Raw genomic sequence first — 239,626 nt, 5'->3', positions numbered from 1 at the left:
TCTCCCATACGTAGTGTTTGGCAGAGCATATAATTGCTTAATCTTACCCTACCTCCATTACCTGTAAAATTGGACGTAGAGCATCATCCTACAGATGTTTTGGCATATTCTTCAAGAAGAACAGCGTCTTCTTGCTTGCTCTTTTTTCTTCCCCCCCCCTTTTTTTTTTTTTTTTTTTTAAGCATCCCTTATTGTCAAATAGTCAAAAATACTTTTCAGTGCTGTTGATCTTTCAGTCAAAGGATTTCCAGGGCAGGGGTTCAGTTTGGCTCTGTTAATGATGGTGGGAAATAAGACGTCGTATTAAAAAGCTGGTTGAGATGCAGGACACTCAGAGATCCTCTCAACAATTTTGTGTCATTTGTACAAGACCCAGAGACTCAGTAATGCAATAAGATAAACGTGGTGCTTGATTACAATGGATGTATTGCACTTAAAAAGGCATTTTATTGTTAGGCTCTGCATATCTAAAGTAATAACCACTGTATGTCAGGCAAGACAATGGTAAAGTAAGCCAGATAATTTTCCCATTGTTAAAACTTTCAAAATCCAAAAAGCTATAAGTGTCTTAATTACATTCAATTTAGCTAGATCTAGTGCTGGTGGCTGGAGGGAACATCTTTCTGAGGTTCAGTCTGTCCTCTGGTCTAACTGATAACAGTGTAAGTGACAGGGTTTTAAATGTTACAGCTATTTAAAGAAGAATTATATGTAGTCATTACCCATCTAGAGTTTCCACGCAGCAGGGTTACTATATAAAACTGCAATTTAGTTGTTTTCATTTGTCCCAGAAAGCTTGAACAAAGATACACAGTCTGCCCTGAGCTCAACTAGCATCCTTCAGTGCTGAAGCTCCATGAGGCACAAGGGCTGTCTTCTGCACTGTTGTATAGTTACCTAACAAAATGCTTATTCCCTGTGGATTTGGTAGAAACTTTGAATTATGCCCCCCTTGACTCCAGCCCCATGTGCCTGTCTGCTTCAGATTAAGTTCTACCTATGATCACAAGAACATCCTAAATCAGTCTCAGTAGTTTGTATTTCCTTGCCAAAGATCATATCTGCTGTGGGTGCAAGTTGCACCATAAAGAGTGCTGCTGTTGAAAATTCTTCACCCTTCTGTTTCACAACTCTACCTTTTCAGGCTAGGTTAATTTATCTAGAAGAATTGAGACAAAGCTGTCAAGTGAGAAAGGCCACGCAGCAAGACAGCACTGTTCTGAGCATCTGCACAATTTGTATATTTGATTAGGTTCCTCAGCACTTGCAGATTATTGCTGGTAGAAGCAAATCCTACTTTTGCCATTTTTTTATAAGGCTCTGTGCTGCATCTCTGTGAATGTTCATTCTCTTATGTTCTTTACAAAAATGACAAATGCTGATAGTAAAAATTACATTTGCTCATTAAAACGTATCACTATTTATATATCACAGATATACATGTATATACGTGTGTGTGTGTGTATATATATGCATGCAGTGGTCCAATGACCTAATAAGAGATGTGGCATGGATTTCAGTGAGACATGAGCTCTGCCTTGAAATCTGCTTCTCACATGAGTAGTGAGAATATATATATGATATATATCATGAAAACCTTCTCTTGTTTATAATGACAGATGCCACAGGGAGTTGTATATTTGGAAATATGTATTTTTTTCTTAGTGTTTATTATTAAATGCTTGCAAGTTCTATGGTGTGGTAAAAACTCTCTCTCTGGATAAACAGGAAGCACTCAGAGGTATTGCATTAACCACGTAACGCAACACAGATTCCAACAGCCTGGCTCTTTTTTTCAACATGCTGTGACACCACTTCCTTCAGGAAATCTCGTCTGCAGAGCTCATTTCTGCTATAGATATGCAAAACTGCAAAAGAATTGGTTGTTTTAAAACTGCATGTTGATTTGCCAGTTTCAGACTGTGGAAACTGATGTCTAATTGATGTAACGTCTTTAAAAATATGCAATACAAACTCATTGGGCTCTTCGGTCAGTGGGTTGAACAAAGTGCAAGAAGTGACTGAACAAAGTGCAAGAAGTGACTGACACCATCCCTCCCACAGCACAGGTACAGCTTAGAGAGCAACGATGCAGATTTTCCCTGAAGGAACCCAAAATGTGTCTCAGCTGTAAATCTGGAGGTGCCTCTTCTGCAGTCCTGCCATGCAGTATCAGCAGGGCCTGGGTCTGCCCCGTACAGGAGGACCGGCAGTCCTGGTTCCAGTCAGGTCTTGTTATCTGCCAAGACTAGTAGCAGGAAAGCTAAGTATGTCTGTTTGTATGTGGAAACCTGTACTCAGAATAGCTGTGCCAAGGCAGTGTGATGTATCAGTTCAGGCTGAATTTTGAACCCCAGTGGCTTTTATGTGAAAATCTTAGAATGCCATAAGTGTACTGTTTCCTGCACCTTGTTTCTGTTCAGACAGTGCCCATCACTTAGACGAAGCGTAACAACAGCAGACAGTTGGAACTATACTTGTGCCACCACAAAATCATTAGATATGTGTTTGTGACAACAGCATCACTTTAAAGGAAGGCCTAGTAAGGTCTTGTTTGAGGGTTTAATATCATTTCCCAAACTGCTTCTCAGTGAAGGGACTTTTGTGTCTCCAAGTACTTCATTTGCACAAAGCCAGATGCAGTTGGGTGTAGATATCAGGACTGATGCTTTCTCCTCTGCCCTCAGCTATAAGCAAGAAATATTGAAAACAGAGTTGCTGCAACATCTAGACAACATAAAACCTCAGTGATCCTGTTTCTGCATTCTTTGACTTCTGCCTTTGTTGGAGGCATTGCTTGTCCTGCCAACAGCTGAACTGAGAACAAGTGGGGGAAACAGACTGCATATTTTAGTGTTTGTAAATCATGAGACTTCTGAGGTTTTCTAGTAATCTTGTCTCTTTTCTGTATTTTATTGTATTTGCCTAACAATCAATGATTTCAGAAATAGGTCAAGAGACTGATATTACACACTAGCTAAATCAAATTTGTAAAAACTTAAAAGCCTTTCAGTGCATAAAGCTTTGGCGCAAGAAAAACGTTAATGTAGCAGGATTTCAGCGACATCCTCACAAGTCACTCCAATATTCTATCTAAATATTGGCTGCCCATGTGTTTTGTTTTGCCAGTCCTGTAGAATAACTTTATCTTGTTCAGTTATTTTTTCATCTGTAGCTTGTTTACTGAATTTTAAGTCTTGGGCGAGATGAAGCAAGCTCATGAGGAGAAGTCGGTTTTCAAAAGATACAAGCTCCAGATAACTGAGGACAAGTAAAGCACACAGCAATATTGAAATCACTCAGTTTTATTGCAGCTGACTGAGACAGAGCGTGCTTTGAAGCTGGGAAATTTCCATTACTGAAGTGCAGGACAGTGCCTGGATACTGCTGCTACTGCAGTTGAGAAATAAAAGCAACTTAATTTTACTTAGCCGTAAAATGTCGGTATATTAGTTTAAATTGTTATAATTATATAATAAGCTTTTAAAGTTGCTGTAAAATGGATTCCTTCTAAAATATTTATAATATAGTTGTAAACTACTTGTACAAAACTAAAGAACACAAAAATGAGTTGAAATTGTACCTGAGCTTTCAAGCTATATCGTATTTGTGAACAGCAAATCTAACAAGAACATGATAGATAATACATCCCCTACAGTGCTGACAGCGTGACAGTGACAGAATGATATCCAGTGCAAAATCAAGGCTGTTTCTGACAGAACAGTTCTGTGATTAATAATCCTTTGTGCTCCCCTTGTCACGTACAAAACAAACATAGCAATCTGTTTATTAATTTTAAGCCCATAAGGTATAAGCCACCATAAGTTTCCTGCAAATTCAGTCAGAATGCTAAATGGGTGAAAAAAGAAAATACCAGGGCAAAAAGAATTAAATTTGTTTTGTCATCAAGTTATCCAGCACTTTGGGCATGAAACTTTTAACTTCCCAACAGCATAAGATTACAGAGAGATTCTCATTTATGCTAAGGTCACTTCACACAGCCAAAGCAATGGCCAATATTTAAATGGAAATTAATCTGAAGGGATTTTGGCTGTATGTCACCAGTTAAATCAAGCCCAGGTAGATACTGCCTAGAAGTTATTAGCATCTGATGCTCTTTATGAATCTTAGGGTAGTTCCCAGTGGATCAGAGCTCATATCTAAGCAATTTAAGTTTGTGTCTCATACATCACCATGGTTCCTGAGTGCCTGAGAAGTTAAAATATATCTTTATGAAACATCTTACATGTCTTATTTCTCTTTTTTTTTTTTTTCTCCCCCACACAGAGGCTTGAGGTCTCTTTAACTAGTGCTGGGAAAAATTGTTTTATATATGTAACACCTGTAATTTGTTTCAATGATGAGGGTGGCAGGTCAGGGTCATACTGAGGTACTCTGAAAGCAAATGCCATACTCCTGCAGCAAATGCTATAAAAGCTGCATCTTCAGTATCTCCACACAAATAATACAACTGTCACAGTGGTGATGCTTTTAGGAGATGCAGCTTTAATTAAAAAATAAAAAAATAAAAAATGAACCCCCTTCCACCCCCAATAAAATATGACACTGTAGGGCAGTTGTGTGTTGTTTGTTCTTTGCCTAAACCTGATCATGCTGTTTCCAGGACTCATAGGGCCTTTCCTAGTATGACATTTGCTTTTCAAGAGACCTATTTACGGAACGCGAAGTTAACAGTTAAAGTAGATGTGTATAACTGTACAGAGAATTTGCGGACCCTGATTGTAGAATGAACTCATCCATGTGACTCCTGAACTTGATACGAAGATGGAGATGGTCCAAACCATGGCATATTTAAACTGACCTATTGTATGGCTTAGCTGTTTCCTAATATAGCTTTCAAACAGAAGGGACTGCATTTCTCTTTGGAGAAGCTCTTCTTAGCAGTGTTTTTGTTTCTGTTTGAGGCATGGAGACACTTTTACCCCCTGCTTTTCATTATCTGCTGTAATTTTGTAGTATCACCTATCCCCACCAACATAACCCATTATTTTGATTGTCAAACTAATAATTTTCATAAAACACATTTACATTCTTTTCAGAATTGAGGCTCTAATGTCACCTTGCTAAAGTGAAAGACCCAGACCCAACGTTGAAGTGCAGGTAATGGCAGTATATTTAAATAGGCTGAAAAGCAATTGATAACATTTCTATCCAGCCTGCCTGACTCGCTAACTGAAATATGTACGCTAAGTTCTGTCACAAGAGAAATTGTTGGCAAAGTACACCATAGCCTTTTGGTTGCCTATTTGGGTTTAGTTGGCTTGAACATATTTGAACACAGCATTCAAAGGTGCTGATGGTCTTTCCACAATTTCCTGGCCTGCCTGGCTGGTTTTCTTTTTGTTCTGATGCATCTTTGTGAAGGTAGAAAATAATGTAGATACACACCAGTTTTTAATTAAATTTTGCTATGACAGGTTGTGTTTAAACTAGATTCACTATAATCATTTGTTTTGCATTTGCTGATGACAGATTTATTTATGTAAGAAATCAGAACTGTAACCATAATTTCATTTTTGGAGTTGAGAACCTTTTAAATCTTACTTTACTTGTTTTCAGAAAATTTAAACATTTATTCACATTTACTGCTGTCTAAAATTTCTGAGAAAAATAATGCTGGGTTTCTAAAGTGCAGAACGCATCATGAAAAGGATGCAAGGAAAAATAAATGGAAAGCACTCTCCCCCTCAAATACACAACAAAAAAGCTGTGTAGCTCAATGTCTGTTAAATACATGGAGGAGTTTATTAGATTTTGTTGGCCATCCCTGACAGCTTTCACTCCATCAAACTGAAGCCCTGACCTGCGGGGCAGGGCTGCTTTAAGGGGAGACCTTGGGCTGCAGATGGCCAACCAGCTGCGCAATGAAACTGGTGAATTCCCTCGGCTTCTGGTCAAACAGAGCCTGATGCTTTGGAGGATGCTAATAAGTTGTAATTTGGAGAATGTACAGTATCTAGAACCAGCTACAGCAAATTGCAAGTGTTTGGTCAGGAGGTGATGCCTCAGGTGCCCTCTGGTAGCTGGGAGGAGGAGGGCGATGGCTGCACCCACAGGGGTGCCAGAAGGCAGAGAGGTGGGAGATGGCAATGGGAGGAATGTCAGCAGAAAGGGACTGCGGTGTCAGAGCTGAGAGAAACGTTGAAAAAGAGGGCAAAGTACAAGCGGTGAGAACCTCGGAGGAGCTGGACCGTCAGCTAACAGCTGCTGGGCGAGCACTGTCAGTGGGGAATGCAGAGCTGGTGCCTGGTTATGGGGCAAGGCACCAGGGGGTGGGCGGGTGGGTCCGTGCTGGGCTCCTCAGGCAGGGTTTGGCCCTGGGGATGGTGTGTGTAGGTACAGGCACACCAAGAGGTGTCAAAGTATGTATTTGGGTGAATTTTGGAAGGAGTGGGAGAGAGCACAGCTCGAGCAGCACTGGTTAAATGAAGGAGCTGGGGGATTTCACATCGGGGCTGCTTTTTGGCTTAAAAATCACTGTAAGACGAGCTGGTTACGGAACTGCAGCGTGAAATCAGAGGAGTGAGCACCTCTGCGCGCAACTCTTGTCAACTCCCGGCCCAGGGGAAGGCTGCTGGGGGCGAGGCGAGCCGTGAGGGAGCAGACAGGCGGAGGTCGCGGCGCCTTCCCCGCCCTGCACGGGCAGCCGGCAACAGCGAGCGCAGCTCGGTGTGAGCACGGCGCTAAGCAGCGCCTGCACAGCCGCGAACCCAGGACAGGAGGCGCCGCACCGAGCTCAGCCCCGCTGCCCCCGGGCCGGGCCGTGCCGGGCTCCATTTCCTGCCCCGCCGCCCCCTCACGCCTCTAATGGCGGCGGGCGGCCCGCAGCGCCGCCGCGCCCACCACGTGACCCGCCCGCCGCGCCCCCTCCCCAGCGGCTGCGGTTACCGCAGTCCTCGGCCCCGCCCCTCCGCCCCGCCCCGTCCCCACCCGACCCCGCCCCCATCGCCTTGAGTCCCCGCCCCCTCAGCGCGAGGCCCCGCCTCCCCTCCCCCCCCACCCCCCCGCCCCGCTCGATGCGCGCGCGCGCGGCCGGCGGCGTCTCCTCAGAGCGGCCGCGGCGGGCACGGCGCTGACGGGGCCCGGGGCCCGGCGGGCGCTGCTGCGGAGCGGGCGACGCCTCTCGTCCTCCCGGCCGCCCTCCGCCTCCTCCCGCGCCTCCTCCCCCGCCGCCTCGCCGCCTCCCGTCCCCCCTCCCGCCTCTCTTCCTCCTCCTCCTCCTCCCGTCCCCCCCCCGCGCCCGGTGCCCGCGGTTCCCGGCGCGGACACAACATGGCGGCGGTGTCGGGGGCCGCGGCCGCGGGCGGCTCCGCCAACGCCGGGGGCCCGGAGATGGTGCGGGGCCAGGTGTTCGACGTGGGGCCGCGCTACACCAACCTCTCCTACATCGGCGAGGGGGCCTACGGCATGGTGTGGTGAGTGCCGGCGGCGCGGCCCGGCCCGGCGGGGCAGCGCCCGAGCCCTCCCCTCCCCTCCCTTCCCTTCGCCTCCTTCCCTTCCCTTCCCTTCCTTTCCGTTCCCTTCCCGTCCCTCGCGGCCCGCCCTGGCTGCGGGGAGCGGCCCCGGGGCAGCCCCGCGGCCCTGCCCGGCCCCCCCCCGCCATCGCCCCGCCGCCTCCCCCCGCTCCCCGCCCGCCTCAGCGCGGCCGGGCCCGGCCCCAGCCCCGCGCTCCGGGGCCCGGCTCCGTGAGGAGGCCGTGGGGGTCCTGCACCTCGCCGTGTGCCCGCCCCAAAAAAAAGCCTGAGCCTCCCCCCCAAAAAAAAAATGGGGTCTGGGCGTGCTGCCCCTGTCGGGGCGCGGTGCGTGCTCCGCCCGGGCATTGTGTGCGGGCAGGTGGCACCGCGCCTCGGCCCCGCTGGGTGCCGGCAGGGCTGGTGCCGAGTCCCGCTAACGAGCAGCCGGGCGGTTGCTCCGGCTCACGGCAGCCTTAGGGAGCTAAAGGGATGAGCTGCCAAATTCCGAAGGACGGCGGTGAGATGGTGGCGGTGGTTTTTCCTTTTTTTTTTTTTTTTTTTATTTTTTTAGTAGCCTAGATGTGCAGGGGTGAGCTGAGATGCTGCTGCAAGATAGCGTATCTACTGACTGGGTGATGCCTGGCGTGCGCGGTGATCTCGCCTCGGGTTCCTCGTTCCGTCCTCCTCAGTAGTTAAAGAAACTTAATTCTGCAATAACTGGAGGGATTCAGATGGAAAACTTTTTCTGAGGTTGCTCTACCAACTTTGTTCCGACACTGCTGCTGTTCTTTCGGCACATTTTTTGAGGTGCTAAATGAGGTTTATGGGCCATGACTTCATGAAAGCTGTATCAGCATTAATTTCTCTCTCTGATGTTTAATCTTTTGTACACCAGTACACTTCTCAACAAAGGCTCTTCACAGCCTTCAGCTATATGTTGCGGATTTTTATAGCTATAGGTTTTTGTGTATAGTCGCCGAATTGTGCTGGCCTGTTGAGATGAAGTCATCCTGCCTTTCAGAATGGAAGCTTTCATCTAGGCCCGAGCTTAGCTGAGAGATAAGCCTCTGTTAGAAAGTTCTGAGTCGTGGCCTTCACTTTTCTGCTGTGGGAACAACCTCCAAGGTATTAATCAAAAATGCTGTTAACTGGGTAAAAATAACTTTATTTTTGGTTTAGTGTTAGAAGTCACAACACCACATCCAGTCCAAAACTTGCGCTGATGAAGCTTGTGGTGCAAATGTTGTTATTGTGTGCTTTATCACCCGAGCTAGCACAACTAAGCCAGCGCAGATAACCTCGGCGCTAACTGCGCTGGTTTACACTTGCAGCCTGATTTAGGAAAGTACACGGGAGCTTTCAATATGTGTGCTGTGCACCGTCCCGTTCGTATCAACGGGGTGTTAGAAAGCGGTAACACACAGGCATCATGTGAAAGCTGAAGTATTTCACCACTGATCACAGATTGCAAGAAGCAGCACCACGGCAGTGGATGCCCTTTTTTGGCATCACTACGCTGGTGAGCAGATAGAGGGAAAACAGGGTCACTTTCTTCCCCTCCAAATCATATGTTGCTCTGGTACTGAAACCGTTTTTTCTCCCAAACTGCAGAAGGTTATCTGCTATTTAAAAACTTACTCCCATAAATCATGTCTGCTTTGGATGCTGCATGTAGTTGCTTAAAAAAATACAAATCTCCAGTGTAATTGAAATACGCATTTGGCTCCTGCATTTTCTCCTCTTAAGATACTAATTGGAAATACGAAGCTTGTTATGCTGTGCTCTTGATTATTGATCTCTGCCTTGGGTGTGAAATGACAGGGAACAAAGTCTCAGTTTACGCTGTGTACTCGATAAGGAAAGTGTTGGATGCACATGTTCTAGCTAAATGCCATAGCAACTGTAACGTGCTGTAGTGCATAGCACACAAGCAACTATGATTAAGTAGCTTTACTTACAGATCAGCGGGGTATAGCTTGTGCGGATTAATGCTGCCTGTTTCTTACCTTGCTTTGATTGCTAATGCAGTGAGCATCTGCAGAAGCATCTCCCTTTGGGGTGGGGGGTGGTAGAGGGCAAGCTGTCAGGGTGCAGGTGGAGACATTTCCCGCTAGTGTAAAATCCATTTAAATCTGTACACTTAAGTGAAGGACAGCAAAGCAGGCCTTAATGGCTTTCTTTTAGACCTTCAGCTAATGCGTGTGACTGGGGAGATGCTCGATACTTACAAGTGCATTGTGCTGTAAGGCACAGGGTGGAAAACAAGTGACTTAACTCTTCAAATCCTTCACTCTCTTTCTTGTTTTTCCTAATGTGCATATTTCTGGATTATTGAATTAGGGAGTTTATAACAAAAATATTTTAATTGTATTACTGCGAAAAGGGCAAATGAAGTATTCTTAGGATGCTGCTGTTACAGTCAGCCTTCCATTTTGATTTTGCAGTTCTGAATAATGTTTGACAAATACTGATCAAAACCTAAAATAACAGCACAGGAAACAGGGAAATGTTGACTGAATACACCGCACACGAGCGTTCTCTTATCTTATTTGAAAACCCGTAAAGGCGTTCAAGGATTTCTCTCCATTTTCTCTATTGCATCGTCATTTTTAACCTAATTGGGTTTTCAGTTAGAGAATAAATACATTGCTCTGTTGAGGCTTTTTATTTACTGCTGTGCTGTGGTTGCACTGTGTCAGCAGAACAGCATATTACCAGGCAACCCCCCACCTTAGTGTCCTCCAGTGAAACTCTGCCAAAAATGTTCATCCTTTGGTGGAGGCTTGCATCTTACTCAGCACTTTTGCTGCTGGGCGTGAAGTGGTTAATTAGTGCACATCCATGCAAGCATCCCCTTCTGAACTGTTTTTTTCGCTTTTGGTGTTTTTGCATGTGGAACTAGGGAATGAGCACAGTGCAAACCAAGCCTCAGCTGAAATCCTCAGCACTTTGTAGGACTGCAGGACATTCTTTGAGCAATTCTTTAGTCATACTGTCATGTTTGTTGCTCTAAATTAATTTATCCACATACATGCAAATGTGTTTGTTTTTTTTTTTCTTCTTTTCTTTTGCTTAAAAGTTACTTTCAGGGGTTTTGGTGTGAAGTTCTTGTGACGTTCCCTTTCTTCCAGTGGTAGGGGATTATCGACCTGAGAGTCAGCTAGAAATGACTTTCAGACTGAAAGTTTCAGAACGCGAACACAAACTGAAAGGTTTCTAAAGCTGCCATCTTCCTCCCCATTTTTTTCAAGGAGGCCTGTTAGCAGGCTATATTTTAAACACATTGAAACAGTGATAAAAATGGGATTGGATTGAGCCTTGTACTTCCAGCGTATATTGTTCTTTGTCTGTTCGGTTGGTGCTATCTTGGCAAGATGACCACTTGATGGTTTAAAACAAGTCCTTTCTGGAAATAAATGATTAATGGGAATGCAATAAGGATGTTCTGGTTTATGTTCTGGTTTTTGGAAGCCCTTTTTGTTATCAGGCTTATGTGAGCACAAAGTGTTATCGCTGCTGCAAATCCTGTACATAAATAATAAAAGTGAATGCAGACAGAAGAAAATGATCTTGAAGCTCAAATCTTGCCTTTTTCAACCTGAGTTTTACTGTGTTGTGAGATGTGTTTAATATTTTCTTTCAAGACTCCAAATTAGACGACAAGGTAGCATTTGCCATCCCTGACAAGGTAGCATTTGCCATCCCTCTGTGAGGGTCAGATTGGTGATTTGGGGGCGACTGCTTAGTGGCAAGGGGCAGCCTATAAATTCTTTTTCTGTTTATTAGTCCTTTGATCTGGAGAGGGTACACTGTAATGATGGAGCAAGGATGGCTTTGTGTCCTGTTTATAAGCACTTTCAGGGAGTGCAGGTTGCACATAGGTGTCGATACCTGTTAATTAGCGTGTTCTGGTCTGCTTGATAAGGCAGACAGAGCTGATACAAGTCCGCCAACCCTAATTCATCCTCGTTAGTGCAAGGATCAGAGTAGAGAATTAGGGAATGTAATTAGTGGCTGGTTATCAGGTTGTTCCCTCTGGGGAGAAGGCAGGTAAGCATTTCCCTTCAGTCACCCCAGCCTCCAGCGCTGGCTTAACCCAGAGACAAGGACAAGAAGGAGCACTGGAGCTGCTCTCCTTGCCCGCCCTGGTGGCACCACGGGCAGGCAGCGGGGCCAGGGCAGCAGCTGCTTGTTCTCTGCTCCTATCAGGGCTGTCGGGAAGGTTTATGGGGAGAGGCTGCAACTTCTCCTCTCTGCCCAAAGTAACGGGATACTGGCCTGAGTTGGGGAGTGCAGCTCAGGGACGCTTGCATTTCATAAATGAATTCACGTTTTCTTAACGTGGCGTGGTTCAGCCTGCAGAAGCAGATAACTTGTGGGTTTTTTAGCGTGATGTATTAAGGAAATAAGCCTTATGTGTTCGCAGTAGCTGCGTGTGGTTGCGTCAGTCTGTCTCCTGCACCCCTACATGTGGCTCTTAAACCTGCTGCCTGCCATCGAGTCTGACAGATGGTAGAGGTCTTCATCTTTGCAAGATGGAAAGGTTCTTCGTGCTTCTTAAACACTGGTATTTTGCTAGTGCTAAGAAATGCTACACGCTGCTCTGCTGGGGAAGAGATGAGGTCAGGAGGTCACACGTGAGAAGAGCCGTGCCAGATGCCCTGGTTTCAGAGATGGGTCTGTTGGTAGCTCTCATGGACAGAAACACGGCCCTGCAGGACAGCGGGGTGGCGGCCTGGTGGAAGGGCTGGTGCTGCCGGCCGAGGTGTGCGGCTCAGCCCAGCTGGAAACCAGTACTTGGCCAACACAGTGCTTTTTTTTAAAATAATGCTTTGTCATAGCTTTCAGCTGTGATCTAGAAAGGAAATTAACTGATCAATTTGATGTTTAATAACATTTGGACATCTTGCTGAGGAATAGTTCACAGACTAGTGCAGGTTGGAGGGGACTTACTGATGTCGTTCAGTTCAACCTCCTGCTTAGAGTGGGGCCGACTTCAGAATCAGCTCAAGCAGCTCAAGCTGCCCGCTCAGTATTTCCAAAATCTCCAGGGATGGGAATTCTGCAAGTTCTCTGGGCAACTCCCTGTGTTTAACCAACTGCCTGGTGAAACTTTTGCCCTTACAAACCTGAGAATTTCCCTTGCTGCACCTTGTGACTGTTCCTGCTTGTCCTCCTTGTCCTTTTTTTACTTTCTAACCTCTGAGAAGACTCTGGATCAGTTTTTCTCTGCAATTTCCCTTTGTGTAGCTTAAGACAGCCCGCCAGCCCGCCACCTTCCCCCCCCCTTTTTTTTTTTTTTTTTTTTTGGTCTTAAACCCAGTTTCCTCATTTTTCTCTTGTATGTCATGTCCTTCAGCCCCTTTGCATCCTAATGGTTTTCTGCTGGACTTGCTCCAGTACTGGGGGAGAGCGAAACGCAGTATTACAGTTGTGGCCTCAGCAGCGACCGTGTTCCTTGACCCGACGGCTGCCCGCCCCGCAGCAGCCCCGAACATAGTTAGCCTTGTGCTGAGCTGGAAGCTCATGCTGCTAACAGATGAAGCTGGATGTTGTCTTGCAAGAAAACACTGTTACTTGCACTTAAAGTGAAGTATTTCAGAAATTCTTCAAATAATATCTGAAAAAAAATTACTGGTTTTAATGATACTGCAGTTTAAATTTACCATGTTGCTCAAATGCAGCACATGGTGGCACGTGTGTATTTTAGAATTGTTTTCTTAGCGTGTTGCAAAATGAAATTAACAGTGCTGGTGAAATGGAGCAACACGTAGTTTGTTTTGGGTGATTTGTCTGTGTAAAAGCTACATTCCCTTCATTGTTAGGTCAGTTATTAGAGTTTTCTGCTTCCGAACAAATCTCCTTTTCAGAGGGAGCTAATTTTGGAATCACCGCATGGTTTGGGTGGGAAGGGACCTTACCGCCCACCTTCCCCAGCCCCCTGCCATGGGCACGCCGCCTCCCACCACACCGGGTGTCCCAAAGGCCCGTCCAGCCTGGCCTTGGGCTCTTCAGGGATGGGGCAGCCACAGCTTCTCTGGGCAGCCTGGTGCAGAGCCTCACCGCCACTGAGTGAACAATTCCTTCCTGGTATCTAACCTAAACCCACCGTCTGCGTCTTCGTGGGGCTGGCAGGACGGCTGCAGCAGGAACGCGCCGCTGGGTTTGTGCAGAACCTCCCCGACAGTCCAGCTCTTGGCATGGCTGTACGCGTGTCTCGCCCAGCAATGCCTGAACTGGGAACAACCCAACTCCGGTTACGGGAAAAGTGGCTTCTCTTGGAAGCTATTCTTTTGTATTTTAACCGAATTTTCATAAGGGTGAAGTACTCGGAGGTGATTAGAATGCAAATGAGAGTTTTTGTTACACGGCAGAAAGTGTTCGTCTCTGTTGTGGGTATGTTTTAACTACCAACAACTTGCAATTAGGCTCACAGTTTATAATATGTAATTACTTCATTTTGCAGTTTTCCTTAAAATTAGCAGCTGTCACTGCAGTACCTTCTTGTTTGTTTGGAGGGCGGGTGGTTCCCCTGCCGAGTATCGCCAGTGTGGGCTGAGCAAAATGGGAAGCCGTCCGAGCACCACGGATCGATACTGCCCAAACTGCCTCCGTCCCGAATTGGCCCAGTGGTGTTGGTATTTGGGTGGTGCAAAGTACCCCAAGCGACATTCAGGCTGACCTTTATATTGGATTTTTTCTGAGTGTTTCATGATTGTGAAATACCTTGGTTTTACTTACAGTATCCAAGACATCTTCCTGCAGATACACTCAACAAAACACAAAGCAATATGTTTGAGGGGTAAGGGTTTACAGCCTGAATGCTTTTTGAAAAAGATGGGGGGAAAAAAAAAACATGCAAAAAATGCACAGTAAGGTGTGAAGGGAAGTAATTTCTGGTAGTAGTGACATGCACGCTCAGTGCTGGTGGTTTGGTTTTGTTTTGCAAATGGAGACTGAACTAACCATAGCAGGACAGCAAACATGAGCTTGCTTTATTTAGTGCTTTGTGATTCTTTCATTTCTACAGGTTTAGGAAAACCTGTGCTTCTAGGTATGCATGGATGATTTTGAGTGATTTAAAAACAAATAAAAAACCCAACATTTTTCTTGTTGCTTCTTTCTGAAATGAAGTATTGTGAATTCCTTTCTGAAATCCTATAACATGTGGAATCAAATAAGGTGACTTCTGAAAAATAATTGTGTGAATCTTGCATCGTTTTCCTTCTCCTCAAGCTGATTTTAGGGAGAGTGTTTGAGATCTAAGTCAAATTAGAACCTGGTTAGGCAAAAGAGTAAACCCCGTTGGGGAGTTTGTTGCTACTATCACCACTCCCAGCTGCTTGGTAGTGCCCTCCTTCTCCCTAGGAAGGAGGGGAAATATTTTCTGCAAATATTTATAGTGCCTGCTCTGCGCTGCCTTTGTTGTTGTTGTTCTGGAGGCTCTGGCCCTGTTATGTAACTGACCTGTCTTCTCTCCGTGGCTGCTTTTTGCTGCATCTCCCTGAAGCTGTAAGCACGGATGAGGAAGTCGGCGCCTCACTGGCTGGCGTGTGGAGGCTGGGTTTTTATGACAGCCCTGGCTAGAAGCTGAAGCTGTGGTTTCCATGATTGACTTACGCCGATCTACGGCTGTGCTGCTTCTGAAGGGGCAGCCTTTCCTGCCCTGCCTCAGGTCATGGAATTCCTTCCTCCTCCCTTGTGCTGGTGCTTGCGCAGCTGCTGGGAGCAGTGTTCAAAACCTGATTTGGCTAAAAGTTACTTTAAAAACAACACCACCACACACACACACAAAAGCAGCAAGTTAATGTGACAAATGCAAAGCCACGTGAGTGACAGTGCTGGCACAGGAAGGGAATAGAAATATGCTGGTAGAGGACTGCTTTGCTCTTCCTATTCTTAAGCTGCTTGGCTTTGAGGTGCTTCGGGTCTCTGATTTGGCACAAAGAAAGCTAGCGGCCCTACTGAAACGGCAAGAAAGGGGCAGGATTGTCAGGCACGAAGAGAGGAGTGAGCTGCAGCGGCTCCTTTTAATTCCCTTTGCCTTTAGGTTGTCTGAGATGCTGTCGAGCTCTAACAATTTTACCCAGAACTGATTCCCGTGGAAATTGCGTTAACGTTATGTAAGGAGAATATTGGAACTAGGTACAGCGGTGGGGGCTTTCGGGATGAGGGGTTTGTTTCAGGGATAGCCAAAGGGCCTTCAAACAGAACAGTGAGATTTGTGTAAATGTTAAATTTGGCTTAGATGCTATCCAAAGCAATAATTGGTAGCAGAGAACCTTTACATCTAAAATGGGAGGATAAGCAGGAAGGCAAAAAGTAGACAAAATAGTAAGGCATGTGAGGCTGTTCAGTGCTTCCATTTTCTGAAGACCAACTTGAGCTAAAGTGATATAAAGCAGCATGGACACACATGGTGATTTGAAGTCTCATGGTACACAGCTAAATGCATAGAAAGAAAAATATGCACAGGGAGAAACAGGAAACTGAGAGAAGTGATGGGTTTCCTGGAGCAGCTAAGATTCATCAGAATACCATGAAGTTAAATGTCTGCTTTAATGAAACAGCACAGACAGAACCTTGGGTGAAATACAGCTGATATTTTTCTAATGCTAACGTTAAGGTGTAGTTCTAGAATTGCTGCTCTTCATAGTTTAGCTTAATAGGTGGTAACAAAACACAGATCGTCTGGTCTGCCACACCTGGGCTTACGAATTGACTGAGCTTCTGGCTAAAGTAATTTATTGAACAGACTCCATTTTGCAGGACCAGATACTTATTTTTGAGATCCTAGGAGTGAAATAAGGAATTAAGCTATCAAGTCATTATTATGTGCATAGTAAATAGTTTTAAATTATAATGCTTTGAAAGGTTCTGTCAGGTTTTACTTTTCAAATTCTGAAAAATAAATTTGTGCCTTTTTAGCTTAATGGAATTATTTGAATAGATGAATGAAAACAAACCTCTTCCAGGAGGTTACAGAAGTGCCTTAAGCATTTGTGAGGTGAAGGGCAATAACCTGTCTGAGGTCAGAAACTGCCAAAGAGTAAATAAAACCTCTCAAGTGTCATCAGTCATTTCTGTCATGGGCAGGGGTGGGGCGAGTTGACATAATTGTGCCAGGAACCCCTAATGCTAGGGTTGCTACTGAAGGATGTAGGGAAGATCGCTGAAAAAGTAGGTGGTAAAACTGCAGGTAATGCAGTTATAGTGTAATCCAGCCAGCTGCAGAGGTTAACAAAAAGCATGACAGAGCAGTCTGTATTGATTGTGGGCACATCTCGTTATACACTCGTGCTAAAATAAAGGACTCTTAGAAATAAGATTCTTCTCCCCCTCTTTGGAAAAGACAAGAGCAGTCAATGTTATGATAGATCTGAGTTAAAGTAGCTTGTTTAAGTTATCCTCTGGAATAAAACATAAAAAGTAGAACTTGGCCATTTTGTGATGAACAACGGATAAAAAAGGGGTAAGAACATGGATCTATTCATGAGGAGTTTATGAAGTGTGTGCAAAGGAGTCATGCTAAAAGACTTAAATTTGTATTTTCTTAGCCCCAAGACAATAATCTATCCAGTGGCACTAGAATCCAGACAGATCAAAAGATGAGAAAACAAATTTTCTAGTAGCATGGCATTAGGAATGTCCAGGTAAGGCTGAGCTAACGCCAGTGGAAGTTGGGTCACATTTACTAAATAGTTCTTGTAGTGTTCTCTTGGTGCACAGTCTTCCTGTTCTGCCTTGTTTTGTACCATGCGATGTGAGAAAATGGGGAAAAATAGATGGTGACTTCCAGTGCCTGCTGACAGCTGCATGCTACAGCAGTGCGTGTTCTTTGGCTTTTCTTTCCTTGACAAAAAGATGACTTAAGATAAATCTGAGGTCATCTTGTAATTCATTACTTGAGGTAATTTGCTGACACTATAAATGGTGGAGAACTCGGTGATCAGGTACTTGTATAGCTGCATTTAGGAGGACCAACTGTACGTTTCTTCTGGCTTACTCTTGAAAACTGTGTGTCTATTTCATGCTGGTACGAAGGGTGAGAAAAGGTCTGTTTCTTAAACACTCAAATTTATGGCAATTCAGTGTATAATTCTTGTACCCAAACTTACTCTGAAGTAGCTCAGTTCTGAATTCAAGTTTTTGGCATCTTCTTTCTGTATAGGCTGCTAGTGCTCATGGGAGTTTCACAAAGACTGAGAAGACAGGTACAGCTGTTTTTTTCATAATCAATGGGGGGTGCCTGTAGCATGCTGACAGATAATTCAGAAGTGCTGAATTCCAGCATATTTGACTTTTTTTTTTCCTTCAGTATAGCATGAGAAAGTATGAGGTGCTTGTGTTCTTAAAGTTGTATAATCTTTTTGTAGTTCAAAAAGCAGCTAGAGTGTCAAAGCTGGGATTTTTTTTTTCCCCTAAGAATTTGATATTTAAGTAGTTCTCCATTTTCATGGCTCTGTTAAATTTCCTCCATGATAGGAATTAAGAGTCTGTCAAACAAAATCTTTAATGGAAGAAGGTAGAAGTATGCTGAGATAACCGTGTTGCTGTAGTTCATCAGACTGATGCGTGGTGCAGAAGGAAAAAGTACTCTTTCCTCCCACCTTCATAGGAGAGCGATAATGACTCAAAATTAAAGTGGTTAATTCTGATAATGAGACATTTTATTTTTACTGTTCCTTTAAACATTCAAGATGTATCACTGTCCATATTTCCTGTGAGAATTGGTGGGAATTCTTAAGATGAATCTTAAGATAAAATTAAGGGAATTCTTAAGACAGAATCTGCAGAAACAGTTTTGAATCCTGGGTTCACTGAGCATCACCCATTTTTTATGTAATGGGAAATAATTGTACTTCTTGAATTCACAACTGAGAAGCCTGGGAAACGCTGCATTATTAAGGTCATCTTTTAGAGAAAGCTAATAACTGAAGTGAAAACTCTGAGGATAACTTGGTTGTCTTTTCGTGGACTGGGGTGTGCTGAAAGAAGGCAAATACACCTTGATGTACACGTGCATGTTTCTTTTAAAAGCAAGTAATGATTCTGTAAGGTAGTACTAAAAAAAGTTCTAATGAGAAACATGCTTATTTATTTTCAAAAATATTATGAATAAGTGGAACAAAGTGTCAAAGACGTCTCTTTAACCCTGGGTGTTTACAGTTGGGGACAATAAGTGTATTCAGTGTTATAAAAATGACACATGCCTGGATGTCTGGAAACTTGGCTGCTTTTATCCTATTTCTAGTCTTTGCTTTTGGATAAAGAATAACGTACTGTGGCTGCTCCATGTATTTTTTCATCTGAAATAAGAAACTATTTATTCTGAAGAATCTGATTGTTTACAACAAAAAAAAAGCACAGAGCACCCAACCTGACAGCCCCCTCCAGAAATCTACACTTCGTAACGCTGCCTTCCCTTGCCCCTAGGAATCGTGGTGAGCAGCCTGTTACGGTACTGTTGGTTCTTCTCTACATCACAATATGGTGTTATTTTTCTCACAGCAGTCTTAAAAATAAGTTTAAGCTATTTGCATTGTAACTTGATAAATGTCAGCATGTTGTGGAAATATCTGCGATTGAGCTAAATGTAGACCGAATGAGAAGACTGAAGATCTTCACAGAGCAGTTTGTTTGGGAATTATTTTTTTTTCCTTCCCTCTCCTAGCTGCAAGCTACAAAATTCAGTATTTCAGAACGGTTCCTATCCCTGGGCATGCCCTTGGAATCTTGTTTCCACAGCAACACAAAGCTACTGATAAAACATCCTTTTTAAACTTCAAATCGGCCTTTCATTGAGGGCTGTAATTAGGGCGTTTGCCGGTAGCATTGTGTGCGTACGAACACAGAGCTGAGAGCAGCCTGCAGAACAGCCATAGGTGAACAAGCCTGGAAGTGCTGGAGGAGTAACCCTGGACGGGGTAAGCCTTCGGGCGGCATGGCAGGGATGTGTAATGAGGATGGAGGGAGCTGACGGAGTAGGCAGTTGTTTTCCAATGCTTGTGTGAAGAAACAGCCCTCTGTGGGATGCAGCTATTGCCAGGAGCTGGCTGCTTTCCTCCCGGCAGCTGCAGCATGCTCTCACTTGTTCCAGCACTGCTCCGAAACGAGGCACGTGAAGGATAGAAATGGATGGGAGGGTACGCAGCAGCCAGTGCGGGTGCAAGGAGCTCGGCTTTGGCACTTGGCCTGTTCTGCCTGGTGAAAAGCTCTCCTCCCTTGAGAAGAAGCTAACGAGAGAGGGGCTGCGTGGCAGCCCTTGGTCTCGGCCTTCGCTTTGCCGCTCCCTGCCAGCGCCCCGGCTGCGGCCGCGCACGCCCAGGCCGTGCCTTTTGGAGGCTGCTCCGCCCTGGGCTCTGCGAGCAGGAAGCCGGAGTCCGAGTCGTAAAGCGATAAGTCGCTGGCGTTCACCCCGGGTGGCACGGCTTCCTGGCTTATACGTGCGCATCGTCCGGGCTGTACAGCTGCGCAGGATGAGTCAAAACTTCGTTACGTATTTGCCAGATGCTTCTTACCAAGCACTAGGGCTTGTGTTGAGTTTTATAGGGTTTCTTATAGAAGTATTTAGATACTGGTGCGTTACTGAGGGTTGTCAACGGGGTAGTAGCCACAGCTTGAAATAGTATTAATGTGTATGCTAGAGTTGGGCAGTTGCAAAATCTGTATTTAAATTTATCACGTTACAGAGAAACAGCATCCACAGCTGTGGTTGCATCAGCTGGTGAAGCTGCACAGCACAGGGGGGATAAATCCTTCTTTTTGGATAGGTAGTGTTATTAACTAGATTCAGTATCATGTGAATAACCCAGGGACTGCTGAAGTCCCATGTGCAGTGACTGGTAGATGTTGTGAAGGATTATAAACCGAAAGCTATACAGCAGCACTTGGAAAGTTGTTAGCATGTGAACTGTTATTTTCACTTTACAGATCATCTCTGGAGAAAACTCTTGGTAACAGAAGGTTCGTGTCTTTCGAAGGCAGTGCCATTTAACTGTTTCAATGAAAATATAAACACTTGTGAGGTTCAGTAGAAGCTGAATGTTTACACAGCTAGGTTAGGCTGTGCACACTGGAACAGCACTTCCAGAATGCAGATGATCTAAATTTAGGACGTGCTTGGATGGGATGTGTATGTGAAGCTACTCCTTTTTGGACTGTAGGGGGAGCTCAGGCGATTATTTGTCATAAAATTAGATCCCTAATGCTAGCTAAGACTAAGCAAGATGAATCCTATGCTAAGTGATAAGTAAGCTGTTTAATAAGCGCAGCAAGGTAGTGCACCAGGGTTTTGGATTTGTGTCGTTTAGAGTCGTTGTTCCATTCCCTAGCGCTGCAGAGGGACTGGGTGTGAGAGCAACGTGTTCCTGCAGCAGTGCTCTGGAGAGCAGCGGGTGCACCTGGTGGTGGTGGTAAAGGTCGGGTGCAGGTTGTGAGGAACAGGAAAAGCTTTGGGAGGTGGCTCAGTCTGACTTGCAGAGACTCGGTTTTATTAGTTTAGTGTTTCCTATGTAGCAAAATAGGTATTTGGCCTATGAAATTGTGTAACAATATGTCTGTAGCGTGTGTGTGACAGCAAGCATGACTCTCCGGTTCTACTGAAGTTCAGCCTAATCTATAGCACAGGTACCATGTCTTCCTTTTAAACGTCAGCAAATGTGGAAACTGTTAGTGGCCAAATTTTTTTCTTGAGTATTTTAGTGTCAGTATCTCCTGGATCTTGGAGCACGTGGCTCCTTGAAAGTGCGCTGGTTTTTAAAGGGTCACGGAGTTTACTCAGATGTATTTTCATTGAGAACTGTAACTCTGAGACTGAAATAATGCTGAATTTATAATATAGGTTTTCTATGTGCCTGTGCTTTTCATGCTATTTAAATAACTCTGCACAGGCAAATGCATGGTTAGCTTTTTGCTCACAGGAATTCAAGTCATGTTTCATATGTTTAATCAATTTACAAAAAATCTCATTTGAGAAAGTTAGCAGAAATAAATCCCTTTTAATGTTCAACTAGCTTTGGTTTTGCTCTCCTGAGCTGAGTGCAGTGGGAACAGTGATGCATGCCTAGCTACAGTAGTGCGGTGAGATCTTTTGATATGCACAGAAAAATGGCTGTATGTAGAATGTGCACTGGGGAGGAAATTGATTGCATCTTTACTGCAAATACTTTTTTTCCACACTGAATCATGAGTTTCATAGTTGAACCATCTGAAAGGAAAATTGCCCATCATTTTTTAAATAATAGCTTAAAGCTTTTGCTAAGAAAATACTTCAAGAACTGTAAGTGAATCTAAGCTACAAGAGAGCAATTCTTCACGTGTTTAATTGATAGATTCAGGTTCACTGCATCTGTGCAAGGAAAGATGCATGTTTTCATCAGTAACCAACCTTTACTTGAGAAGCAGTAACTTAGGCATTTATCCAATATTGCAAGATGTTAGAAGCTTTTATTTAAGCAGCATCAATTGGTAAATATTGGGCATTTTGGAATATTGGGCACTATGCTCTTCATAGCTGCTGCTGTCCAGTGCTTTAAAAGGAAGTGAGATTTTGCATTGTGGGAGAAAAAATAGGCTTCAGTCAATACAAAGAAGAAGGTAGAAGGTTTGTTTGTTACAGCAAAATGATCTGTTAGATTTCTATTTTTCCCAGATATGGGCTACTCATGCTTAAAGAATTATTTCTATTTTTTTTTCCAGTTTTTGACATACCTTGCTGGCATATTGTAAACACCTCAGGTGACTTGCAAATTAAGAACTAATGAGGAAGTACTCTTGAAGGCTACATTGCGTTTCATTTATGGCATTTTCTTATTATCTGTTTTGGGACTTGTGAACTGCTAATGTGTTATCTATACGTATGTAGTAACAGCAGTCATAATTAATACTTGCTTGGTGTGTGGAATTTCCAAGCACCCTCTGGAGCACTGGAGTTCGTTGTTTCCAGAGGCACATAAAATTTGCGTATAGACTTGAGTTAGGGATGCAGACAGGACAATGATTCTGTAGTAAATCGATCAAAAAGGAAGTCACTGCGTAGATAATATTTACACAATGAAGAAAGTTACTGGCAGCACAAATCCTGTATTGCTTATAATAATGAAAATGAGAAATGTGAAGTGATTTTGCATACAGTGGTGGTAGTACTGTCTCAAAAACGTGTTACTGCACCCTAAACCTGCTTTGTGGTAGAAGAACCTTGAAGTGACTAGGCATCAGAATTCTTTTGAGTTGTCCATTTCTGACTGGATTTTCATATTTCATTCTGTTTTACCTGATCATCAGATACCTGGACATCTCAACAGAGTAAGACCAATTAAGAGGGTTTCAGAGAATGTTCTGGGATTTGACTGTAGAAGATCTGTAGAATGTAAAGCCTGTTTAGCTCGTGTGTTTATATTTTCATGTGAAATAGTTGAGGCTAACAGGAATGTCTAAATATAGGCTTGATTATTTTTTTAAATTTCTAAACAATGTAGTAGTGAATAAAAATAAATTTGAAAGGAGCAAGGGAGGCCTATGTATATTAAAAATCATATACATGCATTTAAATTCTAAATATATTAAAAGCCTATGGTAATTTAATTAGATAAGTGATAGTAATGAGATGCTTTGTGATTCATATAAACAAGACTGCAGAGAACATCCTAGAACATCCATTCATAACATTTTTAGGAAATAACTTAAGTCCACATTTTAGAAACATGTCCTTTACCAAGCCTCTTTCTTAGGCTCGGGCTGTGGTGTTCTTTATAAATGGGTAGGTGTTCTGGGCAGAACTGCTGAGGCTCCTTCGTTGGTGTAGCTCTGAATGCTGCTCTGAGCGGCTTAAGTCACGGTACTGTTAACGTAGCCGTGGGTGTGTTCATTAATACAGGTCACAGTCCCCACCATACGTCAGTGCACTGCTCTTTGCTTTCGCTTCCTGTGAGTATATATCCAGTATATTTCTTTTCTGGAGCTCTCTTATCTTTGGACTTGAACTTGGAGAGGTATTTTCACAAATTCTCCATCCCTTGGTTTGTTAGTGTCTGTTCTTCACAGAGATGCCAGAAATGTAGTTCAGTGGAGGAGTAAAAGGTGGGAGCAATTGGAATTACTCGCGGGAGTTTGGGTGTGGAATTCTGGTGCTTGAAAGATGATTTCTGAAAGCTCTCCTGTATTCCAAAGTGAACGGGTTAACCCAAGATGACTTCGTTGCAAATTTCTTCTTGATTACAGCATATAGGAAAAGACTCAAACTCGTTTATTCCACAGGGTGGTAAAGAAAATGAACGCTACTTTCATTGCTTAGGTACCTGAGCAGGCTTCAAGTTGATTGGAAAAGCTTGTAACTTGCAGATAGCCAAATAAGTTGAAGAACAGACAAAATATTGTTGCACTGTCAGCAAGTTAAAAGATATCTGTCACTGTTGCCTCTCTTCATTTGATAAAATAAACATAAAAACAAATGGATTCACACTCTTGCTTTCTGAACTGAATGAATTTGCTATATGTTCTAAAAATGTTATTCTCTTCTAGTTCTGCCTACGATAACGTCAACAAAGTTCGAGTTGCTATAAAGAAAATCAGTCCTTTTGAGCATCAGACGTACTGCCAGAGAACTCTGAGAGAGATTAAGATCTTACTGCGCTTCAGGCACGAGAATATTATTGGAATAAATGATATTATCAGAGCTCCAACTATTGAACAAATGAAAGATGTGTATCCTTTCTAAGTTTGTTATTCTACTTGGAGGTGGATGCCACCTTCTGTCTTGATTATACCCCCTTTTCATCCTCTTCCTTACTAAATTCTGATAAAAGTTGGATTTCATTATTGTAAATTAAAATAAAAGTTCATAGTATTTGATAGGTTTAGATGTGCATCAATAGATTTGAACCTAGATAAAACACAAGTTTTTTGTTCTTTTTCAAGGAAAAAAAAGTTAATTTCTATTTTTCAAGACAAAGAACTCAACATTTTATAGGTGGATTTAGTTTAGTTGTTTAATCTTAAAACTACATTCCCTCTCAGTAGAGCCTCTTTTAGAACTGTTTGCTTTGAGGAGAAAATGAAAAGCCAGGCTGGCACAGTTGTCTAAAGTTTTCTTAAAGGATATATCTTGGCAAAAAGCAAATAAAGCAAAAGATCCCTCCACCCCCCACTCCAGTCTTGCAGTGCTTCCTGCATATGTGTAGTCTGAAACTACATGTGGGCTGGTAAACATGCTTGATTAATATATGCAAATATGGCATTTTCTTTATACTAATTTTTCTTTAATGGGAAACTTGTTTTCATGTAAATATCCCTTCATGTGGACATCTAACATATCAAAGCAGTCACAATTGGGAGATACCTGAGATACAAACCCTAGTTTGGAGGCAACCAGCTTTAATTTCCCGAAGTCTGTATACATTGTTTCCTATTAGCTTTCCAGGCTCTTTGCAGATGGCTGCCTAATAAAAACCATAAGGCAGAAATTGAATTGAATCTAGGTCAAATGTTTTCACTTAATAAAATAGCAATATAGTATTTGAGTTCACTCAGTCTTACCTGGGATCCTGAGGTTGCGTTTCTTTGGCCACTTTGGCTAAGTGCATGCTGCCTATAAAAAGATGTACTAATTGTGTGGACAAGTCAGCATCCAAAGGAGGCGATGGGAATGCCCAGCTGGAGTGGTAGTTATGTTTTTTAGTGAAATCCTATTTTGGTCTTGAAACTATAACCCAAAGGTTTTGGAGCCACATTGAATTAAGGGAGAGGAATTTTTTTTTTTTTTTTTTTTTTACTGAACTCATTCCTGTCAAAGCAGGGTAGAGCCTTTTCAGTTCATTTCAGTCCTAGGAAAAAATTATCAGATGGAAAATATTAGAATTTAATTTGCTAGGTGAAGGGCTATTTATGTTCAATGTAGCTTGATTAAACATACAGTAAGAGAGAACACTTTTGAAGTGGAGAGGTGGCAGAGACTGATCAGAATTGATTGGATTTTCTACCTTCATGCTTTTATGTAACTGGAAGCAAGTATCTCAAAAGCCTATTACTCCTTAAACTAAAACAGTTTTTATTTCCTGGTAAGCATGTTAGGAACACAGTCATATTAAGATGCCAATAAAGATCAGGTTCTAATACAAAGAAATAGTTCAATTAATTTGAGAGGACCGTGTGCTGTGCCTCTTAATGCTGTAAAGGTCTGCATCATGTAACAGAATTGATTTGATTCAGAACTTGTAATACAAGAAACAACTACATGGTTCCATAATTGTCATGAAGCAGACAAATAGTTACAGAAGTTTCATCTGGTACTGTATGTTGATACCTAATATGACACCAGGTTTGTTTTGCTGCCTTACATCTGATGCCGTACAGATACATTGTGCAAGATCTCATGGAGACAGATCTTTACAAGCTGTTAAAGACTCAACACCTCAGCAATGACCACATTTGCTACTTCCTTTACCAGATTCTGAGAGGGTTAAAATATATCCATTCAGCCAACGTGCTTCATCGCGACCTCAAACCTTCGAATTTGCTGCTTAACACCACTTGTGATCTCAAGGTTAGTGGAAATTTCTTAAAAATTTTGCTCCTGTGGTCTTCATAAACTACCTGCTGTAACTACAAACACAAGTTTGTTACTGGAGATTAATGTGATTATTTTTTTATCCTGGAAGGATTGCCAAAACATTATTAGTTTTGATAAAATAATTATTAATGTTTTAGAACGCTACGCTCTGTTATGTTTCAACGAATGCATCACTGATTCCATCTGGAGGCTGGCTTTGAAACAGCCTTTTTGAAAGCTGGTGAAAATACTTAACCTTAAACAGAACTGTGTTCACCTGGGAAGTAAACTGGCAACTGTGTATTTCAAGTCTTGGATTCTTTGTGTTTAAACTGTTAATTTTTCAGTGTTAGAAGAAGACTTCATATTAGTGGACAACTAAAATAATGCATGAAACTCAGTGTTGATTACATGCAGAGAAATCAGTTGGAGAGAGAACACTCCTAATTTACGTTTTCAGTCACAGGTTCTATATTAGTTAATACCACAGAAGGATGATTTTAGAGCTGTTATGATTCTTGAAAAATGTCAGCTTGATGCTTAGTGGCATTCAGTAAAACAAACCAAATGTGAAGAATTAGAACAGAAATAAAGAATAGAACAGAAAACATGCCATTCTATAACTTTGTTTTTCTTGAGTCTTAAGTACTGTGTTATCCTTAACCAGCACTTCTCCCCATGATAGCCTTTTAAAAGGAGATCAGGATTTCAGAGTACTTCTATAATATATGAGAAAGAACTGTTTAGCAGAGGTTTCCCCAGCAGGAAGATACTGTTTGAGGAAAAGAAAGAATATCATAGAAATGGATAAAAATCTTAATGGCCTAGGAGAGATAAATAGAGATCAAGTGTTCACTGTCTTTACCCACTGAAAATAAATTAGGTGGAGGCAAATGAAAGGAGTAGGTGGCATGCTCAGACTAAGAGGACGTAGTAGTTAACTTGCAGCATTTTTAAGCTGGGGAAATTGGTACCACAGAGTAGGTATTAAGATAATGTGAATTAAAAAAATAAACACAGAGCAAGTTAGCAGAAGAAAAAACTTTTTAATGCTACCTCTGCTTTAGAGTCTCATGGTGGCAAATCCATAGAAGATGAGAGACTAGTCGAGAATAACTGGAGCGTGTTCCTTTGTATACTTCAATATTTACTCTTGGCCACTGATGAAGTGAGATTACAGAGTTCATGTGACTTTGATCTGATGTGGTACAACTGTTAGTTACATGCTGTGTTGCACCTAATTATGCTGTTTTTTAAAGCGACCCTAGTGTTCTAATTTAAAACAAAAACAAACGACAAAATCCTCTTCAAAATATAAGCCTGTTGCTGGCCATACACATTTGTCACAATTTCAAAAAACAAAACAAACAAAAAAAACCCCTTGCTGTTCATATGCTGGTTCGTTCTAAATACTGGCTGCACTATTAGATTGCTTTATATTCCCACTGCTACTTGCCAGCCTTTTCCAAGGCATAGAACTGCTGGACCAGCCACTCTGACTCTTGCTATGGGATTTCAGCAGCTGCTATAACGTAGACCCCTCAGGGTCTTAACCCCTTTGTGAAAGAGATGGAGTAAAATCTACAACTGTGGTTGAAACAGGGAAGAGTTTGAGTGTAGTTCTGTGCATGTGCTGCAATTAAAGAAAAAAAAAAAAGTTGTTTAAGACAAGTAAGATGGTCATGAAAAGGAAATTAAGCTCACTGGATGACAAAGTAATGGAATATGACCTCAGTAAGTACTGCTCCAATTTCTTTCCAAGATATTAAAAACAGCATGGCACTGCGATGTGCGCTTTCCTAGTGCAGCATATGGTAGTCTGTATGACAGCACATGCTTTTTCATAACCTGAAGGGGACTCTAGTGTTGTGTTAACACCACATCTGAAGTACAAATAACAGAATTGGTAAGAAAGTTAGGTCTTGTTGGATGGTTGCAGATTTTTTACTAACTTGTTTCTTTTAGGGCCATTCTGCCCATGTGTGTCTGGTATGTATACGTCCATGACTACAAAGTGATTATTGCACATAAATTCAAAACATAGCATACTGTGAAAACGGACAACTTTAAATCATGCTTTCAGAGGAACAAAAATAGAAAGTGTGTTCATTTTCAGTGGTTAGCTTCTTTCTTTAATGGTATTGTGAGACAGATCTGTTGATCTCTTCCGGAGCTCAATGTCCTAGAAGTTGTAGTTAAGAGAACCTTCTTTCTTCTCCTTCAAATGTAATCTTGACCTCTCGAACATAGATTCAATTTCTAGGAAAGAAATGTATTCCTAAGTATCCATACACAGACGAACACAGTATTCAGCGATACAATCTGATATTTCAGTGTATTGGTTGCACTGTTGTATTTCATTTAGTGTGCTTAGTAAATGATCATATGTACACAAACCTCATAAATCTTCCCATCTGTTTGATACCTTCGTCCAATTCTAAGCCATATCTGTAAAAAAAATAAATTAATAAAATGCTTATGTAGTAAGTGACTACAAAAACATTGTTTTCAAGAATTGGAAGCTAAATATATTAATAGGATGTTGGGTGTTTAAAATTATTTAATGGAGGAATTACTCCTTCTCTCTTAGTAGCATCTGTTCTGTTTCTCCAAAGCACGAAGCACTGACTGGGTCTTTCATTATGTGCGCATTTTTTATTCTCTTCTATGACTTAGTCAAAATGCCCTAAATGTTCTGCCTGTCATTATATTGCCTTCACACAATTTTTCTTGTTTTGTTTTGCTTCTGATTGAGAAGCCTATTTTCTTATTGTACATTGACTTTACCAATTAATAGTTGAATAGGCATAGTAGATTTGCAACTTTTTTTTTTTTTTTTTTTTGCCCTAAATAGGGTGGCTGGTCTGCTAAATACGCTTTGTTGCCACAGGGCAAGAACTGCCTGCCCTCGCTGGGCACAGTCGGTCTCTGTTCTTCCTCCCTTGCACTGAGGACTTCAGGCAGAATGCTGACCTCTCCGGCTTCTCTTTTATTTTGTCTGGTTAATACTCCTGGTTAGCTCTGCAGCTGGTGAAAACACTGCTAACAGCCAAAAGCCTTTCTTTCTTACAGCTTCAACCTTGGTGCCTTTCTCACTGATGGTGTTTCTTCTTTTCTGCTTAACCTGCTTCTGCTGTAGTCAGCATGGGCTTTTTGTCATTTTAATGAGCTCTCTTTGTTCATTAATCTTCCTTTCCATCCCATGTGCTACTTTCTTCTACTTGAGTTGAGAGATTCACAGACATCTTCTTAAATTCAGTTCTTTCTTCTCGCAGTGGACTGGATGGAGCCTTTCTTTTGCCTTAATAATAACAAATCATAGCAGTTTGCTTGTGTACTCCTTTAATTCTACGAAATCTGTAGTCTCGTTTGTTTGTTTGTTTGTTTGTTTTGGTGAGGCTAGGAGGAAGAGATTGCAAAAAGTTTGCCTGCCTAATTATTTTCTGAAGTCCATAAGGTTGTCCTCTACAGTCTCTTCACCTCTGTTTTTCCAGAAGGCTTTTCTGATTATTTGTGTCAGTTCTCTTTATGCAAACTGCTAATTGCGTACAAGGCAGTTTGCCCTGTCTGCATAGCCTTGGGAAAACCTTGACATGCTTAAAAGGGTTCTTGTTCTTTGTTGTTTTCTAAGGATGCTTTTTAAATTTTATTATTATATGTAGCTGGAGTCAAATATATGAGTCGTCCAATGCAGGCTGGCTTGTGAGTTTCATCACTGCCTTTTCATCAGTCCCTCTGTTTAACGGTCTCCTGCCAAATCTTATATTTCAGATGTAGCTTTTGCTCAGTTGAATCACTTCTTCCTTAACTGAACTATATAAGTTGTTTCGTAGGCTGTCTCTCGAGGAAAATAAAGGAGTAGGTTGTCAGGATGCAGTGAGGCTACTGCATTTTTGGTAGGGTTACCCAGTACATAAACTGTAACATATGATTTCACATTTTTAATACAGTCAGTGTGCACAATTAACTATCAAGTGGTAAACTATTATAAAATATGTTCATCAGAGGAACCTCTTAATTGTTTGCTACTCCTACATCTGATGCTTTGTTTTTCAAAGAGGGCATTTCAAGTAAATACACTTCATGTAGAAATTGGTCATTATCATAATTTGTTTCGTGACAGCAAAAGCATAAAAGTGTATCTGATTTGGCAGTCAACAAGCTTGCATTTACCTATTGGATGATAGAAAGAACAGCTGCCATACTCTAAAACACTATCTTCACATTTTCAGTTTTCTTATTTTCTTAATTTCTCTTTGGAGAGGGTATGGTAAATAGCTCTGAAAGCCATGCATCTTCCTTACCAGAGTATAGACGAAAAAAAGCTCTCCTTTTTGCTGAACTCACTAGTCTAAATCAGGGTGTGTTTTTTATTTTTTATTTTTTTATTTTATTTTTTTTCTGGTATAGAATCAAAACATGTTTTCTTCTGGGTTGCTGTATTTTTGTTAAGCTTGTGCTTTCTTCAGCAACCTGTATTTTCCAGCCTACCATTATCTCATGATGTTTCTATTGCAAAGATACACTGTTGGGATGGTAGCGGGGTTTTGGGCTATGTTTCAAACGTGTTGGTCATCAATTCTTGCATCTTAAACTCTTGTCATTTTCTGGTAAATGTCTACTAACAAGCTGGAGCAGTATACTTTGCCATCTACCTGTGAGAGAAGCTGTTAAATAAGCCCATAGTAGAACATAAACTGCGCACCAGAACTGTTTTTTCCTCTCAAGTTATTCAGGCTATTTATTCTCCTTGACCCCTGTATGAGGCCCTATCCAATTAATTCTTCATGTATTGCATCCAAAATACTTATCCTAATGTTTGTGCAATAATTTATTTCTAGAAATACAGGCTAGCATTACTGTCTTTAAGTGTTGCATCACAGATTGGGGAAAGGTGAATTAGTAATAATGTAGTACTGGAAGCTCTATGTCTAATATGCTTTTTTTTTTCCTTTTTAATTTAAACCAGATTTGTGACTTTGGACTGGCTCGTGTTGCAGATCCAGACCATGATCACACAGGATTCCTGACAGAGTATGTGGCCACACGTTGGTACAGGGCTCCTGAAATCATGCTGAATTCTAAGGTAAGAACCATAGTGTGTTGCTGTGATGCTTCTGTTGCTGGTTATTCACTTCTAAGGATCAAATTCTTCTCTGCCCTCCTGTCCCTTCTGTGCTGTTTTTTTTTGTTTTTATTTTTTTTAAGAATCAGAATGCATGCATAGTCTTGAGAAAACAGGATGATGGATTTACAACATAACTACTCTTTTGTAATAAATTTGTGATTCCAGATACAATTATTGGATACTACAACTGAGTAAACATGTGCATGAGTTCCCATATGCCCAGTTCCTTGCTATTCATGAGACTTCTTTCTGTCAGATGGTCTCTTTTATAGAGCAGGACCGAACTATTAGTAATGACAGCATTTTAGTGCTGTGTTCAACAACGCTTGCAATTGTTGCCTTGGTGTTATCTTGATGTCTTAACTTAGGTTTAGAATGCATAATGAGGGTGAGTCTGATTCTGAAGGCATGTGATCTTTGCTGTGTGTCAATCTTACTTGCATTCACATAATCTTAATCAAGTCATACTTTTTTTTTTTTTCCTTTTACGTGGAGTTATTCTTACATTTACCTCTGTTAAGGTGAATCCAATTTCTGTATGGTGTGACTAATGGGTATCTTTCATAAACTTTGCATTAGTTTCTACAACCACATACTTGATAGTAAAATACCAATGTGACACCTGTGTCTGTATCTTATGTTCCCCAAAGACTTTGCCTCCATAGGGTAACTGGTAGTTGGGTTTGATTTCTTGTGGCAATAGCGTGTTTAATGCGCTTTTTAGAAAATAAATATCTGCTCAGTGGAGGGGTTTTTTAGGCTTCTTGTGTTTTAAACTTCCACTGAGGCCTTAAAAGTAAGGCAACTTAATCTTATTTCTGTATATTTGCATACATTTATCAGCAACTTTTACAAGAACATATATTGTGTGTTTCTTAAGAGGTGGTCAGCTCATAACATTCCTTGTCTATAATGAGACTTTTCAGAATTAGTGCATTGAAAACACTGTTGAATGATCACACCATGAGGAGCTGGTGCTGAGTCAGCTGTGGATTCAGCAGTCACTAGCTTTTGTTGGAAGGTCCCTGCTACTGGGAGGGGATGTAGTGCACAGCAGGCTATGGGAGAACAGGGCAAGGGAGTTTACAGGGCCAAGGGTTCCTGAGGTAAAGTTGCCCTTGCGTTATTACCCGAGCAGTAGTGTAAATACGCTTCTGAATCAGAGCCTTTCCTTATGTATAACATAGGTTATACACTTGAAAATAGTTCATTTAGTTCTTCTCAGCATAGTATTGTTTCCTGCAGTTGGCCTTCTCACATCATCTTTACTACTTCCTTACCTATTGTGTTTACAAGGTCTCCTTACCAAAAATCCATTTTGTCCTTTCACCTCTTTGATGCTGAAGGTTTCCTACTGACTTGTGTGGTGTTTAGATCCTGTACTATTAGGAAGTGTGGCTTTTTTCCCCATGTGTTTAGCATGCTGTTAGGAGCTATAGACTAAACAATACTCTAAAGGTTTCTGAACTTTTAAAGTTTCTTAAGTTAGTATAAGGCCCATTTCTGAAATTTGTTACTGTCAATTAGCTATAGAACTAGGGAGTCTCAGAAATTTGTGGATGGCAGTATGTACAGCTAAACTTACAGAATCCTTTTGGAAAAACATATCTTGCGTGTTTTGGTTCTTGCTACACCTTCAAAGCAGTGTTTTTGATACACAATACTGAATTATTTCATTCATGGAAAGGATTGTGAACTATTGGAACAGGCTGCCCAGGGAAGTACTGGAGTCACTATCCCTGGAGGTCTCCAGGAAAAGTGTAGTTGTAGAGCTTAGTGACATGGTTTAATGGTGGACTTGGCAGTGCTAGATTAAAGGTTGGAAGATATGATCGTAGAGGTCTTTTCCAACCTAGATGATTCTGTGATTCTGTACAAGAAAAATAAAACAGCATGAATGAGCATGATTCATCTAAAAAAAATTGCATCGTACTTTCAAAATTTACTGAAGTATGAAGTATATTACGTTACTGCAATTATGCAAAAATACATTTGAACAAAAATCTTGCTTTGCTTTACTTGCAGGGTTATACCAAGTCTATTGACATCTGGTCAGTAGGCTGTATTCTGGCAGAGATGCTCTCCAACAGACCTATCTTTCCAGGAAAACACTACCTTGACCAACTTAACCATATCCTTGGTAAGCTTTATATAATGAAGTGGCATTTCCATATCTGTCTCTCTCCATCTTTTCTACCACTACACTAGCTTTGGTCAGCCATTTCTCTTTCTCTTGGTTTTGTAGTTCCTTTAACCTATGCTACTATGTATGCATGAAGTATCTTCAAAAATATATAATGTATGGGTTTATAGCTGCATCTTCTGTTTCCTGTAGTTATTTCTGTAGTGATTTCCGTAGTAAATCATTGATTTGAGGGGCAGCAAGAGGATACTTATATATCAATAGATGCTTTTTTAAAAGGTAAAAAAGCTCAAATACACCAATAGGTCCAAGTTAATTTTTTAAAATTTCTATACACGAGCCACTTATACCAACTGGATCTTGTAAACTAAGTACTGATAATTGGAAAACTCAAATGCAGTTGTTTATTTATGAGAAAAATTATCTTAAATCTTTTCAGTAAAGGTAAGGTTTCTAAAAATACTAGAGCATTCTCTGCAGTTAAGACATTTAGTGTGGAATCTTCTTCCTAGCAGTTTTAATGTTGAGTTTTAGCAAGTATGACGTGACTGTTTTTAATGTACTTTTTCATTGAAATGCAGTAGTTTATTTCTTTATTTTTTTTTAATAGGCATACTTGGATCCCCTTCCCAAGAAGATTTGAATTGTATAATAAATTTAAAGGCCAGAAACTATTTGCTTTCCCTACCACACAAAAACAAGGTACCATGGAACAGGCTGTTTCCAAATGCTGACCCCAAAGGTATTTTATACTCTATTACATTGTAATAGATATTCAAAAGTGGAAATGAATACCAAAATAGAACATCCAGGTCCCTTAAAACAGCTGTATAAGTCAGGTGTAAAATCATAAATAAGCATGAAACTCTTCTACCAACTTACCTTTTAAAATAATTTTAAAAATATGTCTAAAATTATGTGGTATGGTGTTTGATCATTAACTTCTTTATAACAAAAAAAAAAAAAGGAAATCCCAGCTATTGTTGTCTTTGAAAGTGTAGTTCATTGAAGTACTGAATGTTGGCATTGGACGTTTGCTGGTTTTGTATATAACTATTATTTCTTTCTAACATCTATGTATAATTTAAGGATTGCTGTATTCATGGTACAGCGCTCTTACTTGCTCTGACACAGTTCATGTCACATGAGTTTTTTGAGCTGATAGGATAATTCACTTTTAGTGAACGTGAACAGGCACTGAACTGTCATGAAAAAGCTGATTTCTGCAGATGGAACTGTAGAGCTGATCATCCCCATCACTGGGAAAAACAGCTGTGATTTATTCTGCTTTTGTAGTGCTCATCAGTGTGAGAATTTTTTTCTGTGAGCTTCTGACAGCAAATTGCAGCCATGCCGACGTGCTCAGCTGCTAGGGGAACATGCAGTTAGCGTGACTTCCATAACACCTTTTCATCTAAATCTTCAGAGTAGCTTTGACAGCAGTCTTTCAAAAAGCTGTTTGCCATCATTTCAGTAAAAAGCAATCTGCACAACATGGAGCAAGCATGCGAGTTTCCAGTGTTGGGGAAACTGCATGAAAATATTTAATGCTGATTGTTATGCAAGCCTTGTAGCTTTTTAAAGCTGCCATTGAATGTGCTGTTAAATTTCTGTATGTTCTGCAGTGCTTTGTATCTGTCCAGGCATCTTAACCTGATACAAAGCTAGCACTGCCTCGATGCAGTGAGAAATTTGAGTTTTGCTGTAAATAATGTGACAAGGAGGAGAAACGGAATGTCTTTGGTCATCTTGCTTTTATAATCATTTTGTTTCCATTTCCAAGAAAAGAAAAATGTGTTACAGCCGAAGTAGCTGAACAATTGCAGTAACTCTGATTTGTAACATTCATCCAGAGTTTCATCAGACCTCATGCTCTGTCTTACAGGATCTTCAGGTTCTCTATGGGTTCTTTACAAGTTGTCTTCTACAGATTTTGCCTAAATCTCACAAATGTGAACATATTTGCATCTTTAGCTGGAGAGTGTATTCTGGGTTTCTTAGAGTGTACTACGAAGATATAATATTCTTTAACTTCTGGATGACATTTTCATCATTAAATAGTTCAGTTTTCTTTTCAAAATGAGAATATACTTGTGATTGCTTCTTCATTTCAGACAAGGTCTATCTTGTTTTGGATTTCTATGCCAAAAATTCAAAGCATATTTTTGAGTGAAGAAAAAAATCAATTCGATTTCTGTTGTAGTTGAAAGCAGTTTGTGCCATAGAGGTCTGTGCAGTTCTTTCCCTTAACGTTATTTCTGACACTGTACAGCCTTCGAAAGGGTATATGTTCTGTAGGCTTGCTCCTAAAACCTACCAGATCGTGCCAAAGGCAGTTGTAACTTAGGAACACTGATAGGGTGAGCAGAGGAAAGGCATACTGACCAAGTCAAAGGAAGCATTCTGCTGTTTCTGTTGCAGCTGGTACAGCTGGGGAATTCCAGCTGTGAATTGAAATTAACACAAAACTTAGGGAAGCCTGTCTTTTCTATGTAGCCTGTCTTTAACATTGCTTGTGCTTTGTGGTTTGTAGTGAATATTAAACTCTTGCTTACTTTTGTTCTTCTTAGCACTTGATTTGTTGGATAAAATGTTGACCTTTAATCCTCATAAGCGAATTGAAGTGGAGCAAGCTTTAGCCCATCCATATCTGGAGCAGTATTATGATCCAAGTGATGAGGTAAAGACATTGTTAAAATGTAAATGTTGTTGATTAAATGATACGTTATTTTTTCATTAGATTAAGGACAATATACTGTCATAATGGAGTTGAAGAATTAATTTTGTCAGTTTACCAGAATGGTTAGAAATGTGTTCACATAGCATGTGTTTATGTACTTACCATAATTACACAAGACAAGTATTTGCATTCTGGTTCCCCATGGACATTTAGAATAGTGATTTGCATATTGATAGATTTCAGAAGAATATATTGCACCTGAAGTGTTACAACTTGAGATACAAATAGTATGCACTTAAAGACTTGCAGGTGCTCTTTACATCACAAAATTACGTTATTTCTTTTTAGGCATCTCAAGAAATTTTACAGTGTTAATCTTCCATTGCAATATTTAAACTCTGCAACTCTTAAATGGTTTATTGCTCAGTTTACTCAGACATATCTATCAAAAAGGTAGCTATGCATTTGTTCTTTGGAAACCATAATTTATATTAATCAGGCCTTATAATATAGATCTAGGAAAAAATAAACTTCAGTGTATCATTTAGTTGGGTGCCTACAAGTTAATTGTATTATTACCCTTCTAAGCAAACATATGTATGTATTCTCCTTTGAACCATACAACTGCAAAAACAATGGAATTCCAAACATTTTTAAAACGATGAACAGTTGAACAGCGTAATTGCTAGGCTTTACTTGATGTCTGTTTTTTTGCATTCTGAATTTTCTTTGAGATTAAAAAGACTTGGTTGTGTGTAGAGATGTACAGTAGTAGTTTAAACATGCATCATTTAATAAAAAGAAAAATAAGGGAAGAAAATCAGTCTGCTTAACTTCACTCCTAACTTGAAATTGATGTTCTTCCTTTATTTTATATTTCTTATTTTAGTATTACATTTTAGAAACTCATCAAAAAATGAATAGATGCTAAGGGAGTACTCCCTGAAAATGGAACTTCTCAGTTCACTGTGGTTTTGTTTCATAATGGCCGATATAAAGTCAGGAGAATGAAATTTGCCATCAGTTTATACACTTAACAGCCCCCAAAACTGAACTTGCTGTAGTTCATATTATGCTGGTGGGATTTTTGGTTACTTCTGGTGAAGAAGGAGGGGAGGAAGAAATAAGGAGGGGGACAGTACAATATTTCAGATCATTTTTTCTTCAGGTAGTTACTAAGTTACTTTTTCAAATATTTTACCTTGTGTTTTAAATTTTGCTATTTATTCAATTTATGATTCAATTTGGTAAACTGAGCTAATAAAACATGTAAGGGACTAACAGAAGGAGTTGTTCGTTGAAGATGGCACAATATTAGACATTTCTGTGAAGCACATTATTTTCAGATTGTTTTCCCATACAGGGACTGCATGAAATTTAATAGACCAGTAATACTAAAAATAAATAAATAACAATGTCTCTCTATATTATTAAGCCTGTAGCTGAAGCACCCTTCAAGTTTGATATGGAGTTGGATGACTTGCCGAAGGAAAAGCTGAAAGAACTGATTTTTGAGGAAACTGCTAGATTCCAGCCAGGATATCCATCTTAAATAGTGCATAGGTAAAGTCACAGCAATAAGAAACCATTTGGGAAGGGGGAAAGAATTCTGGAACTCTCTGGTTACCACTAGGGAAATGTATAACTGACTGTTTCTATTGATATGCTAACAAGCTCCTGAAGTAAAAACTTTCTGCTTATTCCTTTGACATCAGTCCTATTCTGTTACTGAAGAGATGAGTTTATTTTACTTTGCAACACTGAAGTGTCTACAGGGAATCCAGGCAATTGTCTTGAGATGTTTACCTACTTTTTAGGTTACATTTAAGGAATAAGAATTACATTTAATTAGTGCTTCTCAGAATAAAAGCTATGTGAACGCTTTGAAATGCAAATCTTACTTAAAAAAAAAAAAAAAAAAAGCTAAAAAACTAAAAAACTTGTCAAAGGGACAGTGATCTTCCTTCAAGATACTAGAGTATTTTGTCATATGGCTTCAAATGCTTTTTAAAAAATTCTTCCTTAAATGTAATGTGCAGAGGAGAAGCCTTTTAAACTATTTAAAAACAAACAACAATCCCAGAACCGTAAAACTTCAGTGTAACTTCCAGTACTTCTGAAATAATTGTATGAGTAAATAGCTGTCTACCTTTTCTTAAATTAATTATGATTATACTTGCTAATATTTTGAAGATTTAAACTTTCTTAATTTAAAATGTACTGATATTTGCTGTCTCTGACACTTTTATTTTTTCAAATCAATAAACTTAACTGGTCTTCATATACCATGAGGCTTGCAGGTCTCACTAGTTTTGTACAAAATTTGTCAAATACTTACCTGAATAATATTTCTAACACTTGAGAAACTTCAGTGATACTGCTAGTGGTTTAAAGTATGTAAGCTTTGTGGCTAGACAAGAAAAACAACCCAAAGATGACAGCCTAATATGTGTTGCCTATTTTGTGGGCTTAAAAATGGATCCTGTGCTATTCTCTATGAACATTCTACAAGTATCATCTCTGCCTGGCAGTTCTAGCAGAAAGGTTAAGTTTAGCCTGTGAGTGTCTCCATTGCAGGAAATCTTAAGACCTTGACAGCACTGTGTAGAAACTTCATTGCTTTGCTATAACCAGTAATTTTTCTGCACTAAAAATGGGATTTCAGTTTCTGTATTGCTTATTCCTCCAGTTTCTTTTATTTAATGTTGCACTGGTAGAAAGGAAAAAAAGTTGAAACTGTTGAAAATAGTTTTTACTTTAACAGGAATAACTTCTGTTGTCACTAGTTTGAATACTGAATATAATTGTGTTGAATAGCAAAGTTCACAACAAAAGTAATTTTGATTTTCAGAAAGTGTTTCATTTGTGAAGCTTACTAGCTAACATTCAAAGCTATGTTAATAATTAAAATTTAGATAAACCTGAGGTTCATACTCTTGGCTTTTATTATTAGTTGGGCATTACCAATAGAATTAGAACTGGGGTGCAAAAACATGGCTGGTACGTGTTCTGTGTTTTCTAAAGTGAATTCTGTACAAGAGCCACTAGGAGTACATGCACAAATTTGAAAGAAAATAACATAAATGGAGTAAGATGAAACCTGTTATTAAAAGGCCATAGAATCAAGGAGGGAGAACAAATAGCTAACATTGTAGCAAATCAGTTTATGATCTCTGCTCCTTTCCTCTTTGCCCAGACCACACTTACCTAGGTTGTATTAGGGATTAAGGGATAAAAGGATCAGGGATAAAGATACCTATTGGTGATCCAGTGCTAAGGGAAATTTCTTTGAGTGCTATTATGAAAAATTGATTTGGTTGATGTGATGCTGAAAGTGAAGTATTTTACTTAACTTGATAATGATATGCTGGTAAATTGTACAAATCTGTGGTTAGAATTATTAGATATTCTGTTTCACAGCAGTTTAAATATAAGCAGCCCTCATAGTGAAAACCTGTCCTTAGCAGTTGGCTTGGACTGCACAGTAACAAGTCCCTTCCTGTGCACTTGTACTCTCCTCCCCAGCCCCACGCTTTATCAGCTAGCTCTGCTCAGTGTGTTATTTCCTGTCATAGTTCTTGATTGTAGTTTTTGGAATTAAGAAACAATGTGAAAATAAGCAATTATTCAAATAAATAACGAGTTCACTCATTTGGAGAAAGGTAGAAATATCTTCCTGTTTAATAGTCATGTTTCTATATCTTGTCACTTAGGAGTTTAAACGGATTTACACAGGGAACAGCCTGTGTTTGGAGGGTTATAACCCATGTGGATAATGAAGCTAACATTTTATATAGCTGGTCTCCTGGCTACTTGCTAGGTTAAGGAGTTTCTCAGGGAAAGCTTTTTTAAAAATAATGTGCATTGATACTGCTGACTCATGTTTTTATACACTATGTTTTACCATAAATAGGAAAACGTATCTGTTTTGAAAGACAATGTTAAAACTTTCTTCACTTAAATGTGTCTCTGCTCTTTTTTGTAGGACAAGGACTTAAAGGACTGGGCATGCTCAAACGTTGCTGTTCCTCTTCCCAGTTCTTTATTGTTGGTCATGTCTTGTGGCCTCTCTCAGCTTATCCACTAACTCCTTTGAGCCATTCAGGAGGGCAGTTCCTGGTAGTTTTGGCTTTTCATGCTTTCAATGAATCTTTTAAGCCTGAAGAATTGTAATTGACACTCCTATGCGTAATGCCCATTGTTGACCTGTTGCAGTACTGTACTGTAAGTGCACCTACTGCTGGCCGTGTTTTAACTGCTTGCTTTCTGGTTTGAAAGATGCAGTGGTTCCTTTCACTCCTGGATCAATATCCAAGAAGATAATTCATTAACCGATAAGAAGTTTACACCATGAACTATGTTTTTCTGACTTTACTGAAGTCGCTGGCATTTTTTTTAGAAAAGCTACTATTCAGGGCACTTTAAGTCAGTGACATCCCAGATTTTTTTTGCACTTCCTTTTTAAATAGAAATGGTTAGCATCCAGTGGGGTTTATACCATTATGCTATGGATTACAGCATAAGTCGTGTTCATGTTAATCTTGCTTATGCACTTGTTTGGGTGTCCTGTGCTGTACATATAGGTATTCTATACAGCGTAATAGCCACATAGGAACCCATCTTAATTGAGTTCATCTAAGGAACATTTTTCCATGTATTGACGAAACTTTTACTTTTTCTCCCTGCCTTTTTTAAGAGATCATTTAAAGTTTAACCATGTTGGAGGCGTAGTACTTCCAAAGTTCATACCATATAGTAGTGTTTATAAGACTTGTGCAAAGAGAATGAGTGGCAGCTCGCCAACTTATATTTATTCACCGTGTGGTGGAAGATTAGCAAAGAACATAATGGCATGATGACCTACAGGTGAATGCTTTTCTTTGTGGAAGGCATCTGAATGTTGTGGTAAGCGAGAAACCAAAATATGATGTTAATAAACTCAGTCTACATACTGCATACCAATGAAATGCTTCAAATGAGGATTGATAGTTTTACATTTTAATCTAATCATTGACATTCAGAATTCTTGCAGAGAGGAACACTGCATCTTTAAATGAGAAAGTCTGAATTTACTTTTGCTCCTACAGCATGTCAGCATCTCAAGTTCATTTCTTGCAACCTACACTATGGTGATTTGTAATCAAGCCTCCATGAGCTCGTGACATGAAGTACTGTTCTGTTGTCAAGTACTATCAAACTTTTCTGATAATGCTGAGTTAGGACAACCAAACAAAGCTAGCACTAAATAATGTTTAAAATTGTATACCTTTTAATGATCTTTTCAAGTATTTGTTACTGAAATTGTATAATGTGGAGTTTACTAGGTGTTATGTTCCAGTGCAGTGCCTCCTTTTCTTTCCCCACTGCTCTCTGTGGTGAGAAATTTGCCTTGTTTAAAATAATTACTGTGCCCTCGCATGACTGTTAAAGCTTTCTGTGCAAAGATGATTGTCTAAGTGCCACATGCCTATGATTGAGAGAAAAAAAAATCTATTGTTACCTCTGAGTTGTGTTCAACTGAAATGCTATTCAACAAATAACTTAGGAAAAATAGTTCTATTTTTAGCTTTTCATATCTCTGCTGTCTTTTTCTCATTTTATTTTGGCAGCAGTGAAGAATGGATTGTATAGACTGCTTGCTAATATGAACAAAATGCACTTGTAATTCCTGGAAATAAATTTAAATCTTATATCTTCACATTAACATAAAGAATTAGTTTTTGGTTTCCTCTTGGGTAATGTGTTCGAATGGAAATCAGGTTCAATTGCTACTGTAGTATACAAGGATGCTTGCTGGTTAATAACTCCAGGCTTCCTCATACCACTTAAGTCTGTTTTTCAAAGAAAAGAAAGCCATTAACTTAGATTTCAATAGATAAGGGTGCTTACAAGATTCCATTTCAAAATTTTCCTTTTCTTACAGTTTGAGTGTTAGTCTACCAAAACTAATTTTTAATAAGCAAGGGTTCATCTTAAAGGGCATTTTTGATTAGGAAGTTCCTGTGGTACACAAACCTCTGTTGCGTGGAACGTATTAGGAGCATTATCAGGACACTGCACAAGTAATCATTGAATTGTGGTATGGAACCTATGCTAAAAAACATTTCTCCAGAAGAAATATGCACTTGACTGTTGATACTAGTGTAGAAATTTCTTTTGACGTTTCTACACATCTTTACCAAAATGCTTTCCTCACTTGGTTTGGAGAAGCTGAAATATTTCTAGAATCTCTGCTACTTGTACCATTGTCATTACTACAGGAATCATGGTTGGAAAGATGACTGTTACTGAAATTAGTTTGTAACACCTCAGTTTTAATTTATTAAGGAAGAATTTTGGCAGCTTGTTTCATCATTGTTTCCCAGTAATATTTTAATATTTTCTTTAATTTTGGATTTTGGGGGCGCTGGAGATTTACTTTTGTAATCCGTCTCTCGGCATGAGAAGCCAAGGGTTTGCTTTACCTAACATCTGGTGCTTTCAGGCTTTCTTCCTTAGCTATCCTGCTGAATCAAATTGGCATCCATCAGTATCAGTAACTGCATTCATCTATCTTCTACTGAATTCAGTACACATTGTTAAGCAGAATTTGTTAAAGCATCAAGTGCAGAAGCATGATTTTTTTGTCAGATTTTGAAAACGGTTTAAAAGAAGGTGCCTAAAACACTGTTAGGTCAGCTATTTCATCATTTTACATTGATTTTTTTTCCTTTATCTACTTTTTGTATTTTTAGAGCAGAGAACTGAAACTCATAATTGAAGTTACATGTATTTCATGGTAAAGATGTTTTGGGAATAAGGAATGTAAACAGTTGATTGTCGAAACATTCCAACTTTATAGCTGAAGAAAAATATGCAAACATGAACTTCTTATGGATGCTTTGGCAAAGGAGCATCTTACTCTGCTATCCTGACTGTCACCAGAATCTTCCTCATCAATATTACATATATATATAGTCTGAAGTGTACAACACACTACATGGGCTGAGCGGTGTGGTGCACTATGATCTTTCAGGAGTAGCAGGTGGTGACATAACTCAGCAGTGGCCAAATGAAACCCAAGGAGTTTAGCATGGTTTTCCTTACAGAATGGGAGAAAAAGAAAAACCTGTTGTTGCTGCCCACTGTAATACGCTATGTTATATTTATACCATGTCGAAGTTGTTTGCTGAGCAACTGTACTATAGATTTAAACTTTATTAATATATATTTGCTTATGTTAGTGTAGTTTATATAGTCCTTGGTTATTGATAAATTTATTGTGTTGTTACAGCACAGTGATATGGTATAAATATAGGTCTATACATACACACAACATACTCATGAATTTGGTCCCTTGCATAGTACTTTTATATTTGTACAGCAATGTCTTCAAGTAAACCCGGATTTTAGGGGAAGTATTTTTGTAAATGCAGTGGTTTAAACAGAAAATCCAAACAATCCTTTTACTAAGTTTTAAATTCATTTGTGGTTCAAAATGGTTTAGTTAACAATTGAAATCAAGACACTAAATTAGTGAAAAGTGCACATTAGTAAAGTGAAGCTTACAATGTTGTTTTTTTTTTGTTTTTTTTTTTTTTTTTGTAGCATGTGCTGTGATCAAACTAAGTGAAACATTGGAGGAAATGTAAAAGTTGGGCTACCTTTGTAAATCTAGAACAAATTTCTAAAGGTTGCAGCTGGATTACTTACTATTGTTGCCTTTTCTTGTGTTGTATCAGTGTAGAGCACTCTTAAAATACTCAAACTGCTTTGTCTTTGCTTTGTACTGTTGGTGCCTTCTTAGTCATGTACCCCACAAGTCATGCATAGCTAATTTAGTTAATGGTAAGTTTAAAATTTAAGAAAAAGGCAAAGGAAGATTTTATATAAAAAACTAAAAAAATAAATCATTTTCTGTATGTTCTTATTCATTGTAACAATTAAACGTTTATATTGTGACAGATTTGTGATTTGGTTAATCTGTATAGATCAATTGTAAGTAGCAAAGGTTTATATTTCGTCTTATTCTTTTAATGTTGTAAACGTTTGTGATTTTCTTTTTTAAATCAGGTAACTTAATGTTCTGTTTTGTTTTTGGCATCTGAATCTTGTAAAAACAAATGCAAAGAAAATCATTAAATTGTGTCCCTGTATTACCAAATCAGCATAGTACTGTGCATATATAAAAATGAATTGAATTTCGCTTTAACATGAGCTGTTTTATAAATTATACACTGTGTATTACATTAGCATGTCTAAAAAATGACTGTCACTTGAACAGTGTAGTAGCAAGTAGCCTACATGAATATTTTAAAATACACAATTGTGTTTGTTTTAGTGTATGACTATACCAGCTTGAAATTAAATTAGGGAAGCTGTCCAAAAAAATCACAGGTAAAGTTTACAGACGGGCAGAAGTGTTGTATCTTTGTGGCAAGAAAAGTCTTGAAAGCCATTGGTATTGAATTATTGAGCACAGATTGTTTTGGCTGTCTTGATATTAATATAGCTATAGCCCATTTCCCAGGAATTCTTGAAAAGAATGATTTGAGCAATCCTTATAGACCAACCAAATGTTTTCACTTAGCTATGAAAAAGGTTCTTCTCAGGCCAAGGTTTGAAACTTTCTGTGATGTCTGGGAGCAGTGCACTGTTACATCACTGTAATGGGCTTTATCTGGGTTTTATTTTTATTTTTGTATTTTTAAGCCTAAAATCAAGCTGTGCTAAAGAACTGAGGTCTTAAAAGATGTAATTGGATGATGGCAGCTAAAAACTTCTGTAATTAATATGAAAACAGAAAAAACGTGACCTGAAACTAACAAGTGTTTATCAGTAACTGACAGGTCTGTGACAACTCTGAAAACTGGCTCGTTAAAATTCATCTCTCCGTCCCCTCTCTGGCTTTCACAGCAGCAAATGCCATTTCTTCCGGGATATTACAGAATTTAATTTGGCTATAGATAGGGTTATGCATGTTCTTTTTCACTGACTGAGCTGCCTTTGTCTTTTTGTTCCTGCCAGCAGTACATTGGATTGCAACATACGTATTTCAGTGAGTTACTTCAAGATGTAACAAAACTGCAGCTTGTCATGCTGGAGGTTTTGACAAGCTGCTGATTAGCACTCTTGTAATGCTTGTTTAAGTGGGGTTAGTTAAAATACACATATTTTCTGTGTTCCACCAGAATCTGACGTTGATCCTTTGAGCCTTTTTATCCCTGAGCTTGAAGTGTAATGGGCAGTCTTACACTCCTGGGGTCAAAGACTGTATAGGTGGGTACTCAGGTCTGTTCTTGTGGGCTGGGCTGTTGTAGTTAGAGTGCCCTGGAAGCTGGGCCCCCAGAGCTGGGGGAGATGGTGCACTCAAATACAAAGGCATGTGAGGAACTGCTTTCAAGTATAAGCCATGTCTCTGATGCCAGTACTTTCTCTGCAGACCAAAGATGCGCGCTTCTGTGTTCTGTACATTTTATTTTGCTATTCTTGTTACTAATTTGCATATACATAACACTTGACAAGCTTAAAAAATGAGTGTAGGAGACTTAAAAACTTTCATAACATCGCTACATGCCATTTCTGTTGATGGTTATCTTGCTCTGTTGCACATGAAACTCAGCTTCAGAAGAGTTCTGCAGCTTGAACTCTGGTTTCTCAGAAGGCTTTGGTTACTCTGCAAAACTACATTCAGTCACTCGTACAAGTGCAAGAGGTGACCAGTGTTCAAATGTAGCTCTGCTCATGCTGTGTTCATGTGAATGCTAATCTTGGAAGTTAGATATGAGAATTGTTCTGTAAACCCTTTTATCTTTCAATTTTATGAATTACTCACACAGCTTCAGGTATCTTTCACAACTCTTTCACAACTTGTCCATTTTTTCAGTATGTCTTGCTATTTCACCAATTTACTTTTCTCTGTCATCTTCATTCAAAGTGAAGTGGAATTCTCAGTTGTTTGAAAAATCTGTGGGATTCATGAGGTTCTGGTGATAACAGCTTACTGGTTGTATTAATTAAACTGATGTAAATCCATTGAAGAGGTAAGCATAAAAACTGGAAGATCTCCTGAGATTCTTCCTGTTGAAAGTATAGCATGTGACCTGGTAACTGTGTTGATTTCTGGGAAGGCAATATAAAAACATACAAGGAACAGAAAGGGACAATGCATTTATGTAAGATGTGATGTGAAACCCCATTCCACTGGGTTTCTTTATTGCTGTTAGGAACTTCAGCCTGAGATTCAACAGACTCTGGTTCAAATTTTTCCCTTTTTGACTCCAAAGTTTTTTTTAATACCTTGTGAATACTAGAAACCTCTTGCTAGTTTTCTAAAATTGCCTCTCATTTTCCTTGTAACACACACGCTTACAAGTAGCTTATGTTTGTGAAGGAAAGCTGGTCAAAGGAATCTTATTTTTTTCTCCGATTCTATGGAAAAGAGCAAGAAATACCTTGACAGCATGTTGGGTTTCCAGCATTTTCTCATCTAAATTTTCTCATCTAAAAACACTGAGTTAAATACTCTTGTTTATCTTGTGAGTCTTCATTTGTATGACACTCGACTGTATTAGCTTGTCAACTGAAATACTACTACTCTGTTTCCTTCCATTGCTGCTTGGACTGAGCTGACCTTTAATCTTGCTGAGTTTTTACTGTCTTCCAGCAATGCTTCTCTTCCTCAGGGTTTATAGGTTCCATGATGCCATTTTTCTCCCAAGTACTTCAACCGCTACGACTTACGTTCTTTTCTTTCTTTTGCTGGCTGTAGTTCGCGTACAGTCTCACAACTCCACTTTTATTTTTTTTTTTTTTTCTTTTCTGTAAAGCTGAGCCACAGACCCAGCTGTGCTTCATGGAGCTGGGCCCTGGGTACAGGCAGCTGACTTATGGCCTGTTGGTAACACACCAACCACTGGCTTTAGGGAGAAAACTTGCACAGCACAATGCAGTCCCCCTCCTGCGGTCACTGTAGTGCCTGGGGTAGCACCAGCGAAGGTGTTGCACAGTACAGTAATGTGTTAATTCCACCTTACAATTTTAATGCCAAACTTGAACACACAACCCAGAAAAAACAATGGAAAACTGTTTTAGTCTCTCTAATAGGATGCGTTCTTTCACACTTCTATTTCAAAATTTCTAGCAAAAAAATAGTAAAACCCAAAGCTGTAAGAGAATAGCATACTTAAAATAATAATAATAATAATAATAAGCTATTACTGAAAAAGACTTAAGATGTACCTTCTACTTTTGTTCTTATATCTAAAACTAAATGGCTTCTTCCGAAGATGTTTTTCTGCCTTAAAACTGCAAATGCAAAAATGCTGAATGTTCAGAATTTTGGCTTGAGACTTAGTGAATTGATTATATCACAAGTGAGTGGAACAATTCAGGGGAAGGTTTTTTAGTCAAGCCTTTCTCCTAGCTCACCTTTAGTTTTAATAGCTAGCACTTGAGAGAAAATTTTGGCTAAAAAAAAAACCTTTCTATATTCCTAGAAGTGTTAAAACTCACAAATATTCTAGCTTTTAGTTGACACATCTTAGAGTCAAGTTCAAAACAGATTTTTTAACATGTTCTGTTTTTTTTAAAGCTTTGCTAGTTCTTGTATACACTTTTACAGGTTCATTGAATAGGTAGGCCTCAAATGTGGAGGGAACAAACTTTTGCAGGCCAGTTCGCACATTCAAAAGTACGTACATGAATGTTGTTGGTGTCACTGTAGCTGTGTTTAATTCTGTTTGCTCTCATGTGCAGTGTATATGCAGTCCTCAGGACAAAGGTGGGGATTAAGGAAAAAACAAATGGTCATTTCTTAAGTATTCTTTTGTAGCTTAAGCTTAATTTATAAACTTGTTTTTGAGGGTGGTTTGGTATGCTGGGAGAACTGTATTAAGCTGTTTTTACAGCTGACTTGATGACATTTCTCTAACTATAATATGCTGTTATTCCAGCATGGCAAAGGTCTGCATAATTCATGTGTGCCCAGCGTAATCACTGGTTTTCTTCTTGTGACAATAAATGGCATTGTACCAAAAGCAATATATCCTGTGTGTAGTTAGTAGTGGAAATAATTATTACTGTGCAGCTTTTATTTCATTGTTTTTCCAGCAGTTGCCACTAGCATGGATTTTGTGCATTGACAGTTGCACCAGGCTATTAAAGATAGTTGGTTTTTTGTTTTGCTTTTTTTTGTGTGCGTTTTTGCTTTTTTTTTTTTTTTGGGGGGGGGTGGGGGGTGGGGTGGGGTGGGAGGTGGGTGGGGTAAGGAGGGCAGGGCAGGATGCATCCTGAATACCGTGTTTGCTTTCTGGAAGCTGCTGCTGTACTTTGAAGCAGAAAAGGGTTGCATCTGATGCTGCAATAAGGTTATTTTCTTATCATCAGAATACATCTAGAACTAGAGAGTTTCTTCAGAAATGCTCCTCCACGTTTTTCCTCTTGAGAAAGGCCCAGGCTCAACACCAGCATCGTTAGAGCCAAGGATTATAAAACAGCAGAAGGGCTTTTTTCTCTGCTCGATTTTGGGATTCTGCTAAGCTACGCTCAGCCTTATTAGATCATGGCACTGTAAAAAGACTTGTGGAATGCTGCAACTGGTTTTGCTCACCAACTACTTAACTCCAGACCAGATGAGAACTCACAGGCAATATGCAATGCATGGGAACTCTCTAGTCTTAAGTTCTGTCCCTCCTCACCCCTCAGTAGCAATTTTGCACTACTGGCTCTGCAAGTAAATCTGCCCTGGATAACTTTCCTTTAAAAGAGGGAAGGTTTGCTTTCCCTTTCTGGGTGCTCAAAAGGACAAGGTATTAAGATAGTTATCTCCCCACCACTTGCATCTGACTACTAGTGTGTAGTACTCATCATACTGAAGTATTGCTGTAAAAAATAAATAAATAAATAATTGTAGAAATAACAGGGGTGAAGAACTTGCTCTTTTCAACACGTATATTCCTCCTTGCTTTCAGAGTCTGTAGAAAAATACCTACTTTCAGTCATAACTGAATAGCTTTTCTGCATTGTGTGCACATTTTTCTCTGCTGTCTCCTACTCTTTAGATGTGACTTATTTTACTGCTAATGGTGTTACAAAAACTGTAGTACTACAGGTGTCATGTGGTAACTTGTAAATAAAATTACTGTAAACACATGGTCAAGTTATTTGTGGTGCTGCTCTGTAAATGTGTGACGTTACCTTAGCTCTAAATCTTAACTGCACTTTCCTGAAGGACCTGCACATTGCACTTAAAGCAGTCTGGTTCTAGTAACAAGTTCCAGGAAACTATGGCATGACAGCAATTATTTCTACACAGTAACTTTGCAACATAATTTTCTAGAAGACAATAAATCAACACTTATGTCAAGCTGATTGTCAGTGGAGCAATAATACATTTTAGGTAAATATCTCTAATAATTCACAAAGCAAGTGGAAAACAAAATTATTTATGGTTGGAAGCAGATAGGAAACTTGCTGTTGTAGGATTTTGTCCTTGGAGCTTATCAGCTCCAGTAAAGGACTCTTTTCCTATCCAACTGAGAGACCGGTGGAAAAAGTGGTAGCGTTCTGAGCTGTGTAGAGAAGACAAAGTGCTATGCTTTAGTTAAAAACATAAAAGATCTGCTCCCCTGCTGCATTTTGTTCATGTTTGGTATGCAACAGTCAGAAATGGAGCACCAAGTGCTGGGTGGCTGGGTCCAGAGGTTTGCAGGAAGGAGGAAAGTTATGGCAGGCACTGCTAGGAGCCGATGGGGATGTGTTTATGAACAATATCCCCTTCTTCTTCTAGAAAGCAGTCCTGAGGTGATCTAATCAGCAGTCAGATGTTAAGCATTTCCAAGCAATTTGCCTTCCTGTATGCATGTGTTGTGGATGGCCTGTCCTTAGTGCAGCAGTAGATAATATTTAAGGATTTTTGTGCCATTTCTTTGGGGGATGGATGCATCCCTTAGTCAATCCTACAGCATGCTTTAAGAAAATATTAAAATGGCTGAATTTCCTGGAGTACTGCAGAGGTAAGAGATTTGCTGTTCCCAAATACCTGAGGCTGCAGTCAGTTGTCTTTTACATATGCAGGTAAAAAGTGTCTTTCTAATCCTTACCAGGGAAATAGGCCTTTCTAAAAGGTATACCTGAGTTGGAAGGGGAAGCAGAGGGATCAGCTCTTTGAAATACATGGTCCTTGAAGCTGTTCCTTCCATCACAGCATCCCTATGGAATCATCCCCTGCAGTTTTCTCTTCCATTTCCTTACTGCTTCATCCTTTTTTTTTCTTTTTTTCTTTTTTTCTTTTCCTGTCAGTGCAGACTGAATGCTGTTTCTTTGTCTGTGAGTAATTAGATTTTCCTCTCTGCCACTATTTGCATTCACCTGGAAGCAGTATTCACTCCAGCTTTGATTTTGTAATCAATTATTATTATTTTCCTCTGAGGACAGTCAATAGCTGATTTTCTTGTAAGGTAAAATGATGCTTCCTTGTGAGATGATACTAGCCAAGGTTTTTAGTACCTTTGGCTATGCAGGCTGTGTTTTGTACAATGGACTTGTCAGAGAGATATATCAAGAAGGGTTTTGCCTTCCTTGTGTATTGTGGTGATGGTCATTGAGTGTATTAATTTGAAAAAAAAAAAAATTTTTTTTAGCAAAATTAAGGTTTAGAAAATGTTTGGTGCATTCATTTTGAAAAAATAATTGTGCTAATGCTCTGCAGTGTAAGCACAGTTATTTGAAGGAATGGGCAACAGAGCTCCAGTGGCAATCATGCAGCACTTGCACAGCATGTAGTTTGGAGTTGTTTTGGAACTGCTCAGGAGGGGAAAAGCAGAAAAGAGTTGCAACTCTGGTGAGCCAAAAAACACAATGTGATGCTGTCTAATACTGTTAGCTATATTCAGAATGTAAATAGCACTAAGCATATGAGCAAAGAACAAGTAATTTCAAGATGTGGATATCCAATACTTTGGGCCAGACTTAAGATACTGCCAGCCATATTCTGTTGAAAGTGACTGTATTAATGCATTTATTTTAGACTATAGCTTCCCTTCATGTTTTTATTAAGTAAATAAGAATATTGCTTTCCTTTTACATCAGTCATTTAAAGTAGAGAGAAAGAAATCACCTTTCAGTGTTGCTCATGTCTTCGAATGACTGGATATGCCAACGTTCCTGTTCCTTAGCTTTCTACTGCTCTTCACCTAATTCTTCACCTTATTCTTCCCTCTAAATATGCTTCTCTGCAGCTGTGACATACAGTCCTTGAGAGCCTGATTCTTTTTAAGGGATTTAGATTAATTAAGAGGCAAATACTTACCATGTGGAAACATTTCTCTGGAAACTATTCCACTTAAGATAGATCAAACTGTTTCTGAAAGCAGGAGCTGTGACACTGTAGCTTGTGGCCTTTTACCTTAAGGGGCAATTGAGCCTATTTACAGCAAGCATATCAAACTAAATATTTAGTTCAGAGAATAAACATGCTCAAAATAAATGCAGTACTTCTCAGAATAAAATATTATGCCCATGACAGCTATTGAATGGAATCTCTGACACATAAAAAGCAACCAAACTACAAACAAACAGGTACTAGAAAACAGAAATGTCTTAGGAGTAATCCTCTTGATTGAATGAAGTCCTTGTGTGTAACAGAGTTTGTCTGAAGGTGCTGATTATAACCCAAGTGTTTTTGTGGGTAGAGGTGGGCAGCAACAATGAAGCTTGTAGCATTTCTTGTATAAACATTGCTATCTGCAAATTGCCACACACCTCCTCAAACAAAGATAGCAATTAATTAACCAAGAGAGGCTATTTCAGCTCTTAAATTGCTTATTCCAGATATTCGAGTATTACCGTGGCATTCATTTGCACTGAGAATGGATTCATGATGACATTTTTGTGTTAAAGCACTGAAATTTTGCATGTGTGTATTTTGTTTTTACTTAAATGTATGAATCACTTGAATGCCTAGTCATTTTCAATGTAGGAAAAAAAAAAAACACATTTCAGTGATCCTACATTGCTATTGTCTGCTAACCGTACTTGAATTTGGAGGAGGGAAAACCTTATTTGCTTTTCTCTTCAAGTGCACGCTTCTATGCCCTGGATTATTTTTAGAATCTTCAAGTAAACTAGTAATAATGACAAAATCACTATCTGGTCTGTTCAGGAATAATAAGTACATTTGTATACCCTTTGCAACTACTTGTGCAGTGAGGAGCTAGCTAATATCTAAAAAAAAAAATTAAGAAAATGGATACATAAATCCAGCTTGTGCTCTCCTACAAACACAATCCCCATATCGTACTTGCAACTATACCACAGGCTGGCAGCTTCCAGAGATTGGTAGTTGGCAGATGTTATGATGCTATTGAGTGTTTTTTCTGATGCCGTAGGGTTTTGTTAGGTCAGTCCAAAAATATGACTGCCCCAGTGCCCTGTCTCCCTCCGCAAGTAATAGGTGGTGCCAGAGGTGCTTTACCTGATGTGCCCTTCCAGAGATTTTACCATTTTTCAATTTGTTGTCTCTTGTAATCCGTTGTTCTTCTTCAGTCCATCCTGTTGGGAAGGCTTAAACATTGTCCTGGAATTGGATTAATGCCTGGCCTTAGCTGCAGAATGGGCACTCCAAAGGGGACGTGGGCCAGCAGTGGGTGCCTAGGGAGAATGTAAGAACAAGGCGAGTGTATTTTGCCAGAATGCTTTCTTGAATGTGCAGAGTTTATGGCTCAGAAATGTTTTCCTATTTCATAGGTTTAATGAGCTGTCTACTTAGAATTTTATTTGTATTTCTAATGGCTTAGCCAGTAATTATTTTGAGATCTTTTTGTAATTCTTTGCAGTTACATGATAGCTTGTGTCAAATGTATGTCAGGATAACACAGATAATCATTGAAAAAATCAGGTTGGAAGGAACTTCTGAAGGTTATCTGGTCCAACCCCTGATGATCACAGTGAAGATGTGGTGACCTGCCTGCCTCTGGACTGCACAAGGCTGAAGAAGACCTACTCAGAAAGAGGAGGATTTTGTAGATCTTTAGTTCTTACTTGCTTGTGTCTTACACTGCTGATTTTTGCAGGTCTTAAGAAATACAGCAGCTGTTAGAGTCAGAGACTTGGGCATGGAATTTACCATTTCACTTTTATTTTTACCCATACTTCAGTCACGTTCACCTGTATGCTATACAGGGTGTTGCTCCTCACAACATTCTTTTTCTGTTTTGACTGGAAGACAGTGTTAGCAAAGAATGTCACTTATGTTTGTACAGAGCCTTTAGCTGCTGTGGAGATGCAAACAATAAGCCCCTCTGTGCTGTACAGGCTGCCCTTCCTGGCACCATCAAGGATGATCCTGGCTGGAGCACACAGGAGAAGGGTGCACCATCGTAGTTTGTGCTGTTCCTGCTCTCGGGCTAGCATACCATTCTTCTTGGGCTACCCATTTGCACTTTTCAAGCACTGGGCTTTACACATAGACACAATCTATATTCTAGAAATTAAAAGCCATTTCATGTAACGTTCATTATTCATTTTGTCTGTAACAGGGCTATAAGGTATCCAGAGAGCAAAAAAGAATGGAGATAAAATTGCCCTAGAAAAGACATAATAATATGTTTTATTCAGCCTCCCACTAGAAGCCTTGTCTCCATGAAAACCCTAATAAAAGCTGTTAAAGGAAAAGCATAACTATAGCTTAGACCTACGTACTTCAAAGCTCTCCTGCATATTCCAGGAATTGTAGAACTGTTGGACCTGTAATTGTGCCATCTGCTGGTGGAAAGTAGCTACGAATATCATTTATATAAATAACCTTGCTGAATGACTGTTAAACACGACTATTAAATAGCAAAAATTATGATGATAACACTTAAGGATGTTCTGAAAAAAAATTGTATAAATTCTGTAGAACTGTAGCTCCAATGGTTATCAAAGGCTAACCTAGCAACTGTTTAGGGTTCCATTCACTTCAAAACAGCGAGTGAATGATTTATGTTCTTGTGTGGTGGTTTGTTGATTTGGTTTTTGGTGGTAGTCTATTTTTTTTTTTTTTTTTTTAAGCAGGCAGAGTCATAACGTGTGTGCAGTATGACTGGTCAAGGTAGTAAATATGAGGATTAAAAGAACATTTTGTGGGATGAGGACTGATTTGATCACCCCTTCCCCCCCCCCCCCCCCCCCCCCCCCTTTTTCTAGTTTCTGGTATAGGTCTAAGCAATTCCAACCACCTACGAATAAAGTATAACACTCTGTTAGGGAATGAGGCACAGAAGCATGGTGAAACATTGGGTACTTTCTTAATATAAATATTAATGAATAGTATTATGCTAGTTATGACTGTCAAATTTTGTACAATCTGTTCTTCGTGTCTCCTTACCTTTCCACCCCTTTTCATACGTACTGACATAAGTATCAAAAGAGTAATTCAGGATAAAGGATAGCCATTTTTTTTTGCAACTGAGAGAAAACAGGATTGGAGTTTGATTATATGAAAAATCAGTAAGCTGTTGTTGTGGTTTAAAATCCCTGTTTACATGTGAGTCCGTCTCTCTTGTAATTATATCCAAGGAATTGCAAAATCTTATTTGTAGTCATGGAAAAGCATCTTGCAGGAAGTTTCTGGATACTAATGTTCAGGGTATCTTGTTGGTTCTAGCGGTGATTCTGAAGGCTTTGCAATGTTGTTTATTCACTTTTTTGCACCCAGCTCAGAAAGGTACTCCACCTACTGTGTAATTCTCTGAGCTGACAAAAAAAAAAAGCAGATACCACTTTTGTGATTAAATGTGAGTTACATTGACTTGTACTTGTGTGCTCCTGCCTGAGCAGCAGGTTTGGTCCTGTCTCGTGCCTCACTGAGCTGTGCAGAAGTCTTGAGTGACTTTTTTTAGAGCCCAAAGATTTGAGGTTCCCCAGAAATAAGGCACTGGAATGTGAGTATTTTTTAATTTCTTGCAAAAAGGATGGCTGAACAGTGATTTGATGAGGATACTTGGGAGCACAACAGCAGAATCCAGGATACAAAATGGATTTCAGTAATGAACACCTGAGTATCAACATCTCCAAAACTTACGTACCAATTCACATGGCATTGCAATATTTGCATTTCAACCCTGTATTACCAGCCAACCTCCTCCTACCCTGGCACACTGCAGAACATGAAGCAGCAGCATTCCCTCTGGTTTTATTTTAAGGAATTGTTATTGCACACTATGACATATGCCTGGCAGCTTTCATGTTTAGTGCTGGTTGCTGCTGTCTCAAGCAGATGTAAGATAGCCTTTTATAGTTTCCTCCCACCCTTGTTCCAGTCATTCAAAACACAAGCCATGCTGTGGCTTTAAAGGTTAGAGCCCCCTTTGCTACAGGCAGGTCTCCCCCTTCCCGTCCTGCCCCCTTCACTGTGCTGCCTCACTGTGCTGAACCGGTGACTGTGCCAGGCTCAGAAAACATTTTGACAAACATGTAGCTACCAGAGCAGAACAAAATAAGTATTCAGTAGCTGTGTGGCACAGTACATAGCACAGCGTGTACTGTGTGCATAGCGCCTTCTGACCAAGCAACACACTTATTTAATGCAAATATTTTTTCTTGGTACAACATCTTGCAAGGATTTCTTCATATAAAACTGTACCGCAGCTGTAAGCAAATTTGATTTATGAAATGGATATGATGTACAGCAGAAGGAGTGAGACTTCAATACTATTAACTCACTATGTGCCAGCCTTGCCAACCTGCATATATTTTCAGATTTTTGAGCATGTCTATGGGAACATAAAATGGAAATCTAGATATAGAACGTGCTCTAGTTTGACACATATTAAAAGGTAAGTCTGCTTTGTTATTCACCTATGGATATCATGGATAGTCTACATGACTTATCAAGAGATTCTCCTTGCCAGGAATAATTTCCTGGGACCTGTGACTCCTTTGAAACAGGGACTTGCTTTGTTTCCACATCACATCATATGGATCATGGATACATCTCTGATATTAAGATGGCCAAAATACATGCACAGCTCGTCCCATCCTGTCAAATACCTAGCAACTAACTGACTGGACCAGTTTCTGGAAACACAATTTGTGTGCTCTTGATCTCTGCAATCTTGCATCTCTGACAATATTTCTAAACAGAGATGAATGCAATTTCTCAGTTTCTCATGTGACCCTTAGAAGTGCTGTCCAATAATATACAAGGTGATATACAACAGAACAGCAAATCCAGCATACCCTGTCTGGTCACTGCCTTCCTGCTGCCAATGTTGAAGGCGCCAAAAGTGAACTACTCACTGAAGAAAATATGTAGTTGTGCTATACACTAAAACATGACCTTGTATAACCGAGTTATGAACAAGGGCCTATGATGTGGTCATTGACTTCAGATGTTGGCTACCTTCTGTAATTTCTGCTGTGTCTTTTTTCCTTTTCTATGCCAAGTTTGTGGTTCCTGTGGTCAAGCAGTCAAATCAGGGCAGATACTGAACATACTTATTCAGGTTCAGGGATGGCAAGATAAGCTCTGCAGGCAAGAGACTGACTGAAAGGTGTCTGCTTTTTCTTCAGTATGGATGCTAGCATTTTATTTAATGGCAACCAGACAAAAAATATTTGCATTAGAGAAGCAAAAAAAAATGCTGCCAATTTAAACAACAGTAGATCTGTGGTTATGTTTTGGCAGAAAGTCTAGGCAGTTTTTAAAGCTTAGCTGCAGATCATTTCACTGGCCATACCAAGTTCAATACTGAACAGCAATATTACTGCAGGTTGGGGTTCAAAAGTACTGATAGATACTTGCTCTCACTATGCCTTACCGAAGCTTCTGTAATGAGGAGGATGATCTGGATGAGGGGATTGAATGCACCCTCAGTAAGTTTGCAGATGACACCAAGTTAAGTTTGTGTGTCAATCTGCTCAAGGGTAGGAAGGCTCTGCAGGAGGATCTGGATAGGCTGCACCGATGGGCCGAGGTCAACTGCATGAAGTTCAACAAGGCCAAGTGCCGGGTCCTGCACCTGGGGCGCAATAACCCCAAGCAGAGCTACAGGCTGGGAGAGGAGTGGTTGGAAAGCTGCCTGGCAGAGAAGGACCTGGGAGTATTGGTTGATAGTTGGCTGAATATGAACCAGCAGTGTGCTCAGGTGGCCAAGAAGGCCAACGGCATCCTGGCTTGTATAAGCAGCAGTGTGGCCAGCAGGGCTAGGGAGGTGATCGTCCCCCTGTACTCGGCTCTGGTGAGGCTGCACCTTGAGTACTGTGTTCAGTTTTGGGCCCCTCGCTACAGGAAGGACATGGAGGTGCTCGAGTGAGTCCAGAGAAGGGCGACGAAGCTGGTGAGGGGCCTGGAGAACAAGTCCTATGAGTGGCTGAGGTAGCTGGGCTTGTTCAGCCTGGAGAAAAGGAGGCTCAGGGGCGTCCTTATTGCTCTGTATAGGTACGTTAAAGGAGGCTGTAGCGAGGTGGGGGTTGGTCTGTTCTCCCACATGCCTGGTGACAGGACGAGGGGGAATGGGCTAAAGTTGCACCAGGGGTGTTTTAGGTTGGATATGAGGAAGAACTTCTTTACTGAGAGGGTTGTGAGGCATTGGGATGGGCTGCCCAGGGAAGTGGTGGAGTCACCATCCCTGGAGGTCTTTAAAAGACATTTAGATGTTGAACTTAGCAATATGGTTTAGTGGAGGACTTGTTAGTGTTAGGTCAGAGGTTGGGCTCGATGATCTTGAGGTCTCTTCCAACCTAGACAATTCTGTGATTCTGTAATCAAATACTGTGATTGACAGCATTATACTGGAAAAGAGGTGATGCATGTTGCCTCTCTCCATGCTACCCCAGCCTGAGAGACAACATCGATTGTCTGCCTGGATGTCTGCTCCCCGAGCAGGGACACCAGAGACGGACACGCACGTGTCTAGCTCAAGTGCCAATTTATTGCTGCGTAGCATTGCTTCTTATACCCACACACGCGACCACCCCGGATACCTGTGATTCGTCGCTCCACCCACTGTCCCTCCCAGTTCTCTCCCACAATGCATGCACTGATCTTGTCTTTAACTTGTCTCCCTATTTCTCTGTTATCAGAAACATTCACCCCATTTGTTCTAAAAGTTATAAAGGAAGTTCACATATTTATCTATCAATAATTATGTAAGAGTGTTTTTAAGAAGTTGACTCAGACATCTATTAAAAAAATAAATACGAGATCGGCCACAAGGTGGAGCCAGTACAGTAGCAGGCGTATCTTCCCAGTTGAAGAAAACGTTATGTGTTACTTTGTCTCCCTCGGTACTTCAGTAGTATCAGCATCTTTAAGAGGATTGTTCACTTTTCACCGTTACTGAGAACGCATTGGAGAAAACCAAAACCAGGTAGTTAGGGTGAAGAATTCATATACAAAGTAATCCATCCAACAAATGAAACTCTTGCATCTAATCTGATCAAGAAAGCTATAAATCTTCGATGCTTTTTTCCTGACACTGACCTAAGGTAGCCTTTGGACTCAGTTGCATTCTCCGTGGGTTTATAAAATTAAGTGACTTGAGGAAAAGAAAGAATCGGGGGGGGGGGGAGGGAGGGAAGGGGGACAGGGGAGAAAAGGGGCAGGGGGGTTCTTTTAAATAGGTCTGTGGGGTGGCCTAGCATTTTTATTAGGCTAATTACCATGTTATTTATTCACAGAAGTCCATTTTGTATATATTCTCTTAAAGGCAATGATTTTTCAAATCTAATTTGCATTTAAGCTACTCGAACAACTTTGCTGTAAGTTCCTAGTAAGTTATTGAAAGTGTTTTTACAACTCAAAAAATAAATTCAAATCAGCATCTCTGATGTATCTGAAATGCTATTTGCAATTCAGGGAAAGCAAAAGACTCATCAAAAGTGTATTTCCATCTCTATAAGTGTTCTCTGGGCTTTAAACTTTGCAAATCTGCTTGCTTAGAAAGAAAGATGAGAATAAGAAAGTATTCATGTTCTTGATGTCAGAACATCAATTCTGAAATGCATTTGGGGATCCTAATGAAGAATCAAATTAGCACTTGGCAATTAGCCAAACAGATAGATATGATCATCAGGCTGTCAAAATAGGTAAAGAACAGTCCTGTGTTTGACTATTGGAATCCACAGTTCAAGAAATCATTTGATAACTTGGAGGATGATCTGAGAAAAGATGTAGAAACAACTCATAAGTTGAAAAATGTGTTTTATAAAAAGCTACACCCAAAAGGAGGTGTATACTAAGTTTTATTGTCTCTAGTCTTATGGATGAAGGAATAGAGAGCTGAAAGATAAAACCAAATACATTGAACGGAAAAATAACATGCATATCTTTTATTGCTTAGAGTAATTAATGACTGGAACAACAAATTAATTTGTGAACTGAGACAGGATGCTCCAGGATGTTTTCCTGATGGTTGTCCTATGATTCTGTGCTTCTGCGTTCTGGTTTAAATGATGAGTAATATAATGGCAAGTGACATGGCTTCTAACTTACAACAAGTTACAGTGGTCCCTTTGATCCTATTTATCTGTGAAACTACAGTATGCTTGTGCTGGATGCTAACCTAGACGGGATATAAGATGAGAATGGAAGTGTAAGTCTAGGTTTTAAAATGAGAAACACACCTCATGGAGGAAAGAGAAAGAAAGAGAGAGAGAGAGACAGAAAGAGAGAAAGAAAGGAAGAAACTAAACAAATCCTAAACAGAAAAAGCTTGAATCCCTGCCTTTAGCCAACTGTTTTGCATATATAGGCAAGCATATGCAGAATGTATTTATACAAAACATGTATCAACAGAAAATGAATTTCTAGTTTTCTACAGCTCACAAAACACAGGTTTAACTTCTCAGATATGTAATAGCTGCCTAATATAGCCAGAGTCTGGAGCTACATGAAGGAGATGACAATCCTACATAATGGTGGATTTTACAATATATACGCACATTGAAAGAGCTTCTATAATTCTTTTCATTCTACTACCTTTTCCTTTTGCGTTAGAGAAATGTAGCTTCTGGTTTCTTTATTGATAAATACAGACAATGCATGCTAACATCTGGATGTGTGCTTTAAACCACTATAGTCCTCATAAAGTGCAATTAGTTTGTATGTGTTGTTGTGCTGGTTTATTGTGTTGCCACTCTTATTTGCATGCTAAATTGAGATTCAAATGTTCCACTACACTGCATAATTTATTCACCAGGAGTGAATAGCTACAAAACTGATGATATGCCATTTCCAGTCTCGTCATGATAAAGGGCTGTCTGATTCTTGTGTACAGTCCAGGTATATCTCACTGGAGGTACGACCTAGCCCCCTCTGCTTTCAGAATCACCCACCCACTTTCAGAGGTTTGGAATAGTTCTGTCTTTTCAGATGTTGGATATGATCTAAAGTCCCCAAAGCAGCTTGGGATAGCTTATAATAACCATTACTCTTTCAGAGATCAGGGGAATGATACAGAATCTCAGGGCTTCCCAATTTACTGAACTATGTAAGTAGCTGCTTGCAGTCCCTGCAGTCCTCCCACTTTTGAGCAGTCAGAACTTCATGAGTCTAGCATCCTTTTCTCTCCACAGCTTACCTAGTATGAGAAACAATTTTCAGGTGTAAATACGGCTGACACTTGTGATCACCCTTTTTTTACTGTGCTGCTATCAAATGGACAGAGGATGATTCTCTTCGTTGGTCTCATACTTTTGTTTAAAGGTGTATGTAACAATCAAATACTTACTCTTAATGGTTTCAAAAATCATGCCAAATGAAAAGATAGTAATTTCCTTGTTTGCCCTAAATATCTCCCTGCATACAGTGCTAGACAAATAACTAAAATATGCGGTAACAAGAACCAGTATAATTTGTTTATGAACTAACAGTGAGCTGCTTTGCAATTAATGCATAGTATTATCTTTTCATATTATATAATCAGAAGTTTGTTCTACTTTTGTCTCTTCCCATAAGTTAACGCCACAAAGTACCAGCTAGCTAGTACCAGCTAGCTTTTTGTTTGTTTGTTTCTTTCCCAATTTCATTTTAAAGACCAGCACCCTTTACAACATTCATTATATGTCAGCTATTCCTATATTATACTCCTTAACCTGGCTGCTGCCAAGAAGATGTATGTTCCTTTTCTTGGAGAACTTGGGAGAACACAGTGTTATAAAGCTGAGTAACTGAGAAGAGCAAGCTTTTTTTCTTTTTCTTTCTTTCTTTTTTTTTTTTTTACCTAAAAAAATGTGTTTGTTTTTTTTTTTTTTTTTTTTTTTTTCCCTCTTTCTGTTGTCTTCTTTCAGCTAAAGCAAAGACCACAGATCTTGACAATTCTGAGACCAATTGATTTTTTTTTTTTTTTTAATTGGTTAAATCTCCAAATGTTTGAGGAACAAAGGAAGGAATGATCCTGAAATTCTTTCTCAGTTTAGATGCCTTTAATAATATTTCCTGCCTCTACTTGTCACATTTGGAGTTTGTCTAGTTTCCAAAATGGCTTATGGTTTCTAATAAAATTCACCTACCAGTTCTCTTTCTAACATGCTAATCCACAAAAACAATGACTGAGTGCCAGCTCTACAGCTCCTGTAACCCAGTGAATTTCAGAACTACAGACCATAACTTTGATTAGAATCCTTAATAAGAAACTGTAACACATCCCTGCTTCTATTACAGACTGATATTTAAACTGCAGTTTCTTGATGCAGAGCATGCAACAGAAGCATAGGCAAGAGTTGTCAGACTGTCAAAATCAGCACCATTAAAGTGCTGAGCATTATATTACTGATGATAATATGGTTGTGATATAATTAGGACACTACACAGGATTTAGTAGTAGCAGTAGTATGACATCTGCTTTCCTAATCAAGATCAAAGCTCAATTGTGAAAGGCAGACTTCACCCTAAGAGTTTATAGGCCAAACACCATAGAGATTGAGGTTTAGATTAGCTTGAGATTTCTCAATTTCTTCCATGCTTTTTAAGTTTTTTCACTATCCCAGTGGATTACACACAGTACTGTCAAGTACATCATGTTGTACCAGAGGTTCATTCGTATAAGCAACTTTAACCTGCTACCGAAGGCATTGAATACATCCTTGACATGTCTTTATCTTAAAAAAGAGAGAAAGAGAGAGAAAGGGATGGTATTCTAACAGTGCAGCTTGTGTATTTGTTACTAGGGAAACAAATAGCAAAGAGAAAGAAACCCTCAGTGTCCTTGTCATTTGGATCTTTCAGTGGAGAAGCAGAGCTTGTGTTAAAACAATGGAAACATTGTTCTACTTTCAGGATCCTTTGCTGTCCTCACAGAATGACAGACACTTCTTTCTCCTCCTTGTCCATCTTGTCATCTCTGAAAAGGAGAACCACTTCTATGCTCAGGATTGGACTGCTGGCGGGGTTTTTTTATGCCCCATGTAGAGTTTAAATCCTGTGCCTGTGTAACCTGTGCAGTTCCTAACACCTAAGCCAAGATCACAGCGCATCTCTCGAGGTAAACAGAAGAGACACCAGGTATCTGCATCCACTCTGCAGAGAAACATGTACGGCAGCACAGGTGGTCCCAGGTCTGCACTCCTTTGAGTCAGTACTGAACCAGAGCAGAGCACCTGACCAGCAAGACCCCGGAGAGGGAAAGGTACTGCAGCATCTGTCACATCTCAGAATCAGGACGCTGAGCAGCCAACAGTCACTGATGGGGTCTGTGCGCATCTGGTATCAGGGCCTTTTGGGTTTGGGGGCTGGGTACTGCGACGGGAGCTTTGCCACCAGTTCAGCGAACCAGTGACGTACCAGTCACAGCTTATGTGGACTGACACAGATGTGGGATGGGGAGCACTACCTGCAGAAATCAATTTTTTTTTTTTTATTGTGACCTTCTACTTGTTGCTTAATAGTACTCATTCCTAACCAAAAAAAAGAAGATAAAAGTAGAAACTATGGTAAACATATTGTGGTATGGTACTGTAAAACACAATATAAATATTAATTGATATTAAAAAGCTGAAGCATAACTTCTAAAATATGCATACAGAAGTATTTTTTAGACAATGGTATGGGAGCAGGCTGAGTGTGTAGGGTATAGAATCAGCTGTACCAGGTCAAAACAGCTGTCCATCTGACTAAGGAGGAATGGACTAAAAGCTCTCTTACAGGAGAGTAGTAACAGGCCCCTCAAAATGAAGTATAAGAAATAGCTTGTGAAAAATTTGTAAACTTTGGTTATGGGATATTTTTAACTTTTTACTGTCTGACACTATTTATCAAGAAGATTTATGTAGTCCCCACACTATATCATATCTAACGTAATTTCTCTGCTTGGTTACGCTACATCCATGCCTCTTTCTCCATTCCAGTTATTACCTTGTTGTATGCCTTTATCATACGCCTCATCTAACCCATCTGTGGCAACTGGATTAGGAAGCCTGAACTGGTGCTCCCTGAAGTGCAGCTAAATCAGATGGATTACCACCTTTCCCCCTTGTACAAGACTACAGCTACCAGCACTGGAGCTGGTGAGATGACAGGGAAATTGCAGTTAAAGCCCTACTGGCAACATTTCTGCAGATGTTTGTTTCCTGCTGTTTCACCAATACAGATTTCATTTTTATTGTGCAAGCATGACTTTTTGGTACCGGTCTTCAAGGATTTGCAGAATAAAATCAACTAGTGCACAGTTTAATGATCGTAGCCAGTAATGGAATTGTAACAGCTCCTATTTCTCTAATATTCTGCAAAGTACCAAAGCCCCTCAGGTCAAAATAAATAAAAAATAAAAATAAAAGATTTAAAGAAGAAAGATGTCAGTACTGACAAGAAGAGAAAGAGGTGAAGTTACTTTCATTGATGCTGTATTTATGTAGCACGACAGACGAGCCCTGCCTCAAGGTACAAAGTGTAAATGACAGCTTCGTCATGGACTTCGTCAGTTTGTGTCTCTGCAGGCTGAGCCTGAGTACATAGAAGAGTCCAGCCAAAATAAACTAGGGGCTAGCTTTTATTTACCTTTTATTTTTTATTTTTTTAAAAGGAAAGTGAGAGCAGTGCTAACAGACCTGGATGCTTCAAAAACGACTTGTTTGTGAATCGCCCTTCAGTGTTCAAATGTTTTTTTATGCCTCAAAACCTGTGCACTGTTTATAGGTAAGCGCTGAGCCCTTCCCCAAACTCCTTTTCCAGCCACAAGCGCTGCAGCCCCTTCAGCTCGCACCCAGGCTCCAGCAAGGTGCTTTTCCTGACGCTTTTTCCCCGCAGCACCAAACTTTTCCAGACCGATGCCACCTCCTCGCCTTTTACCTTGTCCAGCAGCCGCCTGACAGGCAGACCACCTCCGTTTGGGACCCCGCAAAGCCCCCGGAGGGCGCTCGGGGCTGCCCCAGCGGCGCTCCCCTCACGGCCCCCTCAGCGCCGCCGCCCGCCCCCCGCGCGCTTCCCGCCTGAGGGGGGTGAGGCACGAGGAGGGGGGTGTGTGTGTGTGGGGGCGCTCGCCGCACGCGCCCAACGGCCCGGCGGGTGGGCGGAGCCACGGGGCCCGCCCTCCGCGTTGGCCCCGCCCCTCCCTCCCCCACCAAAGCCGGGGGGGCGGAGCTCCGCGTTCCCCTCCCCACCACTCAGGGGGCGGGGCGGGCGCGAGGGCGGGCGCGCGCGCGCGGTGATTGGCTGGCGGCGGCGGTGGGAGCGCGTTTAACGGCCGCTGCGCCCCCGGGCCCGGGGAAACACAACAAAGGCGGCGGCGGGCGCGCAGCGCGGCGGGGCCCCCGGCACCATGCCTCGGCCGGGCCTCGGCCCTCAGGCGAGGAGACCCGCGCCCGGCTCCCGGCCCCGCTGATGCCCCCCCGGTTCCCCCGGCGCGCACGCAGCCGCCCCGCTTTGTCGGTCGGTGCCCGTTCGGTGCCCGCTGGACGGTGCTGACCCCCCCCCTCACCGGCTGCACCGCCACCCCGCCTGAGGGAAGGGGCCCGGGGCTGCTGCTCGCGGTCCCGGCTGGGGAGCGGAGCCGGCAGGGCGCAGCGGTGAGTACCCGGAGCGGGCGGGCGGGCGGGCAGCCGGCCCCTCTCCCTCTTTTTTTTTTAGATTATTTAATTAATTTATTTATTTTTAACGGCCCCGCGCGGCGCCCCCGGCCCTGGGGGCCGCGGTTTCCTGTGTATGCGTGGGGCCGGAGGGGAGGCGAGGCGAGGGGAGGGGAGGGGGGGCCGCCGGGGCAAGTCCTCTGGAGGAGGAGGAGGGCTCGGCCGCTATTTATAGCGCCTGGAAGTGACGGCAGCGCTGCCTGCCTGCAGCCCGCCCGGTGCGAGGCGGGGGGCGGCCCCTTACATAACGGGGGGGGGGGGGGCGCGGCGGGGCCGGGGGTGCCCGCGGGCAGCTCCCTGCCGGGCACGGAGGGGAGGGAGAGCTCCCAGCCCCCCCCCCCCCCGGCTGCGAACAGCGGCGTCTGGCCCTGCCGCTGCCTTTCCCCGGGGGCTCCGGGCAGCCCGGCTCCGTCCGGGGGCAGCGAGCGGCGCCGCGAAGGGCTCCGGGGGCTCCTGCAGGCGGCGCGGTGCCGCCCCGCGGGGGGGGAGCCCGGCTGCCCGCGGCCTGCCCCGCGCCGCCCCCCCGGCACGCTCGGTGTTTGTTTACACATCCGGGAGCCGCGCGGGGCGGGGCCGGGCACGCCCCCCGCCGGGCTGCCCCGCCCCCTGTCACCGCCGGCCACGCCCCCCGCTTGACGTCACAGCGCGCCCCCCCCTCCCGGGCGGCGGGCGCGGGTCCCGGCCCCGACTGCGCCGCTTCCTGCAGCCGGGAGTTCGGGCAGGGGGCTTAAGGGGGGGAGCTCTCTGTGCGTGGCTTCCAGGGTTGCATTTCTGCACCTCTTCTCCTTCTCCCACATTTATTTATTCCCCGTAATAAATGCAGCTTAATAGCGAGGTGTTCTACAAAAGCAAGCTGTTTTCTGTATTTGTTCTTCCCTTACAACCCTAATTATACATCCGTCTTCCCAAGATAATGCAATAATTATTAATGCAGTCATTTAAAGAAGTAAGTTTGGCTCTTCATGCTGATATGGTTAATATTTCAAACATACGATGTAAAATCTATATTTTTCTTTCCAGTGACTTGGAAAAGCCTTTCGGGCTTGTAGATACATGCTTTGCTCGGTAGCTAGTTCCTGTTGCTGCTTTACTTTTAGGGCTGCATATGCTCTGCTCCATGTCACGTCTATGTGGCTTACCTCTGTCTGTACAGTCAGACTGATTGTAAGATTAGTAACAATTCTTTTGTGGCAAGTCCTTCAGTTTTCGAGTTCCTTCCACTTCTACTGTGACAAGCTAGAGATTCAAACAATAAACCCATCAGATCTTGCTATGGTCCTCTTCTGTGCAGCTTGCTGTACAGATCACTTTCTCTAGACTTCGTTAGAAGCACAATGACTACTTCCTATAAACAACTCTTAATTTATGTGGCTTTCATTATCTTTCTTTGTGTTACTAGTGTCCTACTGCTAGAGTAGTGGTTAACTGCTGCACTGCACACAGTTTACAACTGTGATAAGTATTTTGCATGCTTGTTTGAATAGCTGGATCAAGATAGTGTAAATTCTTTCTATTGGCTCTCATTTCTGTGCTTGTGCTATTGACCTACTCCGTCTGTCACCTGATGGCTGATGACATAAGTGGCTGTGCAGTGTTCGTGTTTGGATTGCTCATTAGCCTGACACGCAGTGTGGTAGCTGATGGCCTTTGGCAGATCAATAAATGTCGCTCTGAATATTTAGTCTGCAATTTTTAGGGAAAGAAAAGCTTGCTTTCCAGCATAGCAGGAAGGTCTGGCCTTCTGTTTACGCAAGTAGGGTTTCTTAAAGGCAGCCTGGGGATTAAAGCAGTTGTGTATTCCCTGTGTAGAACTTAGCATTTGCTATCTGACTGATTTCAGCAGCATACATTAAAATTATTTTGGTAGAGTAAGGAAGTATCTAATTAGCTTTGATCAGGACAGTAGTCAAAAGGTTTTTGCCTAAAGGCATAATTCCTCTGAGCTGGAAAGAGGAGGATACACAGCCTCTCTAGCAAAGGTGGCAGCATCTTACTTGGTATTTGACTCAAAGCCAGATACGATATAGCTGAAAGCTGCAGTGTAAATACCTGCTGTATGTTTATTGTTGGTCATAGCAAATATCTTCTAAGATGCCTCGTTGTGTATTGTATTGGACCTGACCACTGGAATGTCAAGGAAATAATTCTCTAGTCCCCTGCCTTTCTGCTGTAACTTCTGCATGCATTTCATAGAGTACACCTGATACACTGTTGACAGTGATTTTCAAGGAGAAACATTTGAATCTTTGCCTTCATTAGAAACGTGATCAAGTAGAAGCCACTAGTAGAACAAACTGCTTGTTGCTATGTCACGTGGAACTTGAGGGGCTTTACGGAAACAAGTGTACCATAGTACAGCCAGACACTTGCTCTATATAACACCTCATTTTGTGTTTAAGGTTGAATAACAAGTTTATTGTGGCCTTGTAAAGCTGTTAATTTTTCTGTTCTTTTCACCTACAGGTTGTGACTGTTTCTCTTCTGTCATTTGTGTGGAAAGTGCCACACACACTCCAGAACAACAACGGCTTTTGCTTGCATATTCCAGTGTTTCTTTTGTCAGCGAGTTCAGCAAAGTTGTAATTCTTCAAGTGCCAGCCCTGAGCTGAGTGAGGAGCCACCAGCAGAGATGGTAAAAATGACAAAATCAAAAACGTTCCAGGCTTACCTGCCGAACTGTCACCGAACCTACAGCTGTATCCACTGCAGAGCCCATCTAGCCAATCATGATGAATTGATCTCCAAGGCAAGTGGTTTGTTTAGAGACCTCATGAATTATTTCTCAACCAAAATGGTTTTTATTGCATCACTGCTCCCAGTAGATAAGGGATGCAAATCCAATGCATACTTCAAAGCGTCTTTCCTGGGTTCGTTCTTGGGTCATAGGCATTGCATAATTAGGACTAGATACATTCTGAAAACTATTAAGTGTGGCATAAAGACCGATCTAATAGTTCCCATGTTTGCAACCTCCATCTATTGTCTGGTAGGTATTATTTGTGAGATTCCATATCTCAAAGTCTGCTAAGGAGAAAGAAAACATCTTGGAGGGTGGGAATTACTCTAGTTATGGTTATTCCATGTAAAGGTTATTTTTGACTACTTGATTGAAAGTCACAAAACTGGTTGTTTCCAGAGTTTTTCACTGATGTTACAGAATCTGTAAATGCACTTTCCTTTCCTGTGTACCAGTCCCTAAAGAATGTGATACATCTGAGATGTTCAAAATGGTTCTGTCTAAATGTAGAGGATGTGTGGATCACTGAAACAGGCTAGGCCTATCCTTACCTGTTGCTGAAAGAAACAGATTTGTGGTGTGTGAAATGCATGGGAAAACTTGAAGTTTGGGGTAAATACTTAGCAAACGGGTTAATTCTTTGCTTCAGAATAAGTTCCTGAGGAATTTGCTCTTAATGGTGTGGTGGTGGAGAACAGCTGCTTCTCAAACCTCTTTAATACAAAGTTCCTTATATATTAGCTGTTCTGCTGAATAAAAGTTTTTAGTGCCTTTAGCGGTTTTTCTGTTACTGTCTGCTTGTGCTTTCAGCAACAGCACTAAGGTGCTCTTGAGTGCTGAAGAGATGAGGGTGAGAAAGCTGCCACTTAACTGAGGTTTTCTTTGAGTGGAGGGGAAGTATGCTTGCTCACTTATCCTTTAAAGGGCTATGAGAAAATACTGTGCTTTCTCAATACATTTTTTTTCCAACCATTTAAATCTTTATCTAGATACCAAGAAACATTTTTGACTCAGTAAAATTGATGATTGTTTTTTGGCTATTCTGTATTGCTTGCTTATTCTTCTGCCTTTGCTTTATTCCCCTAAGCAACTGTTTCCCTCAACTTAGTGCATGTTTGGGGCATATCTAAAATGATATGAGGGAAGACTTGTTTTTACTTGTAATAAATGGAAGAAAGTTCCTTGTCTTCTCCATAGTGATTGTACATGTACTTGTTTCTTTTTAAGGTCAACAAAAAGCAAGAGGAACATGCAGATAGTAGTATGAATTTGAATTGTTTCCATCTTGACTTAGAGTTTGAATAAAAGGGATCATATTGGCATCATTTGATTGTGAACTACAAGCAGTCTACACAGCTTCATTTACCATGTGTCCTGGGCTAAAAACCAGTAGGAAGGGATTACATATTTCTTGAACTTCAGGTTGTAGGTGTATACAGAAAGAATGAACTCCACTAGCTGTATCTCTTGAGAGAGAAATTCATTGAGGAAATGCAACCTAAGCACACATACCTAAAGGAAGCTGTTCTTTCAGTGGACTTAAATTTCTTTTTGTATGCTGACAAAAGTGCCACAGTTAGCACTGTGGCAATTGTAAGGCTGCTCTTCTCTGACATCTTGGGAGTTTTGCTCAGAAGAATGTTGAAAGTAATATTGAAGTAAATCACATGCTCATATTATACTCAAATGTTTGAAATTGTTTTTATAGAAATCTAGTAAATGCAAATATTGTAATTTGCTTCTAATTAGGTTGGAAGGGGTTTTAGATATGGATTTTAACTTAATCCTATCTTAATTGTAACTTTCAGTGAGGGCTTACAAATTTCTGTATTTGTATGTGATAATATGCTTATTTGACAGCTGGCCTACATTCTGTGGATTTAAGATTTCTTGTCCATATTTCCTCTGTTTGTGAGACTGAGAAATACATTAAATGTCAGGTATCTATTTTGTATGTTTGTAAAATAAAAGCTATTCTGATCTATTGTACTTTTATTTGGAAAATAGGTTTGGAAAAAAAAACAACACCTTCCTGTGAAGTTAATTTGCATCCTTTCCTACTTTCAATAAGTTCTTCTGATAGAAACAAATGTAAAGTAGTAAAGAAAGTTGAATAATAAAATTAACTAGTGATATACAAGGAGGAGGTGGGGAAGACACAAAAATAGATTTATTTTAAAAGAAAACACAGGTTAACCTGGAAAATAAGTGTAAGAATTATGCTAGAGAACGCATAGAAATTCCTCTTGGAACAGTAAGAAGACTAACAGATCCTAAACTGTGTATTCCATGAAGTGTTCTTACTGATACATGGTATGATTAAGGTAGCAATTTATACTACCATCTATGGAGTACTGTTTACCATATTGACTACCCAGCTGCAGCAAAAACACTTAAAGCAGCCTAAAGTATAACACATTAATTGTACACAATCTAAAATTAAATGAAAATTGTGCTTTTGAGTTCTTAAACCTGATTTATGCTTATGCTAATGAGTAGTCATATACTGAAAACCCTAGAACACTTCTCCAGTGTTTTGCTCCTTTGGATTTAAAAGAGCATTGACTCTGTTATTGCCCCCTAGATCATATTTTGAAATGGTCTGGGGAAGAAGGAGGTGCGAATCTTCTGCTTATTTGCTATACTGTGTTCCTGTGCTGTTGTGGGTTTATTGATGGAGCAGAGAATTGGACTATTCAACCTGATTTTCTTTCTTCCCTGCCTCACTTCAAGAGTCTAGCTTAAAGCTGAACCTCTGGGAAACTTTCAGTAAATAGTTTTTAGCTATGGATTCCTGCTGTTTTTCCAAAATACTTACTAGGTAGTCTTACTCCAGAACCCTACTGTCACAGCTGTTCTGCAGCAAATACAGGCAAACACTACTTGTTATCTAGCTATAACCACTCTGTTGTGTTTGTTTCCTGCTTTCTTTTTTCTGCATGGCTAGGGGAAAAAAAAGCCAAAATGCATGGTTCATGCTTAAATTAAAGCAGCTACAACATGATCTCAAATGTGCTTTAGAGTATAAACATTTGTTATACCTGATACTGAAGTGTTTTCAACTTCAAGATGAGAAGACAAGCTGTGCTATGGCATGAGTGGTGTTGGTCTGTCATGGAAAGGCAGAGAGCACTATGTATTTCTGTCAATTGTCCCTTTGATTCTCTGCTTCAAAATACCAGACTTCAGTACAAATTTGCAATTCTCTTCCTTCTGAGAGCTGTTGATGTCAAATGTCTGACAAGGATGGCAGCATACACAATTCACCTTTTCCATTTGATTTCTCTTCTGAGCAGCAGGTTCTTCTTGCCTTAAAGTTAATCATGAAGGTCTATTTTATTGTGCCCTTGCTGATGGTAAAATGGCAACCAAGAGCATTAGCAGTAGCTTAGAAGTAAGAAGGCAAACTACTAAGACAGTATAAAAACGTGGTACCTGTATAAGTGAATTAATCTGTAGTTTCATTTTTCTCTGCCTTTATGAAAGGGTTATCTGTTGGAAGCCACATAGATAGTGAGTAGGGCATACACTTGTAGGTATTTTCTACTCCATAACCTTCTGCCTTCTGTGTCTAAGGGGGGAACTTGGGAAAAGGGAAGGCTGGCTGAAAACAGGAGTCCCAAACCAGGAAGTGGTCACCGGCAGAGGTATTGAAAAACAGTAGTCTGTGCAGCTAAATACATGTGCACACGCAGCAGCTGTCATAACTTATAACCTCTGTCACCCTGGGAAAATGCTGGTTTGGAGGATTGTGTAATAATAGAACAAATAAGTGGATGTAAGTGCCTATTAGACACTGCTTATTTACATCTTTAACATAAGTATGCTAAGTTTCGGGGTTTTTTTTTTTGCTTCTTTAGCGAAGTCTTTAGAGTGAATGGTAAACATTGAGCTTTTCTTTAGGTTATTACAAGGAATATGTTAATCTCTATCTCTACATGGGAGGAGATTCTGAGGTCGAGGAAGGACGTACCGCTTTTCTTTTATAAAAAAGAAGTAAATGAATGTTTTTTAGACTTGTATCCTGTTACGACTGCACCCGAACACAGGAGAGGTAGCCTCTGTATCAGCCAGCAACCACAGACCTCAGTAAGGAGGAAGGCAAAATTGATGCTGTAAGAGGCACTTCTTGGAGTTGAGATACTTAAATATCACAGAAAGAGGAAAAAAATAAAAACAAACCCAAAAACGTAAGTTTTAAGGGAGAGCTTCTAGTAGGCTCTGAAGTCTGGGAGAGGTTGCTACTTGTGTGGCCTCTAAAATGATAAATGTATGCTTCTTTTAAAGCAATTCTAAAATGTATTTTTTCAGTCTTTTTTTTTTTGCGATTTGTTTGTAAATGGTAGAGAATGCACAGTGGCTAGCAGCAGTAGTTAATCTTTCTAGGAGGCAACATGTTACTTGAATGTAGGCTCTAAAACACTTGAGAAGGGCATGTATCTTCTAAGTTGCAATAATTTCAAAATTCAGACAGGATCCAACAAATTTTGAAGAGATACAAATACCTAGTAGGGACCTTAGAACCTATAGATAAATTGCAATGGATAATACTTTGTTACTCAAAGTTGACCTTCGTGAAAGACTGTTGACTTATTATATGTCTTAATGCTGGCAACGGAAGAAAGTCTGCATTACTTTATATGGATGCCCATATATATACTGTCACTTTCTTCCATCCCATTCATTGCAAACCATATCTAGCCCAGAGGTGGAACGAGTTACATGAAGTCAAAGACAAGGCTACATGGGTCAATATTTTCAAGAGTAATTTCTGCATAAAGGTGTATATGTATATATGTAGCTGTCATTGACTTCACTGGGGAATCTTTGTACCTCGTGGGTAAAAAAAAAAAAAAAAAAAAAAAAAAAAACAACACAACAATCTTAGTGATTAAATTCAGTTCTCCAAGTCATTCATCGGGTATGTCTGCTGTGGTGTTATTGATAAGAAGGAAAAGTCTTCAGCTTAAGTAGATACCAAAACAACTTCAGCCTTATTTAGCAATCTCTGTTTTTGTCTCTGCTGTTGTTTAATTGATGAGTTCAAGAGAATTTTTTTTAAGGGTTTATTGTCTTTAAGTGAATGTGCTGCTCTTAGCTTGATTCAATTTGGTAATCTCTCTGTATATGATGTAAGGAGTAATTGGAAAGATAGTTGGGCCTGTCATGTGCTTGGAGGCTGTTTTTGTTCCCTGCTGAAAAGTCTCAAAATGGGTCTAATTTCTCAAATATTCAGGTGATATTTTTTTCTATAAGAAGCTCTTTATTTTATTCTGTCTTTTGATAAAAGTATCTATTTTTTGGAAGAAAAGTAGTCTTTGGAAAATGTCCGAGAATAGATCTAAGGGCTTAAAAGAGCTGGAGAGTGCACAAGGGAAGTGTTCTGCTCTACAGGTGTTTTGACATAGTTATTTCTGAAATAAATTCAAGATGCTGTATAACTCCGGATAACTTGCCTGACAAAGCCTTCAATTCTGAAATTACCATTCGCCAAATCTTTGGGAATGCAGTTTTTGGAGTGGATTTTTTTTAAGGTTGCTGTCTACATAGTGAATTCCATATCTCTATTAAAATCATTAAACAATTAAATGGAAATGTGTTTTTAAAACTTTTTTTTAATACTGAATTGTAATGGAATCCATTATCCAGGACTTGCCTGGTAAGCAGCTGAACAGCATTGTCTCTTGTTCGCAGTATCACAGAATTAGATGTGAGAGAAATAGCAAATGAAACAATTTTTTTCCTAAAAAAAAATTTCATCTGTAGCTTATGCTGAGTTGTTTTCTGAATTTATTTTGCAAATTTTGAAGAGGCAAGAGATCATTAGTCTCTGGTGCATGGTGCTGAGATGATAATTTCAGACATCAGAGCACTTACATATTTCTGGTTTACCTTAAGAATCCCACCTCTAAGAGGTACTGTCTTCTTAATTACTGAGCAATATTTCTCTGAATTGCATGTAAGCTCATAATACTGAGGTTGATCCATCTTCCCTTGTAAGGAGAACTCTACCAGATGACAGGAAATGAGCAAATGAAACAAACAAACAAGACCCCTGTGGACTTCTTTCATTGCTGTTCTTTAAAACTCCTTTTCAGTGTTAGGAGTCGCTTGTAAGTTGTCCTTAAGGAAGGTACTGATAATGCCATTCTAATTGGCATGTGCTAATGCCTGCCATACTTTAATACATGCTAAGTTAGTAGTTTCTCTAGATGTTTTCTGTGGAGCATCTAATTAATCCTGCCTGTGAGGAATATTTAATTACATGTTCAGCCCTTCAGTAGCTTCCCTTCCCCCACCCATGCTCTTAGGTATGCCTTAGAGCAGTAAATACGTGTTCTGTTTAACTGGTACTTCCTTTTCTCCTGGGTAAAACAGCTAATCCTGGTATTAGAGCTAATTACTGTTTAACTTAGAAACATAGTTCATATCTAATTCTGTGAGTATGTGCTAGTGTGCAAGTGAAACATTTCTAAAGCTTCTTCACTATAATATTTATTGATAATAGAGTTCTGTCAGATGACTTGAAATTATAATAATACCAAACTACTGTTATAATTCACCTTAGTTTAGTTCCTAGGCACATTTAAACAATTTTGGTTATGATATCAGATATTCTAGATGATTCCAGCTGAGCTGGACTGAGAAATAGTTATGGGTCTTACAGATCTGCTGCCTGTAGAACTAGGCAGTCAGTCAGAGATGTCAATTTTCTAGGGAAGAAGTTAACTCATAAATCAATACAAGGTTATTAATTGAGGACCATCAGAAAGCAGACTTAAAGCAAGTTTGTTTTAACAGAATTTCGGTTGAACTGGTAAATTGCTCAGCTCCTAATTAAAAATTCCATTTGCTCTGAGTCATTACTGATGACACTTGGTCACACTTGCTAATGCTTGGTCACTATCTTCTAATTCCTCTAGTGGATAAGACACATTTCAGACTCAGATGGTTGTAATAGAATATTCTGGTTTAGTTATGATTTCTGTGTAGTGCTAGCAGTCTGGGAAGTGATGAACAAATCTTATGAAGCAAAGGTTTGCATTTGCATAGGTGATGTTTATTCTGCAGAGGAGCAGTTTGTCTGGAGACTGGTTTGAACAGTTATGCCTGTTAGTCCCTGCCATTTAACATGCTCTGCTCTTTTCGTTTCCGTGGAAGAGTTGACGCACAAGGCGTTTAACCTGTCAGTCTCTTAAAATTCATATCAATATAACTGAATCATGCAGTGCAGGGTGTGAGAAACTCAGTGCAGGTACAACCAAATGTTTGTTCCGTATTAAATTTTTGTCTGGTTATGCAAAATACGCTTGTAACTTGGCTATATACAGAGTAGCAAGCAGTTCAAGTGCCACAGTGACTTGTTCTCCCTTTAGTCCCGCTAATAGGATGCATCAGGAAGTACAACTCTGATAATAAACCTTTTTATACCTGTTAGTAGATGGGTGCCCTAATCAACACTCCCGGGTCAAGACAATGGGTATGTGACAGATGTATACCTTGTTGTGGGTTTTGAGTACAGTTTTTTTGGAAAAACAAACTCTTTATCTATTCATGTAAGCAAGGAAGTGTGGCAGCCAAGCTCTGACAAGTTAAGAAGTTCATTAGACAAGTCAAAAGCCCAGGAATTTTTAAGGATTGATATCCTTGCAGTGCTTTTACTTCAGTCCTGCATATAAAAGTTGTGCATGGATGTATTGCAGACTTGACTGCACAGTGACACGTTGATGTGGTCTGACACTGATTTTAAGGGAAAACGTCACTGAAATGACAAGATGCAAATTCTGTATTGCAGAGCACAGCAGTACAAGTTGTCACAGGTTGCTCTCAAGTTATCTGTGAGTGGTGTAAATGTGGAGGAGCTCACCCTTCCCAGCTGGGCAACAAAGCACTCATTCTATGACATGTAAATACTGAATTTAGCCTCTAAACATGTTTGCAGGTGAGAAAGATTGTATCGAATGAATCAACCACTGCTAACAGAAGTTAGTCTGAAGTTTCTCAGGAGAAATGAACTAGTGGTGCTTGTTTGTTTATTTTATTTTATTTTTTTTAGGGGAGGTGCAAGGATTGCTTTCTCTCAGAGCTGTTCAGATTGTACTGAACTGAGTCTCTCCTCTCAGTGTCATTAGTATTTGAAGTTTTAGCTTTCACTACTACATAACCTTCTTTTTTCCTCACTTTGTTAAAAATAAGACTTGCAGTTCTGGGAAATGGAGAGTGTACTTCTTTTGTCATAGATAAAATAAAACAATTCCATTTTTCCAACTTAAAATCCCCATTTATTGATTATTTAAATGGTACTAAAATAAAACGTAAATGTTAACTCTATAGGCTGCCCAGTAGAACTTCTCATATTAAGGTGAGATTTTATGAGTAGCTAAGCACTGTATACAACTACACTGCCACTAGTGCTGTGCACAGAAGTCTGGAGTTGTGGATTTCTTTCAAAATTCTTTGGTGCTATATATAATCTGGTTATTGCTGATTGAAAAGTGTTCATTTACATACATGTTTTCATTTTACGCTTTTTGCAAACTGTTCTAAGTAGTTAATATATTAGGTCTGGAATACAAGGCCCATGAGGTGCAGCTGAGGGCATTGGGGGTGTTTCCTCTGGAAAGAGGAGGCTCAGGGCAGACCTCATTGCCCTCTACAACTACCCGAAAGAAAGCTGTGGGGAGCTGGGGGTTGGCCTCTTCTCACAGGTAACTAGTGATAGGACCAGAGGGAATGGCCTCAAGTTGTGCCAGGGGAGGTCCATGTTGGAAATTAGGAGATGTTTCTTTTCAGAAAGAGCAGTCAGGCACTGGGACGGGTTGCCCGGGGAAGTGGTGGAGTCACCGTCCCTGGGGGTGTTCAAGGAAAGGTTGGATGTGGTGCTTAGGGACATGGTTGACATTGGTAGTAGGGTGATGGTTGGACCAAATATCTTGAAGGTCTTTTCCAACTTTAATGATTCTGTGATTCTGTATTACTGGTATTGATGTTCCATTGCTAATCATTAGACTGGCACAATATCTGTTTTGGCATCAAGTGACTTCTAATTATATAACTATAAATACATGTCAGAAGAAGCATCCATTGCAGCAAGAGCCTTCGGCCTGTTTTCATGCCTAATGTTAGTAAAACCATTCCAAAGAAAGCATTCAAACATATTCAAGCTGAGATTTTCTTTGCAAAAATCTTCCATGTTGATCTAATGCAGCTTTCAGAAAAGTTGGTCTTTGATCTTCAGTACTAGAACTTAAAGGATTCTTAAGATATTTGAGAACAAATGTGCAAAAAATGACTAAGTTTCACTGAAAGTAGGTTAGGTAAGGAAAATTGTGGGAGAAAAAATAAGGAAGAAGGTTTAGAGATCTTTTCAATGGAGCTCAGTACTGCAGAAAGAAAGAAAATCTCTAGTGTGATATTCTTTGGGAAATTATTGCTATGTCTAAATTATCAAGTAATTTAATACAGAAGGAACAAATCAACAGATAAAACAGTGATGTGTTATGTAAGATTTGAATGTTTTACCTATGCTTGCGTCTAGTCTGCTTGCAAGTTCTGCAGGCATGCTTGTAGCTCAAGGCTATCTGGTAATGGGTGCCAGCCTCTGTATCTTTATTATTAGCATTTGCAGAGTGCACAGTAGAAGAGCTGCTGGTTTAGTTTGGTGCAGAGGAACAAAGATGTAGTTCACATGCACTGAAACAGCTCTGCAAACCAACCCAACCCTTGGTAAGTGTGGTTAATTAGGGATTTTACTTCAAAATGTGCTACTGCTCTGAAGTAACACATCAACTTAGACCCAGGCAAGAATGTTTTCAGTCATCTTTTGTCCACAATCTATCAGGAATGTGAGAGAAATACAAGTACATGGTGATAACAGTTGGTGATTAACAGTTTATTAATATAAAGCAAAGCTTATACATTTTTCATGTGTTTCCTGAATAGAGAGTTCAGGTTTTATGCGTGATCCAGAATTGTGTTGGTCTACATCGAATGACAAAATGAAATAAATCGTCTTTTGGGTGTAGCAGGAGAGAAGAAAGGAGTTGGAAATAATACCTTTTGAGTTAAGAGCAGACTATTTTACTTAGTATAAAGGATATCTAGGAACATGAGAATTGGTATGTTGGACAGAGACAAGTTATGAGCATGCTTTGTTTGCATTATGGGCCTCATTTTGAACAATACATAAGACAGTTGCTAAAATCTGAAGGAGGTGAAAATTTGGGTGCAGAAGAGGCTTTACAATAAAGAAAGAATTTATATAAATGTTTGACTTATTGTAACTTGTTCTAAATAATTTATTGTATTAAGTTTATATACTTGTCGATGCACCATTATTTAACTGTTTTTTTTAATAAATGCAATATTTTTATTTTTTTTTTTTGAAATGCAGTCCTTCCAGGGAAGCCAGGGACGAGCCTACCTCTTTAATTCTGTGTAAGTATCTTACTACAGTTTTGCACACTACCTAAGAGTGTAATTTTTTGGTATGCTCTGTAAGCAGAATTCAGTAGAAATCTATGTAAGGCACTTTAACCTCTTCTTTTAGCAGTGTTTTTACTCACCAGCAATAGTTGTTAAAGAGCCACTGAGATGATTTTTTTTTTTTAAGTACCTACACACAGATATTAGTTTACTATACTTCAAATAATTCTGCTAATAGCTGAAAGTTTAGGGGAGGGTGTTAATGAAAAATTCCTCTTCTGTATGTAATGCTAACTATCTTGAGCAAAAGTTACCACTCCGAGATATTACAGAAGTCAAAGCATTTCACGACTGTAAGTTTGCTTTAGACAACAATGCTGTAGTCTAAAAGAGAATTTTTCCATGTGATAGTTAGATAAATTTACATGGTAGTGTACCAGTATCCTCAGAATATCTTAAGTGACCTTGAATATTGCAATCCTGCTAGATGCAAAAGATTCTTTTGCAATTTTGCAATTTTAGGCATGCCCTTGCCATAACATAAGGCTCATTCTTTGAATTTGCTAATGGATGTATTTGAAGCTTATACACAAGATTGAATTTTTGTCTTTATTTTTACAGCAGTTGATTGTGTTGCAGCATTTTTGGAAAAAGAAATGAAGTTAAGTGTCTTGGTCTATTTTAGACCAGGATAAGGGAACTATAACTGCAAAGGATTTGATTGCAGATCCTTGAGATTCATTTTATATGTAGTTGTCCAATGAAGACTTGGGATTTCCAGTGTAATTGCAGTACTAAGAAACTGGTAATAAAAGAGCAAAAATGGCAACATTTTGTTCTTCTGTAACACCATCAAAAACATTGTTTAACCTTGCCCGATCTTTTCTGCATAGATTTTTATTCATGAAGAAAATATTTTGATGCAGTACTTCATGGGATAATTTGTTTTTATCTTGCTGTTTGTTCATCATGGCTTAGTCTGCTCTGTAGCAAAGAAATGTTTATGAGGCTTTTTCCCTATTGCTATTTTGGAGTTGGATCTAAATTCAGCTGTTGGTGCTGATGTACTGGTACGGACATGTAGAGGTCACAAATTCTTTTTTGAAGAAAAGCTCCAAACTGAAGAGGCTTCCAGTTACTGCTTAGTGTTCTGTTCTCTGAAAATTTAACTACTTAGTGTGTCTTTGGTGGGAGCCAGTGGGCATAACCAACAGTGTGATGTGTAGTCTTAATAACTTGAAAAACAAAAATAATCCCCCCTTTTTTCTTTCATCCTTCAGCTAAGTGTAACTAAATAAGTTACTTTTACTGCAGTGCATAAGTTCGGCACCTATATTTGATTTTTTAAATTATTATTTTTTTGTGTTCTGGAGTAAAGGTCGGTGGCAGGTAAGAAAGAAAGCAGTCTCATGCAGTTAATTGTTGAGTCATTTCTCTCTCTCTTTCTCATCCCCCAGGGTAAATGTGGGCTGTGGTCCAGCAGAGGAGAGAGTTCTTCTGACAGGTTTACATGCTGTGGCAGATATCTATTGTGAAAACTGTAAAACCACTCTTGGATGGAAATATGTAAGCAATATACTTACATTTTTGATAAGTGTTTGCTTATATGCTGAAGTATGGCTATTTGAGTAGGTCCAGTGGTAGTGATGGTTTAGTTGATGTTAGCTCTAGTGCTTTTGCATACATCAGGCAGTAATGTCGTTTTGCTTTCTTGTATCTGCTGGAGCATTGTAGCAGTTAATAACTTTATTATGAAGACAGCAAAGTTAGCACGAGGCATGGATGCTATTATAGCTAATACTTTTGTAGTATCTCTTTCTGACATTACCAGCCACGTACACTAAACGAGATGTAAGGAATTCACAAAATGGGTCTTAATTTTCTTGGTTTCAGAAGTTGTTTCATATAGCAAAAAAACCATGATGAATGGTACTGAGCATGTTTTCACTGCTTACTACTACTGTGAAGTAGATTCTGATGTTTGAAAAGTAGTCTGTGCACTTGCATGGTTGTGTGTAATGCTTGCAACTGTGCTGTGTTATTGACATTTATATTCTCAGTGGTGTATGTAGGATTTTTGTTGATTCGGTATATTTTCTGGTGTGCTATTAGCCTCACATTGTGACTTTAAGACATACAGTTATGTCTAGAAATAAATACAAAAGAAGAGCAAGAAATAAAACTGAGATCAGAATTTCTTTAGTGGTTTGGCCCCAGCAACTGCATTGTAGTACATAAAAAAAAAAAAAAATCTGATATTAGACCTTGAATCAGGAGTGTATCAATTTTAATGCTGGTTTTCAAAAAAAACCACAACGTGGCTCTTTCTTTAAACGCTATACATGTATGTTGTTAGGCACTCTAAAGACTGTCTGGGATAGTTACAAAAAATATTTAAGTGAATCCTATATTTAATGCATTTATGATTTTGTTTCATATTGTGGACTACATATAGGCAATTCAGAGACCAAAATTGTCATCCATTAGAAAACTTGTAGCTCACTCAGGAAAGAGAGAATACACACAGAACACGAACAACTTAAAAAAAACCAAACAAACAAACAAACAAACAAACAAAAAATGTTAATGTCTCTAATTTGTCATTTCAGTGTAAGGTTGATGTTTAAAATACTTTACTTCCCCAACGTATTTCTTGATTTTTCTCTTCCAGGAACATGCTTTCGAGAGCAGTCAGAAATACAAAGAAGGAAAATTTATCATTGAACTTGCCCACATGATAAAAGACAATGGCTGGGAGTGAATCATAACCTTTTTCCTTCTGTTTGGACAATACTCTGTGGAACATGCTTTACAAAGACTAACGCAAAGTAAAGGAAGAGCTTGGCTAGAGTGGCCCTGAGAATATCACTGAACTCTGAAACCTCACAAATGAGTAGTGTAGTGTAAGTGGCTATTTCAGGCCATGTTTGCCTTTTCTCCCTGTGTAAGTTCCCTCTTTTTGTATGTGTATTATTGTGTGAACAGTTGTTTTGGAACATTTTGGATGACCTTTTTCTAAACTCTCAAACTAGAGAAACAGTTCACTAATTGAAAATGGATTTTACTGGTTAGCATCTATCTCTGACCTATGCCTTTAATGCTACCTTCCGCTGTGCATGCTTCTTGCCTAAACACCTACACTCCAATCCTGTATAAGTTCTATATCTGAGCAGTCTGAAAGAATGTATGGGATGGGGTGCTTTCTTATATGTAGCAATTTCTGACGTATTTGGCAGTGAAGGGGATGCAGTATTGTAGTTCTTAATTTCTCTTTTTTAAATTTGAGTGTACCACAACCTGTGTACATCTTGTAAGTGAATTTGGTTAAAGGTACAGTGCTCAGTTTAAAAATATTTCAATTGTACTGACTGAAATTAGCAGATCTTAAGTTTTTAGGACGAGTTATGCTAGAGGCTTGATATCGTAATGAAATACCTGTGAAGGATTTTAAATTAATAATGCTATAGAATATGTTCAATTAAGACCAACACATCCCCTAAGGAATTTCCAGGATAATAAATTTATAAAAGTATAGCTTGCAAGATAAAAAGACAGAAAAATATATACATCTTCTATTTTGGAAAAAAAAAAATTAGTTGGTGTATTCAAAAAAAAAAAAAGTTTTGGTACTGTACCTTTGCCAGTAACAGGGACTTGTGCATCAGTGAAGTTTTATGGCTGGTTCCATGTAACTGTATAGTCCTAATGCACTGGACAAAGAGGTTGATATTAAGGAAACTTGCTGAGGTATTCTGCTTCTGCTACATTTGAACAAAAATATTTATTTTTGTGAGAAACGGTCAGAGCCTATGAGATGAAAATTAATATAGTACACATAGAAAAAGGAGGGGTAATAAGAGGGAAGGGAAGTTTGACTAAGTTTTTCATAAAATAACAAGATAGTTTTTAAAATTTGAGGGTGGGGGGGAAGGGGTTTATTGGTTTGCTGGCTAAATCATCCCCAAATACATTTTTATAACAAAAATTTATATGAAACTTACCTTCTCTTTTGATCTCCCACTATTTCTTAACTGGAATGAGTTAATGAGAGAATCATTTAAAAGGTGTATGTACGATGTTAGCTGTTGGTATTTGTGCATGCACATTCTCAGCATCTTTGAACGAAATGCTCTACAAAAATTTGCTAACTTTATTTTCAAATTAAACAGTTTCTGAAGACCTTTTGTATCTTAATCCATTTAATGCTTGAGAACAAGATGCTTGGAAAAAAAAAATCCTTTACACTACATCAGTACTATAACTGAACAGTATGAAAGCCTTGCAATGCAAAATCATTTTCTTTCAAAAACAATTCTAATATCATGGCACCTACAAAGGTTAGTCATAGGTGCCATTGCTGCTGTTACGTTTTTGGGAATCTCCGATAGGCTTTCTGAATTCTACTGCACTTTAGAAATTTTGTCATGCATAAAAAAATATGCCAATGGGTAGGGGCAATACAGATCTTTAAAACCAGCTTTCCAGTCTCTTAGGAGTGAGACGAGTTCTCCCACGTGTAAGCATTCTCTGATGCAGGCTGGCTAAACTGCATTCCAGATGTTGTAATGATCTATACCTATGAATTAAATATGTAAAAATTAGAGAAGTGGTTAAAGCTGTTGGGTTTCAGTCCAGAGACCTGAGGTGGTACAGTTGTGTTCAATCTGGATTTTTGTGGCTTACACTTTATGTTCACAAATAAGATCAAGCTTCAAAGTCTTGTTTTTAACAATGTCATTGATGCAAGATGGGCTTTGGTGTTGCCTGTCTTCTGATCTTTTTGACCTGGAATTCTTGAGATTTATTTTCCTCCATTGTAATGTATTTTGCTGACAAAAAAAAAAGGCACTGAAACTTCTATCAACAACAGTTTGTGCTGGCTTCAAAGTCCAGTTGTAATGTTAACACTTGTGAAAACGCTTATGTAAAGTTTGTGTATCTTTTGGCTTTTCATATTTCCTGACTACAGGCTCATTGAAGAAGTACACTGGACTGAAGACAAAAGTAATAGCTGCTTTTCAGTAGAGAGTTGAAATTAAAGAAAATATGTAAAGTATTAAATACTTTTCTCTATAAAATTGGGGGTTTGGCTCTCTCTTAGTTAATGCTGTCTGTAAGTCTGATTCTTACTTAGAAATTCAACCTCTTTCTTCAGTGCATTGTTTGTATTTTAAACTGGACATTTTCACCAAAACCTTAATTAACTTTGATGCCAAAGGTTGGGACTTCATCAAGTGCTTAGCGCATAGAGCTTCAGACTGCTGGCATAAAGAGTTAATGATCTATATGTGATGTTTATGGCTTTTAAGAGAACCAAACAAAGCAATATTCTTTTTGGTCTTTTAAGAGTGGATGCTTAGAAGGAGTAGAACTAATACAGAATTGCAATTTCATGCTGCCATGTAACAGTTCTTTAGGCTCATTCTATTGAGGGAATAGGTGAATTTTCTTCCTGTGTTGCTTGGCAGTGTCAATGATTATTTTTTCCCCTTGTAAAGATGTAGAGAATTCTTGTTATTGGTTTTGGTGAAAGTAGAATCCAGATAGCGATGGCTGCTGGCTGATGTGAAGAGGTCAGTCTGGTCACTGAACCCTCCAGCAGTCATTTGAAAGAAAAACAAACTTACTTGAAAAAAAAATTTACTAAAGCATTTTCCCTCTAACCAATTTTTGTAATATATTAAAGATTATATTTAAAGTTTGTATGTGTTTGCTCTGGGCAAGTTTACTTCCCCTCCAACTTGAGCACTTTTGTTACTTGTACTGGTTATTTTTATTGTTGGTCTTAACATTTATTTTGTATTTTGTTTTTTACAACTGTAACAAAAAGCTTTTGTGAACCTTTGTTTCTTGCTGGCTCTTTCTTGGACCAAATGAACTGACTATGAGCTGGCTTAGAAGAAATGTTCATTGGGATGCATAGGAATTTGCTAGCAGAAATGTACATGTATTGAAAGCTTTCTTCCTCTGAACCTCTAAAGCCACACCTGTCCTAAAGTAATTAATCATAATTTTATGTGACTCTGGTAATCTGACCACACATTCTCTGTCTTGGTCCAAAAGAATGGATGTAACAGTGGTATTCCAGAACTAAGTCTACTTCCAGACGGTAGAATTACTCTTTGGCCGGTCGCTCTAACCACCTTTTTGATTAATAAAAGACAATGCTGCCATCTTTTACAATTCTGTTAATCGCAGACTTGCTGTGAAATAAGCTGCAGAATTAGTGAGGGATTGCGGACACGTCAGCTAAGAGTACACTATTGCTGTGTACTCTTAGCAATCTAGTAATTAAATTTTATCTGCCAGCAAAAAAGGGCCATTTGCCCTCATTTGCTGTAAACTATACAATGGCAAACTGTATTAACGAAGTTTGTTACAATTCAGTCTAGTTTCCCCCTAGCAAGGCCTAGTATAACTGTCAACCTGAGGGGTGTGCCCCGCCTGCTTCTGTAGCCTTTAGGAATCTGGGACAGGAGAGGAAATACAATTTATGAAATTTCTTTAAATTAAAATCTGGTCTCAGAGGTGCTGACAAGGTCATCGCTACACCCATAAACCAAATGATCATCCGTATTTCTTATTGGTCTATCAAGGTGGTTCAAGAGTTTGTTGATGCCAAGTCCTGTTTTTGGCGGACTTGAGGCCTCCCTCTGAATAATGCTCATAAAGAGCTTTTTCTGCATGCTCATCGCAGCAGTCTGATGGCAGCATCGGTGGCCTAGGGAGTCACAGACTAAATTTCTTACATCTCCATTCTTTGACAATGGAGATAAGTGGAAGAAGCTGTCAAATTGTTTAACTTTTGGACACTTTATTGTACTTCATTTAGACTCATGTTAAGCCAACCAGCAGTATAAACACTGCAAAAGGAACAGACACTTCAGAGGTTTCTTTTAAAAGGACTGTTACAAACGGTTTAAGGCCTAAAGCAGGAGTCAAAAATGGCAGTTGAGTTGTGCCTCATTGTTTCTTAAACTCTTTACAATGCTTTCTTTTACAGGTGACATGGCTGTGTTGCTGTTTTGTCCTAGCAATACTGTACATCATTTGTTGTTTCACTATATTGTATCTACTTGAGGTATCACAATAAAAGCTTTCAATTGTTTTGTTGAGTTACTTGTTATTTTTGTGCTGTCTTGTCTTGTTTTAGGTTCCTATGCTTTTTTTTTTTTTTTTCTCTCTATCTAATAGGACCAGAGAGAAAAACCCAGAGATCTTAGTTGATCTTAAAAACTTGTAAGGTATGGGTTGAATCTGATTCACTAGGTTCTTGGAAGATTGTCTCTAAACATTTGATTTTTTTTTTTTCCTTTCACTAATCTTTCCAAAGTAAAGATGTATTCCTACTTCTAGAGCTCTAGCCCATTTTGAGCTAATCATGGGTCTTACGCAAATGAAGTGCTTTTAAAGGGAGAGTTGGTCCGTGCACACTCCAACACTAACTTTCAGTGGAATTGTAGGAAGCAGGGGTGTGCTTTCTGTTTTGTTATCTTGGTCATCTGGAGAGCAGAGCACACTGAGCACGGGCATTCAACCTGTTAGTTCTGCACTATCTGGAAGGAACCTCTGTAGTTCCTCTAACCACAGAAACAGTTTTCTCTTGCATTAGTGGAGCTAAAACCCCCACCCAAGTCAATAAGTAGGATGTGATGTGGATTGGTCAATGACAGAGATACTGAACAATATCAGCTTCTGTATTGATCTTCAGGGTACTGTGCTTGTTGGACATTGTGCTATTAATAAGTACCAGCTATTAATTAGTACCAGTAGCTTGGAAGCACTACCAATCTTCAGTGAATCTAATAGTCCATTTATCCAACTGTAATAGGCCACAGACTGCTATGGAAAGTGGTTTCAAGAGTCACTAAAACTAAAGCGTATTGCATCAACCATTCCCCACAGGCAGTTGGTTCATCACCGTGGCAATGATGTTAGTCAGATCTGGTCCATCCTTAAGACAATGCGGATGATTCCTGGTCACCTTCCTGTCCTCCACGTATTTTTGTGCTTCCATGAGCACTATGTGCTCTGAAATTGTCTTCCCTGCCTATCTCAGCAATAAGTCCTTGATGTTATATCCTGAAGATTAAGCTGAAAATGGTCATATTGATCTTAACAGTTATGATTACAAGCACAAAGGTTATCTATGTCTTATTTATTTTAAAGACTAAATATTTCTTCTCTTAAAATTTCTGAATATTGTAGCATGGGACTATTGCAGTGATTTATTTTCTCCTATATCATGGCAGGTGTAGGACTGTCCTTAATTGCATTAAAGCAGTTCAGTGTAAATAAATTCAAAGAAATGTTTTGCATCAGACTTCCCTACTAGCACAAGTCATACATGTAGGTGTGTGTTATGTAATATTAAAGTGCTAGTGAAATGTTCCTGGAAATCCTGCTTACTCCAAGGAAGGTTAAATTGTGTGGTTGTGATCCTTTGATTATTTTTAGGATGCTAAATCAATAGGGTTTATAGAATGTAAATACAAAACATTAGTTGCTTGAGTTTGAACACTTTGAATGAAGTAAGAAATTGGTAGCAAAGACTCATGCAGTATTTAGGGGAGGAATTTGTTTTTTATTTGGTTTAATTCAATGTTGAGCAATTACTGAACATTGTCAATAGTGTATCTAATATGAGCCCTTTCGACTGACGGAGGTGGAGAATGAAGTCATTCAGTACAGGCTTATTCAGTCTCTTCAATAATCCATCATTTCATCTCACAAAGGGATGGGGATGCTCTACATATGAGATCAAACATAATATTTCCATCTTGAGAAAAATGGAAGATGGCCTGCTATCCTTTCTTTTATTCATGCTCCTATAAGCTGTCATCTCAGATAAACTCTTTTTTTTTCTTTTAACCTTTTCTTGGCTTTATTCTTTTAGGGATGAAAAAATTATCTTTCTAGATTGGGGGGGAAAAGTAAGAAGAAAAATGGCATTTTTGAGAGGTGCATGATACTGAATAAAAAACTATTATTTTTTACATGGGTATAATCAAAGTAGTAAAGATTTTGTATTCAAAATGTTCATAGTAACAACCCATTAAATTTTGATGAAGCAGAGGGACTGTAAAAACACCAACTACCAGCAATTAGATTACCAGAAGAAATTTGAAAATGTGAATTCCAGTCTTCTTTCTTACCAGCTGGAAAATACCTGGAGGATCTCTGACCTCCAGGTAAACAGAGATGGGCAGATGCCTTGTCAGAAAGTTGGAAATCTTCCACTAGATATTTTTTGTGCCTGTTAAATGTAATTAAGTGGACACCTGTGTTAGCTAAGGGTTCTTCATGCATGTGACACCGTAGTGCTAAGGTTAAGCCACAGTGGGACATGTAGGTCTCTATTTACAAATCCCAGGTAGCCTAAACAGGAAAACAATCACAACAAAAGCAAGTTTATCCCGTGCTTGTGTTACGTCTAAATAATCTGATTGCTTGGTTATTCTACTTAATTGTAGAAAATATAGATTTTTCAGTTTTTAATGAAATAATACATGGTTTTTGCATGTTCAGATTTCCATATTTTTGTAGTAAATAGCATAGCTTAACTGCCCTTCTTGCTCAAGTAGGCTTCAGAGCTTTCCAGTTCAAGCAAAGACAATGGCAGGGCCAAAGTAAGCCTTTGTTCAAAACAGAGTTTGAATCCTGACATATATATATACACACACACATATATATACACGCACACATATGTGCAAACTCCATCACAGCATGGCTTGCCCTTTACCCATAAGGAGGGGTGCAAATGTTATTTAACTTTTAGAATACCTTTATGACATCTTTAGAAATAACCATCTGCTTTACTTTATAGCTGAAGAAAGTTAAGTTAGTTTTCCAAAAACATCTATGAGCAAAACCCTACTCCTTGGGACACAGAGCTGAGTCCAGCACTGTTGTATGAGCTTCTGAAAAAAAAAATGTCTTGCTCATGTATTTCAAGTTGTGTAGAGAGAAGACTTCAGTAGATTAAATAGTGCATTGCTATTTATTTTGCTGACCCTTCTATTTGGTGCAATATATATGTAGAAGCTGTTAGCCATGTATCTCACTGCATAAGGCAGCATGTTGAGGTTATAGTAACAGATAACAGCTGAAAGCATCTTTGAGTTTGGCTACACCCACTACTGAGCACACATTGGCTATCTTTGAGTCATCCTGTTGTTTGTCCTCAGAAGCGAGAGTTCACCTGTGCAGACAGTACAGTGCCTGTGTTTCCAGGATGAAAGCTCATGGTTCCAGTGAGAACAACAAAGGGGCGGGGGGTGGGGAGGGGGGGTGTTACAGACTGGTGAAAGTTTTTGTGTTTTTTTTCTTTTGTGTGTGTGTGATTTGCATCAGGGAGGGTGAGTGGCATTAATAGTTGCGTTTGAACTGTGATTCAAGTTATTTGTCTGCTTATGAAATCAAACAAGCTGTATTCTGCAGTAAAGGTTGTTTAAAATTTAATGATGAATCATTTAAAAAAAATAAAAATACTCTCCCAGCAGTTGCAACACTTCAAGTGAAAAAAATAAATAAGAGCAGGAGTTCTGTGCATTGGCTGAGCAAACACTTCTTCAGAACTAAAAACCCATTAGAAGTCAGGGATCTTGTGACACAGAGCAGAGCTGCCAAGGGCGAGAAGATCTTATTTTGCAACTGGGCCCGGGTGGATTGCTACATCTGGGAAGCGGGTTGCAGATGTAAAACACGTGCTTCTGAGGGCTGGGGGGCTTTTCTAAACAAACATTTCCTAAACAGAGAGATACGAAAGAGAAGAAAACACGAACAGAGAAATTGTTCACCATGCAGATGGGGAACCTGCTGATGTGATTGCAGCGAAGCTGCTGGCCTGTAGTTGCTGTACTCAGGTGGCATAAAGGCCGGGCGGGCAGGGTTTGTAGGCTGGTAGGATGGCGTGGTGGGGTCGGTGCTCAGCAGCCCCCCAAGGGGGCTGCTCCTGGGCAAAGCCACACCAAAGGGACATCTGTTACAGCCCACCCTGCATCTCAGTGCCTTGCCTCAAGCTGCAAACACAGCAGAGCTGTGTATGTGCCTGGTGTGGGAGGCGGCCCCTGCACCCACACCCAGGCCCAGCTGAAGGTGGTCTGTGCTGGAAGGAGGTGATGCTCCTGCAGGGCGCTGGGCTCTTCTCTGCGCTGCCCCAGCCCCGGCTTGGCTGAGCAAATCGCAGCTCAGCCAACGTCTGCTCTTCGGGGGCAGGCGGCTGTTGCTGTACACATACACCATAATCTCCTTACAGGTCTGAATTAATCATCCGTTTCCCAATGATGCTCAAATAAGCGTCACTGGTGGGTGGCACGTTCCACTTCCTTACCTGGTATAGCTGATGTGACTATAAACCTGCTGCTGCTTGTCTGCTTGAATTATCCCCCCTCCCTTTCCTCCTCTTTCTCCCTCCTCAGTTCCCCCCTAATGAGACCCATAACAGCCCAAATTCTGCATCATTTCACATTTTTCACGGCCATTCCTCTTTGCCCTGAGCCTGCCTTAGCCCGAGGGCAGCCGTAATAACCTGTGGCCCAGCACAGGACTGATGCCTCATGGCGGTCAGCGCGGGGCGGCCGCTGCCACCACGTCTCCGTCCTCCCTGCTCTGGTAGCGAGGGCAGAGGACACCAGGCTGCTCTTTGCTATTCCCCTGTCGCTATGCCACTGATTAAACTCCTCCAGCAAGCTTCAGGCCTAAATAATGTTTTTGTTTGTTTGTTTTGTTTTGCTTTGTTTTGTCACGATACTTGACAGAAAATGTGTGTGTATGAACTGCGTCCCTGTAGTCCTGTGACACCGTGCTTTGTCAGGCTGACATACCAAAACTCCATTTGGTCTGTCAGCTTTTTTCCCATATTTTACCCCCTTTTTGCCTATTTTCTGTGGTGAAAATTTTCTCACAGCACAGAGGCTGCAGACACAAATGAATGCCCTTTAGTTGCCTACCAATAACACACAAAACCAAGAGGGTTTCTCAGCAGTCCTTCAGTGTTTACTAACACACAGACTTTGCTCTGGCAGCCCTCTCCTCCGCCAGCCCAAACTCACGCCGAAGGTTAACAGCTCCCCAAGTTAATGATTATCCTTCCCTGTTTGCGCAGTGTTTCACAGTTAAAACATGTAAATATGACTCCCCCGTGTAATTGCTGTGGTTATCCAGTGATGAGCTCTGCAGAGCACATAAACACAGCTATTAGCAGAGCGAAATGTCATTCCCTCGTCTGGCCTCCCCGAGATCACAGAAGTGTCCGCTGGCCCAGAAAACAGCCCGCGGACGATGAAATCGTCCCGGCTGTCACACGCGGCCCGCAATGAAAACCCCCTCTCAAAATAGCAAAGTCTAATCTCTCCCGAGGCCGTTAATCAGGTTTCTAATCTAGCAAAGCTGGATCCATACTGTAACATGCGGCGATTCCCAGGCCTTTATTTCAAACCCAGCTCCATTTACTGGGTCAGGAGACTAAAATGTAAACATTTGCCTGGGAAGAAATCACTGCAAAGCACCTGCTCTGAGGGCCAACCCGTGACAGTGCCGGGTGCCATGACCCGCTGGCACCTTACCTGTAAGTGCTGAACCTTACCGACATCGCTGCCTGGAAGTGCAGCACAACACAGCCTCCTAATCGCATGTTCTCTGACGGCTGAAGGCTATCTTTGCTTTTCTGAAGACAAACACAAAGGCTGGGCCTGTTAGGTCTCTTCCAAGTTGGGCAGCAATGGATTGAACAGGTGAGATAGAGATTTCTCCTCACAGGAGGAGAGCTTTTGCCCCCGCACCTTGGCCCAGCTCATGTTGTTGCCAGCACTCCCCTGGCTGTGCCGGGCCTGCCCCATGTCTCAGAGGACCCGCAGCCCTGCAGAGGGGCTGAAATGGCCGATGTGTACAGCTTGCGTGGAAGTAATTGTGTGATGGCTGTGATATTAAGTGGGCTCCCTCCTTCAAAAGGTGCGGTACAAATGAAAGGTCGCACAGAGCTGCAGCACCCTCATGCATCACCACACACAATCAGGCTGTGTTAGCGAGCCATGGGCTGGTAAATCCCCTGCTATGGGCTCGGTAAGAGGCTCCTCAGAACCAGGAGGCCACTCAGGCGCTGGTTGAAGAGGGTCAGGCTCCCAACCAGGCACAGGGATGGTGCTTGTGGCAACCAGGGAAAGCTGCCCCACTTCTCACTTCTGCAGCAAAGCCTGGGAAAGGAGCAGAGGTGTGTGAGGGCTGAGGCGTGCTGCACAGTGAAGTGGCTGCCGATCTCCAATGCATGTTTGTGGGGAGGACAATATAGGTGGCGTGTTTTGGTCCTTGACTCAGGGACTTCCCACTGGGAGGCTCCAAGGCCTTGAACTTTGGCTTTTACTGAGCTTGTTGTTTGTCTGCCCGTGTGGATCTGTGTCTATGTGCACAGGGCTGGTCTGGTTCCCTCCCCTGGGCTTCTGCCTTGGTGTTTACTGTTGCTGTTTGTCAATATATTTTTGCCTCCTTTTGCTGCGCCTTTCCTCCCCCCATCCCTTTACTACCACCCTTCAGGCAATGCTCAGGAACTTTCCCATATCCTGTAGGGCCCAAAGCCCCTTCTGATTCCCCAAGCCCTCCCTCGTGTCCCACTGGTGCCATGCCCCTCTCTGTGCTGCCATTTGTGCCTTCAGGTCCTGGCCCCAGCCCACTCAGCTCTGGACACCACGTGTTGGCTGGGCTCAAAATATGAGTAGTAAAAGGGGAAAAAATATATTTTCCCAAGCTTAACACAGAGGCAGGGCAGGTGTGGGACTGGCTCTGTCCTTTCCAAAGCTCCTTGCCCGTGCCCCCACACCACAAGTCCCCTTCCCAGGGCACTGGTCTGATGGAAGCTGAATGCTGTGGGGCTCCCCTGAAATACCAGAAGGGATAAAGATATTTCCATTACTGAATGCAGAAGGGTTCAGGTCACAGAGGGTGGGGACAAAACCTACTTCCAGAGTGATAAGGGGGGGATAAGATGTATTTTGTCCCCATTTTGGGACATGAGCAGTCCTTTAGGCCACACTCTTCCCAGCACCCTGTCAGCAGATTACCCTCAAGGGTACTGGCCACATGCAGATCTGCCTTGCTCACACTGCTATTTAATATCCCAATGCGAGATGGGGCAACGGAGGGAAGCACAAAGGGGCTTACAGTGGTGGTGACAAGTCCCCAAGGAGCTGCAGAGGCATCACTCCATGGCAGGCAGGGTGTGAGGACGCGGGCACTGCTACTTCTCTGTGATGGACGGGTGAGCTGCAGGCTGTGGGCACGGCCACTGGTTTAATGCTTTTGTGTGGATCTGTAGCACTGGATGTCATGCTGCTGTGTGCCCAGTTCCCCTTGTGCCCTGCTGTCCCCAGCATCCAGCATCCCCAGGCCCCTTTCCCTGGCTCTGTGCTGCTGGTTGCCATGACAATCCCAGGAGAGATTTCAGATGAGCGCTGAGCGCGTACCGAGCAGTGCTCGGTGCTTGCAAACCCGGAGGTGCAAAGGAATAAAATGCAAAAGCACCACACAGCTCTGGAGCAGGGAAGGGTTTGCTATGTGTGAGGCCTTGGGTGCTGATGTCCACTTGTTTCTCCCTGTGGCAGCAGCAGCTGCTCCTGGATGAAGGCTTCAGGGACCTGCCCAGCTACACGAGAGGGTGGGGAGGTTTTTAACATCTCCCCCTCCCCCCTTTTTTTTCTTTTTCCATTTGATCTATAGCATTGACAACTTTATTTCCCACAGAGGCAAGCCAGTGGGTCTGGCTGCAGGGCGGGACACAGCCCTGGAGCAGCAGGTGAAGGCTGCCGGTGGGTGCTTTCACTGCACACCCCACCCCAGCCAGGAAAGGCGGGCGCCAGGCGCTGTACTCCCCCGTTGGATGCTTGGGCACTGGAACCAACATGCTCTCAGCACAGTGACTTTAACCCAAATTGCAGCTGTGGCGATGGGAAGCACGTGGTGGGCACACCCCTTCCTGCGGGCCTGCCTGCGCCTCTGACCAGGCAGCAATGAACGTCTCCGTGCCCCTTTGCTTCACTTTGCACCTCTTAGTTTTAATTTTTCTTTCCTTTTTTTTTTTTTTTTTTTTTTTTTTCTCTCTTTCTTTTTCATCTTTTTTTTTTTTTTTTCTTCTTTCCCCTTTTTTTCCCTCTCCTCTCCTTGCCTCTTCCTCCTTTTCGGTTGCTCTAGGTCATGGAGAGCCTGACTGCTGCGATGGGACAAGGGCAGAAAAAACACAAATGCCTCTTTTCTTCAGGGAGTTCAGGAAGAGGTGCAGAGGCATGGTCCAGAGCCCATGCCCAGGCTGCCCAGGAGGGAGCCTCGCCAGCTCCAGGTGCAGATCTGGAGCCCCACAAACTGCCCCGCTGCTGCTCGTGTGCCTGTCAGCGTGTGTTCACACCTCATGGCTCCGAAATCCAGCCTTGTAACAAGAGCTGGGGCATTGCCACCACTGCCGGTGTGAAGGGCTTCATGGAAACTTCTCTGGTTTCTGTGGATGTGGGCTCTGAAAAACAAGCTTATCTCCTCCTGGCCCTGGAGTGGGCTCCGACTGAATTATGTACGAGAGGCACTGGCAGCAGGGGAGCTGTGCCTGCAGACACTCCTCACCCCGCACACTGAGAGCAGGTGAAATCTGCGTTGGCATGGCCCAGGTCTGGCTGGGGTTACCTCTTCTCCCCGTCTTCTCCCCATTTCCTTGACAGAGCGAGCTACCCCAGCGCTTGCTGCCAAAAATACACAAACCAGGCCAAACTCTAGCAACACGTAGCTTGCTTTGTTATAGATTAACTGCCTCAATAAACCAAGGGCAATTTTCCTCCCCAGCATCTGAACTGGCCTGTTAACCTACTCTCCCGATGCATTTTTTTTTTCCCAAGACAGATGCACTACAAATCGACAGCTGTGCTTTTATGGGGAGGGCAGGCTTCCCCAGCCTTGCCAAGGGCCTGCAAAAAACCCAGTGATTTGTTCCCAAGAGCTCTGCTGGGCAGAGAACAGACATGCTGATCTTTACATCCAGTCCTAGTTTTATTTTACGTTTTCTTACAGTGGAGGTTGCCAATAATAACACAGCTCCTGGCCCCATAGCCTCCGTTCTGTACCCATTTGCTCTAGGGGTGCCAGTGTGGTTTCTCACCCAACCAATGCCCACCGGATGGTGGGGACAAGGGGCGATACCTGGCCCTTGGTGTGGGTGCATGCCAAAATGCTCCCCCTATGCCAAAATGCTGGCTATGGAAATGGTGCTGGTGGAAACACAAATCCAGCACAGTGAGGGCCCAGGATGGCCACAGGATTCTCCAGGAACACATTTATTCTGGACGTACCGTGCCAATTTCCAACCTTTCTTGCATCAGAGGGGTCCTGTAGGTTGGGGCTGGTCCGCTGGGGGGCTTTGTACCAGCACAGGTAAGTGTGGTGTTCACCTTATGGGGGAAAAACTAAAACCTGTGTGCCCCCTCCAGGTTATTCCCTGGATAAATACACTCTCTTAAATAAGCAAAGCTGTTAAAGTTAATTGATGTCTTCCCTGTGGCTCTGCTGCCCTTGCTGAGGATCCCTCAGGTCTGTGGCCTTGAAGAGACCCAGGGACAGGTGGGACACCAGCAGGACCCAGCCATGCTGCTGCCATCTCTGGGCAGAAGAAAGCAGCATCCCTCTCAGTGCTGCAGCTCAGTGACCCCCTGTCCCCAGCCCCCTCCCCAGGCTGCCCCCATCACCCTCAGCCTCCCTGGCCCAGAAACCCAGACCCGGGCGGTGCGAGAGCTGAGCACTGGGAGGCTGGACCCATGACAGGGACTTTGATCCCCGGCCATAAAATCCTCCTCCACAATCTGACTTCTCTTGCGAAACACAGCCTGGGGGTGGAAAGGAGGGGGGCTGAGAAAAGGCACGCTGCCCCTGCCTGCACAGCCCTGGGGAAGGAGCTTTACCAGGGGGTCACCTGCAGCTTCTCCCCGTAAATCTGTGGGGTCGGGGCTGGGCAGATGCATGCTGCTGTACCAAATGTGTACACGTGTGGCCAAAGCCCAGCCATAAATGAAAGGGGCAGACACCTGCTGCTGAAGGGCACGACGATCCGCTGCTGAACGCTTCCTTTTCCCATTTTTGCCATCTTTATTTTAACTCCAACACCACCCAGCCTGCTGGCAAAGCTGGGCGCTTTATGTTATTTGGAGGCAAACATACGAAAACGGATTTTTCGCAACGCCAGATTGCAGCTCGATGAAATGAAGGCCAAACAGGGGCTGCACAAGTGCAGAGGTGTAAAAAGACGGCAGAGGAGCATCTGCGGCTTCTGATGCGCCGGTCTGGCTGCGCATCCCGCAGAAGTGAGCACAAGCCCTGTCCTGTGGCCTGAAAAGCTCCTACAAGAGGGTGGCGTTTCCCCAGGAAATACTGGGGAAGGGCCAGGGCCAGCCCAGCCACCTGCTGCTTGCCATCCCCACTCCACAGCTAAACCCAGCGTGTCCTGGTCTTGCTCACCACTTTTGTTAGCGTTGCACAATGTCTTATAACATCACCCCCGCCTCCTGCACCCACAGACGCACACATAATTGGGGCTGAGCATCCTGGAGATCCTTTCCTTTGCCCTGTGGTTGGGCTGGACATTGTAATTTTGCAGACTGACCATTCCCTCCCCTCCATGCAGCACCTCGCTGTGTCCCAGTTTTGGGAGCACCCAGCCCCAGCGGCTCCAAGCACCAAGTGGTGGCACCAGGGGTGGGCTCACAGCGGCTGGGGCCGGCCAGCGGAGCGGGGACAGAGCGCAGCAGCTGGAAAACCTCGGCGAGCGTGTGGCTTCTTCCCCAGGGCAGGGAGGGCTTTCTCCAATTCACCAAAAAAATAAATAAATCCCAACCCCAAACGTATTTTTAAGGAGAAACAAAGATCAGAAATACTGTAAGCAGTGGAGACAAAGCACCAAAAATAGCATCTTAAGTTTCCTCTGTGCACTCTCCCTGTAGGCAGCCTGCACTATATTTGTCTTCACTTGCCATTTCTGCTGCAATCAATTTGCAGTTGCCGCTGGCGAGGAACCCATCTATTAAAAGCTCGGCTGAGATCTGTGGTGAAGATGTCTGTAATACAAAAAATCTGGCCATTTTTGTAAATCAAAACAAACCCAAAACCAAGCACCCTCCGCATGTCTCCTGGCCCTGGCACTGCACTGAGGTCACCGCCTGGGCTCCGGTCGCTCTGCTCCCTCCTGCAGCCCTGCCACCCAGCGCCCAGCCAGGGGGGGTCACATTCTGCCAGTGCTTTGCCAGCCCGGCTTTTGGGGTTCCAGCACCACAGCCCCTGGCCAAGGTGCAGTTTGCTGGCGCTGGAGCACGTAGCAAAGTTTTGGGAGAAAGATTTGCTTTGCAGCTGCTCAGGCGCTTGGAAACATTTGGCGTTTTCTGCCTGGTGGTGCCTTATCTCAGCGATTTGCTGCAGGCCACCCTTGGGAGGCAGACTCCTCGAGGGTCAATTGCTTTTGTGGTAAATACAAATGTTTTCTATCATCATCTCTTTCATCCCGGGATGAAAGCACAGATAGAAATCGCGTGACTCCCCCTGCTCCCTTGGTGGGCTGCTGGGAAGCTGCTCTCGCTGCCCCAAAATGTCTCCATGGGGAGATTTGGGGCTTGGAAAACTGAGGTTGGGGCCGTACCCCTGAAAAATGCAACGGCAGCATTTCCAATAGGGTTTTGCTTCCTGGAGGCCAGCAGGGCCTGTTGGGCTGCACAGCTGGGACCCTCCCACCCATGGGGACACTGCACGGGGAAAACCTTTTTCCCATGGGGTTCTCCCTGCCCATGGTGCAGGCATGCCACTGCACACCAGGCTGGTCCCTGCACTCAGCATCCCTGGGATGCAGCCACCACGCTGCTCTCAGCCAAACCTGGCAAAAACCTCTTGAAAAAGAGGAGCCGAGGGAGGCAGGAGGGCGACGAGGCTGTTTTTAGGAGGCTGGAGGCACACAGCCTGTTTAGCCAAGCAAAACAGCGGCTGAGAGGGGATACAATTGCTGCCTATAAATAGCGCAGGGAAGCAAGCATTAGGGAGGGAAAAAAGCTATTCAAGCTAAAGGACAATGTTGGCACAAAAGCAAATAGATATAATTAGCCATTAATAAATGGAGGCCAAAGATTAGAGAAAGTATCGAATATCAGAAAAGTGAGAGCTTGGAAGGCTTTCCAGGGGGAAGGGTAGAGAACAACTCGACCTGCATTTAAAGCAGACTGTGGCTATTTTTTAAAAGCCATTAAGTTACAGGCTGTCAAATACAGCCTGCCATGATCGCAGATGAGCCTTTTCTTCTGTGCAAAAGGGAAGATTCAGCCTCTCCGTGACGTCAGGAGCACAGAAACCACGCACAACCCAGGGCAGCTGCCCAGTGCACAATGCTCCAGGGCAAAGTGCCGACCCCAGGGGCCCAGCGAGCCTCATCCTGCACCCCCAGCCCAGGGCCCCGCGTGGGCAGCAATGCCCCTGATCTGGAAAATATTGAAGCAAGCAGGCTCAAGCTGTGTGTGCCAGCCCCTCTGGAGAGCAGCCCCTGGCCAGCAGCAGAGGAGGAGGCCGGCTGCTCCGTGCTGAGCCCACACGGTGGGAGCAGGAGCTCCAGGGGAGGCCTCTGCTTTTCTTTCCTTCTTACGAAATCAGCTGTGAACAAACAAGAAATGAGCTCCGAGCAGCAGCAGGCCTTGAGCTTGCTCTCACCAGCCCCTCTGACCTTTAAACAGCACCCGGCACGAGCAAAATCAGTGCTGGCATCGCAGCCCAGAGGCTACAGAGCTCCCGCTCGCGCTGGGCACCCAAGGGGTGGCTGATGGAGGCGGTGGTGGCCAGGGCCGGCTGTAGGGCTGATCGGACGAGTGCCTGGGCAGGGGGTGCTGGAGCTGGCCCTGGCAGCAGGACGGGGTTGTCGGTTCCATCCGAGCCCTCCGTGACCATGGGTGGGTGTTTGGGAGTTGCTGGGAAGGTGGAAACCCCACAAAACATGCTGCAGGATAGGCCATCACCTGCACTTTTTTTTCCCCTCTGCCCCTCAGGGATTAATGCCAAGGAGGATTTAAAGAACAGTCCCAGCACTGTCTCAGGGAGCTGTCACTCTTTTACCCCAGTGCACACTTGTTTTTCTACACTCAGCCCCCACTTTCTACACAGGGCAGACGTGCTTGAGGTCTTTGCAGATGGAGCGGTCCGGCCACATCTGCCACAGGAGTGAATGCAGGAGGACAGGCTTCAGGCCCCAGCAGAGCCCTGGAGGCAGACAGGGCTGCCTGTGGCTCCACAGAGGTGCTCAGGGCCTCCCCTTTCCCTTCCCTTCCCCTTCTCTTGGACCCAGCCTGACACAGCCTCACATCCTCACACACCCCGGGAGGCTCAGGCCTGGTCTGAAGCTTTGGGGCCAGGACATGGCTCTGCCTGCTCAGCAGGACCTGCTGCTGTTTGCCTTCGGCTGTTTGGGTGTTTGAAAGAGGAGTTTTGGTACCAAAGGGACGTCAGCTCCCACCACAGGGCTTTCAGGGCGCTGCTGAAGAGGCCTCCCCCAGCTGCCCCCCAACGCGTGCTGGGCAGGGAGCCGGGCCGCGGGCAGCCGCGATGCCTGTCTGTTCGCAGGGGCACGGCTGTGGCAGGGAGACATCTCCCTCCTGGCTGCTATTTTCAGGGGATGAAGTCACCAGGCTGCAAGCACCCGAGCTCGGCAGTGGTGACTCAGTGCTGGCCTTGCTGAGGCACCAAGCGCAGCCTCCAGCCCAGGCCCTGCCCCACACAGAGCTGCAGCACCCATGGGCTTTGGGGTCTGGGCTTCGCAGTGACAGCATTGGGAACCCCAGTCCCACCGGGGCACTGAGGGGCCCCCAGGCTCTCTCTGTCAGCACCAAGGAGCCGCTTCTCAGAGCCACCCCATGGGTTGTTCCATAGGGACAAACGTCCCCTCAGCAGCAGCACCCCTCACGTGCCACGGGGCAGCCCAGCTCACAGAATCACAGAATCACAGAATTTCCTAGGTTGGAAGAGACCTCAAGCTCATCGAGTCCAACCTCCAACCTAACGCTAACAGCCCTCCACTAAACCATATCCCTAAGCTCTACATCTAAACGTCTTTTGAAGACTTCCAGGGATGGTGACTCCACCACTTCCCTGGGCAGCCTGTTCCAGTGCTGTTCCAGCTCCTCACAGAGCAGAGCGGCTGCACCAGCCCCAGGCACAGCCTCGCCTCCAGCCCCTTCCCCACTGTCACCGCACAGGGCAGTTAAATCCTCTGCTGCCACCTCGATAATATTTATTTCCAAAGAAAGCAGAAGCAAGAAATCCCTGGCCATACTGCATGCTGCAACCCGCTGCCAGGCCGGGGCCAGCAGCAGCCTGCCTCCTTCCTGCTTGGCCAATGCAGTTTGTTTGCCTTCTCCAAAGCAAACAGTGTGGATATTCTGGGGGGTGTTTGGCAAATCCCCTCCACCCCCCCACCTTGCTTATAAAAGCTGCTTCCTGGCATGAGGTTTCCGGCATCCTGTTCCTTCCAAACACCGTTGGCGAGGGGTGGCTGAGGGATCCCGGTAATATTTTAAGCTCCTAACACAGCATCTTGAGTTTATCCCCAGCTGCTCCTGCTGGCTGCGGCTCTGCCACCAGCCACAGGGCCCAACACAGCCCGTGCTGGGGTCACCGTGCCCGGTGGGGCTGCACCCACCAGTGCTGCACTGCCCAGCTGCCTGTGGGACAGCACAGAGCCAGTGGTGCTGACCTGAGGGCATGTGCCTGCTCCAGCACCTTCAGCCTCCCCCCTCCTCTGTTAGCAGCACGACCACAAAACCTGCAGCTGCTCTGAATTGTTTCGGTGTCTCCAAAGGCCGCTTTTACCTTGCTGTCCTGAAAGCCATGGTGACAACAGCGCAATAGCAGCAATTTGCAGCAGACGGCCCGGGCAGCCACAGCATGAAGCCACACCAGACACAGCCTCATTGCTCCCGATTTCCTGTGGGATCATGGGCTCTTCTAAAGGGGATCAAGCAAATGAACAGCAGCTTTTTCTGCTCTTAATTCTGCTTTTCCTGCTAGGCAAGAGCCACAAAGCCTTAGCAGGGGCTCCTGGCCTCAACGCCACCCTTTCAGCCCTCGGTGCAAGGCCAGGCTGTGGGGCCCGCTACCTGCAGGAGCCCGGCCATGACCCAGCAAAAGGGGATTCTGCTTCCTGCTGGCAGCTCTGTGGCCCGCAGGGGTGGCTGCCCCCTGCTCCTTACCAGGAGCTGCACCAAGGCTTGAACCACGGACATCAGGCCAAAGCCCAGGGGAATGAATGGGCACAAACATCTGCTCACTCAGGCAGGAAAGAAAGTGCTCGCCCAGCTTCTCACCCTAGGGGCGAGCAGCTTGGTCCCTTTCTTGAAAGGAGCCTGAGAGAGAAGCAGGATTTTCCTGGAGAACTCAAAACACAGAGTTTGACTGCAAACTACTCACACTTCACAGCCCTGCAAGGGATGGGCACCAATTTGATCTTTCCTGGATGCTGAAGCAGAGCAATTGCCTGTCTGAGCTCCTGCTTCCGACAGAGTGGGCTGTAGCAGCCGGAGCCAGTGGGAAACAGGCAAATTTAAAATGAACAATATCCTGTTTTTTTTTCCTTTTGGTAAGTATGGAAATAGAGTTGCATCTATTTAGTTTAAAACCCATTAAATTAGCATGGCTTCCCACACAGACAATACCACAGCAGTCCTCGAAGGGCCTCCTGATGTCACGCCAGAAAAAGCAGAGGTGACAGAGTGCAGCTCCTGCGTGCCCCACGTCTCCGCAGCGGGACGGGAATGAGCAGTCGCAGCTGCCAGCCCCACCACACGCCGCTGCCTTCTCGAGGTGCCCTGTGTTTGTGGCACTTGCTGTGGCAGCGCCAGGCCTCAGGAAGGGATGAGTCCGCTGGTCACCCAGCGCCTCTGCTTTTCAGCAAAATGACTCAGGTGTGGGGCACAGCAAAGTAACAGAGCGCTGGTGCTATTACAGTCAAGGCCAAACAAAAGCTATGTGAAATCCTTATTTTGCCCTCTCCTTCAAGTGCATTGACTGTGATAGTGCCAAAGACACACACAAAAAAATCTGCTTACAAATAGCATAGCAGGACACAGGAGTGTTTTTCTGTAGTAAGGCTACACAATCCCTGCTTGACCCTCAGGCCAGAACTAGAGTTTAGGGCGCTGTCCTTGCTGCAGAACCAAGCGATTAAAGGGACAGAAAAGGTTTCAGAAAACATTTCCAGGTAGTGGAAACTGCAAGCCATCCCGCAGTGAGACAGGTTTTGTAAAAAACGAGGGCTACACCACACTGCCCTGCTGTGTACCCACGTTGTGCCCAGCAAGCTCGCTAAACATTTTGACTTGTATTTAAAATAAATAAAAGAGGTTGTGTCACTTTGTCCCTGTGGTTCTGCTGATCAGAAGAAAAGCTGATGTAAAAAACAAACAAACAAAGAAAACCAAAACCTGACCAACTATGCAAAAGTTGAGGTGTCGGAGGGAGCAGAGAGGTGGGAGTTTGGAACAAGAGCTGGCTGCGTGCTCTGGCTGCTCAAGTCCTGGCGGTGCTCGCTGCGCTGCAAACCCCAGCCCAGCAGCTGACTCAGCACACGGCCTTGGCCAAAATGCTCGGCCCCTGGGGACGGGTCAGAGCCAGCAGCTCCTGGCCATGAGGGATCGGATACAGAGGGAGGGGGAACCAGGAGAGGCTGGGAAAGCACCAGTGGCCCAGGCAGAGCTGGATTCAGGTCAAGCAGAGACTGAGGAGTTTCACCACGGCTTAGAGCAAAGCTCAAAGGTTACACAGCCTTCCTAGAAGCCAGGAAACTGTGGGTTTTTGTTTGTGCCTGGTGTTTGTTACGGTGGGAAATTGTGACCAGCGCAGTGCAAAGGCAGCGCGTGGAAGGCCAGCAGTCCTGCAGCAAGGCACCAGTCCCTCGCAGACCACAGCACAAAAACTGAAGCAGAAAGGGAAAACTGGTGCTTATCTGCTGCCTGCCGCTGCAAAGGGAAGCTGTCGTTTGTATGTATCAATCTGCAACAAGGACTCGGTGAAACAGGAATCCTTGCCACACCTCTGCTGCTTTCCTCGTAATCAAAAGCTCCTTTCTTTCATACTAATCCCCATTTTAATCCATTACAAAAAAGCATTTTACTCTTATGGATTTCATTAAACTGACTATAACAACTCTAGCAACACTGTGGACTTCGCAACTTCAAAATGTGCTGAAGCAGGAATTAGGTAACGGGGATTTACCAGGAATTAACCAGGAAAAGGCCAGTACAGGAGAAGCATGAAGTTCCAACAAGACAGAAGATATTCAGCTTGAGGAAAGTACCATCACATCCCGTTCCAGGAATCATGCGTTACTTCCAACTTATACCTTGCAAAACGTTGTAAAACAAAACAAAACCAACTATTATTCTTTCAAATGAGGTTGAACTTCCTATGATTTAACAAAGATGTAATCATATCCGCAAAGATCCCAGAGTTCTTTACAAGCATCTTAAAAAGTAGAAATGAATCATTTCCTTATAAAACAATCAACTCGGTAATGCCGTGGTCTTGGAAATCACAGTTGAACAGTCAGACACAGGCATTCAAAAGAAAATAAAGCATTTAATGCAAAACCTTTTACCAAAAATTTTTACAGCAATTTTGTATAAACGGAGACTTCTCTTAAAACATAGAGCTGCTGATATAAATGTATTGGTTACAGAGGTAATTACAAAACTATCTCCGCAGCCCAATATAGGTAGGGATACTTCTGTCATCTGAAAACACCTAAGATGAGCCGAGAAGTACTGCTCAGGATCTAGTATACTACCTCTAACTGATGGTAACACACATCGTGGTTTTGAATTAAAAATTCCCAGGCTGATACCTCTGTACCCCAGAAGGCCTTTTTTATTTTAAGCATCCTAATAATCTGTGGCTGTGCAAGGAACGTATCTGAGATGCCTGTGAGCTACACTACACGGTTTTCCCTAATAATGAGAGGACTGATATTGGAGCAGAAAAAAATGCATTCCCCTGCAAGGAGCAGGCTTTGGGGATGGTGAATAAAACAAATGCTGCAATTCTGTTTCTGTTCCCACTCAATTGCTCCATGCTGACTTTTCTGGAACTGGAGGGCAGGTTTGAACTGGGGCATTCTGGTCCCTCTGGCTCCCCAGTGGCTCCAGCAAGGCCAGCTACTGGGAGGGGCAAGGGCTGCAGTTACACCAGGCTCCCTGTCCAGTCTCGCTGCTTCCCAGGCTGTTAGACGGGTGCAGACAGAGCTCAATCTGGAGTGAGCAAGGCCCTATGGAGATCAACAGCAGTGAGTCCACCCAGGAGGTGAGAGCAAAAGACAGAATTGGTCCTTGTTGAGAACAAGCAAAAGGCAGCTAGAAGGGAAGGGCAGGACAGGCTGGAGCCCTCTCCTCCCCTCCGCAAGGCGCTACAGCAGCACAGGCGCTTCCCCAGCACATTAATTCATTCATTCATTTGGCAGACTCGGCTTGTCTGGAAATGATTACCTGTAAAAGGAGCTCTTTCACCAATGTAGCTGTTCACTGAAGCAGTGTCCTGCAGGGCTGGGCTCTGCCTGGTCTGCTGCCAGCCAAGCAGAGAAAGGCTCCAGCTAATCCCAGCGGAGCTGGGCTGCCTGCTCCCCACTTAGCAAAACAACAACAAAAAGGCCTTCGAGGAAGATGCAGTTGGGGGAATGCAGCTCTGCAGAAGACAAAGCCACATTAACCACCCTTAACAAAGCAAGTTTTCTTCCCCAGTGGAAGGGCAGGCTGGTGCCTTCCCTCCCCAGGACAGATTGTCTTTCGGGCTCTTCAGGGACACGTGGGAGGCCGCCTCTTCTTTTTTGCTGCGCTGCTCCAGTGCTAGGCTCCCCACGCTGCTACCAGGAGCTGAAGTCCCCGAAGCCTGTGCTCTTTTTCTCTTTCTTCGCAGCTGTGCTTGTTGAGGGCCCGTCATCTTCCACACTGCGCTTCCTGGAGCCAAAATGAAAACAACTCTCAGGGACTATTTACTGCTCAGTGGGACCAGGGCAGCTGGCTGCCTTTCCTCTCCCAGAAACAGCTACGCTGCAGCCAGCTCACCCCTTATAAATCAGAAAGAAGCACAAGCTCTGGGCTGGCATGGGACTGCAGGAGGGCTGGGACTGGTGGCTTTTGGTTCACCCAAGCAGAGGGAGAGTGTGTCAGTCTGCGGGGATGGTTCGGTCGGGCCTTGAACACTTTGAGGAATGTGCTCAAGACCCAGCAAGATCTCTAGGTCAGAGCTGAACATTTAACAGCTGCCTTTTTTTCTTTTTTTTTTTTTTTTAATAAAAAAGTGCAGTCACTATGAAAGTTTGAGCCACATCTCACCCGCATTTGTGGCAGTAAAAGAATTTATGGGTAATTAGGTGTAAAGCAGCTGGGCAAGTTTGTGAGATCCTTCTGTTTCTCGAGCATGGCCTGATGCAGTTGCTGCTGCTATTCCCAGCCCCTCTTGAGCAAAGATTATAACCCCATGGAAGTGCTACGTGGCCAGGTCACATACTGGGGTTTTACTGTCAGATAACAGCAGTTGACAGAGAGAAGCCTGAGCCTGCCAAAGGGCTGCTATGGGCCAAACTCCCAGACTCAAGGCAAGCTGCAATGAGTGAAAGACTAGGAAAGAAAACTCTTTTTTATACAGCTTGGCCCTTTCTGCAGAGCTGTTGCAGCTGCAAACTCTGCATGTGTTCTCTCTGTAAGTAACAGTGCAGTATGACAGCAGTTTTAAGCTGAACATGATATTTTAAGGGCCAAGCAGTATTTTGTAACTGAAATATTTAACTGACGTACACATGAAACCATCCTACATGGACTGTCATATTTTTATTCTCACAGTTATGCAAGTGCCTTTACGTCACACAGGCACATACAAGCTGATTAAGTAGTTGTCCAAATCTGTGTACACATAAATACATGCCTTTATGCAGCAGGCAGACAACAGCATTTTTGCAAATGCTTTTACAGAAGTCTGCTAAAAATCAAGTGGAAGGCATTTATTTTAATTTATCCAAAACTCATGCTAATCTTCTGCTGAGGCAGGATTCCGTGCTGTCCTTAGGAAAGCAAGCGATGCTGCCAATCCCAACGGGTGTACAAAGGGTGTCTGGGAGAAGATGCTCTGGGACAAGTCTGTACAACCTGCCAGGCACCCTGGAGCTACTTGCCAGACACCCTGTGCTCCCACAGCAAGCCTGAGAACCTGCTCCCCTTTCTGGCCATTTCAGTTGTGCTGGTGCAACTGTTTGTGTGGCTGCACAGGGAAGCAGATCAGCAGACAGATATGTGTTTCAGGCACCCTTTGTGCAGGGTAGAAGCTGCTAAAAGAAAAAACATCCATGGGACAGAGGCCTTCAAAAATAGCTGCTGAAGGGGAAGAGGCCAGAGTAGAAAGACGGTGGAGGAAGCTGCAGTACAGTTCCTTCTCAAGGACTTCTGCATTGTGGAAATGTATTTATGGTTGTGAAGTCTGCACATGCTGTTAAAGACCATCTCAGACATGTTCAAGTGCAAAAACAAAAGCTCAGTTAACTTTTAATCTTGCAAAACAAGAGAATTAGAGGGAACTCTGACTACTGCATGACAGTATCTTTGCAACCCCTGCTGGCACAAACCAAAAATCTGGCCTATTCGAGAGTCTCAGCAGATAGCCCCAAGCCAAGCAACAATACTGGTGAGGGTCACCATCCAGCACGAAAGGCAACTAAAACACTGAACAAAGATCAGTCGGGCAGGGAACTTACGCTGCAGCCATGTTAATGTATTTTCCAATCCCCTGACGGTAAGTTTTAGGAGTCTGGACCTCTTTCTTTGGTGGGATCACCTCAGCTTTTGTTTTGGCTGCTGCTTCTTCTTGCTGAGCCTTCTCTCTTTCTGCAGCAACCTGTGGGAAACAAAGAGTGCAATCTGTTGCAAGAGCTAGTCCAGAGTAAGTAGGCAATGTCTACAGTTCTTTGAAACTCGAAAGCACTCTAAGACAGCAATCAGCACTGCCCTGATTACAGGGCTGGCTTTAGGAGCCAGACCTCAAGGGCCACTACAAACTGGCTGTCTGCAGCCATTAGAACAAAATTCCTCTCATCTCACCTGCAGCTACTGGCAGCTACTGTGGGTGTTTGGATAGGAAGCCATTGTAAGTGTGATTGATTGGGAGCTGTGCCAGACTGAGCTACAAAGACCTCTCCGCCGAAACAGCAGTGACGATCCTGGCACACGAGGCAGTGCTGAACGGCTGATGTTTAACCTCAGCCTGCACCCATATGGGCCAGGGCGCTCCCACATGCAGAGGGAGGCACAAAGAAAAGGCATGGGAGAAGTGCGGTCTCCACAAGGGACAAGCTGGGATAAAAACTGAAGTGACTAAGCTACAAAGTTCTCACCTGGGCATCCGCCTCTTCATACGGATCAACAAAAACGGTCGTTGACTGAATTCGTATTTCTTCCTGGGAGAAGAAGTGAAGAACAACAACTGAATCTCTGATTAAGTCAAACCACCCCCCCCCAGGTTCTGCTTTCTGGGAAGCAGCAGCAGGGTGAACCACACTGCCATGCAGGGCCACACGTTCACTGCCTCCTGGCACTGCCCAGTTACCTTGGGGCGGTCTGTTTTTGGGTCACTTTCCACATTCTCCATAGCAGTCAGAGTCTCAAAGCCACCGACCACTCTAAAAGAGGAAAGACAATTTCCAGTTGTCACAATACACTTGAAATATTCTTGCTCCCCTACATCTAATATATCTAATTTCTGCCCATTAACAGATTTTTAAACCATTGTGGTCAGGAGAAGGGGGATCAGCAACCATACGAGGAAGACTTGAGATAATGCCATTCACTGTGGACAGTAAGAATTTTTTCCTCAAATCTTGGATTTGAATTCAAAATTAAATGGAACATGAAAAAGTCAAATATTCAGAAGTAAAGCAAAGACAGTTGTCCAAAAACTCAGTAGCCTTTCTAGTGCACACAAACCAGCCAGATGGAAAAACAGTGACTGTGGGCAGCTGTCTTTGCAAGAAAACACAAGCCCATTTCAAAATGGATTCAACTTGCATGTTACATGTATAAATTTGGAGCTCATTTGTTACTCCCATGAGCTTTGAAAAATAAACCAGACTGGGTCAAGAAAGCAAATGTTTTCATTAACTTCTGATTTTTTACTTGCAGCCATGAACTTGGTCAGGGCTCTGGGAAAGCAGCAGAGCATCAAATCACAGCCACAAGAAAATTCTGGGACACTTTTCATTGCAGGTTTTATTTAGGAGAATGGTAGATCACCAGCCTCTCATCCTTCAAGGCAACATAGCCGAAGACTTGCTTCAAAATGTTTAAGAAAGGCCAAAGGCTTTTTGGTCTGTTATATGGCTTGCACTTAAAAATAAATAAATAAATAAATAAATAAATAAATAAATAAATAAATAAATAAAGCACAGAACAATGGGAAAGTTCCAGAAAAGGATATTTAGAAAAGATAAATGGGGTGACCCAGATAATTATAAGCCTGTCATCCTGGCATCTATCCCAGCAAAATAATGGAATGGCAGAGACAGGACATGATTAAGAAAGAAAGGAAATAAGTAACAGCAATCAACAAGTTTTTTTTTTTGTGGAAAACAGAGTCTGTCAAATCACCTTCTATCGTTGAGCCGACAGATGTGGCTAATAGGGATAACAGTGTCAGTGGAGCAGACTTCTGGAAGGCGGCTGATATTTTGATTGTGAAACCAGAACGATATGAAGTGAACACAGCATACATTAAATAAAAAAACTGGCTGACAGGTGTCAAAATCTAATTTTAAATAGGAACCTCTGAGTCAGTGTGTTTCCAAAGGGGTCCTGCTGGGATCCGATCTTGGTCCCAAGGTATTTAATACTTTTATCCACATCATCATCCCCAATTAAATTTGAAAAAGGCTATACTTAGAAGAGCAGTAAATAAAGACGAAGACAGGTCGCTGATGCTGAGAGATCCAGATCCCTTAGAAAGGCAGGCTGTAGCTGGACAACATCTGTTTTAACACAGCCAAGCCACATGGCCAGGAACCAAAAATACAGCCCGTATTAATGTCTGTGGGACAATGAGAAGCAGCCACAATTCTGAGAAACACTGCTCCCTTAGCCAGAGGAGCTTGGGTCCGGGAGCTCTACGTGGCACAAGGTGGCCATCAAGGAGCCCAGGACTGCCCCTTACAGTAATTCACTGCAGCCACAAAACAGGGTAAAACAGATGCAAAAGAAGACCAAAAAGACAGACCCAGTTACAGAAATGAAAATGCTCCCAAGTTAGAGAAGATGCTGCTAAGCACTTGCCCTGAACCGAGCTGTCCTTGCAGACAGTTTGTTGCTGTTGCACTGCTCCCCTCTATTCCCCAGGGGTCTGTCAATACTCTGTAATCAAGCTGTGACTTTTAAGAGCAATTAAAAAACACTGATGCAGGCTAAAACAGACTCAATCACTTGGAACTGGAGGTAGTACACTGGGGGAATCTCCCCAGAGCCGCATAGTGCTTGAAAACCCTGCATGAACTTCAGAAAGTTCCTAACAAAAACCCAATTTCAAATTCTTCCTCCAGGCCAATATCAGGTTTGCTTATAATATCAATGATTAACACACAGCCTAAGATACATTCACTGTATTCTAATTGTCCCTAAAGGAAACTTCTGATTTAATATTGGAGGATTTTCTAGCCAACAGCTCCATTCATTATCTGCTCGCATGTTTCCATTTAATTAGGTTCTGATAATTTGAAATAGCCAGATCAGCTATGCACTGACAACCTCATTGAGTAAGCCCTTAGCCCATGGCTAGACCTCCCACGATATTAGCCCTCGTGCATTTTGGCGCTACTCACGAATCTTCATTCGCTGTGCTAATTAAACATTAGTGGGAATATTTTGTTACTTGTACATTTTAAGAGCTGTGATAGACGTGGCATTCACAGGTCAGAAGCAGATTACCTAAATACTGTCTATTTTGAGATGATTATAAAGAGCTATGGGGGAAGAACAAAAAGTTGTTACCCTCAAGATGGTTTGGTAGGTTTTAGATCTACCTTTCGGGGCCAAAAATAATACAAGGAGAAATTGCTAGTTAGCACTTTTTGCAGGACCTGTGTTGTTTTAATACCTTCTATCATTTCTGCTGTTGGTGGTAAAGATTGCCTTGACATAAAAGAATCGGCATGACCTGTAGCAAAGTTAAGACATCAAATAAACTCCACTTAAGACTGCAGACGTGTCCTGCAGAGAGGGAGAGAGGTATTCCAGGGATGCAGCTCTCAGCAGAGTTTCCTTTCATCTGGAGCATCAGCAATTAGGTAAACGTTTTGGCATTTGGAGCAGGGCATCTCTTTGGTGTCGCTGCCTTCTTCCCACAGTGATAAGATGACCCTTTCATGCCAGCTGATACAAAAAAGTCAGCTCTGGTTCTCCCAGCAGCTTTCCTTAGTTTCAAGTACCATTTCTAGCAAGGGTGCTCCTCACTCCCTGTCAGTGAGGACTGATGACATGATGTCCTTCTCATGTCACTGTATGGGCCTGCAGAAAATATTGTCTTGTCTTAGCTTATTTTCTCTAAAACAGGAAACTCATTTCTTTTACACCCGTCTTCTCTTCTCTAGCACTTTGCACAGAGTATTCCTATGCATATTACAGTTTCAGCACAGTGAGCTCCCAATATAACTTTTTGTCTTTAGATATTGTGATAATACTCAGCGGCCCTGGTGCTAACTTGGGAGCTCAGTAACAACAGGGAGAGAGAAGGGCAGAAACAAGTTTAACCTTTTCCACTGTTTCTGGCTCCATTCCTTTTACAAGGTGCCATGCATGCTTTGTCCTAAATGCAGCAGGCAAGTTCCTGTGAGGTTTAAACAGCCGTTGAGATGACAACCTGCAGTGGAAAGGGTGACACCTTCAAGACACCACTTACATTAGAACAACCGGTGGAACCGAAGCTTTGCTGTGTACTTCCAGTAGATGCTGAAATGGTGATCTCAACTATATATTTAGCTCAGCATCCCTGAGACAGCTTGTTGTATTTTTAGAGGAGCTTGATAAATGTTGCATTACATTTAAGCATGGGCGACAAGGCAGGTACATTTAGATTTTTTTCTGTTAGCATAGCAGTGAAAAGAAAAATTTTGTCCTTACTCATGTAATTCTGTTTTCTTGAAAAGTGAACTAAGCTAGCACTTGAAATCTTTACATCTCAAATTTAAAGATGTTACTTAAAATCCGACTTCCTGTTATAGCTCTTTTATGCAAACTAGTAACCTCGTCTCAGATCGCTGCCAAAGTCTTTGCATGAAGTGTAAGTGAAATATGTGGAGCAAGCTCTATGCATTTGCAATATGCCAGTGCAAGTCTCAGTGCTACATTAGTTAGTACTGCTCCCAAAGAAAACTGCAACTCCTTAACAGACCCACAAACATTCACACATGAACTTCCCAGTTCTCATATTTTTGTTTAGACGAATTACAGGAATTAAGTGTTATGAGTGCTGGGTATGGCCGCAGTCCAAGATGATAGAGCTTCCTGGTCAGAAGACGATACAAGAACAATGTCTGGACTTTTTCAAAAAAAAAAAAAAAAAAAAAAAAAAAAAAAAAAGTTTGAAACTAGAAACAGAAAGCAGAAATAAATGTTGTTGTTTTGTAAATACATTCTGCCCTCAAGCTTATTTTTATAAAAAAAAAAAAGTACATGCATTTATATGCAGACAGAGGACAATATACACATGCACAAACACGTACACTCACTCGGGACAAAGTGTTTTCTATGCATACACCCCATCTGAAACAGAGCAAGCAATTCAAACTTGTAACGAGGATGCAGTCAAAACATCTCAATTTCTCATAAGGGCTTAATATAAGAGGTGAGAGACAGCAACAAAGGGCAGCAAAAAAAAATAAAGCAACTTGGAAAAAAGCACTTTGAAACTAGACTCAACAGAAGAACCCGGCACGTAAGGATTTCTCTGCTTTGGCACAGGTTCCTTTGCAGGGGTCATACAACTGTCTTGACAAGCGGCGCCAGCCCTCGTGCAGCTCGGACAGCCCAGCCCTTGTGTGCTGCAGGCGGTCACACCACGGCTCCCTCCTGCTTTTACTTCCCCACCTCGCTCCTGCCCTACTGCCTGGGAGCAGCCTCTGCAGAGCAGAATTAGGTCAGGCCCCCTGCACAGATTCGACAATGCAATCAGCTCTTCCTCCACTGTCACACAATTTCTCTGTTCCTCAGATGGACTAAAGCAGAAGAGCAACAAAAATGTGTTTTCCAGCTTAGAAACCATTGGGGTTCACTGATTCAAATCATGCAGGGAATGTTACAAATGGAAACAGGTCCTGTGCATTATTTCCCATACCTGGGTAACTGAGTAATGCACTGTAGCAGTTTTACCCAGCCCTCACTTTAAAGGACAACAGTTGCCTTAATCGCTCCATTCTGCAGGATTGCAGTAGGGAGCATTAAACAGCCTAAGGCATATTTAATAGAGTAATGCTAATCCAAGGGAAGAAATCTGTCTACCACAAAAGTATCTGGCAAAGGGAGGAAGGAAGGAAAGAGAAGCCTAAGCAGAGTGAATGTCGGCTACTAACCAGTACTTCACATTTGACTAAGCCTGAAGTTTCCCAAACCATCTCGTTCATATTTCCAGGAACACCAGAACTGAAGAATCAGTGGCAGAAATCTCAAGAGACCATTAAAAGATCTGCGTAAGCAGATACATGCAGCTGTGTATACAGGGAAAAACTGTCCTCCAGATGCTCATCTCTGCTGAGGAGACTCCTCAGTCTCCACATCCTTTTCTCAGACCTTAACAAACACAGGTGGTACTCTGATAAACTTACAGAAACGCTGCACAGATCATTTCCAGCTTTGTCATTCTGACTGAGACTTCTCTTTCTGCTCCCTCTCTTGCCCTTCTTCTTAATCATATCGCATACCTGCAGCCTGCCCTCACTTTCAAGGCCACCATGTCCTGCTTGTCCTAAATCTCACCTACAACTCAGTGAGCAAGTATTTCTCCCCTCCTAATGATCAGAACAGCTCCATCACCTTCCACTAGCATTCCAACCGGGACTTTTTTGTGGGTCCTTTTAGCCTTGGAATGGATTCCCTGAAACAGTCCACAAAGCCATTTCATTTTCCCTGGGGCTTTCTTTTTCCTTGGTGTGAAAGAAAGTGCAAACCTTTGCTGAAAGGTAGCTGACGGGGTCACTGTTGTAACTGCCCTGCACCTATAAGCACTCTCTTTTCTACTTACACAGTCAGCTCTCCGGCACAGAGATTATATTTCTATTCCTACTTATAAAGGGCCAAATGGACTAGGTCTCTGAGCCACTGGAGTTATGAGCCATTGCAGTAATAGAAAATAAAATAACACAGATGGGATGTGCTTGCATCTAAATTTCATAAAGCATTCCAGACAAGCACGTAAGCCTATACTGGTGTTTTGGCAGTAATGCCCTTGTAGCTCATGCAGCTCATGGAGCAGTTGAATTCCCAGTTGCGGCATGGGTAAGGGGGAGCTCCTCCCCAGCAGCACAGAGCAGCAGCAGACAGGACCTTCCCCTTGCAGCAGTCACCTGAAAATGTTTATCACCTGCATTATGCAGAGCTAACTCCAGTCTGTTGGTTCACATTATTTGAGTTTCTAAATTAACCCCCTTACCAGCCAGCTAGAAGCAAACAAAAGCCACCAGTTAGTTTTCAAGTTAATTACAGCATTCTCTAAGTCAGGAGAAATGGTAATTACTAGAAATGATAATTACTAAGTTAATCTAGGCAGCTCTGCGGGAGCAGGAAATCCACGCAGTCTGCAGCACGCCTCCCAAGGAAGGCTTTCTTCTTTCGCTCTCTGCCTTTGTTTTTGCTCCCCATCCATGCCAAATTATCTCCTTTCGTTTTGGTAACATCTGTTCTCATTACTGCCATGGTGGGCAGCACAACCATGACAAGATGCTCTCCCTATCCTTCAGCTCTAGCCTTCTCCCGAGACTTGGAGATCCCTGTGCACAAAGCCAGCCACGTGCCACCACACAGAAGCCCACTGCCTGCAGCTGGCATGTTTTTCAAACACACTTAACAGCCAAACACACAACTCTTAATAGCTGCTAATATGCAAAAACTGTGCTTCGAACCAGTGGGGGCATGAACAAAATGCAGCTCTCAAGAGAAGGAACCTGTCAATGCTCCATCCCACACAGGACCACAAAAAAAAAAAGGGTGGGGAATGGTTGTACTTTTTCTGTTCTCAGAGGTACGAAACACCTGCTGAAAAGTTCTGTACAAATTACAAACAGGTCAAATTCTATTCTCAAAGATATATACGTGACACTTATTAACATGAACCAGAGCTGTATAGAGACAGTTGAAGGCACAATTGAGCTCAGAGTATTTAGGTTTTTATATTAATTGAAATAAATAATCCTGAAATCTATGCAAAAGTCACAGCAGGCCAGTAAACATCCAGTTGAGCCAACCCAATTTAACATTGATGGAAACAAAGAAATTTGATTTAATGAGTTCATTCTATTCTTAACCCTAGATATTATATCCAGATATGCTTTCCAGATATTATTGTCCTTTAGAGTCCAAGATCAGATACAGTCACCAAATCCTGGAAACACCCAGGATCTAAAACAGCAGGAGTTTCACTAGAGAGAGAATGTCTCGAATCTTTTGGCTTTTATGGCTTCTAAAAACAAATACAGATAAGAATAGCTGAAGGAATTTGATTACAGAATACAGACCTAAAGAGCTTCATACATCAGGCTTTTGTATTAAATTTGTAAGCAAATCCAATTATTCAAGTATTCAATTTGTAGATATGGGGGAGAACGGAATGCATCTATCCCGGCATCTCTGACATTCTTTGAATTAACCGTCCTCTACATGCAAGAGAGCCCAGAGTAAAATTCACCTGCCCAGTATTCAGATGAAGATGCCACTCAGTTGTTATGCAGGCAGCCAAACATGAATCTAAATCAACATTTTATTGTAAAGGTTATTCTTAGCTGAAATACAAAGGAAATTTGCCGTGCTCTGAAAGCAGCATTACTTCCTTACTCTGGCAACCAAATTCAGATTTCTATAGCAGCAAGCACAAATCAGCAATGAAGAGAGTCTTTGCTAAAATTACCACTGTGTAAATCTCTGCTATATATTTACCCAGTTACCCATACTGAAGTAATTCCTCTCTAATGTACAATGTACAGCATGAAACATTTTAAGCTATTTTGCTCACAAGGTATTCAAGATGTTATGCTTGCTGCAAAGGCTTCTTGGAGCACGTTCCCTGCACTGCAGTGAGCTCAGCCACTCTCCAAATTCTTTTGGGGTGAATTATGGTAAAACTGGAGCACACAGAGAGCACAGTGAAGACACCAGAGGACTACACGGTATGCTCACAGAAGCCGGGTTGCTTCTTCAATCCAAAATTGAAGAACAGTCAAATTTTCAGCTGAGCTGTCCTAACCCAAATACTGCCTGATGAGGTGGCAAGCTCAGGTTAACAGCATTACCATATTAGATTTAATGGGATTTTTGCAAGGAGGACTCACATTGTAGCTTACGTGAAATAGTCTTAAGATATAGGTAATGTAATTCCTCCACAAATATACTCGCTCTCAGCTTTCAGTATTAGAACTTGCTTTATTTATCTGTTTTTACCAAATGACAAAAAACTTGAAATTTTCCTAGGATAAAGTAATATATTTCAAAGAGTGTAATTACTGCAAAATCAGTATCAGAACTAATGGTACTAATGTAATTGTTTAAAATGAAGCCAGCTTCTGTCTCAAGAACTTGCAGGCAGAGAAGATGGATTAAATGTATCGCTTTCATTATACAGTAATAATGTATAATATCCAAAGCAATCAACACATGTATTTACTTTCAATTGCTGCCCTTCAAACAGAGAAAACTAGGAAAAGAATAAAACCCAAATCTTCATTTTTAAAAAGACTGTAAAATTCTCAGGAACTACCAGTGAAGCAGGCTAGTAAAATTCCCCTTCCTGCCTTTTGCAGCAAGCCATTTGTTAGAATAGCTATGTGTGACCTGGTATATACCATGTATCTGTACAATTGCCTCTCTACAATATAAGTATTTTGTAATATGTTCTGTAATAAATACCTTCATCTTTATCATGTGATGGCTTGACTGGAAAAGACACCTTCAAAAAGAAAGAAGCTCCCTTGCTGTCTTGGCATGGACAATATCTTATATGTGTATGCATGTACATATACACCCATGGACATAGATTTTATACCAATAGTAATCATCAGAAATAAAGGAAGAATAGAATGAAAAAGAATAAGAAGAGTCAGAAGATGTAATGTATGCAGAAGCACTATGTTCTATACCATGATGAAGAGCAGCCTAATGACTAATCTGCTGGTTGACAGCTCCTAAGAGGATGAAAGCAATGTTGAAGAGGTAATCTCTTGTGTCCCGGCAATTAGCGTGCACAAATACTAACACGGTTGGTTACCGGATGATGATTACTTTGTTCTTGACTCCCTGGACAACCACCAAACAAAGGGAAATAAGGCAATTTACAGTGATGGAAAGAGTTAAAGAACAAAACCTAAACCCAAAACAACCCCCCCCCAAAAACACAGCAGAATCTGATGACTGGCACTGAAGAGATGTTGGCCACCTACTCATTACCAAGAGAACTGTATTATGAGCTAGGATGTTGCTCCAGCTCAATTTCAAAAATCAACAGCTTCTCTCTAGGTTTAGACACACTGGAGAGTACATGTGCTTCTCACGATGTGTTTCACATACCTTCCAAACACTGTATGCTTCTTGTCCAGATATGCACAAGAGCGGAATGTGATAAAGCTGGAAGGAATAAAGACATAAGGGTTAGAATATTATCTCATTGAAACTCAGCAATAGCAAGCTATGCTTAAAACCAGAAAATGTATGTAACAGCCCTCTGCAAAGAGACAGATTTCTCTCTTTTCTGGAGTCCAGCTGGCCAAATACCCTTTAACTTCTCTGTTTTGTGGGTTTTGATTTGGATTTGTGGAGTTTGGACTTCTCATTTTTATGCCTTACTAACATCCCCAAACAGTACTCCAAACATGGTGGTTTGCACCATGTCCAAAAATAATCAGAGCATCTGCCTCCTTGGCCAGGCAGGCTTTGGAAAGCTTACTGCAGGACAGTGATACATGGTTCTTGCTTGAGGAGGACATTTCTTGTGCATGACTGGGAGCTTGTATCCAGCAAATGTAGTTATATAACACAACAACCCTCTGCCAGTGTAAACTTTTATCTTTTTGGATATCTACTATTTGCATTTATATATTTTTTCTATTAAATTGAACCATCTATGATCCATCTCTCCACTGGAGAGAGAAAATTTGTGGTTTGTTACAAATATGGCAGAAGAACACTTGAAAGTATCAGAAGCAATGAAAACCTGCACAACTTGGATTCTTAGTTGTGTGTATGTGTGTTATTTTTAAATTTAAACACAGGAACTGAAATAAAAAATCCAAAGTAATCTTTACTACTAAAGCTTTTCTCTAAAGCTTAATGCTTCTTTGGAAGACCTGGACTAGAAGCGTATGAGACAGAGGTTTCCACTCTGTGGTCTGCAGACCACGATGGCCCACGTTGGCTGGACATGCAGTACTGGCTCTCCTCCCTGTCTCCATCTGTTACGCTACATTTGAGACGGCTAAAAATATATAAACATTCCAAAAGCACTTTTCCATATAAGCCACTGCCTCAGGAAGTTATATGATTGCAAATAGGAGGGGCTGCAATCTTCTAGTCAATCTATTAAAACGTAGCTTGCCCTAGGAAAGCTTTGAGACGCTGTAAATGCACACTCCCACACAGGGCATACATTACAACTTAGCCTTGTGCATGGATTCTTTGCACCACTTTCTTCTTAGATATCCAAATATGTAGATTAGCAGGTGGTCACTTAAGATAGCATATAGTAATAGATATAGACAGTAACAAAAAAAAAAAATCTGAGCAGAGGCAAATATTTTGAGAAAGTTCCTCAACCATCACTGCAGTCAAAATAAAATTAAGGACAATGGAATAAATACAACTCAGGGTCATCCAGGGAGAGAAGTCCTCAGCATTACTTGAGCAACCCTTTACACAGGGAACCCAGCTCACTCTGCATTGCAGTGACCACCACCTATGGGGAGAGCACCAGTTCTTAAGGTCACAACAGTTTCCCAAAGTCTCTAAACACTGCCTAGGACGTTTTAAATATACGGGCAGCTGGAGTCTCTCAAGGACTTCACGTGTAAAGGAATTTCATATTTCATTTGCAAATTTTAGGGAAGCATTTACAGCAGCAGATGATGTGACTCAATATGGCACATCACTCATGAACTGTCTGTGACTCGTTTCTTGAATTCCTCCCCCACCCCCCTTTTTTTTTAAAGCCTCTACTCTTCCCTAATTTAGCACCTGAGTGCTGGCAGTAACATTCAAATCCAAAATAAGCTCTACAGCAACTCAGTCCTGCAAACTGCCCGACACGTGCTTAGCCTTAAGCACGTGAGTAAGCCTATTAAACACCTCGAGACAAGCACTTGTGTTTAATTAAATTTAACCACACTGTTGCACAGCTTACCAGCCATAATAATACAAAGCATCATGAAGACCAACATCAAGAATCCCCTCCCTTGCTACCCAGTCCCAACACATAGCATTGTATACACACACACACACACACACAGTCTCCTGGGGTCCCCAATAAAGGTACAAGTTTTTTCTTTGCAGTACCTAGAAAGCAACCAAGACAAAGATGGCTCAAAGTGACACCGAGCATTTTCAGAAGTCTGCTGGCAAACATCCGTATTTATGTTAGATATAAAGTAGGTTATTACAACTTTGATGTTTTAAATTTAATTTGTTGTTCTTTCTCCTTCCTTACATAATTCATTTTTTTTCCACATTTTAGTCCTTATTCTGCTTCGCACACTGAAAACCAAGTAATCTTCTATCTCAGATTTTTCACTCTGTCATGCTTGTGTTCTATAAGTTTGTAGAAATCAGAACTGTTCTTATGTATTTAAAAGCAGGCTACTAAAACGAAGCAATGTTTCTAAGGAGTATGGTATGTATTTTATTTCATTAAGTACTCAATAAAAGTTCAATATGGGACTAAATTTAAACAGAGTGCTGAGGTACAATGATTTCACGGGGATAAGAGTGGGGTTACATGAGAAAAAATGGAAACTACAAACCATAAAATAGAAAAGATAAATTAACTATATAATAAACCTACAAGTCTTCTCGACATGCCTCATGGTGCTCTTAGATTGGGTAACAGCAGCTGTAGCAATGCTGTTTTCAATATGCAGCACTTGACAGAATATTTCACTTGACTGAGCTTTAAAGAGTAGCTCATAAAATGTCATTTATTTTCTTAACGGAGCAAGACACAATGTCTAGAGGGAAACAATAAAATACAAAGAGCAAGCGACTACTTACAACTGTGATTTGTTTGTGTTAGGTCCTGAATTGGCCATACTAAGAACACCACGTCCTGTATGGGACAAGTTGGGCTTGAATTCATCTTTAAAAGGTTTTCCCCAGTAAGATTCTCCACCTGATAGAAGAAAAGGCGATAGAAATGATTGCTTTCATTGGCTTCCCACTGCATTCTATAGCAGACACTGACATTAAATTCAAGGTTTCTGGGACTTCTGATTGCTACATATATAATGTATTCTTACCTCATCCCTACCACTAGGCTAGTATCTGAGCATGCCCTTGAAATCAGATGTTTGTAACCGTCAATACAATTCTGTGCCCCCACACCACTATCAACTGCAACAGATGAGACTGTTTATCAACAGCATTATATATCGTGTGCCAAAGAACTGTCAAGGATTTAATTTTTTACTGCTGGTCCACCACAATTTTTCTTTTTTTGAGAACATTAAATCTTTAAAAGTGGCTTCCTCACAAAACAGAGCAAAGAATTACTAGTTTAATTGCACTCTGGATATAGCATTGCTTCCAAAAATAAAATATCAAGGAGATGAAATATGTTCACAGAATCCACAAAGAATAGAGACAATAAGCTCAAAAGCTTATTCCTGGCCAGCCAATGAAGAATGACAATATATATTCCTCCAAACAGAAAAACAAAGCTTAGATATTTTGGACTAGACACCTGGATGATGTAAACACATAAATACAATGAAGTCAAAAGGATGATAAAACTTTGCACCAGTCACAGACCCAGCTCTCCAAGACTGATTTCTTTTCTGTGTCTGTGGATAGAAGGAGGGTCTGTGAGACCTCTCTTCCTGGCTGTCATTTTTACATTATTTATGACAGATCTGACATTTTCATTTGCACTTTCCTCCAGGATCATTCTTAATAAGAAAAATGAAGGCTGAAATGAGTCATAGTTTTACAGTCAAATCCATAATGTTGTTTGACAAACCATGAAAAATATTTCACCTTAGGATAGTATTAAAAATAAAACAAACAAAACTATCCAGACAGGCAGCAAGACTGGTCCATCTGCAGAACTGGCTGGAGAATCCTCTAGAGTAACTGTATCACTTGCAAAGCAGGAGGTCAGTAAAGGATCTGCAATGCTTGCCAGCTATTTGCATATGTAATACAGAAAAGCAATCCGGTGATATAGCTGCACAGGCAAGCTGCAAATAAAGCTGAGAAGAGTAAAACTGGCTCCTACTGAAAACTGTATGCAGAAAATCACAAGTGCATGTCAAATGAAAAAAGAGTTTCAGATAATAGCATGAAAACAAAGAATTGCAGGTGGACAGTTGCAAGTGCAAGAGGAACTAAGTAAGCGAGAAATTTTGGAAGAAACTGACCCACTTAAAAACCCAATTAATCATGTTCAAAAGACTTATTAATAGAGTTGCATGTTGCCTGCTCTGCAACTTGACAAGAGACAGCAAAAAGAGACAAACCCTGTAGGGGTTTTCGGTAATCAAGAGTAAAGGAGAAGTGATTACTTCAGCAAATCTTTGGCTGTTAAATATTTTAAGATGAGCTAAATCACATCAGCTGATTCTGTATGACAACCTCTTCCAATAGTGGGTGAAAGGGATATGGTACAGCTGCAGTCTGCTCCATTGCCTTGAAGACGAATCCAAACACCAGCTATTCTAGCCAAATCCAAAGTGTTCAACCTATAACAAAATGTTTTACCAGAAGCCAAAAATTTTCTTTGCTAATGAATCTCCTTGTGTGTTCTTTGCTCCAAGAGGTTTACTCGTGTAGTGCCTGTTCCCTGCCTTGTTCAGAAAAGCCACGTTCTGGTAGGTTGTAAATAAACAAGTCAGGATCAGAATGTAGCGGGGCTCCAGGTGCTGCCTGAAACCAGAAACACACCTGCAGAGCCTGCAGGCCCCCATCAGCAGCACCACACTCTGTGTGCTATTTCTCTCTCCCTGTTTGCCTTTTGCAAATTCAGCCTTCCCTTTTGAGGCAGCTGGACATGGACTGGAAGATGTTCTCTCTTCCCACCCTCATTGCTTTGGGCCCTGCACTCCTCTCCTCCACCCCAGACAGAGCTCGTGCACCTCAGTAACCAGCTGCAGTCACATTTCCCTTTGAGAAATATGTAATATTGCTTCAAAGATCTTTTGAAGGAACTCCTCATTATTTGCAAAGCAGATGCACTCACTATCACTCCTAACCCAGAGGACTGTTTGTTGCCTAGAAATTTTCAGATAACATGCAAACGTAAGCACGGCCAATTGCAATGGTACACAGCAGCAAGTGGCCAAACCCTCGAGTCTGCTACACCCTTTGACGGCTTTCAGCAGATGCTCGAATTACAGCCTTGTCAAGCTGTTCAAAGAGGGTGGACTCACCCCTGCAGCCTTTGCTGTAAGAAAAATAATTCAAAAGGCAAGAGAAAAACAGCGAGTGACAGAGAGACTCTCTGGCACAACAAGCAACCAGACCTGAGCACTTGCAGACAGGAGCAATGAGCCATGATCTTTAGGTTTTGGAAGTTATTTTTGTATGATTTCACTCCAGCTCGTACACTGAGGGTCAGAATTAATCTCATATATTTGATGGCTAACTTTGGTTCACTCCAGTACTCTTGGAAGTAAGTGCTAATGTTTTAGTAGATAGTTACAGCATCAGATCCAGTCCCTCCCTCCCTCCCTGTCTGCCATACAGCTGTTTCCAAGGCTAATTCTGTCTGCCCGAGAGCTGCAGGCAAGAGCAGAGAATGGCCTGTGCAGCATCCGCCCAAAAGGCCAGACGTCCTGGAAAGGACATAGCTGAAGTGCCTGTGGAGGCCTGGCAGCACGGGCTGGCAAGGGGAGGTGGAGACACAGCACAGAGTGAGCCAGCAATACAGGAAAGATTTTTATTTTTAAAGAATGACAACAAAAAAGTGTTCCCTTTAAATTAAAAATAGCTAGAATGTGCTGTTTGTCAAACTCCTGCTAACCTCTGGAATTGTTCCAAGCTTCAAGTATCTGCTTGAAGCGGGCCCAGACGTAGCAAGCTAGAAGATAATGAGTTAAAAGCATATATATTTTTAATTACTGAAAACCAGAATCGCTTTCTCTCTGAAGATTAAGTACAAATTCCTCATTAGTCTACTGGCATGGCAGCACAGTGCCTAATGTTCAGCCACTGGGGTCTGGAACAGGAACTTTAGACTCTTGCATTTTGCTTTCTACGTAAGAGCTCAGTGTAAACTTGGGAAAACAGCTCCCAGGCTCCAAGCCTACTACTAATAAGTATGAGGCACTCCGAAGTATCTTACAGCTTTTACTGCATTTATGCTCAACACTGCTGGGAGGTGTGGATGTGCCATCTACCTCGCTGTCTGAATGCAGAGTGGATGCAGGCAGACACAGGAGGCGGTGGAACCATCACACTGTCTAGCCTGAGCCCTCTCATGTTACACTCCCTGCGTATTCCATACAGAGAGGAGGCTCCTCCTTTATTCCCCAAATCTTCCTCTGAGAGAGAGCACGGATCACCACTGACTATATATGGAATCACGATGATGCAAAAAACTCACCCCAAAGCTGGCTTACCAGCTTGTGGGCAAAGCCTATGGAAAACAAAAGTCGTGTCTGGGTGTTTGATTCACAGCAGGCACCACTGCCTGTCACTCACCTTCCTCTTGGTTTACTCCCAGATAAGATTATTTTCTGTCACAGTGGAACTGTGTGCCTACTGGACCTGAAATGTTTTTGAGATGCTATTACAAGAAGTGCTGTTAAATATTCTGGGAGCTTCTTTACTAAAATCAAGGGGATTTTACATGGGAACAGACACATACCACACAGGTTCTGCTTGCTGGACTGAGGATGGAGTGCAGAATGGATAGGGTTTGATAACTCTGTACATGTTTTGCATAAAGCTGGAAATGGATTTGGGATTAGCTACCACAATAGACTAGCCTTCTTCTAACAGCAGCATGTATCCTGCACTGTGATTGCACCCTGAAGCATGATTCAGCCTCATATCTGCAACTCGTGCTGATAGTGAAAAACTGAATAGATACCAACCGACACCTGAAGCAATCACGCATTAGCAGCTGTGAGGAAAAAAAAATACACACATTTTCAGATTGCATTTTGAACTAAAAACAAATTTGACAGTCTTTCTTCCTTCTAAAGGTTTTTTTTTTTTTTTCCTCAATAAGTAAGTTTTTTTGGTGAATTTACAGAAGTTGTACAACTTTCTTGCAAAGAGCTGAGAGATGCACCTAAAGCTTCAGAAATGTAACATTCCAAAAGCCAGGTGTGGGCTGGGAATAATCATTCATGACAGTTGTGATTTTAAATAAATCCTTCCTTTTTCTGGCATAAAAATTGCTAAGCAGTGGTAAGGAAGTGGGAGGGCTCTGATTCACAAAAATGATGGCTTACTTTCTGTAATTTTCTTCTTGTCATTTGGAACAACGAGGTACATAATAACATCTGACACTTCTATAGAGCTTTCCAAGTGAGATTCTTGAATCATTTTGCAAATATGAAAGCCTTAGCTCATCCAGTAAGTACTTCTCTCCTTTCAGATAAGAGGACACAGTACTTTTAACCCACATAGCAGAGGCTGGATTTTCCGAGGGGCTGCTAGATAAAAAGGTCTTGCTCTTGCCCTTTCACCAAACTTCAATCCTGCCACAAAACTGGCCGCATTTTAGGAGCTTTCCTTGCTAGGAAATCTCACTGCGGAACTGACCAAGTTTGTCCACAGTGATCTGTCTCTCTGCTACTGAAGGTTCAGAGGAGGGGGGAGGAAAGAAAGTGCTTTGCTTTACACCAACCAAAATGGAATGTCCACCTACCAGTGGTACTTTATCTTGGACTTTACAGATATTAGATGCCTCCATTGTGCCTTCTTGCATTCAAAAACAGACATAAGCACAATCAAACCAATTTATTATTCCAACATGATGCAAGCAAGAGTAGCTGAAAAATGCCTGAGCTGCTTTAAAAATGTAATGCCCTGCATATAGTTTTTTTTTTTTTTTTTCCTACAAAGGGTTCAGGATATTAAACCTGTTTTTCCTACATGCAAATTTTCTTCTATTATTTGGAACACTGAAAATACAGAGCAGCTGTTCCACTTGCACTACCATGAGCTAGACAGAATTACTCACCATGTTCAACCACTTAGTTGTTATGAACAGCAGGAAAAGAGATACATCACAAATGTAAAATTCATTTTCAAATAATTAATCATTACAAAGAATGACCATGACTCAGCTTATTACTCTGAATACTGCCTCTATGGGTGGTTATTTTGTTAAAGAAACGAAATAAGCTGCTGCAGCACAATAAGATTTCTCCCAGTAGTCTTATGAAACATGAAGTTGATGGCTGCAGAAAATTAGTTTGGCCCTCTAAATTGGTATCAAACCTACAGGACAGTATATCTAACTGCTTTGGCAATGCAGTTCTGCCAGCTAAGCTAAGCTAAAGCTCTATTTCCTCTCTCTTTTCCTAGCATGGTATCTCATTTTTCATATGTCATAATCCACGTTTCTTCCTTCCTCCTGTCCCAAGGTTAACTACTGAGTTCCAGTAGTCAGTTGTCCTTCACACACAAGCTAGGTCTTAGTTACTTTTACAACAGTTTAACAAGAGACTGAAGAAGGACACATCACAATGCTGCATAAAAAAAAAAAAAAAAAAAAAAAAAAAAAAAAAAAAAAAAAAAAAGAAGGTTCAGTGCTGCTTACAGACAGAACTGTTCAGCTGGAGGAGCTGTGGAAGCAGACAGTCAGTGACACCCCTCCCAGCTGGGCATTTTATGTCTGTGAAATGCTTCCAAATCTAGGTGAGCTGAGCACACAGTTGCCCTCTGTGTACGTATGACATGTAACCTTCAGTCACGTACTGACTGTGCCCAAACCCACCCCAAAGCTGAGCAGTCCTGGGCTTAGTTAGTAACAGAGTGGGTGATCATCTAAGCGTTGGGGTGTTGCAACCATAAACCTGACACCTGTTGCTGAACATGGGATGAATGTCAGATGACTGAAACCAAATGGTGGGGAGTTTTTTGAATAAGTCTGTCCTAGTTCATGAGTTGATGACAAGGGCTAAGTAAATAAACATAACAAAACAAAAATATATACAGGCTTGATGCACTTTCCATGCATCAGTGTAGAGAAAGTGTTTTGCTTTTGTTTTTTTTATTTTAGCCACTAAATTTCAGTTAAAGCAGAAAGAAACAAAGGACATTCCTTTTGTCTCCAGTCTTTAAGAGTCTATAAAAGGCTCCAACAGAAACAATTCTGGCAGTTTAAAATAAAGGAGTTTAAAGGGTAACCCTGAATAGTCTTCACTAATATCAGCTGAAACATCTGAGAAGAAAGTCCTGTTCTAGTCATATACATCCCTGATTTTACAGAAGTCAAATTGTTTACTCTCCCAATAAGCCTCTAAAGACCATTAAATCTCTATGGACTTCTTAGCTTTCAAGATTCATCTTTTCACTGAGAAGTGGTGAATCAAGGAAACACAAATTGCTTCTAGCTACCAGATGAAATCAAAATGGGAATTTATATTACAAATAAAATGCAAGACTCAAATGAAAAAGGTACAAATCACTGAAACCCAGTGCTTCACTCCGAAATTTTCCTGACACAAGTTCTTGTGATTGCATTAATGTTACACAAACTAATGCACCAAAAGTTTTGCATCTTGGGAGCCTGGGAGAGCATCTCTGCTTTTGCCATGTTTCTATACTGCTGCCTAGCCACACTTTCCTCCAGCTGCACTGTGGAGAGAATAAGAAGCCAGAAGGGCTTTGGTAGCTTGAAATACACATGAAATTTCTGCCTTTTACAGAACTCTGAGAAGAACTACAGAGTAAAGCACATTCTTAAACTTACGGGAAATCTATCTGATCTTGTTGATCAGAGATTCCACAAAGCTAAATGAAACGTAAAACCACATCACACAACTGGAGATGTTACAATTAGATCCCAGCACCAAAGACTGGCTAAATTATGCAAACACAATCTCTGTGAAATTATGCTGGCTGGTAGATGCCTCACAGCCAAGTGTGCAGGATCTGTCAGGTAATCAGGAGCACAGACTACTTGCACCATGTGAACCCTCTAAGCTTCATTTAGTAAGTATTAAACACACAGGCATGGGAGTTCAAGAGAAGTCCAGTAGCTTACCAAACTGCCATTTGCAATATTTTTCTTGGGATACTATTATTAGCACATTAGATAAGTGATTATTTTAAACTCAGCTATGTTCAAAACGTTAAAACCATTTGGTGACCAGAATGTGAATATCTCCAACTGCCATTCTTATTTGGGTGCAAACTGTCCACTTTATTGGAACTTTAACAGCCCTCACAGTTGTTTGCAAGATACCTTGTCTACAACATATTCATATTTAATTAAGAATGGCAAGGAGGAAAACAAGATGGAAAAGACTAGACATCATTATGCTCTTTTTTTAAAAAATAAAAGAATATACACAGGAGTTTTTTCTCCAATGGTCTTATTTGCATTTTACTTCCTACTTCCTCTGTCAGGAGAGTCTTGACCTTCAATACAGCTGCACTGCCAGTCCTCTGCCAACTGCTAATTGCGCTGTCTTACACTACTTTTACCATTTGCATTTATAGAGACAAGAATGACACCAGCAAGTTCATTTTCATTTCAGAGCGAGATCTGAACTCCACCCTACAAAAGTCTGAAAGTTGTCTGAGTCAACCCATTAAATTTCTCCAGTCTCCTGACACCTTTCTCATTTTAAACAATGTTCCTTATTATATCTCTTGGCACTTGAACCAAAACTTCCCTTCTAACAAAATAAAATTGTATTTCTTTTATCAGTCCACACATATACAGTAATAAGTCTTGTTAACAGGCTTTTGCCATCAAAATCAGAACATTTAACTAGTCTGTCTTAGAGTATGCAACTGCTGAGGAACATGCAGAAGAAAAGGTGTTGGGCAACTCACACTAATATTATTTACAAAGTAAACAGTGCTAAAGTATTTAACAATTACAAAGGCATCTTTTTTTGGATGGTCTGTGAGCACACAGAGAATACAGTGCTTGTGTATACAAGTGTATACAAGTGACGCATGTATGAACTGGAATAAAAATGCACAGAACTCCACAAGACCAGACAAGGAGCTGTGGAGGCTGGTGACACCTACAAGTGGGTAGATAAAAGGTACAAGTGGATAATGAGCAAATTTGCAGCACCAACTAGGAATATTACATGACATATCAAATGTGGTAGGAAACACTCTGAGGATCCTTCAGCTGCTGTGTCTCCTGACCATTTCTGATATGACTGATTTGCATATCTCCAACACTTAGGGAGAAGAAACAGGCAGAAGAATCTAGTAACAGTGATACCTAAACACTAGAAAAAAGAGAAGATTGGGCTTTACAAGACAACTAGCTGGGAGAACAGATGGTATCTGGCCATTCCCCAACTCAGAGGCAGGTCTCAAGTATTTCATTAACGCTGAATTTGAAAGTAACTTTGCATGAATGTGTTTCTTCCTTTGTTCTTTGCCCTGGAAGGCCAGCTGTAAAATCATTTTAATTTTCCTTTATTTATATTCTGAAACAAAAAGGAAGCAAAGACCCAACAAGAATTCTACATGGAAGAATGCCATGTTTTACAATTAGAATATATGGGATGAAATTTTAAGCACAGTAAAGATGGTCATTAAAAATATAACTACAAAACCTGTACTTTAAAGCAGAAATACTCATGAAATACCACAGATCATCATTTAAAGAATTTTAATCTACAAGGTATCTGGATATAAACTACAAGGTATCTGAAAACAAATTAACAACATCGCACATGAAGTGAAAATAAATAGCTTACATAACGAAAACTCAATCTTACCTGTTCCTGTTCCGGTCGGATCACCTCCTTGGATCTGCAGAATTAAAATAAAATCAATACGTTACACACATATCTGTGTGAAAGACATTAAATACAAGCCATAAAAGCCAATTCTACTATTTTTTCTTCCTTCTATACTACGTGATGTTGACAAGTTAGCAACAAGGAAACCATTACTACCTATTTGGAGTTTCTTTTATCAGCTGGCAGTCATCTCCTACATTACTTATCCAAGAGCGAAATGACAGTTTTGTAAAAATAATAGGTCTCTAGGGGGTAAATAAGAAAATAAACAGACTCAAATGGGTTAACCAGATCAGCCTTTCTATTGTGTGTTAGGGTACAACCTGCTTTTTAACTGACGATGCATTGCTTTTGGAACATAAAAGGCTTTATATTTTGCTACCAATCCTCCACATGATGTGAAGGCAAAATGAGAGGATGTAGAATATTTTCTGTATTTGAATCCATGTTTCACAGTATCCTCCTCACTGTCTGCAGCGGGAAAAATCCCCATGTGAAACCAATCTTTTAGCAACAAAATTAATCACTTTATATATATGCAGGGTCTACAGAAATAATATTCCGTAGCTCAACGACAGTAGAGGGAGCGTGACATGACTAGCTACGCAGTAATAGCACACAAGCACAATTTTAATGGTGAGTTAAACTATGAACTGAGATATATAGTGCTGCCAGAATAAAAAAGCTTTTCTTTTCTCTCTCTCTCTTTTTTTTTTTTTTTTTTAGGATGGAATGTAACATTCAGTGATGTCCTCTGAAAGACGTGCACTGCCTTCAGGATCAGGTTGCTAATTTTTTTGAAAGGAACTTACAGTACAGCTACAATATCCTAAGCTGCCTGGACTGTACCTATGTAAATTAAAGGTCATATTTCTAGGCCTTCTGATGGCCTGCAGTAGCAAAAAGACGTCTCAAGGACTCATAACATCTGGCAGTCTTGATATTAAACAAAAAATGCATTAGAAAATCTATTAACTAGGCTGGTAAGTAGCCAAATCTAAGTTTCAATCCTGAGAATTAAAGCTTGGAATTCAACACACTTTTTCAGACTACCACGTTATTAGATACATCTCTCCCAGAAAGAGGTAAGGAAAGTAAACCGTTGCTGAAGGATTGTATCTTGATATCTTTATAAAAGCTTGATGTAGGCTCAGGCATACAGGAGTATGTAAATACTGGCATAATCAAAGTTAAGCATATGATTAAAATGACCATCCCGTTTGAATCCAAACTGTTTGTCATTGTAAGAAGGAGCTTCACTTATATGAGAGCATCTCTTGCTTCTTTCTACCAGCTGTGTTCAATAGGATATGAAGGCCAATGGTTTACAACTATATATGGAGCTCTCTAATACAAGTTGAAAGCTTAGGTCTTTGACTACTAAAGTCAGCTTTCTGTTTCAAGAAGTGCTCTTTAACTCCTTCACATCCTGGAGCACTCTCAGGAAAAGATAATGGGACAGTATCCAAGCACCACAACCTGAAACAAAAATTCAGCTGCTTTCTGACATTTCATCTGAATATGATTTCAACAGGCCACACAATTACATATGCAAATTAGCATCTATCCCACCCTCCCCCCCCTTCTGTTCGTTAACCACCCACCCACAGCTTGGGGAGGCTGATTGCCTCCTTGCCAAGGCAATGACTCCCAAAGGCTTTGTCCGGAATGCCAGTGAAAACACTACTAAATGCAGTGATACTCCGTGACAGTATTAGTCAGAGACAGCAGTTAGTAAGACCAGTTGTCCTGGTTTCAGTTAGCACAGAATTAATTTTCTTCCTAGTAGCTGGTGGAATGCTGTGTTTTGGCTTAGAATGAGAAGAGTGCTGATAACACCCCGATGCTTTAATTGTTGCAGAGCAGTGCTTATACTAAGCCAAGGACATCTCAGCCTTTGCTCTGTCCTGCCAACGGGCAGGCTGGGGGGGTGCAGTAAGAGCTGGGAGGGGACAGACCCAGGACAGGTGACCCAAACTAGCCAAAGGGGTATTCCATACCATCTGACGTCATGCTAAACAATATATAGGGGTGGCTAGCCGGGGGGAGGGGGCCGGACTGCTCGGGGTTAAGCTGGGCATCGGTCAGCGGGTGGTGAGCAATTGCATTGTGCATCACTTGTTTGTACATATTATTAGTAGTAGTACTATTATCATCATTGTATTATTATTATTATTATTATTATTATTATTATTTTCCTGTCTTATTAAACTGTCTTCATCTCAACTCACGAGCTTCACTTTCCATTTCTCTCCCCCGTCCCAGAGAGTGAAAGCCATTCAGCTGGCTTTAGACATTGCTGAACGAGAAAAATGGCCAGTTCTCTATCTCTACACCGATTCATGGATGGTAGCAAATGCCCTGTGGGGATGGTTACAGCAATGGAAGCAAAACAACTGGCAGCGTAGGGGCAAACCTATCTGGGCTGCTGCATTGTGGCAAGATATTGCTGCTCGGGTAGAGAACCTGGCTGTGAAAGTACGCCACGTAGATGCTCATGTGCCCAAGAATCGGGCTACTGAAGAACATCAAAACAACCAGCAGGTGGATCAGGCTGCTAAGATTGAAGTAGCTCAGGTGGACCTGGATTGGCAGCATAAAGGTGAATTATTTATAGCCCGATGGGCCCATGACACCTCAGGCCATCAAGGTAGAGATGCAACATACAGATGGGCTCGTGATCGAGGGGTGGACTTGACCATGGACGCTATAGCACAGGTTATTCATGACTGTGAAACATGTGCTGCAATCAAGCAAGCCAAACGGTCAAAGCCTCTTTGGTATGGAGGACGATGGCTGAAATATAAATATGGAGAGGCCTGGCAGATTGATTACATCACACTCCCTCAAACTCGCAATGGCAAGCGCCACGTACTTACAATGGTGGAAGCAACCACCGGATGGCTGGAAACATATCCTGTGCCTCATGCTACCGCCCGGAACACCATCCTGGGCCTTGAAAAGCAAGTCCTATGGCGACATGGCACCCCAGAAAGAATAGAATCAGACAATGGGACTCACTTCCGAAACAACCTTATAGACACTTGGGCCAAAGAACATGGTATTGAATGGGTGTATCACATCCCCTATCATGCACCAGCCTCCGGGAAAGTTGAACGATACAATGGCCTGTTAAAGACTACCTTGAAAGCAATGGGCGCTGGGACGTTCAAAAACTGGGATACGCATTTGGCAAAGGCCACCTGGTTAGTCAATACTAGGGGATCTACCAACCGAGCTGGACCTGCCCAATCAAACCTGTTACGTACTGTAGATGGGGATAAAGTTCCTGTAGTGCATGTAAAAAATATGCTGGGTAAAACAGTCTGGGCTACTCCTGCCTCAGGAAAAGGCAAACCTATTCGTGGAATTGTTTTCGCTCAGGGACCTGGATATACTTGGTGGGTGATGCAAAAGAACGGAGAGGTCCGGTGTGTACCTCAAGGAGATTTAATACTGGGTGAGAATAGCCCATGAACTGAATTGCACCATGTTAAATAGTATATTATACTGTATGTTATCACTACCATGATTACTATAGGTGACTAATTAGAATGTATGGAAAAGAGTGTAACCTGAGCATGACATAAATGGTATGGAATAAGGGGTGGATAGATGTCCTGGTTTCAGTTAGCACAGAATTAATTTTCTTCCTAGTAGCTGGTGGAATGCTGTGTTTTGGCTTAGAATGAGAAGAGTGCTGATAACACCCCGATGCTTTAATTGTTGCAGAGCAGTGCTTATACTAAGCCAAGGACATCTCAGCCTTTGCTCTGTCCTGCCAACGGGCAGGCTGGGGGGTGCAGTAAGAGCTGGGAGGGGACAGACCCAGGACAGGTGACCCAAACTAGCCAAAGGGGTATTCCATACCATCTGACGTCATGCTAAACAATATATAGGGGTGGCTAGCCGGGGGGAGGGGGCCGGACTGCTCGGGGTTAAGCTGGGCATCGGTCAGCGGGTGGTGAGCAATTGCATTGTGCATCACTTGTTTGTACATATTATTAGTAGCAGTACTATTATCATCATTGTATTATTATTATTATTATTATTATTATTTTCCTGTCTTATTAAACTGTCTTCATCTCAACTCACGAGCTTCACTTTCCATTTCTCTCCCCCGTCCCAGAGAGGGAGGGGGGAGGGTGAGCGAACGGCTGCGTGGTGTTTAGCTGCCAGCCGGGTTAAACCACGACACCAGTAAAGTACAAATTCAGTAAATTAGGACAATCCTAGTTCTGAAGGTCTATTTTAACATAATTCTATTGCAAGTTGTCATGCATGGAAGAAACTAAATAAATATTTTGAGGACATCATGTATGTGCATTACATGGGATCTGCTCAATACTCACAACAAAATTACGAATTGATCTGTGAAAAATTGTTCCATCATAATAGTTCTTCTTGCACAGTTTGATAAAGTTTTCACACGTTCGGGGTGTCTGAAAGACAAACAGAAGTTTTAATTAAGCAATACCTTTAGCCTATCAAATTGGTCATTACATTATCTACAACAGTTACTTTTCAATCATTCATGACTATTGAAGAGGAATGAACCTCTGTCTACAGAAAAATAAAAAACATACTTTTTAAAATTATACAGGAGATACACATGTTGTGTTAAATAAATTAAACTCAGACCTTCAAATTAACACAAAGAAGTGTTGAACATTAACTCGGACAACGTGAACTCCTGGTAGATAAACTGATAGTGAAATCAGGTAAGCTCAGACTTTCAGATAACTTAGTTTCAATAGTGTACCATAATTCTCTTCCAAATGGGCACAGAAAAAAGTTCATTTCCTAGAGTAAGAAAGAACCTGACTATTCTGCTTTATTATTGCAAAGCGAGTACATTGAAGCTAACTTGAAGAGAAGCATTTGATCCCCTTCACCATTTGGAACTGAAAATGGGACTGACCCCAGAAGTCACTGTTTTGACAACTGGCCCAACACACAAGAAAATAAATAATAATAAAAAAGTCAACTCGTTTTCAAAAATCTGGAAAAAAAAAAAAGAAAAAAGTAAAAAAAAGATGTTGAATACATTGCCACTTCTAATTTACTTTTACAGTGTAAACTAAAGCTATTTATTTGAATTTACGAGCTTGGGCATTCAAACATTTCCTTTTCAAAACCTTTACCTCTACCTAGTTGTATTCCCATATTAATTGTACAGATACTCTTCTCTATAATATTAAAGTACCTTCACACATACAAATAATATACAAAATATATGCACAAAACCAGTTTTCTGTACTTGGACATGTCTTCCAGCTCCACTATGGAGTATGTGCATAAATCTGTTCCAGCTTTACCAGAATATCGCCAAACAACTAACTAATCTGAGTTGTTACAGACTTTGAAAATGCACTTCTTGTTATATGCACTTGTAAGCAAAGCCCCAGCATGAGTCATGACGTCTGTAAACAAATACATACAGGACTCCAAGCGTTTTTCTGAAAGAGACTGATTCATTTTGAATTGATAAGAGACTATTCTTGGTTGTACCACTAGACTGGGAGCTGAAGAAAGAGAGAGTGAGACTGAGACTTGCAATTTGAAGTGGCTTAAAAACAACCAACCAAAAAAATAAAGCCCACGGATATATTTTTTAAAAATAAGGCAAGCCCAATTACAATAACTTAAGAGTGAAATAATCTCTATCTTAAAAAAAAAACAAAAAAAACAAACAAAAAAAACCACACAAAACTACTACACACACAAAAAAAAAAAACAGATCCATGTAATTATTCATACTGAACCATCCAGAAGTTCAATTTTCCATAGTAATTTCTTATCTGAAGCACAATCATTCTCACCACTGTTTAACACTGAAATGTCCCTTAATTATCCAAACAAACATTACCCTCCTACATGGCACCTGAAATTCTTTTATAATGATTCCTTCCTAATTACTCTACAAAGATATAGATGACAGTTGTCAGCTACCATAACTGGGAAAATAAACAGGTTCTAATGCAATCTTACACCAACTATAATCTCAGATTTCCTTTATACTTCATTTCTCAGTTATAACGGTAATGGTTTATGGTAGAACGACACTAAGACATGTACTTTGGTAGCATCCCAAGGGCAACTTGTAAGAAGACATATTCCATAAAAACTGTTTCAAGCAATAGGAGAATTTCCTATTGATTCAATGTTTATATTGCAAATTTGGAAACTTTTATTTGAACTGGACACATATCCATGAAAATAATCTTTGTACATAACTTTTCAAGTAAAATTAAATCCCTGAAGAATCATTTGTCAGTGTGTGTTTCCCTTATAAGACCACATTGTAACAACCTTGATCCTACAGTAGTGCTATTAGTTAGCACTCATGAAAAATGTCAGTAAGGATAAAAATAAGATTAAAAATTTTCTTTATGAATCAGAAATGGAATCAGCAGCTTTTAGCCTAAGGCACTTTATCTCTTGAGAGCCAAACAGCCTTTGCAGAGAGAGACATAGTTAATAAGTTCTCTGGGGGGAATACAGCAACCTGTAATTAATTTTTTAAGAAAAATGAAATCAGGCAAAAGACTAAGTCCCTTAGGGATATATACCAAACTGTTTTAAACTTGCATAAAGTTGATAACCCAATACAGTTTTCCTATTTAATTTCAATACTTGATTTGTAAAATATACATTAAAAAATGGACTTAGTAATGTGTTTTTCCATGCAGGACCTGTGCTGACCCTTCTTTCTAAATTGTTTTCTAGTTATTATATCTTTTCCCAGAAACAGGCTTTTCAAGTGCAACTGCAGAAATATTTTGTGTACATGCAATAATAATTTCACCGCAAGGTTTTCTTTAAATAATTGCCACCAAATTGGTTCCCATGGTCACCTCATGCATCATACAGATACATTTGGCAGGTAAACAGTTCCTTAGCAACATTACCATTACCTTTTGTGGTGCTTTTGAGTAGAGACACAAATAAAAAGGTTTGCATTCAATCAGTAATAAACCCCAGTTTCAGTCATGCAGTCAATCTAGAATATCTGGCTCAGATTATCTGATTTATTCAAAGCATTAATGTTCTTGCCAAATCTCACACTGCCAAGCACATTTCAAGGACTGTTTTAAGCTGCATCCTGTCCAAAGCAGAAGGGCTTGAGGTTCCTGGGGAAGGTGTAGAACGAAGTTGTGTTCTGCACTGACCATGTAAACACAATTGTCTTTGAAGTCTTTGTTCCAACTACAAAGGCCGATGAGAAATATATGTAAACAAACCTGACTTTGTTACACGAGTGTAAGATCTTGCGGAAGATGTCAGACTCACAGTCTTGGAATGCAAACCTGTCTACTTTTTCAGAAACTTCCTCCACACCACTTGCCTCACACAATTTCTCAGGGAGGAAGGGATGGCCAAGACACCTAGAAATGTGGTAAGTGCAGCAGACAATGCCACTTTTTTGTTGGCTCATTAGTGACAATGGACTCCAGGCTCTCTTTTTACTTCTGGCTGTTCTTGTCTCAAATCAACAGGAACAGTTAGCTTCTCCCTCTATTCCTTTTACATTAATCAGGAAATTACGTACGTTATTTTATTCTCCTATGACTTGGACATATACAGTCAGGGCGAAAACACCACCTTATTTTGTAATATTGTTGATTCAAAAGACAGTAACAGAAAGAAAAGTTAGGTTGTAAATCTACTGCAATGGTTTCTTGGAAGGCTGCAGTGATAGTCCCATGAAGGCAAACAAAAAAATTGCAGAAAGCTGAAGAACATGGCAGGACAACCCTGAGAAATCCTCCTTTTCTTTGGTCAAGATAGGACGACAAAAATAAACATGGCTCTGCATGATGTCCTTCAACTTAAAGACAATTCTATTCTCTACAAGTGACAAACATTAAGAAAAAAAATATTTTTATTCTGTTCCCACTTCTTTTCCCATTTATTTTGAAGATGCCATATAACTGTACTTCAATTGTTGAAAACTCATGCCCAAGACAAACACTAAAATTTTAATAAACCCTTAGAGACAGGAATGCAGAAGAATGCTTATCACACAGGAAGACCCAAATGCTGTGCCTGGCTCACAGACGGGCATATAATGGGGGTAACAACCCAGTGGTTTTCTAGTAATGCTTACATCTCCCTTTAACTAACACACTTAGGGGGGTAACTTGACATGGAAACATCAGCACTCTACCAGTCACTAAACCTAGACAAATTTCGGAATTAAAAAGATTGCTACTCAGAGTGACCATGCAAACACAATAGTGACAAGAGACAGATTGTGAAATCATGGAAAAGGGGAAATACTGAAAAAAGGTATATAAAATTTAAAAAGAAACTCTTCCTTTGCTATAGTTTCCTTTGTGCCAGCAAGGATTGTTACAAACCAGGCAAAATTCACCTCTCCCGCTGCAACCCAAGACCAGAGGGGTAAGACAAACCAAGCCAGATCACTATCTGATTCTCACTTTGCATCCCTCCTTTCTCATCTGTTGAAATGGGTCATCACATTTGTAAAAGTTGGCTTAACTCAGAATTTGTATTGGACAGATGAAAGGCCAACCAGAAGTAGACTAAAAACCTGCGGCACCCCTGTTGCCAAGGTACAGGAGATGGGAAAAAAGAGGAGCTTCTGAGTTGTTGCTATGACTGCAAGGAAGAAGGCTTTACCATGTGAAGAGCTAATCATTTCAAAATGCTTCATCCCTTGAGGATCTGCATGAACCTTACAGAGAAATTTCACACTAAGCATTCAGAAGCTGTCATTTGCACATCTGTATAATTTCCTTGTGCTAATTCCACTTCCCTTTTATTTCTTTTTGTCTCTCTAAATTGGATGAACTGTTGTAGTTGCACTAAAACACAGAGCCTTGTCCATTAACCCTATGCTTCAAAGCAAAAATAATCTGCAATAATGAAAAGCTGATTCCTCATGAATTGAAATTGCATTCTACAGCCTTCATCTTATCACACAAAAGCCAGAATCCTGCTATTAAGAGGCATGAACTAGTGATGGAAATGTCTAAGGCTTCAAACTAAGCTTATTTTATTTTTTCCTTACATAGATCTCCTTTGGCAGATTTTCTGTTGCTTTAGTCCATTTACATACATGCTCTTTAACCTTTTTTTTTTTATAAAAAAAAACAACAACAACAACAACAACAACAACAAAACAAAACTAAAGCATTTTCACTCTTCATTCTAGCTCTTCTAGAATGAAGATTTCTAATGCAAGAACCATAAAGAGTTGATATAGTAAGGCTTAAACTCAGTTCTCCCCATCTCCCCACTCCTCTCAATATGCAATCCCCACAGCCTATCAGTCCCTGAGTAACAAACTCACCCTAATAAAAGCTTGGCTTTATTTAGGGCTTAGTCAGAGACAGCGTTATAACTGTAATAAAGCAGCAGTTTCAGGAATCACCATCTATCAGGTGCAAGCATCTGCTTCCTCCACTAACTCACAGAAAAAAATTGGACATACAAATGGTTTTAGTGCATTTCAATACAAAACACTGTACCAGAAGACAGATTAGGCTACCTACCCCATTTCACTTTCAAATAGACTATGAGCACACTCAATTTGTCTCAGAGCAAGAGGGACCAGAAAATCTAAAACTCCACAGAGCCCGCTGCAAAAGCTTGGGGAGAATTCCAGTGTGGGAACTCAAAACATTTCTCCTGCAGGAGGATTCATGATTGTAGACCCTGATATCACCCCCTGCCACTTCTACTTTCCTTTAAAACACTTCCCCAGCACATGAGAGGGATTCATCTGGTGACAGGTTATGGTGACAAACAACAGCTGCCTGCTGTGGTTCAAATCAAAGAAGATGCTGTTCATGTACGAGAGACCAGTCTTCTCAATCTGATCATGCACTGAGCAAACACATTCAGATCAATTTGTGATCAGAAGAGCACAGATCCAATGAGATAGGAAAGATGAAAGCATCAGGGCACTGTGGGGTAAAACACTTGGCTAGACTCGTTAAAAAAAACACTTGGCTAGACTCGTTAAAATTAAAACAAGAATCAGAACAAGCAAAGTATGCCTCAGGTAAAAGATTGTTGACTTCATAGCAATCATTTGCCTATTTTACTACCTCAAAGTTTTCTAAGAACAAACAGCAGAATTCTTGCATTCTCATTATACAGAAACCTACTATAATTTAATTAGCTGTTTAGCAATCTAACAGATTGCTAAATTTCACTTTTCAGAAGCACTTTTCAGTTCTGACATTAATGATACTACTGAAAACTTTTCCAAAGTCTAAGTAAGATGTTTAGCTTAGACAAGATGCCAATAAAAAAATGACATACTCCATTCCCACCTCCTGACTTTTTTGCAAGTAGGGACAATCAATCAGTTTAGCTGAGAACAATTCAAGTTAAACAGGGCATCTAATTCACTCATCTAATTTGTCAACGTTAACTGCTAGCTCTCCAGAGGCAGCGCCGTCATTCCGAGCCGCAGTCATTACTTTCCCTCTAACTTATTTATTGTAGTAGTAGAAAAGAAAACAATCCTTTCCCCCTCAAATTTGTAAGTCACAGGAGGGTTGAGGAGCTTGTCAGACAGTGCAGTGCAAGGCTGGGCACCAGCAAATACGACAGCATCACTAAGTACAGCTAAAATGAGGACCCAACTTTAATTGCTTGAGTAACCTCCAACAGCTGTAAAGTTTGGAGTATCGCAGGTCCCACAGCGGCTCTCTGGCATTTCTTCAGTCTGCAACTGGCACATAAATTCTGCATTTTAAGAAGATGCACCTCATAACCACTTCCACACTAGACGGCAAAGCTCTGGTAGCTGTCAGCCTCCCAAGGTCACCCTGCTCTCATCAGAAGAGCCAAGGTACAAACAAGAAACATGTCACAGGAAGATGAAGAGCAGCAGCTGTGTAACTCCAAACCGCCTACCTCATCCTCAGGTTTGGGATCACTAAGTGGCAGACGCAGCTGGTATGGGACTCCTGCACCGTCAAATGTCAAAAAGCAAAACAGAATCCAATAACGATCAATTCCCTCTACCAGATCCAGCTTGCCAGGGATGCTGGGGAGGTAGAAAGGTCCAAATGTGTAAAACATATTCCCAGTTACCCAAAGGCAGAAGCTGCCAGGAAACCATGCAAAGAAAGCCAACGTCAGCCACGGTGCACAGACAGGTACACAGGGAATTGGATAAACGCCTTCCTCATTTCCACGTTGAATGGCCCATTCTGGCAATGGGGCTCCTATTGCCCTTCACTGCTGCAAAACAGAGCCGAGGAGAAGTGAAAGATGGTAGCACACAGGTAAAGCATTTCCTGTCCGTATCTCACAAGAAAATGTTTCTCCTATTTCACGCATAGGTGTCGTGTCCCTGAAGTTAAGAATAATTTAAATACTAGTTTCTAGCCTCTTAAGAACAACCAAAAAACAATCTGCTAATCAATATTGCTGCACAGGGCCATTCAACTACCAGCCACAAAGAGCACCAGATCTGTCTGCCATTGTAGCACTTTGAGGTAAAAACACACCAGGAAATAAAAACATCCTCTCTAACAAACATTTTTATCTGACTGTTCTACTGGAAGAGGACAGTTTTGTTTGTTTTTAGCTTCTGTTGACAAGAACGTTCAAAGCTGAAACTTGCAGCTCTTTCTACAATGACATATTTTGTTGAAAAAAAAAAAGTGAAATAAGCTATTTATAACCATGCCAAAACCACCGTACTTCACCCCTATGAGCATATGACTGAGTGAACATGACACTGGTAAAACAGCAGCCAGATATTTGCCAAAGACAGCTCGCACAAATTGAGTTAGAATGGACATTTAAATTGGAGGGAAAATGAGAGATTCAGGAAGACTGGGGGACCTCGTCATGCAAGAAGGTCAAAGGATTTTTTAAGGAACTCACTTCTTTCCCACTGGAAATGGAAAAGAAGTTTACAGGCTTCTGATCTTTGGATCAGTCCCTCACACAAAAGGACAGATGATTTCAAAGAACAGGGGCTAGATTACACATTTATAGATCAGAGACATATTTAATAGGTCAGAGGGCCTCAAAAGATTAAAACATCACTGTCTGTAGAATAATGGCTTCTTCAGATAGTTATGCCAAGACATCATCATTAAGTAGAGTTTGCCAGGTCCTAAAACCTCAAAAAGCATTTGTGGAGCGCTTGACAGAGCTCTGAAATCCATCTCACATTCTTCTTTGTTACGCCAACTTGCCCTTAAAACTTAAAGTATTAAATCAGAGAGACACAAGGGAATTAACAAAAACTGCCATGGCAGTTAAGGATTAGTATTCAATTACCTCTATCACATGTGTTTAGCCACCAGATCATTACTGCATCGTGATCATTTGTATGAGAACTTAAAATGGAGAAGGGAGATAGTACACAAAACAACCAAACAATACAATGAAAGTAAAAATAAGTCTCTGTACCCAAATTAGCCACATGACGTAGCCACATCATACAGCACCCCAGTGGCAAAGGCACAGAATTCAGGCTGTTCCAGCTCCTAGTTCTCCAATCTATCTATCACACCACACTGCTTTTCTGTTTCCACTTCCATGTCAGTTTGACTTTTTCTGCAGGATAAAGCTTCCACCCTGGCTTAGGAGGTTGCTTCACCATCTACAAGGCATAACTTCATCAATATAGTCACTAATAGAGCAGAATACAACACAGATGATGTAGATGGCTGTTCCCAGAAGCATCCCAATTAAAACAGCTAAAAGAACTTGAGATTAGAAGAATCACCATAAATAAAATACAATAAATCCAGCCACATTCATTGCCTTTCATCAACTATTTCTTCATCACTTATTTGTCTGGCTGTGTATAAGACAAGAGCTGAAAGAAAAGCACGTTGGATGTGTTAAATCTTCTGTATTAGTCATAACTACTTCTGGCAAGTAGAATTTTGTAAATTTGTTTCCAATTAGTATATACAACAAATGTTGGTTATGCCCAGCTGAACTCAAGCTTCCTGGAAAATGTCCTAACAAATGGCCATCTGATTACGTCCCCATCAGGGGGAACATACTGTATCTGAACAAGACGACTGGGAGAAAAACAAATGGTCATAAAGAGCAACATGCACACCACTGTGGTGCAAAGAGAAGAGAGAGCAGTAGTGTACCTTTGCTCATTTGAGGCAAAAACTCAAACAGATAGGAAAAAAAAAAAAAAAAAAAAAAAAAACAGCTTATCTTCCAAAGTCTCTATTGCCTTTTTCTCAGGTCAGTGACTTACACCACACATCATCTTTTTGGAACCTAACTGAAGTTTTCCGGTGCTCTGAACAAGTGATTTCAAACACAGAAAATACCTGGATTCCAGTCCTATCTCGTGCTCTTCTTCTGTATCCTGTCACAAGCTAACTGATGACTTCAATCACACTGCAGCACTGATTTCCTACCCTGGATCAATACTAAACTTTTCTCGATTAGACTTTTGGTACTAGGAAGAATCTCATCACTATCAATCTTACTGATTGGTACCTTAAAGTACTAGTGTACGAAGATCCCTCCATTTATTTTTAAACAAAGGTGTCCACATGTACATATAAACCGAACTCCAGACAATTCGTACTGCCACGTCACTCGCAAAAAAGGGGAAAACTGCTTCTGCTCCAAAGAGAACTCAGAACAGAAGAACTGGGGACAGAGAGCAGGAATCCAAGGGGCGGTGTACTAAAGACAAAATCGATACTGGGCAGACTTCAGCAGCAGTGCAGACCACTCTGAGGAGAACTGCAAGAATATTTTGTTTAAATAGACACCCCATAGCCATGAAAATACAACTGAAGACTCCAAAGTAGACATCACTCTATGACAGCAAGTATGACACTTGTTGTTCTCTATTTCAGCAAACTTCACCTCAGAAATGTCTATTTAAATCTTGCCCATAAGACTATTTTAAAATGTAATTTGAATGTTATATGCCCTACCTCTGGACAAAGGTATTCATTTATCATATTTATATAGCAACTTCAGAATCAACCTTCCTAAAGCATTTCACAATCATGTATTTGCAGAACTCTGCAATGAAAACCACTGCTAGGATGGCTTCCATAATAACCTGGGCACAGGATGTCATTCAGCAATTACAAGAAGGAACCTGTGGTTAGGTCGAGGCAACAACCAGTCTGAGAGTGCTCAGTTGTTGTTTTTTTAACAAAACAAAACAAAACAAAAAAAAAGAAAGAAAAAAAAAAGAAAAAAAAAGAAGCTAAGCACCACTATAACATAGCTCATAAATCATACACTTGCTCCTGCACTTGCATTGATTGAGAGAGTGAGAGTAGATACATGAATTCCCCAAACCATACACATTTTGGCTGATTTCAAACAGTAAAGACAGCCTAATACTGCTATCAACTCTCTTATTCCCCCTTGTAGCACAGAATCTCATGTTGAATCCACTGGCCCCAAATCTGCTGATGGTCTGAGAGGGTATCAGTACAGTGCCTTAGGCTGAAATCTGTTCCTCACTCCTTTCCCTTCGGAAAAGCTGAGGTCCTACCCATACCAACTACACTGAAAGATTGCAAAGGCTGAAAAGTCATGCACCAAAAAGCCCATGCAACATTAATTTGGGCAGGCATTATGATACAGTCCAGCTCCCTCAGACTGCATTCAAGGGGCTAAGCTACTTGGTCAGACAGTGCCTTACCAAGACTCTACACTTCCGCAGAAAATTGAAATCCTGCATATGATTTCTTTCCCCTACAGAATTCCAAATTCTTCCCAGAACTGGTTCAGCTTGTGCACTGAATCAGGCAGGAGAGCAGATTAACAAGAAACATCACATGATGAAATAATTAATACTATTGCAGTGCATATTCACAAGCAGAGTGAACTGAGTATTTGAAGGCCTTGATTTTGGGATTTCCCTATTTTCTGTGTCTGTCCTTGCCATCACAATAGTTCTGCTGTAACTGATCCATATATATGTGTGCAACTTATTTATGTATTATGCACTTGCAAGATGTTTGCTCTATTCTGCACTGTGCTAGCTTACATGCCTAACCTCAGTGTGATTCAGGAAAAACAAAATTAGAAGCACAAGCTCCTTATATAGTAAAGGAAACATCTCCAGGAAGAACTGATTTAATAGACCTCAGATGATGACCTAAAGTGGATGTTGTGAAAAGCTCCTTAAAGCAGCAAGTTTTTCCTACCTATTCTAAATATATATCTTCTTCCTCAGTTAAGCCAAAGGTCTGCTTAATTCACATAGATTTAATCAACACAAAGAAATGAAAGAAACAGTTGGCTAGAGACCAATGTTCAAGCAGGTTCAGTAGTGCAAAATACTGCACACTTCCAATATGTACATGAGGAAGCACTGTGTGAAAGGGAAATGAATAGGGATTTAGCTGGGAAAAAAAAGAAAACACAACGGATATCATACAAGAAGCTTTTAATGGGCATTTGAGCCTGGGTCCTCAGGACTGAGTGATACTGGTCACACGTGTGACCAAAGAAACCACGCTGATAAGAATAGCTGCAGCCAGCCTGCACTAGCCAGGAGCCAGTTTCAGAACATATGGCAAAACAAATGAGTCAATGCAATCTGCTCATTCTGCTGCTTCCCCCAAATATTGCTGTATTAACATCCTCTGCTTTTTGCCTTATTACATAGTGTTACTATTTAGGAGCATGGAAAACACCTGTATGGATGACAGAGGTCTACAGAATTACTAGCATGATACATTTTTGTGGAAATTCTCATATTGTTTGCACAGATCAGCTTTAGTTGTTTTACATGTACCTTGCTCCTTGCTTTTAGGGAGAAAGGAAGAGAAAGGAAAGCTGGCAGGACTGTCCTGGTTGCTCATTTTCTTTACCCACAGCTGCACACATGGTTAGGCAAAAAGGATGCATTCTCCCAGTGCATCTCTGGATTCCACACTAAGCACCCCAGCTCCCAGCCAGCATCACTGTCTTTAGTTCTGTGAGGTCCATGACAAGAAGATCCACCATTTAAACCCCAAAACATCTACATTCAGACCTATAATTTCTCAAGCTAAAAATCTCAGTAAGCAATTGAAGGTTTGGGATTTTTGCATTAAAAACACTTTCCTTTTATAGATGTGTCTGTACAAAGAAATAACCAAAAACACCAGCAGTGTCTGAGACATCAGTGTTGCCACAACCTGTCTGTCTAGCATGAGTCTTACCATGTTCAGTATTGTAAGAGCCACAGATTTCTTGAAGAATCAAACTGTATTGACTATAAGGAAACTCTAGTACACTGTTTTTTAAATGAATCTCTACCTCTTAAAGGCAAAGGAAAGACATTTGAAAACTTGAACCTTAAATACTGAGACAGCAGGAGATAAAAACATATTGCATGGTTTTTGTTTAAGTTTGTTCTCTAAGGTCCAGGATTTAAAAACAAATCTAAACATTTCTGATGATCTTAACCAGGAGTATTCAAATTGATTGCTCTCAGTTTCACCAAGGTTCTTTTCCTGTTTCTGCCAGTAACCTGCTGTGTAACCTTGGATTATTCTTCCTTCTCCGTACTCTTCCTTCTTTTTTTCCTCTTTGCCTTCCTTATCCAGTTACTGTTTGAGTCCCTATAATCTTGATCTTTTGAAGCTCTCAACAGGTACCATATGTTGTAAATTGCTCCACTAAAACTCATGAGCATGCTTATGCATGCAGTAGTATAATATATAAAATTATACATGTATGTATACATATTACAATAGATAGCCCAGTCCAGACACCTACTGAACATGGATGCAACACAGACATTACACAGAATTCACATGTTTGAGTAGGTATTGATGAAGCAGAATGGAACAGTTCTATGAAAGAGATCTACATAATTTGACTTCCATAATTTGATGTACAAATTCTAAACAGATTTTGCCATTTCACTCTTATGAGCTTGTTGAGAGAAAGAGCAGGACTGGCAAAGTGGGGTACTTAAAATTGTACTTGACAGTTGCTAAAATCAAGAAATAAAAAGCTAAAATCATTGAAGCTAGGTTGTTTGTACAAGGGTATAGGTAAGGTACCAGCAAAAGAGATAAGACCACAATGCTGGTCTTGAGTCTCTTTTGTTCTTAAAGAGAACTTCCACTCAAAAACTGAAAGGGAAGCATCCAAAAATCCCTGCTTTACTTAAAAGTGATCCCCTTCCACACCCTCAAAAGATGCAAAATTTGTTCAACCATTTTTTACCCATGAACTTGCAGGAGATAATTTTAAAACTCTTCACATCTACCCCTCAAGAGGTAACCTCTGTTCATTTCATGCCATCTCTTCTGAGTAAACAGCAGCAAAGGAAGTACATCTACTCTTGCAACAATTCCCTGGCTCTCTGAATCTCCTAGAGTATTTTGCTTGAAAGATGAAACTCCAAACACGCCAAAATCACTGTGAGTTAATTACTTACCTGTATCTATTAAAACTATGCACTGCTCCTATCCCTGGACATTTTCATTGCTAGCTCTGACATCTCTCTACATCTAGATGTACATGTACATTAGAAGATTTAGCCTATGGGGCATACAGTACCATGTCACAGTGTAGCTCCAAGTTTAAGTCTCCTTTGTTAGTGTGGAGTCGTACATAGCCCTTCTTCTTCACATATTTGTATCTTACAACATCTTCATCAATAGCAGCTGTAACAATGCAAAAAAGGCAATAATTAGTTCTCTGGAAGTTTATTCACTGATCAGCAAAAAAATTACTAAATTCTACTGTCTGACCTTTTTCCTCTGGAATACTGGGTCTTTGGCGATTGCACTCGACAATTTATTTACGATAATCTCACATTAATCTCTGTGCAAAACACTTTCCATTACAGAAAGCCACCAGCTCCTCGAGAGCCAACAATATCATCTGTATTTTTAAGTCACAAAAAACATTCAATATCACATACTATAATTTTCAAGTAATGTCTACCAATCATGGACATTACTTTGAAACCAAACTGGTTCTTGTCAAACTTGGAAGCCAAGCAGGTAGTCATCAGTCAACCACAAATTGCTGACATATGAGAACCTACCCAGATCTGAAAACAAATAAAGCTAAATTACTGGAAACTTTACTGGAAAGTCAAACGAAAGGATCAATCTAGAATGTTTCTACTTCCATTGTGTCAAAATGTCCAGTAAGTCAAATACTTTCAACACCCAAAGATTCACCTGCAAATCATTGCAATTCTACAAGTTAAGGAATTGAACCTGGTAGACATGCAGTTTTGGCAAACACGTTCAATCTTTGCCAAAGTGTGTGACACACTTTTGCATTTTAGTGCCAAAAGACAGATTTCTTTCTTCAACTGGAAATACTAACTGCTCAGCTGTTTAATCAATGTTCAAACTGAATACATTCTACAGATTTATGTTGAGGCTAGAAAATGAAATAAAGACTTTATATTATTAAACTGCATTTTTGTGTAGAAAATAACTTTGAAAAGCAGGAAATCAAAGGCTATCACCACAAAATTTGCCATGATTCTAACCAATACCAGGTTATATCAAAAAGGTAGTAAAGATTTTGTATGAAATTTGAGGAGAGATTATACTTCTCTGCTAACTTAGGTAAGTGGATACACCATTTTGTGGTCCCTGGTCATAGGGGTCATCATCCCCTCATTACTTTCAGTTCAACATAAGTAATTGCCATTCAGAAGATGAAGCCAATTCAAAACTGCTTCATTATTTTCAGAATGAGCTTATGTGAAAGTACGGATATATCTGCTCAAGGAATACATTTCCAAGGCATTGTTACCGGCCAATTATCAATGCATTCCTTCAGTCCCCATAAATGTATGTGTGCTTGGGAGCACTCATTAAAACTGGAAAGTAAATTAACAGCTTGTAGATAGGTAATTCTGGTACCTGCTTCATGGGTAGTTTCAGGCACCATTGCAGTGGAGGTGAAGGAAGCACTTACTGCTCCAGTGGAATAGTGAGCCTGTTCGCAGAGGAAAAAGCAAGAGAAAAAGATATTAGCTATTACTATTTATCCATTTAAGAAACTAGATAAGCACTAGATACTATATAAGCACTGAAAACACACAAATATCATTTATTTCATCCTTCTGAAGGCAGACTTTCTGCTCTTTCTTCTTCTTACAGGAAGAAACAAATATCCAATGTAGGGATATTTCTCCATCTGTTACCCATAACATTTCCTCGATGAAACTCTAGTTAAGGCTGCCCAGGCACTGAGCTGAAGGGGCTTATTGCCTCCACAATGATTTAATACATTATTATGCAAAGATTTTATTATTAGAATTTATTTGTGTGTCCACAGGTAGAGATATGAAAGCAGTACTGCTGGCAAGACATCTGTAAAATTCTCCAACATTGCTGAGTAAGTGGAAGGAAAATCCAGTGAACCACAGAGACGCTGCAGAGGAAAACAAACCAACCCCCTCCCACACACAGGCCCTTCTGCGTGCAGAGGCACTGTCCTATGGCTCTATTTTGAACTTTGTGATTCTTCTACAGAAAGAAAATGTGAACATTACACATGGATTTTATAGTAAATTAGAAAGACCTAATAAGCCCAGAGATACTTTTAGTGACTCTGGGGTAATGACTGGTAGAGAATGTATGTCTAAGTCACAGGCCAATGCTCTGTCCATCAGGTTACACCGCATGCTGTGCAAGTTTATAGTTAACCCATCCACACGATTAGCTAATAATCTGACTCTCCAACATACGTAGAGTTCATCATTGCTTCTTATCTCTTTCTTTTTCTCCCGGAATATTTTCTTTTCCTATAATGCTATGCATCCTGAAAATGGGGCAAACGTGATCCTACTCATACGTCACATATGTTCACTAACTAAACTACAAATAAGCCTCCTCATAAAAAGCCATATGCTGCATTACTATTAATTTTCATGTAAGTATAATCAAAGCATGGAGACACATACATCCCAGAATTATTAAAGAAAAATACCCTGTCTTGCTCATTTCAAACATCCTTTGATGTAGGAAATCTAGATGCAGATGAATGCTCCTTTTGACAGCCATGAACACACACTAACGTGCACCTGGAAGAACATTCTTTAAAATATTTCACTAAAAATCCTGCACTACATTGGAAAAAAAGGTGAAGCAGCTGTAGTTGATTTATGTATTTGCCCACACCAGAAATGATTCACTTGCACTGCCCCTAAGGTGTGTTCTCTCTGCCAATAACTGCAGGAAGCAATGATAAACAAATTTAGAGCAAGAGACTGCAACCTGGGAAAAAAGGTTCTGCCAACACATACATCATAACCACATCAGAAAGATTCCTCCTCCTTCTTGTGCTCCATTTCTAAAACATTTAGGTTCATTTATAATGATTTAACAAAGAGAAATTCATTGACACATATAACATATTTCTAAGAATCCCAATGTGATTTTTATACCTTCATCTGTGAAAAACTTCCAGGTAACAGAAATATAAGAAGTGTCTGTTTATACTGTGATATGGCATCCAAGCCAAAAAACATTTATTACTTCTTCAACAGTGCTAAAGTGTAAGTTAAGTCAACTTACTGCATTCAGCTTATCCACTTTCTTCTTTTCAGGAGCCTTCATAGTAGCTGCTAGAATATCATCACCTTTGAACTCCTTATAGAGCTCCAGTAAAGTCTCTCGTGTCTCAGCATTTGTATTTTTCAAATAGTAAGATGGATCTAATTTTGCTTTTTCTTCATCTATATAAGACAAAATCATTCAGAATTAAAAGACAAATTCTATATTGTTCTCATCCCTATTACTACACACCTTGTCATACAAAAATCTTCCAGTTATTTTTACTTTTTCTTTTTTTTTTTTAATAGTCTAATAACTATGTTTATTCCTGCAGAAACAGTAACAAGTAACAATGCATAACACTAAAGACAGGATAACCTGAAATATGACACAATAAATGCCAATATGATGATATATAAGAAAAGAAAAATCAACTTCAAATCAATTACTGCAAAAATTTATTTGAGACCACTGCAATTGATCCAAGTTCATACAAGTCTAACCAAATTATTTCTATAGAACAATGAAGAGAAGATATAGTTGGGTGCCATATAAATTTCTGTCCTTTGTCTCTGTACTAAATGACCAAGTCTGTGACGCAAAAATCCCAGAATCAGACCTTTAATGAGACATCAGGGATAGGAGGCTGGTGGAGTAGACTGTAGAATTTCATTAATTATATTTTTTAAAGAAGTTTCACTTGTTCTCTGTGTTGGCATGCCTAGTATTTGCTGATAACGAAATATTCCATCTCTGAGATATTGCCCTCCAAAAATAAGTGGTTAATACAGTTGCTGGCTTGCAGAATTAGTAGCTTTAAAGAGATGAGCACAGTAAGACTCAGAAAAACACACCATGCTTAGAAACAGCAATTACACCTCACTAGAAACAGTTCTAAAGGAAACCCCAAGGACACTGGACAGATTTTTTCCCTTCGACTACAGAACATTAGCAGATATCATTAAGCATTTAGTTATCAAAGAATCACAAAACGATTGTGAAGCAAATTCCTTAGTTGTGATATCCACAAAGAAAAACAGAAAAGACATTTTTGATTGAAATAATTTGAGAAACATATATATCAATCTTTAACTTGGAAGACATATTGTTATTCAGACAGAAGGATGAACACCACATTGTTGATACAGTTAAATGTATGAAACAGCACCTAGCACACAGCAGATGAGAACAACCTACAAGAAGATGTAGGTTTCTTTGTCTTGGTTCTGGTACTGGCTATTAGATTTTTTGGCAAATTATTTTTTCTCCTCGTCTCAATTCTCTCTCATCTACTTTCTCTTCAAGGACATAGAAAACTTCCTGTGTCTGTGCAGAACCCAGAGACAGTTAATGATTTCTCAAGGAATCATGTCTTTGTTTCAAAATTTATCAACTCTTTTTGATGTGAAAGGGACAATTTGAAAATGTTTCCAAGAAGCTTTCAAAGCTACCATCAGCCTCCAAGGAATACTCATCCATAAAAATGCAGTCTTTAGAATTTGCATATTTGAGCTGGTGTTTTCTCACCTACCTTCAGTTCATCCTTACCTGGATCAATTATTTTTATGTTGTTCTTAACATGAAAGAAGTTAGAGACATTGAATTTATCCAAGTTTGTTGGATCCTGAAAACAACAATTAAAAAAAAAACAAACATCAGAGAGCTTCATGGGCACCCATTTCACACAACAGATAGTTTGAAGGATAGTCACCACCATAATAAACCAACAGGGAGACAGAATAAATACCATATTCTCCAAACCACAGAAAGAATGAAAAAATATACAATTTCTTAAAACAATTAACCCCAACAGGTAACAGCAATGAGCATGTATAGTATGCTCCTCAGAGAGTCTGGAATTCAGTCCCAAACACATTACACACATTTTGCCTACAGAAGTTGCTAACAATCCCAAGATGAGTCTACCCTATACTAGTGAGAAGACAGATTGAGCAGCTGAAATCCCCTGATTCTTTCCTTCATTCTGTGGTTTGGTATAACATCTAAGCAAATTCACATTACCTATCTCCTATTTATAAGCGTGCCTGATTTACACATGCTCTGTGAACTTTTGTAATTTATTTAAAAATACAAATAATAATACAAATAATAATACAAATAAACTTTTGAGCAAGTCTTTGCAGTCAGACCTGTGGGTTTTTTATAGCGAAATCCGTGCTTACACAATTACTTTAAAATATATACAAAATAATAAAAATGAAAACAAAAGTGCTATTATGAAATCTCTGTTCAATGACCACTCAAGATAAAAAGCAAAAATACACAGCCCATTAATTGTAAATCTTTACACTATCTCTAGGCAAATTTCTACACAACCTTGACCCTTTGTTAGAGAGTGAGAAGAGGAATGCTTACTGGTGATCTAGGTTACATTATACTATTACTAAACAGTTCTTAATCCTTCCTCTTACAGTGACTTCAAGGGCTTTTCCTCGAGTTCCTCTGTGGCACAGAAAGGTCAAAACACCAACTTCGGAATTTCTGGAAGTTTCATTTTTACAGAAAACAATTCAAAATCTAAACTATCTTAATAATATGCTACAGCTGTTAGCTCAAGATAAAAATATTGCAACATGCTATGCATAGGACTAAAATACTGACACAAATAGTATTATCCCAAATAAATTTAACAAAGCATCTCAACCCACCCCTGTTGTTAAGAAGTTCTGACAATTCCATCTCTGCTCAAAGTAATGATTAATACAAGCAGAGCTAGTAGCTTCATCACTTACTAAATGATCTAATTATGCCTTTCATTCATCCCTGAAATTGTATGCTTCCACCAGAGAGTACATTTTTAGTTTTAGTGCTGGTAGTAAAACTAAAACACGTTTATAAAATCAAGCTGTGCTAGTCTGCACCCCAATGATGACCTCCTGGCTTTCTTTTGTTCCCTTTACCAATCACCACGTATGTAATCATTTTCCATTGTTAGCTGCCCCACTATACCCGCTCTGACAGATCTTCATCTAGACACAGGCAGCCAAAAAATGGATATTTTGTCTTGCAGTAGAAACAGATCATCTTTAAATAAATCTACTAAGGAACAGGAAATTTGGACATGTTCCTTCAAGCATTTTTATATCCTCTGAGCATTTTTACATCCTCTGACTCCTGCGCTCAGGCATATTTCTTATTTTGTGTCAATAAAAGTAAGCTCACCCTCACATACACTTTTATGTACGTATGAATAGAGATAATTCCAGCCTTGCTCTCTGACAGTAAACGAGATGCACGGAGAAAGTCAGGACAAAGGGCTCAGCGTGTTTCCAGAAGACACAGCCCGCCTCCTCCCAGGCGTTCTGCACTAATCACAAACTGCTGCTTCCACTGACAGAAATCATCGCCTTGCACAGAAATGTGCCACCACTAAAGATGAAGAAAAGAAGACTGCTTCTCCTTTCCAGGAAAGTGAGAAAATAATCCACGTATTAATATTAATGCAGACAAATGGATTTATAGCAATCCACATTTCTGCCATTCATGGCAAAGCTGAAGGGCAAGACTGACTCCTGAAAGAGGCTGCTCAGGAGGTACAGACGAGAGGGGAGGGAGGGCAGGAGACAGCAGTAAAGATGAAGCAGATAACAACCGTACTATGTTCCTCTAAATAAAGCTTCTAGATTTACTGATTTATACTTTGTTCAAAAATAAATAAAAGTATACTGTAATTACCACCGCCTTAAGAAACCAAGTGTTTGTGCTCAGGGTAGTGTGACTCAGATTAGTTCAAACTGTTTCACAGCCACAATTCATTCAGATGTTTACTGCTTTAACTAGTCTAATTGCTGGCATTGAGCAACTCAGTAAAAATGTTTATATTCTCCCTCCCTGCAAGGTATTTCTCAGGGCTCTCCAAATCTCCACTGGCCTCTCCACAGGCAACTTGCCCATCGTGGTGAGGGTGCTGAAGCCCACGGCGCAGCCTCCTCTCCTTGCACACCACAGCTGTCCCGCTGGGACACCCGGGACACCCCCAAACCACCATGACAGGACCAAGACCAAGGTCCTAAGCCCTATTCTTCATCACATTCAGATGGGCTGCCACGATAAAAGGTTTGATTCACAGCATTTTCCTTTGTTCTCCTGACTCCACAAACCAGGAGTCTCACCACACGCTGAGAAGGCAGACAGCCCAAATGCCTCTTCCAGAACCAGGTTTGCTCTGTCAGTGGAAAACAAAACACGAAACAGTTCCTCAGGTTGAAATCTGTGTGTCATCTTACAGAGAGCAAGTGGCAGGCTGGCTTCTCCTTCTAAAATACAGCACTGGGATACACTAGAAGCTTAATTACGACTAGACAAATGTGCATACTGAACGTGACAGAACTGCACTAAATGTTAACTTAAACACAAGATACCATTTGCTCCTACTGTCCCCAGGAGCAGAGCACATCTGACCAGCCCAACCTGCCTGCAGGGCTCACAAACCATTTCCTTACTGATAGCAAAGGTTCCTACAACACAAGATATGCATCTTTCAGGTAGCTTTAGATAAATTTGCAAAGTGCACGTTTTTTTCTTCACTCAAGGAAGAAAACCGTCTAAACACTTATAATTAGCCTGCCAAATTCCTCTTGTTGCATCGCTGACAGTTACTGGGCACATGATCACGACAGTCTAAGCACGACTGGCATGCCGACCCCACAGTGATGGCAGACTGATGTACCTGCCTCGTCAACGCCTTGAGTTCTGCTGAACCAGCGGCCTCTCCTGTTCCTCTCCTGCTCGGTGAGAGGCCAGCCTCACTGGGGACAGAGCTCCCATGATTAAGGCCTAAAAGCCACAGGCCTAAAGAAATAAGTTCTGTGTAAGTGCACAGAAACCAGAAGGTAAGATGAACTTTGAAGAATAAGCTGGCCTACTTTTGTTTGGTTAAAAATACGTACTCAAATTAGCAGGGGAACAGTCCCAGAGTTTTTCTTATTGAGGCTACAAACAATAAACTGAAGTTTAGCAAATTACTAACACAGATCTAGACATCAAAGGGTTGCTAACAATCACAACTATTTAGAATCTCATATTTTATGTCCTCAGAGCTCAGATTTCAGGAAAACAATCTCCAGTTTTATTCCACTGTTTTTTTCTTCTATCATTTTTTGATTTCAATTTATGGAAACAGCTGAAACCCCATCTATCTGAAGCACCATACATACAAGCCCCCAAAAGAGCAGGTCAAAACCAGCACAGTTTTAGATCGTGTGATTTCTTAGAGGCCTGATTCCTCTCTTACCATTCAGCTAGCTATGCCATTTACTGATTTACCACCAGGAATGTTACTGTCAAATGACAAAATTTACAAGTATTAAACCCACATTACCTTCCTTGATAAAGCCAGATTCCAGGCATGTTAAACTTAAGAGAAGCTTTCAACGTGTTTTAATAAAATGACAAGACTGCTTTCCTAACAATATCCAGGTGTCATTTAAATTTGAAAACTGTGTTTGTGGATAAAGGCATTCAGCCCAAGCAGACAGCATCCCCCTTGGCTGCAAGCAGCCTTGGACACTCAAAGGCTTTGCCTAGACTAGAGAATGAGATGGGAGAACACCTATAGCTTTGGATTTTCACTCCAGATCGGGGCCATATTGACCCTCTTACCCTGTTAGCTATGAACAAGCAGCTCACGCAGACCACAGCCCAATGTGCCATGTCACTGCCAGCCACTCTGCACATGCATTCGTGCAGAATTTGTTCTCAAAGAGCCCTCACGCACAAGGGAGAGAAAGGCTGCTCTGACCTTCTGTCACACACAGCGAATGAGAAAGAGCTCAGGAGTGAAATATCAATTAACAGTGTGCAGCTCAGCTACCTCCAACTTAGTTCATTAGTTATGCTTCCTGCCACAAATGCCAATGGTGTTTAACAGCTTGTCAGGAACCTTGTCTTGTCCACGGCTGATTAGGTTGAACAGAAACGGTAAAATCGACATAAGGAAGCATGTAACAGTACTTGCTTTTTCTTGCCTTTTTTTTTTTTTTTTTTTTTTAAACCAGGAACAAACCTTAAAGACAATTTCAAGGTGAAATGATGAACAGCAACGTTATCCGAATAGGAAGCAGAAAAGGGAGGTAAGGACACTGCAAACAAGCTTCAACAATACCAGCCTTCCTATCACAGATACCCTGTCCCTACAGATCTCTAATTGCTTTACATCATATCTTACCCATTAAGTAGAACCAATAAGTCTTGAAGTATTTGACCTGTCTATCATCTGAAAGCACATTTATGACATTTGCAAGGAATGCTATGATGTTAGGATAAGCTGATCATCATTGAAGGTAAAAGTACAAATGCATTTAGAGTTAAGAGAAACATGAACAAATTATATCAACAATACTCCATTTAGACAAGAAATGAATAAGTGCATTTGAGAGGAAAAAATATCTGAAATACTGATAGTAAAGGGAAAGAACTCCCAAAAAAGTAACAGCTGCGCTGTAGAAGATGGAAAGCTTGACCAGAGTTTGTGACAAGATCACACACTTAAGAAAAAGAAAATACAGCTTGGGGGTAAAGAGCTTCAGTCTAAAAGAAAAAAACACAAAAACAATCATGCTAAGCCTGATGGAGTACACGAAGGGTTTCATGTGTAATAATATCATGTGTACTATTGTCTTTGTCAGCAAGATATTAAACCAGAATCCATGACATCTTTTGCCTGAATAACTACGTCCAAGTTTATGTCAGAGTGAATTCCAATTTTGATAATTTATCTTGCACACCAGGATATGGCATTATTCTTTACCTCCTGCCCTGAGCGGCTTGAAAACATTGCCATAGGTTGATGAAAAACTGCCATGCTATGCCCCAGGACATTTGCATTTCAACAGGGAACAAAGCAATTTCTACATTTATAAGTGCAGGAAGCATTCTGGACTCCTTTGCAAACAGAAGTGTATCATAAGATATTGTTTCTGTTGATTAAAGATGTGATTTTTAAGTTGCAGATCCAAAATAAGTTGTCTTTTTTAACATGTAAACTTAAAAGCAAAAGGACAAAATAACTACCGCTAAAAATGAAAGAGTCCAGCTGAGATGCTGCTCACCAATAAAGATAACAGAGATGGGTTGTGATTAGTGTTTGAACAGTCAGAATGGAACAAAAAGAATTTTATGCAATTATCTCTTTTCTGGAAAAAGCTTTTTTTTTTTTTTTTTTTTTTAATTACATACATTAGGAGACAGAGGTCAAGTTTGAGGTCAATTGCTATTCTGGTAACAGAACATCCCTAGCAGCTGTAGGATTGCCCTTTCTGTATTAATAAGGAAAAATGTGATCGCACAAATAATCTGTAAACGTACATTGTTCAGATTTTCCATTTATCAAGTTGTATTTCACTACCAAACACAGGTACCCCATCTGCTTCCTAGGACATTCAGAGTCAGACTCTGGAAATGCTATTTTCTATTGCTAAACACACCTATTACAGACAGTCCTATTCAGCTGTTATTTGCAAAGCAAGGAATGTTTTTATAGCAACTTCCTTTACATCTACCTTTCTGACAAACAGCAGGGTCAGTGTTACCAACTCACTCTCAGTTCCAGCTCTCTCAGATAGCACAATATTCAATTGACATGGGGGAATGGGAAAACAGCAAAGTGATACATTTCAACACAGAATTGAAAGATTTTTTTTTTTTTTTTCCTTTTTTCCTTTTTTTTTTTTTTTTTTTTTTTTTTAAAAAAGCAGGATTTGTTATAGAGCTCTAGAGCCACAAATTGAAACACAACAGATTGCAGTCACGAACTCTGGCTAAGAAACAAAGCCACAGGTGGCAGAGCTTGGCAGTGTGAAGCCACCACACTGCCTACAGTGTCGTCAACAAGAGAACTTAGAAAGGGGACACTGGTCTGTCTTTTAACAATTTATGTGAAGGAAACACTATGAGAAAATAACAACAAGTTCCTACACCATGTATACACAACAATTTTAATGCCCAGGCCAGTCATCCTGCTTTGGGTTGCATTCTGCGCTCAACTAAGCGAGCTGGGGTAGGGCAGCATTTGAGTAGAATGAGGAAAAGATTAGGTATAGCTGCAGGTTTCAGTGGGTGCTGTGAAGTGCACTAGGAGGCAAAATGGCCAGAATTGCTTCCAGTTCAATCCCAAAGCTGGCGATGGCTTTACTTCTAATCTAATCTGAGAAGAGTATACCACACGACTATACAATACAGAGGTGTAGTTAACACCAATCTATAACGAGCATTTTACTAGAGATGCACAAATCTATTCATGCTCTACGAGCATCAACCTAAACGAATGTGTGAGAGGTACAGGAACGTGTGGCAGTGACCTCTGTTAGCAGTTAATGGACATATTACTCCAAGCAAAAAGAAACCCAACATGTCAAGAAGTGAATGAAGATGGAAAATATGGATAAAAATGCAAACAAGTAACATCAAAAATTTTGTTAGTTACTGCATTTTGAGACTTAGGGGAGTATAGCTTATGTTTGCTTTTATGAAAAATAAAGCTAGGCATGTAACAGCAACGCACTCTTTATATATACATTCAATTCCAACCCTACAAAGCATACCAAAATATTTTTAAATGAATGCACATTTCAATTATTTGTTCAAAATCATTTGGTTTTCCATACTGATACATAGAAATATTTTTTGTTCACTCATGTTGTCATTTTTCACTGTTCCAAATCCATTAGCAACAAGGCAGTTACATTCAAACAACATTCTGTTGGGAGTTTTCAATATGAAACACTATGTTTTTTGCATTCCTTGGATTAAAAACATTTTACTTTGTAGCATTAGCTTGAACAGTCATAAATCCCAAAGGGAACAGGGGGAAAAATATTTATAAACATGCTGTTCAACACCGGGGAGTAGGGAAGAAGGGATACATTTCATTCACATTTAGACATAAACGAAAAATATTTTTCTATTCAAATTAAAACGTATTAGTCTTGGTTAGTGGCAATTATCTGCTCATGAGGGATGCATACTGACTCATGACTCCAGTAATAATAACACTTTATTTTTTTTCCCTATCTTGAAATCTTGCAAAGTTAAAAATGCTTGCATTTAAACAAGCTTTAGATCCTCTTATACTAAATTTCATCTGTAAATAAGTATTTTTAGATCTCTAAGATACTTCTGTACATTTTTACATTTACAATGCTGTTTTTCATTTAGGTTATGATATTATTAAAAATCAGTTAAAGACCAACAAAGGAATCTATTAAAAATAAACACACACAAAAACACAACATTCTAAGCAAGCACATAAAATCCTGTGGTTTGTTGCTTAATTACATTTAGGGAAACAGTATGTAAAAAGTGTTTTTCTGATGCTTTGACTGTTTTAGGTATCTTCAGAAGATTTATATGGACAATCAACTTCAGTCCTAATGTAAAGTCTTCTACAAATAAATTTCCTAGAGTCTGTATACACTAAATTATAAAAAAAACGTTTCCTTTGGTAAGGAAGACCATGTAGTGTCATCTGTCTAGAGCCAAAGATGATTTGGGATGTATCTTTCCCTTTCTTCTATTCAGTCTTTTCCTAATGTAATTCTGTTAAGTCTCACTGTAAATCAGTGGTGTCACAACAATTTTTCAGGTAAGATTAGGAGAAAAAAATCCTACTCCACAACCTTATGCATGTTTATATAACCAAAATATATTATATATTCTTGTATTCAGAGACAATGAAACAGTGTGCAACCGCAAAAACATTTGTTAAAATTCACATTTTTACATTGTATCACAGACTTTTTGTGCACCCTCCATTTTTTTCTTCATTTTATAAAGTTTAGCAGTCTACTTATCTACAAGGCACACAGAAATCACTGTAGAGATTAGTCAAGCTTTATGTTATATGGCATCTTTGTGGCTCATCTGGATAACAAAGAAAACAGAGTAATTCTTTTTCTACCCTTTTCCAAGCCACAAATACAGAGCAGCATTTCTCTGTTCATTTATTCTATATTCATGCTGTAACACTGGACATAATAGCATTTCATTATCTGAAAAAAAAAAAAAAAAAGTAGTATGAGACATGTAATGGAGAGAAAAGTTTACCTGCAGTGTCACAATGTCTTGCCGAGTGAAGGGCTCATCAGTCAAGAGATCTTTGTAGCTCTTTGGTTTTATGTTCAGCTGCTCAACTGCCTAATGGCCACGTGAAAGATACAGATATTAAAAACTGAATTATAATGTGTAAATATTACAAGTAAATATATGACACCACTCAAACCTTAAAGGACCATTGAGAAAGAAAACAATTTCATATTAATTCTCAAATGGCAGCTGCAATGTTTTCATTGTATACTTTAACAGATGAAAAGCCATTTAATCCCTACAAAATTTAAACAGCTTTGCATTCTGACTTAATAATAATAATAAAAAAGAACCTTGCAATCTCAATTTCCTAGGTATACACATGATTTTAACCAAATTCATCATAAAAGTACCATCATAAACTTGCAATATTCTAGGTTAAGTATTTTACAGATGGTATAAGACAGACAGCTTTAACAAGGGGTCAACATCTCCCCCACTGTTACCACAAGTCAGACAACAATTTGTGAAGCTGGTCCATCTCCTAGTACTTAATTTCCTTGGCTGTAAAACAAGAATGAAACCTACCTACCTTTCTAAAGCTTTTTGTGATCATCTATGAAATGCATCAAATATAAAATACTAATTGCAAAATGCAACAAACAACTTACCTCATAGGCAAACACATTCCCAGTTGTCTTGATGGCCACAATATGGGAGTTATTGGTGAATACAGTAAACAGCACGGGACAGTGGTATTTACCTGATGGAGAGGAAAAAAGCTTCAATTTAGCATGAAACCCTTGCAACTAGTTTGAAATTGATATTTTCTGTTATTTCTGTGAAGGATATTGACATTCCTTTTTGATATAAAGCGTAAATTCTGTGTGTTTTAATAGTGTTTTAACTATGCTTTGATTTTTCAGTGCCTTTCATTTTTCAGTGAAAATGAACTTTTGAAATCTACTGCCCTTAATATCCCAACACAACTTTGTCCAACATGCTTAGTATCTATGAAGTATCACAATATAATTGTTATTGTTGCAATTAAAGCTCTACTGAGAGCATGAGCCCTGTACCTTAGGGTGCCCAGTGCTCTATTTTCAGTGTTGTTCACAGGTATACACATTTAGGTTATATCCAACAAAAGTTCACAGCAGCTGCTGTACTTTTAAGAGAGGAGAGCATTTTGTATTCAAATGTGGCAAGCAGAATGCCATTAAATCTGAACACGTTATTCAATAAGGAACGCAGCTTCTGCTCTAATCAAGCTGTGAATTTCCCCAGGAGGGTCAGCATAAATATTAAGCATGTCAACAACAAGCACACTGATGGAAGCCAATGTATGAGGAAAAAGAAAAATGTCTGGATGAACTCAGCAGAAGCAATTAGAAGAAGGTTATTAATACTTGATCAGTTTGCTAGACTTGGGGGTTTGGGTGAGATTTTGAAATAGGTTGAGACTGTTTGGTTCTTTTTTTCCTAATTACCATCTGAAAATCAAAAACAGCAGGGAAACCAGAATAGAGATTGCTCACAGCACTTGCAAAGACAGGAAAGGCAAGGACCTACAGAGTATTTACCAAGCAACTCATTGGCCAGAGGAGGCACTCTGACCAACGTGGAGGTGCAAGTAAAGGATGAGGATGTTTTCTGTTGATATCACTACAGTTGAAAAGGAAAGACATTTTCTTAAGGACCTGAAATTCAGGAGAAAGTTTAGAAAGGAATTTCTAGAAGTGGCATTGGGGTATGGCCTAAATGATGGATGCAGAAACACACTAACGAAATGTGGAGGCTCAATCCAGTTGCACAAAAAAGAGCAAATCAGCACGTTCTCAATTCTAGCAAAAGCAGAGTGGCTGAGGTTACACTTGCTGATCTGAATAAATGGTAGTCCATTAAGGAGGGATCCTTAATTGGAAGGAACTGCAGGATCTGATGACTTTTTTATTGTATGGGTATGAACAGAAAGGTTCTATGTATATAGCAACAGTTCTACATGTTAAGATTTAAAGAAAAACTGGCTGATAGAAATGCAATATTTTAGCCTCTCTTTTACTGCATTTTCCCTCGATTAGTTAGTGACACAGCACGTGCCTTTGTATGGAAAAGAATTCTAAGACTGCATAGCTGCTGTCACCCTGCCCAGCATTATGAACTGGACTTCTTCAAGGAAAGCACAATTATCACAGTATCTTTCAAAAACCTTGGCCACAGTGACTACTGATTGTTTTTTAACATCCTGCTCTTGAGATAGATGGAATACAGAAAGCAGAAGAAATCCATCAACTAGAGTACAGACCTTGTAGTCCATAGACTGGTAAGATAAGGAGACAGACATTCCAGAATTTTATTCCCACCTAATCTTTGCCACTCTCATTTCAAAGAGATCATTACCTGCCTTGCAAAAGATAAATTCATCTGTACTCTTCTATTTTATTACTAGCATCCTCTCTTTCATGGCAGGTTTTATATTGTTAACCCTGCAGAAATAAAACTCGAGGCTGCTTTCTTGTGTGCCACTATTCATAAAATCCCATGTGTTCATTTACAAATGATTCATTTTATAAACAAAAAGTTGCTCAAATCCAAGTGAACAGCAAATAATGTCGTATTATTTGTAACTTGTAACATATTAAGTAACTTGTCTGTTTCTGAATTTTTTCCTTAAAGTAAATACTACCTTATTGCAGTAGTAGCTATATTAATAAAAAATAAATAAATAAAAATGCTAAATAATTTACAGTTCCCCAGTACAGGGAAAAACAGAAATGGGGCTAAAAATGTTGATCACAGCAAGCAGTTAATCTACTCAAGAAAATAAAAGCCATGACAAAGAACACAAATTATGTAACTTCACTGTTGGCAAGAAAAACCAGAATTTATTAAAGCACTCATTAAGAAAAAAAAAAAAAAAAGAAAGAAAAACAGAAAATTAGCATACTTACCTTCACTGTTTTTAGCAAAATTCAACTTTATAAGTGATTTGGCATCTAGTTTCTAAAGAAAATGAAGCATTAAAAAAATTAATGACAACAGAACCTAACCATGGAAATAACAAGGAACCGTAACATCAGCGCTAGCATTTTAATAGTATATAATTTATTAATAATATATTGCAAGTTGTCTGAATCATCAGAACCCTGGGAATTCAAGTTAGGGACAGCCCACAAGAACAAGGCTCACAGAGCCTGAGAACTGGGATACGATTTATTTAGGGTGTTGCAGTCTGACACAGCGCAGGGCTAAACAAACCGAATAAGCTCGTGAGGTCCCACGACTGTCCTAGCACAAACTGAAAGGGAGTCTGCATGAAAAGCAAGGCAGCAAAGCCTGTCGCTACTCATCAGATGAGACAATGTGGGGAAGATCTCTGATGAGGGTCACAGAGCCAGCAAGTTATTTGGGTAATCAAGCTCACTACCTTTTCCGAGATAACTGCAATTTTACTTTTACATCAGGAAACTCGTTCACATGCCCGAAATGATATTGCTCCTTCAGTGACATGCCGAGGCAGGCCAACACATGCCGGTCATTCGATAGGGTCAGGAGGCGATGTGGGCACAGGACTGGTGTGGCAGGGCACATCCTGACCCCACCGTGCCCCCAGCAGCCTGCCAGAGGCACCCGGCCCAGAGACAGCCCCGAGCTTCAAAGCTGAGTTGGGATCTCAGGAAAAAACCCCGCTGATGGTATCAGCTGGCAGAGAACAATTCACTGCCAAATTGATTGTTAAAAGCACACACTGCACAGGCCCTTTAGAAGAAACAATCAGTTCTTTTCTCAAAACACACACCTGAGCAGCTCGGGGAGGTTTTTATAACCCAGACAGCTCTTTATAAACAGATATGAGCGGAGATCTGCCAGCCGTGGGGCCGTCGCTGCTAGCTCCATCGTTACAGCAAACAGTGATAACAGAATCACGGGAAACCAAGTCAGTGGGGTTTTTTTCCTGCCTAATCAAGATTCATACTCTTGGTTCAGAGAGTACATGTTATGACAGCTGGGCTCATTCGTTTACAGGAAGGCACTTCTCAAATTGTTTTTAGCCAACTGGCAGGCTAATATGCTGCCAGAAAGGTAACCATCTCTCTACTTTATTAGCAAGAAGTGTAATGAGGGCTAGTAGGAACAAGATGGAGAAGGAAAGGGAGAGGCCAGGTTAGGGGATATTTAGTTAGGTACTGCTGCTTTCCTGAAGCAGACTCCCCACAAAACCATCACCACCAAAAAAGCATCACCTGCACACTGCTGGCTTACAAAGAAAGACAGCAAAGGCAACAGCGGGTCTGAAATGACTAAGGGAATGCAGAACTTTATTCATTTACTTATTTATCTTCTTACTAGAACAAAATTGTCAAAGAAGTAGTAGGGGAATAGTAGAGCTGCCAAAATGAACATATGATCCTGGACAGATCTGTTCAACCTAAACAACTTATTAACACAAGGCAGCATCCATCTGTGCACATGTTGTGCAACAGCCCAAAAATTATGTTCCAGAGAAAACTTCTTCAGAAATACCTCCGCAAACACCAATCATTTAAAGGAAGGCTTTTGAATGATCTTCCTGGCTCACTTGAGCTATCCCAAAAACATGAGCAGATCATCTTTAAACAAAAATGGAAACAGTTTCCTAAGAAACAGCTTAGCATGGTTGAAGACTCAGATTTAAACATTGACAGAAATTTAGCAGAAAAGACAGACTAAACTCCTGTACAGACTTTAAAGGCTGCAAAAGCTGCACTACACTGTTTCATCTGTCATAGAGGTGCTGCCAAGTCCTTGGACTCTTACACTGTACCCAGGGAAATCGTACAGTATTTCAGGTCACCTCTCTCCATCATGGAGAACAAGGTTAGCTTTCAGCATCACTTACTCATGCTGTATCAACTCCCCGTGTTGGCATTTGTTCCTCACCAAGACAAGCTCTTATACAGTCTTACATGTCAACAGTAAATAAAAAAATAGCAATTTTCATATAAGACTTGAAACACATGCACTGCCGGGACTCTTTTTTTCCAGGATAAGAGCTTGATATGATGAAGTGCTGCATGGACATCAAAGGCTGATGGCCTTGGACCAGCCTCCTACCAAACCCGTACTAGAGAAGTGGCCTTGGCATGTCAACTCTTGAGCAGCACCGTGCTTCAGCTCAGCTGGCAACAGCTACCCCCTGAGCCCTCCCCTGTATCACGAGGGAACTTCCTCCTACTGATAAAGGACGTTGTTTGTGCAATCTATTTATGGAGAGGCATGGAAACGGGCTGAGCCTTGTCTATGAGAAAACGTGTGAAAAATCTAATCAGGGCAACAGCTCAGAAATATTTTGAGAAGTTGATGAACGCATCTAATGCAAGGAAAGACAGGAAAGAGATTTGTCAAAGGAGATCTTTGGAGCACCAGAACAGCAAAACCAGGCTCTGATTTGCCACAAGAGATTGCCATGGCCTACAGAGGCAGCAGCACTGGGCAACTCTGCACAAAGCACACTCGGAGGGGGAGCCCAGCCCGCAGGACAGGACTTCCAGCAGGTCTGATTCTGAAAGGTGCACACATCACAGAGGAAACTATGAAAGAACATGAGACACACATCTCTATCTTATCTCCCTTGCCCCACCCCGAGTTCTTTATTTCATTTGAAAACAAGGTTATCTCGCATGTGGGTGAATCTTCTTTTATTTATTCTCCATCAAAAAAAAGCCCAAGCTTCCTAAACACTGCCAGGGTTTGTTGCCATGGAAATGACCATTACACCGTAAACAGGCACCAGCCCTCACGAGAAGAGACAGCAGGAGTGAATGAGCCCTTAAATGAGTTAAAGTACTTGCTTTCCTGAATTCCATATTAGCAATAAAACATGAGGGAGCTCGAATATTGAATACACTGCTGTTCAGAACTGTTTCTGACCCGAGTTTCCTCCCCATTCATCCAGTTTCAGTCAATTTCCAGAGAAGAAAGGAAGGAAAAAAGCAACAGTTATTAAAAAAACACTTGATCTAATTAAAATTCTAAATTCATAATAAAAAAGAAAGGCCACAAGCATGCGCCACTTCCCCTAACCAGAAACAAGAGCTGTATATTTGCTTCTAAAAATATTTTATGCAGGAATGCTGGAAAGCAGACGCATTTAACGGCATGTAACGCCAGCTGCTCCACAGCAAGGAAGAGCTACAAAACAAACCCAAAACCCATGCGAGCTTTTTCCTCGGCTGACTCCTCTCTCGCAGGCACGCTTCCACAAAGGCAGCCAAGGCTACTTTTGGCCATGACCTACTTTCTGGCAGCGGCGAGAAGCCCCACCGCCCCACTCTCATCTGTCAGCTGACACCGCTCGGTCCTGCGGGATACCAAAGGGCAGCCTCCTCTCCTGATACCCAGTGCAGAGGTTATTACGAAGCGTAGGTTAGTGGGGCACTGTGGCAGTTAGCAGATGAAGCACGCCGATTGTTTCGAATTAAATCATTCTTTGTCATCGCTGTGTCTCTCATGAAGATATGACCTACAGTCCTCGTGCATCAATTAGTTACACTCTCTGAGTCCCTTCGGTCTGTGGCAGCATGTTCTTTTTTGTTAATGAGGCTCTGACCCCGTTGGATACACACCAGCCTGAAAAACAATCAAAACGGGCTCATTTGATTCTCTAACTGCACATGGTTAGAGTTGGTGACGTGCAGCAAGAGTTGTATTTAGTAAATACAGACCTCACCACTCTGTCAACTTTAACAGAGTTCCTAATTACTTCAGAACTGGACACTCTTCCTAATGGCCTCTGGCAGGAACACACAGTAATCCAGTGAAGCTATCCCAGGGAAAAATTAGTGTGTCACACCTGAACTTGTTGACAACACGAGGACAAAATCATCCGGTGCTGGCATGGCTACCTGGGTGGTTCTCATCCCACCAAAACAAGCAATGTGGAGTTAACTCAAATAGAAAAAAAAAAAGCCAAACCAAATACTAATACTGAAACACAATGCTGCCTACCAAGTACCAAATTTAACTTCACACAAGCAGATTAATTTTGTATTAAATTCTTTGATTCCTTTAGAGGTGACACTTGTTACTCTCTGCATGCAACTTCCCATTTCAAGAAGCCCTCATATAATTTTTCCTGCTATAAAACCATCAAGAAATATGTTATTATTAATTGAATGTTTGAATATTATTTGAATAACTCCACGTATACTTTTATTTATTTCAGATCTTGTAAATGGATTTAATGATGACAAAAAGTCACTGGAAATTCTCAGCAAGTCTACACTTCATGGGATGGGAAACAGCAGTACTGCTTTAATTAGATAAACTACATTCATGTAGTTCAATGTTTCATGGAAAAATTGGGGTCTGTGGCCAAAAAGACAGAATAGTCTTCTGGTTCAAGCTACGGTTTCTACGTTCAGTTCAACAGCATAAGTATATTTGTCACATGCACAACACCTACCAAGTACTAAGAAAATACCCTCAATTCACATTCTTGTGTGAAACTGCTGCTTTAACCGTGGCTTTCACCCTGCTACTGAACCGGTATGGAAATGGACATAAAGGATCCTTCGTTACCCACTTCCAGATCACTGAATTTCCATATTTAAATTTTAATTAAACTGACACCATATGGTCACCAAACCCTTGTCCATAGAACCATACAGATACGCTTAATAACACACATGGCTCGCAGATACCAGCAATAATGTTGCTGTATCAAAGAGCACATTAGCAGAAATTACCATGAGATAAAGATGTGCTGTTTCGTGTGTAAGATTAAATCTGCAGTCTTAATGTGCCCAGAAGTCTATCAGTCCAGAGATAAGCAGCCAAATACAACATGGCTTATGGAAAATAAAACTATGCAGAAGGATAGAAAATCTAGTCTCCAATTTTAGTGAAAAATAGGCAAGCAGTGATCTATGGGAACCTCATGCTGCACCTCACTTAAGGCTGAAGTTTCACAGTTGCTAGTTTTTCGAGTGTCACAATCACAAAAACCCATCCAATGTGCACACTTCCACCAAAACAAGGAAAAGAATAAAAAGAGACCATCTGTTCGGTCCGTAAAACCTAGATGTAAATACATTTTTGCTGTAAGGGAAATAATACATTAGAAATAATGCTAGACACATTTATCTGTCTGTGTCCAGAGCTGGCTTACTGGATAAAACACTGCCTACCGCCACCACAATCCCCATTAGCAAGGTGTGAAGGAAGCACAGCAGCTTGGCTGGTGACTCATGACACTGGAGGGTTTTAAACTGCTCCTTTTGATAAAGCACTTGAACAGTAAGTCTGGGCAAATCTTATCTTCTGTGCCCTCACTGTTTCCCAAAGATGTAGGCAACTGAAAAATAAATTCACCTTTCTGGACAGATAAAGGCCAACTAGTAGTGGTGCAGCATGCACTCCTGTAAAACACTGTTCCTCTTCCAAACTTGTATCTCTCAGATATCCACATGTTCAGCAGCAAGGAAGGAGAGGGGGAAAGTTTCAGAAAACCCAAAAAAGAAAAAGGAGTCATCTTTCTGGTTATCTGCCTGAGCAGGACCTTCATCCCCTTGACCCTCCTGTGTTTTATGACCATTTCCAGTTATGACACACGACTTTCTGATTGTTCCTCTGGCAGGAATCATGTCCTAATATGTTTCTATCCAGGGGCCTTGAAAATTTATGGTCACTAGTCAAATATTAACTCATTTAGACTGTTGACTAAAAGCTAATAATTTCTGAAGTAAATGCGGTAAGAAGACATAGTTCAGTTGCTGCATATGGAAGAGTTCATCTCATTTGAAGTGCATTAGAGGCATTTCGGCAGTTTGCTACCCCCACAGACAAAAATGCACCTGGAGAGAGCTGTTCAATGAATCAGGAGAGGAGGCTGTAACCATCCATTTCTGTAAAACCGCTATAGGCCACAGAAATACAGGCAACAGCATCCAACTGGAAACAAAAACAAGAAAAGGGTAAACCACTGCTAATCCTGTCTAACTCTTATGTGTAAATAAGTACCTGCTTCTGAAATGACCCAAGCTATAAAGAGAAAATTGCAACAAATGATCATATTCTGACAGCACCCTTCCTGTCTTAACACCTACTGAGAAAATGTTTTCTGCCTTAAACTATCATCTGAAATATATCAAAGTATTATCAAAGTATTTCAGAAAAAGATTAGAAAATATTCCCAACTCCGTACCAGGCATTCACCCAGCACTTCCTGTGTATGAGTAAGATTACCTAGGTTCAAAGATGAGAAACTAAACAGATGCAGAGAATGACTGTGACCATTTAGAGTACAGAGAACTTAAAGTCTGTCCTGGTTTCAGCTACAATAGAGTTAATTTTCCTCCTAGTAGCTGGTATGGTGCTGTGTTTCGGATTTAGGGTGAGAATAATGCTGATAACATGCTTATGTTTCAGTTGTTGCAGAGCAGTGCTTACATGGAGCCAAGCTCTGTTCAGCTTCCCCTGCTGCCCTGCCAGCAAGGAAGCTGCGGGTGCACAAGAAGCTGGGAGGGGACAGAACCAGGACAGCTGACCCCAAGTGGACAAACGGACATCCCAAACCATGTGGCATCATGCAGGACAATAAAACCAAGGGGCTGGCCAGGGGACTGCTGCTGCTGATGATCAGGGACCACTGGGCATCAGTCGGCAGGTGATAAGCAGCTGCACGGTGCATCACTCACTTTGTATATTCTATTATTGTTATTATTTCCCCTTCCTTTTCTGTCCTACTGAACTGTCTTTATCACAGCCCACAAGTTTTACCTTCCCCCCCCCCCCCCCCACTGCCTTCCCCAAGGCACTGGGGTGGATAGGAGGGGAGCGAGTGAGCGGCTGTGTGGTGCTGAGCTGCCTGCCGGGTTAAACCACAGCAAGGCAAGAAGAACATCTGACAGGAAAATACAAGTCTCAGCAAGAAAATGTCAAGAAAGCATTAAATTCCACTGCAACAGATACACAGCTGTAAACACTAAGAGGGAGAAGCACAGTTCTGGCATCAATACAAACGAGAACAGGCTGGTCAAACCCCAAATTTACAGAAGATATCTATCAGATGAAAAACCGTCAGAAGAACCTCTCAGCAGTCACAGCAGGAAAAAGCAAACACTAGTTCAAGACAGAGCATGCAGTTTGCAAAGCAGATTGCAAGAGAGGTGAAGACCTAAGAGAGTCTTCCAATTTTACGTTGCTGATCACTTCACCCTTCTTTCTGCAACACATGAAAGCCAACTAAGCTGGATTTGTCTGAATCATTTTTCAAAAACAAAGCTCCCCTTGGTTTTATTTCTGTAAGCTTTGTTCTCTGCTCTGTAATAAGCTATTACTCACTCAGAACAAAACTGTATTCCCACCACACACTGAAACTTTTCTTACAAACAAACAAGAAAAAAAAACCCTCTCCTTCCTGCATTTGAAATGTACAGGAAAAATATTTTAAGTAAAGAAAAAAGAAGGGGAGCAATTGTCATTTACACCTATGCATTATCTGAAGACCTGAGCTGCATCAGACAAGAGAAATGTACTTTGCATTTCAAAGCTGAATATGTGCTGAGATCTTCTGACATGTATGTGACGAGCGTTCCTAGAGAATTAAAATTGTCATTTATATAGCAGTTATGCTGCAGCCAAATGAGACCTGAAGTTACTGATCCACCTGAATGCCCGCTCATTTTCAAAGTCCCAAGGAGAATATGCAAGAGACTACTAGGTCCTCAGGTACTGTGCTCAGGTCTGGAGGGAAAAAGCATAAAAAAGAAGAATATGTTATTCTCCTAAATTTTTCTAAGTAATGGAAAATACCTTCATTGGCCAAATTATTTTAGTCTTCATTAGACACCAGCACTCTAGATATGGAAAACTGACAGAGAGATAGCCTGCCTATGGAGGGTTACCAACATTTTCCTCTCAATATTTTCTATCTAGAAAGGAATGAGAACGCTCAGAAAAAGCATATTCTCTTTGGGAACAGTGAGAGAGAAGAAGATTTTTCAAGAGAAGAAAATTAAGAGCCACAAGAGAAATCTGACTCCTGCTGCTATATGCCGTCTTCAAAATGCCATCAAAATCCTAAGATAGCATCGCCATCCCTTTGCAGCAAGGTCCAGACAAGCACCCTGAAAGTGCATCACATTGAACATTAACTACAGCTATTACATTTTCCTGACAATGTATTTCAACAACAGCTACTGCTACGCCGGCATGAAAGAGGTCACCTTCAAACCACAGACCCTTGTGTGGTGACATCCATTATCTGCCACTCATTATCAGGAAACACACCTGGAATAGCACAATTAAAACAGCAATCTACAGTAAATTACCACACATGCCATATGACTGGAGTTAAAAGCCATTATCACTGTTGATTTGGCCAATACAGGTCACATGAAACTTGAACTTGTCTCTCCCCTGCTCAGGCCAGAAACCTGTTCCACTCAACTCCCCCAGCAGTCCCACAGTGTTGTTTGTGATCTTGATCTTAACACCTCTGACTCAGCAGCCTGTGAAGCTCATGCAACCCACTTACAAGAATCCACTCCTGAAACTCACTGGCTCTGTACTGATTAGCTGATAGAGGTGCAGAGCAATTTGTAGCAAATTAGAAAACCTTGGCTGGAATTTAACCTGTGCTTTAACACCTGTTCCTACAACGCAGGATGACTTATTTCGTACGTTTCTTACATGGTGGTGCAGTTTTCATTGTATTGTAAGGCAAGAAAAAACACCCAAGGCCTCTTTCCCATGTTCATTTCTCGGGTGGAGAAACAATTACTAGTGCAGTCTATTTTCTGTATCTGTGTTTTCAAAATATGTAAATGGTAAAAACACTAACTTTACGGAAGTTTCACCTTTGCTCTACTTTCTGCATCCTTTTCAGGCAGGATTTCCCTTATTTAGACAGCCAAAGATGTTTTTAGAGCATAAAAAAAGTGCTGTATGGTTGTTGGTTCATTTTTACACTAGAATTAATACCTTTAGTGGTAACAAATGAATCCTCTCCTTTAATCTGGTCAGCAAGCATCTCTTACCTCAAGACCGGCAACCAATTTCCATGAGATTGACTGAAATTCTCTTAATTACATTGAAAAGAAAACATCCTTTCACAATAAAATTAAGTAACCATAGCCACCAACATCTGAGAGAAGTAGCAGCTACTAAACATATTAAGGAATGTATTTGAGAATGACTTTCCCAAAAATGTAAAATAACAGATTTGGTTGCAATTTTTCTCTTTTGAAGGTAAAGAGTTATTGTTCTCGAAAGTTCCTGTAAATATTCAGGCAAGCATCACGTAACTGACCTTACTTCAAACAAATGATTAAAAAAAAATTAAAAAATGACACTGCCTATGTTCATACATGAGCAGTGCTCGATGTGATGTTCCCTACAACCTCTGTCATTGCCTCAGGGCATTGCAAGGCACAAGCCATGTGTCTCTGGGTGCTTTCAAAGAGATGATCAGGAAGGCTTAGTGCATGAGGCAGGCACCTGTACTGCCTCAATTATTTGATCTTATTAGTCATAATCTCACCCCACATCATTTTTGTTTGGTAAATACAGGATTATGAGTATGGAAGAACAAGAGCAAATATTTATTTTGTGCACAGATCAAGACTTTGAGTTGAGTTCTATCTTTTCTTAATTTTTAGAACTTTCTCATTTACCTAGTAAGCAGCTAAAATCTGACACTTAAGAAAAAGCTCTTTCTGGCCTCTAGATCCAAATCCTAACTTTGCATGAGACAGGGCACAACGCAAATTGTTCTCTGCCTCACTGGGACCAGAAGCATGAACGCTAACCTCACACATCCACCATGCAGTGTCTTCAGTTTGCTTTTTTTTGTTTGCTTGTTTGTTTTAATCTGTAGGCATATGTTAAATGCAAGCTACATTAACTGACTGAATCCTGTTGGCCCTTCAAGACAGATACAAATGTGACAACTACACAGGCACACGTGGCCCTTAACATGAGGACTGCTTCTCTGGGTTATGTAGGATCAGCAGACATATGGATTTTGGTTTGCTCTGAACCATGCAGAAAGACTTCGCATAGATGAGCCCTCTAATATGAGTTTTAAAACAGATGCACTTAAAACAGTCACAAAACTGACTTTGGACCAAAGCCTTAGAAGCAAACTGTGGAGATGAACAGACTTTCAACTGTCCAGAAGAACAAAATTCCTGCAGAAAAGGGGGACAAGGAACAAAGACCTCAGCTATTTCTGAGACAGGGGAAAAGAGATACTTTCCCAAGGTTACAGAGCCAGTCTCAAACAGAGCTGAAGTACAACCACAGTAATCTAGTCTGCCCACGTACAGTTAGAATGTCAGTGAACCGGACTGAAAAAAATAGGTATTTACATCAGAAACATTACAACACGAAGAAGAAAAATAACTCAGCCCACATAAATCTACCCAACAAAGAACTATTTCCCTTGAAATTCCTGTCAAAAGGCATACTGCTACCTTCATGCGGATCTGTCATCTGCTCATATTTGAAATTCCAACAAACCAGATAGGATCTGACCAATCCCATTTCTTGGAAATAGGTACTCCCGAGCCGAGCTGGCTGGCTTGTGTGGGCATGCTGGTCAGTGCTGTCAGAACGCCGCTACGTGAAACAACCTGGCAAGCTTGCAGCTATCTGCAAGGCCAAGAAGCCAAAGTGCTGTTGTCAGTAAAAAGGAATGAGCCTGCTACGACTTTCCTGGTTACTCTTTATTTTATGCAATTTTAGTGTAAACATAAGCTAGGGCAGTGTCCTGACGAAGCTGACAGAAAAAGCAAGCGAGCCAACGCCATCTCACAGGCTGTAGTTCAGCTGCAAGAGATGCATCATTTCTTCCAAAATTATTGGTATAATAACAAAAATTTTTACAGCAATGCATTATTAAAAAACAACAACAACAACAACAACAACAAAAGAATTGTATTATTTATTATTAAAAGAAGAAAAGTTACTGTTTGGAATAGCTCATTGGAAAATCTACACAAAGGTCAACGGCGATTTGTTTCTCCTAAATGGATACTGGTGACAACACTTGCACCTCAGAAGGATGTTCAGAAGAGAAAATAAACCATGAAGAAGTATAGGGAAGGAAAGCAAATTAAACATAGCAAAGAGTGACTGCAATCTTGGCATTGCGAAATTTCTTTAAAAAGGAAGGCTGGTCCAAAAGTTTAGGATTTGGAAGACTGAGAGAAGTCACTGCCTACTTGTAGATCAGTTCACAAACACCCAATTAAGAAAATACTAGCACAGTCCCACCTCGTGAGAGCACTGTGAAGATAAATGTGTTAATGACTGCAAAGCTCTCCTATGCCCCAGTGAGGGCCCACTTCAGAATTAAGACAGCTAGTGAGAATTGGCAATTATCACGTGTGTGCCATTAACAACGCCTTTCTGGGTAGCCTAGTGACTTGTCTAAAACGTTTAGCCTGTAGCAAACCAGAACAACAGAAGGGCAAGACACAAGGGATTTCATTATCATTTTTAACTTGAGGACAAAAAAGGGAAAAATTCTCCAGGGCCTCACCACCAACAACAAATCATCAATCTGCGCAAAGTACTGTCATAAAGCACCTTCTAAAACACAGCACTTCAGCTAGTCTGGCTCAATTCCTCTTCAAACAAACCTAGAGTCTTAAGTTTCCATAAGTCACCAACACATTACAGAAGGTATTTTCTGGCTTCACCAATGAGCAAGCTGTACAAGTAACAAAACATGCACACACAGTTAAATACATTAAATAGAGGGCAGCAAGCACTAAGCCAGGGGGCAGTACAGTCTAGAGATGGACAAGATCCACAGACTCCCTCTGCTACCTACCCTACCTCATCCCAGCACCCCCATTCCCTGCCCACCCTATGCCATCTTCCCCTTTAGAAAGAGAGACTTGGTTCTCTGGGGAGTGAAGACTAAATTACATCCCTTCTCTCAACCCCACTCTTCCCTTTATAGCTCCACAAGGCTATAATCAGCCAGACTGCATGCTGTTATGGACTGCAAGCACCTTCTTTTTCTTCCAAGTGGTCTGGAATGCCTTTGTCTCTGGACAGAGCCGTACAGCACAACTCCACCACTGAAGAAAAGGGAAGAAGAAAGGGGGCTCCCCAAAACAGAGCAACACAGGAAAAAGGAACACACGTAGAGAAGAGCTGCAGGTGCACTGCAGATCAGCCATGGAAGTGTAAGTCCAGGTAAGCTAACAGATGTCAAAGTTAGACTTCATTTGAGCATTTATGGTTCACCAAGAATACTCTGCACATCCTCACTTTCTCTGTATTGCACAGGACCAATAGACACGCTACACTTCTTGCATGCATTTACCAGAAATAATTTTAAACCACATCATTGTTCACAGAATGAAATGAGAACAGGTGTCATGGAGCTGATCCGAGTTTAAAAAAGATAATAATCTGGCAACACCCCAAACCTCCTAACCAATGCACTGAGCAGCAAGGTAGTAGGAGGCTGGCAAAACTAACTGAAATAGCTGTAATTCCATTCCCTCTAAACATCACATATTGGCCTCTTCATGTGTAAAGAAAGACCTTCAATCATCTCTCCATCATGCAAGCACACCTGCAGTTTGCTATAACTGATGATATTCAGTCTCAGACAGTCTGTTCACGTTTGGATTTTGGAATGCAGCATCTGTATTTAGCTCCTCCTCATATCTGTCTGCTGCGAAAATCTTTAATCAAACACAAGATGTTTCAAAGGTAACCTCATACCACAAAACAATCTGTAAACCAACCAGAAATTCTGTGCAATGGCTGCCACCTAATGCTCAGGAGAGTAACTGCACTTACTGAAGAAAAAAGTTTCACTAAATCAAGCAACAATTTCTGTTTAAAATATACGTTCTCAGAAAAAAAAAAAAATAGTCTTTTAACCCACCACAAAAAAAAAAAAAATATTTCCAGTATTTCATATGCATCTGGTGCTCTAGAACTTCACGCTATTACAGAAAGTATTCCTTCATAATTAGTGCTTAAGTGGAAAAAGGGGAGAAAACAGTAAAGCCCTGGTTACAGTGTGAAATCCCAGTCTTACAGTTAACTATCATGACAGAGCCAGGACAGAAACTTTCTGAAATAAATCGTCAAGATAATTCAAAAGATTTTGCACATTAAGCTATCATTCATCAGCACTAATAATAATCTCTTTAACCTGCATGGAACCAAATATCCACTTGGTTAGGAAACACCACTGCAAGTTTTAGTACAGATGGAGAAGTGAGCTAGTCAGCATCTTGCCCTGTGGACTGGAATTCACCTTATACAAAGCAGCAGTACTGACCCTTCCTCATCACCAGCCAGTTAGGCTTTCTGGGCATCGCTAGCAGTAACAAAAGAGTTAGGAGTTACAGAATCACAGAATCACAGAATTTCTAGGTTGGAAGAGACCTCAAGATCATTGAGTCCAACCTCTGACCTAACGCTAACAGTCCCCACTAAACCATATCCCTAAACTCTACATCTAAACGTCTTTTAAAGACTTCCAGGGACGGTGACTCCACCACTTCCCTGGGCAGCCTGTTCCAACGTGTAACTAGTTCCAACTAGAAAGACTTAAATTATGCCATAAACATAAGATAAGCAAAAAAAAAAAAAAAAGAAAAGAAAAGGGGGGGGGAGTGGTGGTGGGGAGTTTGTAAAAATGAATTGCCCATTTCCTCCACAATGTTATTTACAATCTTCTTTTACTGCGGAAAAGAAGAAAATATAATGTTCTTCTCTTTCTTCTGCAAACAGTCAGAGTGTGATTATTTTCTACTATAGAGATCATTAGCAGGATGACAATAAGAGGACACCAGATCTCAAATCCAGAAACGCCCCCAACTTTTTTTTTTTACTTTTTTTTTCCTAAAAATAAATCCCTTGTAAGTCTGTGCTTTAATTTTACAAACTTGATGTCAGAAATACCATACTTTATAATAGTACTACCATTCAACTTGTTTTATTTTCACTAAAGCATTTTTAACTCCCACACATTAAATACAAAACCGAACACAATGAAAGCCAACACGGCATATGAATACAACCATCGTTACTTACTTCTCCTGTGATAGGGTTGGTTCCATATTTCTTTATCCAAGGAACAATGCTCCTGAAAAGAGAAGGAAGAAAGTAATAAGATTCAAGCAACAATAGCAACCTCTATTATTTTTTAATAGCCAAGATTATTTCTACCAACTTGCTAAGGTCAAATGATGAGTACACAGCTGTAACCAAGCAGTTCAGCAACACAAAAATAAAGCTAAGTACAGACAGTAACTTACAGTATGTCAAAGACTGTCCCATCTGGCGTGCAAACTGGATATTCAAATGGCTGCAGAGACAAACTAGAAAAAAAGTACATGTTTTTAGCAAAATCAGCTGGAAATCATGATGACAGAAGCAAATAACATTTAGCTGAATCACTTGCATATTAAAGGAAGGCCTATACCAGTGAAAATACTGAGTGGCTGCCAATACTCACTACATGATATTCTACATAAATTAGGTTAAAAACAAGATCTCTGAAAGGAACTGATGCAGTTCAGCACCCACTGCCATACAGCCACAGGTGTAGATGCTGTGATACTCCTGAAGCTGCTTCTGTTGCCCCAGCAGGTTCTACCCGCACACAAGATGGTCCAAGCAGACACACTGTCTTTGTACTAAACAGGCTAGGGAGTAATTGGCAATTACATTCGGTATCCCTCGTTAGGGATGTTTCCATAATCCGTTCAGCTTTTAGCCAAGCAGCAGTAGTAAGTAGGTGGGGATGGAACCTTCTGGAACTATTTGATTTACTAGACAATATCTAACCCACCTCTACTAACTCCCGTATTTCATTCTAGGACTTCAAGAATGAAACTAAACACAAAAATAGGATAAATATCCCTTCAGTCTATCTAATCACTGCCTCTGAGATACAAATAACTGTCCAACCATATTCTAAGCAGGAAAAAATCGATTCAAGTCCCAATTACACAGATTTCTAAGATTGGAACAAGCACAGTAACTGTTCTGAATTATTTTATCACTTTTAGCCATCAAATTCAATCTCAGCAGACACTAAGGATGGGAAATACTGATATTGTTTCAGTTCTTATTGAAATTTTCTTGCTGCATTGCTATCATAGCAGACACAAGTCAATGAAAGTACCTTGGAAGAACACAGCTTCAGCAATAGCTCAGATGAAGAGACGGGTCATTTAATAATGATAACGTAATTTTATTGCTTTACCTGCAGTGATCAAATGATATACGTCTGAAATTAGTTCGTGGATGGTCTGTTTATGAGAAACAAAGCACAGGATTAATACAAAGTATGCCAGGTAACAAAGAAACATTTGAAGTTACACTGTGCAATCTGTGTGGTAGCAATTTACCAATGACAAGAATAAACACAGTAAGCTCTGCAAACCCATAACTAAAATCAGATTCCCACTGTAGAGCACAAATATGCTCCTCAACGGAAATAACAACCAGAATAAAATGAGCAGAGCTCCGACGGACTGACAGCACTGAATTTAAATTAGATGATTAATTTGTAAGTGCCTTCATGCTCTGCCCTACCGGTAGATGCAGAACTTGCTGAGGGCAAGGAGAGTTCATCTAGACGTCACACCTCCAATTTCAGCATTTTCCATGCTCATCAGTGTCACCAATTTTTGGACCCCAGTTACAAGGCTCAGCAGTTCCAAAGCCAACCCAGGAAGTGCTCAGACACCCCTGCAGCACCTGCAGGAGCTGTGCTCGAGGAGATCCTTTCACCGGCCACCCTGAGCGACGTGACCCCGTGTCAGAGCCCTCACACCGCTGCTCAAGCAAAGCGAGGGACAGAGCATTTAGAGAAGGAACTCTGCGGAGCTCCAGCAAAGAGGAGACTGGAAATTGGAGTGCGAGCGTGGAGACAAGGCCAAAGGAGAAGGAGAGCAGCCCGGGGGTGCCTGAGGAAGGCAGCCCCAGCCCCGGCGGTGAGCGAGGCGCAGCAGCAGGCCCAGTGCGGGGCAGCAGGGCCGCGGGGAGCCGGGCACTCACCTGCCTTCTTGCCGCCGTAGAACTGCGTGTACTCGGCGCAGGTGATGTACCTGCGGGCAGAGCGGGGTCACCACACGGCACACGGCACACGGCCACCCCCCCGCGCCCCCCGCGCCCCCCGGCTACCCCCCAGCCCCAGCCCGGCCGCCCCGCTCACATCTTGTCCTTCTGGTGCTGCCGCTTCCCCATGGCTGCGGCTCGGTCCCGAGGCCCCGACCGCCGCCGGCACCCGCACGGTTGAGGCCGTGGCGCTTTTCCGGGGCGGGTGCGGCTCCGAAGGGCCCCGCCGGGAAACGCGGGCGGCGAGCGGCGTTCCGGGGCCGGCCCTCAGGAGGCGGCGGAGCGGGAGAGCCTCGGGGGGCGGCTGAGGGGAGTCGAGGGGCGGCCGCGGGCCCTGCCGGGGCCCCTCAGGGGCACGGCGCCACCCGCTCGGCAACGCCGGGCCTCGGGCACGGCTGAAGGCGTGAGGGGCTGAGGGAGGGCAGCTCCCGCTCGTCAGGCGGCCTGGTGGCCGATTCCACAGAAAAAATAGAAAGTAAAAAAAAAAATTGTGCTTTCAACTGGTCCAGATCAGGCTCGAGTGTCGTCCCGCCCCGCCCCCGAAGTGATTCCAGTTCAGCAAAGTGTCCAAATGAACTGGGAGAGCCGATTTGTTTCTGCAGCTGCACAGGCCTCCTTTCCAAAAAGGCACAGCTGGGAAGCATGTAGTTGAAAATGGATAAAACGTAGCTTAAGGCAATGCTACCACCACTATGTTTTTCTGTCATGGTACTATTGAACTCCTGGGAGCAGAGGTCAAGGAAACTGGGGCAGCTCTCCCTAGCTGGAAGGTTGTGTTGCCCCAAGGAACACATCTCTCCCTCCTCAGATCCAGCCAGCCATGTAGCTGCAGACACCCATCAGAACACAGCCCTCAGCAGCCAAAATCCACAGCAGTGCAGCTATTCCTTGCCACTGCTGCCTGGCGTTCCTCACAAAGGTGAAGGAGATGGACTGTTTCTGCTAAAAGTTGCTGTACATGGCAGGCACTACACACCTGTAAGAGGGGTAATTTTTAAATACAAATACTGATTTCAATAATAATTTTCTTACTCAGAAACACCCCAACTAAGGCAGTAAACTGGGACACACCTAAACAGTTGGGCCCTGGCAATAACTGAAGCCATACACTTGCTTCTTTCTCAGCACCAAGCATACTTCTGTGAAGAAAACAAGTTGACTGATTTGGTTTCAGTGCAATTTAAAAACCACTCCACAAGTGAACTGCTGGCAGGGCACCAACACCATTTTGTTATTATGGAATGCCACACAAAGAACATTGCCATAACTGGATGAAGTTCGTCTCTTCTTGCAGTACTGACTGCTTTCAGCAGTGGTTCAGGGAGCCCTTTTTACTTTGGGTTGCCTAAAATAATGAGTACTCCCCACATAGCTCCTGCCCCTTCAGAGATGTGGCTTTAGGATGTAGCTGCTCTCAGGTGACTACAAATACTTGTCCGATCCTGCTCTTAGAGTAAAGATCACCCAGAGAGTATTATGTATTTCTAGAGACTTTAACATGATTCAGCTTGTGTTGACGTTTCTGGAGATGCTGTTTGTAATGTAAATATAATATAAAATTCAAGACCACGCTTGTTTTTTCATTTTTTAAACCAATGCGGTGTTCATTTATTTTTGTACTTACAAAAAGAGCCATCCCATTGTATCCCTCCCCCTCCCCAAAAATGCCTTTTACAAACATTTAAAAATTAAAAACCAGATGATGACATGTTAATTTGGTAAATTATTTTGAAACATAGCTTTTGTAATATTAGAGTTAGATTTCCTACAAGATGACTTTGTAGAGATAGCCTGATTACTGGCCAAATAAAATTCCATATTACAAGTTAGCAAATTCTAGTACAAAAATAGTCCATGTGTTAGAACAGCCTCTTATTATTATTATATTCACAGGAAAGAGTCTATTGGCTGTATAATATGTTAATATTTATGAAATTTCTTTTTATGTGGCTCATTCATCTAATTTAATATAGTGTTGAGCCTCAATAAATCCTCAGTCAAAAAACCCTAAACAGGGTTAAATATGCTGTTCAGTGTACTCTGAAGTACTGTGCTTTTCACAGGACATCCAAGAAACCCTACAAACAGTTCTCAGCTAGTTTTGATATTAAAATGAGATACAGATCCAAAAGGACCCCCCTGAAGTACATATCCACGACTTTCCATAGAAACAGAGGCCACAGCTTCGATGGTTAAGTTTCACTTGGGAAACTATCTAGGTCATCCACTCATTTTCATGGATCCACTTGTGAGCTTCTTTAAAATCTAAAGCAGGTCACTTGTGAAGCATCTGGGACCCTTATGGCACTGCCCTCTTCAGCAGCGTTCCACACTGACCGGGCTCTCTCTCTTCTTCTGTCCCTGGTTAATGCTGTTCAGCAGTTTCTATCAGACCAGGCGCCTCAAGGAAAATCTGGGGAAATGCTACTTATCTCTCAAGATGTCTAGCTGCTCTTGATATTCTGTGAAAAGCCTCTGGAAGCGGAGGTTCTGTCCAATAACAGGAAGAAGTTCTTTCAATAGTTCTCTCTTTCGTAAACCCTGCAAAACAAAACAAAAAAAAAACACCCACAAAAGCATCCTTAGAATGCATTATTTAATATCATGAATAAAATCCATAGGACTGCAAGATTGTCTTTTTTCCTGCCTGGAAGGAGCTATGTAATTTTATGTTCTTACTGTGCTTACATGACTCCCAAAATAAAAACTGTTTTTACATTTATATATTCATTAAGCTGGTGCAGCCTCTGCACAGCTAGACTTCAGGCATGCTCTGAGGAGAAAAGACATTTTATTGGCATGTCACTATTTCAAAGCTGCGGTCTGAACAATGTGGAGACCTGAAAACTCAGCTCTACTCCCATCTGATTTTTATTCAAAACAGCACCAGTGCTGAGACCATGGCATTAAGTATTTGTCTACAGTTCCACATGAAATAAATACAAGTGCCATGAGAGGAAGCCTTCTTATGAGATAGGAATAGAGAATGGAAAGGGTTGCAGGATTAGGAAAAAATCATTTTTGATTTTTTTTTGTCACTAAGTTTAACTGTATCTTATGTTACACTGTTATCCATATTCTGTAATTTTCATGGGAAACGCTCCCTCATTCTTTGTTAAACTGTTATCAAGACTTACCATTACTGTTGATTCCCACTGACTTCCAGCTGAGTAATGGACTGGACCCAATAAATCCTTGCATAATTCTCGCAAACGATATTCAAACCCTGAATATCATCAGAAATAAGATCACGTTCATAAGATTTCTGTATATAAAACCACTACAAAATTTAACTGACAGCATTTTCAAGAAAGAGCTGCAAGTATCTAGAACAGGATAAGGACAAAATGCACGATTTCTGAAAAAATATATTAACATATATAGAGAGATATACTCATAGAAATTAACTTCAGGGGCTCAACACTACTGACTGTTGAAATTTTAAAATGTAAAGATGTATAAAGTGCAAGTAACAGAAGCAAACTCACTGCTTTGTGTGCTCTGGTACAAAGTATCAAAGGCTTAGCAATTCTTCCACTTTTCAACACACCCTGATCATCAGTTGGCAGTGGAACATTACATGTTTTACAAGGTGTTGCTGCTTCTGAAACGTCTGTAGTTGCTGCCTCATAATGCATATGATATAACCTGACAGACCACCGCATGTTATTTTTCCCCTTATCAAGATCCACAGATGGCACTGTTTCCCCAGACCATAGTCTGTTCACAGCATTTAAGAATAGGATTCCCGAGTACTGAGCACTACAGGAAGCAACACCTTCATCTGGTTTTGTTTTTTACTTTAAATAAATGTTAAGTCCAGAAGCCAAGTGCTAAACAAGAGAACATGAAATGCAATCATACATATAGATGAAGTGAACAGAGGGTTTCTTAAAATACTGAGTTGCAAAGGAGTCTCACCTTCATTAACTAGGTACCGTGCATAGATAAGGAGCCAGTGGCGATATTCATGACTGGATTGTAATATAAGTGCTGCTGCTATCTGATTCTCCAGGTATGCAAGTGTTGTTTCTTGTTGCACTAAATGAGGCATGGAGAACAATCTGGCAGCTTGCCTTCCTGAACTACAAAGCCAAAGAAAATTTAACATGTCAGCCTGATTTTATATCAGGTGTTAATATATATATTCTTGTAATACAGAAACTATTCTAAACTTAACATTTAGAGTACATATTGACACCAGAAGGCTAATTTGTGAAAAAGTAACCAATTATTTCCTTTTTGAAAAGGATTTCTTGTTTTAAGTGTGATATTTAGTCTTTCTCAAAAGAGAATGTTGTTTGTTTGGATGTCAAATACTTTTCCAATCGCTTTTTTCCTGCCTGAAAGAGAACAGCAATAAAATCATACAACTTTAGTTTTATGTATTATGTATTCTTTTTTTTAGTACTATGTATTCTTTTCACAAAAAATAATTAAAAAATAATAATTAAAAAAATAAACTCAGATGTGACAGACAGAAAAAGCACAGAGAACTGCCTGGGAAACCTAATTCAAATCCATATCAAATCAATAAAGGTGACTTTATGAAATTCAGTTTAGTTAATCAAAACTTCACATGTACAAAATTGTCAAGTATTTTACCTACTCAATAAAGAGAAGACTTAAATAAAATGATTAAGTTTAGAGTATGCTTTCCTATCCCCCTAAACAATCTTGAAGTAACACTGAAATACAGACTACAAAAGAGAAAAGATTTGGAAAAAAAAACATTCTATGAGCTAAGGATAACTTTCGGTACAATTAGCATCTCAAGAACTAACTCACTGATACAAACACATGAATAAGTAATAGGAAAAAAAGACAAACATGCTGATCAAATGAAGCAAATAAGTGCATACTTTGATGTTCGTCCCTGTATTACAGCTAAGGGGCCAGAACACAGCATGGCTTCTTGGGATGGTAAGTTATTCCTGAAGTCTGCGCATTGCGCTAAAGAGTCCTGTTTGTCAGAAACAAGATTCCTGGAAAAAAAAAAAGCGAACAAATCAAAGGCAAGTTGGAAGAGAGTAGGCAGTGGTATTAGTTGATCCAGCTCTTTTCTCCCCCAAAGCCTGACCTGCATTTTCATAGATTATCAAATATACTACAGAGGTGCTCAGGAGTTGTGCAGATCACAACTGTTCTGACTCAATGTCCAAATTTCACTTAAGCTTCCATGCAAGCGTCCCTCCTACTTTCAAAGTTGTTATGATTAATCACATAATATAATTTAGCATTCATTTTGAAAAGCACAAGGAAATCCGCTTTCCGTTTGTCATTTTACACCAAACAAGAAGTCTTACCCCAGAATAAAGACTGGAACAGACACACAAAGTTATGAGTTTCTCATTGTGAACTTGATTTTAGCTCAATCAGGTCCCCCCTACCCACCAGACAAATTATCACAGATCACAATTTTAGATAATCTTTTCTGTACATTACAGCTATTCCTTCATACTGAGGGAGCTGACGGTTACAGCTGACATTTCCACACCTAATCAAGCATATCATTTTCACTTGGTTTGAGATGCCAAGGGAATCAGCTCAAACCAGTGCTAAGTTTAGACCTCCAGACAGCTCAGAGGTAAAACGGCATATATTTAAATTAACCTTTACTGCTTTATCATGTTTAAATTTGTATGATGACTTAAGAGATTGCTCTTTCATATATTTCCAAAGCTGTAGTACAAACAAACGAAGACATGAAATTCAGATTTCTGGCTGAGAGTTTGTCCCTTGCTCCTTAGTGTCTGGAAAATTTTATGTTCTTTATATAAACTGAGAAATCATGCAAAGTGTTTTTTTCTTTCCAAAGGATTCATATCAAGTAGCTGACTAATAACAATTATTCTAAGTAAGAATTAAAACACTAAACCCTTTCATCAAGCAAAACCATTACATTAAGACTGCAGCATGTTTTTTATTCTTAAAAGACAACAATCTTTTGCAGAGGAATACTGTAAATTTACCCATGGGAATTTTATATGGGAACTTATGCCTTAATAGAAGCAAGAGAATCCATGAGGAAATAATTTAATTGAATGCATATCTGATACCCAATAGGGCACAGGCTCTCCTTGTATTTAGGACATTAGTAATGTTTCTTCCATAAGAATTCTAAAGATTTCTCTCCCCCTTCCTGAGCTTTTATCTTCCCTGAAGTTTTACTTCTTGGAGACATTTAGCTCTCTTCAAATTTGACTGAAACTGGTCATCAGAACAAAACAATATTAAGGAATGATGTGGACTGACAGTCAAGCACATACACGTTCAGGACTGGAGTGCATAGGCTTTTGTGTTTGTAGGAAAACAGACAAAATGGTTTTTAACAAGTCTGAACTCACCCCCCAAAATTACGAGAATTGTTTTGACAATTTTTCCAGAACAGTATTCTTTAACATAAAATGAAATTATAAGGCTAGATCATTTTTAATTTTTACCAGCTGCTTCACAGATTCAAATGATGTGCATCAACGGAAGTGTATGTAGGTTGGTATTAGTTAATAAATATTTGTTCACTATACATGTACATGGCGTAGGAAGGAGTAATAAAGTAAACTGTATTTCAACTTTTTTGTTTTTAAAATTTATTTTAAACAGAAAAAACAGTAAGAGTGTAAGAGAGTAAAGCCTAGACACCCACTAGCGAACCAAAGCAAAAGTACAACTAGGGTCCTATCCTACTCTGACTAGTCTTCAGAATGTGGAGTGAAACAGTAAACCAGAGTACATGTCAGTTCAGCTAGGTTTTAAAAGCTGTATATAACTTACCATGTAGAAAGAGAAGGATTAAAACAGTATGCCTTTCCATCAGACATGCTCATTACAGGTATACCATGCTGAGTCAGCAAGATCTGAGAAAGAGTTGCATCACTTCCTACAAATCAATTCAGACCAAGACATTATTTTTGGAGTCTTGCATAATATCCATCATGCTAAAAATGCCATCCACCATTAATTAACCATTAATTACTAGTCATAGAAACCAACAGGAAAAGCTTCAGAAAATGTTATCCTCGAAGACTAATAGGAAAATTAAGAAAAGACAATGATGCTGAGCATCAGGCTCAGTGCAGTTAGCATTAAAAACACTCTTCTGCAAATACATTGTCTGTATTTTATACAGAACACTGGCTTAATTGAAAACATTTTCCGTATCTAAGCAAAATCTTCAGCAATTCTGCCATGTTTTCTGTAATCCCCAAAGCCTTTATCTTTCTTTTTTTCTAGGTAAGTTGAAATGCTAAAAAACAGTATATTTAGAAAGCTGTGCTCTCTATTAACAGTTTAAGTGGAACAGCCGGAGTCTCACATTTACCAGCATACCCTTGTCCCAGGGTTTGTACATGTAACTTCTAATGAAGACACTTGCAAACTGCTAGTACAACTATTTCTCAGGTTAGTTTAGGTTAGTATTGCATGGATTAAAGCTAAAATAGAAGCCAGAATGCTCTGAGAAACTGAGATGATTCGTTGTCCATCACTAAGATAACATACTTGCAGAGCACACAGAGGAATTGCTATATATAGCAGTACATTTACATAAAATATATACTTTGTGATCTTTACAGTACTGCATTTTCACACCCAGAAGCAAGGCAGAATATAGTAAGCTACAGAATCTTGTACAGGTTTGTTACCCGCTGATACTCTCATTTCAGTTATTTCTACAGTATTTCAACATTGCCAGTGACTTCCATTCACTGCACAATAACGAAGAAGCAAAATTATTTGTTTAGGGTTTTCAGGTTTCATAAAATTTCAGCATATTCATAAATATGACTAGCATGAGTGGGTTTAAAGATTGGTAAATGAATAAACCCTTTTTATTACCTGATAATATTGTTTGCAAAGACTCATCTCTAACAATGACTGTCTGCTTGTGTACATCCCTAAAAAAAAAAACAAAAAAGGAATAATCTGCAGTTAACAAATAACTGAAAGGTCCAAAATCATTTAACAAATGCACTTTTTCAATATTTACGATTTTTTAAATTTTTGACATTTTCCTCATTGCTTTGAAAAAATCATTTTGGCAAACTCAACCCCCTTATGGCAAAGCAGAATTCAATAGCAGGCAACAACTTTATGTCCCTTTCTCTCAGGAAGCCTCATTACTGTTAAGCAAACACTGAGGATCCAAATAACTATTTTAGGAGCTCTGACTTGCATGCAATACTAGATTGAAATTAATAATTGCAGATTCTATCTTGGTATCTTAAAGATAGCTAGAGTACTTCTGACTCCAAAACACATAACTCTACTGATCAAGTATGATGGAAGTTAAAAATATCCATCTTTCTCCCCTCAACACCCAATTCATACCATAAATATGACAAGTCTACCCTTGGGAAACAGTTTAATGATCAGCTAGAAGTTACTATCTTCCTTAAAGAATCAAATTCAATGTTATGTACCATCTTAGAACAGAGGAGAAACAGGATTCAAGTCTTGCCCAATTAACTCTTCATATTATATCCAAAAACCAGACTTGTGTTTGGATCTCACTTATTTTAAACCACAGTTTCAACAGCAATATAAGCTCAACAATTGAACAGAGTAACCTATAAAAATCAGCCCAGCTAGCTGCTGCAGCCTAAAGAGGTACTTACCAAACAGAAAGTGTAGCAGCAGTGGTGAGAGCCATGATGTAAGAACCTGTGCAATGTAGGGTGGAAATGGGTGTATTCAATATTATAGGGGGAAGAAGGCGACGACCACAAGCTGAAAATACTGACAGTGTTCGTTTCTCACAGGCTACACTGACGATCTCACTAAAAAAAAAAAAAAAAAGGAAGTATTTACATTTCATCAAATGCAAGCAGCATAAAACCAGATTGCCTTCTTAAGTTATCGTGCAACTCGAGCTAGTTCCCCAAAAGGTAACTTTTACAGCTTTTAACAAAATCCTGGGTACCAACAGAAAAGGCCAAAACAGACTCAATATGTACATTCCACACCTCCCTGATTTTATTATAACAACAATGATCTAAGGAGATACACAAGAGAAGATCTGCATGCAGAGATGGTATCTTTCACTAGACTAAGTGGCATAGTTGGAAATGTATATCCCTAAAGCTTTACTGACATAAGTTCTTCTTCAGGTCTGAACTTGTGTTTAACTTTAAAATCTGCTGCTTCTTTTTCAGACCTGAAAGAAGGGTTTTGTGTGTGCAAGCTTATCTAATTTTTTCAACTACATACGCTTGTGTAATATAAGATATTGCTATTAGCTACAAATATTAACGACTTAGGGGTATTATCAAAAAATTAGCGTAAAACTCGTGTTAAAAATGTTTCAAAACAAGGCAGAAATGCTGAGAGTCTCTTGTGTCAGGCTTCAGAAATGTTAGATTTAAACTGAGGTTAGAACTAGACAGTTGAGAAAAATAATGAAAAAATAAAAATTCAGGAAAATACTCCCATGTCACCTAACATCTTATTTCAACTTTTTCTTTCTTTAGCAGTTAATATTTGAACAACCATAAACTATAATGATTTAGTCAAGTTTAATGAAGAAATTTAAAGTGTAAATACACATGAAGAGTTCTAGCTGGCTAATAAGAATTTATAGTGCTTTAAGACTCAAACTTAGAGCTAATACTTAGAGTGAAACTGGTTTCAAGACTCAAAGCAATACATGTTTTCATCTGCAAAACATTTATTAAGAAACACTGTGCAAAAATTACGATGGCGGGAGCGGGGGATAGGAGGACCTGAGGGTGATAAAACCAGCAAACAGAAGTAGTCAACAGAAATAAGTTAGGATCCCTACGAAAAACTCCACAGAGCATGTAAAAAGCAGTGGCATATTGGACCAAATTAGATGGAAGAGAAATAGGACATCCTGAGCCAAGCACAAATATTCACATAAATCCCTAACAGAAGTGATTCAGTTAATCAACTTTTTAAAGTGGATAAAAATACGTACAGAGCACCTACCTATTTGTAAAATGTAAATATATACACATTAACTTCCTCTAAAGCATACCTTTGTAACCCTAAAAACATTTTATGACCTTCAAGACTACTTATCTTATTCAGTTTCCCACTTCCTCTAAAACATACACTCTTACCAGCTTCCTGCTGCAGTGAGAATTCGACTAGTGAGGACTGTCTCCCATTCCTTTCCTTCTCGATTACACTTTAACCTGCTCAACTTGGATCCTCCCACTGTCGTCATTTCATTCTCCACTTCGAGGTACATTGATGGATCTGAACTTACCTGAGAAAGGAAAAATAAAATACTTCTTGAAAAAGGAAAATAAGTACTCAAAAAAGCATCAAATTATGTTAAATCCAAAACAATGCCAAATTTGAGAATGGATTGAAGTATGCCATTCTGTTTAATTCTGTTTAATTCTTCAAAATGCGATGTGATACTTCAAAAGAATCAGATCAGTCTTGGCTACAACACAATTTCTTCATATTCCAATTATTAAGAAGGGCTGTGCTAGTCTGTGCTTCCTAATTAAGGGCATAAGATCAAGTCTAGGTGTGCCCATTCTCCCTACATTCTTGTGATTAGCACCAGATTGACACAGTCGAAACATGCAGAAAAATTATTTCATAAATAACTACAGTAGTACTATTTGTCAGTCTCTTCAGCTGTGGAATACTTCCTCCACATCTCAGAGAAAATATGTAGTTTCTCTTCATCAATGTACTACCAACACAGCTGTAATAACAACGCAGCAGTTACTCCAGCCACAGACTTATCTTTATGACACACTTTGGTTCACTAGGAGGGACTGATGAACCAGAGATATTTCTCTTTGAAGTTTAACTAGTTCAGAAGTGTTCTATTCTTAATTGATTTGCCATTAGCTTTTCCCAGTCATGTTCTTAAAAGCTGAAGTATACAACCTACTTGAACACATGCATATTCAAACACGTTAAACTATCAAAAAAATATCTGAATACCTTACAAATATTTTTATAAAAACAAAATTATTTTTTAATAGTAAGCTTATTTATTTAAGCTTATTTATTTGATCCTTGTAGACAACTTACTTGCAAAGTAAATGATTTCTGTGGGATTGGGGCTGGCAGTTTAAGTGCTAATGCTGGTGCAGAGATGCAAGCAGCATCTTTTTCAGGGCCCAGTGTAGCTGGGGACTGGAAAAAAAATGAGAAAGTGGTTAGATTTTTTTCCATAAAAAGTTTAATAACAAAGATATTCCATGATATAGACTGATTTGAAAGAGACAAGCTCTTTTTTGAAATTTCAAGTAATGCTTATTAGAAACACTCATCTTTTTTGCCATGAGTTGTATAAATACTAGTGTTTTGAATATAGCTTCTAAGACTTAAAAACTAGATTTAATATTTAGTTGGAACTAATTAGTGGAAGTTCTGGTGTATTTCAAAGAAGAGACAATCTTTGAATATTTAAAATAGAAGGATCCATAGTTCCTTAAATGATGGAAAGTCTAATGTAATTTACTACTTCACAATACCTAGGAAAGCCATAACCATTTAAGTTGTTATATCCACATCAAACTCCTATGCTAAGGGAGTTTCTTTTTATTCTATACAGCCATTTGACAGGCTATCAGTAAACAAGTCAACATGTGATTTATTTTATTAAGTGAATATTTATAGTCATAATTAATCTCATTTATTTCACCTGAACAGTTAAAGTCACTGGTACAAGTCTGGAGTCTTTTCGAGGCCTTCCTTTTTTCTTCTTTTCTACTGTTTCTCCCTCAAGTTCCAGTTTCCGCTTGGGTGCGCTGAGTGGTTTAGCAGCTGGAATCTTCTCTTCACTATCACTGCTACTCTCCAGAATATCCTTGGGTTTATTGTCTTTAATTAAATTCTGATCCTTCAGTCTGAGCAAAAAAAACATATTTCACATTTTATGTAGCCTGGTTCCAAAAGCTATCATACAACCTACCCACTGCATTCTTCTAGGGAAAACAACACATTCTTAGAGTTGAGTGTATACAAATGAGTATAGAGGCAAGAGGACAAAGCTGAATAGGTACTGCAAATCCTTTGCAGAAGTACAATGTACTATTTATATACATATACATATATATACACACACACACACATATATACATACACCCATATAAAAATGTGTGTGTATATATATATATATATATATATATATATAATATAAACCGTTCAGACATATTCTTGCTTTTAAAAGAACAACGAATCAAACTAGCAGTTAACAATTGGAAAAAGCTACAAAGAATAGTTTTATATTAGCATTCAATTCCAATGAATGCTCTTCTCTGGCTTGATATATTCAGCACTCTAAGATGCAAGAGTTTCGCACCTTTCCTCCTCCAATTGCACTGCTCCATCACCCATTTCAGGAACACAACAAAAGTAAAGATGACAGTACAAATCCTTGTGCACTCTCATTAACCATTATACCCTTAAAAAGATAATTTAATTGTACTCTTCCCATTCCTTCCAGTGGTCATTTAGCAACTTATAACAATGTTTTGCCACTTATTCCATAACCACTCCACTGCTTAAAAAATATCTTGCTTAATCCAAAACCTTTTCTTCTTTGGCATCTGAGTTATGCCAAGTAATTCTCTTTTATCCATAATTTTACTGACCACACTGGAAATCAGTATGAGAGTAATTTAATAAATTTTTCTTCTGTATCATAAACTTTTTGATATAAAAACGTTGAGATATTTAATATTTTCCTATCAATTGTTTCAGTGAAGCAGAAATACTTACACGAAAACATACCATGTTACAAAAGCAAAAGCTTTCTTTCTCTTTTTATTTTTTAAGATCACATAGATCAAGAGAAAAAAAAAAAAGTTAAAGTATTTTCTCTGCGTGCCTTTTAGGGATAAACTGAAATCCATTTACAGCTGTTATGATGGTAGGTCCTCTGCAGACATGTATTACATTTATATTGAAGTAATTCTCACTGTTGCAAATAGATGGAGGCTAGCTATTTTTGCCTTCTGAAGAGCACAGATGCAGGAATGAACACACACGCAATCTCTTGTAACAGACATTTTAACTCAGAGTATTTTGAAAAGTCTGCTTGATGCCGCTTGCCAGACATAAGTGTGTAATGGGATAATGACAGCAAAGAATACACCTAATTTGCAGCTTTCTCACTCCTCCCAGTTTTGGCAAAGACCCAAGAATTTCCACAACATCAGAACCATGACACCCGCACCAAACAATCAGTTTTTAAACTCTCCACATTAGTAACCTTTTTTTGCCCCTGGGCTATTCCTTACCTATCCACAACAGTCTGATTTGTATTTGTTACAACAGCAGTCCCTGAGGTGGCTTTGGATCGTTCCGTAAATCTAGAATCAAATGCTTTCATAGGTTCAATCTTGGATGGAGTTGTCAACACAGAAGAAGACGATGCAGGAGGAGCAGCTGAAGCAGAGGTAGCATTTACACTGTCAATAAAAGGGACAGGAAAACAAGGATTGAAAGAAATGTAGTATTCGTAATGCGCATTGTTTATAACAACTGGATAGCATTTGTTATATTGGCTAGAAACCATATTTAATAACTTTAATTCTTAATAACTTTAATTCATGAACACATTAATTATTACATGCTTTTCCCGTTTTGTGTGTCAATGCATTCTAAGCTTTGATTACTCTCACGAGTTGTTTATGACGCATATCAGAACTAAGACCTTCACGTTGCTGCTTATATATCTAGATTAAGAGACAATAACTAGTTTAATTTGTTTTGTATTTTCAATTAAGTACTAGCTGAAAAAGTAATTCCTTATGTACCCAAAAGGAAAGGTACACTATTTTAAATGACGACTGTGATTTCCAGTTTTAACCACTGTTCAGGTTGCCAAATACTTTCCATTACAAGATTATATTCCACTGTTTATCAATCAATTTGTGCTGAAACAATACCAAGTTTTGATTTTGTTGTTGGAAGAATCCAAACAATTTATGAGGCCTTTTCCAAGCACACTAAGAGAAAGGAATGTTTTCCCCACACAAAAGCATACCAGGGATCTGTTATTTGAATAGCTGTTTACTTTAGAGATTTTCAGTTCATTCAGGGGAATGAATGGCTCTAAGATAACTGATGTTTGTAATAAAAAGCAGTTAGAAGCCCATTTTCTAAAGAAAAAGAGACTTAGTTTTGTATGTCAATCATTTCTCGTAATCTACCCACTCACTTTTAAATCTGTGGCCAATTCCAATTAACTTTGATGGAGTGGTAGAGGTTCCAATAATACTCTAAATGCTATAAAAACACATGGAGGAGGAAAAACAAAAACAAGAAAGCACACACACACAAAAGAAAAAACTTCAAGAAAACAGATTAGCATTACCACTAATGGAAAAGAAAGTGAAATTTAGTTGTTCCATAATTAATTCAAAAGACACTGGCAAATCAGTGTATGTGCATTGACAACGCCAGTCATTATGCTCTTTCCCATCCGATGGGGTTGTTACGCAGGAAAGTATTACTATGTTTGAGGAGAGGAGATGTAGGGAATGCAGGACAGAATTCAATGGAAAATGGGCTTCATTACTTTAATTGCTGGAAAGACTACTATTATTTACTAATAATAACCCAATATTCCATAAGCAAGGCATTTTGTTAGAGCACTAGCACACAGTCAACTGTATCCCATTGCACTGAGTTAATTTTCAGAACTATGCATATGAATTTATTCATTACTGATTTATCGATATGTAAAGCAATCAAATACTAATAAAAACTGACTTTTGGAGGGATGTTAGATTCCCGAAGTTTTGGAGTAGGGAAACCACTTTGATAATCACTTGGTAACACAACTGCAAACAAGAATTAAAACCTAAACAAAGTCATAAAAACGAAAAACAAAACTTCTGCAAATACTGACCCATCTTTATTGGCTGCATCATCTGTTGGTTTTATACTGGCTGCTGTTGGCTCTACAGAAGGCTTTGAAGTATTAAGGGAATTTGCTGCATTAGAATCTAATGACATGAGCTGCTGGTTACTTTGAGAAGACATCATTGAGCCAGCCAGAGTTCCAGATATTGGGATGCTATTGAAAAATGCTGTAGAAAAATCCCTAAGCAAAAGACAAACAACAAATACATTTCTTCAAAACACACACACACCCTAAATGAACCACCGGTACCTAACTTCTCCGAGCAATTTCTCATATCCAAAGTTAGATAAAGCAAATATTAATACAGATATGAACCTTCGACGCCTTAGAGTAATGTTCTACATCTACAGAGGTAAATAACAAGAATTAACCTTATCTATTAAGAAGATATTATAGCTATACAGAGGATATATCCAGAAAGCGCTTTAAGATATCACAACATTAAAATTCGTCAGTGTTCTTGGTTTGCATCAGAATACATGAAGACGTAAAGAAGGGTTTTAGAAACTACTTTCAAACATACCCAGTGTCCAGCTGAGCTATACAGAGAGGTGTGATCCTTCTCCGTCCATCTGCTGTCCGCGTTTCAACTTGCTTTTTTAAGAGATTCTGTTGGAAAATATATTTCATCATTATTTCTCATAAAAAGGAAGAATTTTACTTTTCTTCCAACTGACAAAAACAGATGCATTAAACAGAAGGTATTTTTCAAGTAAAATTTGTTTCCCTATTGTCTTTAAACCCATTATTATTTCATGGATGATGGTTCAATCTACATTTTTATTAATAAAAGTTTTTTAACACCTTAACTGTATTTTTAAACCTACAGTACAACTGAATTCTAGTTGTGATTACTGCTTTCACACAACCATAAAATAAGTTATTTTTTTAATTCAGACAAATATTTCCAATTCCAGATCTATACGTCTGTAGAAAAGACATTTTTGGAGAATGTAATCTGTTGACTCTAATGAGGAAAGCATTTTTATCTGTGCACGATGAATCCTTCATTAAAAGTTGCACTTCTGTGTTTATGAGAGAAGTGAATGACGTTTTCAACCTCCTTCATAGAGAAGCTGAAGAACAGTTAGACATTCACTATCCTTGGTTTCCCTTCTGCACACCCAGAATTTAAAACACAACAGAAATACCCACAATCCTCTTTCCAGTCATACTTCAGCTTAAAAGCCTCTTAATTTTTCAGCAAGTCCTGGTAACATCAACTGGACCATTCATGTATTGAAAGATGTCATTCAATACGAATATTGAAGCTGCTTTTATAAACATTTTGATATTTATTGACTTAGCATTTGACGTTATAAAGTGACTATCCGAAAACACCTACCTTTCGAATGTCCTCTAAACTCTCTCCATTAACCATGCTTGCCACTTTCGGAGCTGCTGTTGCAGCCCCAGACGCGTCCCTTATCGATGCGTTTTTCTGCTCCGCCTGCTGTTGCTGTCTCTGTTGATACTTGAGCATCTCTGGATTCTCAATAATGGTGGTAGACAACTGAGCTTCAGTCATAATAGCTAGGCTTTTGCCATACGTGGACTGATGAATGTTGCTCTGTGGGCATTAGAAGCACACCACAAACCAACTGACTCCAACGGCCAACGTGACATCACTAATTATGACATCATCACTTATTATAAAGCCAAGAAACCGCGTAAAAACAGCCACCAGCAACACAGTTTAAAAAGGCTTGCATATTTACAAATCAAAGAGTAATTTTTAAGTGTATTAAAGTACCCAGTCCTTGTTTCCTTGTTCAAATAATATCTTGAAATGTATGTCAATGTTTTCCAAGCAGACTTTCTTTCCAGAATAGAAATTAACATCATAAATTATTTTCTCTTCTTAAAGATTTTGTAAACTAGACAACATATTTTTTGCAATATGAAAATCAGTCACTGCACAGTTCTATACATACTCCAATATTTTAATTGAATCAATATATCTATTAAACATGATTACAGATTTTTGGAGTGTTTACTGTACCTTTTCCTCCTCACTGAGTGGATCTCCAAGCTCATCTTGGGAAAAGTCTAAAAATGCCACAGATCCATCCATGGAACACACTAAGATACCCAGTCCATTAAGGGTCCTGAAAGAAATAAAGATTCACTTTTGTTCTTTTGTCTTTTGTCACTGATGCAAAGGGGCAATACAATAAATTTTGCAATAAAAAACACTTAGCATAAAAAAACACAGCAAATATCAATGAAACCAAAAAAGTGGGACAGCAAGAAGAAAGGGCGATGACAGCAGGGGTCTGTGTGCTGATATTCAAAAGAAGGCAAATCAGAGACTGAACACAGGAAGGTAGCTTTAGACCAATACACCTATCCATGGCACAATCAGCACCATGAAAAGCTTTCTGTAGGGGTACAAGAATATAAACTGAAGTATTCACTATGAACAATGAGAACAAATTATAAATATACTTGCTTCAAAAGACATACAAAGAATTTGTCTACTAACGGAACTACATGAAGGAGCCTTCAGCAGATAAACTGACACATCTTTTTAAAGCCCTATAATTACTGTTTTGGGTTGTGTTTTTAAGAGGTCCACAAAAGATGAAGCTTCATCATGTATGGGAAACAATAGATAGTCTATTCCTTTAAAGAGCTTACAGTCTAAATAAACAAGATAGGAAGGAGAAAGGAAGAGACTGTAAGAGAGAAGCTACGTATGTTGGCTAAAGAGCTCTTCTTATCATCACTATCTGAAGTGACAAATAAAAAGAAAATAAAATGTGCATTTGAGCAGTCCTAAGATCACTGCACTCAGTAAGAACGTATTTTTGATTTTTTGTTGTTGTTTGGGCTTTTAAGCAAACTCCACACATTTTTGTATGTAGGAATACACTGCACCACTCTTCCAGAGGTCTCAAAGGCTTTCTTGGTGGAAGAGAGAGGAGAAAGCATAGACTGTAGCCTTAATGGCATTGCAACCCTCCAATGGCATTATAACATATTACTACACGTTGGAAAAAAAAGAAGTTTTGACCAGTAACTTGCATTCAGAAACCTCAGAGACGGTGAGATAGTGGTTTACAGATGGTTTGTTATAGAAAATGAAAGAGGAAAGGGAAGCAGGCAGAACTCTCTAGTCCTGTCCAAACTATTCCAGCAAAGCTTAAAAATATACTACATGCATCTGCATCATGGCTACAGGTGTTTGAAAACAGCTTTTTTATTGTGGCCGGACTCTTCACACATTTGGAGAAGTTAGCCTCAGCACTGTGTAACTAGGTTAACCAACGCGATTCCAAATTAGAAAAATGATAAAGTCTTGTTTAGAGTTCTCTGCTCACCTAGCAGATAAAATTGCTGAGCTCCTACTGACCTCTGGACCCTACTAATTATTACGTGAAAACATAATGGTGCTCAGATATTATAACGATAGATCCAAGTCTAAAACTCTTAACTAGAAACCAGACGGCTATAACAAAATAACAGTATCAGATTTCTCTGAATTCAATCAGTCTGTTTTTAGAATTGGGCACAGGACTGGAACATGTTTCTGGGAACATTCCGTATTATCGACATTTTAGCCATACATTTGGATTTGTAAACAGGATATAAAATAACAAGCTTCCTGATGAACCTTTGTCTGTCTCAAATGTCCCACAAAACCATTTCCTCGTAAATTGCAAAATGTTAACCAGCTATTACTCCCAATGACTTTATGCCGTTGAAAATGTGCAATTTGCAGATGAAAAATTAAAAAACACTTCAGGAAAACAAAGCTATTCAAAGCTATTGTACTACAACAACAGCAGTTCTCATGAAATACTCCATTTACTGGCCTTTATTAATGAAAGCAAAATGTTTTGGTTTTGAAATTTTTATCATGCTTCACAGCAAAATTCACATGGCATACAGAAAACAAGAAGTTACACAATTACAAGCCTAAAAAATTACAACATAAGAACACAGTGTTATAGCTAACAAAGGTGTAATTCCAAAAGTCAGGAAATGCTAGAACTAAAACAACCTACGTGATCAGCTGTTTATATTATGAAAAAGATATATATATTACATACACACACACATAAACAACTCCCAATACTGTAAATTTCACTGATGCATATGTGCAGAGTTTTATCTTAAATACCATTTACTGAGTAGTCTCATGTTTATTTCTTCCTTATTACTCAAGTCTTGCTGCAAATAGAGAACTGTTAACTTCTGCCTTTCTAAGGCCAGGCCTTTGATGCTCATTAGTTCCAACAGTGAGGCAGACCCCACTACTTGGGAACCACTTCTCCACTCATCTTTTTTTTTTTTTTTTTTTTTTTTTTTAAAAAACACATGTGTTTTTTTTTTTTTAAAAAAAAAAAAAAAAAAAAGGGAAAAAACCACAAACACTCAGGCTTTGAGAAGTTATTCTGGAGAGAGAAAGGAGTGCAGTCCTGGGGAAAATGGAAGAGGGAAATCACAACTCTAATGCTATGAGATAGGAGAACCAAGAAGATATAAAATTGGAAAAGCAAGGCAGAAGTCAGTCACTGACGGCCTGATACTTCATGTCATCGATAGCAGGAGGAGTGTGAACAAAGGAACCTGGCCTACCTTCCCATCCCTGCTCCTCGCCTCCCCCTCAACTATGGTCATACCACCTCCTTCTACTGCTAGCAGAAATGGGGCCATGCTCCTGGATGCTGCAACTTTTTTGTTCTGAAACAGACAGCAAGAGCTGGTTCCAGCACAGCCAGGGTAACACTCAAAAAGCTAGTAAAGGATCTGCCACTGCTACACCACCAAAAGGGGTCGACCTAAGATGGGCAGGGGGAAAAAGAATTTTCTTTTTTCTCCAAGGAAATACTGGCCTACAAGGTCCACTTGAATTTGTTATAACTGTATAGTGCAATAACTTTCCATGTATGTAATACAGGTAAAGCTCATCGGGTCCACCACAACATGTTATAAAATACATGTTACAGAAAAAAATTTGCAGAATCTTAACAAGTAGGAAAACATTCCACAGATAATTTACTTTATTATTTCCTAAACACATTAGTTTTCATCCAACTCTAATGTTACATAGTCTGAAGTGATCACATGCTAGTAGCTAGTGTCACACTACCAAAGATGCTGCAGAAGAACCAAACCCTTCAGGAACCAAGCATGTGCGTTCCAACAGATGTAATCTCTACTATTTCAGTGAATTTCCAGTTAACATCTGTAGCTAAAATTAATTATAACATTCTGGCTTTTCTAAGAAACAAACTTACCAGGAGATATCCATGATTGACTTGTCAAACAGTTCATGTATGACAACTAATGGCCGTTTCAGACATGTGAGCTTAAAATAGAAGAAACAACACTCAGAAATTTAGAAGTTCTACGTTACCACAAATATTACTGCATTAATACTTTCCCAGAGTCTAACAATATTCTCCAAACAAGAACAAGCCAAGAGATAGCTGTACGCTTGATGACATGACATCTGAAGTGCCAGGTTAGCCTTTCTCTTACTAGCACAGAAAAGCTCTGGAGAAGAATGGCTGTCTCTCAATCCTTCCCTCCTTTCTGAAGCATGAGGTCTTAACCAACTTTGCCTGTATATTGCAGTCCTCAAACTTTCTACCACTCAAAAAGTAATTCCACAGATGCTAAAGACAGCTTCTATTCTAACCTTTATTGAGATAAGGATGTTGCAAACTGCCAGCACAAGAGGAAAAACAAAACCAGATTAGGCTTCATGTCCTCATTCAGACCGCTTACCCAAGTTAAGTGAAGCCTGCCAATAGCAAAGGAAAATTAACACAATTATTCTTAAAGAGGATTCCTCTACACTTATAGATCAGCTTAGTAATAAAGAACTGAACATGAAAAATTCCCTGTAACGTGTTCTAAATCAGGTGCAATACTGTCAATCCAGTGGACTTGATAACTATAGTATGTAGTACGACCAAAACGAACTACAAGTCAACGTGATTTAAGATGTTTCAAGCTCATTAGTAGTATGCCATCATCAGCAGTTATTTCTTTTAGCTATTTCGTTTTTTCGTAGGTCTGCATTGTGTACATACCTAGAGCTCTTCTGGGTAATGACTGCCTATAACTTTGCATGTCTAAAATACCTACTGTAACCTCGACAGGCACCCTACATGAAATCATAGTATAAATATAAAGTAAAATATACTGAGTGACACTTTGATTTGGGTATGCACCAGTAGCATTGCCAAAAACAGATATAGTGTTATGCATTTAACTATTGATGGATAAATATCACACTGGAATCTATAAATAGTAGACTGCAGTTAGCAATTGGTGTGTTCTGGCACACGTTCTCATCACAAAGCCTTATAACCAGTTAAACTTATTCCCTGTCCTTTGCAGTTGCCAAACAACCCATCTTGCATTGATAAACATGAGACTAGCTACCCTTCTCTCAGCCAGAATAACAATTTTAGTTTACATTTTTAAAGTAAAACCCAAACTAGATATTGAAAACTTGAAAGTGTTTTTAAAAAAACTCATTCGCTTTCACATTAATTTCCATAGCAAAGGCAGAAGCCAGGGATTGAAGCCAGAACAAAGCACAATGACGAGCCATATATATGCTCAGAAACATCTGTGCCATGCCTGCTATATTCTCTTTGTACCCATAAAAGCAAGACTAACAAAACTAGACTCTATGACCGATCAATGGGTAGGTGGGCTAAATGTGGAATAATAGTAGAATCTTTCTTACAAGAAGAACATGGAGATGGAGAACAAGTAAAAGACATAAGAAGGAAATATGGTTGGATTATGTTTATTAGCTGTGATAACACATAACCCTTAACCCCTTAACCACAGCAACATACCTGCTCTTAGCTTTAGAATAAGACGTTCATTTCAGGAATTAATACTATCCACTCCCTTTCCCCTATTTAAATCTCTAACAACAGAAAGAATAAAAAAGTAAACATGAATCTAAACATAAGACCTAATTCTGTACACATGATCTTTGTGCTAAACCCTCAAGTTACCCAAATGATCACATTAGTAAAAGCTGACACTTACCCAGACAGAAAGAGATCGATCCTTACTACCAACAGCACAACAGCAGTAGGGACAACTTGACTTGGTGGAGCTCCCATTCTTTTGTTTCTTCTTGAAGATTTTTGGATTGAATTTCTGAACAAGTGAGATGCCACATCTTATTACAGTAATCAAATTTCAGTAGATCAGCTTTAAAAGCAAGCTTTCCATTTAAGAGTGAAAAAGATAAACATTTCATGGAAACAAGGTCCCTAACCTGACTCTATAAAAGCACTGACAAAAGCCCCATATGCTTTCTTAATCGAGATTTTGAATACCTTAACAGGAATGCCAAAGAACATCAATTTCACCAGTGATCAGGAACCCACTATAAATCTAAGTCACTGAACAGCTCACGATGTTGGTGTCTGGCATTTCTAACATGCTCCTGTGTTCCCCTCATCTTGTTCATCTACATGCAGTTCTCATATCATAAGAGCAGGCTGATTGTTTCCAGCACTAAAGTTGACATTTATTACACACCACCATGTGTTTGCTCTACTAACCTTGACACCTATCTCCATCTGTTGTCCCACTTACGCATACAACTATCAGAAGAAACATCTTAGAAGTTTTACTTTAGGGAAAAATTATTATAATTCACCCACCACTACTGTAACTGCCTTCCGGTGCCCTACAAAATCCATGTTGGTTTTCCATCCATCTCTCTCGATGATCTGAGCAGTAGGTCCAGAATTATTCATGGCATGAGCAGAAACAAGATAGTGACCATCAGGTGACCAGCTAAGACGCAACACATGTGTTGTCCCTCCACACTGATGAAATAAATCAAAAAAACATACTAGAACTTTAAGCATGTCTGGCAAAAAAAAAATACAACATTTTTAATGCAAACTGTTTTTATTTTAGATTTAGGAAATATATGATTACTAAGTCTTCTGTGACTATAAAAGAATGACAGTACATTTCTCAGCACATCAAACATGTTTACACAGGAGATATAATATAACTTATGAAGCCCTAACAAAAGGAGGAAAAGGAATCCAGAGAACTATTTTTAGAAGAAACGAAATGCAAGTCTTTTTGCATACAGCACGCTCAGTATTTATCACAGTTCTAGTTAGTGACATGGCTGCAGCACACCAACTGCTAACAATGAGACTTCAGGTTTCAAATCAGATCACACATATTCAGGCATTTACAGTCTATTATTATTAATAGTAATTAATTGCACTAACCACGATACCTTAAGATCAATGCAAAACACTCCACTCACTAAGCACCAGCTTCTGTCCTCATAAATTTGACCTCCTGATTAAAGTCATCACATAAGTCAGCACTAGAGTGCCAGATCCCTATCCTAAGTATTTGCCTTTTTCTGGTAGTGGCCAACAGACAACGCATAGAAAAGAATGCAAGAACGAAATGAATGCAGTGTGCCAATACTTCCTCAGAATGACTTCTACATTTCCAGGAATTTACTTGTTTTCACAACCCACGTATACCTTTGGCATCTACAACATTCAGTAGCAACTAGAGTCTCGATTTAATCATATGTTGTATGAGAAAGTAGCTCCCCTCCCACCCTTCTTTTGAATCTACTGTCAAATAGTTTGATTTGACTTGGCACTGTTAAACTAACTAATGCTTCTGCAGAATTGGAATTACTCTTACAATTTTCATTCACTTTGTAGGAATTTACTTTGGTAAAACATTCTCAAGTACCTCATCAAAGGGTTTTGTGATGCTAGTTTCCAGTTGCCAGTCCATCGTCCGCCACACCTTCAAACTTCGATCGTCAGCCTGAGAGGCAATATATTTTCCAACGGGATCCCAGGTCAGCCCTTTCACCAAGCCAGAATGCCCCTTTAAAGTGGCAAGAATTTCTGTACACACAGACAAAAAAAAAAAAAAAGAAAAAGAAAAAAAGAAAAGAGAGTAGTGTGTGGTTACTATTATGTCTTTCAGGGCAGACTGTTAAAGAGATTTATGAGATCTTGTTTAAACAGCATATTGAATATAACCTCTTTTAATGTACAAATGACAACATAGCAACAAAACTGGAACATATACTTAAGCTTAAATAGTATAAAAAAACAGGTAATGAACACTGTTGACAGAGTAAGGGGTCCAAAACTCTTTATAAAAATACATCAAAACAGGAAGAGAATACTAGCAGAGCTCAGGCAGTTTAGAATAGCATGTTCAAGCAATGGAAAGCAGCAGTTTAGCTGGAACTTCAGTTAAATATTCATCCTTTCCTCTGTACCCAAAGATTATCACAACATATTCAACTTTTTCAAAGATGTGACTGAAGAGACACACAAGCCTGGCAGACCTGGTAACCTATTTTCAGCCATTCTCTTGCTTATCAGTCTGTTAGAGAATAGGCTGCGAGCACTGCACTGGCTACACAGTTAGCTTGAAAGTATAAAAACCTCCAGCATCAGTACTGGGAGCAACCCTAAAATAAACTGCAGTGTCTGAGCAACACCCAATAGGAGCTTTAGTTTACATCAAGTTATGTGATAAGCAGCAGCCAAATAAAGGCACAAGTTCCTTAACTGCTGTGGACCTTTGCAGGTCAGCTGGAGGCCTTGGGACTTAGTGAATTGCCAGCACTGCAGCAATGGAAGAAGCAAAATGGCCATCAAATGTAATACTGTAAAATGTAAATGCAAGAATGTAAGTAGCTTTTGTTACTGTGACAGGGTGCTAAGGCTGCCCTAGCCCTTCCTTCTTCCCCCTCATTACATAAGGCCACGCTGGTTACTTAATATCAAGCTGAAGTTGTATATATTTGGGATACTGAAGAGATGGTAAAGAAGAAAATGCATGTAATAATGACCTTCATGTAAGATCAGGAGCATAATCTGAGTGTAACTGTTGTCTACAGCAGCATGGAATCCAATGCACACCAACAACCAAATTTGGAACAGGGACTGACTCACCATATTGCAAGCGTATCATCTCATAAGACAGGCAACCCATTGTCACACAGACATTTTCAGTGCATGACATACACCCATGGAGGGGATAATTTGTTCCAAAGCATTATATACTCGAACATCTGAAATGTAAGATTTCTCACCTGGAAATTTCACAGCATTCCAGATGACAACAGTGTTATCCACACTACACGATGCCAACCAGGCATCGTGTGGAGACCATGCTACATCCATGACATCTGTTTGGAAAGAATATAAAACATCATCAGTAATCAGAAAATACAAATTTTTTTTTTTAAATAACTTGTGAGGCAACACCTTTTCCATCACTGAGAAATGACTATTTCTGAGTACCAGTAGAGTGGAAGCTAAGAAAGAACGTAGCAAAATGGAATTGAGGCACTCCAATTTATAATGTTTAATGACACACACATCCAAGACAGAATGCAGTATTTAGTGATTATAGGAAGTACTAAAGCCTGTAAAAAGTACTTCACCTTGCTTTTACGAAAAAGTAACAGATACTGTAATGTAGTCACTTTATTCCAACATACCTGGACTGACCAAAGTGATTTTTAATCTTGATTTCATTCATAGTTCACATCAGCAAACAGAAAATGCATTTGAAATTACCTGGCTTATTCATCTTTTGCATTGCACTTTAGTAATTTTTTCTAAATGAATCCTAATATTCTGTTTTACAGAACTTGATCTTTGCCTATCAAGAGATTATAGTGAAATATAAATGTCTGAGTTAATAGTTATTCTATTACACAGTTTGCCAGGAGTTACTTGCCAAATTGACATTTTGACTAAAAATCACATTTTTGTTAGATTTTTACTGTTGCCACTAAAATCATTAACTTGCCACTAAATTTATGTTTTGAGCATGAAAATGCAATAGTAAAATAGTTTTTCAAAATGTGTACATTTCAAATTATGTTCATTCTGCACCTGTCAACTTACCCCCTGAATGGCTTCTGAGAATTGATACACACCTCCACTGCTCAACATTAGTAAGTTTGCTACTAGAACCAAACACAGTGCTCGGTCCAATATATCTAATTAAAATAGAAACAATGGTTAGCAACAGAACCACATCATACTTTTCACGGTTTCTTTCTAAAGAATATCAGCTGTATGGTACAATACTATTTTATATTCAGTTATTCCTGAAAAAAAAATATATATTTTTATAGAAAGTAATTCCAGTTATTAAAGAAAATAGCTTCAGTAAAATTTATAATACCCACCAATAGCAAAAAATGCTAGTATTTAAGCTAACTCTTCAAATTTTATCATGAAGTTTTCTTCAATGCCAGAAGAAAATGTCTTAACCACTAGACAGGAATGTGACTGCCCAGGTAGACACACTCTCCATCCCAAGAAACAGGATAATAGACTAAATCTCCAGTATCAGTGATGTGATACCACAGGTTTCAGCTCCATACGCACTAACAGACTAGACAGTGTGACTTATTTGAAATAAAATACAAAATTGAGAAGGAGGGAACATGCTTACGCGGCTCGTTTCCACACCATAATCAATTTGTCATCTCCCCCTGAAGCCAAGTAAACTCCATTGTTTGACCATCGCACACAGTTCACACAAGCTGAAATGTAGAAAAGAGTTTGTAAGAAGAAAAATGAGAACAGATTGTTCTAGACTGGGGTACAGAATTTATAATAAGCAAAGCTAGACAGGAGATGTTTAGGATTTAGGTGTGCTTTTTCCTCTCAAAGCAGTTACTCTGTCTGCTTTAGATAAATAAATTGGTACTTATCTGTCAGTAACAGTTGAAGAACTTAGTTTTAAAAACTATTCATTATTTTAAAAAGCTTCACCAAAAGCAGTTCAAAAGGAGAAGTATTAATATTAATCTAGGAAAAGAAACTGCTTGTAGTAAATTAAGTGGGATTAAGAAGGAAAGAAAGAAAACAAGCATCTTGAAGAAAATAAAGGGACAGCTTGTTCAGGTAACCATTTCTTTTACATATAATATGCAAAAAATCCAGAATAATTTAGAAGTTATGAAGTATTTGATACACTTCATATATTGTTTCCTTTACATTTATTCCTTCTCTTGATCTTTCCTTCAGAGCTTACCAGTTTCTCAGAATGTGCATTATCAATTACTTTGTGGTCACTGCTGGAATAAGTTTACAGGGAGATTTCCAACAGTATCTGTATTTTTCTGTGTATTTTTCCACATCTTAAGATTTTCTACCTCAACATCTAAAAACATGTACACAAAATATGAGACCCCTCTGCTGTGTTTTACTGATTCTTTACCACTGGACAGGGCATGCTTTTTGTAATTATAAACAAATGTATTGCTTTAGCAAACTACCACCAGTCAGTAAAAAAAAAACAAAAAAACAACAGATCTGTTACCTAAATGATTGTCCATCTGACAAAGCATCTTGGGAATATTTTCATTCTTTTCATCTTCCTCTTTCAGGACAGGAGCCATATTCCAGATCACAACTTTCCCAGAATCCTGGCCTACAGGTGAACAAAAAGACCCTCCTTTTAAATACACGCAAAAGGCAAAAGAGCTTTTCAACTTAATATCTGTTCCAGAACAGAGAGTCAGATTTTGTCACTACTGCAATGGGAACTTTAACGATGCCAACTGTAAGAATGAACTATTTATAGTTAAATTGCATTTAACAGGAGAGAAGATACATTCAAAATCTAAATTGCAATTATGGTAGCCAACAAAATCATTATTTGGATTGCAATACTGAATAATTTTGCATACATTTCTTGAGCTATTCCATTTGTATAATTGGATTTTCTTGACCCAATAGCTCTATTATTTAGCAGTTCAAAAAGCCAAACTTCACATTCAGCTCCTTTTCAAATAAAAAAAGAAATTTGGCCATTATGAGCACAACTCAATTATTGCAGCCATTATCTCAACAGATGTCCAAGAGGATGAGCAGATCAAAAAATGTAACCCTTCCTTCTATAGTAAGAAACAGTACTTTTAAATACATATTAATGACTTACATAATCAACTGTGTTTCAGATATCTAAGTGATATGTTTTTAAAAGGGACAGAATGATTAAAGTGTTGTGAAGGTAAAGATCATTGCAGCCCAAAATTCTGGCTTCTATCAGTATGTATATATATGTAATATACCTTGTCCTCCTGTCGCAAACTTGGTCCCATCTGGGTGAATGTCCACTGAAAATATTGGCTTTCCTGAAATTTGAGAACAAGAAGGAACATACTGAATTGTTTTACAGCCAAAAGAATGTAGTAATGCCAACAGAACCACAAGTCTTCTGCTTAGTGAATAACCTTCTTCTTCCAAAAGCTATAGTCGTAAGAAATACAGCTGATTAAGAGTTGAAAGCAACCTGAAGACAAGAGCGACAGCCTATTAAAAGTGTATATGGAAGTTACCAAGCCCTAACAAACCAGCGATAACCAAGTAGACTTAATCCAGAATGATATGTCAGATGCCTCAAAGCAAAATAATACCACAATACATGCGCCAACAAAGTTAAATTGTATTCGAGTAAGGAATTTCTTCCAGGTTTCTACAGTTCATTATCTGACGACCTGAAGAAAGTTTTGTTTTGGTTTCTGGTTATTTTTTTTCCCCCAAATCCTCTCCAATCACAGACCACATGTGTTTGTCACATAATTATCCATCTCAAATTAAAATTCTGTTGTTACGAAACATGTCTATGCAAAGCCTAACTTTTAACTTTATAGTTTCCATATAGAAAAAGGAAGACTAACTCCAATATTACTCTTCAAACCTCCAGTTCTCTAGATGTGACTTCTTTCAGAAGAAAACCAATAGTTCTATAAAAACTTAAGCCCTAAGAAATAGCCAACAGAGCTGGGGAACAGCTTTGGAAACCAGACAACCCTTGCTCTCAGCTTATTCTGCTCTGACCACCGGATCCTATACCCTCTCCTGCGTGCTCACTGCTCTTTCAACATTTGCAGAAAGAAAAGGGAGAAGGCAGAAGTAAACTTACTGTCTTTCAATGATATCAAAAAAGCTAATACCAAGGATTACTTGAGGGAACACATGATTTCCACATTCAAATAACTTCTGGCACCAGTCTGACCATTTACAAACCAGAATGCTTCTGTAAGCAAGACCACACACACGTCAGTATAAGAGAAGACAATTTGTCCTAAAAGCCAAAAGAACAAGCACCCACACACCAACACTACTTTGGTGTAATTTTCCCATGGATGTAAATTCTTGGATTGTATCTTCATATGTTTGGACATAAATGATAACACTGTAGAATTTATCCAGATCACCCAACCAGTGGTTTGATGCTGCGACTGTATCATTTGTATTCCTTGACATTAATCTGCTAACAAAACCCTTGTCCCAATACCCAGTATTTCTTACTTCTTTCAAGAGATACGTATTCTGCTTCGTGTATTTTCTCTATGTTGACTTGTTTTAAGATTTATTTAATTTGGACTTGTATTGCAACACTGACATGTGATTCCCCTTAAAATTTTTACAGGCAGCCAAGCAAAGACCTTAACTAGAGTAAGATGGCACTCAACTTGCATTCCTTCCAAGTCCTTTAAACCACATAAAACACAAACTGAGATTTAGCTGTGTTTTTTCTTCAGACTGTTGAGTTTGAATCTATCTTTTATTCTGCTGACTTGAATGTAACATACATGGCTAAGCTGGACACTTTGAGAAGCACAGGCAGGAAGCAAATGTTTTGCCCTACCATAGATGTAGAAGGTCACTTAAATTAAACTAGTGCATCATTTAAACTAGTTTAACACACTGACATGGAAACGGGTCATTCTGTAGACCTTACAGGTGGAAGAGGTTAGCTTTTTAATCTGTCAACAATCTTAAGCAAGAAGTTACTCCACTCTCAGGTCTACCATCAGACATGAGAGTACAGCGCTCCCTCCAGCGAGCCCTTTATCAAAAGCAGGTAAGGTCTTTAGCCAGGTACTGACCTGACTCATTTTGCCTACGGATCATTCACAGAAACAGGAAACCGTTCCCCAGCAGGTCAGTGTGAACAACCACCTCCAGTACAGGGACATTGATAAGCAGAACTATGACTTCCAGAGGCAACACAGCAGCTATGAACGAGGCTTCAGAGTTTAGGCAGTTCGTAGTTAAACAATAGTGCATTTAAAATTGGTTTAACAGATGCAGCTGTCTCATACACGAAGACTTGTTCTAGTAAATATAATTATATATTGACAGATATAACATCTTGCTTGCCTCTCTACCCTTTCTTCCCTGATCTGCTCTGATTCTACCACTCTCCCCTTCCCAAAAGCCTGCATTAAACAGCAGCAGTGACCAAAGCATGCACTGTTACATGTCTGACAGACACATCAGCTTCTCATTAATCATGCAAAACAAATATGCTACACATTCTAAATAACTGAAATAAGTCATTGCACCTGTTGCTTCGCAGAAATTACTGACATAACGTAGCTTTATTTTGCCTTTACTGGGTCTTAAACCTAGCATGTATCTCTGATTTCTGCCTTATCTCAGGAGCACAAGCCTTGAGAAGCAGTAACGTCAGCCATCCTCTTTGTTCTAGGGAAAGCTTCTGCACAGATCCACAAATGGGGCTGACGATATTTAGCAAATTGCTTTACTTACAGAGTCAGAGGTAACTTGGATACAGATTCACCGTAAAAGCCTAAAATTAGCCACATCAGGGAAAATGTCCTTCTGGACCAGCACTCTGTGTTCAGAAACCAGCACTAGATACTCCCCAGGGATCTGTACAACTGCAAGAACACGGTGCTTCTTCCCCAGGGGAATCTTCAAGCTCCAGAAATTTGCAACTTTCACTTCTTGAACCAGAGGCAGGATGTCTGCATTCAGTGCCTTTTGTTCTATAAATTCACCAGGCCATTTCTCAGGTCCATAATTACCATCATCAACAGCCCCCGACACAGAGACCCACAGCTCAACCACAGGCTCTGAAGAACCACCTGCCTCACAAATCCTGTACCTACGCCCGTTAGTTCAACACCCCTTAATTCTTGTACAGGAAAAAAGTAAGCCAAAAATCACTTGCCATTCACCCCGCTTCTGCCACTCACAACTACACACACATTCACTGTATCTCCAGCTCAGTCCTCCTGCTCCTGGCCTGAAGAGCCCAGGCCTACCCGGCCATTCCCTGCACAAAAGCTGTTTCACACTGCTGGTCGTTCTGGTCAACCTCTACAAGACTCCTTCAGTTCTCCTACATAATTTTTCTCACTCGAGACATTAGCTTACTAACTGCAGTTCCAGGTTTCTCAAGAGTTCCTACAAATAAGATGCTTTCATTCTCCATATACAGGAAATCTGTCCAACTACACACAGCCTTGGCCTGTCACGCCCTCTCCTTAACAGACATTTTGCATTAGTCAAAATACAAACACCAACTGCAAAAGACCATGTCACATACTGGCACAGCAGAATACATTGTCTGGATATGGACAAAAATATTATTTAGAGCCCGATCTGGATTTTATTTCAAACTGCTTTGGATTCAAGATGAGGGGTAACGTAATTAAACAAGCACTGCTCAACTGTTTGGAGCCCGCAGCTTTTGGCCCACACCACTTTCATGTGTGCTCATCCAGTTCAGCTGTTACTTTTAAAAAGTGGATGAAGGCATAAGCTTAAGCTGTGACAAGCAACCTGGAGAGGAAAGCAACCACTGGTGAACCAGCTCAGGCCCATGGGGCACCAGGACTTCACTCCCAGCTCTGCTGGGTGAGCACGAGCAGCCACCTCTGGATGTCTGCAGGGAACAGAAGCTCCTGGATGCAGAAGCCTGAGCTTCTACCACCTGCGTGAGAAGGATCATTCTCATCCATTTGTCAAGCAGCAGCACCACGTGTTTCAGCACCAGAAAGTGAGGAGACTCACAGTACTATAAGCCAAGCTGGACAGCACCTAACTTGGACCCCGTGGCTAACCCCAAGGCAGAAGCTGTAGCTTTACTACAGAAAGCAGCACATCACTGCCACAAACAAATCCGTTTCCTATTTAGCTCAAAGACCACATGAATTTTCACATCACATTTGGTACGGACATACGAGTTCAGAACTAGGTAAACACACGTGGAGTTCTCAGTGGCAATTCAAAGTTCCCATGTTACTGGCAAGGGGCACTGAGCTGAAACACACTGGCCTGGGAAGGAAAATCCTCCAGCAACCTGTCCCAGAGCTGCGTGTGCTCATAGCTTCTTGGCTGTCAAGAAGTATGGGGCTTGTCTTGATTAAATTAGATTATGTGGTCTTGAAAAAGAGAATTGCTAGTAAGGCTACACTTACGAATTTATATCAATTCTTTTAATATCTAAAAGGAATTCTGTAATGTTTTTAAATCAATGTTTGTTCAATACCTTAATGCCTTTCTATATCCCTTAAATACAAATGTTAAGTTCAACAACAATTAGGCTGTCAGCACAAGTAAGCCAAGGCTTTTGTTTTCAGTTTTATCAATCAAGAGATTTAAAATGATTTTAAGAAGAAAGAGGAAAGATTACGTGATTACAAGACAGAAATTCAACAAGATGCAGTCGTTATCTGGGAGCCTTTTCCTCCCTTTCACAGCTATCAAGGCAATGCCATTTACAGTGGTGGATAATGGTCACAAGTTAAAGCTATAAGACTTGTTCCATGCTACTTGTGGTTTATAAATTGATCACAGATACGGAGTTTTTCCTTATTTCCTTCATTTTCTCAGAGTAACGAAGAAGGAGCCATTATTTAATAGCAACCGCTTCCTTTCCCGGGTCCATGTCCTTATCTGATTACGCTGTTAGATCCTGCTGAAATGAACCACAAGGCACCAGGTCCCTCTTCAAAACTGACTGAATGCTGTCCCATGCTTGTAATAGAAGAAGTTTTGAATTTCACACCAGTAATTAAGCATCAAAACAAAATCTAAGTGATGGTTAAATAGTAACATTAAGTTTTAAGTGTATTTTAAGATGTTTTTCCCCCCCTTCTTGTCATAGTTTCTAAAACATTTAGTTGATGTTATTGAAGTTCCCAACATCACATTGCATGAGGAAGCAAACCAGGTCCATTAAAACCAGAACACCTTCTGACAGCCCAGATGTCCTGTTGGATTCTTTGCTTTAAGAACCCAAACACATATGATATACTTGTTTGGTTTTTAACTCCAGGCTGTGATCAATAAAATAAAATGACTACTTCATATGAATTTTTACCACGACATGAATGAGCTTCTATTTATTTTGCTTCCAGCCCGTCTCAGATACAACATCCACCATGACTCACATATCAATTTAAATATTTACATTCCACCATTACAGCTTGAAGAGATAATAAACTCTATGCCTGTATTTAAACAAAAGCAGGCTCCAATTTCTGCCAGTTGTTATACACCAACAACACCTTAGGGTTTGTGAGAGTTTCCTGGAACTGCATGGGACTTCCTTTCCAGTAGGGCTAAGCATTTGTCATCATCAAAGACCAGGGCCCTCAAAAACCTGTGTGCCAAATCTGTACATCCAACTGTTGGATGTGTGATGCATCTTGATAGAGGTACTGAATGGAAGGAGAACCATTCCCCCCCCCCCCATTAGACTGCACTTATCAATATTCTTTCCTGCTCCAAGTCAAAGAAACACTGAGGAGATGAACACAACAATTAGAATTTCATGCAATAAGCTCACATTAATAGTGTGAAAAGCTTACAGAAAATCCATTTGAAGAAGAACTATTTCCAATAAGTACTCACACAAAGCAACATTAAGAACTCCAAGACAAAAGCCAGTAGAGCTGAAATGTGCTAAAGTGCTTTTCTAGTAAATGCAGTGTCTCAGCTGAGAAGCATGAGAATCCCAGGTGCATTGAACTTACTTGCTACAAAACTGACTTCTGTTGTCGACTATCTCACAGAGACTGTATGCCTGTGAGCATCATCAAACTGGTTCTTGCCAGTTCAGTAACATACAAATGCCAAAACTGAGTCGGGGGAAGAAGAGGTAGGAATGGCAGCAATGAACCCACGCACGGAGAAGCCACTCCTGATCTGGACGCTTGCTCCTGTACCAACACCAGTGAAGCAACCTCTTCTGACAGCGGGGAAAACAAAAAGAGTAAGGGCTACCAACAAGGAGTCTGCAGCATAAGTATGGACCCTGTCTCTAGGGAAGTATCAGAGCAAATATGTAGGCCCATGAAAAGCGATGGGTACAGCTTCCGTGCAGCCAGCCCTGCAGGATCTGGAACCCGGGTATGTTAAAATCGGCTGACTAAGCTCACCCTTTTTATTCTGCACTCCTTGCCCCACGTGTAAGAAGGCATGAATATTATGTAGTCCTGTGTTAGCAGACCTTAAAGCATTTTAGAAATGAAGCCACTGATGAATGTCTGTCATAGTTTCATCACCTACAAAACAAAGCAACTTGCCCAAACTCATCCCAGCAGGACAGTGGCAGAAACACAAGATCTGGGACTACCACAGCCCTGTATACAGCATTATCCATTAAAAGAAAGTATCATGAGCCTTTATAAATGGAACTTAACTGCAAGTTGCTTGGCAGAAGATGCTTTTCTACAATTCACAAGCTGATGAACAGAATACTGAAAAACAGAATACTGAAAACTGCTATACGCCTTAGATACATACCTACTAAAAGGTACACACATTAAAGAAGTAAGGAGAGAAGTTATAGGTCTACTAAGCTGTGATCTGCAAAGACTTAGGCCAAAGGTTTTATCCAGATGCTCATAACCAGGCTCCAGAGAGACAGAGGACAGCCTGCAGACAAGCAGCCAAAGATCAAGATGCAAGTGTTGCATTCATTTAGATTAACCAAGTAAAAATGTAAGGAACACTTCAGAGAAAGCACTTCCACTTTTTTCCAGTCCACCACTGCTTTCCATTAAAAGGCTAGGTTCGTTATGGCCCATGGAGAGTAGTTCAAGTAAAGATGCATGGAAATTTCAACTTTAGGCTGAAGTTCTTAAACCTGCAGCACGATCACGAAGACAATACAGCATACAGGGCCAGCTGTAAAGTTGCATCTGTGGTTTTTAACTCAAAGCACATTTCTGCAGCTTGAATAAGCTGGCCTCCCGCTCAGCCTTATGCTAGATATGAATCGGCCGCCTGAGCCGTGCCACTGACATTTGCCGTGATATAAAAACAGGCAGCCGAGCTGGAGCTGTGTGCGTGAACCCGAGGATAAAACTTGCATGAAGAGAAGCGAGCCCCTCACACGGGATTTCTTCTCCCTGCTAACCCAGGACCTCCTCGGGAATCCCTCCGCAAGCAGTGCGAGCCGTAACGCCGCCTGCCTCGCACCGGGCACCCCACGGAGGGGGACACAGCCCTGCCAGCACCAGCACCTCGCCCCCAGCCTCCCGCCTCACCGAGCCCCGGGACTCCCCGAGGGCTGCAGCCGGGCCCCCCCCGCGCCCCGGAGGCTCTCAGGGACCGCAGCTCGGCACCCGGGGGGGGCCCCGTCCCGCACGGCGGCGGCAGGAGCCCTTCGGCCATCTTCGAGGCTTTCGCTTTTGGCTGCCCGGCTCCTCGGCACCACGGGGCGGCCCCGTCCCGCCGCAGCAGCCGCTCGCTGCCCCCCCCGGCCCCACACCCCCCCCAAATCCCCCCCAAATCCCCCCCCCACCGCCCTGCAGCGGCCTCCCGGGGCTCCCCCAAACCCCCCCCCCCAGCACCTGCCCCTCGCCACCTGCCCCCGCCGCCCCTCACCATTGTGGTTGACCCAGGTCGGCTTCAGGAGCTTCATTGTCTCCCTCCCGGGGCCCCCCGCCGGCCTCCGCCCCCGGGACCCCAGGGCGGCTCCTCCCGGGCTGCCTCGGCCGAACGAGCGGCGGAGCGGCGCGGTGCGGAGCTCCCAGCGGCCGGCCGCTCACCGCCGCGGCCCCGCGCCGCTCTGCCCGCTCTGCCCGGCCCCGCCGCCGCCGCCGGCCGGCGCCGCCTCAGCGCCGCTCCATGCCCCGGCGCCGCCCGTGCCGCAGCCGCCGCCGCCCGGCCGCATCCCCCGCTCGGCTCCCGGCGGCTCCCGGCAACGCCGGAACTCGGCGCCTTGGCAACCGCCTAAGCGGCCCGGCGGGAAACAGCGGCCCCCGAGCCGAGCCGCGCCGTTCCTCACACGCGCCCGGCGCCGCTCGCCGCCGGGGGAGGTGCCGCCGCCGCCGCTCCGCCCTCAGGGAGGGACGGGGAGGGACCGGGCGGGGCGCGGAGGGCGCCCCCTGCCGGGCACGGGGCTGCGGGAGGAGCGCGGGGAGGCGGCTCCACGGAGGGGCCGGGGGGAGGCGGCGAGCCCCGGAGGAGCGGCCGCGGCGGGGGGCGGAACGCGTGTGGGGCGGAACGGTTGTGGGGCGGAACGTGGAGCCGCGGGAGCGCACGGGCGGAGCGGAACCGGGAGCGGGACCGGGGCGCGACGGAGCCATGCAGGCGGCGGCCCGGGGACTCCGCAGTGCCTGGGCAGCGCCCGGCAGCGCCGCGCTCAGGTAGGGCCCGGCCGCATCCCCACGGCCTCGGGGACGGAGCCGCTGCCCTGCGAGCCCCGGGGCTGCTCCCGGGCCGGGCCTGGCTCCCCCGGGGCTCCCTCGGTGTCCCGGGGCTGCGCCGCCCCCCCCGCGGCCGGGCTTCTGGGGTTGGGCTGGGCTGGGGCCGTTGCCTGAGCTCGAGATTAATAAAAGCCGCTCGTAGGCATAAAATTAATTTTTGTTTCACCTCCCGGTGCCCTGCACGGTCTCAGCACTAAAAAGGGCAAATTTGGGGTTTAGTTACCTCACTGAAGAGTTGAAGAGTGTCATTTCTACGCCGATGCTGTGTATTGTAGTGAAATAAATAGTAGGAGACTAGAAATTCATTATTTGAGCCTACAACTAACAAGCATTTCTTATGGTTTCAATTAACGTGACTGAATTCAGCTTCTCCTCCTGCTTTCTTTACGTTTCTTTTTCTTCTCTAGTTGCTGGCTGCCCCAGGCGGTGCAGCTTCGAGGAAGTCACTGGGAGACCTCCCTGCTGGCGTTCAGGGCATCCCTCCCCGTGAGGTGAGTGCAGTTGTCGCTGAGTTGCATAGAATTGCTTGCATCCTTAGGATGGAATGTAATTCCCCTTAGGGAATGTAATTTTTTCCAATTCCAAATTAATTTTTAAATATAGATGTTTGCACTGAAGATATTATATGTAGTAGTTAGAGCTGGTGGCCTCTTGAGAGTGGATTAATGGTAGCCTACGTAATAGTTATTGCTTTATGCTTGTGGGTAACTGTATTTGCTTCTTCAATGACAGAACACAAGTGGAAATGTTCCGATTCAAGCTGTGCTCCAAAACTCCCTTTTGAGCAGCATTGGAAAAAAAAGCCCAGCTGAACTGAAAATACTTGATTATAAGGTGCTGTGCTAGACAGCCTACATCAATGTACATTACATTTTGGTATCGGTGTTTTGTTCTGATGCAATTAGGTTTAAAAGCCTTCTAGCGAGCCACTACCCTCAGAGAGACCATTTCACACCCCAAAGGTTATTCATGCATCTGCAGGTTTGTAGTGTTGTGGAGGTAACGTGGCCTGTGCTAGACAGCTGAACTGGGAACTGGGCATTTCTGCATTCCAGAGCTGGTTTGTGCAGTGGCACAGAATAAATTACTGGCCACCCTGTAAATGTAGTACCTCAGAGTTCCGATCTGCAAAGCAGGAACAATAACCCCCATGTCTGTGTTGGTGGAGCGTGGCATGTGTTATCTTGCACATAGTGGGTTTGTGTGTTACATACAGCAGTAGAGAAATACCTGTGTCCTGAGTTTGGTTCCAAAGGTGGAAGTTTTAAAAGGATGTCTACAACCACCCTCTCAGAGCCTTCTTTAATGTGAGATAACAGGAATATTTGTAAACATGTTGTGTGCCCTGCTGCACTGTGAGCTAGTTGGAACCAATTCCAGTTCTACTTTTCTGGAACTTCCTAAAGCATTCTGACTTCTAGAACAGCCCTTTAGGTTGCTCTTCTCAGGCTGGTACAGCTCTGTTTGCAGAATGTCTCACAGGACATATGACTGTCTCATAGAAACTCTATTACTTGAATAAAGCTAAAATTTCTATTAGGGACCAAGTAAAGCTCTGGGAAGGGACAGTTCTTCAGATGGTGAAGTGGATATGAAAGTTGCTTGTGTTGAATGCAGTGACAGAGCATCTTCTTCTGCTCATGTAATTATTTATCTCGCCAGAGCACAGCCAAAGAAAAAAAAGAAGGTGGATATAAAGAGAGAGCAAGCACAGAAGGATCGTATGAAAAAGAAGATCAAAAAGTTGGAAAAAGCTGCCCCAGAGTTAATTCCAATTGAGGATTTTGAAACGCCACTTAAGTTCTCAGATAACAGCAGGTAACTAACGCTGTCAGCATGAGCTTGCATTTGTGGTGCAAACACACTTCTAATATCTTTCTTGCAAATCTGCAGTATAGTGCCAGCCTTTATATAAAATGTTACTGACTTCTGCTAAGACAAAAATGTGGAAAGCAATTTGTATTTGCTCCTGCTAAAAGTACTGAAAAAAATAGTCACGTGAATGTCTTGTTTTGAAAGGCCTTGGAAAACTTCCAAGACAGACATTGCAGGAAAGAAATGTATTATGTTTTTAAAACATATTATTTTGTTTGTGTGCTGGTTTTGGTGATTTGCTTTTCAGGTTGCAGTTGCAGGCCATTTCTCTATTACAATACTATGTTTACTCTTCAACAGGGTGCGAAGTCTTCCCCCTCTGTCATTTGAGGAGACAGAAAGAAGAGTTTTACTTATGAAAAAGTGGTCTGCGTATAAGCAGAGCCAAGACAGGGCAGAAAAGCAAGCAATTCGGAGCCTTGTAGAAGCCCAACAAGAGGCACTAAAGGAACTGCGCCTTGAATCTGAAGAGCTCTATCAGGCAGCGATCAGACGAGACGAGGGGCTTTTCCCCTTTGAGAGAGATGGACCTAATTATACCCCACCACTTCCTGGGTACGATCCTCCCGAAGGAAAATGCATCGATATCACCAAAGTGTACACACAGTGACAGAAGAGTTTATTGTTCATCCAGCATAAGCTGCTTGGCCAACTGAAAAAGGAAAGAACAGAATGAGAATTAATTCTTTCTGCACGTTAAAACACTGTAGGTATGCGATGGTGAAAAAACATGGAACAGAATATCCATGAAGTGTCTGCTGGTGTTGTTTTTAAACTGGCAACATATGGAATAAAACATTCAACAGAGCTAATCTACTTTAAATTTATGCCATATTAGACCAAGGCAAACAAGTATTTCACTGTTTTCTCTTTCTGGCCTTGTATCTCATCTTTCCTTGTGCTCCTGAGCAGCACCATTTTTGTTCTACACAAACCATAACTACAAAGACTAGTACGATGAAAGAATGTCATCACAACAGAGGCTATTAGCTTAGCAGGGAGGCAGTAGCTGACTGTTTACAGCCTTTCTCTGCTTCAAATTTCAGTGGTTTTGCATATAATAGAGGAAAAACTGATGGAAAATGTACCTTGCCAAAGCAAAAATTAGCTTCTTTTTTATTATTATTATGTCCTTGTAAAGAGTGCATTAAGTCTCTAATAGCATTTTCCCTAAAAACAGATCTCACTTCAGTCATTTGAACCTTTATTTCCTGTAGTAATTTGAATACTGCCATAGACATATTTAAAAAGAACACAGGCTTTATTGTTCGAGAGCAGTTCCCCAACAACAGGCATGTTTCAGGGTCTGCAACATTGTCCCACTGTGTCTGAAACTCTTAATAACCACAGTACTGAATCTAGGTAGAGCCTTTTAAATGCCAGTGGCTGTGTCCTGAACTGGGAGGGAGGAGTCCCAGCTTGTTTTTATTTTCCCATCTGGCAGGCCCAGATGTTCCAACAGTGTGCAACACCAGGCGTACTGGGGAAGAGGAGCTGCTAACTTGAGAGTTTCCTGCTGTGTTGCTGAGATGAGATCCTAAAGCATGACAGTAGTAAAAGACTAAAATAAAACACCTCACTTGTAAAAAAAAAAAAAAAAAAAAAAAAAAAAAAAAAAGTGGGTGGTTTTTTAATTTTGAGTATTTTTGAATGAGTGCTAAAGTACTGGTGGACAGCTATACAGGGCAGAGCTACAACTGTGTAATTTTGATGAAATGCAGGTTAAAATTAAAAAGCAGGACAGATGAGCAGTGTATGTCACGGAAGGCCCAAACCTGGCGAAGCTGCCGCATCACTTGGGGCTGTCCTGGTCGAGCGGCAGGTACCAGTCTGGCGGCGGGCTCTTCCTGAAGGTCCACACCGGGGCATATTTCTGCTTCTCCTCCACCCGGGCTCTTTCGCTCTTGCACAGCGCTTCCTGCAAGAGAGGCACAAACAGCACGGGCACCGCGCTGGGCCCTCTGCTCTCACGCCGAGGACACCGGGCAGTGCAGCGCGGGGGCCCGGTGCCGGGCGGTACCTGCGCGGCGGCGGCGCGGGCGCTCTCCCAGGCGCGGCAGGCGGTGTAATCGTCCCGCCAGCGGGCGCAGGCCGGCAGCTGCCCGTGCGCGTAGTAGTGGTGGAAGGCGTGGCGCAGCCCGCGGCAGTGCCGCCACTCCCACCAGTAATCCTCGCACGACCGCGGAGGCTGCGGGGGGACCGGGGGGAGTCAGCCGGGACCGGCACAGCCCCCCCCGAGCCCCCCCCGGTTCCCCCCGGCCCCTCTCACCCTCCAGCTGCCGCCGCCGGCCATGCTGCCACCCCCCCCCCGTCTCCGCCCCGCCCGCGCTCGGGCACGTGACTGCCCCCCCCCCCCGCCCCGCTCCCCGGGCCGCGAGTTCGAGGCCGCCCTCGGCCCGGTTCCGCCACCGCCACCCCCCCCCCAGCCGGGAAATCAGCACAGCAGGCGGGCACACGGTGGGTATCGAGGAACCTTTACTCCAGGATTCAAGCCGCGACCGAGGAAAGAGCAGAGTTTGGCGGTTTTACTCGGCTACCCGCCCCCCCCGGGTGTGGTGGCAGCGAGGTTCCTGCAGGCAGGGCTCTCTCTGTGTCCTCGGGCAGACAGCCAGGTCCTGCCTCTCCCTACGCCTGCCATCAGTTTCCTACAACAGGTTACGGTATCTCAACTATTACATGGCATGTTATTAATTATAAATATAAAAAGCAATTACAGGGGTCCGTGTCAGAGCCTGGGATTCCTTAGGCTGCATCGTAACCCAACACCTGAAGCTAAGATCAAAGAGACTCCCTGCACACCTAAGTGTTAGACTTCATTTGCACCACACCAAAAAGCTTACCTGAAATTGTGGCAAAACTTAGATAGAGGAAAATATCAAGCACAGAGCAACAGGAGACCATCATCACTCAGGATATAAGAGGGTAGGATGTACTCTAACAATCAGACCTTTTAGCAAGGTAGAACTGCTTGGTTTTCCTTCTCATCAGCTCCATCCAAGATACGCTTTCCCTCTTTACAACACATACAAAGGACCGCTTCAGAATTCCTAGAACTTAATTTTCAACTGAAAATTAAGACAGTCGGACAGCACAGTGTTCCTGTGTTGCTACTGCAATAACTAAGATCCATTATGCTGCAATTGTTATTTTATTTTCCTCCTAACTGTCTGATGGTTACACAACTTAGGGCTTTCTTCCCTTTTTGCGCAGGGACTGGCCTTCTCCTGAAAAGGCAATAAACCGACTTCCAGATTCATCCTGGATAAAGGAGAGAAGAAAAAGATTGTTATCTCTTTGCTCTCTGCTTATGCATGATCAAAGCTGAATGATCATTATAAAGAACGCTCCATCACAGCAGCAAAACACTCTATACCTTTCACATTCTTAATCTATATAATAATCACTTTTTTCCTGGAAATAAAACATGAGCACTTCTGTGACCTTTCACCTGCTTGGAACAAGTATTCTCTGACTTACTAAATTTATATTGGTCCTATCTTACATCAGCAAACAAGGACATTGGAGGTTGTTTTCATCTAAACCAAACTCACTAATGCTGCTTTTTAACAGAAGTACGCTGGGAAAAATCAAGTATGGAGAGGGAAATCAGACATTTGGGCAATGGCTTGAATGTTCTAACTGTGCAGATTTGGCAGGATCCAACCTCACTTACCTCTTCAACTTTCTTAACGAGTGGACGTGAGTTTCTAATGAACGTGATTCTACCAATCTTGAAGTCATAGTTGGGTATTCCTCTGGAAAAGCAGCATAAATACATTATGAAAGAAGAAATGTTACACCTACCTTCAGTGAAACGTGATATGGAACACAGCGAGACCTATCCTATGCCTTTCAACACTGTGCTAATACTGGCTGCAAAATTTTCATTACAAGTTATTCCAGATTTAAACCACTGAATCATTTCCTAAAGGCAGGCATACGGTACATAAAGTAAGTAATGAGAAACTGGAGCTGATGTAGGAGGTTGACTGTAGGCATGTTTATACATAGCCTGTGGTTTCCATGGGGCCAGGGACACCCTTTTCCAAAAGAGTTCAAGTTTTATTATGACACGCATACATGATAACACAGAAACACATCCCTGCGCACTTCCATTAAGCCTGAATTTAGAAGCTTTTGCAAAAAGGCACAGCTTGGCACTGGTTACCCACTCATCTCAGAAAAAGATTTCACATTAGAAAATTAACAGGAACTCTGTGCATCACTCAGTCCAGTCAATACCTGCTGCCTTTTCCCTCTTATCTTCTTCTCCAGAACCAGAGTTAAGAAAGTTTTGGCAATATTTATTAACTTAGAATCTGCACCTTAAGTAGTTAGGGAAGTCACAGTCTAAAAAGCAAGACTGGGTATTTTTAAATGCAAACCTTTAAGGAAATTAACTTGTTTATATTGTAGGAACATAAAAAAAATACACTCAAACACAGATTCTTCACTTGCTGACAACTGATTGAAAAAGACATACCTTCGAATATCTCCTGGTTTAATTGGTGATGGACTAGGCTCAACACCTTTCTTCTTGCCATCCAATCTGTTCCCAGAACCAGAGAATGCCTATGTACACAAATAAGGGTTTTAATTTAATGGTATCTTGTATCTGAAACCACACTGCACAGAGATATCGCATTCTGTGAAAAACTCACTATCACTTTTATTTATTTTAGTCAGTATGTTTCTTTCTATTCAAAGTACATATAATAAGCTGATAAACCCTGGCTATAGGTGTACATCTCAGTCATCTGTTTATCGACTGGCCTATTAAGGACAGCAAGCCACACCATTTCTGGCTGTAAACACCACAGAACAGTTACAGACACTTGCCAATTAATAACAACCACACCTATAAGAGTTCTTTGAGGTACTGGTATTTGGCAGTTGTTTGGAACACCCTTCCCTCATGGTTTCACAACACTCAGAATAGAGCATAGAGCACTTACACGAAATCCTACGTCACTCACATATCCACTGTGGTCTGCTTCAACATCCTGTGAGGGAAAAAACAAGTTACTTCATTGTGTTCATGTTGTGATAGGAAAAACAAATGAAAACTGTTCTTTATACTTCTTAACAAACAAAACTTTAGAAAAAAAAAAAAAAACTATTTCCAAAAATCAACAGTTGTTAAACAACCATCAACGAAGCAAAAAGCAACTGATCGGTACAGCTTAGTCTTAGCAAAGCGTTTCAGGGAAAAAAATATGTTGGTGCTCACTGCTCCATCACAACTGAGGCAGATTACTAGTGAATGCATTTTGTAAAACAGTAGTTTAACTTACTGCGGTATCTTCATGTTGTGCACTTCTTTCTGGTTCTTTGTACCCCAAAGGAGCATCAAAATCCACCTATTTAAGTAGGATAAATAAGCATGACTGATATTTCTCTCTTAATCATATGCTATATACTATTCCTCAAAACTTCACAAACTAATGCTCCATTTTAATCTAGAAAGAACTAGGAAGAACCTAAATATTTGTTATTTTAGTTTGGAAAAAAAAAAAAAAAGCAAAAAACACCACCACAATAAGCCTCCCAGGGATGAATCTTAGCATGCAATTGAAACAGACCAGTAAAACAGCACCCAGTGCCACTGGAGATTTAATCAAGACAGGCTCTTAAATAAGACTCTATGGATTGTAAAACATGTCGAATCTAAACATGAAATTCCAGACGCTGAAGTCACCTGATGGTACATGAAGTGCAGATCATGATCAGAGACCTGAGGCGTGGTTACAAGGGTACATGGAGTGCCTCCCTATCCCATCTGATTCTGCTTTTCCTGCAGCACCAGACGTGTTTGGTGTGCAGTGCTATCAGTGAGCAAGATGCCCTCTCCTTTGGGGATGACACAGTAAAACCAGACTTCCCACAACAGTTTTAACTTACATTCATATCACATTCTATGATGGACACAGCCTTATCTGGTTTGGTCTCCATTACCCGAAGCTCGTAGATCTGAAACAATTATGATAAATATTTTAAGATTGTCCATCTAAAAATGTGCAAAGGAGTTCAACTTACATATAAGAAAACTAATGCTAAGACTTTCTCTGCAGAAAAAAAATGCCTCTAAAAGAATACAACAACAAAGATTTAAATTTAAGTATGATTGCTATTTTGTTGGAGCTAGAGAACCTATCTCTTCCTGAACTCTTACTGTACCTTAATATGCATGTTTGAAGTTAAATTTTGGATTCAGGCTAATTTCTGTCCCATGATTTTTAAGAATTTCAACAGCATTATATTTTTTTCCACTCATGAGCCAAAAACTAGTAGTTAAACATCAGCTCGGAAGAGGACATAACTGACCCCCTTTTTTCTCCAATGGAAAACTGATTGTGAAATCTACCGTCTGGGATCACTTGTCAACAGTGTTGCACAGCTCCATGCTGATGAGTCAAGCACCAACATTCAACAGTTGTGCTTAGTCTCCCAAATGATCAAATGTGCGTGTGCTGCCAGCAGCTTTACCTACTAATACTCAACTATGACTACATGTTGTGAATAGATTTTAAAGTGGTCACAATCTACTGAAATACAAAGAACTTTACATTGGACAGAATTTGTTTCATCAAATCGGTGTTATCTAGAGGAAATCTAAGTGGAATGGAGTTGTATGCCATACCTTCTCATTGTAGTTGATGGCAATAACGTCCCCAGTAGTTAGACAAGCAAAGTTTCTCAATGCATTTTCTAATCTTTGGAGTATGTTAAGATTAATTGTTTGTTTTCAGTGAAACATCAAAGCTTTCAAGTTACTATGTTACAGAACTCTTGATTTGTGGTCTCTCAAACATGGCTTAAAAGTCATCAGCACACAGACAGCCTTTTAATAAACATCAAGGTGTACAAGTCCTTCTGGACATGGTCTAACAGCCGCTTAAACTCTTTGAACTTTCAGCTGAGATTTACGTTTCTTCACACTCCAGGCTATGCTTTGTGCCGGCAGTCTGCAACATAAGCTCTCCCCGATTTTTGTTTTCGGAAAGAGCAGTAGTAGTTACCTATTACTGGAAAAGCACGAGCCATGTCTGCAAAGCTAGCTCTGCATCATTACAATTTGGGAGAAACCCTCCATTCTCTGCTCCACTGTTGAATAGAAAGGATACACAGCTTTGGGGTTGGTGATGTCAAGAAAATCAGGACTCTGTGGCTGAAATTTCGAGTAAGTGGCAACTTGAAGATTAACACTCTCCACTTGTACCAGGCCTCCCTCTTCCAGCAGCAAGTTCTGCATCATCTGCAAGAATAAAAACAAAGACATAAACCAGTACGTTAACACTACTGATGTCTTTAATTCTCTTTCCTTTATATTTATTTGTTATTTTAGTTTGAAAAAGCCCTATATATTCTCTTTACTTATATTTGCCAGGGCCACCATCTTCCCTGAAATGCACCAGTTTATGAAGTCTTAATTTCAGGAAGAAAACAGTCAAGTGCAGCTTAAATAGCAACCTGCTTTGCATACTTGGTTAAACTCCCACTGAGGGAAACCTGAGCTGTGACTGAAAGCCGCTTTATGGACATTACTAGCAAAGACATGCAATTTCAAGAAAATTATGCCTCTTTTAATGTTACACTGGCAACTCATTAATCCTGCTCTTCAGGTTTCGACAGTTCAGCACAAGACAACTCACCCAGTGTGGCAGGTAACATATGCCCTCATCAGCCACAAACTCAAGCACTCCACAGTGTGTCATTCGGTCTGAATTTTTATTCGTCAGCTTAAATAGCATCGGGTAAGTAATATTAAGTCGGCCTGGCAAGAGAGGAGAAAAAATATTTGCTAAAAGCTACTAGCACGTTTCTGAAGTTTTCAGAGATTGAACACTAGCAAAAGTACGGGCCACAGGAAAAGAGAGGATTTCCCCCCCACACCACCATTATTCCAACTTCATTCTCTCCTGGATTTGTACTTTTGGAGATACCTGAATACTGTATTGTCATTGCACTTCAAGCTTTAAGTGCCTCTTCAATGTTTTCCCAAGCTCAGAGATGGGTATTTGCAGAGGAATCTATTATTGCTATGCCTTTGTGTTGTTATCGGTTAGTTCCTACCTATACTAACATCCCTGACTATTTTAAGAATAGATCCTGACCTATTAGAATCACTGTGAGAAGTGAGTTAATACTAAAACTCAGAGGGGGGAAAAAGCCTTAGCTAAAGAGCCAAGTAAATACCATTAACCCTACTTTCAAAGTTCATTTTTCACTTATTGTTTTTTGAAGACAGAACTTTGTTTCAGACAGCAGCATCCAGGCAAAGCAGATTGAGGTTAAGAATCCACTGGACTAACTATTATACTGAGTATGCCATTAATACTTAATAAGTATTGATTCACGTCTAAGGCAGCCTGATGCTTCAGTTGTTTGTACTCAGACAGCCTTCCTCCACTCCTTTAATTCTGAAAAATAAAATTCCTCCAAAATACATTTTTTGAGTAACTTAGTCTCATAATCTCAATTTAGATTGGATTCAAATAGGTAACTAAACAACTGTGGTATTTGCTTATGCTTTTACTCATATTTCTAACAGTGTTATTCCAGAACAAAATATTCACTTACTGAGTTGATCCAGAGCAGAGGGTGGCATAATTACTGCAGAAATGAAAACGAAAGTAAAATTAGGAAAATTACAGCTGTATAAAGATAAGCTTACACACTATTTTATTACTACATCACCTAGGGTTACATTTGTTATAGAAACTCCCGTAAACTCATTTTTGAGCCAGAGATTCCAGCAGAATCAGTCACGAGTGTATCTGTTAGCCTGGAGATTTCAGAATTTAATCACAAGTAAGGGAATGCAGGGTTTTACAAGCTGTGGTACTGAAGGAAGTGCTTCCTAGAGATAATTGTTTGTGCTCATACAATCGATTGAAGAATGCCAGCTCTGAACAACACCGCGTTATCCCGACAGCCTGACACCCAGCGGACGATCTATTTGCTTTGTGCGAGCTCGGTGAGCTGCAACGAGGACGGGGCAACGAGACTTTAGGGTGTAAGCTCCCACAGCTCACCGCGGGGCCAGGAATTGGCCAAGAGACTTTGACAACAAACAGCGAAGTGCCTGCTAACGCTCACAGGCCAGGACCCGCTCCTCGGTAAGCTGTAACAGAGCGGTCCGAGAGAGCCGAGCCTTCCTCCTCCTCCTCCTCCTCCTCCTCCTCCTCGTCCCCCGGCTCCCCCCCGCCGGGAGCAGCCCCCCGGGCCCGCCCCTGCAGTAGTCAGAAGAAAACAGGCACATACTCTTCCCGCCTTTCTCCACATCTGACCTGTCATTCGGCCCGGCCAGCATGGACACGGAGAAGCAGCGGTACTGCGTGGAGAAGCGGTTCTGGAACACGCGGGGGATCGGGTGGTCGAACATGTTGAAGGAGAACTGCGGGGACAAGCACACGCAGCCCGCCGCGTCAGCGCAGCCCCCGGCCCTCCGAGCCCTCCGCGCCATCCCCTCAGGGGACGAGCCCCCCCCCTCCCCGCTCCCCCCTGCCCCCCCCCGGCCCGGGCCTCACCATGGCGGCGGCGCGGGGCCCGGCGGCGCTGCGGGCGGGCGGGGCCGCTCAGCCGCCGGACGGGGCGCGGCTCCCCGCCCCCGCGGGCCGCCCCCTGGCCGCGGCCATCTTGGGTGAGGGCGGAAGGCGGGGAAGACGGGGAGAGCGGCTCGTCCCTGAGGTGGCTGCGGGGGCTGTTTTGGCCTCCCGGCTCCCTCTCGGTGCGGGGGCGGCGAGGAGGCGCGCTCGGGGTTTTGTCGGGGCGGTTTTAGCGGCAAGGCGAGAATGTTGCCCTCAACAAAGATGGCGGCAGCGGCGACCTAAAAGCGGCACGGTACTTCCGGCTGCCCCCCTTCTGTCATTGGCCGGCTGAGCACGTCGCGACGCTTTTTCTCCAATCTCATTGGCGAGCAACGCGAACGGTTCGGACGCCTCGCCCAATCCGCGCTGAGAAGAGGAGATCCCCGCTTTCCTATTGGTCAACCAGCCGCGGCGGGAAGCCCAACGGGGGAGCGGCGCTGCTTTGGCGCCCACTTTGAGTGGGGGCGGCCCGCGGCTGCCGCCGTTCCCCCGCCGCCGCCATGTTCGTGTCCGACTGCCGCCGAGACTTCTACGAGCGCATCGTCAGCCAGGTGCGGCCCGCGGCACTCAGGCACTGCCCCGCGGCCCCTGGGGGCTTCCAGGCGGCGGCAGCCCCCTCAGGGGTTCCCCGCGGCGGCGCCCGGCGCCTCACGGAGCGGGGCGGCTCGGGCTGAGGCGCCCCCGGGCTCGCTCCAGGCCCCCTGAGGCGCTGGGAGGGCTTCAGGGGCGGGCTGGGCGCTGTGGGTGTTCGCCTCCGTCTGTCGTGTAGCCGAGGTGTCCCTGCCTCTGCTTTTGTTTGCTCGTACGTCTCGTTAACAGTTGTGATGCTGCTTGTCCGGACCCTAAATCTTGCGTTTGTGTTGTCTTTGGGGCTTACCATGAAGTATTTCTTAAAGCTGTTTGCCTCTTCTCATTTTTTACCCTCAGTTTGCCTTTGTTTTGGTTTGTTTTTCTCCCCCATGGGTCTGTATCCTCAAGGTAAAGCTTCTATTGGTCAGTCTTCTCGTGCTCAGCCTGTGAAGATTGTGCAAGTGGAAGTATTTCTCTCGCCTTCCCAGCTGTAAACAAAAATCGCCAAAAACCCAAACAGGAGATCAGTTGTTCAGCCTAAATCAAGGCTATTTCAGGAGTTGTTTTTGTCCTGATTTCCTACAGGCTTTCATTAATCAAAGCTGTTTCAGATCACATGCTAAAACGTACGCTATTCTAGGTGTGTAAAGAAAGTAGGTACAGGGCTGACCAGCTCTGAACCTTCAAAATTATACACTGTTCACAGGAACCTGAAAAAGTACATTTCCACAAAGCAGCTAACGTATTTTAGGTGTAATTTCACCACTTTAAAGTGAAGCTGTTTATGTTTATAGGGATCCAAGCAATTAATTTTGCATGTAATGCTTGTTGAGAATTAATCCTGTTTTAAGCTTATAATGATCTCTCCTTAAATTTCTCTCTTTCTGTTCTTACAGTGACTGTTTCACATGCTACCACATTAGATTTGACACCTATGTTGTTAATACTATTCTTCTATTATTTTTGCAGCGTGTTCTTCTTCTTGTGGCTTCAGATGTTGATGCACTTTGTGCGTGTAAAATACTCCAAGTAAGTCTATGTCATTATCTTTGTAGACTAATGGTGAAAGAAAAAAACAATACTGGGATCCGTTCAGTAGGTTTGAACTGGGAAAAGGGTGAATGTTGAAACTAATCTAGTGAAGTATTTTCTTCATGAATCATAACGTGGACACCTCACAAATCATACTCCTGAAGTTTGTGTAGATTCGTTGTTTCATAAATTTTGAAGACATTTATATGAAAAAGAATTGTAGCATAGCCGAGCGTTGTAGAAGATGTTGTTTCCCCACCATACCTAACAGCTGTTTTTTTCTTTTTTTTTTTTTTTTCTTTCCTCCATGTTAGGCTTTATTTCAATGTGACCATGTGCAATATACGCTAGTCCCAGTGTCTGGATGGCAAGAACTTGAAACTGCCTTTCTTGAGCATAAAGATCAGGTAAAAAAAAAAATATATATATATATATATATATATATATATATATATATATATTTTGTTTTTTCAAAACAAAACAAAAAGTTTGCAGCTTATCTGATATAGGGGTGTACTGCCTCCCTTTCCCCAACTTAGAATGTCAGTAATACTACTATTTGTTGCCTCAAAACAATGGTTAAATTTTAATATACCAGTAACAAATTTGTCAAGTCCTTAACATCAACTCGTTTCTGGTTGATTCAACTTAAGTGTGCACACATTGAGATGTGAGAAGTGGTGGGGTTGGGTGTCCAACATCCCATCATAAATTTGGTATGTTGCCTTACGCTTTCTTCTGTTCTCTGAGGCATCAAACAACAGGGAGTAAGTATTGGTTTTGGCAATGATGAGTGCTTTGGAGTTTTGTAAAGGTATTTTCGATCTTCTGTTTACTGCTAATTGAAATGAAGTTCTTTCTTTTTTTTTGTTACTTCTGTTTGCAGTTCAAATATTTTGTTCTTATTAATTGTGGTGCCAATGTTGACCTGTTGGAGATCTTGCAGCCTGAAGAAGACACTTTTTTTTTCGTTTGCGACAGCCACAGACCTATCAATGTTGTGAATGTTTACAATGAGACACAGGTAAACTGTTCTTTTTTTACAGCTTGTGTAATAAAACTGTTGGCATGTTTCCTGTTGTGTGTGGGTGTCTGAACGCTTCCCTGTGTTTTGCAGCACCTTTTACAGCGCTAGCAGTAGGTCAGGATGCACTGCTAATGGATATGTCCAGTAATAATGTTCACTTTCAGAAAAAAAATACTGTTTTCAGTTACAGAAAACTATAAGTAGAGTGATAGCTGTCAGCAATAAACATCAACTCAAACCTACTGCTACAAAACAAACTGCTAGAATTTGGAAGATAAGCATTCTCTACAGTGTAACATTTATTATTTCTCAGTATCTAGCAACAGCTACAATCTGAGCAATCTGAGCTCAAATTATTTGAAGGCATGGCTTTAACCAACCACAAATAATTCAGTAATGCTCTAACTATAATCGTACTGATAAAGAATACCGATCTTAATCCTACGAGGCATAAATAAACATGGTCTTGATAAAACACAAATACTGTTTTTTAATAAAAACAATGAATAACAGCCAAAATAAATTTTTAGTTTCTCTTCTTAAGTATCTGAAGCTTTCCCGTTTGTCATTTGAAATATTTTCTAATCTCTGAATAAGGTACTTTACTTTAAAACACTTTTTTTTTTTGCTCGCTAGATTAAGCTGTTAGTTAAACCAGATGATGATCTTGATGTTCCTGCTTATGATGATATCTTCAGAGATGAAGAGGAAGAAGAAGAGGAGTCAGAGGCTGAAAGTGATGGGTCAGAACCTTCAGATAAGCGTAGACGTTTTGAAGAGGTTTGTTTCTTCTGCTTCATTTTGAAAAGAAATAAAATAAGTTATTACATGTACTTACAGGAGGTTAAATCATGACTTTTGATTTTTAAAACTTAAAAAATTGTGTAAGATTAGAAGGTAATCTATTATGACTACTAGAGTTTCACTTGCTTAGAATGTTTATCTAAACTGCACAGAAGTATTTTCTCCTTATAAAAACAAACCTAACCTGAACTTGAAGCTGTTTATACATAATACTGTCTTTGTGTAATTGGTAAACTGAAGTAATCTGTCTCTGATTATGTGCTCTGGGCTTCTTAGTCTAGCAAAATGACCTATCTAGCTATTCATTTTATTTTTATTTATTTATTTAATTTATTTAATTTAAAATAATAATTTTAGAAGACAGATCACAAATAATTTAGAAATATATTATGTTTGTCCTTTTAGCAATAAATTAAATGAAGTATATTTATGTATAAATTTGTTATGTGTTGTTTGTAGCGTATTTTCAATTTATATTGTTCTAGGTAGCAAAGGCATGAGACTAGCAACATTGACTCCATTAAATGTAAAGACATCCTCAAAATTTATAGATATATTAATATTTTTCTATTAACATAGTATATTTTTCCTACTCGTCTAGAAAAAGTATTTAATAAGAAAAAACAAGTGCCAGAAAACTGAAGTCAAATCCATAAATATGTTTGAATCTATTAAGTATTTCAGAAAGATACTTAGGTTTTTTTCAGGATGCTGCTGCTGTTTATAGAGCTTAAATATACAGCGAGTGACTTTATTCTGAGTTTGATTAATTATCTCATTTTTATTTTTTATCAGTGTCATTTTTATGTTAGAAACTGGTAAGATGCAGCGTTAATATTGAAAATGCTGTTTACTGAGCCTTTTCCTGCTAGATATCATTAATAGGAATAATTCTTTTAGGTCTTGTTAGTGAGGATTTAGTTATTAATCTACCTGGAAAGTTGCTAACTTCGTATTTTTTTTTTCTAGCCTTTTAACATCTAACTTAATTTGCAGGAGGTAATTGAGAGAACAATGAAAAGACGCCAAAGAAGAGAATGGGAGGCACGCAGGTGTGTTTGACTTTTTTCATGTTGCATATATTTTTTTTCTTTCTCTTTTTATTTGATATAAATCTTGATACTATGGTGCCTGATTTGCAAGATGCTTTAGTTCTAGTTCTAATTTAGTTCTAATTTTCTTCAGCAAATGGAAGGAGATATTAAATATATTAAAAGTAAAACTTTTAAATGGATAATAATCGTAATAATCATTTATAAATTGAGTAGCAAGAGGTTCGGTGCTTCACTACTAAGTAATCATAGTATTATCGCATTTATCTTGGGGTAAAATTTGTACAGATATCTTTCTTTGTAATTCCAGTCTTTTCATTTGGAATGAACAGGAACAAGTGATAAAATGGAGTATGAGGAATCAAGGGTTTCACAAGCTATTCTTTTTTTATTTTTTCTACAGTTCAGTGTGGCTTCCACATTGTTAGAAAAATTTAGAAAGTTAGAAAGTTTTCTTCAAGTTAGAAAACTGCCTTGCAGGAAAAAAAATGTTTAACCCAAGTTTTTTTTTTTCTCAGTGCTAAAATGAAATTAAACTTGGAATTGAGAAATAATATTTTATACTTTGAATTGGATGCTACTTGATTCAATGTTTTTTCTTCTTCTTTTAGACGTGAAATTCTTTTTGATTATGAACAGTATGAATACCATGGGACCTCAGTAAGTATAAATGTTTCATTTGCCATAAAAACACAAGGTGCTACCATAAAGGTAATTGGATAATAACTGATGTTAGAATTGTCTAATACCATTTATATGTAGTAGTACTGTGTTTGATAAGATATGTCATATATTTGCAAGTAGTTTGACTTAGCAGTTTAATGTTTTCTGGTTGTGTGCATCCAGTTTTACTATTAATAAATTAGAAATGTCTTATAAACAGTACTTGTTTTGAAGTACTTTGTTGATTGGGAGACTAGCCATTCTGACACAGTTGACAATACAATGTTAATAGTGGAGAAAAAGAGGTAAACCAGGATTATTAATGTTTTTGTTTGATATTTTTAATGCTGATATATATTTTTAAAAAAGTTGAGTGTCTTTTTTAATCTTAATCTTGATAAAAGTATCTATCCATACAGAAAATACTTTTTGCAAAAAGACTTAAAGATGGGGGGAACTTGTTTGTCTTTCTAAGTTTTCAAAGTGTCAGGATATCTCAAACATATGAAATAGGACACCAAACTGCTCTTTCTGTCGTCTAACCTCTTGTCTGATTACTTTTATATTTAAAGTGTTGCTTTATACACAATGAAGATTTACAGAGCTATATAAGATATTACTCACTCTGCTTAGTATCTTAAAGTAAGACAGCGGCAGGTTACCACACTTAAGTGTGACTTTCTTTAGTAGAATGCTGCTACTTGGCAAATTTAATGGTCTTCTATTTGCATAATGAAGTGAGAACTTTGTGTTCATCTATCCTCTCTTTTTGTTTTCTTTTTGTGTAGTCTGCAATGGTGATGTTTGATCTGGCATGGATGATGTCTAAAGACTTGAATGACATGTTGTGGTAGGTTGCCATTTCCATTTCTATAAAGACTACTAGCTTTGTTTAACAGTAAAAAGAGGCAAGTTTTCCCCAAACTGTTTGCTTTCAGTATGAGCTTCCTCAGTGAGTGTATGTCATAAATTGGAGGACAAAACTGCATAAATTAATTACAAGCAACCAACACAGGTTGGGTGTGAACAAGAGTATGAAACTACTATGTGTATGTCTGTTAAAGAAGAAATATATATAACTTTGTTACTAACTTCCATGTGGAGTTGGTGAATCGTTCTCCTGACCTGCTCTGTTACATACTAACAGATTTAAGTATAATATATATATATATATATTACTGTAATATTTCTTTAACTTCTTCTTTTTTTTTTTTTTCTCCCTACCACCCCCACCCCTAATTTTAGGTGGGCTATTGTTGGCCTAACAGATCAATGGGTCCAAGATAAAATCACTCAGTAAGAAAGCTTTTTCCTTTTTATTTTTTTTTTGAGTACCTGAAAGCAATTAATAATGATCAGGAAACATGGGAATTTAATATTACACATGATAATTAATAAACAAGGGTATTAAATATCTTAATGATTACATGTGATCTGATGTCTTTTAAAAACAGGAAATGCATTAGAAAAACTGTGTTTTCCTAATATTTAGAGTTTTTAAACTGTTCACAAAATTATAAAACAATCATTTCTTATATTGGAAGAAATGGTGTTTAGTAGCAGCTTACTTAAATATGAGCTTGATATAGTCAAGAATTTATACAATCGTTTTATTAAAGAGGAAAAAATGTACGTTCCAGCTTCCTTTCTAATTTTGCTTGAAAAGTTTCAAGTTTTTTCATTCACCCCCCTTTTATCTCATACTAGATACCAGCAGAATTCTCATAGTATACATGTAGATCTTAATCCTGGTTTTCTATTGTTACTTATATACTGATCTCTCTAAAGACATAAATGTAATAAGTAACTAATTTCACTGGTCTGTTTGTCTCTTTGGGCTGGTTTTATTTTAGTTTTAATTGCCTGGGTATATGGCTGAATATTGAAAAAACATTAATGAGTAATTTTATTGTTGTTATTAAGATGTATCCGCAGTTTTTTTTGCTGCTGGTTGGCCAATGTGTAATCTCTAGGAAGCATTTTTATGTTGTCATAATCAAGTAGAAAAATACATAGGAAGATACTGAAGTGACAAATTTGTTTTTGTTAAAGAATGAAGTATGTGACTGATATTGGAATTCTGCAGCGTCACGTGTCTCGCCATAACCACCGCAATGAGGATGAAGAAAATTCTCTGTCAATTGACTGCATGCGAATAGCATTTGAATATGAGTATCCTTGCCTAAGATCTGGAAAAACGAACTCTAGCCATTTGATGAACCCCAAATGAGTTTTTGTCTAGGAAAAAAAAATCCCAAGCTTCTCTGCTACTCACAACAGAATTAAAAGAAATGGAAATTTTGAATGGCTTGTTGAACATAGGTCTCTCTTTCAATATCTCATGTGGCTTTATTTCAGCTTAACCCTTCAGATTTAGTTATGTGTCAGTGTCCCTTGTCTTGGGGTTTCATGCACACCTACATCTTTTAACTTTCTTATGGAATATGGGTATATACAATAAATAAGGACAATTTAAGACACCTACCAGTTAGGGAGTTTGGTAACTATTTGTAACTTTAAAGGACATTTATGTTTACAATTATTTTCTATAATTCCTGTTAAGTCTCCGCCTGGCACTTTATCAGCACTGGTCTCTGTATGAAAGTCTCTGTAATACTTCGTATACCTCTGCTAACCTTAAGCTTTGGTCTGTACAAGGGCAGAAGAGGCTACAGGAGTTCTTGGCTGACATGGGGTGAGTTTTAAAAATCTGGTTCTTAATTAATGGATCATTTTTCACTGAATTATATACAAATATTCAGACTATAGCAAAGATCTTTAAGTTTACAAGTACTCGATATATTGGTTTTTAAATATGATTGTAGGGCTCTCAGTAGGTTGTGGAGTCTCTTCAAGTTGAATTGTGCAATTTGGGTGTTGCTGTATGAGGAATACTTCAGCTATATGCCTTTACTGAGTAGTGGATTTGTAAGTAACAGGCTTTCTCACATCTGTTCCTTAATGACTAAAGAAAAAAGAATGCAAACAAGCTTAGTCAGGCTTCACTTGTTAAAGTATCTGATATTAACTAACATCTTATGAAGAGTAGGCAGGATATGTATCTGTTTCTTCTGGCTTACGTAACAATGTATTTTTTCCTTCTGTTTTTAGTTTGCCTTTGAAGCAAGTGAAACAGAAGTTTAATTCCATGGACATTTCTTTGAAAGAAAATCTTAAGGAAATGATTGAAGAATCTGCAAGCAAGTTTGGGTAAATTGTTTTAAATACAAATGTTTTATCTGAAAATGCTTTTCAATTAAGTTTAAGTGATTTTATATGAAGAGGATGGAACATCTTTTAGAAGACAGGGGTTTAGATTGACAAAGTAATAAGCTTGTTGTGACTGCTGAGATACGATTTGTCTTCATGTTCTTAAGGTCAGCATACTGAAGAGTTAGCTGATCAATGTTACTAATGTTGCTAATAATGTTTGCTGGCTTTGTTGTTTTGCAGAATGAAGGATTTAAGAGTTCAGACCTTCAGCATTCACTTTGGCTTTAAGAACAAGTTCTTAGCAAGTGATATAGTTTATGCAACAGCTTCTCTCATGGAGAGTATAGAGAAAGAAGGGCCCGAAACAACTAACTTCATTAAAGCTTTGGACAGTCTCTCCAGGTACTAAAAATGTATCTTCATTCTCCTCTAATTTTGTTTAGAGGATGTGGGTTAAATATCTAACAGATGCATTGATGCCTCACTAAAGAAAAAATGACGAAAATATCCACATGGATAGTGTTTAAAGGTGTCTTGCTGATTTGTGGAAAAGCTGCATCTTTACATATAAAACGTTTATTTTACTTTCCTCTGTTGCAGGGGTAACCTGGACAAACTGCACCAAGGACTGGACCTAGCCAAAAAGCAGTTACGAGCCATTCAGCAGACAGTAGCAAGCTGTATTTGCACCAACCTCGTGATTTCTCAAGGGCCTTTTCTCTACTGCTCACTCATGGAGGTCAGAATTCTATTTTTTTAGCAGTCTCATATTTGAGTGTTGTGTTTGGCTGTCTCATTTTTAAATAACCGTTTTCCTAACTGCTTGGCCCAATATAAATGACTTGATCAGAAATTCATAAAGAATCCATTTATCTGTACTTGTACTGTACTCTGCTGGCTCAATATTATTATATACTCTGAAATTCACAAAGGAAGAATCTGTTCTCTCAAAGGAGAGGGCTTAATATCAAACTCCAATGGGTGATGTCAAACTCCTACATTGTAATGATTTTTGTTAGTGTTCTTTGAGCAACACAAAACTTCTAGACGTCAGTAGCTATTAAAGGAATAAGTGGAAGAATCATCTTGCATTATAACTGAAATAATTCTTTTTCTAGGGAACACCAGATGTGAGGCTGTTTTCCAAACCAGTGTCTCTGTGCCTGCTCAGTAAATACTTGCTCAAATCTTTTGTTTGCTCTGTAAGTAAATCGGAAGCTTCTAACTTTTGGCCTGTGTAATGGTTATTGTTCTGTTGGATACGTGCAGTTGATTTATTAAAAATGTTTTCATAAAATCTTAATTGAAAGTTTTACTGCATAATTTTAGCATCTTTTTAAATGCTGTTCTAGGAAAGATATCTGCCTGGAAAACTTCCTAACAGTAGAAAGCTTTCAATACTAATAAGCTTGAAATATAAATTTTTCATGTAATTTTGTAAATTTGAAGGGACGTTATCACAAAACATGTACTTCAAAAAGTTAGCCTGCCACACACACAAAAGCAGCATTGCAGGACTGGTAATTTTTATCTAAAGATTTGTGTCCGTATAAAAACTGATCTTGACAGCTAATGTAATTGAAATTAAATTGCATCTATCTTCTAAACTATTAGTGACATAAATTAGATTTTAAAGAACAAAGTTCTAATAACTTCTCTTCACAGTGAGCATTTACTAATTTCTAAATGAAACTTATGGCGGTCCAGCCTTGTCAGATTGCATCTGCCTGTCCTTGTTTTGGGAGTTTGACATGCTGAGTAAACTAGTCCGCTGCTAGGAGCGGAACAGCATTTAAAACTCACTGTGAAACATCTGTCTTGAGAACAGAACACTTTAAACAAACTTCTAAAGCATCTAAAAATGTCAACATCTTCATAAGTATTTTTGGATTTACTTAAATTACAAAATTTGTTAAAAGTTACAGCTTAGTGATATAAAAAAAATAGGGCAGGGATAATGATTTCTAGAGTAATTTCAATGAAAATTCTAATTTCAATGTAAAACAGCTATTGCTAAAAATTACACCCTGTCCAAGTTTTTAAGATGGTGGTGGTGTTTAAAGTTTTTTTCTTCACTGTAAATTTTATCTTGTCTCTCCATATCATGTCTGTGCTCAAATGGAATGCAAGATTGGAGAATTGACATGTTTGTCCTTAAAGTAAGAAAAAAGGAAACTAGGAGATTAGACAAATAAATCACTTTCTGTTCAAATGCATTATAGTTGTGTCCCTAGGTGAATATTAGTATTACTATCTCACATATTAAGCTGAAACTAAATTTTTTCCTGAGTTTGGTCTGACAAAGGGACTTTCTGTCTTCCAGACAAAAAACAAGCGCTGTAAACTGCTGCCTCTGATAATGGCTGCACCAATGGATGTTGAACAGGGAACTGTGATCATGGTGGGGATTCCTCCAGAGACAGAAAGTTCTGATAAAAAGAAGTAAGGATCTTGTTTGAAAGTTCTGACTAAAGGTTATCCATAGACTTTTGCTTTCTCTGAAACAATTGAATGTTTCCTGTGCTTGCTGTATATATTGACTTGAACTGTATCTTTCTTAAAAATGTGCTTTTGCATATTGTATAAGTGAGATGCTTTGAGGGAGGATATAGGTGTTTTCTAGCTTCCTTGTACATTTTTTCCTCCATCTTAACTACTTATTTCTTTGTCTTAAAAAAGAAAGGGAATTCTCTATATGTCCTATGACTTCATTTCTTAAACCCTACAATGTTAAGATTTTCCACTTACTCAAGTGAAGCGTATGTTGAATACATGAGACATAAAAAAAAAAAAAATCTAGATGTTTTTAGCTCTCAGCAAGAAAAAGTTCCATGCTTCTGCATGTTAATGTCCTTTTCTGTAATACTCATTTTAATATTTATTTTCCTGTGAAAATGAAGTTAGTTAACTCTTAATAGCTAAGTCCTGACTTTTCACAGTATCTGTCACATTTTACAAAAGAGCTGAGTAGTTATGAGAGAAGACTTCAGTTTTAATTTAATAGTTAATACTAAGTTAGGAAGGATGGTCTTATTTGATTCTTGTATGCAGTGCTTAAAACAAATGGCCATCGTGCATCCTCTGTAAATGCCATGTGCTTGTAGGCAATTGTACGTACTTCAGAAAATACGTATTGGGAGGGAAAGTATCTTTTCCTTGAATGAAGTACTTAAGAAATATCTAGTCTCTTAATGAGCGTTACCTTCCAATATATGATTAACTCATGTTTCTGTTCATCTTTAGCTTTTTTGGAAGAGCTTTTGAGAAAGCTGCAGAAAGTACCAACTCGAGGACTTTACATAACCATTTTGACATGTCAAGTGAGTAATACTGTATTTTATTTCACTTATTTCACTCACAACATAGTCCTTTAGGGGTCAGTGTTTACACAGCCTCCGTAAAGCATAACGAGTATAGACAATATACTCATTTGTGTATGTCTTATATGTGTTTAATTTTTGCATCTATATTACATGCTGTTCCCGAGTCTAGTATAAACACAAACTGCGTATTAGTTCAGCAGTCCTTGTAAGTGGTATCGTGCAAAAGGTATAAGCTACATAGCAGAGGTGTTTGAATCTTTTTGAGACAATGTAAATTTTGCACAGTAATGATTTTAAAATGTGCACTTCAGTTAATCTCTGAGGTTATCTGAGGGTTTTTATATGTAGCAGCCAAACCAGGCATGATATTGATGGTATGAGGCAAATGCTTTATCAAGTGTTTGAAAAGTGAGATACTTATGCAATGAGATTTTCCTACCTTTGTACGTGCTTACAAGAGAAGCACAGTTTAATTCGATGTGCTTTGATAGTGTATGCATGTTGAACATAACAAAGAAACGCACCCCCCAACACTCCTAGGTTTCAGACATGTGGTGGCTATATTATGTATGTCATGGCCACCTAGAGATCAGATTTTGCTGAAATCTAAGAGCGAAGTAAACAATGCACTTTGCTTTTTGTCCAAATAGTTTCTTTTTCCTTCTTGAAGTTGGATTGGACTATAAATAAGTATACTTGGAATTAATATTTGTCAAGCATGATACCTGAAGTATCTTTCTGTTATTGGATCTTCTAATAAGTATTTCATGTTTTAGTAATTGAATTGAAAACAGAAGATCGGAGCAAATTTCTGGATGCACTCATTTCTCTCCTGTCATAACGGTAAGATAGTATAAAAAGGATTAATTCAGAATTCAATTGCAGTTCAAGTTAGTAACCAAATGACATTCGTGTATTATCTGTAGAATAATGCACCAACTTCCAATGAAAAATATAGAGAGAGAGAAAAGGAGAAAAAAGTTTCTTACAAAAGCAATTGTTTATCCTCTTGTGAGGAGGCAGACAATGTATGAACAGAGTAATTTTTTTCCTTCAGACATTTAATTATGTTTCGTCATGAAGCTTTATAACAAAGCTTTTCTTCATTATCATTAACTTTCTGTGGCTTTTTAACTTCAGCTGGAGAAGGACCAACTCTTTTTGTTGTGAGAGGAGATGAACATATTAGTTAATTGTGATTGATAGTCTGTCACTGACTTTTAATTATGGTAACTTGTTTGAGCTCAGGGTGGAATCTTGGCCATAAGAATACAATTCTTATTTTGAGGTTAATGTAGAATGTGCATTTATTTACTTATTTTTACTTCTACAGTGTTCAGTTTTATGTTAGTGTGTAGTTTTTATCTGGAATAAAGATAGGCATTTAAGACCTTAGTTGTGACTATTTGCTTCCCAGTAATTCGAAGTCTGCTTTAAAGCTACTTTAGGGTAAGACAAGCTTTACTCTAGATCTAATGAGACACTACAATTGTTGCAGCTGTCTTCAAATATGGACTGCTTTACGATGATGACGTATTTTCATTGGTTTCTGTTTGTGTGTGCATATTTATCTCAGTCATCCGTGGGGATAGCTTGCTTTCTCCCAGAGAAGAAGCTAAACTAAATCATTTTGTAATGTTTGTTCAGAACAACATGTGAGACTGCCTGAAAGTATCTAAAGTAACTCCTGGTTCTTTTATGCCTAGACGAAGATTTGATCTTTTTAGTATTCACACGTGAGGTAATCTCACAATGTTATCTTTATAACATTGTCTCACAATAATGAAACAAAGTCTCACAATGTTATCTTTATACCATGCATACAAAACAAAGCAGTAAGGTGAAGGCTTTGACAAGAGTCTGTGAATGTAGATAGGCCTAGGCAAACGACAAAATGACTTACCTTTTTTCAATGAGTATTGAAGCTACAATTTTTCCTCTTCTGTTCATTCAGAAGTTCAAAACAGTGGGTCAATAACTGCAGCTGTTCGTTAGACATCATAGCCATTCTTGGCTTCCAGGATTTCTACATCTGTTTGTTTCTTTGTTTGTACTCTATGGATCATTTCATATCGTCTTCTGTCCTCGTCTTGCAGCGATGCTTTTTGGCTCCTCGTGCTGGAAGCTGAGGATCAGATGCTCTGAAATTATTTCAAATGTTCCAAAGTTCATGGTGCTGCAGTTGTGATGTTCATCTCGGTTTTTTTCTTAAATGTGCAGACAACAGGACTGTTGTTTTTATGTTTCTTAGGAGGTTAAGAGGATTTTAATCTGAGCACACAGATATTTAATACTGCTTCTTTGTAAAAACCTAATCCTTGTAATGGCAAGACGTGTCAACTTAGGTGTGTTTGTAAATTGAGTTTCTGTTTGTCAAACCTGCTTTTATTAGTAGATGTGATGTTTAGATATTGCTTAATCACAAAAAATAGGTTTTGAAGTTCTGTATTTATTTTTGCATTGTATTGCCATTCAAATATTCTTTTAAAAATTTCTTGAATGCTTTTAATTTATCTTTTTTTATAAGAAACTTGTTGAAAACTCCCCTTGGACTTCTAGAGTATTGAAAGTCTTTTTTAATACTATCAGGTTGAGGTCTTGTACTTTAGTTGAGATAACTGCTTTGTGATGCAGGTTTTATGAATTTTAGGGCTTTTAAAATCTAACTACTAATAAACTGTCAAGTACCAGGTTAAAACAAAAACTATGGAGTACCAATATCAGTAAAACTTTTAGTCATGCATTGTGATACTGTATTGTCACTTGTATATTGGCTTCGGGAATAATTTTCCAGAAAGGAATCAACAATAATATGATAATTGTGTGCAGACTATAGCATTGTGAATACTGACAGACTAGATCTATTCATTTCTATAACAGAAACTTAATTTCATTCTGATCATATGAAATTTTATTGCTTTTTAGACTTAT

General features: G+C 40.5%; 8 protein-coding genes across 12 annotated transcripts; 4 read left to right on the top strand and 4 right to left on the bottom strand.

Annotated features, from left to right (window-relative positions):
- The first annotated feature begins 7,068 nt into the window (after positions 1 to 7,068).
- MAPK1 (mitogen-activated protein kinase 1) lies at positions 7,069 to 41,686 on the top strand. The gene is made up of 9 exons (XM_084539068.1): positions 7,069 to 7,436; positions 23,997 to 24,179; positions 25,827 to 26,016; positions 30,992 to 31,108; positions 33,176 to 33,290; positions 33,904 to 34,035; positions 35,864 to 35,973; positions 37,409 to 37,536; positions 39,959 to 41,686. Exons 1-8 carry the CDS (start codon positions 7,294 to 7,296, stop codon positions 37,523 to 37,525), a joined length of 1,107 nt encoding a protein of 368 aa, XP_084395194.1. The 5' UTR covers positions 7,069 to 7,293; the 3' UTR covers positions 37,526 to 37,536; positions 39,959 to 41,686.
- A 22,947-nt stretch (positions 41,687 to 64,633) lies between these two features.
- On the top strand, positions 64,634 to 81,806 carry YPEL1 (yippee like 1). Its single transcript, XM_084538741.1, has 5 exons — positions 64,634 to 64,935; positions 67,459 to 67,741; positions 78,126 to 78,169; positions 79,615 to 79,723; positions 80,829 to 81,806. The coding sequence occupies exons 2-5, from the start codon at positions 67,625 to 67,627 to the stop codon at positions 80,916 to 80,918; spliced, it is 360 nt and encodes a 119-aa protein (XP_084394867.1). The 5' UTR covers positions 64,634 to 64,935; positions 67,459 to 67,624; the 3' UTR covers positions 80,919 to 81,806.
- A 20,943-nt stretch (positions 81,807 to 102,749) lies between these two features.
- On the bottom strand, positions 102,750 to 177,417 carry PPIL2 (peptidylprolyl isomerase like 2). Of its 2 annotated transcripts, XM_084539066.1 has the most exons (20): positions 177,270 to 177,417; positions 177,113 to 177,162; positions 176,316 to 176,361; positions 175,363 to 175,425; positions 175,139 to 175,190; positions 161,035 to 161,086; positions 158,755 to 158,846; positions 158,105 to 158,194; positions 149,591 to 149,666; positions 148,064 to 148,224; positions 146,405 to 146,480; positions 145,074 to 145,180; positions 131,918 to 132,007; positions 127,542 to 127,575; positions 118,666 to 118,783; positions 115,978 to 116,034; positions 106,778 to 106,850; positions 106,566 to 106,628; positions 105,930 to 106,069; positions 102,750 to 104,139 (listed from the first exon to the last, which is right to left on the bottom strand). In XM_084539066.1, exons 1-20 carry the CDS (start codon positions 177,299 to 177,301, stop codon positions 104,046 to 104,048), a joined length of 1,566 nt encoding a protein of 521 aa, XP_084395192.1. In that variant the 5' UTR covers positions 177,302 to 177,417; the 3' UTR covers positions 102,750 to 104,045. The 2 variants fall into 2 exon arrangements, with proteins under 2 accessions (XP_084395192.1, XP_084395193.1); XM_084539067.1 differs by lacking the exon at positions 127,542 to 127,575 and having other exon boundaries at positions 131,896 to 132,007.
- Positions 177,418 to 178,744: 1,327 nt separating this feature from the next.
- HIRA (histone cell cycle regulator) lies at positions 178,745 to 212,910 on the bottom strand. 2 transcript variants are annotated; one of them, XM_084538821.1, is made up of 25 exons: positions 212,723 to 212,910; positions 205,138 to 205,200; positions 204,384 to 204,494; positions 203,511 to 203,601; positions 202,955 to 203,049; positions 202,132 to 202,227; positions 200,766 to 200,926; positions 199,688 to 199,855; positions 199,062 to 199,175; positions 197,282 to 197,352; positions 194,038 to 194,143; positions 193,381 to 193,605; positions 192,559 to 192,644; positions 192,021 to 192,215; positions 190,405 to 190,575; positions 188,805 to 189,009; positions 188,189 to 188,293; positions 187,252 to 187,400; positions 185,788 to 185,949; positions 185,009 to 185,067; positions 183,947 to 184,052; positions 182,035 to 182,157; positions 181,094 to 181,257; positions 180,310 to 180,398; positions 178,745 to 179,713 (listed from the first exon to the last, which is right to left on the bottom strand). In XM_084538821.1, exons 1-25 carry the CDS (start codon positions 212,757 to 212,759, stop codon positions 179,597 to 179,599), a joined length of 3,069 nt encoding a protein of 1,022 aa, XP_084394947.1. In that variant the 5' UTR covers positions 212,760 to 212,910; the 3' UTR covers positions 178,745 to 179,596. The 2 variants fall into 2 exon arrangements, with proteins under 2 accessions (XP_084394947.1, XP_084394948.1); XM_084538822.1 differs by lacking the exon at positions 192,021 to 192,215.
- Positions 212,828 to 216,901, top strand: MRPL40 (mitochondrial ribosomal protein L40). The gene is made up of 4 exons (XM_084538823.1): positions 212,828 to 213,486; positions 213,954 to 214,037; positions 215,209 to 215,364; positions 215,722 to 216,901. The coding sequence occupies exons 1-4, from the start codon at positions 212,966 to 212,968 to the stop codon at positions 216,029 to 216,031; spliced, it is 1,071 nt and encodes a 356-aa protein (XP_084394949.1). The 5' UTR covers positions 212,828 to 212,965; the 3' UTR covers positions 216,032 to 216,901.
- On the bottom strand, positions 216,020 to 217,736 carry LOC311446074 (synaptic plasticity regulator PANTS). 2 transcript variants are annotated; one of them, XM_084538825.1, is made up of 4 exons: positions 217,691 to 217,736; positions 217,442 to 217,609; positions 217,197 to 217,339; positions 216,020 to 216,958 (listed from the first exon to the last, which is right to left on the bottom strand). In XM_084538825.1, exons 1-3 carry the CDS (start codon positions 217,712 to 217,714, stop codon positions 217,214 to 217,216), a joined length of 318 nt encoding a protein of 105 aa, XP_084394951.1. In that variant the 5' UTR covers positions 217,715 to 217,736; the 3' UTR covers positions 216,020 to 216,958; positions 217,197 to 217,213. The 2 variants fall into 2 exon arrangements, with proteins under 2 accessions (XP_084394951.1, XP_084394950.1); XM_084538824.1 differs by having other exon boundaries at positions 216,020 to 216,073.
- A 142-nt stretch (positions 217,737 to 217,878) lies between these two features.
- UFD1 (ubiquitin recognition factor in ER associated degradation 1) lies at positions 217,879 to 225,081 on the bottom strand. Of its 2 annotated transcripts, XM_084538819.1 has the most exons (12): positions 224,952 to 225,081; positions 224,686 to 224,818; positions 224,002 to 224,034; positions 223,074 to 223,195; positions 222,546 to 222,676; positions 222,062 to 222,134; positions 221,323 to 221,391; positions 220,716 to 220,781; positions 220,377 to 220,424; positions 219,905 to 219,993; positions 219,095 to 219,176; positions 217,879 to 218,679 (listed from the first exon to the last, which is right to left on the bottom strand). In XM_084538819.1, exons 1-12 carry the CDS (start codon positions 224,952 to 224,954, stop codon positions 218,605 to 218,607), a joined length of 924 nt encoding a protein of 307 aa, XP_084394945.1. In that variant the 5' UTR covers positions 224,955 to 225,081; the 3' UTR covers positions 217,879 to 218,604. The 2 variants fall into 2 exon arrangements, with proteins under 2 accessions (XP_084394945.1, XP_084394946.1); XM_084538820.1 differs by lacking the exon at positions 224,002 to 224,034 and having other exon boundaries at positions 223,074 to 223,222.
- A 340-nt stretch (positions 225,082 to 225,421) lies between these two features.
- On the top strand, positions 225,422 to 239,419 carry CDC45 (cell division cycle 45). The gene is made up of 19 exons (XM_084538818.1): positions 225,422 to 225,562; positions 226,551 to 226,610; positions 226,928 to 227,020; positions 227,500 to 227,637; positions 228,277 to 228,420; positions 229,441 to 229,496; positions 230,108 to 230,156; positions 230,948 to 231,009; positions 231,405 to 231,455; positions 232,212 to 232,331; positions 232,723 to 232,854; positions 233,271 to 233,369; positions 233,613 to 233,774; positions 233,973 to 234,111; positions 234,491 to 234,574; positions 235,696 to 235,814; positions 236,616 to 236,692; positions 237,472 to 237,538; positions 238,792 to 239,419. Exons 1-18 carry the CDS (start codon positions 225,512 to 225,514, stop codon positions 237,534 to 237,536), a joined length of 1,701 nt encoding a protein of 566 aa, XP_084394944.1. The 5' UTR covers positions 225,422 to 225,511; the 3' UTR covers positions 237,537 to 237,538; positions 238,792 to 239,419.
- Positions 239,420 to 239,626: the final 207 nt, after the last annotated feature.

The sequence above is a fragment of the Aythya ferina genome (genome assembly GCF_964211825.1).
Source record: "Aythya ferina genome assembly, chromosome: 17".
Taxonomy (NCBI): Eukaryota; Metazoa; Chordata; class Aves; order Anseriformes; family Anatidae; genus Aythya; species Aythya ferina.
The sequence above is the reverse complement of the archived record's forward strand: the minus strand, read 5'-3'. Positions and strand labels throughout refer to the sequence as shown.

Bases quoted from the DNA above. Each gene is read 5' to 3' on its own strand.
- MAPK1 (XM_084539068.1), top strand. From the start codon at position 7,294: ATGGCGGCGGTGTCGGGGGCCGCGGCCGCGGGCGGCTCCGCCAACGCC. The intron at 24,180-25,826 runs GTATCCTTTCTA...GATGCCGTACAG, and splicing joins ATTGAACAAATGAAAGATGT to ATACATTGTGCAAGATCTCA. The intron at 34,036-35,863 runs GTATTTTATACT...TGTTCTTCTTAG, and splicing joins TCCAAATGCTGACCCCAAAG to CACTTGATTTGTTGGATAAA.
- YPEL1 (XM_084538741.1), top strand. From the start codon at position 67,625: ATGGTAAAAATGACAAAATCAAAAACGTTCCAGGCTTACCTGCCGAAC. The intron at 78,170-79,614 runs GTAAGTATCTTA...CTCATCCCCCAG, and splicing joins GCCTACCTCTTTAATTCTGT to GGTAAATGTGGGCTGTGGTC. The intron at 79,724-80,828 runs GTAAGCAATATA...TTTCTCTTCCAG, and splicing joins CCACTCTTGGATGGAAATAT to GAACATGCTTTCGAGAGCAG.
- PPIL2 (XM_084539066.1), bottom strand. From the start codon at position 177,301: ATGGGGAAGCGGCAGCACCAGAAGGACAAGAT. The intron at 158,195-158,754 runs GTAAGTTGTTTG...CGTGGCCATTAG, and splicing joins GGAATGTGTTTGCCTATGAG to GCAGTTGAGCAGCTGAACAT. The intron at 106,629-106,777 runs GTAACTGGGCAG...TTCTTCTCCCAG, and splicing joins CAAAAACAGACCGCCCCAAG to GAAGAAATACGAATTCAGTC.
- HIRA (XM_084538821.1), bottom strand. From the start codon at position 212,759: ATGAAGCTCCTGAAGCCGACCTGGGTCAACCACAATG. The intron at 181,258-182,034 runs GTATGCACTTAT...TTGGCTTTGTAG, and splicing joins ATACAGGGACGAACATCAAA to TTCAGGAAGGCAAGCTGCCA. The intron at 180,399-181,093 runs GTGAGACTCCTT...GATGATATTCAG, and splicing joins ACGGTACCTAGTTAATGAAG to GGTTTGAATATCGTTTGCGA.
- MRPL40 (XM_084538823.1), top strand. From the start codon at position 212,966: ATGCCCCGGCGCCGCCCGTGCCGCAGCCGCCGCCGCCCGGCCGCATCC. The intron at 213,487-213,953 runs GTAGGGCCCGGC...TTTCTTCTCTAG, and splicing joins CCCGGCAGCGCCGCGCTCAG to TTGCTGGCTGCCCCAGGCGG. The intron at 214,038-215,208 runs GTGAGTGCAGTT...TTATCTCGCCAG, and splicing joins AGGGCATCCCTCCCCGTGAG to AGCACAGCCAAAGAAAAAAA.
- LOC311446074 (XM_084538825.1), bottom strand. From the start codon at position 217,714: ATGGCCGGCGGCGGCAGCTGGAGG. The intron at 217,610-217,690 runs GTGAGAGGGGCC...GTCCCCCCGCAG, and splicing joins CCGGCGGCGGCAGCTGGAGG to CCTCCGCGGTCGTGCGAGGA. The intron at 217,340-217,441 runs GTACCGCCCGGC...CCTCTCTTGCAG, and splicing joins CCCGCGCCGCCGCCGCGCAG to GAAGCGCTGTGCAAGAGCGA.
- UFD1 (XM_084538819.1), bottom strand. The intron at 223,196-224,001 runs GTAAGTGAATAT...CTCTCTTGCCAG, and splicing joins CTCTGCTCTGGATCAACTCA to GCCGACTTAATATTACTTAC. The intron at 222,135-222,545 runs GTATCCTTTCTA...CATACTCCAAAG, and splicing joins ATCACCAACCCCAAAGCTGT to ATTAGAAAATGCATTGAGAA.
- CDC45 (XM_084538818.1), top strand. From the start codon at position 225,512: ATGTTCGTGTCCGACTGCCGCCGAGACTTCTACGAGCGCATCGTCAGC. The intron at 225,563-226,550 runs GTGCGGCCCGCG...TTATTTTTGCAG, and splicing joins ACGAGCGCATCGTCAGCCAG to CGTGTTCTTCTTCTTGTGGC. The intron at 236,693-237,471 runs GTGAGTAATACT...TTCATGTTTTAG, and splicing joins TAACCATTTTGACATGTCAA to TAATTGAATTGAAAACAGAA.